Raw genomic sequence first — 242,398 nt, 5'->3', positions numbered from 1 at the left:
ATTTTTTGTATGTGATTTTGTTAAATATATTTTGAAGTTGTTAATTTATTGTGATTTATAGCACTTCTTATATCATTTTCAAATAATATATATTACTCTTTCTGTTCCATTTTATGTGACGTAGGTACTTTTATGAAACTCAACTAAATTTCTTATATGATTCTTAAATATTTTTAGTTGTTATTTTACTTTAATTTACGGTACTTTTTATGTTATTTTCAAACAAACTTCATTTGTTTCAATATGGAATTAAAGAGTCAATAAAATTTCTTTTATGGTTTTTAATTATGTTTTTTTAATATCTTATATTATTACATTGTGATTTTAAGTACTTTTTATGTAATTTTTAAATCTAGAACAAATTAAAAGAAAAATATGGAAAAATTTAAATGAAGAAAGTACTAAAATTTTCAAATAATCATATTTCTATATTAAAATGTTAAAAACTTTAAAACTCCACATATATGCAGAAAATCATATACGGAAGACAAAATAATTTTTAAAATATATATTAAAGCTCTTTCTAATAATATCACATATTTATTCTATTTTTCGAATAATATATATTTCTCACTCAATCTCAATTACGCAGTACATATGAAATTTCGAGAGTTAATCAAATTTTTAGTACTATTTTAATCTATATTTTAGTACTATTTATATAATTTTCAAATAATATATGTTACTCACTCTATTATATTATGCAATACATGTGAAATTTCAAGAATTAACCACATTTTTAATATTTTAAATTGATTTTTAGTACTATTTTTGTAGTAAATAGAGGAAGTTGAAGAAGAAGGGCAAATCGGTCAATTGACTGACTGACCCTAAGCTCCTAAACATTCTCACTTCTAAATGCAAGCACGGGCACAATATCCGTTAAATTGTTAATTATTATGATTTATAATATTTTTTACATTATTTTCAAATAATATATGTTATCTATTTTTAAATACTTTAAGTTGTGATTAATAATATTCTTAACGTAATTTCAAATAATAAATGTTACTCCATTTGTCCAAATTTATGTGACACATGTGAAATTTTGAGAGTTAATATGTTTTTCAAATATTCTAAGTTGTTAACTATTGTGGTTTATGGTATTCTTAATGTAATTTTTCAAATAATATATGCTATTCCCTTCGTCTTAATTAACAATTCGCGTAAAATTTCGAGAGTTAATCGAATTTGTAATATTTTAAATTTATTTTTTAGTACTATTTAAAAAGGAAAAAATTAAAATATAATGAAAGAGGAGTGTATAAAAGTAGTGTGCTTATTCACTCTTCTTATATAGTAATATATATTATTCCCTTCGTCTTAATTAACAATTCGCGTAAAATTTCGAGAGTTAATCGAATTTGTAATATTTTAAATTTATTTTTTAGTACTATTTAAAAAGGAAAAATTAAAATATAATGAAAGAGGAGTATATAAAAGTAGGTGGGCCATCTTTGTGATAGGCCAATGAAGAGTGTGCTTATTCACTCTTCTTATATAGTAATATACAAAACAAAAAAATGAATTGTAAATTGATCATCAGAGTGAAAGAGCAAAATATAACATAATAATTTAAATGTAATTTGACACTCATAATTGTATAATAACTACAATAATTATTGAAGAAATGAAGTGATGAGATTTTATTGGAATTTCAAATAAAATTTTTAAAAACGGTTAAATTATTACCTAATTAATATTAATAGTCTCCATTATTACGTGATTTTCTTTCTTATTTAAGAGTCATAATTATATAAGAAAATTTATAGTTGAGTATATTAATATGACTTTATTTAGAGAAGAAAATAGCAAAGAGAGAATTTAAGAAAATGAAATAAATGATAATAATGACAAAATTATATGTATATTTTTAACTTGGAAGAAGACGGAAGAAAGAGAAGAATTAGAGGGAGGATTTGAAGAAATAAAATTAATATTAATAATTAATTTTTTTCGAGTTTTTTGATTAAAAAAATCAATAAAAACAGTTTTAAGAAGATGTCATCTCACCTTTTTATTATTTAATTTTAGTTTTGTATATTTTAGTAGAAAAAATAATTTAAAAATTCAAAATAAAAAAAGAACAAATCAAATTTTGTAAAAACAAATAATACAATGCTTATAAAGTTATAATAATTGATTCTTGGGATTAAATAAATAAATAAAAGAAAGTAAGAAGAACAAAGAAAGGAAAATGACTGATTTAAGAAAATGATATAAAATAACATTAATATGTAATTAAGAGAATGTAAGAAAAGATGAAATGAATTAAAATATGACTATTTTAAATATAAAATTGTAAGGTAAAACTTTTAGATTTTAAAAATTAACAAAAAGGCCAAGAACAAAACTATTTAAAAAATAACAAATATCTTATTCATAGTTTAACAATGTTGCATCGGTAAATAGCCTCATTTTTTTTTTTCCTTATAGCTAATTAGCAATACCTTATAATAATAAATTGACATGAATTTTAATAAATAGTTGTTTTCTTTCTCTATATAATTCTTCCTTGATCTCCTTCTAATTTAATATAAATTCCATAAATAAATTAATTCTTTATCAAAATGTTTTTTTTTGCCATACCAGTTTATCTATATCCAACTTTATATAAATTGTTCACAATTGTAATATTATGTTTAGTAATTTATTAATAATCGAAGGCTCAAAAGTGTTATTAGTTCTATTGGCCAAGGATATTTGTGTCAACATAAGTTGAAATTAAGATATTTTGTTCTGATCTTACATCTTGAGATGACAAATAGAACATAACATGATAATTGCAAGATAAGCTTAAATATATTTGTTAATATCTTAATTAGCTTCGTCTAACAAAAATAAATACTTTTAATCCGCCTCGCCGCTCCCCGCATAATTTGGACGAAAGCTCAGGCAATTGTGTTGAAGTTTCCTAATGTGTTGTTTTATTTCTGATGTTTTTTGTTTTTGTTTTGAGCTTTGTAGGCTTCTTTATTTTGTCCACAAATGTACTTATTTTTTGGATATCAATAAAATGGACGATTAAGAAAAGAAAAGGAAACTAAGACATTTTAGGAAGGAATACTATAGGAATTATGTTGAAGTTTCATAATGTATTCTTTTGCTTATGATGTTTTTTTAAAAGTTCGAGCAATATAGATTATAATAAAGTTTAAACTAGTCAAGAAATAAATAAATTGACGAATAGTTATAACAACAATGAAATCAGCAATATAGTAAGTATTTGGCCATGTGATATCATATCATCATATGAAATTATGACATGAAATCAGTGTTTGGATATGCGATTTCACGCTTATTTCATATCGTGACATGAAATTCCAAATTCACCGAAAATCATTGTGGCATTGATTGAAAATATAATTTTCTTAGCTACTAAAAACTTGAACACTACAACTAACGCTCGATTTTATTTTTTTATTGAATTAGGATTCAATCAATAAATGTTGTATTTTTTTACAATCACTTTGTGATAATGTATTATGCGATTTTATATTTTTCTTGTTTATTTAGTAAGATTGCTTAAAGGATTGGAACAATGTTGATAGTTTTACAACTTATGACATTTTAATGTTTATAAGAAAACATACAATATAAAAAGTTCAAATTGCATGTCCAAACAAACTTCAACTTCATCTCATGATTTTATATCACATGACCAAACGGGAGAATAAAATTACCATATGCTTCAATTTTTTTCAAAACAACTTTTTTTTGCACAAAAATAGAAGCACGATTTATATCTATTTTATCCTCTTCAAATCTTACTTCTAGTTCCAACTTCCAAATAAATTCTTTAAGCTTTAAGGTACGTTTGGTATGGAGCAAAATATTTATATTTATTTATTTATGTTTGCATTTTAATTGGTCAAAAGTGTTTTGCTTACTGTTTGGTAAGTAAAAAGTATTTATATATAATGAGATAAACGGTTACCATCAAGATTTATAATGGGATGGATAGAGTCCCTCTATTCCTAACTACAAACTTTTCAGATCCAAATTTAAAATGAAAAAACTCCTGATATAGTGTGTTTTTCCTTTTAATTAGTCGTATACAACACAAATTAAAATTAATCGAATCAATTCATTCTTAATATCCTGAATGTTATATAAAAAATTTAAATTTCTTCATTCTAGAATGTACTCTAATATAAGAGGATGAAATATAGTCCTAAAGATACAACTAGGATTATTATCTTCTCAAATGAGAAAAAATTACATGTTATATTCTTGTAAATTTATTCCTCAAATTGTTGATGTGTGACATGTAATAACAAAAAAAATATAATACCATACAATACAATAAATTATATTATGAAACAATATGTAACAACCATTGAAACAAAGTGTTACTCTCTCATTGTTGTGTACACTAAAAATGTCTTACTCAAAATAATTACCCTCCGTCCCTTTTTAGTTGTCCACTTTAGAAATGGCACACAGATTAAGGCAACAATGATTAGCACAGTGAAGTTACAATTTTACCCTTATGACAACTTTTCACTTCAAAATTACAACCACTTATTTGAATTCAAGTGAAATAAATTGGAGGGAAACAACATACACTTTTACAATTTTCAAGAAGTGTAAATAAGGGTATAATAGGAAAAAAATTGTTATCCTTTCTTGATTTGTCAAAATGGACAACTAAATAGGGACAACTAAAAAAGGAAATATGGACAAGTAAATAGGGACGGAGGGAATATCATTTTTGGAATGTTCCTATTTTCTGTAACAAAACTAAGCATCTTGATACTTTAAAATTTTCGTATGTTTACTTCTTTATATTTAATTTTCTCCTTTACCTGAAGCTTTCTCCTCTCACACTTGTTGTAAAATTTTCTCCTACACACGCATTTACTAATTATTATTGGAGCTAATAGCATTTGTGGTCCTTTAATTATTAATAAATTGTAATTTTAGTATACTTGTGATATCTGATTAATTAAAACACACATATATATATATTCTATTTATAGTCAACAAAGGGCAGTATGAATTCGTGTTTTTTGTGTCTTATCTGAAAAGTCATGAAATTTTCAAGAAGTCACAACCCTTTGGAAAAGTCACAACTTATCGAAAAAGTTACAACTTTTTGAAAAAGTCACAACTCAGCAAAATCACAACCTGTTGAAAAATGTCACAACTTATCAGAAAAGTCACAACTCATTGAAAAAGTCACAACTTAAGTTAGAGATATTATAGTAATTTAACATTCAAGTTAGGAGTTCATGCTTTTAAGGTAATATAGATATAGATGTAGATATAGATATATGACTTTTAATTAATTGAAACAAGCCATTTTTAATTTAATTGGCTTGTGAATATTTACAAATATATTATGATAATCAATCATTTCAACACTTATTAATACTAAATTAACCAACTTTTAGCTATTATTAAGAAGTCTTATGATTAATCAAATAACTTGATTTTTAACATCTTCCGTTCTTTTAATAAATTTGGCAATCGACCTATTAAGAATTTCATATTTCAATCGTTGTAATTTGCTCAATGTATACAATTGTCAAATAATTGGCTTATGTTTCAAAGGTACTTGTTATATTTAGATCAATAAAAGACGATCGGAGTAAACTGAATCAGAATATATAGATAGGATGTTTGCTAACTAAGATGGTTGCAACTTTACCATAAACCAACCATACAACATTTTTCATGTACACACTCAGACCATTGCCATATTACTTATATTTGAACCCATTTTATAGCCCATGCAATCGTATAACATTTAACAAAACTTATTTACTTTGTTTTAGCTAAAATCTCGCCGAACTAATCTCTATCAATCATGAATATTCTCTTACTACAAATATCTCTTGACCAAATGTAGTAATTTCCTAGAGTTATTCTCTCGAATGAATCACAATTAATTTAACCTTTTAGTCTATTCACTTAGATTGCATCAAATTTTAGTCATCTCTAACCTTCACTTTTAAATCTCAGTCATTAATCTATTAACACCTCGAAGTGACGTTGATCAATTAATACCTAATCTCAAAATCTCTCTCGAGAATAATAAGATCTAACGGCACCATTAATGGTTGGTCAATTAATACCTAAGTCTTTTTAGCACAGCGATTATCAGATGTGATCTTGATCATTTCATTAAGCATCTAATCAAATTTTGAAGCTCTATAACAAGTTTATTTTCGATCCAAACATGCTTAATAGCTTTGATAAATCTGCTATATTCAAAGAAACACACATAATAAGCACATAACTATTCGAATAATGATCAAGTAACAACAAAAGAACATATATAAAGTCTTTATAACAGTTAAGTATATGCATTTTTGGTGTCATTATAACAATTACCATTATACTTGTAAAATGAAAATAATAATAGGTTGTGGTTTACTCCCTATCCTTTTAATTTGTGTACTCGTTATATCCCAAAGAAAATAACATTAGAATATATTGTTTATTATTTAGATGTCAAATAACTTTTTTAACTCAAATTTTCAATTACATGAAGAAACTTTTTTAACTATAAAAGTTTTAATTATTATTACTCTAGTTTCTCCTCACACAACTCCATTTTTAAAAGAATTTAAAAGTTGATATCTTAATTTTCATCACTTTTATTTTCTTCTTTAAAATCTATTTAGATATGTGTCATTTGAGTCGATTGTTTTTAAGAAATAATTTTTCTACCTCCACGAGATAGAGATAAAATCTGCATATATCATATGTCATCAATCTCTACTTGTAAAATTATATGGTATGTTATTGTTAATTCTCATAATCTATAAAGGTGTTATTTTTGGAATTGAATTAATTGAAAATTAAAAAAATGGTTGACTACCAGTCAAACTCTATTCCACATGGTTGTCTCTCATTGGCTGGTCAAACTTGAAAATTCACATAATTTGAGAATTGGGCCTTACCACTAAAGCAAGCCCAGCCCACTTAAAATCCTTAAAATGGAAAATAGGAAAAAAACAAGGAACAATAGCACTTTGGTCCTTCAATTATTAATAATTTTTATTTTAATTCAAATAATATTTGATAAAGCAAATTTAATTCTTAATTAATTGAAAATGTGTGTTTTTGAATCCTGAAATATAATATAACATATGGGTAATTCAGTGATGAACAATTGATAATCATAATATATTTGTAAATATTCACAAGTGAATGGATCAAAAGTGTATATTCTAATTTAATTGAAAGTCAATATATTTAGTCAAATATACCAATAACTAAAATCACAATTTATTAATAAATGAAGGTTCTCAAGTTTTATCATCATTTATATAGTGTGTCTATGAAAGTCTCCTAAATTCTTTCTTCAGTCATTATAAGATTTCTAAAATTGTCTAGGTCCAATAATTATAAATATACCTAAAAAAATAACTTATATATATATATTTACTTGTGCTAATCTGAAATAACATTTCTATCTCTAAATCAAAGTAAAGTCCGCGTACGTCTTACGCTCTACTCTCTTCACTCTCTACTTTATTAAATTACGCTAGGTACGTTATTATTTATTTTTGCTTGTGCTAAGCGTTGTTTTCTCCGCATTCCACTTTATTGAATTATGCTGGATACGTTGTTATTTTTTATTTGTGCTAAGCTATTTCAAGATTAACAAATTAATTTCTTCTCTCTGCATTCCACTTTATTGAATTATGCTCGGTAAGTTGTTGTTTATTTTTACTTGTGCTAAGCTATTTCAAGATTAAAAATTAGTTTTTTGTTGGGTGTGTTGGGAGAAAATTGACAACAAGTGTTAAGGTGACAACAAGTGTGATGGTGGGGTTGCTTTATCCTTCCTTTTCCCCTTTTTCCCTTTTTTGCTGCATTTTTTTTTTGGAAAAAATATTTTCATGAAATGAAAAGAGAAAATCCATTTAGGCATAAACTAATTTGAGATGGTCAAAGAAAAAGATTTTTCTAATTCCTTTTCTTTTTTAATTTTTTTTTTTTTACCTTTTGCATAATCTTGATCCTGCTTCAATACCGATTTGCATTTCTGAATTTGTTTTATCAAATCTTTGTTAATGTTTAAGTCTTTATTTGCTTACTTTAATCGGTGTTTGGTACTTACTAAGAAAACAAGAAGTAGCGGCAAAGTTAGAATTTTACTAAAAATATTGCAGTGGCGGCTTAAGTTAATTAGTGGTCTAAAGCCAAAAATAAATTCGACACCTAATTTTTAATTATTTTTTTATTTTTTATTTCTGGGATTCAAAGTTATTTCTTTCTTTTTAATAAAAAAAACTTTATTTTTTTCAACGGTCTTAAACTTTATATATATATATATATATATATATATATATATACTTATAATAATTTTATTATTACTAAAAAATTGAGCTCTCCGAGTTTGGGGGCCTAAGAAGTATGCCTCATTTTTAAAAGTATTGAGCCGCCCTTGAAATATTGTAATATATAGAAGGAAACATAAGAAAGAAGCAAGAGGATTAAGTCAATATCTAATATATATATACATAAAGAGGTAGTAATTTAATCTTTACGCGTAAGGTGTAATTTTTGAGGGGAGTTAGGATTTTACTAAAAATATTGAAGTATATAGAAGGAAATATAAGAAAGAAGCAAGAGGATTAAGGCTTACATCTAATATATATATACATAAAAAAGTAGTAATTTAATCTTTACGTATATGGTGTAATTTTTCAATAGAGTCGGGATTTTACTAAAAATATTGAAATATATAAAAGGAAACACAAGAAAGAAGCCAAGAGTATTAAGTGGGCATCTATTATATATACATGAAAAAATAGTAAATTTAACCTTTACGTATACGGTGTAATTTTTTCAACGTAGTCAGAATTTTACTAAAGATATTGAAATATATAGAAGAAACATAAGAAAGAAGCCAGGAGGATTAAGTCGACATCTAATATATATACATAAAAAAGTAGTGAAATTTAAGTTGTGCATATATGATGTAATTTTTCAACGAAGGGGATTCTGATGAACTCTTTGTGCCCCTAACTCTGCCCTTGGCTGGAAATGCATGTTCATTTCAATTGTCTTAAATTAAAATCTCAAATATGCATTAGATTATTATTGGCTCACCTTGTTTGCCCTTTTTGTTAATGTTTTTGAAACAAAATTATAAGATGAAGGAGGGATGTCTTATATATATATATATAACGTCAAATATATAGTAAATGATGGATCACCTTTGATTTCTAGGTGTGTTTACTTCTTAATATTCAGAATATCTTTCGTGAAAATTGTGGAAGTAGCTTTTAGGCCTAGAATATCATGTTGTTTCTCTTCTTTTCCAAGTAGATATTGTAATTATGTTATGACAAACAAACAGGTCATCGTAATTATTATACTATGTAATTTTCTTACTATTATTTAGAAGTATTAAGGAAATGGTTGTTTGCTGTTTATATCTTTGAGGATTAAGTTCATTTATATGGTTCTTTGATATTGCAGTTTAAATCTCCTTTGTGTTGCTTGTACTAAAGTGTTGACGATTAATGGCCGGGTTCAATGATCATGTTGCTAGTGGAGATTGGATACCACCTAGCCCTATCCCGAGCCCGAGCTCAAGAGCACTCATCTCTTCACTGCTAGCTGATGATTTTGGATGGTCATCTCATCTGGAGGAAACTAATGAAAGTAGAAACCTCGTTGTCGAGCCTCAAGAGCATGTCACCTGGTGCAACTCTGATGGGGCACAAACTAGTGCAATGACTGATCAAACAGTGAATGTGAGTGCACCATCAGAGCAGAACACGAGTTCTCGTGGAGGGCTCATGGAAAGAATGGTAGCTAGAACTGGATTTAACGTCCCGAGGCTGAATACAGATGGCCTTAGACCTCCTTTTGTGTCACAGAATCAAGAAGTTAAGTCTCCTTATTTGAGTATTGCTGCTGGTCTCAGTCCATCAATCCTCTTATATTCACCTGTTTTGCTCTATAATTCACTGGTATGCACCTCACACTTCCTGTTTAATTAAGATTGAATGTCTCTCTCTTCTATTTGTTTTTAATAACCGAGAAATAGCATAGTGTTTTTATTCTTCGATTTTGATTATCACCTGTACTTTTTGTACTTTGATTATCCCATTATTTTGTTGGCATTACTGTTCTTTCCTCTGTATGTCGTGTGTTACTCCCATTTCATGTTATTAGTTGTCGTTATTACTCTCATTTCTGTATTCTCTTTTTTAAACTGCTTGGAAATGCTTTATAATATGCCGAGGTCTATCAGAAATAGTCTCTCTATCTTGACAAGGTAGGGGTAAGTTATGTGTACACTCTAACCTCACTATAGAAAAAGAAACATTAGTGGCAATAGATCTTCCTTTTAGCGGCAATATTTATTGCCGCAAAAACATTTAGCGGCAATTGAGTTAATGTTATTGCATCCTGAGTCACTAAAACCTTTAGTCACATCTGTAGAGAGTGCTGGTTATAAATACCTATGTTTATTATTGCTACTAAATATAATATAGCGGCAATTATATTTTTGCCATTAAATCCTTTATTTGTTGTAGTGCCTCCCCATAGGGATTATACCAGGGGTATGTTGTTGTTAATAACTGAGAAATCTCTGAAGTCCAGTGGTGCATGGTCTGAAACTTGGTTAATAATGAACTCGTCCCTCTATTCTTCTCCACTTAAGTATCCGGCTTTTTGTCTGCAGCACGGTTTGAATTCATGACGTGCGTCTAATCCACACATTATGTGTTGCACTCTTACCACTAGACCAAAATCCTGGGGACCATTTAGATTGATTGTCTAGTATTGTGTAAGCAGCACATAGATGATGTGCTGGATTTGTCTTGCTCATTATAGGCTAGTCTCTAGATTATGTTGTGAAACTGGAATTTGTCTAAACTGTCAAAGAGGTTTGCTAACACAATAGACCCTGGTCCATTTAGTGCACCATATTTTTCAGTTGAAGTTTTCGAAAATGTGTTGAAGCTGCATAGTTAACGTGAATCAGCAGCCTGTGATTCCCGAACTGAAATATGGTAGAGTTTTGTTCTATTTTTCCTTTAATGCTGTTGGTGTTCCAAAAGTTCCTTCCGAAGTATCCTCAACCCGAGCAGAAGTGCAATGTGTCTGGAAACTTGCTGCCAACCGGCAATCAGCCGCCAAAGTTCTTGCTTTTGATGTAGATATGATTCAAATACACATTTTTGCCACAGGTTTATCCATCTCCTACAACTGGACTATTACCATGTGCCTCAGGCAACGAGAGTAGAAGTGTTATGTTGACGACTGAAGCTGCAGATAAGAGGAATGAGACTGCTTTAGGGACTAATAGTTCATCTTCCTTGTCTTTCAATCCAATTATGGAGACTGGCGGAGTAACCACAATATCTCTCTCTCATGCACACGCGTACACACATATTGCATAGTTTCCTGTCTATTTCCAGTCTCTGAATGTGTTATTACTCTCGGTTGCAGGTAAACGAGTTTAGTCAAATTGAGGGTTCAGTTCATCCAAATAACTCTCTTCAACTTCATAGTATGGCAGCAACTCAAAATGAACAGATATGTCATGAAACAACTGATTTCCCTATGTTTACTGAAGAGGATGTCCGGGGTAGTGATAAAAATCCAGAGATAAGGACCTTTAATGCAGTTGGTGGTAGTACGGAGCATTCTCCGTCTCTTGAAGAGCAACAAGATGAGGACACTGATGGTGATTCTTCAGTTGAAGATGGTTATAATTGGATAAAATATGGGGAAAATCAAGCTAAAGGAAGTGAGTATCCTCGGAGTTTTTATAAGTGCACACATCCAAATTGTCTTGTCAAGAAGGAAATAGCGCGATATCATAAAGGTCATGTCACGGAAATTATATACAATGGGGCTCACAATCACCCAAAACCACTGCCAAATCAGATATCAGCCCTCGGATCTTCAAGTTCATTTGGTGACATGCAACTAGACAATGTGGATCCAACTGGAACAGGTGCTAACAGTGAGCTGGCTTTGGAAACCATCCAACAAGGACCTACTGCTGGAGGCCTCGAGTGGAAGAACGACAATCTTGAAGCAACGTCATTAGCAGATTTGCACTCTGAATACTGCAGGGGAGCTGCCACTTTACATTCAAATGATGCTCAGGTGGGATCAGCGGATGCAACTGACATATCATCTACTTTTACAACTGACGGAGATGATCATGGTACTCGTGGCAGTGCATCTCTAGATTGTGATGATGGAGGAGATGAGTCCGAGTCTAAAATAAGGTTTTTACATCTTCTGCACTAAAATGTAGGATTTCCGATATATTACATCATATGGACCTGATTATCATTTTTCTTTTCTCTTTGATCTTTGATAATCTAGGAAGATAGAACCGGATGCAACAGATACGAGAAGCGTCAGCAGATCAATCAGGCAGCCAAGAATTGTGGTACAAACTATCAGTGAGGTAGATGTCCTTGATGATGGATATCGCTGGCGCAAGTATGGGCAAAAGGTGGTTAAAGGCAATCCAAATCCTAGGTTTGTCATGTTCATTTACCTATTTCATCCTTAAAAGTTCCTAAATTATCTGTTGTAAGTTTGAACCTGTGGCGTGCGCCTGAGACACACATCACTCACTGAATTGTTTGCTTGAACTGATAGATTACTTCCCTTTGGCAGGAGTTACTACAAGTGCACAAACCCCGGCTGCAATGTCAGGAAACATGTCGAGAGGGCCCCATTAGATCAGAGGTCTGTTATCACCACTTATGATGGGAAGCACAACCATGACGTTCCAGCAGAACGCAGCAGTAGCCAAGTTAGCTCAGGTGCTTCAAACTCTCGCTCCAACCCGATAACTACTAATGCTCAAGACCAGGTAGGTAGGCCTGAGCCTAAACAACTTCAGAAGACCAGCAAGCGTTATGGAAAGGCTCCCTCATTTGGTCCTACCTCAGGATCTAACAGTTTCGAAACTAACCAGCAGCAAGGTCTAACCGATCTTTCTATGACTGGATTCAACTCTGATCAGCACCAGTTTTCAGTCCCTTCCCATCCATATACAGGATGGCTACAACCTGTTAACGATGCTGGTTTCGTGCTTCCAGAAGGAGAACCAATGCCAGATCCTAATATGAACTACTCCAATGCCTCATCAACTTATCAGCAAACTATGAATGGATTGCCTCCTGGACCTCAGATGTGAAACTTTGCCTTATTCTAGAATAAGAAAGAAAATGCTAACTTTACATCTATTTGATGTAAATTTCGATACAAACTAGCAACAATAGCTGAATTTGTAGGTGAGAAAGTCTCGTCGTAGTCAAGACTTATATCTCTCAACTGTGTCACAAGCCTTGTGCTTGACTCTGAGAACCTATTTGGTTCTAATACTTTTGTGTTCTTTCGAGTTTCGAAAGATCAACTAGTTCCTAAACTGTGTTCTTTCGAGTTTCGAAAGATCAACTAGTTCCTAAACTTGGTTGATTCTATAATATTATGGACATTTCCCCCTTATAGTATCCTTACAAGTTCATTTTTGAAGCTTTTTTATAACCAAAAATACTACATCAATATCTTTTGGAAGTTTTTGCTTCAACTTCTTGTTGTTTAAGTGGAAATGATTACCAAAAGGGCTCTAGAAATGCAAACATTGATATACTATATGATTTCTCTTTCTAATTAAAACTTCAAGGAAATTCTTTTTGAAAGTTTTTGAGTACACAAAATGTAAATCCTTCTGCATGAAAGAAAATCAATTTGATTTGGTTGTAGTGGTCGTACCTCACTGAGCTATCAATCGCGAAGCTATCACCCAATTCAACCAACCATCTGTTGTTGGTGCCTTTACTACTGATTTGACCGCTTCTCATTATCAATCCAAATTCACCTTGGCCCTTGCCGCTCCCCATAAGGTCAGTGATGTTGTCATGATAAGTGTGGGAAGTTGGTAGTGTACTCGATGATTGAAGGATCTATCGACTTGCATTAGGGGGAACTTTAATGTAATTACAAACTTCTTGCATATTCTACCATAGGGCTCTCTTATCTCTTCCTTACCTACACCATTTCTACTAATGACCTCTTATCAATACATTGTTGTCTATTATTTAAGTCTTTATTTATATTGGCAAAGCTAAATCTGTTTCAATTAAACCCCAAGCATTCCGTCGATTACTACACCCTTCCTCGTCTCTGGATGCCTAGGTATCCACCCGTAAGCCTTTCTGAGGGGGGACCATCACGGTTCCTCTCTTCTTGAGAATTCATACATCCCTTATTAGTATATGGACTATTATCTCTCGAGCACATGCTTAATTCGGAATATGAAGATCAAATTAATTAATGTTTGACATGAATTCAGACATAGAATTTTCAAAAATTATTGAAATAAAATTTACATAAAAAGTATCTATATAAGCCACATAATAGTTAATAACTCAAACTATGTAACTATATGAAAAATTGTTGGAAATCTTACCAGAAATACTTCATCACGAACACTTATAGGAAATTCTCATAGCTCGAGGCATGTCAAGAGATAATGTCTTTAACGATCTTTCACCTGATATAGGTGTATCTCCAGATTCAACAAGGTCTTCTAATATAAAATTAAAAGCATAAAAACTAGTGATAAAGATTCAGGAAAAATTGAAAATCGAACACAAGAAAAGTAAAATAACATCTCTTTTTTCACTCTTTCTCCCCAGAGTCAATTTGTAACAAAACAATAATGACTATATTTAAGTAGAATCAATTGTAATTTCAATTGATAATTATAGCAGATGTTAAGAATGATAGCATTGAGTAGAAATGCTAATCAAATTAAGCAAAACCATTAAAGGCTCCCTTATTTATTTGTCAAATATTTTGTTATTTGATTTCTATATTTAGTTGTCATTTTCTAACGAATCAAGAAAAAACAATTTTATTTTTTCTATTATACTCTCAATTTATTAATATTAGTGCATTTGAAAAATGCAATAAGTAAATATGTTTAGGATCCTATCAATTAATAGGGGATAAAATGATAAACTCTGTATATCAATTATTATTTTTTAATAGGTGTGTCAAGTCAAAAATTGACAAGTAAGTTCGAAGAGAGGGAGTATTAAGGTTTAAAAGAGTATGTTATATGTTACATATAGTCAATAAAAAATGAATGAATTTTTGACCGAAATCATCCATTATTTAGATCAATTCACCAAAATAATACATTTAAAATTTTCTTACAAAACTAAAAATAAATGTGTTTCTCAGTAACGTTTTGACTATATTTATATTTTATTCAAAAAAAATTCAATGGCAAAAAGACAAACTTCTAACGGAGTAAACAAACATGAAACGTTACTGTCAATAACATTTTGTGAGTAACGTTTTATAGGTAAATCTGCAAGATTCTAATTTTGCAGGATTCGATTCCAATTTTGCAAGATATAATTGTCCATAATTAGATTTTAAAGAATTGTTACGGAGTAACAAATTAATAAGACGTTACACTAATGTTTTGTGTCTGTTTTTGAGTAAAATATAACTTGAAACTTTATTGAGAAACACAATTATTCTAGTTTTGTAAAATTTCAACTAGTTTTTTTTGCACTTGAACTAAAGGTCTTTCAAAAAAACGGAAAAGGGTCAAAATTGCCCCTGAACTATGCGAAATAGACCACTTATACCCTCCGTTACATTTTGAGATCAAAAATACCCCCGCTGTTATCCCTAGAGACCACAAATACCCCTCAAAAGTTAACAATCCAAATTGTTAATGACATGGCAAGCCATGTGGACTGATCTCGCCACCTAAGCTGCCAACTAGGATTTCCAACAATTAGAAATCCTTCTAAAATTAGAAATAAATCTTTTATTTTTAATTACATAAAAATTATTTATATTTTTAATTAAAAACCTTTTATTTTTAATTACGTAAATATTTACCACTCTTTATTAATATTTATATTTATTGTTGTTAAAAGTTATTTTTTCATCGTAGTTTAACTAATAACCAAGTATATTTCCACTTGATAAATAACTACTCCCTCTGTCCCATTTTATGTGGCACTATTTCCTTTTTGGTCAGTCCCAAAAAGAATGTCACATTTCCTTATATGGTAAGTTTATAAAGGTACAATTCCTCTTTTATCCTTGTTGGTCCCACTTAATCTTAAAATAATACTCCAATACATTTATGAGGAGAGAGAAAAAAAAGTCTACTTTTTAAAGGGCAATTTGGTAAACATTTCAAAGTCTTCATTTATTTCTTAAACTCCGTGCCCGGTCAAATGTTGCCACATAAAATGGGACGGAGGGAGTAATATATAATATATCTAACTTGATAGGATGATTTTTTGTATGACATACCTGTATCTTCTGTATGTATGAGGGAAAATTTACGGCTCGATAATATTAACTTTGTTCTTGTTTTTTTTGTTGGATTAATACAATTTTAGGAGATTTAGATTTTTAAAAAAAGTTAGTGGTAATCCTAGTTGGCAGCTTAGGTGGAAGGATCAGTCACACATGGCTTGCCATGTCATTAAAAATTTGGGTTGTTAACTTTTGAGGGGTATTTGTGGTCTCTAGAGATAAGAGTGAGGGTATTTTTGAGCTCAAAATGTAACAGAGGGTATAAGTGGTCTATTTCACATAGTTCAGAGGCATTTTTGACCCTTTTCCGTCAAAAAAACAACATTTCTACTTCCACAAGATAAGGATAGGATCATGTGCACACTCTACTCTCCCCAAAACACACATTAAAAATTACATTGGATACATAATTGCTGTAAACTAACATACATAATATTGATAAAGGAGTCCTGAGATGAGGATGATATAGGGTGCACATAATGGCATAGTCAATGAGAAAAGGAAAATATAGCCAAAACATTAGAACTCTTGGCAATTAAATTGTCTCATAAACACAAATGATTGGAAGTTTTTTCATTAATAATGAATAAATTTTTCCTTCAAAACTCTATCTATATCTACTATCATTCGCCTTATATTGGCATCTAAAACTATAGAGTAAAATTCATGTACAAATACGAGGTATTGGACTACACAGGTAAACTTATTGACAACTATATCTAATACAAATCAAACCCAAAAAAAATAACAATAAGATTTAAATAGGGTATGCTATGGAGTCTATAAAGTATTGAAGGGAACTCAAACCAAAATTATGAGCAGAAACAACTGTGCAGTCATATTGCATAACCAGCTGATGCTCAAACTCATCAACAAACAAGAATCAATTATTGAAGCTTGCTTGTCATACTCGGTCCCTCTCGATAATTAATGACCATTTGTCACCATCTGCTTGTCATTGTCTTCTTCTCTCTGCTGGTATACTGACTTTCGGCGACTGATTTCATTCCTGTGGGAATTATAATGATCAGAAAATGCCTAAGGATACAAATTAATAGCTTCTAATCAAATGGAGATTTACATTTGTAATCGCTAGATTGATACCTCGTATCTTGTGTTCTCTTAGTCATTTATTGCAAGATACACAAATACGAGGAAAGATAGATGTATCACCATTGGAACTAGAGCATAAATCATAAAAAGTTCATCCACAATCTCAATAATACTACAATGTTTGCGGCCAACTTCTCTTCTTCCAAGAAAAACAAGTTCATCCAAAATAAAAGCAGGCAAGACAGCGCAGTAGTTGTTTTTCCCCAGAGCCTAGCCTCATAACGTTTCAAAGGTGTTCTACACACTATTCATACTATAGTTTTAAGCCATATTTCATCAAATACTGGAGGAACTCTATCAGTTAGTTCACATCTTCAATGCCACTTTTCTATTTATTGCAAGTTGGTAGTTTATCTCTCACGTAACACAAAAATGTCAGTTGGACTTCCAGAACACAAAGTCATTGTAGTAGGCATGTTACCATTCTTTACATTCCCTAGGGAAAAACTGCTAAAGAATATTTTAAATTAAGGAAAGAAAAAGTCCAGAAATCGATTATCTTTTTTTCATTTTCTTAATATACATCAAATAACAACTTTACCTTAATCAAATATTGCATAGAACCAAACATATAATATGATTTAGTTTCGGATAACCCCTTGTTTTTTAAAACCAACTGTAAGCGTATGATTTTCATAGTATAGGGGGTGTAGGTGTTTGATTTTAAAATACAAGGGATGTATCTGAAACTGAGTCATATTACAGGGTGTTTAGTGTAATTTATCCTATTTTAAAATGCTGGATTACATGAGGGAACACACAATAAGACACATCAGGTAAATTACAGATAGAAGAAGCAACACCTGATAGACTCTTTGATTGACTCATAATGCAGAATAGCTATAATTTTGTGCTTTCTTTCTCCTTTCAAGTCTCCACCACGCTTGATCACAGGCAATTGTTTGATTCCTTTGGCCACCATTATCTGCTTAGCAATTGCTAGGTCGGTATCAGGATAACAAGTTAGAAGTCCACATTCTTGCCCACGATAGTTTATCCCTCTTGTGCAAATCGAGGAAACAGGACAAGTATCTGCCTGTAGACAGGTTAAAGAAATCAATAAAGCTATTAAAGAGAGAAACCAAGAAACAAAGATTACATAATGAAAGAGGAGAAAACAGAGTTAATTGAAAAGGAACTTGCATACTGAGAACCAAAAGAAACTTATTTATGGTGGCACTCAACAGATGCGTACATTTTTAAGTGCCAAATCCCTGTTGGAAGAATCCCCTGAGTTGTTAAACAAACTGCGTTTAATGTCACCATATGTTAAAATTCCTTCCACATAATCTTCAGCATTAACCACAATAACAAAACTCTGACGACCATCATGCATGCATTCTAATGCTTCTTTCACAGTTTGGTTTGGAGAGACCTTCAAATAATCATTTAACATAGCCTGAGAAACCTGGTCATTGACAGAAACAGTTTAGAATAACAGAAGGACCAAGATGAAATGATAGTTCAACAGAAGAAAAAAAAGAGTAAAAACCTATAAGAGGAGAACTTTGTCACATACCAGAGGCAGAAAGTTAAAGATCATACCTTTAGATCTTCCAGAATTAAGCCTTCATCAAGAGATTCATGACTGCTACGATATCCAATCACACTTAGTTCCAAGTCATTGCTATCACCCATGTGCCTCCAGTCACTCCCCTCATTCTTCTCATCATCTGGCGAAAGGACAGAGTATCCTTTTGACACATACTTGGTGTCTGATGCCTCCACTTCCTTTGCCTGAATGGTTACAGAGGGCACCCAAATTGCCAGTCCAACAGCACCCTGTTCACATCATTAAAAATGTGTGTTTATTCCAATCATCATGTCAACAGCACTGTAATTTCACTCAAAAATAACATAGGAATAACCAAATACAGACAGATCAAACAAAGAAAAACAAAAGTTCACTCGACCAGACAATCAGATGGTCTGGTAGAATACTGCAATTTAAAGACAACGGGTCCAGTTACTGTTAGAGAACCTCAGCAACTTAGGTGCAATAAGTGATACCCCCACCCCACCTTACCCACCCAAAAAAAAGAAGAAGATGACAGGAGTGAAGAAGAATTCTATCTTTTAATCATCTTTCTCGACCTGTTACATGGACTAAGGTACAAAGCATCCAACACACATATGGATCTAGGAGACGGATTCAGGGTCACCTAAAATTTAGAATCTAGGGGCACGAATAATGATATTGCTATGGGTGTTGGGATACAACTTACTATTATGTCTAATGACTAAAAAGAGCTCTTAAAATGTAACTACAAATATCATTTGAGAAATCTTTTAGACAATTGATTATCCTTTAACAATGTTTTTTGATAAATTCCAAAAACTTCCTTTGTTGGATAAGTTACTCCCAACGAATTTTACATAAGTGTTATTAATTAAAATAATAATCACCTAAGAGAATGCTTCAATTAAGCACAAGGTACACAATTACCATATACAAAAGGTTTTTTACATAATTGACTGAACAACATCAAATTTACATGCGCATTGACACCCACTAGAGCTTGTAAATCGTTGGACAGTAGGACTAACCATGAGGGGAAGCAATATTCTATAATCTTTTGTCAACTCAAACAAAAGAAGAACTGAAGTCAAAGGCACTGAACAAACTGATGCCAATGTAGCAGCCATTCCCACCTGCATTGTTCACATAATTATAAAGAGTTACTTTCTGAAGTTTAATCATGTCTAGAAATTATTTACTTGCAAGATGTAAAAGTAGACAATCTGACCAGAGCGTATGCCTGCGGCTGAGCAATAGCAGTAGTTCCTGGAATAGCTGAATTGATCAGTTCCCCAGCTGAACCTCCAAATACAGCACCCACAGCAGCACCTATCATTAAACTTGGTGCATACAGACCACCAACAAGACCAGAACCTTTGCATAGAGCAGTGGCCACAACTTTTGCAGCTGCTAGTTGAGCTAGCAACCAGATTCCAGGTGCAGATGCAGTCTTACCAGTATGTAGAATTTCATCAACATTAGTGAAACCCCAATAAAGAATTCCAGGATATCTAAGAGCTATTACTCCCGCTCCTAAACCACCCAAAGCAGGGCAGACAACATCAGAAAGTCCAAACTTTTCCTTTAGGAACTGAAATGCTTTAGAGAACCAGGCAACTAGTCGAGTAAACACCACACTTACTGCTCCACACAGCATCCCCAGTATTAGATATAAAGGTAGCTCTGTTAAGGGGACGCAGTTTAGTATTCAGGAAGAAATCTTGGGTGAATAAAGTGACAATCAAAACTAAGTTTAATCTATGAAAGCATCAAGGCACATTCCATCTAGATAATTAAAGCCTTCTCCCCCCTTTGTACATCCCAAAACAATGTAAAATTATCTAAACAATTATCCCTTTATCCAAGTTCATCTCACAGAAAGAATCGGCAGACAACTTTACCATAATAGAACATCTGAGAAACCCAGTTCAGGAAAGAAAAAGAGTTAATTCCTGAGCAGAATCTTGATGACCAATGTGGAGAATACATATATGTTAAATCAAAATAATCCTGAATCACATAGAGGCGTTATTAAGAGCTATGTGATCCATGCTTGACAGCAACAATACAGGAATATACCTATTTTAATTGTTAAACAAATGAGAAATCAGAGAACGGCAGCAAAAAATGTTTGTCCCTGCCATTGTTAGTAAAAACTAGCATGTGAAAGACAACCAGTAAGTATGAACAATCAAAAACAGAGAGAAACTATCATAAGAGAAACAGCAAAGAAAGAGCAGAAAGCGGAAAAACAACCAGGGACCACGTATTGCATGTCAAAATCACTAATTACAAATACTTCCATCCAAAGGAGTAAACACAAACAGAAACACTAGGGAAGAGAAGTACGTCAATTGATAAAAGAATGTATATTCACATAAATATTGGTAATTGACAAGAAAGTGAACAGTGGTGCCCCATGAGCTAATGTTTTGCCCACAATAAATTAAACTAGAATCAGATCAAATACCAGCAGCAGATCTCATATCATACGTGGGCACAGTGAAAGCCTGTTTCTCTCCAAGGACAGCATTTGAAACAGTAGATGATATGACAGAAGCCAATATGATCATTGCAGTTGTAAATGGAGGTGAGTTTTCTGCACGAAGTGGCCTTAAAACTGTTTCAATTGCAAAAAAACAGCCAGCGACTGCTGCATTGAAACCTGCAACACAAAAGAACTTAAATCTTGAATATTCATACACCAGTTGAGGAGAACTCCTGCAAAAGATGCAGAGAGACAAATCTTTCATTCAATCTGGACAAAAATTCAAAATCAAAGACGACAAGGCTGCCCTTAAACCTTGTAATCTAAAATCCCCTCCATGATAAAGCACATACACACAGTGTATCTTTTACAGATAAATACTCACATGTAAGCATGTGATTGAGATATACACAAACATAATAGGCAAGTCTAGTCTCCCAATGATTATAATCAGCCAATAGAACCTGCATATTTAGCAGCAGAGAAAGTTTAAACGACACCACTAAGAGCCCCACGAGAACAGGTTCAGAAAGTGCAGTAACATAGATATATTCTGCAAAAGAAATACTATCCCTTTTTTTATCAGATCATGTGAAGCTTATTAGTGCTTGTTCAAGAGTGTGAAAAGTGTGAGAGCATAGGGCCTAAAAACAGTAGTGATAACAAGACAAATCTGCATCTGTACATATCTGCATAGTTCTAAAGCACATGTGTCCATTTGCAATCAGCATAAGAGGGTGTGTCATTGCTTGAATACTATGAATGCATGAAACAAGTCAAATGAGTTTATATCACAGCTTAAAGAAGAGGATCTGAATTCCCCAATACACATGACAAACTTTTGCAGTTTGGCACATTCATTTGCTACAATTTTTTGCAGTTTGGCACTCATTTGCTACAATTTTTTGCAGTTTGGCACAGTCATTTCCTACACCTTGTATACCAACAAAACTCCTGTAATACGATTGTTCGCTTAAGATGAATAATGGGACAAGAGAAGAAAGCTCAGTTTTCTATCTTTTTCACCATTCGGATCACAAAATTCCTGTTTAAACTGCTTCCTTTTTTTTACAAGGAAACCAAGTAAGATTTGTGTTTCTGATCCTCATATTGTCACTTGAACAAGTGAGAGGACTACACAACCTTCCAAACATGATAATTTTGCAATTAAAAGAAATAATCATCCATAAAAAGCTTTCAAACATGGAAACTATGCAACAAAATCCGACATTTACAGATAATTCTCAATGAGCAGCAAGATACCTGAAGCAATTCCAGCTGCTGCACCAGCTGCGACAAGAGCTATTCGCCTTTCTCGGTTGTTTTCCATCATCATTGAACATCCATAGGCACAAGATTTACCTATATCTACACTGGGGCCTTCAGGACCTAAAGAACAACCAGTTCCCAAAGTCACAGCAGCCTGAATAGCCTTTACAGTAGGGAAGACTCCAGCTAACAAATCAAACCCTTGTCCCTGAGAAGAACTGGATTGTGTTATTTGGTCCAATATCTCAAGCAGACCATGCAGCATGCCCACAATAACTCCACCGAGGACTGGTATTAGAAGTATCCGATGCCATGTGTCAGCTAGCCTTTGCAAACGGAGCCAAGCAGCTCCCTCATTGGGAGTACCAGCCCAAGCCCACTCATGTACTACATGCACCTAACAAATATCCTCATTGTCATTCAATGTCTGAGAAGCACTACAGTTCAAACTACTGGTCTATCATCAAAACAGCATCAGAAATACAGTTTAACTAAAACAGCCAAGATTCTTCACCTTTATTTGGCATGAACGTGGACAGACATTACAAGACACAATATTATTAAATTTGTCTTCTGTATCCCTGTTCCCCCAAATAGAAAGCAGCTTAAGTCACTAAAAAATGTGTCAGCACATTAAAATCATCTACAACTGATAACCTTCAACCCCAACAAAAAATAGATAAACAAGAGGTGTCCTTTGACATTCAATGTGCAGCTTTTCATCACAGAGCAGTTCACCGTCTGCCCTTCCCCTTCAGTAGCAACTATCTAATGACAGTTTTACAAAATCTCCCTCACTTGCTCAGACATAACTAAATCAATGACATTAGATAATTCCTGAAAGAAGTTCAGAAAGCTATAGAACATAAAAAGCTCTCGCCTTTTTCACTGTTGCTCGAACTTAATCTATCAATCAACAAAGCCTCAACCAAAAACTAGTCTGGATCAGCTGACTGAATCCTTTATATCCAATTTCACTTCCAACACATTTTGTTTCGGTACCAGTAAATTATTTGTCTTTTAAGCTAAATTAAAGGTTCTCTGAGCATGGAATTCGAAACTAAACTAATAATAATCACAACACAATGAAAACTAAAAGAATCCTGACTAACCCCACGATTAAAACCCGCAACACAAAGGCCAGTAGCGAGGCCAAGTAGACATCCAACAAGCAGCAATGCCCACTCCGGCGGGGCACTATTGCCGAGAATCTCATCATCTCTACAGTCACCAGTAACGCTAGAAGAAACACCGTGATCAGAAGATGACGGTTGATCCCTATCAGACCGCTTTACACTCGATAGTCTTCTATTCGAAAATCCTCGATCCAATCGCTTCAACAGATCAGTAATGCCTTTATTACCAGTCCTATGCGGAAACTGACCTTCTAAATCTCCATCCGACGCCGATGAATTCGAACGCAACAGCACATTGCGATCACTATACTCTCCTCCTGACATCTCCACAAGCCTTTCTCACAATGTCATCCTCCTTATATAGATCGATGAATACTCTTCGAAGAGTATTTTCTGAGCAATATCTTCGTTTCGGCAACACGCATTCAGGAAGTTTTACAGGAAACGAGACTAATGAGGTGCCGGAGATCGGTATCGGAAATCCGATGGTCAAACTCCGGTGGAATCGCTAACTTGCCGGTGTCGGTGATGGTGAAGGCTGAGCTTATTGGCTAACGAACGCCAAATCTTTTTTGCCGCTATTAATTTTGTTCTTTTTTGGGAAAAAATATTCAAATTTCCCCCAAATGTTTACAAATGTTTAATTTTGCCCTTTATAACAATTTTAAGGCCATTCATACCTTCTTTTTTGGTCTGAGTCTCTGCTTCATTTATTTACACTTCTAAAAAAAAAAAAATATTATGATCATAATTATTAAATGTGATATTTTATTTATTACCTCAATAAGTTTAGGTAAATCTGAAATTTAAATTTATAAGGAGGTTTAAATGTCATTACGATATCTATTCAAAAACTTATATAAAAATGAAAGTTTATAATTACTCTATTTATTTTTTGCCTATGCGCGCCATTATCACCCACTATTCTGAAATGAAATTATCAATCCCACCAATCATCATTATTGACTAACAATCTTACCATCATTATTATTAACAACTATCAATTATTACTGACAAGTGTTGTAAACAATCATCATTACTCCATTTACTATCACAATTATCATTCGACATCGTTAATTATCACCATTAACAACTACAATTAATTATTAATGTTGGTTATTATTACCATTAACTACTATTCATAACCATCACAATTAACTAATCGATAATTGTCAATACTAGCTTCTACCAACACCGATCTCAAATACTTTTTATTAGTAATATGAGATTTTATTAATTTAGTAATTAGTAAGTGTTGATATAAAATAAGTAGTCTTAGTTATTCAATAGGTAGATCTTAAAACAATGTCTCAATATTCACACGTATATTTATATTCAAATATCTAAATTTTAATGCAATTTTGACACTAAGATTTGCATTTATAATCAAATGTATTAATCTTAATAAAAGCAAATAAGACGAGATGTTGAGCTCTAAAGGATGATAATATTCATATAAAATTATGTTATAAATAAATTACTAAATAGTGTTTCTATCTTGTTTAATACTAATAGAATAACAAAAACTATAACGAAAAATATGAAAAAAATAGCGTATACACATATTCTATCTCTACTTTGAAGGTAAAGAGATATTTTATCATGAAGGAGCGAAAGATATGAAATTAAATATCTCACAGTAAGTCATATTTCAAAAAATCCCCTCAAATGTTTTTGTTTATTTTAAACTATTTAAAAAAAATAATAGAATAGTGATTGTGTTAGTCCAGTAACTACACAGTTTTTAAAATTAACTTTCATTTTAAAACTATTCAACTATGTAAATATACAGACACAATCAAGCATGATTATGAGGACTACTCTAATCATGTTTTAACAAATATTTTATTTGTTCCATATTAGTTGTTCATATTATTAAAATAGTCTTTTCAAATTATTTATTAATTTACATATCAAGATAAGATTACTAATTTTTTCATTCTATCCTTATTATTAATTATTTGAACATGTAAATAAGTTTGTAAAGTTAAAATAAAAAACTGAAAGATAAATTAATAAAACTAACATTCTTATTTATGACTTCTTAAGAGACGTGTAAAGAAAAAATATGAAGAATTAATATTATGACAGAGTAAGCATGTATTTTACTTTTAAAATGTGTTTTTATAAAAGTAAAATGTCATGTTTAAAATACATAATTCAAAAGTTTGTTTTTAGAATATTATATGCACATATATTTTTAGATCATAAAATCCAAAATCTTATCTTTTAGAATTTTATACTTAGTTAAATTAAAACACACAAAATAAAAGATAGCAACTCATAAAAATCTCTCTAGTTTAATGAGCCAATTATTTAGATATACACTAATTTGTAATATTATGAATTCTATTAAAATTTGGAGTGTCTAGATAAATATATCTTGAGATACATGAAGTTAATATTATGTGTAATTTGTTATAGATATATTGTATCAAAATGGATTCACATGTATCTGAGATACATAGACAAATTTCGCTTACCATTCTCATATCTCGCTCGCAGATTTGGTATCCAGATACATGCGAATCACATCACATATATGTCCGATGTGATTCACGTGTATTTGCGATACCAAATACATGAGCGAGATATTAGAGTAGTGACTAGCGAGCGAGATGGGATAAAAGACAAATCCCGCTAGCTTTCCTTTTGTTCTCGCTTACCTCTCTCCCTGTTTCACTATATGTGGTTGCAAAAAAAATGTATATAATAGATATATATGACTTGAAATCTGGTATAAAATTATTTATTAATGAGATAAAATATAATTATTTTAAACTATGGAGAAGATCAATAAATATGATAGAAATATCTGTATAATTAGATAGTTTCTCCTGGAATAAAAACAAAAAAATTAGCTTAAATGGAGCTAAAAAAATCCTATTAATTTTCTTCTTTGTTTTCTAAAAAATCCTATTACATTTCTTCTTTGTTTTCCAAAAAATCCTATTACATTTCTTCTTTGTGTTCCAAAAAATCTTATGGTCTATATTTTCTTGACACTATAAGTCCATAACAAATTAACAATATCTCTTATGGTCCCATATCTTTAACACTATAACAATATCAACCATCACATTTCTCTCGTAAAAAAAAATCATCGCAAAATGCATAAATTGGACTCCCTTTAGCTCCATTTGCCCTTCTATTGCTTTCGATAGTCCAATCTACAAGACTTGTGAATGACTCAAATCCCAGTACAGCTCGAATTTCATTGAGCAGATCAGAATTTTCAAATTGAAAAAGCATAATCTGTGTTAAATTTGATGGATTTCTAAGTAAATTTATGTGTAGAGTAGTTTCATTGATGGAAATGTGGAGGAGGAGTGGTGCGATTGATGATGATTTGAAATGGATCTGAAACCCTAAAACTCGAGAATTACCAGTTGATTCGTTTTCTAAAAAGAGGTAAAAAATTGATTCGATTTATCAGATCTGTTGAGATGAAATGAATTTTGGACTACTGTGTGTTTGATTTTAGGGTTTATTAATGAACCATGAATTTAGAAGAAATATTACCATTGTGAAAAAGGGTTTTTTATAGATACTGCAATTGGTGTTTAGCTTGAAATTTCATGTGGGAGTTATTCGGATTATTGTTATTGTTTGTCAATAGGGGAGGTGTTTTTTTTTCTGGAGAAATTAGTATTTCAGGAGCCAAACTGTGTTCAGTATTGATTGTATTGGTGAAGAATTGAACTATTTTGAACTTTTTTCTGGATTTGGGAAAGTCAGAAACCTCTTTTTGTAGAAGTTAAGAGTGTCTATTCTTTTTAAAATGCATGCTAGGCATCGGAGTCCGGTAGGTGGGTATAAGACTAGTTCAATGGGAATGGGTGGTGTGGCTACTGCCTCGCGGGTTTCACCCGATGGATCAGGGAGAGGTCGTGGATTGCATAATTCGGAGTACAGAAACTATAACCGAGGTGGATATGGCCGGGGACAGTCGAGGCAGTTTGGATTTCAGCAGCCTTCGCATGGGAACGACATTTTCATGGAAGCTGGACGGTTAGCAGCTGAGTATCTTGTTTCCAAGGGGTTGCTACCACCGAATGCTCTTTCAGGGAAATTGCCAAATGGTAGCCTAAAGAGCCCAGTTGGAAATTTTCAGGGATTTAAGCAACAAGATATTGATGAAGGTCAGACATCAACTCTTTCACGTATGGAGAGTGATGTGGGTCCTGGTAGGAGAAGGTTTTCTGATGAATATGAACCCGTGGGTTCAAGAAATTATATGAGAGGAAGGAGAAGAAACGAGTCCTTTCGAAGTTACAGCTCTGAGTTCAATCGAGAATTGCAAAGGACTGGGTCGTTAGATAGAGCCAGGGCCTACCCCGATGTGAATAGTCAAGATGAAGCTTTCCCACGTGATAGAGATGAACAGCAAGTGGCTAAAGATAGTAATGTGATGCTACCTAGTTCCCTTCCTGGTAAACAAAATCCAGATATAGAGAGTGCGGAGGAGTCGATGTGCTGTGATCCAAAATCTGCCCTGGGAGATTCAGGTAAAGAGACAGGTCCCATAAACACTGGAAATGATCTCCCATCAGATGGTGAACCTGAACCAAAGAAGTCTGCAGACATTGGAATGTTGGAAGAAAAAGCTGATCCTGTTAATCTTGCCAACAGTACTGATGGGTTGGAGAAAATAGGTGTTAACGAGGATATAGAAGTCAAGTTGTTCAGCCAAGAACATAACCAGACCAGCATGACTGATAATGATTTACTTAGCTTATGCAGGTTTGAGAAGGTTCCGACGAGAACACGTTCTTCATTGGCAAACAGAGGTTTGAAGGTTTGTCATGATTCTGAAGATGAGGATGCTCATGAGAGTGATATCCCTAAAGAAACTGAAGTGCATTCCCAAGACATCCCTGTGGATGCTTCCCCTGGTGTCATTTTATCAGATCAAAACCGTGATGTGAAAAGCCTTGATTCTGACAAACTGAAACCGCAGTCCACCGAGGAAGAACCATGTCTTACTTATGCCAATAAGCAGTTAAATGAGACAAACTCTTCATCCTTTCCTGGAAGTAAGTTAACGAGGGAGGAAGAGAAAATAGAGGGACTAACTGAAATTGAAACTTGCAGTTCTATAGACATGGGAAGAGGTCAGAAACGAGAACTGGATGACAATGATGATTGTAAGGGAGGAGGAACTAAGAGACCTAGAGAATTGGCTTCATTAACAAGTACTTTCTCAGATGTCTTTCTGTACCATTCTAATTCAATGGAAAAGCAGCAGATTTCACAGGAACCGAGGAGATCACATAGCGAGCCGTTAATATTTCCATCTGAGGAGAAGAGATTGGTAGACATTTCTATGATACCTGAGGGCGATGCGAGGCTGGGTAGTGACTTCACGGAAAAACCACTTTTGCCCAGTTCCTTTAAGGCTTTTGATCTCAATCTTATGGAAGCTTCTGATGTGAATGAGAACCATGATGCTGATCCTGTTCATATCTTCCCGTTGATTACTGAAGGTGTAAAACAAGAAGCACCAGTTGATATTCATCTCACCATGAGTAGTAACTCTGATATAACAAGTAACTATGCTAAATCTAGCTTTGATGGGAGAGATGTTGAGGTGATTGATTTGGAAAATGATTCTGAACAAGAAGAGAAAGCTTTCAATAACCCTGAGAGAAAGTAAGTTACACCTCTAATTTACTTGTCCTTTTACATCACTTTTTCTTTTGCGTAAGTTTCATTTTGTTGAATCGATTACTGATTTCATCTTCGTGTTGATTTAGCTGATTTATAGAGTTTGTATTATTAGGATTATTATTAACTTTTTTTAACAAAAGTTTTCCATAAAATGGTTGTACCTGATCTGCTTTGCTTTGCTTGCATCGGTTCTTTTCTAATTGTTGAATGTCTTACACAGGTCTGAAGTAGTATTCACTGGAACAGATGGCTTTTCTGATAATGCACATAGTACCAACAATATACCCCACGCTCAGGATGGTTATGGACTTATGATTTCAGAATTACTTGGGAATGATATAGCAAACTGTCCTCCTTTACCAGCAGATATGGATTCTTTGCACAATGATATGGGCCTCCACAATGGACTACATAATGGAGAGGTACTCTAGTGCCACAGTTCTCATAGGGAATCTTTGCAGTGATATTTGTAATGCATTTAATAAGTCCATTTACTATTGTTCTTCTCTGTTTCACTTACAATTTAATATGTTAACCTCCTGTTGAATGTTTTGAGAACACCTATTTGTATATTTTCTTAATTATTTTTCTTTTTCCTTCAGGGCATGCTTGGTGACGATGATTCAATATATATGTCCTTGGGAGAAATTCCGATAAGTATGTTAAAGATCTTCTTAGCAACACTTTTTGATCTGAACTTAGTTATTGAGTTGTCTCTGAATGCAATGCCCTCTGTGTGTGTGCGCATCTGTCCATGCATTAATGCAGTCATCATTCATTTGATTCTGAGTATGTATATTATGAAATCATGTTCCTTTGATCTATTTTAAAAAAATGAAACCATGTTCCTTTGATAAAGATAGCCCATTACGTTAATTTCATTATGTTGATCAAGTGGCTTGCCGTACTTATCAGGGCTTCATTCTTTGAGATACTATTGTACTTTTTCTTACCACCAGATTCACGTTCTGCTACTTGGCTATAAGCACATACAAAAATGTCTGCACTTTTCTGCCCATCCCTTTTGATGGGTGAGAATTAAGATACTAGGTATCTGAGGTCTTCTTTCTTCTCTGATCATTCTGAATGTATTTGCTGTAGGTTTTCTGTCACCCTGGGAGCAGCCGGCACAAGAATTTGGAAAGCCATTTTGAGGTGCTACGATCCAGGTTTTCTTGAGATGTATTTATTTTGATAACCAAGAAATCCCAAGGTTCAGTGGCGCATGGTTCGAAACTCAGGTGGATAATGGGTTGCTCTCTACTCTTCTCCACTTAAATTCTAGGCTTTTGTCTGTGGCAAGTTTTGAACCCGTGATGTGTGCCTAACCCACACATCACGCACTGCGCTGTTACCACTATATCAAACTCCTGGGGCTGATGTATTATCACAATGTTTTCTTTATGCCTAATGTCAGTTCTCAAAACTAGCTCTTTAGTAGTGCAACTTTGTAACTTTGTATGCCTTACGCAAAATCTTGCTTGTTTCTAGCTGATGATGTATTCCTTTCCCCCTCCCTCTCCCTCTTGTTTGAAGTTAGGCAGCAGTGTTTTTTTTTTGTAACTCATTTCTGTTTCACCTCTTGTTTGAATTGGAAAAAGGATTACCACCTCCTTGCGGGATTGAAAAGCTAAACTGGAAGATTTATAGCAGTGCTTTCGCATACAATAACTTGGTTCAGTTGATGGAAACTTTTGAGAAACCAAATTGAAGCCTATCTCTGTCAGACGAAAATTGTAACCATGAAACAACTGTGTGGTTTAGTTGTTTTTAATTTAAACCAAAACTACAACAATGATTCTGCTCCTTGAAACCTGTTGGCTGTTGAAGTATACATAGAGTTAACAAAAAGGGTCTGTACTCTGTACTTTGTATTGTAACCTGTGGTTGTACCACACCTTTGTTTTCTTCTTTTTAACCTCTTATGTCCTTTATGCTTCTTGACAAATAAAACCTCCACTCATTGAAATTTGATCAAGCTAGAATCTTTAAATCTTGAACTCGTGTATGTACATTTAAACATCATCACATGTTCCTCAGAACATTTTATCCTGTTGATTATGCATACTTGCTTGTTTGTTGAGTCAAATTTGTATGAGCAAATCTTTGGGATTTGATTGGTCATTGAATCACATATATCTTTGAAAAGCCCCCTCTTCTTTTTTGTTTCTGTTCTCTTTTGCTGCTGCAGCCTCTCATTGTATTACCTTCCTATAAAGTTGAACTTCTCTTTGATTGTGGATGTCTTCCACAAGTAGTTCATACAATCTTCTCAAGAATAATGACTTGTGTTTGTATTTTATGTAAAACAGCTCATCTCTTGCACCTTTTTTTTATTTTTGATGATGAGGTTTTCTATGCTATGGGAAGAATTAGTAGAGTGTTAGGAGCCATGGAGGCAAAGTTGAATGCTAAATAACAGGTTTTGTTCGTGGAACTCACAGTGCCAGTTCCATTGTGAAGCCAATTGTAAAATTTTCAAAATCCTATCTAGAAATGGGCCTAAAGTCTGAGATGTGAGAAACATTGTTGGATAATCAAATCAGTGTGTAAGTTTCATTTGTTTAATAATGGTTGAGGTAAAATAGTGGATTCACGCCCCCAATGCCTAGCTCGAGTGGCAAAAGATGGAGGATTTGTGGCTTAGGTCGCAAGTTCAAGTCCCACACCATGCAAATCGAAGCCTGGTATTTAAGTGGAGAAACAATCTTATAATGGTTTGGGGGTGGGGGTGGGGGTGGATTTTCACTGGAAGTGGAGCTTCAAGGAAGATGTGGTATATGGACAAGAAGAAATGTTCGTTTTTTTAGTATGAAATGAAAATGTGGCAAATGCAACACTTCCGCCAAGTAGTAGAAAAATATGTTTCAGGAACTTTTTTTTTTGGATAGGTAATGTGAGTGCACTATTGATGAGAAGCAGCAAAAGGAAATGCTGGTGAATAGTACACTAAAGATAACTTTATAGTGTGTATAGAAAGTCACTCTCCGAGGGACTATCGGGAACAACCTTCTTACCCCACGAAGGTAGGGTAAGGTCTGCATACATCTTACCCTCCCCAGACCCCATGTGTGGGACAATACTAGGTATGTTGTTGTATAGAAGTCAATTATGGTCTCCATGTCTAATATATTTGCCGAGGCAAAGTTGCACCAAAAACTAGCTAAAATATACACTTGGTGTTTAAGATTAACTACACATTATCCTTCATGTCTTCTAAATCACTAGCATTTCTTTCCTTCAAATTTCAATGTAATTATGTAACCCATCATGGGGTACAAATTTGGTGAAACAGGCCTTGTCAAGTTGATTTAGGAGAGACTTCTCACTAGGGCTGCGTATCGGTCGGTTCGGTTTTGATGTTTATCGATTTGGCTTATTGGTTATCGGTTTGTAGAGATGCTAAACCGTTATAGAACCATTGAGATATTGGCTTATCGGTCATTGGTTTATCGGTTTTTGATCGTTATCGGTTTGGTTATCGGTTCAACCGTTAAGATTTGACACAAAAAAAACATTGAAAATCACTTAGAAACAAGATGACAAACCAAATGAACCATGCACATGAGTTCACAAGTTATATCTTGCTCAAAAACAAATACTTTTACACTGTAGAATAATCAAGTGTTTGAGACGATAAAAAATAAAAGTAGAAAATCAAACTCTAAGTCAAGGATTTTATATACAAAATTGTATAAATATAATTATTTAAATTTACTATCGGGTTATGTGTGAGGTTCAAAGAAGATTATGTGTAGATCTTACTCTTATTATGCGGAGATAGAGAGACTGTTTTCGAAAAAATTAGCAGCAGTATTTGACTACAACAATTTAATGCAACATGTTTCTCTGTCAAGTACTCTGGCAAAGTGCCTAATTATTTGCTCACACAAAGAAGATTCCATCAATAATTGACCTTCACTTAGTTATTTCTGCAGTGTCATTTTCCATTTTTTCCCCCTCAAAACACTGCGTCATGTGGGTTTCCACATCATCAGCACACTACTTTACCCCACTTTGGTCTCTTATCTTCTTGGCTCTCCCACGTTCTATCCATATCCTTTTATTATAATCGTCATGTCTCTGATAGCTTGCACGTATTTCGTTTAATTTTAGTAGTATACCTACTACATTTTTACCTCCCATCAATATATATACGTGATGCTTTTGACTTAAGTTTTGAACAAATGAAAAGAAATTATAGAATTTATATTTGAGACTTGCGTGATTCTCAACTCAGTTCATTGATCATTATACTACAAGAAATAGTTCATGTGGACTAACAACTTTAGCTCGATTTTTTTATTTGTGTCAAAGAATTTATTATTAAAAATAAGTACAAAGAATAGATTTTTAACCAATTAAATTAAATTGGTTTTGTTAAATTTTTACAAAACTGATAAGAGTTTCAGGAATTCAAATTTTGAACTTTTGATGTGATATCTTTTTATTTTATTTTTGTATCATTGATTGATATAATAAGTTAAACTAACGTTTTAGATTTTGGCTACCGTTATGTAATAGCAAATGAAAACAATAATTGAAAATGAGCATGTTATAGAAATTGTCACATTTGTACCAAACAATGTTGTTTATGAAACGGTCACATTGGTGCTTTGCACTTTGGTTTAGCGGTAAAAGCGTTACTTGTGACGTGTGGGTCTGATTTACGCTATGAGTTGTCGAACATTGTAACAAATAAAACGTTTGATATTCAAGTGAAAAAGGATAAATTTATCATTTATTGAGATTTCAAATCGTGCACTATTTATATCGACCTTTCCTAGTGGTAAAAGTGTAACTTGTGATGTTGTACTTAATTAGAGCATGTATTGTGACTATTAGTTTTACACATTATGAATTTTAAACACCAAGTTATAAATTTAAGTGGAAAATGATAAATAAGTGAGTTTATTATTCATTGAAATTTCAAATATTGCATCATTAATAGCTAGTGATAAAAGTGTAACTTGTGATGTGGTGAATTAGACGTACGTCATAAATTATCAAATCCCGTCACAAACATAAACTATCCCCCAAATTTTTAATCTTATGTCATGTAAGTAGTAAATTAAATTTTTTTTTATTAATGTTGTCAACTTCTTCCTATAGTTCATATAATAATTAATAATTAAATCATTGGAAAAAAAATTAATTACGTATTATTAACAACTCCCAACCCGACCCGATCTACCCCACTCTTCTTCAAGTCGTCTTCCCCAAATTACCAGTTGTAGCAATTTTGTGGCTATAAATTTCTGAATCCACACCAAATCTAAGGTTTCCATATTCTTCAATTCCATCTCATTTCTCTGCAAATCCATCGATCATGGAGGAAAAGGTATGAACGATTTCGTATTCTTTTTATATAGCTTCACAAATTTACGAATTCATTTTTGGTTCCAAATTGAGCATAATCGATTCATTTAGCTGAATCCAATTAGTTTATTGCTGTTGTTACTGTAAGAAATTTAATTTTCGTAAATATGGGTGTTTTTAGCTGGAATTTTTACTCAAGCTGTGTAATTCAGTTTATAGTGAGTTTTGATAGATTTTCAGTTTTCATGAACTGGAATGATGGTTGTTTGTTTATTTTCGATCTTGATCTGAGTTCTTCTTCCTTTCAGTTTTTTTCATTTAACTATGAGTGCAGTTAAATCTGCTTATATTGGACTGTCTGTTTATGTTGTGTTCTGTCGCTTTCCCAACTTTTATTTGTCTATTGAGTTCATTATCAATTTAGTGGATTCATTTTTGGTTCCAAATTGAATATAATTGATATTGATGATTCGTTTAGCTGAATCCAATTAGTTTGTTGCTGTTAGTGTAATGATCGGGTAATATGTGATTTTTAACTGGAATTTATCCAAGTTATGTAAGTGAATTCTTGATCTTGATCTGAGTTATTCTTCTTCTTTATGTTGTCTAAAAGGCTAAAGCGCTGGACTTTATGCTGTAATTGAACTTGATTGGTCAAAGTTTGGAGCTTTAGTTTGTGGAAGACGATGAAGCGATGACCACCACACTTCAAGATTTGGATGATCCTGATCGGAACAAGGTTGAAAGCAATGGGTCCAGTGTTATTAATAACAATGCCCCTATTTTAGATGAGTCTAAAGGTAAAGGTATTGAAACTGCAGACCCAGTGGGTTCACCTCCCTCAGTGAAATCCTCACCAACAGCTAAAGGATTTGGCTTGAAGAAATGGAGGAGGATCAGGCGGGAAGCACACAAGGATGAGGACAGTAACACAGACAGTGCTAAGTTGTTGAAGCGTGGTTTGTCAAGCTCTGCTGCAAACTCAGCAAAACCTGTACATTTGTCTGCTGGAACAATCCGAAATAGTGATGGATCTGTTTCTTCAGTAAATGCACTATTGAGTAGCCCTGATGTTCTTGTTGATGGCTTTGGTCTTATTGGTAATTCTGGGTTGGCGATTCAGCCTATATTTTTTGGTGGAACAGACTCGGACAATAGTGAGGATCGGAGTAGTAGGTCTTCGTCTGCAGCCAGTGTTCCAAAGTCAAGGTACGAAGCACCTATCTTCCATGGTTATGTGCCTGTTAAGAATGGGCAGAGGACTCTGAGTGGGAAGATGGGTACTTCAGCTCAGCAATCTCATCGGGGAAAGGGTCAGGCTGAAACTAGTAAAAAGCCTAGAGGAGAAAGGGTCAAAATCGAGAAGGAAAACTCTCATTCAAGCATGGAATCTGACTCACAAAGCTCCAATTTTCTACCCACGCAGAGTAATAATCATGCAACAAGTAATGGTACGAAAGGTGGAAGCTCAGTGAATAATGATGGACAATTCAGTGATGAAGTTCTCACCAGAGAAAGACCATTCTGCGAGGAACTTCAGACTGCTCTAGACCGAAGAAATGGTAAGGAGTGTGAAACTCAAGAAGATCTAGGCGCTGAATCCACCTGGGAGGTTAAAGAAGAGAGGAGTGAGTATCAGGGGTTGTCCACAGATCATGATCCGCTGCTGGAGTCTATCTTCACCCTTCAAGCTGCTCAGGAAAATCTTGAAAGAGGTAGATCTTCAGTTTTCATTGAAGTATACAATTTTGAACTTATTCTAGTATGTATTTTTTTTGGGTTTTAATTATGCCTTTTATTTTCTGCTTGACGTCTTCAGCATATTGTATGAAACGGATTTCTTTTTTGGTTTGAAGTTTATTCCGAATTCAAAGAAGGATAAGAACGGTTGCTGTCATTGCATAGTTATGTGTGACGTCCCCACACCCCCCGACCTGGATGCGTCCCTCCTTCCCCCAAAATTTGAACTTCATTTGGTTGTCATGCCCAAGAATTTAGGACTGGCATTGCTGCAGGAAGAGGTGACAGCAAGTCATGAAATCCGATCTGATGTAGTATTGGTAATCTTAATGGCTATGTACATAATAGAAGGATTTGAGTGTGTTCTATTGGTATTCGCCATGATGCATTTATTGCTTCAAGAATCAAGATTATGTCAAAAAGAGAAAAGGTTATTGAAACAATACCATTAAGTTCTTCAGTTTGCCTAAAATAATCCTTTAACTTTGTTCGTAGCTAGTACAACAAATGTTGGTTATGCTTCTTTTTTTTTTATCATGAAATGTTGGTTATACTCTTTGAAAAGTTGATATCTATTTGTTATGGTAAATTCTGATACTGCAACATTGAAGGTGGATAAATGTGTTACTATTTATTATTTTGTTATTGTTGGCTTGCTCAAGATATGTAGTTTAAGCACCAGGATGTGCATTTGCACTGGCAGTAATTAACATGTTTTGTTCTTCTTTTGACGATAAAAAAGGTTGTGGAGGAGAGATAATTCTGGCCAATTTAAGGCATGAATAGCCAACAATGTTTCTTTGGAATATAGGGAGTTAGAAGGTGTAGTGGTTGACTTAGGACTTAAAACTACAGGTTTTATTCAGCCGAAGTTGAGGAGTAATTTGGGTAAGAAAAGGTCCTGATAAAAAATACAAGGATTTTTAAATGCCTCGGAATATTTTCTTGTTACAGTTTTCTGTTTCTACAAATATTCCTGTGATGATTGGTAATAAAAGTAGGAACTCCAGAATAGAAAGAGTATCTGGAGGGTTAGGCTGTTTTTGGGTTTGTATCAATTGCAACGCAGCAGAACAGTCAAGAAGATGGAGAAGTAAAATCATGAGGGAAAATGAAAAAATTGTCTCAGAAGTCTCATAATACTATATCAAATACTGTAATGAGGAAGGGTTAAGTAAATTGCAAGAATGGCTACACCTGATCTCTTTCTGCAATATGATAAGAGTATCCTATACTCCTTGGAGCAAACAGATTAAACTTAAATCCGACCTAAACTCTCGATATAGCAAATGGTTAGCTGATTCTAGTAAATATTGTTCTGACTTTCTAATGAACCCAAGGGATTTTATATTGGTGAAAGACTTATTGGCCTCTTTTTCTATGAATGGCTGCAGTGTAAAGCAGAAGGACCAATGTTTTGCTTTTGTTTTTGTCGTTAACCTTGCCCTGCCTTTGTTTTTTTTTTTGAACTTGGTAAGGTTGTATTATATCACAAAACAGTACATGGGTTGTACTGAAACCTTATATACAAAAGCCCCAAATTCTTACTGCTCTATGGCTAAATTGAGTCTAAAACATCAATTATAGAGACAGTATCATTTGAGTATAACTGATTACACCAAAAACATAATAGTAAAATGCAGTAAGGCATGCAGATTGGGATGATTATCTCGTGCCGTTCTTGAGCTCTTTAGACCTCTTTTAGTTTTTGTTTCTTTAGCTCTTCAGTCACTTTGTTTACATGTATCTTCTGGACCTTCTCCGTGCCTTTGACTTCATCAATCTATATCTACCCTTTAACCCATAATATAACGAAGAAATCAGTTACTCCATTTAATACCTATTATCTGATATTAATTAGCTTACATGCTTTTCTCTGCAGAAATTCAGAAATGGAAAGAAATTAGAATAGAAGATGATGTCATTGACCACTCTGTTCAGGATGTTGGTATTATTTCAGATTTCAGTTCAGGTGACACAGATTTTCCTGGACCAAACACATCTGAACAGTCACAACCCAGTAATGGTGTGCAACATTCATTTAACTCGTTGGAGTCTGAAGTGGTCAGCTTAAAGCAGAATGTTATACTATTGCAAAACAAGCTTAATGATGAAGCAGACTTGATTAAGTTAAAGGAAGCCAGAGTTGCTGAACTGGAAGCCATCTTAAGTAGTAACGCAGAGAAGGAAGAAAAGAAAACAGGAAATGACTTGCACCAGAGTAGTGGGGACATTGAAAAAGAGCTTGAGGGCCTCTTTAGGCAGAAGATTGAAGCTGAACTTGAGTATTTAGTAATATCAAGAACCATCCAAAAGTGGAAAGCTGCAGCAGTTGATCAAGTTACTCTCATGGAAGAACAAAAAATATTAGCTACCGAACAAGCACAGATGGTAAAGAAGCTCGGAGATTCAGAAACAAAGGTTGCAATGCACAAGTCGCAGGTTGAAACCTTGGACAATTACTGTGATAATGTAGCCAGCACTAATAAAACACTGGAGCTGCGGAAGGGAGTCCGCAAGTATTGTTCCTATTTTTTGATACAATTGGTATTGCTGGTTATCGTCTTTGGACTGTATATGTTGCAGATGTCATCTGATGCTGTTGAAGTTGTGCCAACATAATTTTGAGATGTGAGCCTTTTTTCTCTTTCTCTTGTATTTTCAACATAGAGCAATGACCAATGTTAATTAGGTCGTTTTATATGTTCATAGATAGATGGAACATCTACTTTCTTTTTTGTCAACTCAATATTAAATTCAGTGATAAATATAAAAAATGATTTGGTGGCTCATAAGTTTTGAGATTTGCAGATATTGACCATCAAATAGTTGTAGTCTGATATGATATGGGCTGTATTGTGGGTTCATCAAGTTCCCAGTTAACTATTAGACCCCCTATTTTATTTTATTGTCTATACATAATAGTCCCTATATTAGTTCTCTTTCACGATTAGTCCCTCAGTCTGTCAGTAACCAGAAGCAGTGAAGAAGGCGGCATTGAATAATTATTCTGTTTTTGCTTCTTCGTAATACTCTTTATCTTCTTCAAATGTTTTTCTCTAGTATTAGCGTAATTTGTATCAGTGGTATCAGAGCACTTTCCAGCACTGTGGGAATTCATCTATGTCAATTGAAATTAGGGAAGTTCTCATACGATTGGCCATTGACATGGCTAATGTTGCTGCTCTACAAAAAAGGGCCATTGACATGGCTAATGTTGCTGCTCTACAAAATCAGACGGAGTTGGTGAATGAGAAGTCTTTTTCAGAGCTGAATAGGGCGATTGAGAATGGCAAGGACCCCGATCAAGGGAAGAGATCAGTACCACCGATGAGATTCTCATAAGAAATTTATTGACCCACCGTCAGACCACTAGCTATACCAGGTATTATGATCTCAGCTCCTCCTCTACCTTCGTTTCTACCTCCTCCACTATTTAACATACCCACGGTGAGTACTCCGACATCGAGAGGTCCATCTCATCAGCTGAACCCATTCAGTTCCTACCTAATTCTGGCAAATCCAACTCAATTTAGCCTTTGCCTCAACCATGCAAGCACAGTTCACTACGAGATCTCTTCCTCGTCAAATTCCCCAATTACAGACTCTCTTCAATCCCAATTGTGTCACAAACCTTCCACAAATGACCCACATCCCACCTAATGTGAACCACTTCTATCTACCCCAGTACCAAAAGACCATCACCTAACCAACTCCACGATTCACGTCTATGGTGGATCAATTCTTCTCCTTTGATGAGGTTCAGTCTCAGTAGAAGGTGACCATTGCAGCTCTGCATTTCGATGACCTTGCACTGCAATGCATCAAGCTTACTTGCAGAGTAAAAGTCATCTGCCCTCTCCTACCTGGGAGGAGCACATCTATACCCTGTCTGACAGATTTGGTACTAAATTTGATGACACCATGAGTGAGTTGGTGCGTTTAAGGCAAACTGATAGTGTTATTGGGTATCAGGATTCAGGAGGCATTTGATAGAGCCACGACTAGGTTAACATTAGACCTCAATCAAGCCATTAGTGCATTTTTGAATAGGCTGAAATCTGAATTAGGGGATGCTATACGAATTCATAGACCATATTCATTTCCTCATGCATATCACTTGACTTGTTTATAGAAGTTCATGTTCTTGAAACCTAAGTTGCTCAGACTCTCCAAAAATGTTGCCGCACCCGTGTCGGATCCTTCAAAAATACACTATTTTTGGAGGATCCGACACGCACCCGTCAACATTTTTGAAGAGTCCGAACAACATAGCTTGAAACAATGGAATGCAACCATGGAAATTCCCACTGGCCAGCCATACTCCTATGCTAAACCCCAGACTACACCCAATTTACACATGCTCAAACTGTAGTAGGGGACAACTTCATCAAAAAAAACTCTAGTAGGGGACAGGCCTAAGAGGAGGGGGCTAACACCTGCAGAGTTAAGTGACAAGAAAGCCAAGGGGCTCTGTTATATTTTTGATGAGAAGTATGAACCAGAATCCATTCGTAACGATCTAGTAAACGATACTTCTCAATGACCGAATTTTTTCTTTCTGGGTCATGAAACAAAAATTCAAGATTACCTCAGCTTTTCATATGTATTAGGTCATGCATGTTTCGGAATATAACTGACCGACTCCATTTTACTCCAAATTTTGTAGGTTCATTTGTGATGGTCTAGTAAACGATACTATTGCCTTTGTAGGACTGACATCACTTCTTTTTTTTTGGAGTTTTTGGGTCAGAAATAGGAGTTCAGATTATCTCATTTTTCATGTGTAGTAGTAGTCTATGAATTTTTTTTAATGTACCTCATTGATTTTGTTTGACTCTAAATTCGTGGGTTAATTCGAAACGACCTAGTGAATAATACTAATTGTCTCTCAATGATCGATGTCGCTTTTTTTAAAATAAAATAAAATTCATAGGTCACAAAATAGGAAGTCAAAAAGTTTTGCAAAATTTTTTACCAGAAGCCATTTCAACAAATATATAGGCACTCACACACAAAAAACTGAGAAAATTGTCAAATTTCAGTTATGGAACCCTCGTAGAGAGTTGGGTGGGCAGAATGTACAATATCACTATTTTTAGAGTTATTTCTTGGCATTTATGTGCCAAGTTACATGATTTTAGGTGATTTTCTCAGTTTTTCGTGTGTTAACTCATGAATATTTTGGTGATAAGGCTTGGGGATAATTTTTTTGTGAAACCATTACGGAACCCTCAGTAGAGAGTTAGGGTAACAGTACATACAATCTCACCATTTTTAGAGTGAATTTTGGGCATTTAGGGGTCAATTTATTGAAATTAGGCGATTTTTTCATTTTTTTCGTATATGTTTGCCCATAAATATTTTGGTGATAAGACTTTAAGACAATTTTTTTGCGAAACCATTAAGAAACCCTCTGTAGGTAGCTGAAGAGCAGTACGTCGAGTCTCATCATTTTTAGAGTGATTTTTGGGAATTTAGGAGCTAATTTACAGGAATTAGGCGATTTCTCAGTTTTTCGTGTGTGTTAACCCATGAATATTTTGGTTAGATGGCTTCCGAACAATTTTTTTGCGAAATCATTACGTAACCCTCCGTAAGGAATCTGAGTAGTAGTATGAAAGTCTAACCATTTTTGGAACTATTTTTGGGCATTTAGGGACCAATTTATGGAAATTAGACGATTTTCTCAGTTATTTGTGTGTTAGTCCATAAATATTTTGGAGATATGGCTTCCAGATGAAATTTTGTGATTACGAAACACCTCAGTAGGGAGTTGGGGGAGCAGTATGTACAATCTCACTATTTTTTGAGTGATTTTTGAGCTTTTAGAGGCTAATTTACAAGAATTGGCGATTTTCTTAGTTTTTCATGTGTGCTATATTTGGGTGATATGGCTCCAGACGATATTTTTTTAAACCATTATGGAGCCCTCGATAGGTAGTTCGTGACATGAGCGTGAAAGGGGTTCAAGAATCAGTTTTCTTTTTATAAGGGGTAAAATCACTTATTTTGGCTTTTTTACCCCATATTGTAGGGTGGTCTATGATCTGAGCTGAGGTCTTTCACTAAGATTTCGAATAGAGGGAGAAGTATATACAGTCTCACCATTTTAAGAGTGACTTTTGGACATTTTTTGGCCAATTTATATGAATTAGACAATTTTTTCAGTTTTACGTGTGTGTTATCCCATGAATATTTTGATGAAATGGAATCTAGACGATTCTTTGCAAAACCATTACAGAATCCTCATTAAGGAGTCTAGGGAGCAGTACATACAGGGTGTGTTTGGTATGAAGGAAAACATTTTCCGGAAAATGTTTTCCAATTTTCTCATGTTTGGTTGGGTTAAATGTTTTGGAAAATGTTTTCCAAATCAACTCATTTTCCTCAAATTTAAGGAAAATGACTTCCCTTCAAAACTTAAGGAAAACATTTTCCAAAACTCTCTTCCAACTTCCAATTAAAAAAAAAATATTGAAAAAATCAATTTATTTGGTCCCTACCGTCAAACCACCCCCCCCCCCCCCCAAAAAAAAATAAAAAAATAAAATTAAAGTTTGTTTTTAAATTCAATATTTTTACCCCACCCCCTACCACCACCCCTCCCAAAAAAATATTAGAAGTTGTTTTTAAAAGATATTTCTAATTTCAATTTTTTATGTTTTTACACCCCCACCTCCTACCCTCCCCCCAGCCCCCTATCCCACCCCCTTCAAAAAGAAAAAAATTTAATTTTGTTTTTAAAAAATATTATTTCATTTTTTCACCCTTACCCTCGACCCCCCTACCCAGCCCCACCCACCCCCTACCAGCCCCCCCCACTCCCCAAAAAAAAGTTTAAGTTTGTTTTTTAAAAATATTTTCGACTTCAAAATTTCATTTTTTTCACACCTACCCTCGACCCCCCCCCCCCCTTCACCCACCCCCATCCCCCACCCCCAAAAAAATTTAAGTTTGTTTTTAAAAACTATTTTCAATTTCAAAAATTATTTTCTACTCTAGTAAAAATAAAAGATATTTCTCAAAAATATTTTTCATCCATAAATCAAACACTAAAAATCTTTTCCGAAAAATATTTTCTACTCACCAACCAAACATGAGAAAATAAGTCAAAAATCAACTTGTTTTCCAGGAAAACATTTTCCATGGAAAACATTTTCCTTCATACCAAACACACCCACAGTCTCATAACTTTAAGAGTGATTGTTTTGCCTTTAGGTACAAATTTAAAGAAATTAGGAAATTTTCTTAGTTTTTCGTGTGTGGTTAGTCCATGAATATTTTGGTGATATTGCTTTCAGATGATTTTTTTGGGAAACCATTAGTGAACCCTCCGTAGGGAGTTAAGGGAGCAATACGTACAGTCTCACCATTTTTAAAGTGATTTTTGGGCATTTAGGGGCCAATTTACATGCATTAGACGATTTTATCAATTTTTCGTGTGTTAGCTTATGAATATTTGGTGATATGGAACCCTTCAGGGTGGCCCAGTGGTTTGGACTTGGGACTTCCATGTTGGAGGTCCCATGTTAGAAACTCCTTGCCAGCGAAAGCAAGGGGTTTGCCTTTTTGGGTCGAGCTCGTCGCATCGGGTTTGCCTAGTGCGGATTACCTCTCCTATGTGGTTTGCGAGTTATTGCATAGGATGGAGGTTTTTACCCTATGATCACCCAAAGGGTAGCGACTACGGGTTTCCCTTGTCATAAAAAAAATAAAATAATTGGTGATATGGATTCTGGACAATTTTTTTGTGAAACCATTACTGAACCCTCTGTAGGGAGTTGGAGGAGCAGTATGTAAAGTCTCACCATTTTTAGAGTGATCTTTAGACATTAAGGGGACAATAGGATTTGGGCTATTTTCTCAATTTTTTGTGTGTTAGCCCATGAATATATTGGTGATATGGCTTCCAGACACATTTTTTGAGAAACTATTACGGAAGTATCCGTAAGGAGTACTGGGAGAAGTACGTACAATCTCATCATTTTTAGAGTGATTTTTGGGCATTTAGGGATCAATTTTCAGGAACTAGACGATTTTCTCAGTTTTTCGTGTGTGTTAGCCCACAAATATTTTGGTGATATGGCTTTCGGATGAACTTTTTGCAAAACCATTACGGAACCCTCTGTAGGGAGTTGGGGAAATAGTACGTACAATCTCACAGTTTTTAGAGTAATTTTTGGACATTTAAGGGCCAATTTAAAGAATTCAGTGATTCTTTCAGTCTTTCGTGTGTTAGTCCATGAATATTTTGATGATATGACTTCTGGACGATATTTTTGTGAAACCTTAACAGAATCCTTTGTAGGGAGTTGGGTGAAAAGTATGTACGATTGCACCATTTTTATGGCATTTCTGGGCATTTAGATGTTAATTTACGAGAATTAGGTGATTTTCTCAGTTTTTCATGTGTGTTAGCCCATAAGTGTTGTGGTGATATGATTTCTATATAATTTTTTGCGGAACCTTTGTGGAACCCTCTATACGACATTAGGGGAGCGGTACGTACAGTCTCACCAATTTTTATGGCATTTATATGTCAATTTACAAGAATTAGGCGATTTTTTTTTTTCATTTTTACGGCATTTTACCAACTCTAATTTGCCCTAAATTATTTGGGTTCATTCGAAAAGACTTAGTGAACGATACTCGTTGTTTCTCAATGACTGATGTTGCTTCTTTGGAATTTCTAGGTCACAAATAATAACTCAAGATTATCTCATTTTTTTGCGTGTAGTCCATAAATTTTACGAAATATATTTGACCGATTTCATTTGACCACAAATATTGTGGATTCTTTCGAAAAGACCTAGTGAATCACAGTTATTGTTTTTCTCAATGACCGATGTTTTTTCTCTGCTATGAAACAGGAAGTCAATATTATCTCACTTTTTTGTGTATATTAGTCCATTAATTTTTTAAAATTTTAACTAACCAACCTTTCAAAATGATCTAGTTTAACTTTGAATGAGCTTCCTTTGTGAAAGAAATAGCAAGAGATATTGTATAGGTTATAACTTATAAGTGATAGCTTGGATTGCCTCTCATAGATTCCTGAGAGTTAAAACTTATTTTGGCTGAAAAAGTGAAAATAGTTAAATCATTTTCAGACAATAAAAAAGGGGATAAGGATCTGAAAAATATCCCAACTTTGATCGAATTTGTTGTTGCGATACTAACTTTCATAAGGACCTATTACCTCCCTAGACTATTTAATACCGTATTTTTTACCCCCTGAACTATTTAATAGTGTATTTTAAAGGTATATATGAGCTCACATAGACACATTACTATTTATAATTTTGTATTATTTTTTATGTCCACGTGGGCAAATATATATATTTAAAATACCGTATTAAATAGTCTAAGGAGGTAATAGGTCCTCATGAAAGTTTAGTATCGCAACAGCAAATCCGACTAAAATTGGAATATTTTTCAGACCCTTATCCCAAAAAAAAAGGTTACTTTCTATGATTATCCTTTTATTATTCCCAAATTATTCTCTTCTAAAAATATAAAGTAGTTAAAAGAACCATGAAAAAGCCTTCCAGTAATTCTTTTAAAATTAAAAAAAAAATCAGTTATTTTAAACTAGGTAAAAAGTCTCAATAATCTACTTGTTCAGGAATAGAGGGAGTATATAATAATACAAACTACCCGATGCATCAACTTTGTGTTTGATTACCTGAAAGTAGTACGCACACAAACTTACCACAACTGCGCATGTCTCAGTCCCAAACAAGTTAGAATCGACTACATAAATCCTCATAATTCCATCCATTTAAGCGCACAAACTTGACGAGGTGACTATAAATCAATTACTTCGTCGACAAATGCAAATCAATGAGTCAACTTTCAGGATAATTTTAAGATCTCAATACATGATGTGATGATGAACAGAAATCCTACCCACCCCACCACACAACAAGATCAAGTTTCTGGCCTATGCCTTATGGAAACGAATACTATTTTTTCTTGTTCACATCACTGGAGTTTCTCCCTCTTTTATACATTCCTCCATCCTACATCCTCTGATACTTAGAAATGGTGCACAACAATTTATGTGACAAACTTAAATTGCACAACATGACAAATTTACAGCCAAATCCACTACTAACTCCTGACTATGCTACTGGTTTTACAAAGTTAAGCCAGCGCCACTTCAAGCCAAGTAAACATACCCAAAGCAGCATGCAAGAGAGTGCTTAGATAATTGTATCAAGGTATGAGTAGTTGTGCCGCCGTCCAAACTCAAGAAGGCTACCATATGTGCGATCCCAGACTCCGACAAAAAGGGACTCTGTATCAGGACTAAAAGACAGACCTGATATCTCACCAAAGAAATCGATTTCTTGCTCCTGCTCGTAGCCGTTTTTTACATCGAAAACGTGAACGAAATCTGCAGGTTCTGCCATTGCCATGAATCTTCCATCAGATGTGTAGCGGATTGACCGAATAGCTCCAAGGTTACCCTTCAGAGCAACAACTGATTTCGACAGGTTCCGTATATCCCATACTCTGCAGGTTTTATCCTGGTTGCCAGTTGCAAAAGTTAGGCCATCAGGATGCCATGCTGACGCAAATGAGTAGTCAATATGTCCGCTCAATGGTGAAACAACCTGTAAGCATTAAATTTGGTTAGTCAATGGTGCATCAAACATAGACCAGTTCTGATGATCTAAATCAGAGGAGGAGATAAATGCACAAGTACCTTTGCGTTCCTGGAATCAACCAATAAACCTTCAGGATTATCCCCAACTATTGCAATAAGCTTGCCATCAGGGCTCAGTGATGCATGCTGCGTGTATAAAATGGGAAAACAAGTCAAGTTATACCGTACTATGCAAAAGTACTTGCTACCACCAACAGATGTTAGGATAAGACTGTTAATCAAAAGGTGGGAGATTAGAGTAATATCTATATACAAGGCCCTAGATTGAATTATTCAAGTATGAGAAAGAGAAAGGTATTCTTTTTGACAACCTTTACTAATCATAAATTCTAATTCTTATTTGAAAATCAGTAAAAGCTAGCAAATTTTTCAGCACTGGTGCTACATCACTAATGGCATGCACTAGTGGCACCATAATCAGAAAAAACCTTCTTCGTATATACCTACACCTACACATTCTGGGGTAGATGTGCACCCATAAACACATGCAGGAGGGCGCAGAGACTTACATTCACTGGCCATGGAAAGCGGAAATGCTTGGACAGTTGAAATTTCTCCATATCAAAATCTCTAACTCCAGAATCATTATTCGAAGCTATAAAATGAAGTGCACCACTGAGGAACAAAAGATTAGTCAGTTAGCTTCATTCTCACTAAGAAATAGCATGTCTCCGGAGTATGCAAATATGCATAATACCTGGATGTGTTATAAATCTCAACAGCATTAGTAATAGCATTATCGTCATATGTTGTCCGGGAACAGAAGCAAACTCCAGGCCTGTCTACGTACTGCATATGTTTCAAGAATGATTAGAGACTTGGGAATTAATTTCACTTCCTAAAGGTGAAGAGGAAACTGCAAAGTCAGCCCCATGACCCAAACACAACCAGCGGAAAATTCAAAATTGCACATGCTCCATTTGTGGATGCAAACAAATAAACAAATAAAATAGGGAAGTCCTAACCAATCATTGAGAGTTTCACATACCTTGCAAATTAGTTCTCCTTGAAATCCCCCAGCAACTAGCAAGTTGTCTTTCACTGTAAGAGTGCTGACTTGAGTTTGTGTAAATCCTTCCAAAAGGCTCCCAGGATGCTTCTACAATCACAAATTAAAAAGAAAAAGGTCATAACCAAATAAGCTTTAAAACAACCAGTGGATTCCATGTTCACAACACCTACCTCGCACGGTGCTACATGCCCTGATACATTCAGAACTTCACTTTTGCTGCAGGTCAAGGATGACCAATGAATGACGGAAAAATGTGACATAAGGTACACGTCATGCTTGGAGGTTGCCCAGACCAAATTCCTCAGCTATACCATGAAACAGACAAAAAGCATCGAGATTATTGTGACAAACTTTTAAGTTAGCTTGCCTAAAAGAATTAGAGAAAATTAAACTAATATGCACGATTCTATCAACAAATAACAGATCATATGGTTTATCCAAGTAACCTGGTTTGATATTTCAGCCTAATAAATTCACTCCAAAATAATGTCAGCTTTAAATAAGCCTCAAACACATTCTTAGCCTAGTGTCTTCCGTAGTTCCATACAATGTAAATAACCAAATAGTAAAGCAAAAAAGTATAGAGGGCTAATAGAATTACCTGGAAGTGTAAAATTGTTGATTTAACAGATCTTGAATTACGTCTGAAGTCATAGTATGAAACTTCTTTCTTTGTGGCTAGGCAGACCTGTTGAATAGCAAATGGATAGAGCCACCCATGTTCCCATTAGACACAAAGGTCATCACTCAGACCAATTAAATAAGTAAATACACATTTAATTTACCTTCTCTGACGCCTCCCCAGATTGTGGAATATTTTCATAGTTCTTATACTGCTCTAATCTCGTTTGCCTGTATTTCTCCCTGGTTATGCTAAGCCTTTCCCATGGAATCCCTTGAATGTCTCTACCTCTCCTTGCCTCAGCAGCAGAGGTATCTTGCATTTTGTTATTCTACTCGAGAAGAAACAATTCAATAGAATGAGATACGAATCATTAAAATTAAATCAATACATCAAACACGCCCCTGTAAATGCCGCAATTAAGCTTTTATGGATGAATTCACAAACCGTGTAGTCATAGTCATCTGCATCTGAATCAGAGCCACCAACATCTCGGCCATGGAACTCGTCATCCATATCATCATCTATAGCTTCCATGTCATACTCGTTTGCCATGTAATCAGCATCATCCTCTTGTTGATGAGACATGTTTTACCCCAACCAAATGACCTACAAACTACAAAGGCAAACTACATTCAAGAATTGAGAAAATGTATATTAATACAAACTTCTAAGTCAACTATGGGACAAGATACTCAATTACTCATACAGCACCTCACTACTAGAGCGTCAAAGCATCCATAAAGAGAAAGACTAAGTTAACGCTGTTCTTTGAATAGTATCAAAAGGATTAGATATAATTTTATTTTATTTAAGAAGTGAGGCACACATCATACATCTTGCTCTCTATCCAGGCCTCTGCAAAGACCAGCTCGTGATAAAATCAAAAATTCCATTGGTTAGGATTGGATTGCATAAGAAGAAAGCAATGGAAACACGAATTCTTGCATGGATATGCATAGAGATCATGCCAAATGAGCACACTAATAATCCCTGAAGTAAAAATTTCAACTTCGTTGTTAACACCAGACAGAGAAGAGAAGAACAGTTATAGCCTATATCTACAGTCAGTAACTTAATTACAACACATGGAGAAAGTCATGCTTTCAACCTCCTCGATTAACAATAGTTAGGTATCACAATATAACAAGCATGTAACAAGCCTACGACGTGACTTTAGGAAAATATATTCCCACAGGCAGATCCGGGATTTAAACTTGATGAGTTTGACCTCTAAGGTTCATAGTACGTAACTCGTTGTACTTCATCTGCCCCTAGCTATTCCCGTTATATATTTAACAACCACAAAAGACCGAAACTTGACAACTATGGTGTATACAACACCATATCCAATATACATGTGCAATAAAAAAGGTAAGAAAAAACACCTTTTTCTATATACAACCAAAGGGTCAAGTTACCTTTCTCAGAAAAAAAAATATGTGACCAAAGAGAGACTTTTCTAACTGAAAAATTGAATCCTTGCCAATAACTTTGCCTAGTCACAAACAAGTTAGGGCCAGCAATATGAATCTCACTCCATTTAAGCTCATTTCATATCACCATCTAACTAAAAAAATAATGCTGGCCAAAATAAACAAATATCTAGATTGAATCTGCATAACACAACTTCACAAATTCTGCAAATTAATAGCAAATAAACTCAACATGAACTAGAAAAGTCTGGCATTAAAGATCATGTCGCAACAAACATAACTTCATAACTTCCACAATTGAAAAGCACAAAAGTCAAACTCTAAGACATGGAACATGATAGCCTTCAGAGGTAAATCTAGGTTTTCTATTACATGGATGACCACTAAAAAAGAAGAAAAAGCATATTAAGTGAGAATTGATCCCTAATCCTCTAGGTAAATAAAAACAAACATTCAACCAAATGCACCATTCAGCCTTCTGGTAGCATGGATGCCAATAGATAATATGATACCACTATTAAAGAATATAAACATAAAACACCTAACTTCACAAAGAGACCACGAAATCCCCAAATTTTACCAAAAAAATTCGACCCTGATAGCAAGGGTTCGGATGAACCTAGTGCTTATGCTCTGCATCCGCCCATAGCAATACGATTACATATTTAATAAACACAAAATTCAATCTAGATATACAACCAAAGGCGAGGAACTTTTCTTAACTTAAAAATTTAATGCTCCCTAAAGTAGAAGAAAATCAAGGTTCAATTCAACCTGCCTTACATATCAAAACATACAAATTAACAACAACTAAACTCAACAATAAACTATCAAAATCTAGCATCGAAGATCATGTCATAATAACCATAACACCATAAATTCCACAATTAATAAACACAAAATTCAATCTAGGATATACAACCAAATGAAAAAACTTTTCTAACAAAAAAATTTAATGCTGCCCAAATTAGAAGAAATTTAAGTTTTCAACCTATCTACATATCAAAACTTAATAAATTCTACAAATTTACAGCAAATAAACTAGCAAAATTCAGTATCATAGATCGTGCCATAAATTCCACAATTATATAAAAACACAAAAATCAAACTCCAAAACACCGAACACGATACCGAAACATTAATCATCCATAATCAACACACTAAAATAGGTCACCGAAAAGGAAAAAAAAAAAACCCTAATTTCCACAAATATATCAATTATTCAAAATAACAAAAATACAACCGCATAAACACAAACAACCGGAAAATATAATAATTAGAAATTAATTCTAAAAAATTCTAACCTTGAACACAAAAGGGAACAGATTGATCAAGGTTCGTTCGATCTCGATCCAGAAATTTAACAATCAGACATCAATTAACACATCGAAAATTAATTTGATTGATTAAACACAAAGAAAAATGAAAACTAATTGTAGATCGAGATTTGGGTTGAAGAGAAAAAGGGGGAAAAGTTTCTATGTTTATCCACTCGGTTCTTCTGCAAAGGACATTTTTCTACTCCAAATAGGGAATGAAAGAGATAATCTTTGGCATTAGGGGTATATTTTATGGAAATAAAATAAAATAATATTAAATAGAATTGAAAATTGACAAAATTGATGTAAGCTTCAATTTGATTTTTTTAGGGATTTGATAAATTTTATAAAAATAATTAATTATAAAATAATCTAGTTCATGAAATATTTCGCGTTCATGTGAGGTCACGACGGAGGTTGCACCCCCATGAATTCGACTAAAGCAGTTCATTTTGGCGTTAAATCAATGGTTCAGTCTACTCTGATACAAGGATAGATTAGATACGAATACATGAAGAATATGCTTTTTGGTAAAATCTTGCTTTAATTTGACCTAATTGGCAAGTGATCCCGGTACACAAGTGAGTGTAGTTTTATTTGGTTCATCTCCGTCAAATATCTTCATTTTCGCGATCATGTAATGAAGACAGTACTCGAAGAATTTCTTCGGAGAATGCTACTTTAACTATAACATCAGGGAGAAGTAGCTACGGTTATGGTTATTAATTAATGATAAAACAATTTGGTACATGAAAAACTTCGCATTCAGGTGAGTTTACGGTGAGGGTTGCACCTCAAAGAATTTCACTAAATAGTTCATTTTGACGTCAAATCAGTGGCTGAGTCTGCTTGATACAAGGATAGATTGGATACGAACACATGAGGAATATGTTTTTTTTTTTTGTAAAATCCCGCTTAAGTTTGATTTAATTGACGAGTGATCCAGTATAACAAGCAAGTGTAATTTTATTTGCTTCTTTTCGACCAAATATCGCCATTCTGTAATGACGACAATAGTCGAAGAATTTCTTCGGAGAATGCTACTTCAACTACAACAACAGGGGAGAAACAATTGTGATTTTGATTATTAATTAATTATAAAACAATTTGGTGCATGAAATATTTCGCGTTCAGGTGAGGTCATGGTGAGGGTTGCACCTCAATGAATTTAACTAAGTAGTTTTTTCTGACGTCAAATTAGTGGCTCGATCTGCTCTGATACAAGGATGGATTGGATACGGACATATAAAGAATATGTTTCTTTTTATAAAATCTTACTTCAGTTTAACCTAATCATCCCGATATGACAAATGAGTGTAGTTTTATTTGCTTCTTGTCCATCAAATATCTGCATCCCCCGATTGTATAATGAAAACAGTAGTCAAATAATTTTCTTCGGAGAATGCTACTTCAACAACACAAGGGGAAAGTAGTCATGCTTATCAGTATTTTATCCATTATTTTTTAAATGGGAGATACTAGTTTAGGAGTATACCTTCTATCCAATTGAATTTGTTGCTTCTGAATTCGTCTAAAAAGTACTTTGTAGGTTCAAAAACTTGGCAAAAGATTTAATCTAACAGAATTCCCTTCAAGTACAATTATAGAATCGGGAAAGAAATAGCATTGTATATCATGATTTTGTCTGTTATTTTTTAAATGGGAAAATTAGGTGAGGGATGAACGTCCTATTCGATTCAATATGTTTTTTTTGAATCCGCTTTAAAAAATAAATACTTTGTAGGTTTAAAAACTTCACAAAAAATGTGATACTATATAAAGATTCGTATTGGGTTTAGCTAATATGCGGCTACAAACAATTAATATGATTAACTCATTCGATGGATTATCAATTTGTGGCTTTTCTTAGTAGTGGAATGCCCCCTAACAATATATTTTTATATTCCATGACTTTTTGACAAATTACTTATAGGCCTGTTGATCTAAATAAAGAAATTAATCGAGTTTTTATCATATAAAATGCGTTAAATGAATATTTTTTTTTAATAAATGGGTCTCTTATTGTTGAATTGTCATTAATGAAGATAATATTATCAAGTCAACGCCCAAAGTGAATAAATTATAAAAAAATACTATATTTTAGACAAAGACATTGCTAATTACCGACAAGTGTTTGATCTGAAAAAATTGCGATCAAATTTAAACATGATTTATGAGTTTACTATATCAATCAAGACAGCTATGTATATATATAGTTATTATCATACAAATAATTGTGACCAATTCAATGTCAAGTTTTCCTTCCAAATACCAAATTATACTACCTCATAAAACTCATTTTAATTGCAACATTGGGTAAATAATGTTATATTTTACACCTAACAATTAATCATATGATTAACTAATTCAGATTTATATGTAAACATATGTCATGTGTTTATTGATTTTGATATAAATATTGAGTGCAAGTGATTCTTATCCAATCGCTTTTGTTTGAATATTAAGTTTTTTTTTAATTTTTTTATGTCAAAGGGAAAAAGATACGAGTAGTAATTTTTTTTTTTTTAAAAAAAGATAAAAACTCCTGCCCTCTTTAATGGGACAATTCTTATTTTATCTTTAACCCACATGGAGTCATTTAATGTAATGTCGGTGGCATTCCTTAGTCCTTACATGTTGCAAATAATTGATATAATTGTCCTCAAGAAATAAAGTAACAACAAAAATTGTCTCCGTATGATTTATAGATCATGAGTTTAAATAGAGAAAGCAATAACTGATATTTGTATTAGAATAGATTGTCTATGTCACTACTCACATCCTTTGGGCTACGACCCTTCCTCAAATCCTGCGTGAACACGAAATACTTTGTGCCTTGGACATTGTACTCTTGAAGATTATAACTTTTTTTTTATGACAAAGGAAACCGACAATCACTACCCTTTGGGTGTGCACAGGGTAAAACCCCGCTCCTATGCAATAGCTCGCAAATAACATATGAGAAGTAACTCGCACTAGGCAAGCTCGGTATGACGAGCTCAAACTCTCAAAGATTACAACTAAGACAAAATAAATGAATGTTGAGTGATAATTCAGGTATGAAAAGGAAATATCTAATTATTGGGTGTGAAACTCGCGAAAAACTCATAGTTTAAATGTGTTTTTGACTATTAACTCGAAAGAACTACTCAACACATGCCAAGACGTTCTTCCTGGAAAACATCAGCACGTAGCCGATTCTTCACACTGGCAATTTGTAAAGGCACATTTATTGCATGAAATTTGAAGCTGTTTCCTTTAGGCTTTTCCTTTTTGACACATTATTAGTATAATGAACATCTTGAAAGAAGCATTTCTGTGAGTTCTGAATAAAAGGATTAGAAGTACCAAAAGTGCAGAAACTCTAACATCTACTGCCCTCGCAGAACGGTTAGCAGTCAAAACTCACGTTGCATCAACCCTCTCGTATATTCAACATAATAACCTCCCCCGCTGCAACAAAAAGATCTGAGTTTCAGAAACATAGAAGAAAAGGCATTAACCTTTTAACTTTCAATAGTGGCGAGAAAGGTAATAGTTTATACTTGACATAGTGTCCCCAACACCCAGTTTAAGACCCCACCCCCCACCCCCCAAAGAAAAACATAACAACAACAACAGAGGTGGATTCAGAAATTTATGCTCCACGTCAAAAGAATTGGGAGGAAAGCAAAAGCAAGAAGCCAACGGACAATATGACTTGACAGTTGATTTTCCTGATTTCATCTTTCAACAATGCTTAACCCTATCATGTACCCCTCTCCCCTAAGCATGACAATGAAAAAGACAGGAAAACGAGAAACCTACCAGATGCCATAACTAACCCGCCTTAGAATAATGAGGTGGTTGATAGGCTATCTGACAAATGATGAGCAACAGAGTTCATATTTGTAATGTAAAAAATCTTACATGATTACTTGTTTGTTTTAGGTTCTCCAACAATTCTGCAATTTCGAGTTGTTTCACCACTGCAGTATGCAACACCTGTTGAAAAATATAAAACACGACAATTGAATAATCCAAGTTCAAAGTTATATAACTGTCAATAATAAGGCATACCCTTTTTGTCTTGTCGAGGTCCACCTCCACTGATTTGATCCTTTCCATTGATTGCTGGATCATTTGGTCCTTCTCTGCTGGGATCTCAGCAGGTTTTCTCTTTATTTCTTCAAACAACATTTCCAGTTTATGAAGACGCTCCATGCACGGGAGGGCCTCATCTGATTTATGAACAACTTCACCATAAGCAGAAGAACTGCTTTCTTGTCTTTCTTCTAATGCACTAGTACGGGAAGCATTTGCCTGTTTCCTCCAATACTCAAAGAACACACCACGAATCAGTCCAGAGAGTTTGAGTATGAAAGGAACCAGTTTCCTTTCCAAGCACTGCATACATCTGCTCAAAACCTTTTTCTGGATCGTTTCAAACCAATGAATCACCAATGTACCTAAAGAGCGCATAAAAAATGGGACATGAATCCCCATCAGGCTGATGTTCCAGTAGCACAATCTTTTAATTGGAAGTTAATAACCTCATAAATCAACTGATGTACTTGCTTGGATGTCTACGGATTTGGCAATGCACATCAGTCTAGTGGACACACAGAAATGAATGAATAGAAGAAAGAGATGGATAGAGAATTGGCTTATGAAAATGAATATTTTAGCAACTTTTCATGGAAATCTGGCTAAAATCAGTATCTAGTCAAAATATTACTTTTGATAACCAATTTAGTCAAAATATAATCAACTTGTTAGGTGACAGATTCGATAAAGTTTCTCAGTTCAAAAAGGTTAGGTGATAAATTTAATGAAATTTAAGGTCCTCTAGTGTTTTAACTCCGAAACTTTTAAAAGTTGTGCCCTTCAATGGAGAAAAAGAAAAGTAAGATGAATTTTGCATGATGAGGAGATATCATCTAAAGAAAAGTATGTCACTAGTATGACACCAAAAAGGAAGAAAAAGAGATGAAATTCTGATTTTTTTAATTTCCGAATGCTGAAAATAATTTATTTTGACAAGTCTTAATGATGAAAATGATTACCCCTAGTTAACACTGTTACATAGAAGGGAATCATGTGACATTTATTTTGGACATGATTTTATTAAGACTCCATTTCACTTCAAACATTTGAAATCAATAAATTTGCACATTTAATTTGCAAGCATAAAATTAGTACTAATGTAACCGTCATTGTTAACATCTAAGCATTGTATTACTATTTTAAATGAATTCAACTCTCCCAATTTTGATGTCACTTCAAATTCTTTTAGTTATAATTGTATGGCTAAAAATAAGCGATTTTGAGATCTCTCTCCGCGATCAAGTTTACATTAGATATAATTGTCAAGTAACGAGTTTCAAATACATGAGAAATTTCGGACAATCCAAATGGAGCTCAAATCATAATTGAAGTTACAGTTGAGCAAGTCTTCATCATAAATAATATCACATAATTAGAAACAAGTTGTCAGGTCCAGCTGGCAACCATATCAGAATATATTCTACTGGTAGTATAGATAAACAATGAAGACAAATACCTTCAGAAGTTGGTCGTGCATTGGTGGACAAATTTGTCAGATTGCATTCTGGAGGCTCTGGGCAACATAGGGAGACATGCTTATTAACATCAACTAGTTCACCTGTGCTGAATTGCTCATCACAACTACAGTAGGGGGTAGAATTCGATTCCCTTGCCTGCACGAGCAAGATTTAAGGTAAAATAATTGTATCGCATATATAAAGGAACGCATTTGCACACACTATAAATACATGATAACTATTTTCCCTTCCATTATTGAGGCCCTTTTTTTTTTCTCGCTCTCCCTTTGGTTTTGGAGCAATGGATAAATTACTAATCTGATGATTATATTTGAAGGTATACACATCATGGTGATTATTGCACATTACAAACACCTGATATATTTGATAAGAAATGACATTTTAAACTAAACTATGGTTATATAATACTGTAACACTCACTTCCTCATCAAGTAGGGACAGCTGTGGAATTGAACTGCTACTTCGTCTAATTGGAGAACATGGGTCATGAACATCTGATACTGATTCAGCTGTTGATGTCTCATTAATTCTTCCCTGACCGCAAAATATGTCAAATAGGGGGAGCCGGGAGGTATAATAAACGCAAGGAAACAACACTAAGAATGTCAAAGTAAAAATTCACCTTTAGTGGGCGTATCTGTTTAGAGGAATCAATTCTCCTTAGATCTCTGGATATTCCAGATATTGGCTTCACAGTTTTTGCCTCTAAATCATGTACAAGCTAAAAGTGGAGTAGAAAACTATTGGTCACCTCACATGAAGAAATAATTCCTTAAACTTAAACGAGAAGAGCCATAAAAAGAAGAAAATAGTGAAAACACCAACAAACCCACCTTCATTATTTCAGGATCACTCCATGGACCCTTGTTGGACCTGAGGCAGCGACACTCAACAGAACAGGTACAAGAGCCACCCAGAAAGTCAGGTAACTGACTGGACAGAAAATATCAAATACAGAAATTAACATTTTTTTTCAAACAGGTAGGTTTATATGAACAATAGAGAGAGAAAAACCTAGGGTCAATCGCTTCAAGCAGTTTACCCAAAGATTTAGGTTCCAGAACCTGCAAAGTGCAGATGAGAACGCAGATATTCAGTCAGTTGAAGTTGGACCAAATGAGTAGAAGAAAAGAAGCCCCTGCTTTCCTCCACCTGTATTTTGCCAATAGTCTTTGCATCCAGAAATTTCTGTGCTGCAGGCCAAAGTATCTTTTGGAAGCCAGGGCCAGCATTGACAATGAACATCTGTTGTAATGTCTATATAGAGATGCCAGAAATCATTAACAACAGAATCTGAATAACCACTTGAAATCTAACTTAACTATTCATTCATGATGACAGCTAATACCTCAGGAAAATAGTTGTTATCAACTTTTGCCATGGCTGCCAAAAGAGTAGCAGCTGTCCTGGTGAAGTTTTTAACTCCCTGCAATCAATGGCATACTTCTTAATAGGTGAAATTGAACAATAAGCAGTAAGCTGACAGCAACACTTCTATAAGACTTATTTAAAAATAAGGAGCAACACTATTAAAAGACCTTATAGAGGGGTAAACATACTTTGTATGGCAAAGTTTAATGGGAATACATGTTATCCACATATCATAATCCATAAATCACTTTGGTAAAGGCAAATCCAAACTATGTAGAGACAGAAATTGAAGGACCCAACAGCTCCACCTAATTCTTAGAAATACCGTGGGAATGCTAAACTATTTGCGGTCCCACTTAAGTGTTTAATGCATGTAGATATGACATTAAAGCAAAAGTACTTAATTGTCGCAATAAAAGCTGTATAGCTACATAAAGTTTTAGATTGTGTAAAAAATGCAACAGAGATTTCAAGACAGTCATCAATTTTGGTAAATTATCCATTCAGTGAAGCAACATACAAGGCCTTGCACATCCAAAATTGTGGTTGTTGAGTAGATCCTTTTCTTTGCTGCAATAGAACATGCAGGGAATTTCTCATGTAGGGCCCTTTCAAACTCTTGGACATGATATTTCATGTAGCGATCAATTGTGGTGATTCGCATTAATTTGTTCGGGTGAGCTTGTCCAAGCCTTTCAATATACACAGGCCTTCCGTCCCTGTCAACTCCATGATATCCTTGGGGGTAATACTGCAGGACTTCTTCCAGCTCTTCAAAGTGAAAATCCTGAGCAGTCACAAGGTCCAATAAGCAAATAAAGTTGAAGCAAAAATGCTAAAATTAGAGTTATGGTAATCACAAGACAAATTTACGCCTGTAGTATGCAACTACCTCCAATATTGTGTCTGTTCCATACTCCTTCCTCCAGTTAAGCATTTCTTGCCACATCTGAATAGTTTTCTCAATGTTGAAATCTCTTGCCTTTAAGAATCTATAAATAATAGAATACTAACATAAGATTGTAATACTTGCTATCGGTGCACAAGAATCACTAAATCCAATACAAGGACACAACTTGCAAGGTGCAGACACAGACAGCTCACTAGACAGTGAGTAAGGTCCAAAACAAAATAGCCATGACAAATGGAGGACTTGAAGAGACATTTTCTGTCAAATTCTATTGCTTTTAGTGCAAGTTATCACTGAAAATTGCCAAAACTCGCGCAACCGAGAATACTGTCAACCAAAGAATTATACAACTCAAAAGGCAACTCACCTCAACAAGGTATGGTAGTCATCATGTATGGGTGGCAACAAATTCCTGTCAAGAAGTTGTTGATGCAATTCATAGACAACATTTTCTTCCTTTTCATCATGGACATCCTCTATCAAAACCGAAGGAAACCTGTAATCAACTTTCTTTTTTCCTCTTTTTTTGAGGGAGCGAGTGAACTTGTTGGAAGCATTGATTGCCTTTTTCCTGAAAGCACCAATTCTGAATCTCCGTGTTTCATCCTCAGAATTCTCAAAGTCTGATTTTCTTTCTCTACGGTCATCATAATAAGCATCTGATCCCCCTTCTAGAACACAGGATACTATTCAGAGCATTCGTATTTGAGCATCATAGAGCAAACACTAATTAAATTATCCCAACAAAATCTTCAGTTCAACGACCAAATGAGGTAACAAACCTGACATCTACGTGACAAGGAGGAAAGAATGACGAAGTAAGTTGTGCCGCTAGAGTTCAATGCAATTATGGCTTTTCCGTCTCAAAACCATCCAAGCACAGGTTGCACTTACATAACTAAAAGAAGACAAGTAAGCCACCATAATCTCAGACTTTCTATAAAAAGAAGACAAATAGTTTTTGCGCAAAAGAAAAGACAAGCATTGTTTCTTGAATATCGCAATCATATTCCAAATGAATTTGAAAATTATTTAACTCTGCAAAGAGTACTCTAGCTCACCAGGAAAAAAAACATCAAGCTCCATTAATACTATTCATGTGTGCAGTCCAGTCAAACCATACATCAAACTACCACGGAATGGAAATAAAGATCATTCCCTGCTGATAAACACAAAAGAACAAGTCCTATACTCTAGTTATTGTATTGAACTCCACCGAAACACCTCAAACTGATAAATAGTTCCAGTAAAATGTTAAAGAAATAGCAGGACAGACAGGCAGAGCTCGACATGTATACTTAAACAACAACAACTACGCCACAATCCTGAACTAGTTTGGATCAACTATATCCACTTGGTTCCAATTCAAGCCAACTATAAATTTAATATCAACATCATTTTTTTTCCAACAAAAGAATATATATGCATTAGGTTTTTGAGAATCCTCTACCTTGATCACACCCAAAATCAACCAAGTATTCAATTACCGTAAACTGAAGCTCATATCTCACATTACACCAAACAGCAACGACCATGGGCGGAGCTTGGTAGGGGCGAGGGGGTTGGGCAAAAAATTACATGGTATATACAAAGTTAAAATTATTTTTTATGTATAGCTACATAGTAGATGTTGAATCCCCTCGGCTTCTTCACATGTTTTCTTCTTCTATATTGAAACTCCTTTGTGAAAATCCTAGCTCCACCACTAGCAGCAGCAACAACAACAAACCCAGTGTAATCTCACATGTGAGGTTTGCACCTTACCTGAGGCTGTTTCCAATATACCTTCGGCTCAAACAACGATAAAAAAGAGGTAAAATGCTATGACAGGCAAAACACAACATATATAATCAAAACAACAACTACTCAGCCGCAATACTGAACTAGTTTGGATCAACAATATTCACATTGCTACATTATCAACATTTTTCAAAAAATAAATAATGAATTATAAGAATCCACAAACTTGATCACACGTAAAATCAAACAATTATTCAATTTCAATTTCAATTCTCCGTAAACTGAAACTCAGATCTCACATTCACCAAATAACAAATACTACAAATGAAAAAAAAAACGTTACGATAACATTCACCGGAATGAAATGCCAATGGAATCTCTCCGGAAACCTACCAACGACACGGCGATCAAAATCGGCAATTGACAGAGCTATGAGCTATAATTTCACTGAACTTCTGATTTCAATAATCAATTTCGAGAAAAAATCTCAGATCATCGTAGCGATTTATGAACATTTACAAGCTTTTTCTCTCTCTTTCAGCAGATTTTTTGAAGATTGCAGCGCCAACTCTTTCACTTTCTGAGTTTTGCTTGTTTTGTCTGCTGTTTTTTTATTACTCGCAGACAAATATTATTAGATATCCTCAAATATTTGTCTACTGTAAATTATTTGAGGATATCTAATAATATTTGTCTAACTTTATAAAATTAATGATTAATTTCATATTTAGTAGGCATTTGGTCATGCGATATTATGAGATGGAATCAGCGTTTGAACGTGTAATTTTACGATGATTTCATTTCATGATTCCATATCATGAGATATGATTCCATATTCTCCAAAAATCATGATATGAAATTATTTGGTAATTTCATATCATGATTTGAGATATTTTAATACAAAAATTGATTCACGAGTTTATATTTTGTTAAAACAACTCCACATTTATATTTACTAACCATTTATTTCATATGTAAATAAAATTTATAATCACATCATTACTTTTTAAAATTTATTATTCTCACCGACATAAAATTTATTATTCTCACCAACATATAGTCACTTTAACTCACACCAACCGATTATTGAGTAATAAATTTGTTCTATTCATTTAGTCCAACACTTAATTTATTGTTTTATGGCCTTAATAAGTGCACATTCATACTTTATGTGTAAGTTATTAGTATTTAGCTACATATTTCATATCAACTTTGTTTAAAGAGATAATATTTATTTTATGACTTTACATTGTCTTGGAAGCACTATTTGTATTACTCTTACAAACATTATTTTTATGAAGTGCATTCTATAATGCTTCCAATTTATTTTATGTTCACTAAACTAATATTGATGTATTTTTTTATTTGGTATGATTGTGTTGGTGTGATTGATGGAACATATATAGAAGGGGGGTTCCTAAAGCGGTGCAACAAGCATATCGTAATCGCAAAGGAAAAACATCACAAAATGTCTTATGTACTTGTGATTTTGATATGCGATTTACCTTTGTTGATGCTGGTTGGGAAGATACTGCACATGATAGTAAAGTACTTGAGAATGCACTTGTTGAACCAACGTCACAATTTCCATTTCCGCCACATGGTAACTTTAAATTACTTCCTTAGAATAAACATTATTTATTTACACAAAGGTGTCTCATTTACGTCACATATGCTTTATTCTTTATAAAATGTTTGTTGGTAGATAAATATTATGTTGTTGATGCTGGTTTCCGAAACATAAAATAATTTTTAGCTTCATACAAAGGACTACACTATCATTTGCAAGATTACCGAGGAAGTGAAAGAGAGCCTCAAAATGCCAAATAACTGTTTAATTATAGGCATTCATCTCTGCGCAATGTGATTGAACGGACTTTTAGAGCTTGGAAAAATAGATTTAAAATACTGAAACAAGGCATGAATCATTATGATATTGATACACAAGTGAAAAGTGTCATAACTTGTGCAGTTACATAATTATTTGCGAGAATACCAAAGTACTGATGAAATATCTATGGTCTATGAGCATGAAAATATAGTTGCGGATGATATTAACCAACAAATGGCTCAAAGTAACAATGTTGATTCGTCTTCTCGGTCACATGATCGAGAAATGCAAGTTCAATTTGAGGAAATTGTTCGTACTATGTGGGAGGATTATATTAAAGATTAGTATACTATAATTTATGTCCATTTTTTTTAATTAAATTAAAGTTAGATGAAACAATTACTTAAGTGGTTTACAATTAGTTTTGTAATAATTTATTATGCGATTTTATAATTTTTTGTTTATTTGATAAGATTGAATAAACAATTGGGGCTATTTTAATAGTTTTACAACTTATGAATTTTTATGTTTATGAGAAAATATACAACACAAAAATTTCATATCGCATGTCCAAACAAAACTTCAATTTCATCTCATGATGCCATATCATGATTTCATATCGCATGGCCAAACGGGCCCTTAGTCCCTAACTTATCTTTATCATTAATAATAATTTTCCTATTGTATTTTTCAAGATATTATATTTGTTATATTCAAATGATGATTTAAATTGGGACTCTTGAAATTTTCAGTCAAACTTAAATTGTTTGACTTTCAAAATCGAAAATACTACATAAATTGGGACAGTGGAAATAATATGTTGACTTTCAGTCAAAATTTTTAAAGATTGAGGAAGGTCATTTGATAGCTGGATAAGATTTAAGTTATTTATGTATTATTTTTTGTATAACTTATACAATGTTTGGTTGGTAGATAGGAAATAAGTTATATATGTATACAATGTTTGATTAACATTTTAGAAATCTGCATTATAATACATGATTAAATGAAATTTACATAACGAATACAATGTGCAATAATACATAAATTCATTCATAACTAATTCGTATATCATTAATGCTTGAATAACTCTAACTACCAAACGATCCCTCAATGGGTAAAACCTTGATCATGGAAAATGAGGGAATAACTTTTGTAGCGAATAAGATGATGAAATCGAAATTGAGATGATTTGACTATGTGAAGATGAAGTAAACGGATGTGTTGGCAAGAAGATGTAAGAAGTTGGTTGTAGCAAAAATTGAAAGAGGTAGATGTAGGCTGGAAAAGAAAATTAAGAAAGATCATTAGATAGAATATGATGTAGCTTTAGTTAAAGTATAGCAAACGAATATTAGAGTAGATGATTAGTAGATAGCCCTTTAGATGAGAGAGGTTGGGTTTAGCCTAGCCTCATCCCTTACAATCTTATAAGCAGTACTCCCTCTATTTCAATTTGTTTGACTTAAAAATTCTTTTATCTATGATTCTTCTTTTTTAAGTAATTTTTTTAATTTCAAAATTTTCCAAACATTATATGTTTAAAGTCATCAGATCAAATGATTTTTCTGATATATCTGACATAATTTTAATTTAGGATCACATGATTCAAAAATTTTACAATATTATTTTCTTAAACTTCATATCAAGTCTAAATGGGCTAAAAAATTAAAACTATTTTGTAGTAATAGTTTACTTTTCTTCAAGGTAATATAGTATGTGTTACTTCATTTGTTTCATGTTTGATATTTTATTATCATAATTTATTTGAAACCTTGTTTTAAGTATTTTCTCTTTTGAACTCGGATTTATTAAATACAATCTCTCTGTTCCGCAAATTACCTAGTAGTAAAAAATAAGTTCCTCCGTAGGGAGCAGTACGTGTCGAACTGCAGCTTTGCATTTAATTAAAAAAATTGGACTGAAAATAAATAAATAAATGTTTGAGAGAATCAATTAATTTACAGTTACCCAAATACCGCAAGTTTTTTTTTTCTTCAAAATAATAAACTGAATATCATTTATAATAAATTTTCTATTCTGACCAGGTGCAGAGGTACCCAAATTAATATTGTCGTTGTACATTTATTCTGTTTTTCCCCTAGTAAGGAGTGCCCTTACTTATAATAATATTTAATTATTATTATATTGATAATTATTATTATATGTATTTGACTAAAAGGACATATCAAAATCAATAGTGTCGTTTTGTGAGGGTGGGAAATGGGAATCACGAGAGATCAATGCTTTATGTATGATGTGTCTAATTTTAGTGAATAAATTGTTTTATATTTATTATAAAATAACGTAGAGTTGCTCTAAGAATATCAGATTATGTTAAAAGTATTTTTGAATCGATTGAACTTAGTATTAGATTCAATAGTTTGACAAGACGAGTTTGAGGATGTTGTGATAATGTGAAGCTCAGTTAATGTATTTGCTCGTCTATGTATTAGGTTGCTATCTTTATCCATAACTTTGAAAATACATATTCAAACATCAGAAGGCATTGAACTTTGATGCCTATAAATACTTAGTTGACGTGAGTGACATATAATTAATCTTTCATACAAGTCCATAAAATGATGAGTCTAAGTAAAAATTCACACAAACATTAAAAAATATAAAAATATTTGTTGAGATCTTGAAATTCACACATATTTCTACTTTGGATCTCTATGGCTAAGGTTTCAATTTTTTGACAAATGAAAATGAGTTGTCAAAAGGTAGGAAGTGAGTGATAGGGACAATTGAAAGGACCAAATGAATGTGGTGAGCCTTAAATTTAGATTCACCCCCACACTATCATAGTAACATTTTGCTTGTAATAGTGACATTTCAACAAGTTCTTTGTGTCTCCCCCTTCCCCTATTGTGAAGAAAATAGTGTCCCATTACTTGAAAAATGACTTGACACTGCCAAGATATAGGAGCCCCCCCCCCCCCCCCCCCGCCCCCCACCTACCCACCTCATTCTCATAATTCAATACACCTAATTTTGTCTTTACTATTGTGCATCTTTTTGCTTGAGGGGGTGGTTTACAAGAATGGTCTTGAAGTGGATGTTGACTAATCTTGAATCGATCTGGCAAACTCAATCAGCTTGACTTTTGATCTTGAAGATTTGCTTATCAGAAAAGTAGGGGTAAAAAAATTTCAAAACCATTCATTTTCAAATTTTCACTACAATGGAAAAATACTCATCAACAAGTAAAAAAATTATGTGGTACCTCATTTAGATACTATTATTAAACTCAACAACAATAACATATCAGTATAATTCCTCAAGTGGAGTCTATAGAGGATATTATGTACAAAAAAAAACAAGAAATCATAGCAAAATGGAAGAATTTAAGATGATAAAATTAAATAGCAAGATACAAAGCAAGTGAAACAACATATAGGGTGGAAAATATTTTCCTTCATACAAAACACACCCATAGTGGGCTTAATTCTATAACTTCATCATTTTGGCCCATCCCACTTTAGAAGCAAAAAAGGCCCATAACTTCGATTGGGCCACAGGACTCAAAATGGCTGTGATTTGAGGCTCTCTTAAAGGTAAAACGGAAAAGGGTCAAAATTGCCCCCGAACTATATGAAATAGACCATTTATACCCTTCGTTACATTTTGGGATAAAAAATGCCCCTGCTGTTATCCTAAGAGACCACAAATACCCTCAAGAGTTAACACCCCAAATTTTTGTTGACGTGGCAAGCCACGTGGGACTAATCCTTCCACCTAAGCGTTGCCAACTAGGATTCACTACAAAAGAACTAGACCTTTAGCGGCAACAACAGTCGCCACAAAAGCCCAAAAAATCGTCACTAAAAGTTTTTAACATTAAATTCTAATTTTGTGTTTTTTTCTTCATTGTTTTTTAAAAACCAAATATGATATCGATTAAGTAGGAGTTTGAAGACACTATATGTTTTATTTTTATGTCATATGTAAATGTATAAAATGTACAATGATGCATTATATATATATATAGTAGGAGATTTGAATCGAGAAGTAATTTTGATTATTTTTCGTAATAATATTGGATGTTTTTAATATGGATATTGCAAGTTATTTATTTTAGAAAATTAGGTCGCAATCGAAAATTAATTATCATATTTTTTTGTTGAAAAAATAGGTTTTACTAGCGAATGGTTGTTGGAGCCTTAGTCGCCACTAAAAATCACTCATAACCTTTAGTGGCAATATTTTGGGATTTTGTGGCGACTTTGTTGCCACTAAAAGTCAAGTTCTTTTGTAGTGAATCTTAGTTGGCAATGCTTAGGTGGAGGGATTAGTCCCATGTGGCTTGCCACGTCACTAAAAAATTGGGGTCTTAACTCTTGAGGGTATTTGTGGTCTCTTGGGATAACTGCGGGGGTATTTTTTATCCCAAAATGTAATGGAGGGTATAAGTGGTCTATTTCGCATAGTTCATGGGCAATTTTGACCCTTTTCCGAAGGTAAAATAACGCTCATTAATCACTTTTCAAAATATATATATATAGGTATTCAATGATAAGATTCTTTGAGTCCCATTTGTAAAATTTGAAACTTCGTAATAATAGTTATATTTCAAATGCATGAGCTAAAAAGTGATTTGTTGTAAATTTTACCCTTACATAGGTGATATGGTAGTAATACGAAAAAAACAAGTCAATATTTATATCAAATCATCATAGTTAAGTAATTTAGTAGGGTGAAAGTATACATATAATTAACAATGATTAAGTGATAGAAGCTTATGTGCAAACTGCAAACACATGTCATTTAATTTTTATTTGGTTTAAACACCTGATACAAATAGATATTTATCTATTTGTATATTTAAAATGAAATTCTAGTTATATAAACTTGCTCATAATTTATAGGGAAAAGGCATAAATTTCTCCCTGAACTTGTATCGAAAAGTCAGTTACACGTTCGAATTATTGTAGCGACCTACTACACACCTAATCTTGTTCAAAGTGATATTAATACCTCCTTCCAAAGACAATCTCAGTTTTGTGTTTAAAAAAATATAGTACACGCGTTTTCACACATAAATAATATTATTTAAAAAATTTAAAACCTTTTTCCTTGATATTTTTTTTAACTTTTACAAAAAATTAATAACTTGGGCATCTTCCTTCTCTCACCATACATATCTCTTTTTAAAATAAATTTCTTCTTTCTTCTCCATTGTTCATAAATTAAAGGAAAAGATAAAAACTTGAAGAGAAAATAGGAGTCAATAAGTTGATTATGAAGTATAGAGATGTTGGCAGCGGTGATAGACGATGGGCAACACCATTATGACCGATGGAACAAATAAAAAATTTAAGATCTGTAAAATTCTTTTAAAATCTTGATAAGTATGTATGTAATTCATTAGTATTTTTTGTGTGTAATTGATTAATCAAATATGCTATTGATGATATGAGACAAAAAAAAAACATTGTGGTGGTTGTTGGTAGTTCTCCGGGGAGAATAGAGAAGACAAAGATTGAGAAATCATTTTATTCGGTGAACTTTTGAAAAATTTAGACAATATAATCATGAATTTTATGCATAAATGTCAATGAATTTTCAATAGAAATCACTATCTTTCTCATGAATCTTTTTCGGTGATCTTCTCCGGTGAATCTTTCGGCAAGTTCAAACGGAAAAATCATGAACTTTAAGTTGAAAATTATTGACTTTTCGATGAAAGTCATCATCTTCTCCACCCTTTCTATTTTTAAGAGTTCATTTTTATGGGTAGAGTGTTGGATGTGCTTTCTTCAAACAATCAATGTCGACAAATGCAGTGATTCCTTAAGAAGAAGAAGAACAACTCAAAATAAAGAAAAATGAAAAAGCTTTAAAGTAATTGGGGCCACCAATAAAAAGATTAAAAATAATAATAATAATAATTAATATATTAAAAATTATAATACATAATTATATGTCAAATAAAATAGTGTCATGTGTTGAAATTCGTCATTTTAACATATAATTTTTTCTTCTCACGCACCTTAAGAAAGGTGAAGACACTCTCTTTGTCATGTCACATTCTAAGGGGGTATTAATATCACTTTAAACAAGATTATGTGTGTAATAGATCGTCACAATAGTTTGAGCATGTAACTAACTTTTCGACACAACTTTAGAGGGAAATTTATGCGTTTTCCCTAATTTATATATTAAACTCATATAAAAGAGTAGGACCACAATAAAATGACGATAAATGTAATATTGACCAATTCATGGTAAATTTCCATTCTACATATATCATGAATTTATTTGAAGAAACATGATCATTGACAATTGATATATTGACTCCAATTTTACAAACAATGGCTACTCCAGAAGTTTACATGCTATCATCATTATACATATTGAAGAGATACCAAAATGCACGTTTTTTCATGTACCATTTTTCATTTAGTATTTATTTGTACATTCACAAAAAGTTGTCCACCTAACTATATTAGTGGAAGTCCATATCAATATAGCACAAAGAATATACCTACTCAATATTGTCTATTGAATCTGACACGAATTATTGGTTTTGTTTTTGAATTATTGATAGTTTTAAAAATATTTTTTTATTTGATTAGCCGAACTTAAATACGTTTTCATTCTTGATTTGTCACATGACATAGCAAGTAATTTCAAACTTTTGTAGGAGCATGTGACTCTTAATAAAAAAAGTCGAGAGGAGTGTTAGAAACACCCCTAAACATGACGAAAATTTAGGGGTGTATTTCATTCAAGTTGCATGATCCGAGGTGTACTTAAGTTAAGTTAGTCAAGTAGAAGAATATTTTTAAGACTATCAATAATTCAGGAATAAAACTAATAATCCACACCATATTTAAAATAGTGTTTTCATACTTCTCTTTTATTTTCAATCCATCTCTATATGACTTTTGACATAATATTTTTGTTGGAGCAATAAACTTTAGTAGGCATTTGAACATTATCGGTTCACCAAATACAAAATAAATTGATCTACAACAACAATAATAACAAAATTAGTGTGATCTCAAAAATAAAAAATAAAAAGAGTAGAATTTATACTTATATATCTTTTATTACGGATAAATAAGTTATTTATGATAAATGCTCAGCTAAAAAAGACATAATCTATTTTGATGAATATAAGTTCAATGCGAAACATTTAATTATCTAGAACATGAATGATAATAACATGAAAATTCATTATTGAATAATAATCAAATGTTTCTAAAGTCAAAAATATCAAGATTACATAAGAAAAAACAATTATATTTATAACAAGAATGAATATAATTCCTTCACCCTAATCAAACATTTCGAGTCCAAATAATACATATGAAAATTATATTAGGTCACAATTCAATTTACTAACGACAATGATAAAAAATATATTTTTCTAAAAAAACTTTTAAAAATTGAAACTCGAGATATTTAATTAAAAATCGTATAACACAAAAGAAGCAGGTGGATACGTGGTGGGTGATGCGCAAATGTTGGAAATATGGATCTTCCACTCAAACCCCACCCACACAACTCCTACAAATTTTTAATTAAAAAACAGCTGAAAAAATTCTAGCTCTGTCCCCCGCCCCCCCACGCCACTCCACTTCCATTTAATTTTCATATTTTTACTCAAATATCAGTTTATTTTTTTTGGTCATATGGGTTCAGTTTATTAAAGCATAAAAAGCTTTTATTTTATTTTTTGTAATATAATCAGCACAATATTTTGTGCTTTTTCACTTTTGATTTTGTTGTCTTGTTTCAGCTTAGAAGAAGACAGAGGAGAGCTTTTGTCTTTTTGATTAGCAAAATCCAAGGTTAGTTTTTTTTTGGTATATATATTTATATTTATATCATGTGTTATTTGTAAAGATTGAATCTTTAGGTGATTTTGAATATTTTTAGTTTTAATGTTTCATTCACTATTTCTTGAGTTGATGTTCATTTTTAGCTTTTTCTCATTGTGATTGCTGATGGAAAAGGGAAAAAAAGAAGAGAGAATTTGGAATTTGCCAACTTTTTCCCTCAAAAGGAATTAAAAAAAGTAATAAAATAAAATAAATAGAAATAGGATTTTTTTTTTCTTTTGATTCTTCAATTTTAACTAGTCATTAATGATTTAATCAATAAAAGAGCAATCTTTTTCACTGAGGATTTTCTCATATTATGATACGAGGTTTTTTCAAGATTCAATTTTTATTCAGCCTACTTTTTCCTGTCATTAACCATTAATTTTTTCCCTTTTGCATATGTCATGATGCTGATGGACAACTTATCTCTAATTGGATTTTAAAAAAAAAGATATTTTATTCCAAAGATGTAAACTTTGAGCTCGCTTACACTAAGTATACCATTAGTGGGAATCAGTGGAATAACCAGATACAATGAGTGGTCAGTTGAACACCCTTTGTCGATAAGTTATACTGTATATGTGTCAAAATTACTTTACTCAGTAGATTTCAATTTGCTTGTGTTACTTTCCCTTTTAGTTTGTTTAAAAAAGAATGTTTCTTTCCCTTTTTGACAACTCTTTAATACTAACTTTTGATATGGCTTGTTTAAGATCACAAGATTAAAGGATATTTTTCGTACATTTTACATATCTTTAGTTTAAGACGATTCAAAAGTCCTCTTTAGGTTCTCAAACTCCGTGACTAGTCAAAATCAACCAAATATATTGAAATAGAGGAAGTATATATTAAATCTTGAAGACCTTTAACGAAATTCCTGGAGGGAATTTGATTGTTTTACTGTCATTTGTATGAGCTGAAAGTAATATACAATCTCCTGGTTTAACTTATCAAGATTTCTGCGTAAATTGTTTTCGGTTATTTGTTGCTACCACATTTGTGGGATTATATACTAGGTAAGGTATGCGTACATCCTACCGGCCTCCCTAGATCCCGCTTGTGAGATTATATTGGGTATGTTGTTGTTGGTTATTTGTGTCATAGGTCACAGTTACAGTTGGCATAGCAAATGTTTGCTGACATGTATATATATATAATATCAATTAATGAATCTATTATATCTCAATTCAAAGTAGTTTGGATCAGCTATGTGAATAAAGTGGTTATATGATTTTATGCTTGTAGCCATAATGCTACTTGAATCTGTGTGCTATATTTGTTTGATTCTAACTACTAATATGATATCGGTATTTCGATACAATTTTTATTCAGTCTCATCAAATGAAAAGGGCCATATAATATGAATTGAACCTTGGAACTTATATTTTCCAACATAGTTTTGTTGTCTCTTCTGCTGTAATAAACCATCAATATTTATGATTGATGTATGTGGCTTTTTCATTAGAGTTGAAAATAATATGCAGTTCCCTGGTTTAACTTATCAAGATTTCTGTATAAATCGATATTCATTGCCATGAGTTCGAATCTGGCCGTTGAAAACAGCCTAGTATAACACGATACGCATCATCATGACAGATGGGCTCAACAGTATAAGTGGTTTTTGGTTATTTGTGTCACTTTGCTTGCTCAACTTTAACAGTTGGCATGCCAAATGTTTGCTGAAATCTAGATATCAACTATATGAAGTGTTTACATGATATGCTAGTAGGAGAAATGCTACTTGCATCTGCCTGCCGTATTTGTTTAATTCTAACAACTACAAGGCCTCAAATAACCTTACTTTACAGATTGCAGCAAATTGGAGCAGAAGTTCAGCTCTCCCACTTTCGACTTATAATGGGAGGTGTATTGGGTAAGAATGAATCTCCCTCTAGTCCAAAGGCTTCTGTCCCAGAGACTAAGCTCGAGGCCAAAATAACTGAAGCGATGTTGCGGAGAGAAACTGAAGGAAGTTCCATAAGATCATTTGATAGCTTAGTCCTAAAATTTCCCAAAATCGATGAGAACCTGCGAAAATGCAAAGTTATATTCCAGGAATTTGGTATGTTGGCGGCACATCCTTTGTCCAGTTTTTATTTGTATCATTTTGGTAACGTTTACTTGCATATAAGCACATTCTAGGCTGAACTCTGATTTCTTCACAAACTGCTTTTTATATTTACAATTCCCTTTCTTGTTTAAAGGAAAAAGAATGAGAAGAATTCTGTTTTGTTTGTAGATGAAGACAGCAACGGAGCAATAGACCCGCAGGAGTTGAAACACGCTTTCAATAAGCTTGAGATTAATTTTACTGATGAAGAAATCAGCGATCTATTTGAAGCCTGTGATATTAACGAAGATATGGGAATAGAGTTCAGCGAATTCATCGTTCTTCTTTGTCTTGTCTATCTTCTGAAGGATGATCCTTCTGCTCTGCATGCTGTATCCAGCTCACAGTTTTTCTTTTTAACTAATGGTTTTTCAGAAATATTAAGAAAAAAACATTTTTTTTTTCAGAAAGCGTCATTAGTTGATTACTTTCAAGTGAGATGGTGCTTTTCAAAGATTCGTTCTTTGTTATGTTGCTCGGACTCTCCAAAAATGTCGTTGAGTATGTGTTAGATCCTCCAAAAGTAGTTCATTTTTGAAGGATCCAACCTCAATACGGCCACACTTTTGGAGAGTACGTGCAATTATCTGCTTACTTGTTCTCCTGGAGATGCATTCCATCTTCTTAGCATTCTGTAGCCCTTCATGAAGAACTACATTAACGTATCGGTTAGATCCCCACCCCCAGCCCTGCACAAGCAAAGTTTTTTATTTCTTGACCAGATACAGAAATCGCGAATGGGACTACCAAATCTGGAGGTAACATTTGAAACACTTGTTGATGCTTTTGTGTTTTTGGACAAGAACAAGGATGGCTATGTAAGCAGGAATGAGATGGTTCAAGCAATTAATGAAACTATATCTGGAGAAAGGTCTTCTGGTCGAATAGCAATGAGAAGATTTGGTAAGTTCTCTCTCTCTTTCTCTTTGTGTGTGTGTGTGTCGAAGAGCAATGAGAAAAATATCTGTTTTTCTGCTGAAGACTAAGTTTTCAAAGAGTTCTAGCCGCTATGCATTGCTTGTTTAATTTCATACTAGAAAATGCAGAGTCTGCTTTATCTTATGTACAATATGTCATAATTTAGGAAGATGTACCGAGTGCTCCAGAATTATAAGTGAAGCAATCTTTATGGTAGAAAGACAAGTATGATGCGATTGACATATTTCTTTTCAGCGGACTAATTACTAAACTTGTTATCAAAGAGAACTTGTTCAAGTCTTTGTCACAAAGAGATGCTCGAAATGCAGAACCAATCCCATCTGTTCTTGTGCATTGCTCGCCAATCTGATTTGGACGATATTTGTGCTCGAAGGACATGATGAGGACACTATTAATCTATAGTCTATTGACTTAATAACTAATTTGTTTTAGCTACTATTTTATCTATTTGTCCATCAAGTTCAAGAAGATTTTAATGTATAATGAAGAAATAATAGTAGTTCTATGTTTTATAGGCTTTATCATATTTAGTCGGAAGAGTTTAGGTAATACTCCATGCATTTCCTCACTCATATATTGCAGTCTGTAAAGCCCCCCATCTTTCTGTTTTGCAGAAGAAATGGACTGGGACAAAAATGGAATGGTGAACTTCAAAGAGTTCCTTTTTGCCTTTACTCATTGGGTGGGAATCGAGGACAACGAGGATGAAGAGGGAGAAGAGTAAGATTTCTCACAAAACTTTAACTATATGAAGAGCAAGAACGAAAACTTCACAATGACCACGAACATAAGTTCCCTTGCCTTCAGTAATAAACAAGTTGTAACACCGGGGTGTGTTGATACATCTTATGATGATCACTCGTGTAAATGAAGTTTCTCTACTTCCTTCTAGTATGCGAATAGTGCTAGATATATGTGTTGCAGTGAAGCAACATTAACTTCCATTTAACCATTTTGTACCATTAAAGTTATAAGTTTATGGATTTTGAGTTGTGATTTCATAGATTTGTGTAATCCTCGCGCCTCGTTTGATCAGTGAGATCCTTTCAGGATCTAGGAAAGAAAACTGTTGTCTTCACAGGAAGGAAATATTTGTGATTAACGTTCCAATTTTGATGTCTATATATCTGTTGAAGTACATCTAACCTTCGATTGATGAAATACTGTACACTTTGGTTTCTCCAATTAACAAGTTTTCACAAACTTGTTAATAGAGAAACCAAAGATGCACATTTATGTGAATTGAAGTGTTAAATATATAGTCAATACGAAAAGATGACTTTCTTTTCTGAACGTCTTCAAAAGGAAAGAATGTCATATAAAATGAAACAGATACGATTCTCTCTTTATTACTTCATTTCTTTTAATGATTTATAACATCCTTGCCTTTCTAGCTAGCCTACTAATTCAAGTACACTATTACAATATATATATATTTTTAATAACCGTGATGTCCAGGTCAGCTTGCGCGCTCCTTGACTAATTCCACGGAATATCTGCTATCTCCCACTGACACAAGTACCGAGCAACTCTATCCACCCACCTTATTACAACAAAACTCTTCAAACCATTGGATTCATTAGATCATCAGATGATATGTCCCACAGAACACAGTCAGAATTGAACATAGTTGTTGATCCATTTCTTGTTGTTACTACTATTTCTTTACCACTATCCTCACAATTATCATTGCTAATTTTCTTGTTTTGTTGTTGTTGTTGTAATTCTCCTCCTCCTGCTGTGCATGTACTTCCACTACACAAACTTTGGTTCCATGGTGAACCATCTTCATCATTAAGCAAATTAGCAAAATTATACTTACTAAATCCTGTATTATCATGAAAATTACTAGATGTTGCTCCTCCTACACTTGTTTCCCAATTCTTATCACTTTCTTTAATAGCTCTTGATAATCCATACTTGATTTTCTCAATTGTGTTATCTTTATAATTATTATTCTCCTCATGCTTAACATGACTTGTACTTGGTGCATTATTATGAGTACTTGTCATATTTGTAAATTGTTGATGAAACTGAAAACCAATTCTTTTTTTGGTCAAAAGATGAAGCATTTCATCTTTGAAACAACCAAGTGCTGCTTCAGCCAAATGAGGGACTTGTGGTGGACATAATGTTGTTGCAATTTCACTTATTAAGTGAGAAATTGGCTTGTGTGTTATTGGATCAATTCCCATACCAGATAGTTTCTTTTTGAGTTTTGTGTTCCAATGGTTCTTCACATCATTGTCTGTTCTACCAGGAAGTTGAGCAGCTATCACAGACCATCTGTTCGATTACGCGTAAATCATACTTAGTGATCAATTAATATAAGTTTCTACAACTTCTTTTGTTCTATGTTGCTTGAATTCTTCAAAAAATATTGATGAGGGTGTGTCTAATCATCCAAAAATAGTACTTAGGAATATTTGGCATGCTACAATATTCTCAGAGAGTCTGAGCAACATAGTAATGCTACTAATAATGGAAGGCACAAAGGTAAATTAGATTTTTTTTTTGAAAAATGGGTAATTGGAAAGGTCAATAGCTCTTTGATATCTAACCAATCAATTACAATCAGTGGTGGAGACAAAATATCTAACAAACAATTGAAATTCCATGATCAATGGCGTAATATGAAAATAACTTCTCGTAGAAATGCAAGGTAAAACCATAAGCTAAAATTTTAAATTTTTACCTATTGCCAAGAACAGAGTGAAGTGTGACAATGGTCTGCTCTTCTCCCTCTGAAAATTGGCCATGTTTGAGATCAGGCCTAAGGTAATTTGTCCATCTCAATCTACAACTTTTTCCACATCTCTGTAAACCTGTTTAAAATAAGAGACAATTTTTTAGCCATATATTAATAAGACAATATGATAGAGCGCGGAATAGTAAATACTTCTTCATTAAAAATTATTATATTGTGTGTATGCATATAAGTCAAAATTACTTTTTTTTGTATGTATATTTTATATCTTGAATATCTTTAACGAAATTCCTGATTTCTCTATTTATATCGATTTTGGTAGCAGCCTCAAAATTGAGACTTTCTGATGCAAATCCAGATCAGACTAGATATTGGACACCGAAGAAAAAAAGGACTAATGAGAGACAATAAAAGGACATTTGTGATAGAGCGTGTATGTCCTTTATAAGAAGTTTTGTGAATAGAATCACCTTTGGTAAATAATATTTTTACATTTTAGCGCGAAACTATATTAGTGGAGAAACAAAACAGATATCGAACATCAGATAATGAAACAAACCAGCATGTTTAGGAATGAGACGCCAATTACGAGTTCCATGTTGAGCAATGTAAGATGAAAGTTTGTGATCTTCCTCAGGAGTCCATTGCCCTTTCTTAACATTGTCCTTTTCACAACATGGAATTCTTCCCATATCTCAAAAATTGTAAATAATTTTTTTTTCTAATGATAAGTGATGAAAAGATGAATAAGTTGAACTTTTGTTTGTTTTTTAACTTAATGTTTTTTTTTATAAAATAAATATAGTAGAAATGTATATATAGTGTGTTAATGTTATGTGAAGGGGGGGTTATCAAATAAAGCATCAAAGGTGCATGACATGATTAAATAATTCAACTATGTTGAGCGTGTGAGACATTGGCAGGTAGCTCACCCACAAGACACCTGGTCAACTCTCTTTCTTACTATGTGTTTGTGTGTGCACATGCATGGGGTTGACTACTCGTAGCGTCAGAAATAGATTCAGAATTTAAAATTCATGGTTTTAGATTTTAGCATTTTTTTTTAGTTATTGAGGTTTAAATTAATAATTTAGAAAAAAGTCGTTAGGTTCGACCAAAGGTGGCTTTCAGCTCCTTTTTCTCGGGGGACATCATCGAAAAATAATGTCGGGGATAGCCTTTTGCTTGAGAGTAGGACTTGTCTTGTCTTTGACTTTAACCTATTGTGCTTCACTACTCGACTTGGCTATTGAAGAAGCTCTTTGCGTTTAACCTTCATACATCCCGAATCAATTACAACGAAATAAAGAAATTCTAATAAATATTTTTGGAACAAGGCGAAGCTAGGGGGAAGGAAATGAGTTTACTCTTTCAATCAATTTAACTATGAATATTCATGAAGAAATGAGTATTGAGTTCTTTCTTTCACTGCTAACATCAAAAAAAATTATTTTAACATGCTGAAACATTCATGAAAAACTATATATATTGTCAAATAGAGTAAAAATGAATCTTTTTTTATTTTTTATCATATATATAAGTTATTGAATTTCCTTGACATAATTATAATGAGGTTAAAACAATTACTTGAATCATGGGTTTAGATACCTAAAGTATAATATTTTAATAATTATTTTTAACCCCTTTATACAAATTAGTAGTATGTTATAATTAACAATTTGGGTTTATTATATTTTGGGCTATATACTATATAGTAAATTTATAAGGTTTTTGCACGATTGGTACAATATGGTTCCTATCTCATGATATATATATTACATACATGCATTAATTCTTTACTAAGAGGTACATTTTTCATTTGCATTAGAATATATTTATTTCACAAGAATGTCTGGTTGATATTTTCTTTATCATAAAGGGTCACTCTCTTTTGCATGAATCATAAACTTCATACAATTAAAATTGAAAAAATAAAAATATTTATTATTAGATCGAAAATTATTAAATTAAATTCTAAGGTTGATCATATTTTATTATTTATTTTTACATTTGCTAACATCCTGACCTTGGTATAGTAAACAGTACCTAGTGTAACTTTCTGTCCAGGAGAGATTTGGATGAACTCTTCGGCTCTACCTAGTTCTGCGCCGTATATATATTCAACACCAAAGTATAATATTAAAATATATAAATTCTTCCATACTTAATACAGTTAATTTAATATTACCAATCAAATTTAGTGATTAGTTTTTCTTACTGCCAAACAAACACTTAATTATGTTATTAGAAACATGTATAAAATTAAATATATGATATTGAAAACATAGCGGGGATAGCTCAGTTGGGAGAGCGTCAGACTGAAGATCTGAAGGTCACGTGTTCGATCCACGTTCACCGCATAACTTTTTTCTATTTTTTTTTTTTGTGTATAATATGAAAATTTATTTTTGTATAAAATAAAACTTACAATTTTTATTTTTGTATGATATAAAACTTAGAATATAAGTGAAGACGAGTAGATGGAACAAGCCTATTAATTTTCGTATAATATAAAACTTAGAATTAAGTGAAGACGAGTATATGGAACAAGCCCATTATTCATTGAGCTTCGACTGGTGAGCTTCTAGCCTCGGTAAGTTAGTTACATACGATTATCTTGACATCTAACTTCATATGACTTGTTCTAGTTAACACTATATGTTTGTCCCAAAGAAGGAGATACAAAATATGAACTTGGATGCATGTCACTTGTTCAAATAAAAGTATAATATTTAAGTCGAGAAGGATAAGTTATTTACTTACGATTATCTTGACATCTTACTTAATAACTTGTTCTAGTTAATACAATATGTTCGTCTCGGAGAAGGAGACATAAAATATGAACTTGGATACACATCACAAGTTCAAATAGAAGTACAATATTTAAGTAGAGAAGAATAGAAGGACGTGTCATCAGGGACTTCTCAGTTATCAAAAGGGTTAAAAAGAATGTAAACAAGAACTGCTAAATTCACATTATCAATTGGTAGCATCAACACTTACAACATTTGCCATACAGCAAACTGTGCAACTGTTTAATAACTTACAACAACAAACAAATATATGATCATCTTGATTTCACATCTTCAAAATGTTGTACAACTTCGTATGTTTTACTAACGAAAAATAAGATAATCGACTTTTACAAGAAAGAAGAAACGAAGAAAAAAACAAGTTCAAAAGAAATCAAATTCGAGATAGTTATCAGACTTTTGCTGGTATTGAACAGTTACAGCAACGGGTTTTTCACTAGTTGATGATGGCTGCTGTGCTGAGATTCTCTCGAATTCAACAGGTCTTGGGATCTCCGGAGGGCTTGCACAACGAATCAAAGCCCAGTTAACACCTTCGAAGAAGGGATGCTGCTTGATTTCTGTAGCTCCTCTTTTGTATGCCAATCGATTTTGTGGCTCTTTCACGAGCAAGCCTCGTATAAGATCTCTAGCTGAAAAACTTACCACCGGAGATTCTGGAAAACGGAGGGGCTGACCTACAACATTGAAAAGTGTAGCACGGTTTCCTGATCCCTTGAAGGGTGTCTTACCAAACAATAACTCGTAAAGAAAGATACCAAAGGTCCACCAGTCCACTGCACTCCCATGCCCTTCACCTTTGATTATTTCAGGTGCTAAATACTCATGTGTCCCAACGAAAGACATCGAACGTGCTCCAGTAGGCTCAGCCATAAGTTCTGGTAATGGGCTAACTTGGTTCCCTGTATCATTTTTAGATTTCTTTTCTTTCTTCGACTTACTAGAAAAGAAGCGAGGCCCAAAACATGTTGTAGTAACAGCACACGATGGCTGGATACAGGAGGGTTCAATGCATGCTGGCTGCACACAGTAACCGGAATTCTTTCGGAGTGGCTCCACATCAAGAGACGACAGCTTGACAAGTGTTGGACTCACAGTACAGCGAAGAGAGAGATCAAAATCAGATAGCATTATGTGTCCATCTTCTCTAACAAGCACATTTTCTGGCTTGAGGTCGCGATAAACAATGCCAAGCATGTGGAGGTATTCCATAGCAAGGAGGATCTCTGCTACATAGAACCTGAAATTTTGAGATAAAATCAACCCTTCATGGAATAATTAACCAACAGAATTTAAAACAAACTCTTCTCTTCCATTAAATTGTAAATCAAGCTAGGCAAAATTAGAGACAGGCAAACAAGTTTAAAGCGCCTCAATAGAGGAATTAAGTACGCGCTTTCTACCTGGTAAAACATGAAGTTTATCAAATATATTGGTTTAATCTACTATGCATAAACTTAATCCAAATCCTTAAAGAACGTAAATAATACTCCCTCCGTTTCAATTACTTTCCTTTTTAGTCCATTTCAAAAAGTATGTCTCTTTCATAAAGGAAGAGCATACTGCATGTGACATTACAATGCAAACAGTCCAAAAAACAAAAGATGAACCAGTTACGTAACATAATCCAAGGATATTTACTTCTTACTTTATCAGAAATATTCCAAAAGTAGTTTAAAAAATATATATTCTAAAAGTAGTTTTAAGAAAAAAACACATTCCAAAAGTTTTCCTTGCGGTATTTGGAAGAAGTCCATTTTCTGTCAATTTCTTGAGCAACAGAGTTCAGAAAATAACAAAGAAAATCTATAGAATTCAAGATTTTACATCCTATAATAGCTATATCCTGCCGAGATAGCTATTTATTTCAAGTTTGTAGAGATTAACACTACAATAATTGAAACAAGAAAAAGTTGCCCATACGACTTACACATGTGGCGAATCTTTGTCAACACTAAAGCAATTAATAGTACAAACCACGGACACCAAAACCAGGCAAAAATACTTCCAGATAAAGAGAGCATACCATGTTAAGACTATGAGGTTTGAGATAAACAACTAATCAAGAAAGTAAATAAATCAACAAAGAGATTTCGGATCAAGTAATCATACTTCACAGCTTGTTCAGAAAAATGCTTCCCTGGTTGCCTCTGACGAAGTGTGTGCAAGTCACCTCCTGGGCAAAACTCCATTACAAGACATGAAAACTTTTCTGTCTCAAAATGGGTATATAAAGTTGGTAGAAATGGATGGTCCAAGGACTGCAATATCTCTCTCTCCGTTTGAGCACGTAGCAATTTTTTACGGCCAGCTAATGATGCTTTATCCATAACTTTCATTGCAAAATAACATTTTGTTCCACACAACTCCGACAGATAGACACTTCCAATATCACCACTTCCTAACTTCTTTAGCAACCGGAAATGTCTCAAATCTAATGTTCCATCTTTAGCTCGAATAGCTTGAATGGCTTCCCATCTTGAGTCATTAGCTTTGTGGGGTTTATTAATACTGGTGCTAAAGCTGCTGCAAGTACTTTCATCACTTACATCGGTGCTTGTGCTTCCCCTACAGATGCTGCTCTTTCCGCTCTCAATAAAATCAGCTCGATCGCTAACTTTGGCACTTCCACTTGTTTTTGCAAGGCTACCGTCCCCATCACTGACTTTGGCTGACGCTGAGTTATCCTTGACGGCTCCATTTACTGATGCCTTCTTTTCCTGATCAATAGCGCATTGCGAGCCCTTTGCTTCACAGGGTGCGGAAGCTGCACTGCTTGGAGCATGCTTCAGATTTCCCAAATATAAGCTCGAATCAAACTTATCAACCAATAAGTCGGCAGATCCTACTTGCTGATAGCTATTCGACTTCTTTTTGGTTGTTGCTTCTGCCATAAGTTGCTTAGATGCAACTTCTCGATCATTGTGTTGTAGCTCCTTGGAAGTCGTGCTCCCAGAATTGCTACTCTTAGAAACTTGGGAAGGTGCTGATCTCCGAGGATTACGTTCCACTGCTTGAATTCCAGCTGACTTATTCAGCTTTTCCAGTGAACTCTTGACAGAAGGTGTTGACGCCATTAAATTGAACAACGAATCCTCAATGCAATCTGGCCGACCAAACCCATAACACAGCGTCCAAGTTCACCTCATGTACACCCTAGTCATCAGCAAGAGAGATCATGATCAAAAGCTCCATAAACAGCATAAAAGTTCCCAAGATTGGAAGTATGAAACTGTATTAAACACAAGAGACATAGAGTGAACTTGGAGGCCAGGTTATCCATAGGATCAAATGACAAAAAAGCAAGATAACTTCAAAACTGTTATAGAGTGGAAAACATATAAAAGAAACTGCTAGGCGATTTGAGAACCACGAGGTCTCATGTTCAAATTTCAACAGAGACCAAAAAACACTAAGGTGATTTCTTCTCATATGTCCTAGCTCCTACCGTTGGTGGACAGAGTTACCTGGTAGTTATTGCTGGTGGTAGGTGGCAAGAATAACATGAAATTAGTCAAGGTGCACGCAAAATAAGAAGCTACAGCAATAAACAACAAAAGACATTTCTGAGCTAAAAAAAATAGATCTTTAAGCAACAGGATGACTTCAAAATCCACAATCAATAAGCAATTAACTACACAGACCCAAATTACAAGTTGTGCAAACAAATGTCCAAGAGCTAAAATCTCAGTAATTTACCTCAAAAGTCCAAATCTTTTCTTAGAACCATGAAGTGAACCAGAACACCAAATCAAAAAATGCATACATTCAACAGCACCCAAAAGCCATTTTAACACCACAGAGCATAAAACTAGCACAACCCCACATAGATAAACAAGTAAAGCAATACAGAAGGGTCAATGAAAAAGTACACAGATCTTGTGCCAAGACATAAGCTTTTTCCAAGAAAACCCTACCAAAAGGATCAAATAACTTCCCCAGAAAGACCCATATGCTAAAAACAAAGTAATGAAAGAAACTCATCCAGAAAGACACAGGGACCATTTCAAAATTAAAAACAGTAGTCTAAAGAATAGTACCTGAAGTGTCACAAAGATCAAAACTTTTTAGGGTCTCTCTCTGCTTTAGCAATGAGGAATTAGTAGCACTACTGTTGACAGAGATAAAGAGAGAGAGGGACCTCCAAAGAAAACTGTATGGAGAGAGAGAAGAAAGAAAAGAAGTGCTTTTTTTGAAAGTGTAGAAAGAAGCTTTGGGGACTTTACCAAACAAAAAATGCACTTAACAATTGTATGGGGAAGAGAGGAGTGGGGTGGGGTGTTGTGGGGTTTGAACTTTTTCTTGTTTATCTATAGTATAATTTTTTTTTATGACAAGGGAAATTCGCAATCACGCATGTGGTAAAATCTTAGTTCCTATGCAATGGCTCGTAAATCACATAGAAGAGGTAACTCGCATTAGGTAAGTCCGTGCGACGACGAGATCGACCTAGAAGGTAAATTCCTTACTTTCGCTGACAACGAGTTTCGAACTTGACAACGGGTTTCAAACTTACCTCTAACATGAAAGTCTCAAGCCCAAACCACTGGGCCACCCCGAAGGGTTTGTCTATCTATATATATACACACACCTATAACTTACAAAACACAAATCTCATATATTTGTGACTAATTACATCATAACCCAAAAGTTCTCTTAATTACAAAACTCTCAAAATTTTCATGTCGACATGTCATATATATTCATTGGTTGTTCGATACATTGCAAATGATATATTACTTAGGAGAGATGTATACAAGAGGGGATAAAGATATATACGAAGAGGATAGAAATGTATCCGAGAGGAGATACATATGTATCTGAGAAGAGATTTTTGTAATTTCTTAAACGATAGGGAATTTTAGAGATTATGATATTTTAAGTTGTATATTTATGTAATTTCTCCTTATTCTATACCCAAGCCCAGTCCTATTAAATCTGAATTTGCTTCAATTTTTTTGAGATAATGGTCATAAACTTTTATAAAATTTATGAGTTTTTAATCTGAAATATCATGTGTACATCTTTGTTTCCTGAATTATTATCAACTATTCATTACAATACACCTTAACTATCCATTGTTCCATTTTCCTACGTGAGTGATGGTGAAATTTCATATAAGAAAGCGGAACAACGGATAGTTGAGGTGTGTTGTGATAAATAGTTAGTTCAGATAGGAAAGTAAACACTTGACAATTCAGTAGAAAACTCACAAAACGTGATACTTCAAATGTGTCTTTAACCATTAATTCAATTTTTTTAATATTAGAATATGAAATACTCTCTAACAAAGACGAATTTAGAAAAAGGGGTTAAACTTGAAACCTCTAAATAACAATAAATTTTTTTTTATCACTGTACCGCAATTTTTATCAGTGTGTCTAAGCTTTTTATGTTCAATTATTTTCAATGTATTTTGTCCCAAAGACAAGAGTCTGAATCAACATATGGGCCACCACAGTCTCCAACCTGTCTCTCATGCTTTCAGTTTCAAAGTATATATTAAATTATATTTAATTTAATTTAATAAATACATAAATAAGAAAAAAAAATTCCTCTAATAATAATCTGTCAAACATTAAGAAAACCTGTTGATTGTTGGATTAAAGGGAAGTAAAAGAGAGTCAAAGAAATTGAGCAACTTTGACTACTATTTTTTTATTATTATTATACTTTGACTGATATTATCCATTTCATTAGAAAAAAGTCTCATTTTCATACGTATCTTTTAATGGAATTTTAACTTAAGGTTAGTTTCAAATTTTACTTAGCTAAGAAGTAAATTTTGAGCTTTTCTTAAAAGGAGTTTGAATATGTAAAATCCATCAAATTCGAAGTCTATTAATGACAAGAACGAATACGAGACGATTTTTTAATGACATAAGTAAGAATAATGTAATTGAGGACAAAATTAAATATTTTTTCCAAAGAAACAAGGAGATAGATTTTGATAATATATATATCATTTATTTTATTTTTTTTATTTTTTATTTTTTTTAAATGGTGACTATGGTCCAAATTAGGTGCAATATTTTTTAAAGTTGTATGTCTATCTTGGTAAGATAATAGTAATTGATTTGCAGTGTGGAAGGTTTAAGTTAAACATAAAGGTTTATTTGCTAACAAGAATTTGGACAAACAGAAAGAGTAAAAAAAATAAAAAAAATCATTCACATATATATGAATAGTAAAATAAAAATAAAATTAGAAAAGGCTAGTTGAGTTTTATAAGACACAAATTTAAATAAGTTGAATCAGTGAATCTTAAATATCATACAGTAGAAATTAAAGATGTTAGCCTTGAAGTTTTTATTCTCGTTCTCTTTTTTAGCTAAAACTTCATTGACATTGTTCCGTTTTTTAGTAAGATGTTTGGATATGGACTATACTCCACAAGGAGCCAAATGAGGGTATGGTCTTGATTTTGCCATTTGACATCTTTTCTTCGGATAATTAAGGGTGTTTAGTGATAACTTCTCAATTGTCACCATCTCACTTTTTCTGCTATCATGGTACCACGTAGAATGGTCTGCGTCAATTTTGTTAGAGTAACACAAAGCTTACACTTATTCATAGTTTAAATGTAAAAAAAAAAAGAAAAAGAAATATGCTATGATATCGTTTGACCTCTTGCCTCTCCAATTTAATTAATGAATTACTATTATCACCAATAAGAATAATTGAATCATAACTATGATGATGGTAATAATAGCAATAATTATAGTTGTAGAGACGTAATTATTTTCTTTTTTCCCTTTTTCTCCATAATTTCTAAATAAAAAAACACTTAAATCTAGTTAAGTCCAATTGCATTTGACAATGGATAAGTTTCCACATTCATTTAACCAAAATCAAGGCTATTTTGTCATTGCATAATTATTGAATAAAGCTTTTTTTTGGGAGGGTCATGTTGAAAAAGAACCATCTTTTTCTTTATATACACAATTTGATGTATGACGTTTGGAAAAAGAATTGTTGCTTTCAAGCGTGATCATGTTTAAAGATATAAATTATAAATGTTTATTCTATTTCATTATGATCGTATTTATTAGTATATATATATTAAAAAGAGAAAGCTTTATAAAGTAAGGTATTATATTTCTGAATCACTACATGAAACGAGATATTCAATATTTATATAAAGTGTCCTAAGTTCAAGCCGGATACATTATATCTCACTAGCTTAGATAGAGCATTGCAACAATTTCTCTCCTTCCCTTCTCGATGACCTCTCTACTCTCTAGCTTTACTCTCTCCCTCTTTGTATTTATATTTTACAATGTATTTGTGTTTTACAATTTCATTTTTTAAGTACCATATATGAATCTGATACATAGATACATTTCTAGATACATGTATCCAGTATCAAATATACATAGATACATACTTAGGAAGAAGAAAAAGAAGATGTGACTATCTAGATACATGTATCTTGTATCAAATATGCACTAGTACATTCATCAAATAAGCGTATAGATACAGTCTAAATACATGTATCGAGTATCAAATATGCAATGACACATTCATTGCCTCCCAATCCCACCACAATTTTGATCGATTAGTTCTAAGAAACGTCAAACCTGAGAGAATCAAGACCTAAAAACTTGTCCAACAATTTACCTAAAAACTAGTTTGCTCTACTTTTTTGGAATTTTTCTGGAGAAAAAAGATTACAAGGTGAGATAGAGAAGGAGAGATTTTACTAAATGACCTCAAGAGGGAGGAAAGAGGCCAACGAGAGAGGAAGGTTGAAAGTGTCGATGGATTTCATAATTTCTCAAGAATATCACTAAATTATGTATATATATATGTGTGTGTGTGTTTGCTTATAGTTGAATTTATTTTTTTCCATCAAAAGTTATGGCAAATATTCTTCAATCCTTAATCAAAAATCTCGGGTACGAACTTTAAAAACAAACACTTCATCTTGAGGGTTGTGGGCAACTAAATGGAATTAGAGAAACACAAACATTAGTCAGTGTTAGAACGTGAATTTCATCCCATAATCATGTTTTCATTAGTTCCACAATCACACTAAAGTAAAATTTCAGCATCTCTTTTTTTTCCACTTGGACTTGCTAAAACTTTGAGAATTTACTATTTTCCTCCCTCATTACACCAAGACAGTAAAACGACGATGCCTCAGTACCAACAAGTTGGGGTTGGGAAGTAACGCGATAACTAAATGATGTGCATGAAACTACATAAGGGGGGGACCAAAATAAACGTGGAGCAAAATCTAGATCACTCTGCTTGCTTGTATTTCATGGAAAATCAGAGAAGTGGTAAAAACAGAAAATATCGAGATGGCCTAGGCACAGGGCAATATCAATAAGCTGGAGAACATGTTATATCGAGTCTTCCTAAAAGATTGGAAGCACTTTTGACAAATGTATCGCCTTTTCTTGAGAATATAACCTGCAGGCGGCCTTCTATTGGATCACAATGTTATAACCAAAGTGATGGATCCTTTCCCTTCAGAGACGGAAACAACATGAGATACACATAGCAACTTCAATTGAAGAGCTCTGTGTTCACCCAGTCCCTAACAATTTGATGAGCAAAAGCAAAAACACATGTGAATCTCTTAGAAAGAATGCAGATATTGCGAGTTCAATCAATCTACAGGGTAAAGCTCTTACTTGCTAATATCATCAAGGTGGTCATTGAAATCTATAATATCCTTCCATTTCCCCGATGAAATGTAATCTAGGAGGATGACATTTGCTGATGGCTGTTTAATTTTCAAACGGCTGCTTCCATCTGATCCCACTAGTTTCCAGCTCCTAGATGCATCCTTGGTGTAAAGCTGAACATGAAGCAAAAGGCTACATTAATGGAACTGCTTTTAGAGGCACCGACAACAATAGTGAAGAGAACTATAGTATACTAGCTAGACGAGTAAACTATCAGAGAACTACCAAGAACAACGTGAAAGTTATGAAAAATCGGATCCTTACCAATATGTAAGGGGGACCAAAATAAACGTGGAGCAAAATCTAGACCACTCTGCTTGCTTGTATTTCATGGAAAATTGGAAAACTGGTAATAACAGATAATATCGGGATGGCCTAGGCACAGGGCAATATCAATAAGCTGGAGAACATGTTATATCGAGTCTTCCTGAAAGATGTTTAATAGTGCAATGCTTACTTGAACTAGAACTAGCATGGGTGCATTCCATTGGTGTACCATTAATCATATAAAACAAACAATTGACAAACTGTTCAAAAACAAGTGGGTTAACATCCAATTATTGTTAAGCATGTTAAGGCCCTTTTCCTGAAATATGTCAAATAGTTCCTGTCCCATTCACACAAATGAGCCAAGCACAGTTAAATGTTCCTTCATATTAAGTATTTACAGCTCACTGTTTAATATTATCAAATTCAACCAGGTGACAACAAATATCTGGATGGTAATAGCTTTTACAAACTATCAACTAGACATAGTAGAACAGGCTTTAGTTTTCAATTAAAGTTGATATAGAGACACATATTTTCTCAATCTAACTCTTAGCCTATGCAAAATGCAAGCAAAAAACCTCAAAGAATTAGGTCATGTAACGAAAAGCCTACTAGAGCACACTGAGTCTTCTGAAAGGCCAGAACAAAATGCATGAATGGTCAAATCTGGGCAAGCAACTCTAGACATCCCAAGGAAACCATGGTTCTACTTCAGAGGATATAGAAAACCAGCAAATCTCAAAATCCAGCATGTTAGCCATTTATTCAGTGACAACCATTACCAAAAATAGCCCTCACCGAAAGGTCATGCAAGTCGAACTGAAGTAAAACTGAAATAGATACACCACCATCTGTAGAATAATACAGATAAAGCAATGCAACTTTCATGGTATTTAAAAAGCTCAGGCAACTCTGGCAAAATGTTCTCTAAATCGCTAATTACAACTTCAACATTGAAAGGTTATCCACTTCACTTCTGTTATACATGCCAAGTATGAGACAGAGCACCATCTCTGGTTTTCCATTTCTACTTAAAATGAAGTGCTTAGAAGAAGTTGGAAGAGATAATCAGTAACATACCAATGTTCCAAGAACCTATGTATCGAAACCAAAATACTGATCCCTGAATGCTCAAATAAAGGGTAAACCTTTTGTGCAAGAAGATAGAATAAACCAAGACATACATCCTAAGGAGACCTGACACTTCTATACAAATTACTCCCTTTGTCCCGATTTATGTGGCCCACTTTCTTTTTGTGTCCGTCCCACTAGAACTCATCACCAGAAACCACATGATAGATGGATGAATTGTTACTTGTCCATCATCCATAAAAGAACAATATAAGGGGAACGATTACGAAATGATCAAAAGTAATACTAGCACAAGGAAATGAGTAATTACCATCAGCAATCAACTAGTAACAAAAAGAATAAATCAATGAGACTACAGTGCAGCAGCTAATTCTATCATGAGGCTACACTTAGTTGCGCGGACTCTTCACTTTTGATGCCGCACCAGTCTCGGATTCTTTAAAAATACACTACTTTTGGCGAATCCGACACGCACCCGTTGGCATTTTTGAAGAGTCCGAGCAACATAGAGGCTACATATTAGTCTGAGTTGTTAGATATAAATGGGGAAAAAACAGCTAGATTTTTTATCATATGAACAGAAGACTGGCTATGATTTTCCTGTAGCCAATCCCATAAAACTCCCAGTTTGAGTTGAATTCTGACAAGTGAGGTTACTCCATAGCAAGAACCTTCCACTTCCAATCAAGAAATTGGGAAAGTCACCAAAGATTGGTTGAGGACTCTGAACTTTGTCATCGATTATCAGATGAACAAGGAAAAATGTTAAAATTTGTATGTACTGACCTGCATTACAGGACTCCTATCTTTCCCCTCTTTTGATAAAGTTTCAAACTTCTTGTTATCCAGCTGAAACGGTAAAACTCTCAGCTTAAGAATTTTCCTAACAACATTTCAAAGATCCAAACTTTTCAATAAACATACGAAAGACAAAAAAATGTTCAAACAACAAAAAGGTACCAGGAGCACAGCAGCTTGAGGGAAATATTTGTAGATATGGTCTGCAATATTCTTAGCAACACTTCCTAGCTCGGAATCATCGAATCTCTCATTGGCATGAAAGTAACCAACAATACTTAAACCTTTATCACAATAATACTCCTCTATCTGTCCAAATAAAACAGGATTAGCATCCTAACTAAAATGCAGAAACTTAGAAGCAGATCAATGATTTTCAGTCAGCAAGTTCAAAGTATCACCATATCCCTTACTCCTCTGTAACAATTTTAGTTCTAGTTTCATTTACACATTTATACAAACCTATATTTAAACAAAAAATACACAACACTCTCAGAGGCAGATCCGAGATTTTAAGTCAGCTCAGAGTATGTCCTATATACATGTGCCATCTAGTAGCTTTTGCACAGACCCTATATATTCATTAACAAATCATCTATAAAATTTTGATTGTATATAAACTTGAAGTCGTTATAGGAACTCATAAACTTCAAATCCTCGATCCGTCTCTGTGTATATATATAAAAATTTGATTGTATATTAACTTGAAGTCATTATAGGAACTCATAAACTTCAAATCCTGATTCCTACTTAGAGGCAGATCCGAGATTTTAAATCAGCTCATAGCATGTATGTATACATGTGCAATCCAGTAGCTTTTGCACAGAACCTATACATGCATTAACAAATCCACTAAATATCAATACATATTTGACTATGAACGCAGTTATTATTGTATATTAACTTGAGGTCGTTGAAGTACCGCATAAGCTTCAAATCCTATATCCGCCACTATGTATATACATAATATATTCAAACAAAACAATTGTATAAAATTTCAGTTTAGCGCAGTTAATATGCAGTATGGAGTTTAGTGACGGACCATAATTAGGGCAATTTCGAGAGGAGGAAGGACGCCAATTTGAGAGTGGAATAACGGAACGGACTCCACAATTTCGACGACGGCGGAGTCACCGGAGATACGGCCGAGGAGGACGCCGTTGACGGCGGAAGTTTTGTGCTTTGATGCATGGAGGATTAGCTTGATGTAAGCGTTTTGGTGAATTTCGTACGTTGATTCGATCCCCATTACGCAGAGAAAAATTTGTGTAAATTGTCAAAAATGATTTTAAAATAAGCGCACAATGATATTTAATACTCCCTCCGTTTCACAAAGAATGATCTGATTTGACTTGACACGAAATTTAAGAAAATAAAGAAGATTTTTGAATCTTGTGATCCTAAATTAAAGTTATTCAAATGTACAAAATTGTCTTTTAATCTTGTGGTCTTAAACATGTCACATGAAAAGCTGAAAGTAAAATGTTATCAAAAAAAAGAAAGAGGTTATTCTTTTTTAAACAGACTAAAAAGGAAATGAGATCATTCTTTTTTTAAACGAATGGAGTAGTTAATTCCTTTTAAATTATGCTTATAAAACAATGTTTGTCATAGTGTGTATTGGTCATTAGTCATTTTTTATGGACAGTTGGTCAATTAAATTAACGAGAATCAGGATGTACACAATAATTTATGAATTTGTGTTTCATGATCACAAAACACTAAAAAAAAATCAATGTTTATCATGGTAAGAATTGATTGCAAGATCGTTTTAATGGGCTAACCAAATTTCAAGTCAATTAGAATACATCAACCTCATTCAAAAAATTCAACATGTACTAATACACATAAAAGATGCTCGTAATCAAGAATTTATATTTCATTCTTCTAAAAATATTTAAAAAAAACGATGTTTATCCCTATGAGTATTAGTCACTAGGTTATTTTCGATGAGCAATTACATTTCTGGTCAAATGAAGTCAGTCAACCAAATGAAGAAAAATTAACATGTACATTTACACACAAATGTCCATAATCATGAATTTATGCTTAATAACCTCGAAACGCTAAAAGAAAAGATGTTTGTCATGTTAAGTATTTATCACAAAATTATTTTTAATGAACTGATCAAATTTCAAGTCAATCAATATCCATCCAATCCGATTTAAAAAAATTAGCATGTAGTAATATTCACAAAGTACTTTCTTTGTTTTCAATGAACCAATATAATCATAAATCAATCGAAGTCCATCAACCAAATTCAAAGAAATAAGCATGCACTAATAAAAACAAATATTAGTATATAAGAAGAGGGAATAACCAAGCACCACAAGTCAACATGTGTTCCAATAAAAAGAGGGAATAACCAATATATTTATAAAAAGAAATGACATATAAAATAAAATGGAGAGAGTATTAGTTTTTAAAAATGAAAAAGGACAAAACACATATAAAATTAAAAGACATATAAAAAAAAGTTGGTTTAACTCTCAAACATAAAAAGTAACATATGTTATTAAAAACTTTAATAAAAAGTACTATAATTTACAATAAATAATAACTTAAAATATCTACAAGACAACAAAAAAAAGACTAATTTTTGTACTGTTTGTGTCACATAAATTAGGATTGGGATGATTTTAAAATTTTAATTTTGGTTATACATTATAAAATAGCCGAAAAATTTAATGATATAATTTTTTTTAAAATAACCAAATGAATTGTCCTATCGATAACCCTAATGTTACTTCTACTCTGTTTATTTTTACTTAAATTTAGAAAGATATGCTTCATTTCTACCCTCAATCTTATCGCTACATTTATTTGCTATTTAAAATTGAAATTAAAAAGACAAATGACAAATAAGTTTCTATATTAGCTCACTTATGAGCAAAATATATTATAACAATCTTTACTAATTTTATAACAATACATAAACTATACTCCCTCCGTCCCATATTAGATGGGCACTTCCAACTTTACACGGTGATTAAGAAATCATTAATACATTGAAAGACTTCACCATTTTGCCTTTTGTTTATATCAATGCACATTAAAATGAGTTACAAAAAATACACATACAATATAGGAATGGTCATATTAATTGTAGGGGTAAAATGGAAAAGAATTAATTAATTCTATCCTAATTTAATAAGTGCTTAAATAATATGAAAAAAATATTTTTAGTAAGATTCTCATCTAATATGAGACGGAGAGAGTAACAATATAACTTTATTAATGTTGGTGCCCGGGCCTTCTTTACTAGTAAAAATAAAAACATTAATAGTCAAGCTTAACTTTAAATACTTCCATTATAGCACACACCCACAAGAAACATGTGCTTGATATAATGAATTATGGACAAAAAAAAGTTAAGGAGACAAGTGATAGCAAAAGTAAGTAAGGCAGGCCCCATCACTAGAACCAACCAAATATTACTTTGCTTCATTTTAATTTATGTGAGATATTTGATTCCAAAAAAATCAAGAGAACCAACCAAATATTACTTTGCTTCATTTTAATTTAAGTGAGCTATTTGATTCCAAAAAAATTATGGTAAGGCTGAGTATAATAAGATTCTTGTGGTCAGGCTCTTTTCCAAATAGAATAATTTAATTATAAATTTTTTATTTTATTTTCAATGACATGATTGATTTTCTTGAATATTTTTAGAATCAAATAAATGATGGTTGGTAGGAAGTCTTCTCTTAAATGGTGCAAATTTAAATTATTTTAAGTTTTAATATGATATCGAACGCGGAATGTGAAATCAAATTTTAAAAAGAGAGAGAGAGAATGACAATCATTTGTGGTCAGTGGACTCCAATTCTTGGAATCAAAATTCTTCTTCATTCATTTACTCTGCAACTTGTGTTGTCAGCATATTGTTGATTCTCCTGAAAAATTCCAACATTCTTTCTTTGTTAGATTCCAAATTTTCTTGGAATTCAGTACCTTAATGTCTGAGGGAAGTGTCAAAGATTTGATTTTTATTTGACTATAAAGAGTGAAAACCAGTGTTAAAGATTGTGTCTTGTTAATGGAACTGGTAGCTTACTCTGACCCCATGACTGAATCAAGTAACTCTAGTCCACCATGGCAAGAAATGTTTAGATCTGCTGCAATGAAGAAAACAAAGAACCATGGCTCCCCACAGACTCCTCCCAAAACCCCAGAAGCCAAAGAGAAAAAAGATCACAACTTTTTATCAGATGAAGCTCAGGTATATTGTTGAAGTGTGTGATCACTCATCTAAAAAGGTTATAGTTATGGATAGACTGAAGGGTGGTAGAAATAATATTGTGTATATAGGTTGAAAATTACTTTTGATAAGTATGTGATCATCTCATCCTAAAGCTTACTGTTATGAGACTTGAGCTCCACATCTGCTAAATGGGGAGTTGGGAGTGGAGCTTATATAGCCTTGAGCTCTCCCACCTCAATAGCTAGAGCTTTCGGGTGTGGTTCTCCTAAGGTTGTATCAACTTACACTATGAGGAGACTGATGTTTGCTAGCTTTTGGAGTTGAGTCACGTTCAAAGTTCATTTCTTTATGAATGTTGAAATGTCCAAATGGAAGAGTCAATATTTTCACCGAAGCAATTCAAAATATAAAAAGTTAAATATAGGTCAAGTGAATTCAACATCTATAAAAATATACATAAAAAATAATTCTTATCTAGTATAATTCTCTGGCGAAAGAGGTTTGGATGAACTTCCTTGTTCCCCCTAGCTCTACTAGTGTGGTCATCTTGTATAAAAGCTTAATATGTTAGAGAGAGCGCATTTTTAAAAACTTAATTATACTGTGTTTCAACAGGTACGTTTCGCCCTCTATATAGCGATGGCTCATGCTGGTCTTGCTTTCACAATTTTCATTCTTTATGCTGTTGGCAAATTGCTTGAAGAATACTTAAGGCCTATTTTGTGGGCTGTGCTATGTTCAATACCTTTAAGAGGAATTCAGCAAGCCCTTGTTGCATTTTGGTCTGAACCTTTAAAGCTAGGCCTTACAGAGACCATTTTGGCGATCCCCGTTTCTGTATTCAGGATTTTTGTTGGAACCCTTGTTGATATTAGGGAAATGATTTTCAGAGTTGTTCTACGGAGACCGAAAGATAGTACTTTGAAGCGTAATCGAAGTGGATTTTTTATGTTGTTGAGGTGGCTAGTTTCATTTTGGGTTTTTGTGATGGCATATGAGCAAATTGGTCTCTTTGGATCAGTTGCTCTTCTTGCATTGGGATTTATGTTTCCTGTTAACAGTGTGGAGTCTACAATGGATGCAGTAACATCTTTCAGGAGTCATAGTTTTCGTAGACTATCGATATCTGCTTTCTTCACTAGAGGGATATTGAAAAGATTGAAAACCATTGTGGCAGTAGGACTTATTATTGGGCTGAGTGTAGGTTCTTTGGCAGGTACCATTTTCTTCTCTTATGAGATTGGAGTTGAAGGAAAAGACGCTGTTATTGCGTTGAAATCACGTGTAGAGGAGAGTAATTATGCTGAGAAAATTGGTGTCAAACAATGGATGGATGAAAATGATGTCCCCGCTATGGTCGATAAGTACAGTAGTCAATTGTATGAGACTGTATTCTACCAGCTAGATAGCTATGCTAAGCAGTATAATATGACTGAGTTTGTTTCCGGGATCAAACATTTTATCACAACTCCGGTGAATAGCTCTTTTGAGCGGTCTACAGCTTTGTCATCCCGCTCTAGATACACTAAGAAGATCATGAGCATAAAAAGGAGGATTAAGGATCGCGAATGGAGACAAATGTATACAGAAATGGATGCGTTTTTCAAGGAATTGTTGATCACTAGAAAGGACTTGGTTGAAAAGGCAAAAGGATTTGCCCTTCAAGGAGCAAATGTAATGCAAGGAGTAATTATTACTAGCACTTCTCTTTTAGGTAGCAGTATGCAGGTCATGTTTTCGATTGGAAATTCTATACTTTCAGGAGCTGCAGGTCTTTTCAATTTCGTGTCTCAGTCGATGGTGTTCTTTTGGGTACTTTATTATCTTATCACATCGGAGTCTGGAGGAGCAACGGAACAAGTAATATGTATGCTTCCAATACCGCATTCTGCAAGGACTCGATGTGTTGAAGTTCTTGATAAAGCAATTTCTGGTGTCATTTTAGCAACTGCTGAGATTGCATTCTTTCAGGGATGCCTGACTTGGCTCTTGTTCAGATTATACTCGATACATTTTCTGTACATGTCGACTGTTCTTGCATTTATAAGTCCTTTGTTTCCGATTTTCCCTGCGTGGCTTTCAACTATCCCAACAGCATTACAGTTGGTGTTTGAAGGTCGATATGTATTGGCGATTAGCTTATCCTTTATCCATCTTGTGCTTATGGATTATGGTACTTCTGAAATTCAAGATGATATCCCTGGCTATAGTGCATATCTCACTGGTCTCAGCATCATTGGCGGAATGACACTCTGTTCTTCAGCAATTGAGGTAAATAACAAGCATTTTCATCTCTTGAATTTCTCATAAATTTTTGCATCTCTTTTGTTAGCATATGTTGGAAGTATTTTCTTCACTTCTTCCTCCTCTTGACCACGAGAAAAAGTACGTAAACTAAGGGGTGTAGCCTAGTGGTCATGAGTGAAAACCTTGGAGACCAGGGCTCAAATCCCACATCTGTCTGAGCCTTGGTGGAGATATACCTGTGCGGGTGAGAAGTAGCAGGTACACAATGGAATCGTTGAGGTATGTGTAAGCTCGGCTTGACACCACCATCAACAACAATAACATACAGAGTGTAGTACCACAAAGTGGGATCTAGGGAGGGTAGAGTGTAAGTAGACCTTACCCTTACCTTGTGAAGGTAGAGAGACTATTTCCGATAGACACTCGACTCATGTAAGTATGTCATTAATATAGTAAAGAATGAGTCATGCTGAAAACAATTAGGAAGAGAGCAAGTAGCAGCACATATATGATAACTGAACTAGACAACACTCGACTATCTATTGACCTTCTACCCTAATCCTCGACCTCCATATCTTCCTATGTAGCGGCACTCAGCTGCACACCTCTGTTATTTCGCCAAGCAAGTAAAGATAAGTGGATGATCAGTTAGCTGAAGAAATGCATGTGATTTTCCCAAAAGCATTAGAAAGAAAATGAGTTACTTATTTCGTTTTAAGGTGGCGTTGCTTGATATTAGTTGTTCATGGTCTTGTTATGCAGGGAGCGATCATGGGGCCGCTAATAACTACTGTTGTGATTGGAATCAAAGATTTGTATGTTGAGTTTGTACTGGAAGCACAGAAGGAATAAACAGAAATAACTCAAGTCTCCTATGCTGCAACTTAGCTTGATTCGCGAAGTGTTACAATAGAACACTGAATCTTTTTTTCACGGATCAATGGTTGGATTTGGTTCTCCCTGTGATGGCCTGTCTGTGTTTTCTGCAAATTGGCTCGAGGTCTTATGTATGTCCCCAAAATCTGTCAATATGTGTGTAATTTGCAAGCTCTTCAGTTACTGTATATTTATGTGTAGCATCATTTTTATGAATATTTGTTTGATTGTATGTAGAGTGAGTTATTTACCATCATTTCTACCACTTCTCATGTCTTTGATAGGACACTTCCTAATATGTGCTAGAGATCATTAGCTTCTTGATATGGCTGACAGATCTAAGATTTTAAGTTTATAGGTTCTGAATTCAGAATATAAGTACTTATTAAGTAGATCACTTGAATACAAATATAAAATTTAGGCCAAGCTACTGAGTTCTACCGAACTCATTAACCTGTGGTGTCAATCCCCCTCCTGAATTTGAAATGCATGTACTCATCTTCTTGGTTCTTGCTGAAAAAAGAAACCCTAATACATAATTGCAAAACTCAGGGAAATTTAGGACTTTTGGTGCTAATGAAAAAGAGTCATTTGGTTTAATCACAGCTAGTGGTGGCAAATGGGCGGGTTAGGTCAAATTTGGGCGGGTTGAAAATAGGTCAACATAAAATGGGTAATAATTCAACCCGCTCATATTTGATATGGGTAAAAATGGATTGGGTAAGAAATGGGTTGGGTAAAATACTAGTTTACCCATATTTTCATGAGTAAATAGTACTCTACTTAAGAATTCAACATGGAGAAATGTTGTAGTCTTTTTTTTAGATGAAAAATGTTGAAAATGCTTCATTTAGTTTTATTGTATCATAAAAGTAAAAAAAAAATCCTCTAACTTTCCAATATAAAATACAATTATGTAATAACAAGGAGAAAATATTTTTAATTTCAAAGTAAATGAATATTTGCATTTTAGGACTAAAACATGCTTAATGCACTTTAAGCAATGCCAAAACTGAGTACATGATTTGTTTATTTTACACTATTATGTATTATCCAATATAAAATAAACAAATAAAAAAATATAATTATAAGTAACAAAAGAAATGTACATTTAAAATATATATTTTTGAAGGGCCAAAGACTTCACCTTTTCAATTATAGTGAAAAATAATTAATTCTATAGAAGAACATAAAAAGCAAGAGAAATTACAATATTTTTACTGATATCAAATAAAAGTTAGAAGCTTAACCCATTTGACTAATCCATATTTTTATGGGTTGAATATGGGTATCAACCCATATTTTACCCACATAAAAAATCACTCACCCAACCCACTAAATATGAGCGGGTTACCAAAATATGGGCTCATTTTGCCGACACTAATCACAGCAAATGCATATTCAACATCATAAAACGTATAGTAACATAAAACTTGAGAAGTCATTTAGTGTTTGTTTACATACACACTACAATAGCAAAACAAAACAGTTCAATTTGCTTCGATTAGGTTGAAGGTACACTGCATGGTAAAAGCATGAATGGACATATAATATTTGCCAACTCTTGGAGCATTTTTCAAAGACATGTTTCACTTCATGTATTTATGAAGAAACTTCCTGTGAAAGTCATTCCGGATAGTGTCATTGATGAAGCGCTTAGCTGCCTTCATTTCACCGCGAGCTTGGTTCTTGAAAACCACATCATCATCCCACCTGACGACAGAGAAGCACATCTGATGGGACCAAAAAAAAATCATAGCTATAGCATCTTATGAAAGCGAGATTTAAAGACGACAAACCTTCGCTTCACACTGAAAGTTGTTGGCTGGTTGTTGTTTAACAGAGGGTTTCCTCTCAATAATTCTGCCTCTTTTACTTTAAGCTCTTCTTCTTGCTCTAGCCTTTCCTGCCAAAATAACACAATTACAAGGGGATAAACAAGTTAAACAAGATCATATGACTGGTTGGCTTTTTACATGAATGTGAAACTGGTATTAACTCTTTTAGATGAGATAAAATCCCATCACATAACGTCATGACGAAATTGATTAGCAAAAATTACAAGTAAATGAGCATCATCTAGTTATGCTTACTTTCCGAAGTTTTTCCTCTGCTTTTTCTTTCTTTATCTGTTCAAGCTCTGCCAAGAGAGCTTCTGTATCATCTTCGTCATCGTCGTCGTCGTCGTCATCGTCATCACTAATCTCAGAGAACATAGAAACAACTTATAAGTTCCTGACTCACAATTACTATTAAAGTTTAACAGCACATTCGAGACAAGAGAAGAAACCACATCAAGAAAGCAATAGTAATATTAGTTTAGTACATGACGTAAGAAAACAGTTTAGTTTTAGTATAAGAAAGATGTTTATTCAAACGATGTGCCTTCTGTGAGAACATTAATCCGTAAGTTATAAATCAAAAATAATATATCTGCACAAGTGCAGGAAAGGTTACAAACCTCTCATCACCACTCTTAACATCCACATCGGCATCATCAGCATCAGCACTCCGTGGAACAATACGATCTTCAATCTCTCGTTTAGCCCCTGCAACAACAATGTTGTCAATTGATAAAGAAAGTTAATGAAAAAATTGTCAGGAATCCAAGATTAATCCAACCAAAAAACAGCCACTCACCTTCCACAAAGAGTTGACTACCTTTCCGACGATCTCTGTCATCTACAATCAAATAACAATACAAAGTCAGCAATAATTAACAAGTCTGTGGGCAGGTCTCTCTCTCTCTCTCTCTCTCACACACACACACACTCACTTTGGGGTTGGGGGGGATGTGCAGACTTTAATTACCATTATAACCCTTATCTTTAGAGAAATGCCTCCGTTCACGGTCCTCCAACTCATCCCGGAGGTTCCTCTTCTGCAACTCATCCTGGGTGTCTTGTCCTTCCTTTCTGTGACATACATGAAAACAGGAAAAGAGATTAACAATTCGAAATCAGGCAATAGAATAGAAACAACTAATTAAAAGTTACTCAAGTGATAAACATCTCAATTTCACATTCCAGGAAATTCATCAATCAATGTAGGAGTAATCCGAGTATTGGCTGGTTCTGACAGACACATCATGTTATCTTTTAGCTTTTAAATCTTTATCAAAAAATCTTTTAGCTTGTAAATCTTTATCAAAAAATCTTTTAGCTTGTAAATCTTTATCAAAAATCTTTTAGCTTTTAAATAAAATTAGAATAATTATAAATTGCTGATGCTTTTCTTTGGGAAAACCATGATGCACATGGGTCGTTATCATACTTTTTGGCTCATAATGTTCCAACAGACTCAAATGAAAAATAGTCTTACCATTTTCTGATACAGGAAGCACATTTAAGAATGTTTTTTATAGTTTTAACATGTATACACCAATCTTTCTTACTCTCAGAGATTGGTTGAGCAATTCTTTTCTTATGATCAAGAAAACAGTAGGACCAACCAAAATCTTCGAAACTCGGGGATAACGGGCTCGCCCCTCTACTTAATACCAGGCTCAGTTTGCATGACGCAGGTCTCAACCTTTGCCACGTGAACTAAGCCCTTGGAGAAAAGTTGGTAGAGCAATCTTACGAGTCTTCAAATAAGTAACTACCCCAGCTTCAAAATGACCAGTGTTGTTAAAGGCGCGCTTAAGCCTTGAAGCTTGTTGAAGACCATGTAATGCACTTCTTTTATTTCTTAGTTGGTGCTTTAATGCACTTTGGGCTCAAATCTCCAACAAACTTGGCGCTATTTATGCTTTTGGCTTTTGACTACAACCTTCCTATAGCGATTCGTGCATTTTACTACTCCCTCCGTCCCAATTTATGTGAGGTACTTTGACTCGGCACGAAGTTTAAGAAAGAAAGGAAGACTTTTAAAACTTGTGGTCCAGAATGAATGATAGAAATTTGTGTGGTTGTAAATCATTTTATTAAGGGTAAAATAGACATTTTATAGTTAAATTGTTACTTAATATAGAAATGTGTCATTCTTTTTGGGACTGACCAAAAAGGAAAGTAAGTCATATAAATTGGGACAGAGGGAGTATTTAACAATTTCAGAATATAAAATGCAATTGCATACACATGCACACTTAATAGCTCAGCAATGCAACTTAGATATCTTACTGAAATAGGTTGTCTGAGCCATGAAAAATCCATAGACTGCACGTTAATTATGGATACATCCATGACCAGTAAGGGAGCAAAGACTCCAACCCACTTCAGTCAGATGGTCAGAACTAATTTATTTTGTTAGGGCTTGGATAAAATATATGTAACACAGAATTAGAGATCAAAGTTATATCCCTTTGCCTCTCAATAACACTCTGACAAAGTTAAATCTTATCCCCAAATTTCTGACAAAAATTCCCAAATATAATATTTATTGATAATAATTTTAGAATCCTACTGGCTATGGACCATGTTAAACAAAATCAGCTTGACAGACAACTCTGTTAAAGTAAAATCATAGATTTATCCCTGTATCTCAGTTATAGATACATCACCATAGGGACATCAAGATATTAACAATTTTACTATCACAATTCTATAATTCTATCATCCAACAGCTCCAAATCATACTCAATGACATGACTTCCGAAAACTAACTAATTCAAAGAATTGCACTGTTGCACAAGCCCGTATCTCCTGTACTTGGTAACACAACACCTAGTATAAAATTTCTCCATGCACATTGTAAATATAAGCAAAAAAGCTCCTTAAAAGTCAAACAAACATGAAAATGAAAGGGCAAGAGAAGATAGGATTACTAACCTGGGCTTTAATGTTGTGTGAGCTGCAATGTCTCTTGAAGAGTATTTTTGAGATGGACCAAATATCCGGGTTCCACCTTGTTCATTGCCACCTTTAGCAGGTGCCCACGTAGGTCTAGCTGCCGTCGTCATATCTTCTGGGTCTCAAGACAATATCTATCCAATACAATATAAATTTTACTCAGAAACTGAAATTGGAATGAAATGGGCACAAATAATTCCAAACAAATAGGGACGATTCATAGTGCTGATCCAACTAGAGTTGGACTATCACATTGTTGATAATAATAGTAATAAGTACTACATTCTATGAACAACAATAATAACTAAAACAAAATACTCATCAACTGAAATAGGAACAAAATGGGGTCGAGTAGCGTATTCATAGATAGATCCAACTCATTTAGGATTGAGGTGATGAAGCAGATGATGAGGATGACACTCAAAACCCAAGCTGGAACAAAAAATGGGTAAAAGTGGAATGGCAGGATTCTCATCATTGATACGAAACAGTTTTCGATTGAGGTAGAATTGATGATGATAATCACAATAATAACAAAGACAACAAGAATATTAATAAATTCAAAAGCCTGAATCAAAATCTTCTTTCGTGAGTGTGGGCAGCTCAATATCGATGGTAGAGCAAAAATAAACATGAAACGAAGGAAACTACCATAGGAATCTATATATTAAGCTAGTGTAAAAGAAGAAGAAAAAATACCATATAAACACACAAACATGTACTGAAATAGGAACGAAATGGGATGGAATAGCCCAGATTTGCTACAGTATTCATATAGACAACCCTAACTAATGATGATGAAGACAACAACAACAACATACCTAGTAAAATCCCACTTGACCTTACCCCTACCTCATCTCGTGGAGGTAGAGAGGTTGTTTCCGAAGGACCCTAAAATCCAAACTGGAATGACCCTTACCTAATGGAGGTAGAGAGGCTGTTTACAAAGGACCCTAAAACCCAAACTGGAATGACAAGTAAATCAGTAGGATTCGTATCGTTGATCCTAAACAGTTTTTAATTGAGGTAGAACTGATGATCATCATTACCACCACCACCACAACAAACAACATACCCAGCAAAATCCCACTTGACCTTACCCCTACCTCATCTCGTGGAGGTAGAGAGGTTGTTTCCGAATGACCCTAAAATCCAAACTGGAATGACCCTACCTCATGGAGGTAGAGAGGCTGTTTACAAAGGACTCTAAAACCCAAACTGGAATGACAAGTAAATCAGTAGGATTCATATCGTTGATCCTAAACAGTTTTTAATTGAGCTAGAATAGATGATCATCATTACCACCACCACCACCACCACAACAACAACATACCCAGCAAAATCCCACTTGACCTTACCCCTACCTCATTTCGTGGAGGTAGAGAGGTTGTTTCCGAAGGACCCTAAAATCCAAACTGGAATGACGAGGCTGTTTACAAAGGACCCTAAAACCCAAACTGGAATGACGAGTAACTCAGTAGGATTCGTATCGTTGATCCTAAACAGTTTTTAATTGAGGTAGAATTGATGATCATCATTACTACCACCACCACCACAACAACAACAACATACCCAGCAAAATCCCACTTGACCTTACCCCTACCTCATCTCGTGGAGGTAGAGAGGTTGCTTCCGAAGGAAACTAAAATCCAAACTGGAATGACGAGGCTGTTTACAAAGGACCCTAAAACCTAAACTGGAATGACAAGTAAATCAGTAAGATTTGTATCATCGATCCTAAACAGTTTTCAATTGAGGTAGAGTTGATGATCATCATTACCACCAGCATAACAACAATACTAATCTCCTAACAGCAAGCAGCTCAATATCAATGGTAAAAGCAAAAATAAACATGAAACGAAGGAATCAACCATAAGATTAAGCTAATACAAAACGAGAAACACACAAACACATCAACTGAAACCCTAGAAAAACTACATCATTGCAGCAATTGAAAACATTGATGAACCCTATAATACTACAAAAAGGGAAATCGAACTAAAATACGAAAAAATTAAAATACCTAACGTCAGACGAATAGCGATGGGGAATCAGAGAGAGGATCGGAGAAATTGGAACTTCGACCCGAAAAAGTGAGAGAGAAAATCTATGGAGTCCGCTATCAAAGGGTTAAGTAGTTTTCGATCCTTAATTTACATATTTGCCATCATCTTATTGGGCTGTAAATATGGGTTGGGCTGCTTGCAAGTCCAATATTTTGATTGGGCTTTCATGGAAAAATGGGGAACGAAATGGCACAGCATGTAATCTCTTTTTATTTATTGGCAATATTTAGCCCTTTTTATTTTTATAACAAAAAAAGCTTTTTTAAAATTGAAATTGGCATATTTTAGCCCACGTTATTCTATGAGAAGTTATTTGAGTTTATTGGGTAGTGGGTGAGTTTTTCCTTTTTTTTTCTCCTCTTTTCCACGTTAATTTTAGTTAGCTTTTATTGATATTGTAAATATTTAACCATTATTCTTCCATTCACTTATACAATAGTTGATGTTACTTTTTAGAATTACTTCCGTAAAAATATACTATGTGTCTATTTTTTCTTCATCTTTGTATTTTGTTCTCAACCCTTTTCATTGTTTTTAAGATTTAAAGATTTGGGTTTATATATTTTGGTGAAAATTTAGGAGATAGTAATTGTTTGTGGGTAGCAATTTTTATGGTTGGAGCAGTATGTATAACCTTTAATCATATAGACTTTTTATGTTTTGCTATGGAATATTATTTTTAATCTTTTGAATGTGAAGTGTGTAGTTTAAATTAGAGTGTACTTACTTGTTGTTTATATTGGGCTACATAGCAACATCATTACGTGAATCGGTGTGTTTTGTCCTAACCAAAACCCACTTCTCATTGTTTGAATAATTTGTAAAGTTTTTCTTAGAGGAGGGGAAGATGATTATCTATTTGTGCACTTTTGAATCTTAGTTTGCGTTTACAATATAGTGTTTATATTTGTTTCTTATTTGATTCAATTATTGTTTATATTTTGCAGCATATTGATGTCATATTTTACTATTTGAGGAAGCTTTACAAATATGACAAGAATATTGAGGTCAAATTCACAACTACTAATTTTCTGTTTGGTGGTAAGATCCAACAGTTGTACAAGCAAGTTATTGAGTGTAACATGAATTTTGGCATTGTTACTGGAGAACATGAAGTTGCTAATTATGTTCTTGGATCGTATATGGCTTGTGCTTGCCCTTGGTATTTAGTTGATCATGTGTTAATGCCAATCTTTGTGGAGGAATTAGCTCATTGGGTTTTAGGAATTTTCACAATCAATGATAGGGTAATTCATGTTTATGATTCTATGTGAGGTGCTGCTCATGATCATAAAGTTCTGGAGGCATGCAAAGCATATGCGGTTTTGATTCCACACTTATTGTATGTTACTGAATTTTATATGAAAAAGCAAGGTGTAGCCTTTGATCAGCTGCCGTATTCAAGCACAAGTATGTTAAATCCTTTGGATGTAACATTTGTTGATAATTTGCCAACGCAAAAGAATCTGTAAGTTGTGTTAAGTTAGTTTTTTTTTACAAATTATTTATATTTCTTTTTTATCTATGCAGGGATTGTGGTGTTTTTGTATCTGCTTTTGCAGAGTATTTCATTAGAAACCGTCAGTTTCCTATCAAGTTTGATGTAGATCAATATCGAAGTCGACTGGCATGTCTTTTATGGAATTATGGACTGAACAAGCAGAAAGAAGATGCTGAGAGTGAATCTGAGTTCCCAAAGAGAAAAATCAAAATTAAGGATAAAGTTATTAGGCAACAAGTGTAGTTGTTGTTTTGAAAGATACCATATTGTTTTAAGTGATGATTGTTAATGTGTTTGTTAAACCGTAAGTTTTATGTTTTGGTTATATATTTGTAGACATTTTGTTTTCTTGGCAACATGAATGCAGCATCTTGTTGTTTGTAATTTTCGTCGCTCACATTCTTTATATATTCATGTTTTTGTTGGATTTTATTTTCTAATTATCAAATCTATCCATTATCAAAATAAAAATCTAGTATTTAGAGATTAGTCTCCATGCTAGCTCGATCAGTTACATAAATTGACTTATTTATTAGATTTTTGTTATCTGACTATTGAATGGTATGAAAAAGCAGAAAATACAAATATACAGTAATGCCCTCAAATTGAAAAGTACAGTCAGTGCCTGCTCAACGGCTTCATGGATCTCCTCTCAGACACAAATCACTACCACCACGGACCAATGTTGCAACATATAAAGTGGATCAATTACTCAATTATTGATTACAATTTCTTGAATAGTTATTTTCATGAGAATAATGCAAGAAATGGAGAAGAGAAAAAACAATTTTAAATTCATTCTCATCCAACTCTTTTTAATAAAGTAATGCATATATGTAGTGGCATGAAATTTATATTACTGTGTGATGTGCTAAGTATCAGTTAACATGTCTTCAAGTCTGCTTTACATGGCAGATGCACCATTTTGGCATTCCTCTCTGTTGCAAGCACATTTTGCAGGTATAAAAACATAAAAGATATGCAACAAAAACTCATAAGAATGTCAAATCCACATATGTGAATAGTTGAAATGAGAAATCCTAATCTAATAAAAAACAATTACTAGGATTAACAACTATTGAAATGCATTTCTGAGTACATATAAAAGAATGGTATACATAGACTTTGTTGATCAGACAAAATTACAATTCTGATTTTTATTATAAGAAAAACCCAATTATATTCACAAGGAAAGAGAAATACACAATTTTCAAAATCTACTATTCTGAAATGGATTAGGATTTTAAGGGGGGAAAAGTTGCAAGTAACTGTAGAGTAGCAGAAAAAATTAGCGAGAAATTTTAATGATGAACAAAACGGAATGGAATTGGAGTTGTCGAATTTAGTAATTTAACTTCAAATTTCAATTAGATTAATTTAATTCTTGAACTATTCCATATATGTAGCAATGACCATGAAACTAAAGTGACGAAGCATCACAAATCGCAAAGAAATCGAAATTCATACAAATAACAAAAAAAAGAGTACATTACTGAATCTGTGAGCTTCAAAGGAGAAGAAAAAGAAAATCGTGAATCAGTGAATGTCTATCAACAACAAACATCTCATCAATCAACAACAAACATCTTATCAGTGACTATAATAATGTACATGACATCTATGAATTCATAAAATATTCTAAAAAAATAAATACACATTATATATAATTACTATATGTAACTTCTATTTTTCTTTAGGCATGTTCTGATGTTATGCCCTTCTTGTCCACATTTTCCACATGAAGTTATATATGATTTTTTTGTTGATTTCCAAGCTTTTTCTTATTTTATTTTTTGGGGGTCTTCCTGGCACTTTGTTACCTATTGGATGCAATAAAATTTCTTCAGCCACTTCTTGGGATAAGTCCCATGTACTTTCATCGGGCATTGGATGTACGGGGATATCATGTCTTTATCATGTTCTCCTTGGTATAGTATAATGAGCTGTAATCATCTCCATCCAAGCCTTTTTTATGTAATACTGCTAAAGCATGTGGACATGGAAGTTCATCGAGTTGAAATTGTTGACATGTACATGTTTTTGCTTTTATACAAATGATGAAAGTTTTCCCCATATGTGTGACGGTATGTAGGTAATCACTTGAAGGTCGCACCTATTGAGGATAATTAATATGATTAGTATAAATATTTATGGTGTGCAATTTATATTTAGAATAATTAATATGATTAGTATAAGTAATAGAACTTACCATCTTATGTAGTGCAATTTCCAGGTTATCAGCAAGAATTGATTCATATTTTGCTGTAAGTTTGGTATTTGTATACAGAGCTTCTTTTGACTTGTCATAGTTCCATTCCTCAATTAATTTACACATCTCTTCAAGTAGCCTTGTTACTGGGAGATCTCGTGCGTCTTTTGTTGCTAAGTTAAGCGACTCTGCTATGTTGGATGTCATGGTCATAGTTCTATTACTAGTGGAATGTGCCCTTGACCATTTACTACAACCAATTTCATACAGGTAAGTCTTCACTCGATGATCAATTCGATTAACTTCAGCCATATAGTAATCAAAATCTTGCATAATGTATGCGCGAGCCATTGCATAATATATTTCCCTTAATTGTAATTGGTTTCTCCTGAAATTTTCTTTGATGTTTTTCCACAGATGCCACATACATGCGTAATGTGGTAAATCTGGAAATATAACCAATATAGCTCTAATTATGCTTTGATGCCTATCTGATACAAAACATATTTTATCCCTCACTCCATACGCTTTCTTGAACTTTTCATAAAACCATTGCCATGATGCATTATTCTCGGAATCAACAATTGTGTATGCCAATGATAATATATGTCCTAAACAAATTATAATGAACTGTAAGTGTGGTATAATGTTTTGAGAAAAAAATTAATTGTGGAGGCAATTAATGCGATCTATATATGTGGAAAAATATATTGAAATAAATAAGAGTTGTATACATACCTCCAGCATCTTGACAACTAGCAGTTAGAAATGTTCCATGATAAGCTGCTTTGAGAAAGCTTCCATCAACAATTACAACTGGCCTGCAATTTACCCAACCTTGTATTGAAGAATTTAAAGCCACAAAAGCATATTGAAAATGTCCATCGACTGTTTTTTTGTAAACTGACAATAGATCCTGAATTTGATTGTGTCAACCTGTGCAAATATCTTGGTATCTCAGCATAGGATTCTGTGGGATCACCCCTAACCATTTTCAGTGCTTTTAACCTTGCTCGATGTGCTTTCCAGTATGTCAAATCAAGTCCAAATTATTTATTCATATCAGTAATTATGTCTCTTGCATTGTATACAACTTTTGGATCATGATATTTGTACTGTATTGCTCTTCCAAGTATAGTTGAGGTAGCAACTCGTTGCGACATTAGTCTATCCTTTGTAGGACAAGTGTGTTTAGCAATGAATCGTCTCACTTTGAATATTTTTGACTTGTGCAATGCTGAGCATTTTAATTTCCAAGTGCAATCCTCATTTACACATTGAAGGAAAAATCTGAAATGTATACAAATTTTATTGAATGAATACACAGATATGTATACATGAATGCAGTGTATACATGAATGTGCATTCACGTGATAAAAACCCAGTCATGATAAAAGATAATTCGATACTCAGTTTAATTTTTTGAGTGAATGAATACATGAATATGTATACAATAATGCATTGTATACATGACTATTCAATCACGTGATAAAAACCAATCTTTTGATAATATTAATTTCAGTCAACTTGTAAAATTTATAAGTAATTGGATTCATAAAGTATACCATTTTTGAAAAGGTATACATTGTAGTAGATATCATAGATTCATATTCTACTTATACTAATTGAATAATACCTTGATGAACTTGATCTGCTCACTTTAAATTGAAACTTCATTTGAATTGTATAATTTGCAATGACAGACTTCAAAATCTTCTTATCCTTATATAGTTGACCTTATGAGGGTACGTTAGCAGCATCACTTTCAATAATATTGCATTATTGAAAATATGTAATCTGCCGAGTAGCCATGTCATTGTATTCAGTTACACTCAAATTGTCTGCGTTGGTGTTACTATGTGGTATGATTTGGGTATCGACCTCCTCATATTCTTCTCCAATAATTGAAAGTGTATGATGAATATCTATAGCTTTCCAAGTTATGCACATTGGATAGTCTTTGAAGTTTCCTGAACCTTTTTTCAATTCGATGTATACTTGTAATCCCATAGTGTTTCGTATCCACATAGGCATAGAATTTTCTTCAATTTTATAATGAAATTCAAACGAATTCAAGGAAGTATCGACATTTAGATGGCTTGAAATCAAGTGAGTGAATCCGTTGAAATCAATGTTTGTTGTAATAACCACCCCATCCATGGAATAATTTACAAAATTATTTGTGCTATCGCATTCTCCGCTATGATGAATCAACACTATCAAAGACGTCATTTATTTGTTGATATTTGTAGTAGAACCTCGTTAATTTTTTATTTTTTTTATATTGGACATGAAGTTTATGGAGTTATGGACGCTGAATCGCTTATTATCTCTGGGAGTTATGTGGTTTCCCACGTTCCGTCTTGAATGCTAGTTGAGAGTGGCGGTTAGTTTCTCCAAAAAAAAAAAAACCCTATTAGTTGCAGTATGTTAATAATGGGCTATTTTGTGCTCCTTATCTTTTGGTCTATTAAATGCATTTTAATTATGGGCTATATATTGCTAATTTTTAATAATAGTCTCGGGAAAAGAACGGTTGTACCGCAATAGAGAAATTATTTACAAGCGTCAAGCGGCTATACTCTTACTTTCATACCCCCTATTTTAACTATTAATATGTATTTACTAATTGACACCATCAATATATATATATGGTATCAAAGAGAAAGAAGCAGTGATTTAGTGAAAACACTACTTAATTATTCCTTGATATCATTAGAGTATATGTACTCTGATGGCATCAAGGAGGAACATGCAGTGTTTCAATTTTAAAAATGTTCAATTATTGTTTGATACCATCAGAATATATATATATATATACACTCACACACTGATGATATCAAAAATAAAGAAGTTGTAGTTCAATGAATAAAACAAGTGGACAGTGAGGTAAATAGTTAAGACGTGGGTCCAATTAGGATAAATATATTAGATTGAGTCTAATTTGAATAAATACTTTACCTAATGAATCCAATTTGTATACCTTTCCCAATAGTCTTCTACATCCACTAATATTTAAAGATTAGCTACAATTTCAAAATTAATACTAAACAAATAATTATACAACAAAAAAACACCCAACCATGTTAATTTAATTACTATTAGTAATATTTGGTTTACTTCTTCACTAGGCTAAATCCTACTCTAATAACAACAACATATCTATTGTAATTTTACTACGTAATGTCTGAAAGTGTAGGTATACATAGACAGTATCATTACATAGTGATTTATGAGTTATGGAGGTAGAGAGGTTGTTTATGAAAGATGGCTCAAGTAATTGATAATAAAGTTGCGTTAAGAATAATACGCTAAGCTGACATAACAAATAATAGCTCATTATGTATCATTCAAAAAAAAGTCATCGAACAACATCAAAATAATGTGATAGCTGAAATATATAGCATGTATTAACAAAAATCGAAGAACAAGAAATTATAAGATTAATGTTAATGCTACTAGAATGTATGAACCTAATTATTATTTGAGTTTCTTATTCTTATTATTTTTTTCTTTTATTTTAAATGTAAAAATATGAGAAATAAAAAGAAAAAAGAGTGAATGAGAAAAAGAGAGAAAAACTAAATTATTTGCTGCTAAATTGAAATTTATTTTTTTATATTTGTAAAAGAAAAAAGTTGGGCATCTATGATAAAATTTACAAGAAAATAAGTGAAAAAATAAATCTGACTATCAAAATAATAAATTCAAAGAATATTTTTTTAAAAAAAATAAAAAAGTAAAATTATTTTATTCATTGCCCTTACACCAAAAGAGTATATTTGGGTCATTTGTGTAACAGTAGGAGTATATGTGAGTCACTTTTGTAACAAGAAGTATACAACTCTAGATCACAAAATTGAGGGGTAAAAATAACTGAATTTGGGATTGTTCGATCAAATAACGAAAACTGAATGAAATTCATAACTATCTTAATCTTTTTTCTCGTCTTTCTTTTATTGTCTGAATATTCATGAGCTAAGACCATTCCAATGCCTCCTTTCGTCATGCATAAACTAAATCAATAATTCAGATAATCACGAAAACAAAAGCTTCTACAAATACAAATGTATCAAATACGTCAAAATTCATTACCACTAGATAAGGAAAAACCGTTTCAACGTCAAAATTCATTACCACTAGATAAGGAAAAACCGTTTCAACACTAGAACAAACATATTCAAACCTTTTTCCCTCTTCTTTTTTTTTCCTGTATAAAATTCCTTCAATTAACTTTCTATTTAGCATGAGTTACACGTGTTCAAGAACTAGTAACTATTATAAACACAAAAATAAAAGTTTCTATAAATACAAATACATCCGATACAACAAATTTCACCGCTTCTAAATAAAGAAAAAAATTGTTTCAATATTAAAAACAACAAAAACTAGAGCAAACATATTCCAATTCTTTTCTCTTTATTATATTTCCACAATAAAAAATTCATAACCAACTTTATAATAATCTTTTTTTTTTTCCACAATGAAGTGATACATAATTGACTTATTGATTTGATTTAACAACAATACTCTAATATTATGTATTTCCAACAAAAAGGGAGGTTGCTACTCACAAATTACAAATGCTCTTTGTCACTTCTCAACCAAATACATAGCTATTTGTTTCCTATATATGAGAAAGAAGAAAAGCATTGTATTCCAAAATCCCAAAAATTCTCATCTTTTTCTGAAATTAACGAAAACAACAGTTTTTTCTGTGGGAAAATGAGTGATCTGAAGTCGAAGTTTTTGGGTGTTTACAAAGTACTGAAATCTGAGCTTCTTAATGATCCAGATTTCGAGTTTACTGATGATGATCGTCAATGGGTCGAACGGGTAATTTCGAATTTCTTCTTGTTTTCCTCATTTTATTGTTTAGTTGGTGTTTGCATGTGCGATTAGAGATCATGATTTCAAATACCCATAATTTTAAAATTTACAAAATAGACTCATATTATGTTAAATAATTGCTATGTACCTTAGCATATTTGGATAGGTTGTTTATGAACTATGGATTGCTCATTTGGTAAGAATTTGTAGAAGATTTGGAATTGATAGTTTTTACAACTTGTGTGGTTTTCTTGTTTATGAGAAAAGAACATATAAGTTGAAAATCCAAATTATAAAACTTCAACTTCAAATCAATCTGATTTCAAATCATGCTCAAACGGTTCAAACGGGGCCTTAGTTTATAAAATGACCGGATAGGGAAAAAAGGGTCATGAAAGATTCAGATAGTGGATAAGGAGTTGATGTAAAAGATTGATACAGTTTTGGGATTCAAAACTTGATTGATTGAGCTGTTTAAGTGCATTTTGATGTGGTTTCTTTATGTTGAAATCATGCTTTTGATATTGTTTTTAGCCTGTTTCTTTGTGCTAGTTATTTTTAATCCTTCACTCTTATGGGAAAATCTTTTTTATTTTTGTTGGAATTTCTTTCTTTACAATAAAGTTTTGATTTTTATCATTTAATTAATGTTGTTGAGACTCACAGGTGTGGTGGGATGAGGACTAGGACCTTACATTATTTGATAGTGCTTGAACCCATTTTTTCCACTAAAAAGAATTGGCCTTTCTATGCTAGCTTGGGGTTGCAAAAAATAAACCTTATTTGTGATCAACTGCACAAGAAAATGAGTACATAAGGATGCGTCTGTAGCATCGGAAGGAAAGTAATCTCAACTATCTTAATGAGAGGCATTCAACATTGTATTGATAATGGAATGTAAGTTAAAAAGGAATTAGTTTCCCCTCTACCTTGTGCTCCAAAAATATGATGAAGAAGTAGAAATTTTGATGTTTTAAAAGGATATATAGTTTATTTCAAATACACCAATTGGAACCCACCATCTCATTAATTGAGACTGAATACAGTTTTGCTGGTTGTTTTATGTTTTTCCAAGGGTGGAAGTGGAGAACGCTTGCAGATTTGTTGTTTGGTTTTACAAAGAGAAAATAGAGAATTATTAGTTAATATCTTTACTAGAATTAACTTAGAGTAAGTGAATTAGTTAAGTGAGTTAGGAGTGGTGTGACAGATGCTGCACCCGCTCCTAACCTTCTGGTTCAACCAATGCTGTGTGATTACAGAAGAAAGAGTTGTGGGGGACGTATTATCACTTTTCTAAAAGTTATAGCTGAAAATGTCAAAATGGTCTATTTGAGTTATTTCCTGATAATTCATACAGCATAAACTAGCTGTTTTTTGAATGTCAGTTCATTACTTTTGATATGACAAATTTCTAACATCATTATGTTTAGTAATTTTGATATGACAAGTTTCTAACTTTATTACAGTCTTAGGCCAGCTTCTGTTCATTTTTACTGCTTCCTGAGTTAGTGAATTTTCCTGACTGCCAGTGTCTCACTTTGTCCTCGTCTTTTGCATCTAATATATACTTCCCGTGATTTTTTCAGATGTTGGACTACAATGTACCTGGAGGTTGGAATGATGTTCCAGTTCTACCTATTCTAAAAGTTTCTACTGCTTTAATAATTTTTCATAGCTAGAAGGTTTTATTCCAAGTACTTTATACACTCTCTGTACAGGAAAGCTGAACCGTGGGCTCTCTGTTATTGATAGCTACAGTTTGTTGAAAGAAGGGAAAGAACTAACCAGTGAGGATATCTTTCAAACATCTTCCCTTGGCTGGTGCATTGAATGGGTATGCAACATAAGCACTCTTCAAGCTACACCTGAGTCTTTTTTCTAACCCCCAAGAAGCATTGTTGGTTTTTAAATTCTTCTGTGTGTATGGTTTGTGGGTATGTATGCTGCAGCTTCAAGCATATTTCCTTGTTCTTGATGATATAATGGATGGCTCTCATACACGCCGAGGTCAAAAATGCTGGTTCAGACTACCCAAGGTGTGTGTGTGTGTGTGTGCTAAGAGACTACTGTTTTTCTCTTTGAACTCTGTTGAGAGTGACTATTGTTTTATTATTTTTTGCAGGTTGGCATGATTGCTGCTAATGATGGCATACTTCTTCGCAACCACATACCAAGAATTCTTAAGAAGCACTTTAGAGGAAAGCCTTATTATGTTGATCTTCTTGAATTGTTTAATGAGGTGAGACTTTTTATGGGCAAGGAGGCCTCTGAATTAAACTTTTTATCAGGCTGAACATTTTTCCTTTTGTCTCTTTGGATTTGTTTTTGCAGGTGGAATTCCAGACTGCCTCTGGACAAATGATAGATTTGATTACCACACATTTTGGAGAGAAAGATTTATCAAAATACTCATTGCCTATGTAAGGAGACTTCATCAAGAGTCGTGTAAAAAATTTCTGCTTTCAGTTTTACTTGAATTATTTAACTAATTCATGATGTGATTTCATGCAGTCATAGGCGGATTGTCCAGTATAAAACTGCTTATTATTCATTTTATCTCCCAGTGAGTATGATGTTCCTTCCTAATTGAGTTAACAGCTTGTTAGTCACTATTCTATTATGAGAAGATCTTCACGTCTATCTCTTTTTCTGAACATTTGTGTTGTGTGGAAGACATCTGATGTCCTAAAACAATCTCAAATTTCTGAATCAACTTGAAGTAAATTAGCTATTTGCAACTTTCAGAAAACATATTACCAAACTTCTTATTTTTAGATTTCCGCCTGAGCCAACCGTGCCCTTTTCCCATTTATTTACTTTTAATGTGTGTGTTGTTTTATTCTCTAGATTCTTAATTGTAAGCACAACTTCAAAAGTCTTGTGCTTGTTTAGTTTGGGTTGATTTTTCTGTTCCTCTTAATGAACTCTCTGTAGAGATTAATGTGAATTACCTCAAGATTGATGTGCATTTTATTAAGGTATATACAAATTACTTCTTCAATATTTTTAGGTGGCATGTGCACTTCTTATGGCAGGAGAGAATCTTGACAATCATGTTAATGTCAAGAACATACTCCTCGAAATGGGAATATATTTCCAAGTTCAGGTAAGAATTATGATTAACCCTGATGCATCCATTCATGTTCTATCTTCTATACCATGAGATCTATGTGACAACATTTCCACATCTCACAAACCAATTCTTTGCATAACATATAATCTTTTTAAGAGGGGATTGGTTTTGGTTTTGATGTAGTTATTTGATGAAATTAGTTTCATAAATATGCTTGGAATACACTTTTGAGAAACACTTGTTGTTTGGATTAGGTTTTGGATGTTAGATTAGATCGAATGAGTGCTTGATTTCATGCTTCTTAACAATGGAATGGAGGTCAACTGTTGTGTCGCCATAATTTGCCTTAGAATGGGTTGCCAAAAAGGGAACACCGGCAGATAGTAATAGTTGAAAATGTGTGAGTTATTAAAAAGAAAGAAGCTTCTTTTGTGAACCGAGTAACTGGTTTTGAAGACTGGATCTGAGTTTGGTTCTGTAATTGAAAATTTAGAAAATGCTGTTTTGGGACACCTTAGTTTAGTTTTCTGAAAAGAACAAAACATCTGAAACCAAACTGATCATTTATCTGTACATGACATACTCATTTGCTTATCAAAAGAAATATAGTATAATATTCATTCTTATCATTAACATTTGTTTTTTATTGTTAAAAGTTGCTATTTTCAAGTGTTGCACATGACATTTCCTGTACTTGTGCAATATGCTAAGAACCTTCCTGTACTTGCAAAAGAGCTGCATATCACCCCCTAACAAGTCTGAATGTTCTGAGACACCTTGTTGACACACTAAAAACTCGTGTGCAATTTGGTCAAACAATGAAAAAATATTTGTTTTTTTTGGATGTGGCTAACAACCATGTGTCTTACGATTACGTGATAGCCTATCTGAAATGTCCAACTAATTTAGTTCGTTTATCGAAATACCTAAGATCCCATCTGCTCATGTTACAACTTCTGACTGAAAGCTTGCGGTACTATGTAGGATGATTACTTGGACTGCTTTGCTGATCCAGATGTATTGGGTAAGGTAGGTTTTATAAGAAAGCTACCACTAATCTAAATCCTGAAGATTAATCACATAGCTCTTTTAACTTGAAAATGTATAGATCTTATAGTGATCTGTCTTACTATCAGATTGGCACGGATATTCAAGATTTCAAGTGCTCTTGGTTGGTAGTGAAAGCCCTAGAACACTGCAATGATGAGCAAAAAAAGTTATTACATGTGAGCCTAAAAAACTTGTCATCCTCTGGTTATGTTCTCTGCAACTTTCTTGCTCGAACTCTTCAAAAATATTGCCGTGTGTGTGTCGAAACCTCTAAAGCTATACATTTTGAAGTATCCGACACAAGTATGGCTAAACTTTTGGAGGGTCCGAGTAACATAGCTCAACAAACAAACTAGTATGAGGAAATGCTAAATGTAAGAACTTCAATTGCAGGAGAACTATGGAAAAGATGACCCTGCTTGTGTTGCTAAAGTAAAGGCGCTCTACAATGATCTCAAACTTGAGGTTTCATTTTACCCCTTTATTTGCTGTTGCTGCTTTCTATGTTCTCTTTGTTAAGTAATCATGAAGTTCTGTTCATTTCTTAGTAAAAAGTCATCTCAGACAAGAGGTGGATTCAAGATTTGAACTCGATAGGGTCAACCTTTAAAGTAACCTTATCGTACTTTTCAAATCATGGGTTTAGGATATACTACTCCTTCCATATCAATTTGTTTGTCTAGTTATGACTCGAAACGGAGTTTAAGAAAGTAAAGAATTTTTTTGAATCTTGCGGTGTTAAACTAAAGATATGTAGAATGTACCAAAATGTTCTTTAATCTCTTGTTGTCTTAAACATGTCACGTAGAAAGTTGAAATTAAAGAGCTGCCAAAAAAGGAAAGAGACATTCTTTGTGAAACATACTAAAAACAAAAGTAAGACAAACAAATTGAAATGGAAGGGGTTTGTCACACACACACACACATATATATATATATATATATATCCATGCTCTGAAAATATTGCGTTCGGTTGAACCCGTACCTAATAAGCTAGATACACCACTGACTTTGGCTTATTCCTTTTGGTTATTTTGTAGGATGTGTACCTGGAATATGAGAAGAGTACATATGAAAAGCTGATCAACTCTATTGAAGCTCAACCAAGCAAAGCAGTGCAAGCAGTTCTGAAGTCATTCTTGGCAAAGATATACAAGAGGCAGAAGTAGGAGATAGAATTATTTAACTTCAATATTTAATGTTTAGAACTATCTGTGCTTTTTTTCCCTACCGTATGTTCGGTACCTGCTTGGAGCCCGACTAATCCAAATTTGTTCTAAGAGGCGGACTCATGATTTGAAAGTGTTGGAGACATGTCTATCTTTAATATAGACATGTTATTTGTCCCTTCAAATAACAGACATGTTAATTACTTACTACCTAGTGTGGTGTTGAACTCTCTGAAAACTACAGAAAGAAGCAATAAAAGAAAATTGGGCTGTAACTATTGAAATATTAAAATTTGGGGAAAATGCTAAAGTGGTAATCAAACTCAGGTAAGCCCATTATTAAGTGCAATCAAATCAACTAGTGGAATCCTTTTATCTTTTTTTATCTGTTTGATATCTGCAATTGAATCTGAGTAAATTTGAATTCACACCGAAAAGTTTCATATTAAGTGGTAAAATATTCCCTAACAAAGGTAATTTCGTATTAGGGGATTCAAACTCGAGATTTCTAGTTAAAAATGAACGAGTAATTATTGTTCCACGATAATTTTTATTGGTAGATCACTTTTATCTTTGTTGTTAGGAAATGTGGATTAGAAATATATACATTATTTAAGATATCTACCTATATATATATACACAACCAAATTCATATTTACACAAAATGAAACTTTTCATTTTTGTGTTATTAAGAATGAAAGATTATTTACGACTTTGGTACAATTTTACAAAATGAAACATTTCGTGTTTGTGCTATTAAGAATGAAAGAATATTTACTATATAATTTGCGAGTTATTGCTTAGGAGTGAGGATTTTATCACGTGCACACCCAAAAGATAGCGAATACGAGTTTTCCTTGTATAAAAAAAAAAAAAAAGTATTTACGACTTTCTAGAAAAAGAAAAGACCAATTGAACTTTTTGTTGCAAAGTTATCCAATTTGTAGAGTGGAGGAGTGATGCTCAAAGATGCTAAAATTGAAGCAATTCATATATTCGCCATCAGTCAGGCCACATCGCCGACTCGCCGGATCCCCGGTCGCTGATAAAAGTTCCAGTTCCGTTCCGGTGAAATCACTCAAACAATCTCCTCATCAATCCATTCACTACTTTCCCCTTCCCATATTGCCTACTCGCCGTCGCTTAATCCACCGTTCCTTTTCTGTATCAATGGAATCTTCCGGCGTTAGCATGACGGCGCCGTCAGTCGTGAAGCTGAAACCTATTGAAGCAACTGCAGAAACTTTTAAAGAGTTTGGTCAGGTCATTGCTTTTGATTTCTATCATCATATATTGTTTATCGTGTTCAGGTTATTGCACTATTTTGTTGTTACTGATTCCTTGTTACTTGCTGTGTTTTTCTCCTCTGTCATTTTTTGTTTTTCATAACTACGATTAGCTGTATTCGAGCTGAGAATCCTCCAGAAACAGTTTCTCTACCTACACGAGATTCTATCATCATCTATTGTTTATTCTGTTTCGGTTATTGCATTATTTTGTTGTTAGTGTTTCCTTATACATGCTATGTTTTCTTCAATATTGTTTCTCATTTTTATACCTACTTTAATTTGTTGTACTCGAGCCAAGGGTCCTCCTGAAACAACCTCTCTACCTCTATGAGGTGTAGGGTTAAAGTTTGTGTACACTCTACCCTTACAGACCACGCTTGTAGAAAATCACTGAGTATGTTGTTGTTAGTGGTGGTCAGGTAATTGAGGCGTCTCCAGATGGGGAAGAATTCGGTCCTCGTGATGCTCAGCTTGATTTGAGCAATGGGATTCCTAGGTTTTACATTATGCAGCTTAAAGATCAATCCCTCAAATTTTCTAAGATAACACATCATGCCAATGTCACTCAATGTCTTGGATCTATTGGAGGCAATGTTTGGTATCTTGGAGTTGCTAAGCCATCTATTGTAGATCCAACTGATATCAAGGGTGCTGTTGATATTGTTGTGCAGTCACATTGTGGGCATTTTTATGTGCCTCCTGCTGTTGATGAAGTGCAGGCTTTCAGAATTTCAGGTCCAAAGTTTATAAAACTGAGTCATGGTACATGGCATGCTGGACCACTATTTGCAGATGATAAGATGGATTTCTACAATCTGGAGCTGAACAATACGAATGTGGTTGATCACACAACTCATAACTTCATCAAGAAGAATGGTGTGGTTTTTGTACTTGATGATTAGAAAAACATCATACCAAAAAATTTGATTGATTGAGCTGTTTAAGTGCATTTTGATGTGGTTTCTTTATACTGAAATCATGCTTTTGATATGGTTATTAGCTATTACCCTGTATTTGCTAAAAGTTAGAGACTTGCTATATATATATATATATATATATATCCATGTTCTGTGTTGAAAATATTGTATTCAGTTGAACTCGAATGTGATAAGCTAGATACGCCACTGTTTTTTGCCTGTTCTTTATGGGAATATGTAGGATGTGTACCTGGAATATGAGAAGAAGACATATGCAAAGCTGATCAACTCTATTGAAGCTCAGCCATGCAAAGCATTGCAAGCAATTCTAAAGTCAACCTTGGCAAAGATTTATAAGAGGCAGAAGTAAGAGATAGAATTATTGAATTTCTGTATTTAATGTTTAGAATTATTTGTTCTTCTTTCATTTCACAGTGTGTTTGGTACCTGCTTGAAGCCCTACTATCTGAATTAGCACCAGAAAGTTCCACTTTGGTGATAACCCGCTCCCTACCATAGGTAACTCCATAGTATGCACAACTTTAGTGATAGTTATTTGTGCTTCTTCGAATGAATAAAACATGTCTGTATTTCATGGATTTTCTACTTTGTTCTATTGGCCTATTTCACGTGTGTTTATTTTTCAAAATTGGAAGCTACATAATGTGTCTCTTGTTATTTACTGCTCCCTTCTTTCCAATTTGTATGACATTCTTTCCTTTTTAGTTAGTTCCAAAAAAAATATACCTTTCTATACTTACTAAAGTTTTAATATTAAGCTTTTTCTATCTTATTCTTAATGAGATAATTTATATACCCATTTATTTATGGTTTACTTTAGACCACAAGTTTAAAAAATAAACGATTGTTGATTAGTGTATCCAACTTTAAAACACCTACAATTGTCTTGGCGAAGGTATTAATCTAATCAGAAACTTATTCTAGAAGAAAGTAAATCCTCAGATTTTATGCTATGCCAAACGGCTTAATGCTCTGCACATGTATGTTCAATATTTATGCTCATTTTAAAAAACATGCCAAGGGTTACCAATTTGGATATATATTCAAATTGATTTGTTAAGAGAACAACCCAAGCCTGAACATTCCCTTGTATTTGTCAACAACCAAGCTCAACTTAGTAAGGAATTCAGTACACTCTAGTCCATCCAATCAATAATTGTTGATAGATGGCTCGCTATTCACTCTGTTTTTGGGTCATAATCATCAAATAGGAAAGATGTAGCATTGGGAATTGCTATGTAGATGCACATACAAAATTATTAGTTTGGATAGAAATTGTCATTTATACTCAACTTCCCGGGACGAACTAAAGCTACTTCAATAATGATAAACCCCAGAGGGGCAGACACATGGTTTCAAAACTCGGGGAATGATAAAGCTCGCCCCTTACCCCTTCTCCACCTGAATATCATACTAACAAAACTTTAGACCTCATTAAGAAATCAAATCGAGTTCAAAAACTGCTACCACTGCATCACATCACTATACCCCTACATATATACAACAAGATAGTAATTGCCAATAATATTGGAACCACTAGTGTTACAATGAATATTGTAAAGTAGGAACTCCTATTGATCTTTGTCAGTCAGTTAGCCTGTTCCAGGACATTTCTGATGTCACAGCATTTCCATAATAGACCTGCTGCGTGGAGTCATCCCAATAAGCCTGGAAAAGAGAGCATCATTAAGCAACTCAGGTATGGCAGAAAATGTGCCAAGTCTTTGAGATGCAGCATATTCCCTGATTTCTCCACTTACCAGGCTGATGGCTAATTGGAATTTAAGCAACAAACAGACAAACAACGAAGATCAGTTGACTGACAGCCAAACAAATAACATACACCATAGCATCTCTCCTTGAAAATAATGTGTCAATACATCCAATCACCAATGCAAATAGGTACGGACTAAGAGTTGATCCCTAGTGCAACCCCATCATAATCAAATTAGTAACGATATTCACTACTTATGCTGATGGAACATGACGTGTATCTAGTAAAATAGTCATAATGCACGTAATCCGATCCAAACACCACCGACATTTAAAAAAATAATGAAAAGTAGGTAAGCCCTACAAGAATTCACTGTATTATTTATTATATTTCCTGAAAATTAGTGGATTGGTGGCTAACTTTGAAATAATCTATTTTTTCCATAATGAACTACTATGGCAAGTGATACATAATTGACCTATTTGTTTGATTTTATTCAACAACAATACTAAGAGCCCGTTTGGATTGGCTTAAAAAATGTAGCTTTTATGTCAAAAATAAAAAGTCAAGCTTAAATGACTTTTAAGTCCAAAAAATAAAAAGTAGGGGAGGCCTACTTTTGGTTTTAACTTATTTTAAGTCATTTTAAAAACCTTGCCAAACACTTCCTAACTTATTTTAAGTTATTTTTATATTTGACAAATACTTTCAGAAGTCAAAAACTGACTTAAAAGTAGGTTTGACGAACTTTTAAGTTAATCCAAACACCCTCTAATTCATCAGCTGTTGCTGATGAATTAAAAGTGCCCTTTGCCACTTTTCAACCAAATACACCACTATTTGTTTCCTATATAAGGAAAAAAAGCATTGTATGCCAAAAACCTAAAATTCTCCTCTTTCCCTAAAACAAACGAAAACAACGTTGAAAAATGAGTGATCTCAGGTCAAAGTTCATGGGGGTTTATGAACAACTTAAAGGCGATATCTTAAAGGATTTGGATATCAATTTAACTAATGGCGCTTGTGATTGGGTAGCAAAGGTAATTTTTAATTTCTTCTGCTTTTCCCCATTTTGATTATTTAGCAGGTGTTTGAATGTCCGATTTGGGATATGATTTCAATACCTATAATTTTAAATTTTACAAAATAGGCTGATGCTTGCTGTGAAAAGATTGTTAGTGCCATGTGAAAAGATTGTGTTAAATAATTGCTTTGTATTTGAAAGTTTGACATGGAGTTATGCAATTTATCAATGCGGCATTGTAGAATATTTCGATATGCTGTTTATGAACTATGGTTTGCTCATTTGGCAAGACTTTGTATAATAATTGAATTTTTCTTTATAGTTTTCTCAACTTGTGTGGTTTTCTTGTTAATGAGAAAATCATACAACTTGAAAATCCAAATTACATGTCCAAATAGAACTTCAACTTCAAACTAATTTATACTTCCCGTGATTTTTTCAGATGTTGGACCACAATCTACTTGGAGGTTGGAATGAAGTTCTAGTTCTACTTATTCTAAAAGTTTCTTCTGCTTTCATAATTTTTCATAGCTAAAAGTTTTTTTTCCAAGTACTTTATACACTCTCTGTACAGGAAAGCTGAACCGCGGGCTCTCTGCTATTGATAGCTACAGTTTGTTGAAAGAAGGTAAACAACTAACCAGTGAGGAGATCATTCAAATATCCTCCCTTGGCTGGTGCATTGAATGGGTATGCAACATAAGCACTCTTCAAGCTACACCTGAGCCTTATTATAACCCCCAAGAATCATTGTTAGTTTTTAAATTCTTCTGAGTGTATGGTTTGTGGGAATGTATGCTACAGCTTCAAGGATACTTCCTTGTTCATGATGATATAATGGATGGCTCTTCTAAACGCCGAGGTCAACCATGCTGGTTCAGATTATCCGAGGTGTGTGCATGCTAAGAGACTACTGTTTTTCTCTTTGAACTGTTGGGAGTAACTATTGTTTTAATATTTCTTGCAGGTTGGCATGATTGCTGTTAATGATGGCATACTTCTTCGCAACCATATTGCTGTTATTCTTAAACAGCACTTTAGAGGAAAGCCTTATTATGTTGATCTTCTTGAATTGTTTAATGAGGTGAGTCTTTTTATGCGCAAGGAGGCCTCTGAATTAAACTTTTTATAATGCTGAACATTTTTACCTTTGGCTTTGCCAACATGTTTTTACAGGTGGAATACCAGACTGCCTCTGGACAAATGATAGATTTGATTACCACACAAGAGAAAGATTTATCGAAGTACTCATTGCCTATGTAAGGAGACTTCATCGATAATCTTGTAAAAAAATTCTGCTTTCAGTTTTACTTGAATTTTTTAACTAATTCATGATGTGATTTAATGCAGTCATAGGCGGATTGTCCAGTATAAAACTGCTTATTATTCATTTTATCTCCCAGTGAGTATGATATTCCTTCCTAATTGAGTTAACAGCTTGTTAGTCACTATTCATTATGAGATCTTCAAGTCTATTTCTTTTTCTGAAATTTGTGTTGTGTGGAAGAAATCTGTTGTTCTAAAACAATCTCAAATTTCTGAATCAACTTGAAGCAAATTAGCTATTTGCAACTTTTAGTTTACCAAGCTTCTTATTTTTAGATTTCCGCCTGAGCTAACCGTGCCCTTTTCCCATTTATTATTTTAATGTTTTTGTTGTTTTATTCTCTAGATTCTTAATTGTAACCATAACTTCAAAAAAATTGTGCGTGCTTAGTTTGGGTAGATCTTTGTGTTCCTCTTTATGAACTCTCTGTAGAGATTAATGGGGATTACCTCAAGATTGATGTGCATTTTATTAAGGTATATACAAATTACTTCTTCAATATTTTCAGGTGGCATGTGCACTTCTTATGGCCGGAGAGAATCTTGACAATCATGCTAATGCCAAGGACATACTCGTCAAAATGGGAATATATTTCCAAGTTCAGGTAAGAATTATGATTAACTCTGATGCATCTATTCATGTATTATCTTCTATACCATGAGATCTATCTGACAACATTTCCACATCTCACAAATCAATTCTTTGCATAACATATAATTTTTTAAGAGAAGCTTGGTTTTGATGAAATTAGTTTCATAAATATGGTTGGAATACATTTTTGAAACACACTTGCTTGTTTGGATTAGGTTTTGTATGTATATGAATCATGTTGATTTCCAGAAAGAAATGTTAGATTAGATCTGAACAGTGGTTAATTTCATGCTTCTTAACATTGGAACTGAGATCAGCTGTCGATTCGCGTAATCCGCTTTAGAGTGGGTTTCCAAAAAGGAAACACCGGCATATATTAATAGTTGAAAATGTGGGAGTTATTATAAACAAATATGAAGTACTAAAATGTCTATAGATCGAAGCATTTGCTTCTTTTGTGAACCAAGTAGCTGGTTTGGAAGACTAGTTCTGATTTTGGTTCTCTTATTGAAAATCTAGAAAACTTTGTTTTGGGACATACCTTAGTTAAGTTTTCTGAAAAAAGTTGGTTTTTGTTTCCGAAATACACAACGTTTGAAACCAAACTGGTCATTTATCTGTACATGACATACTCATTAACTTATGAAAGAAATATAGTAGAATATTCATTCTTATCGTTAACATTTGTTTTTAGAGTTAAAAGTTGTTTTTTTCAACACATGACATTTCCTGTACTTACAAAAGAGCTGCATATCACCCCCTAACATGTCTGAATGTTCTGAGACACCTTGTCGACACACTAAAGATTCATGTGCCATGAAAAAGTATTTGTTTTTTATGGATGTGGCTAACAATTATGTGTCTTACGCGTTACGTGATAGCCTATCTGATATGTCCAACTCATTTAGTTTGTTTCCCGAAATACCTAAGATCCCATCTGCAGACTGCAGATAATATACTTTACAAATTCTGACTGAAAGCTTTCGGTCCTTTGTAGGATGATTACCTGGACTGCTTTGCTGATCCACAGGTGTTGGGTAAGGTAGGTTTTATAAGAAAGCTGGTACTAAACAAAATCCTGAAAATTGATCATGTAGCTCTTTTAATTTGAAAATGTAGAGATTTTATAATGATCTGTCTTACTATCAGAATGGCACGGATATTAAAGATTTCAAGTGCTCTTGGTTGGTTGTGAAAGCCCTAGAACACTGCAACGAGGAGCAAAGGAAGTTATTGGATGTGAGCCTAAAAAACTTGTCATCCCTTGGTTACATTATCTGCAACTATATAGCTTGAACTTTTCAAAAGTATTGTTGGGTGTGTTTTGAATCCTACTAAAGCTATGAGCGCGACAATATTTTTGGAGGGCCTGAGCAACATAGCTATGCAAACAACTAGCATGAGCAAAATGCTAAATGTAAGAACTTTGTTTGCAGGAGAACTATGGAAAAGATGATGAAGCTTGTGTTGCTAAAATTAAGGCGCTCTATAAGGATCTCAAACTTGAGGTTTTCTTTTTTACCTTTCTTTACTAAGGCTACTTTCTCTCATTTCTCTTTGATAAGTAGTCATGAAGTTGTATTCTTTTCATTGTAAAATGTCATCTCAAATATGGTATTTGACAAGAGGTGGACTCAAGATTTAAACTTGATACCGTCAACCTTTTAAGTAACCCTATCCTACTTTTCAAATTATGAGTTTAGAATATAGTGTTTATTAAAAGTTAGGGGTTTCTCACATGTATATCCATGCTCCGTATGTAAAATACTGCATTCGGTTGAACCCCTGTACCTAATAAGCTATATACACCACTGACTTTGGCGTATTCCTTTTGTAAATTTTGTAGGATGTGTACCAGGAATATGAGAATAATACATATGAAGAGCTGAAAAACTCCATTGAAGATCAAGAAACCAAATTAAGCAAAGCAATGCAAGCAGTTCTCAAGTCATTCTTGGCAAAGATATATAAGAGGAAGAAGTAGGAGACAAAATTATTGAACTACAACATTTAATGTTTTAGAATTATTTGTGCTTCTGGTTTGTTTTTTTCACCGGTGTTCGGTATCTGCTTGGGGCCCGACTATTCCATATTTGTGTCCAGAGGCGGACTCAGGAATTGAAAGTGTCGGAGACACCTCTATCTTTAATAGATACATTCCATTTCTTTTCTTTATAGTACCTAGACATTTTCTTGGAGGCATGGCTTCATCAAGAAGAATGGTGTGGTTTTTCCTACTGGATTATTAGGAAAATATCATACAGTTTGAGGATTCAAAACTTGATTGATTGAGCTGTTTCAAGTGCATTTTAATGTAGTTTCTTTATACTGAAATCATGCTTTTGATATGGTTATAAATTATTATTATCCTGTATTTGGAGAAAGTTAGGGTCTTGTTATGTTTGTGTGTTCTGTGTTGAAAATATTGCATTCAGTTGAACTCGGATTTAACAAGCTAGACACGCCACGGTTTTTGGCTTATGCCTGACTATCTGAATTAGCACCAGAAAGTTCCACTTGGGTGATGACCCGCTCCCTACCATAGGTAACTCCATAGCGACACAACTTTAGTGATAATTATTTGTGCTTCTTCCAATAAATAAAACATGTCTGTATTTCATGGATTTTCTACTTTGTTCTATTGGCCTATTTCACATGTGTTTATTTTTCAAAATTGGCCTACACAATGTGTCTCTTGTTATTTAATGATCCCTCAGTTTCAATTTGTGAAACATCCATCCTTTTTTGTCAGTAAAATTTAGATATCCAGCTTTATATCTTAGTCTTAATGAGATACTTTATAATCACATAGGTATATTTATAATTTGTTTTAGACCACAAGTTTTTCAAAAATAAACACTTACTACCAATTAGCGTTAACCAACATGAAGACACCCTCAATTGTCTTGGTGAAGGCATTAATCTGATCACAAACTTACTGTAAAAGCAAGTAGAACCTCATATTTAATTGTATAGGAAATGGCTTAATGCCCTGCACTTCTACTTCAATAGTTACCATATATATATAGTGCGTGTGTGTGTGTTTGTGTAAATTGATTTGTTAAGAGAACAACCCAAGCTTGAATTTTCCTTTTGCATTGGTAAACTACCAAACTCAACTTAATAAGGAATTTGGTACTCTGAACACAGTAACTCACGCTTGACTCAAGATTAGCCCAGTAAAATTGACTTCAATAAACCGATAATCACCAAGGGGCAGACACACGATTTCAAAAATTGGGGAACGATAAAGCTCGTCCCTAACAAAACTTTAGAACTCATTAAGAAATCAAATCGAGTTCAAAAACAGCTACTACTGGATCACATCACTACAACCTTACATATATACAAGATAGTAACTGCTAATAATATTAGAACCAATGGTGCTACAATAAGTATGTAAAGTAGGAACTCCTATTGATCTTCGTCAGTTAGTTGGTCTATTCCAGGACGTTTCTGATGTCACAGCATTTCCATAATAGACCTGCTTCGTGGAATCATCCCAATAAGCCTGGAAAAAAGAGCACCATTAAGTAACACAGCAATGGCAGAAAATGTGCCAAGTCTATAGCATGCAGCATCATCCAAATTACAGAAACTTGTGGTCCCTACTCCTGTCAACTGATATCGTTAGTTTATAGCCTGTAGGACTGGATATTAAAAAGGAGAGTGGAAGTCACAGGGGCACACAATCATCAGCATACAAAGCTTAATGGACAGATTAGTAAAGCACAAGTAGAATATCGAGACCAATAACCTCTAATCTGGATTGTGTTCAGATGGTGTAACTAAGATACTAACAAGCAAAAGCAAAATCAAAATGTTAGTGTTCCACCAAACTGTGGCATATCCAGGGAATGGAGAATTGTTGAATGCTTCAGCAATCTACTCTGATTTCTGCACTTACCAAGCTGATGGCTAATTGGAATTTAAGCAACAAACAGAAAAACAAGGAAAATTGATAGACAGACATCCAAACAAAATTTAAGCTGCAAGCACAAGTTAAATTTTCTATTAGTTTTGAGTTTCCAACTTAAAAGGTTGTTTTTGATATCATAAGGAGGTGATTCACAAGTAAAAACCCTCAACAAAGTCCACTGACGTTTTCTTTCATAATTCAATTTTGCTTTCTGACAAACTCATAATCTGAAATTAGGATGATATTCATTTTAATAGCTCACAATCAGTCTCACCTTCTCAGGAGAGCAAGATAATTTGGCTTTTGGATCGTGTATCATACACAAACAAAATTTCATTTTCCATGCAAGGAATAGAAAACACCTGTGCCAGAAGGATACCTGCCATCCAGATGGAAGACCTCTTGAAATGACATCCAGATCAGGTTGCTCATTTTCTTCAGATGGTTGCTTTTCAGCCTCCCTCATCTTTTCTACTCTTTTTCGTTTCACACGCTCTCGCCTGCATATCATAAATATAGTCAAGACAAATGTGAGGAACTATAATTTACTATGTGAAATGAATACGACACTGCTTGCACAATTGCATGAGTTAGCCTCGGTTCTTTAAGCGTGCATCCATATGATTCAAGCAATATATACATGCTGAAATAATTCAACAGCAAGGGAAAGAGTTTTTTGTTTCAAAAAAAAAAAAAGAATATCCCAACTTCCCTAAGATCAGTAACACAAGGGAGAGGAGGAGGATCTAAGACAAGTCCACTATTTCAAGGACAATTCCTAATAGATATAACATATAGATATTTTATCAGTGAAACAAAATGATCAGAAGTGGTACCAATCGCCGCCAAGTGGCTGGAAATTAGCATTATCTTTGGCCTCCCCACTTGCAATTTGCTGAGCACGCCATTCCTACAATCAAAACAAAGTTCAGCATCCAATTAAAAAAAAGGCTAGTTATACCAGAGGCTGTCTAATCAAACTGCATATAGCATTAGCAGACCTCTATTTCTCGTTGTCGTTTCTTCTCCAGCTTCTCAAGAGCACTTTCACGTTCTTCTTCCTCCTCCGCATGCAGCTCCTCTTTGGCAGCTTTCCACTAATGAAATGAATAAGCATTATGAGAATCATTTAAGAGAAACTATCGCAAAATGTTGTAACCACTCTTCAAGGACCTGGGAAGGGAAGCACCAAGTGAAGGCAGTTACCTTGTCAACCAAGCTCGACACTTTCTTATTAGACCTTAATGTGGACACCACACCCACAGTCCGCTTTTTACGCAAAACTGAAGAGAAAAAGAATGCAAAATCAGAATGGACAGCTTCATATCCATTGGAAAAGCTCCTTTAGTAAGCATGACGAAGAGTTTCACATGTTGATGCAGCAGAAAATCCCTCTTTTTTTTTATGACAAGGGAAACCCACAGCCGCTACCCTTTGGGTGCGCACAAGGTAAAACCCCCGCTCCTATGCAATAGCTCGCAAACCACATAGGAGAGGTAACCCGCACTAGGCAAGCCTTGTGTGACGAGCTCAACCCAGAAGGCAAACCCCTTGCTTTCGCTGGCAAGGGGTTTTGATATTAATGACATACTAAAAATGCAAGAATTGCAACTCACAAACAAGTACAAGCAAATTTAGATTGCCCAACTTACCTTTTGATGGAACTTTTGAGGGAGCAGTTGAAGCAGTAGCAACAGTGCCAGTGGCAACAGATGTTGAAGACACACCAACACCCTCCATTGTTGATGCGGTTTCTGTAGCTAAAGAGGATTGTGTGGCAGGAACATCAAAAGATGTCGTTTCATTCACCAAATTAGCAGCTACATCAGCCTCAGATTTTGCTGATAAATCAGATTGTGACCCCTTGTTGACATCTAAGGATGGAATTGCATCAGGGGCAACATTTTCATGAACTGGTATAGCTGGAAGACCAGAAGACTCTGTACCACTGACAACAGAGACAGGCTGCAGTGCTCCATCCTGATGGCCATAGTATGCACTGGGGTCGACATGGTTGATCGCCACAGGAGCCACACTATATGTAGTTGGGATTTGATAATATAAAGGGTGATGAGTAACAGCTATCTGACCATCAGAAGTTGCATATAAACTACTAGCAACTTCAGGATTAGTTTGCCCATAGTAATCAAATGTTGAACCCGGATAAGCTAAGTTGTAAGGAAAAGATTGAACTGATTCCATATTAGAAGGAACAGCATGTGTGTGATCTAGAGGTTCATCAGGTGGTGGTGGCGGAAAAGGTTCATTATCAGGAGGTGGAGGAGGAATCCAGTCTTCATCAGGTGGAGGAGGAACGGTAAGTGTTTGTTCCAGGATTGAGGACTCCAATTTTGTCTGTTGCACTGACAGACTTGGTCCATCCAGTGGGGCATGATTTGGGGCATGCAGTGCATCACACACAGTTAAGCTTCTTGAAGGTTCTGTATCTTCAACTTCCATATCCACATCCATGTCTACTTCCTCAGCCGGATGAAGCACTGTTTGAGGAGTTAAATCTTCATGTACAGGGACCCCAGTGGCTCCACTTTCCTCACTTGCATCACTGAAAGAATGAGCAAGTTGGTCAGACAAGAAGAAGCAACATTATAAGAAGAGAAAACTTATCATGCTCTTTACTATTAATATAACCAAGTTAAATACAGCATACCCAGTGGCAGGACAGCTTGACCTCTCTCCATTATCACTGCCTCTGTGGGATTCATGACCAGCCTCAACATCATTCTGTTGTACTGATAAGAATAGCCCACAAAGTTGATTTATTTCTGAATCTAACAGTTTTATCTTCCTCTCGGAGTGCACCCAGAAGGGAAGTAATGAAAGCCCATTACAGGCTAAGGACCTTATATCAGCTAGCCTAATCTCAAGTTCCAATGCATATTTTGAAATTCGATCATACTGTACGTAAAATTCAGACCTGTTGAACAGGAAATAAATCAGTAAAATCAAACAAAGGAAAAGGAGAGAGGTGAAAAGATCCTCCTGGAAACTTTTCAGACGTGCAACAAGAAAAACAAAAAGAGTGTTGGGAATAAAGATCCCTGGAGAAGTACAAAAAAACCTCAGTAGCATACCCTTTCATGGTCTCCAGTTGCTCTAGCAAACGTTCACAATGTTTTACCAGGTCAGAGGAAAAGTCTGCCTCAGTTTCATCTTCTGGAACATAATCTGCATCCCTGCATTTTGTAAAATCTTCACCTGACCCGTTCAAATGACCTTCAGGAGCATGATCTGATTGCCCTGAAGAAAGAGATCCACCAGGAGAAGATATTTCATTGCACTGTGAATCAATTTGTTCAGAGCCATTTATTGTGCCACTCTGGTCCTCATCATTGCCTCCTTTTTTATCATGTAAGTCGTCATCCATTGCCTTCCTGTATTCATTGATGTCGCTATAGCTGACGCCAGTCTGTCTAGTGTCCATATCATTTTTTGCAGAGGATTCTAAGTTCTCCAAGGTGGTGCTGCCCATGCATTCAGTTTCAGCAGTAACTTTCTCTTCTAACCTCGGTTCAGCTGCATGACCCAATATCTGAGGCACTTCCCATGAAGTCTCGCCTGTTACTGTGTTCCAATAATAGTACTGGTTACTCTCTTCGTGCAACACCATCTTCCACCCTGCACTTGCATCCCCTAGAGCCTGTGCATCCGAAGTTGTAGGAGCAGCAATCTGATCCAACACACTCAACTGTGCATGTAAATCAACTGAGACAGAAGCATTGTTTTCTTTAGAACTACCTTCTGCAGGTCTATCTGAGAGACTTGGTAGATCAGAGCCATTGTCAATAGCTTTCTCTTCAACTTCCATAACAGTAGAACCAATTTCCCCATTAACATCAGTTTCCTCGTCGCCAGAGTGCTTTCCCTAAGCAAAACGGACACAAAAACAAAACTATTAGATCAACTGCATGAAAGTAACTTCCCCATCCATCTAGGATAGAGAAGCTGAGTAGAAAATGTACAAGTGGAGGCAATGTCAGGCTAACAAAGAATAGTAACCTAGTCCGTAATCCAAAAGAATATAATCATTAGCATAACAAAACAACAAACTTTCAAAGAAAACATCTCAAAAAAAAGCATAATTTATGTTCCAATAGTATCAGTAGTTGGAACTTTGGAAGGGAAGGCAATCACAAATGTATTAGAAGTGGTAGTTGCAGAACCAGTTGAAGCATAGGGTAAATAAGTGGGAGTCAAACTGAGAAAGTTCGTAAACAAATACAACACAGAACATTTCTTCTAATTTAAGGTTATAATTCACCTTCATATCACTGTCGAATCAGAATGCAAGCAAAAGAATCCACTTTGCCAAAACAATTGGCTCATCAACCTACAAATTATGTGGCCCATGGCAAGTGAAAAAATTACCTACAGCTCACCTTGTCTTCATGATCAAGAGAAGAATCCTCTGAAGCAGCACGTTTAAGTCCTTCAACCGACTCCTCATCCACTTCATCGTCACTATATTGCCCAAGCAGCATAAGAGGATTCTCCGGTTCTTGACCTGAGGGCCCAATAGGAAATGTCAGAGAAGTTCGAGCCAAGTGATAAGAACACCCAATAAATATTATAATAAAGCCAGTATACAATTTAGGGCAACAAATATAACAACATTAGATAAAGAAGACTGCTGAATTTAGGATAATTGTAGTTCATGGCCACCTGTAGCACATCATCAACTGTCAGAAAGTCATAAAGCAAATAAAGACAGAAACATACGAACCGAGGAGAGGAAATACTCTTCTTGTAATCGGTACGCCTTTGATGCCGCCAAAAAAGGCATGATAGGTAAGACGTTATTCAATAATTGACTGTGGCTGTGGCAGGGGCTGACGGTAACTGATGACCAATTGAAAGTTCCCATTACCACAGCAGGCTACATTCTGAAAACATAAACTTTTGTGGTACAAACAAGATGTCTTGTACAAAGTAAATCAATAATTTCCACCGACATTATCGGTCACATCATGTCTTCTCTACAAGTCCTTTGGAAGAAAACTGACGGAACCCACCTGAAGACGATGGTGAATTAGGTAGCTCGGCATGAATCTTGGAGTCTTCTTCCCCTCCAACCTCATCTTGGACAGAGGAGCCACCTAAATCTCCTACAAAGTAAACCAAAAAAAAAAAAAAATGTCAACATACATAGATAGAAAAAAAATCTTATAAAGAAGCACAAAGTGATTCAGTAGTACAGTAGATGCACATAATTTTCCTTCAAAAGGTTATCCATATCATGTAAGAAGCACAACGAGCAAAAAAAGGAAGTACATCCTCATGAAAGCCCTGCAGACATGCAACTTAACACATGAGACAATTATCATATGGGATAAGCTCAAGTGGATACAAGTATACACACAGGATTACTTTTTCCTTTTTTTATTTTATTTTGTGAATTTATGGGATTTAACCTCGGTACTCTCTTAGTGTTGGATTTATTAAATATCTTAATACCTTACCATTTTAAAAAAATTCCCATAATGATCTTCGACATGTAATCAAGTCTATACCAGCTAGGTTCAAATACAAGTAACTAACTAACAGAGAGACAACTGCAATAGCGACTAGAAAAGGCAGAGACTCTCAAGTCTCAATCACAGTCAAAGAAGGCTTAAAAAGTTGCTGGTCAAGCTCATGCAATGCCAACGTCAATGAAAAACTTATACCAGTTTTTAAAAAGGGCTCAGAAGGTGAAAATAAGGAGAAAAAAATATTTCATGATTGTGTTTTATTCAACATTCACAAAATTCATCCATCAACATCTCTGGAAAGGAAAAATGACAGAAAAAGTTTTGCCAGATCAGGAAAACAAAACAAGCAGTACAATCAGAAAAAGCTAAAAACTTAAAGCTCATTAGCTAACATCATTCTCTTTATTAGAGAAAATAAAATCAATCAACTATGCATCTCTCTAAATGCATGAGGTAAATTGTATGAATTATACAAAACTCATGTTCCCTTCAAAATCCTTATTAGTTAATAATCGATTGGATATACTTACTCTGATGGTAAATTAGATATTCAAATAAATAATATTAAAGCAAATGACTATGCATTCATCGAAATTACTCTAAATTTTTTTGCTGGATATTAATCCACGTAACTATTCTTCATTTGGATTCAAAACCGACTAAGCCCACCAAGTTTATCATCATCGTCATACTCTAAATGGGAAGCTCCTAAATCCAAAGTTGAAAAACAAAAATGTCCATCAAAAATTGATGAACCATTAATTCTACAATAATTTTGTACAAAAATGTAAATATACATTATAATGAATTTATTAAGTTACTGAACATCTTTTTATGTATACAGTGGATATGAACATCGAAATTAAAGTCGGAGCATTGCTTCTTGCCATCTTGAAAGATGTATTAATTACTTTATCAAGTTACTGAACATCTTTTCATATAAACAATGTATATGAACATGAAAAGTCCAAAAAAATATAGAATTATGCGACGACATTAATTCTTGTAATCTTAAAGGATACATAAATTATTTATTTATTGTTATTATTGAGGATAAGTCATAAAAAGTTGTTTTAAGCTATATACAATGAAAAAACAAAGGGCTGACAACAACTTAGAATCTCTTTTTTTTGTCCATTCTTAAAATTGCCTTCAATAACGTCTCCTCTCATTAGGGGTGCTTATGGGTCAGGTCGGTCAAATGTCATATATTATCACTTTGTAAACATTCTAAATCGATCAATAATGAATTGTCATCATCGAAGTGTGAGGCAATGAGAATTCAAAAGGCCCTATTCATATATTATTATATGTGCTTAGTACTTTCTACAAAGTTTAGAGTTCTAACATTATCATCAAGGCTAAGGCCACATGCATCTACTTTGTTGTCAATCCATCTGGATTATAAAATTTAGAGGTATTAACGTAATTTTAGTTAATGGATATACATCCTTTTTTGTTACCGTGATCAAACTTTAATCTCATTTAATATTTAATGTATTAATTACTTTTATTATTAGCTTATTTGCATTTTGGATATTATGGGATTAAAAACTTGAAGTTTCAGCTATAGTAAATACCTGTAAATTGTGAGGGTTTGACTGAGTAAAGAGGAATATTTAATTATAGAGTACAGGCGGGATTTTATGGTAATCTTATTACTATTTATTCTAATTTGAATATGTTCCAAAATTCGAACAACCTATCCTACTTTTGGATGCTTGGGGATAAGATAAATATACATTTATTGTGCTTTGTTTGTACGTTCTGCGAAAATGTATATATTTCTTCTACGTGTCTTGCTAATTTCTTTTAAGGCATTTACATGCATTTATTAATTTTAAAGCATGAAAACATTGAAATATTACCCTTCGGGGTGGCTAGTGGTTTGGGCTTGGGACTTCCATATTGGAGGTCTCAAGTTCAAAACCCCTTGCCAGCAAAAGCAAGGGGTTTGCCTTCTGGGTCGAGCTCGTCGCACTGGGCTTGCCTAGTGCGGGTTACCTCTTCTATGTGGTTTGCGAGCTATTGCATAGGAGCGGAGGTTTTACCCTGTGCGCACCTAAAGGGTAGCGGCTGCGGGTATCCCTTGTCATAAAAAAAAAAAAAAAGACATTGACATATTCATACCATTAGAGGCTATATTATCTTAATTAGCATCAAATATTTCTTGCTTGATGGAAAATGCACCATCCCGCTATTATGAATTTAATCTAATGATTGTAAATGGTAAAATTAGTATTGCTAATTTCACCCCTTCAGAACACTCGGATTTACCGAAAACAACCTCTTTACCTCCCAAGAGGGAGCAAGGTATTAATTCCAACTTTTAAATATATAGAAGTTATATATAATGACAAGGGACAAAAGTGCAAGCCATGTTCCCAAAGACTAGTTTTTTCAGTAAGTGCATAGCTCAAAAAGTTGATTACCAAAATAAACTTGGTGAGCCACCGCTACATCAATCACACATCAGTCTAAATGGATAAGCTAAACTATATGAACTACACAAAACCTTCTCTATTATACATCCATCAAAACCACTCTTATTTTACTCTAGTATCAATCTACATAACATTCTTCACCCGGATTCGAAACCTACTATACTTCGCATAGCTCACCATGTTTATTAGCTAAAAAATAACCAATTCAGAACGAATATTCAGTAATTTGCATCTGAAACAATATGTACATGAAAAGAGAGAGAAAAGTGAATTACCAGAGGGTTCCGCGAAGAGATCGAGCTTAACTCTCCGACCGGCGGCACCTTTTGCTGCAAGTTTACGCTCTTTTCTCCTCCCCATTGATTGATATTCACAATTTTAAGATTCGATTATTCAGAATTTTCACTTTTCAAATCCGAAAAAAAACCCTATATGCGCTCAATATATATTCTCAATAGACGAAGAAGAGAATGTATATGGGTATTTTTAACTGGATTTGAATAGGCCCATTAGTGATTATGGGCCAAAAGCCCAAATTTCCTAGTGGGCTGGACTGTGGACCTAGTGGATTAGAGCAACAAAAATATAAGCCCATAAAGTTTGGGGGGTTAGGGGTTTTGGGGGGGGGGGGGGGGGGGGGGGTTAAGTGCACCAATAGTCGATCTTTTATACTTCTATTTAAACTATAGTCGAAATTCATAGTTATTTTGTAATTGTGATTTGATAATATGTCAACTTGAATACGATTAGTAGATAAAACGATTTCTTCCTTCTTTTGAATTCCAAATAATTCGATTAGAGGTTAGTACATTGAGATTTAAGATAATTCTTTATTTTGCTCTTCATTACTAATTTTATAGCTTTCGTGGTAGTTTCAACAAGCAGTTCAAGTCTGGACAACGATATCATATCATCATCAGAGATGAGTGGGTGGTTGAGTGTTATCATAAGCTGATTTCGGCTTTGTTGTTAGAGAAATCTGTAGTATTTGTCTGTTCGTGTTTTCGGAGTTTGCTAAGCTAATCAATTTTAAATTAACTTAAACTTACAAATTTAAATTTTCAAAGAACTTTCAACGTGTGAGTTTGAAGTATTGTTGGTTAAAGTTAATCTTAGACAAATATAAAGTTATATTACTAATGTTAAGCGTGTATCCTTTGGTCATTATAAGGAGATCTCAAAGAAAAATTAAAAAAATGAAATTCTCTTTTTATGAAGCCTTTATGATGCCTCGTAGAATTTCAAAAAAGTAATGAAAATAGTATAGTTGGTAAATAAATTTTCAAAATCACATCGTAATACACTTTGTAATTGTGTGCACGTTGGAGTGTCAATTTGTATGTGTATAATTTTTGTTTATTCATAGTAATAAGCTTATTTAATTTCAATCTCAAAATTATTTATTGCTTATACTATACACCAGGATGAGTGAAGGAAACGAAGGCATTATTATAAGAATAAAAGTTTTAAAAAATAAACTCATATGATAAATTACAATTTATAGATAAATTTCAGCTAACGTCACTATATAATTAAAGCAATAGTATTGAAAGTATACGATAGCTTAAGTGATTCATATGTGCCACAAAAAACAAGAATTATCAAAATGAAAGCAAACAAATTAAGGAAAAGGCCAAAGGGTGAGGAACTACAGCATATGTGATTGATTTAAATTGTGGCGGAATAATTGCAATCCTTTCACTCAAAATCAAAAGTCTCAATTTTAATATACTAAATATCAAATAATCATATTGAGAGAGTTATTCCTAGAATGGATCCTGTGATATATAAGTTAAATTTAATCGGACTTCAAACCGAATACGAGACACTGATTTAGGAAAATACATAAATAAATAAATAGAACATGTCAATCTGATAAGTACTAGTTAGACAACTGGCAAACATGAGTCTTTATCATCTTTTGGCCACCAAAAAAGATCATTTATGCAAATTATTACTTCTCACTCTGATATTGACAAAAAATCAACAAAGCAACCATAAAGTTTACAGTAGAAAGATAAAGAGGAACCCCCTTTGCCTTGCATCTCAGTTTTCATCAATTTTTTCTGTCTAAATTCAAAAGGTTAATTTTTTCTTCTTATTATTTTACTTTACCTGTTAAGAAATTCCATGTTTATATTTTGATTCCTTTTGTTATCTGCAATTACTAAATTCATTTGTAATAATTAGTGATTTTGATCATCTGTTGAATTCTTGATTTAATCTGTCTAATGATATACAAGTATAAAGATTGTGTTTTTTGAATGTCCCCTTTTTCTGATTTTGCCAGTTTTGCTAAGTTTTCCAAGATATATTATTGTGTCAGTTTACTGAGAACCAATTGACTTGAAGATTGGCTGATAAAAAAGAAGTATAAAGATTGTGTCTTTGAATGTGCCCTTCTCTTGATTTTTCACCGTTTAAATAAGCTCTCGAAAATATTTTCCAGTATCAGTTTACTCGGAGTTCTTTGATATGCGTTACTTGAGCCGGAGGTTTTTCTGGAATAGAATCTGTATCTTTGTGAGGTAAGGGTGAGGTCAATGCACACTCTACCTTCCCCAGATCCCACATGTGGGATTACACTGGGTATGTTGTTGTTTACTGGGAACCAAATCGACCTGAAATACGAGTATTAAGATTGTCTGATAATTGAAGAAATAAGTATAAAGATTGTGTCTTTAAATGTGCCCTTTTTCTGATTTTCCCATTTTAGCTAAGCTCTCCAAGTTATATTCTTTTATCAGTTTACTGGGAACCAAATTGACCTGAAATACAAGTATAAAGATTGTCTTTAATGTGCCCTTTTCTGTTTTTCTCCTTTTGCTAAGCTCTCCAAAACATTTTCCAGTATTGGTTTACTCGGAAACAAATTGACTTGAAATACAAGTATAAAGATAGTGTCTTTAAATATGCCTTTTTCTGATTTTTATCGTTTATCTAAGGACTAAGATCTCCAAGATATTTTCCAGTATCAGTTTACTCAGAACCAAATTGACCTGAAATATAAGGATAAAGATTGTCTGATAGAAAAAGAGAATAAAGATTGTGTTTTTAAATGTGCCTTTTTTTCTGATTTTCACCGTTTAGCTGAGCTCTGCAAGATATTCTCCAGTATCGGTTTACTCGGAACCAAATTGACGTGAATAGAGTGGAATGCATACAGACGATTCAAATAGCTGATTCCAAATAATTTGGGAATGAAACATAATCAACTGATCAATGTATTGCTTGGATTTTGCTTGTCACCGTTTGCCAATTTTGTTGTAAATTAATTCTACCAATAATGGTTTTCTAGTAGGTGTTTTCTGTTGATTGGGCATTGTTCGACTTAAAACTCACTTAAGCTACATAGATCTTGATCATCATTTTTTTTTTCATTGCCAGTGAAACCTGCAGTGAGTGAAGAGAAATTTTGGAATCACATCAATCAAGTTTAACTTTGTTAACTATCACCAACTATTTAATGAATAATGTGTAAGATATAATATGTTCGCCCCTTATTTATTTTGTAACTAATCAACAAGTAGGCATAAGCTATGGGGCACTCAAAACATTTTATATTCTTTCTATTTGGGGCTGGGTATTTACTTGGAGGTGTTAGCTTGCTATAATCTTTAAGCAATAGATACTTAAAGAAGGAAACGTACACCAATTTAACATCCTTTTAGTTATCATTTTGAGGACTTCGAAGAGAAGCGATCATTGTGCTATTTTTTAGGCGACAAGAGCAAATGTGTCTATTGCAAATGAAACTCCAATTTTTTTTGTGATGATGTAGCAGAATTTCAAATTGCACAAGAAGGGGATAGAATCATAGAGATATTTTATATGACTTTTTGTTGAAATGTTTTGCGTTGACAGACAGAATTAGAGGGTATTTTCTCTTGATTTGTTTATTATTGAGGGGAGGGATGATTTTTAAGTGTGTATTGACGTTGGTTCCTCCTTTTTAGGTGTATAGCTCCAAAGTTGGTAACTATCAAAAAACATTGGCGTTTTACATTCACATTGGCAAAATAGCAAAGAATGGTCGCGAGGTTTGTTCAATTTTTATGTTTGGCTGCTTTGAATAACTTCTTTTTTCTTCCTTATGCATAAAAGACCAAGTAAATTGGCCTCTTCACTCCCTCATACGAACCTGTTTTTTCGGTTGAACAGCTATGGAGAGCTTTGAAGTAGGGGAGACACCATGTCGTATTGCTTTGAGGGGATCAAGCATTTAGGTGCTTCCCTGTCGAAGTGTTGTGAAAGGCAATCAACGGGACTTGAGGATCCTGAGATTCTTGCACGAGAAACAGTTTGTATGCTATCTATCTGGCCACATCTATCCATATATTTATTCGCTATTTGTACAACATTGAATGAAATCATGGAGGATGAAACAAAAGAGATTTCATTTACCTCTAGGTTTGTCTTATATAAAGATTGCCTCATCAGGAAAATATGATTTTCATTTTGAAGATCGTTACAATTTTAACCTTCTCTATTTCACAATTCGTTATGTTTTGTTCTCTTTCAATGTTTGGCAATTCCAATGTTGTCGAAGGTGAGAAAAGGAACATAGAAAAGTAGCTAGTGCAAATTGTAAATAAAGTGTGCGCTTCAATGAAGAAAGGATTGAAAGAATGTCAATTAAATGAAATATATAAAACCCATGTGAATCAAATATTTGAAAAGTTATAGTTTTCAGTTTAGAATTCAGATGAGTGACCAATCTTTCGTATTACAGTTCTAAAATATTTCTTGTTTGAACCTGCTTCTTCAAAACTGTATTTAGGTGTTGAAGCACTCACCTTAACGCCTTGGTGCGTCAGTGAGATTGAGTGTGCCTCAATAGGCCTGCAATGACACTGATCATTGGTCAATCGTTAAAGATTTGGAACATAGATTCTTTGAAATGTGTGTTCTAATCATATGTTTACGAGTTTTATGACTTCCCTGCTTGCATAAATGTTGTGATTGGAGTTTGGACATGTATAATTTTTCTTCTTGTTGCAGTTAGCGTAAGTGAGATCGAAGCTCTTTATGAGCTTTTTGAGAAGATTAGCAGCGCAGTGATTGATGATGGGCTGATCAACAAGGTTTGGTCTCACATTTTCATAAGATTACAACCTTTGGAAGTTGGTGTAGCTACGTTTGGATATGGGGTGTTAATTGTAGAACTCTTTAGTTACTTTTCTAGCATAGATATTTAATATATCTTATACTGAGCGTTGCTTTTGAATTTGAACTTTTGATTATATTATAGGAAGAGTTTCAATTGGCATTGTTCAAGACGAGCAAAAAAGAGAGCTTGTTTGCTGACAGAGTGAGTTCTCCATAGATACAATAGCCTTTTCATATTATCTACGTTTAGTAGAATTGGATACAGTAAATATGATGTTTCCTATAGATGAAATCAGTTATCGTACTGTTGTTATTGCTACTCAGTTGAAGCCGCAGTAGTAAATTTTTGATACACGTTTATAGGGTTGAGTGTGGACCACATGATACAACAAATTTTTATTGTCTTCGTTTCTTCCTACTCTTAACACATTTTACTGTAGGTGTTTGACTTGTTTGACACAAAGCACAATGGACTCTTGGGATTTGAGGAGTTTGCCCGTGCACTCTCTGTTTTCCATCCAAATGCCCCTATCGATGATAAGATTGAGTGTATGTTACTTGCGTACATGAATAATGATGATTACCTTCAATTTGTGTGTATCAACTTCTAATGATATATTCCTATTATAGTTTCTTTTCAGCTATATGATCTCAAGCACCAAGGCTTCATCGAGAGGCAAGAGGTAAACCTTTCATATAATGAAGTGGTTAATTATACATGTAAACGCAAGTCTATTTTAATGTATTTGGCTTACTCTTTCTATGTTCTATTTTTAGGCAAAAAAGTTATTGGGTAGCAGTGTGTTGTATTCTTGTCCGTTCATATTAGTAGTCGTATTAATGCCCTTGTAGTTTTGTGTCCTTCGATTTTTGTTACTACATGTTGCGTATTGTTTTGTTGTAGTTTCTCTTCTGTTACTATCTGTTTTTTTGTTATAAGTTATTGTTTTTTGTACTTCTGTTACTTCTTTGCTGGGCTGCCTTGGACTGTTTTTATTTGAGTTGAGGGTCTATCGGAAAAAAACATCTCTTCCTCTGAGGTAGGGTAAGGTCTACATACACTCTACCCTTCTCAAACCCCACTTTGTGGAATTACACTAGGTTTGTTATTGTTGTTGTTGTATTTGTGGGAAATGCTTACATTTCTTTGCAATTTTTGTTGCCCACTTTACGCTTTTCCTGAAGTGTGTAGCATAAAAAAAGATATGGCATCTATAATACAGGTGAAGCAAATGGTGGTTGCTACACTTGCCGAGACTGGTATGAACCTTTCAGATGAAATTATTGAGAGTATAATCGACAAGGTATTGACCACTAAATACTATTCTTGCTCTATTTTTCATTTGAAGGAGTGGTTTTCCTATTCGTATCTACTTAATAAGAGACATTTGCGCTACTACTTTCCCCTTATTATTTAGCTTGTTGTTCATCTCATTGAGGTTTAGGCCCTTTCGGATTCTATCTTCCTCAAGGGTGGTGTCTCAGTTGCTTAGAACTATAGGAAAAAGTAGCAACTTCAATCCCTAGTGGTCATCGTAACATGATATCATATCGATCTGGTGGTGATACTTAAATTTGTCACTCTTAGAATCACAACAATTCTTAGAGACAATTTTGTGATTTGAAGTGTGAACATATCTGGGAATTAAGGATGGAACCATCTGTGCTTTGTTGCTTCCATAAACTAAATACCAACTGTGTTTGGTGTCTTCGGGAGGGTCTGTAAGAAAGCAATTGAGAATCTGTTTCAACTTCTAAGTTTGGATTCTCTTCTTCAAGTCTCCCCTGCATTGTGCCACAAAATGGTGTAGCATCTACTATCTAACGAATTAGCTATATTGGGAATTCGCTAATTTATTGGCCACTGTTGAGTCTGTTTTTCCCGGTGGGGTTGGATGGTAGCATTGCAGGATTTAGCTTTTTACTGCTTAACCGATATCTGCCTTTTTGGGCAGACTTTTGAAGAAGCTGATACCAAACATGATGGAAAGATTGATAAGGAAGAGTGGAGAAATTTGGTCATGCGACATCCTTCACTTCTGAAGAATATGACCCTTCAGTATCTCAAGTAAGTGGCACGCTGTATAGTGACATCACTTCGTTTAAGATCATGTTATGTAGATTGTGATTCTGTCGGCAACATATTCATGGCATAGATTGACCAAAATGGTGTCTCTTCACTTAAACAGGGACATTACAACTACATTCCCAAGTTTTGTCTTTCACTCAAGAGTTCCGGATACTTGATATGGAATTGCTAAGCAGAACTGCCCACAGAAGTAGTCTTTCAAGAGTTTCCGGATACCTAATATGGAATTGCTAAGCAGAATTGCCTTGCCCAGAGAAGTAGTCTTTCATGAGAGTTGCAAGTTCAACGAAGAATTTGTAGTAGTAGTATTTTGCTCATCTATTTAATGTTTCGACGTTTTCATGATTTGTTATTCTTTATTAGAGCAGTGTGGCTGTGTATTCTTGTTACCTCTGAAAAAATGCTAAGTTTCCTTGTTGATGCTGCTCATTATTTGGTGTCCTTCTGACTAATTTTTTGATATGGGATTTCTATCTGTTGGATTATGTTAGTTTATTCCTTTAATTTCCTTTCTGGTAATGAAAATGTTTCATAAACACTCTGAAAATGAATGTAACATACTATGAAGTATATTACATCATGGTCTTCTCCCCTAAAAAATTTCCCCTTTGCTTAGATAATCAAACCATCAATAATAGTAACGTATATATGAAACAGTAAGCAAAGTGAATTTTATTGTATAGTCTTTGGCAAAATTGTTATCGGGAAAGAAAGAACTTGAGTGCGTGTGTACAGTTGTGAGTGTAGTATAATATCTACTAGTAAGGCGAAAGAGATGAATTTATATTCTAATCCTAAGTAACATCTTCCGTGTTGCACTCCCCTCATAATGACTAGTAGACTTTGGTTCGTAGAGTAGAGGCCTCCTGAAGACTACTTAAATGTCGTTTCCTAAATTAACTTGGAAGGGTAGAGAATACACATACATTTTCCCTACCTCGAGGAGGTAGGAGGTTTACGTACTGAAGGGGATATATCTTTTGCTAGCACACATCATTTACATCCGCCCCCGAAGGAAGTGCAGCTCCAATTTCTAGGATATGAAACAAAAATGGTTAGTTATACTAATATGCACGGGCATCCGCCATCTAGTAGTATTTATATTGACTGAATTGCCTTCAAGCGACCTTCTCACAGTCTAAAAAACAAGCAGCAATGAAGAAATTTTAATAAAAGCAACATGAAGTACTCGTTTTCTTCAGTTCATAACCAAACTCTCTCATACTGATGATAGGCAAAAGAAGTTCATTCTCAAAGAAAAAAAAGAAAAAAAAAAAGAGGAAAGACGGAACTTCAATAGCCACCAAACCAAGAAAATCTATAGAAAAATATTAAATGGACTGATAGACTAAAAACTTAATCGACTTCTTCCATTTTGCTGCCCTCGGCATCTGCTTCAGGATCCTCAAGTGCGGGCATATCGACATCAACATCACCGGCATCCTCGTCAATGCTGAGCCCAAGTTTCAGCATTCTGTGAATTCTATTGCCAAAGGTGTTGGGCTCATCGAGGCTGAAACCTGAGGTGAGAAGAGCAGTCTCAAACAGCAACATTACTAAATCCTTGACGGACTTGTCATTCTTGTCTGCATCAGCCCTCTTCCTGAGCTCATCCATGATGGCATTTTCTGGGTTTATCTCCATGGTCTTCTTGCTAGACATGTATCCAGCCATGCTAGAATCCCTGAGTGCTTGCGCTTTCATGATTCTCTCCATGTTGGCAGTCCAGCCATACTCACCAGTAACCAAACAGCAGGGAGAGTCCACAACACGGTCTGAAACGACGACCTTTTCAACCTTGTCACCAAGCACATCCTTGATCACCTTGCAAAGGCCCTCAAACTTCTCCTTCAATTCTTCTTTCTTTTTCATCTCATCCTCACTTTCATCGAGTTTGAGACCTTCCTTGGTAGCAGAAACAAGCTTTTTACCCTCAAATTCCTTCAGCTGACCGATACAGTACTCATCAATAGCATCAACCATGTAAAGAACCTCATAGCCCTTCTTCTTCAACTTCTCAAGGAAGGGTGAGTTCTCAACAGCCTTCTTGCTCTCACCAGTAATGTAGAATATATCATTCTGGCCTTCCTTCATCCTAGTCACATAGTCCTTCAAGCTGGTCATTTCATCACCACTCTTCGTGGAATGGTACCTCAGCAACTCAGCAATCTTGGTCCTGTTCTGTGAATCTTCATGGATACCAAGCTTGAGATTCTTTGAGAAAGCCTCGTAAAACTTGTCATAGTCTTCCTTGTTCTCGGCAATTTCAAAGAATAGCTCAATGCACTTCTTAACCAAGTTCTTGCGAATAACCTTCAAGATCTTGTTCTGCTGTAACGTCTCTCTAGAGATGTTAAGAGGAAGGTCCTCAGAATCCACAATACCCTTCACAAAACTCAGAAATTCAGGAATTAACTCTTCACAGTTATCCATGATGAACACACGACGAACATACAACTTGATGTTGTTTTGTTTCTTTTTTGTGTCAAAAAGGTCAAAAGGAGCCCTTTTTGGAACAAAAAGAACAGCTTTAAACTCCAACTGGCCCTCAACAGAGAAGTGCTTCACAGCCAAATGTTCCTCCCAGTCATTGGTCAGACTCTTGTAGAATGCAGCATATTCTTCCTTTGAGATCTCCTCTGGCTTCCTCATCCAAATAGGTTTCTGTTTGTTCACCAATGACCACTCATTAGTTACTTCCTTAATTTTCTTCTTTTTCTTCTCATCCTTCTCTTTTTCCTCATCAACCTCCTCTACCTTTCCTTCCTCATCTTTCTTCTCCTCTTCATCCTCATCATCAGAGATCTCCTTTTCAATGGTCTTCTCAACCCAAAGAGAGATTGGGTAACTGATGAACTCTGAGTGCTTCTTAATCAGATCCTTGAGCCTGCGCTCTTCGAGATATTCAAGCTGATCCTCCTTGAGATACAGGATCATTTTTGTACCCCTACCAAGGCTCTCACCAGAAGTGTCCCTGGTGACAGTGAATGAACCACCAGCTTGAGACTCCCACACATACTGTTCATCATCATTGTGCTTTGTAGTCACAATAACCTTCTCAGCCACCAAGTAAGCTGAATAGAAACCAACACCAAATTGCCCAATCATGCTAACATCTGCACCGGCTGCTATAGCTTCCATGAATTCCTTGGTCCCTGACCTTGCAATTGTACCAAGGTTGTTCACAAGATCTGCAATAATACAAATGATATGAGTATTATTGCAATGCAATGCAAATTCAGCACCAAATAATTCTACAAATGATTCAACTTACCAGCCTTTGTCATCCCAATACCACTGTCAATGATGGTCAAGGTATTGTTGGTCTTGTCAGGAATAATGTGGATAAAAAGTTCAGGTTGAGCATCTAGCTTGCTCTTGTCTGTCAAGCTCTCAAAGCGAATCTTGTCCAAAGCCTTCAATATATAACCAAAGCATAATCAGGCATCTCGCATATTTGAAACACTACGCGTGCGTGATTAGCCCATATCATACAATAACATATTACAGACAAAGTCTTCAACAAATATAATACTGATTTGTAAGACACTCCAACACACCCACAATATTGGTTCACATAGGGAACACACAGAAAGTTAAAGCTATACTAATGTATATCAATGAACAGAATCCTCTTCAGCTCGGTCAATCAGGTACAAGCAAATGACAGCTACTAGGATTTAAAACATTCCATGGAAACGGAAACATCTAGTAGGCATTTGGACATGAATTGGTTGATACTTGAAAAAAAAATTGAATTCAAGTTTAAAAAAGATATTTGGAAGTTTAGTTGTGTTGGAACATGAAAACACAGTTGGAATTTTTGAGTAAAACTTGGAAGGGTTAAAATAATGGGCCAATTGAAAAAACAAACACCTTCCGAAATAACAGGTCAAGCAAAATTATAAACAGAGAGGGATATCATGATAATATCTCTGCCTATGAAAAATGCCATCTTCAGAAACAACAGAAAACACAATTGTATGGATTTGCAACCAATTCATGCTATGAACGAGACTGGCTTTGTGATATTATCTCAAACAAAACAAAAATAACTTAATTCGTCGAAAACAACCTTAAGCAGCAGACAATATAGTTTACTGAGTAGAACAATGACTCAACAATCCAAGTAATAGCTAATGACTCAACAACCCAAGTAATAGCTAATAGCCCCTAACTAACATCAATTGAGCCCGATGCTATTGTTTCTTCAAACAACTAACAGTAATCCCCGGTCAAATAACATTAAAATCTAAACCAATCATGCATCTAACATAAATAAAATCAACTATAAAGAGCATCCACGATCAAACATCATCACATCACAAATAATCAACATATGAGCAAAACCAACTATAGACTATGTCCTCAGTCAAACTACTAACGTTAATTCACAAACTATCACAATCTATTATATGAGCAAAATCAATTATAGAAAGCTTCTGCGACCAAACAAACAACATCAAATCACAGACAATCATGCATCTGTTGTAAACCAACTACCACTAAAACATCTTCCGCGCACAATTCTCCAGGCAATGAAAAACATCACACCCGCGAATGCAAAATTTCAAATAAAAAAGAGAGATAGAGGGAGAAATCAACTCACATCGGAAGAATTGCTAATGAGTTCCCGAAGAAAGATCTCCTTGTTACTGTAGAACGTATTGATGATTAAACTCAAAAGCTGGTTAATCTCAGCCTGAAAAGCAAACGTCTCCGTATCCGCCATTACAGATCTGCGATGCTGCTGCTAAACTTCAACGACGATAGAAGAAATCGAGCAAATCTGAGAGAGCAAAAAGTGAAGAATATGCAGATCTTGCTGAAGGAGTTAAGGTGTTTATATTGGGTTTGTTTGGGGTTTCTGGAATGTTCTTATTTTGATTAGTTTCAAATAGTTTAGGAGTTTTAAAAATTAAAATTCAAGTGGGCGGGCTGTTTTTGCGTCACCATGCTGACGCTGCTCTTTCGTTTTATTTGTGGTTTTGGACGGTGCAATTTTAATCAAATTTATTAAATTATGGGTCGGAACAGAGAAAATGTACGAATGTATAATTGTGACTAGGTATAAACTATTTAAGTAAAGGTACAAGTAGTAGAACAAAGAAGTATTTGGTGGGATGATTAAATAGGGCATGTCGTAATTTTAATTTATCGAGGACATGATCATAGATAGGAGGTTGTGGATTAAACAAATTTACGAAGAGTGTGAATAAGTAGCAGTATGTTCTCTTGTGTCTATACTAGTAGTCATAGTATTGTTTTTATAGTTTTTTATCCTCTAATTTTATCTTATCGTTGGTTGTTTATGGTATTATTTTATTGTAAGGATCGTCCTGTTTGTTACTAATTGTCGTTTCTTGTACTTTTGTTTTTTTTTTATGAATTGTTTTTCTTCGAGCTAATGGTCTATAAGAAGCCATCTCTCTATCTTTGAGGTTGATGTAAGATGTGTATGCGCCGACCTTAGTTGTGGGATCGTAAAGTTACATCATTGGTCTTAAGAGCACATGTGACACTTGACAATTTATACGATATACGATCTTGCACAACTTACGCACGATATTGCTTGAATAAGTTGTATTTCACAAATAAATTGTCCGTCTACCTAAGGACTAGTATGCAAATAATTGTTGTTTTTCAAATTCTTGAAAATTATAGAAGTTGAAATCCAGATTTTTATGGCAAACTGTGATTTTTTTTATGATCAAACGTCTCCTTGATCTCATTCATATGCAAGCCTTCTGAATGGATAACTTTGTGCTAAGTAACGTCTAAGTGTCATGATGACCCGACGGATCATCTCACTATATTGGTCACTGGATATGTTGTTGTTGCATATTTAATTGAAAGAGGAGTTTTTAAAATATATATAAGTTTTTCATTTTAATTAGTTTGTCTTACTAGATTAATGAACATATTGATGCACTTTTTAAAAAAAATCTCTCTCGGTATTTGATACCTGCATTAGAGCCAAACTAAATTCGAGTTTGCATCGAAATATCCCACAAGGATCAAATGCTCCTTAACATACGTGACTTTGTGCCCAAGAATATTCAAACTCAAGACCTCTAATTAAGGATAAAATATCATTTACCTTAGTTGGTCATTCTATATATCTTTAATTTAAATTTATCAAAAAGTAACTTTTTATCTTCATCGAATATTGAATAAACTATGATGGTTAGATTTATGAAAATTGAGAAAAAAATTTAAACGAGAATTCACATTTGAAGATGCAATATATATAATTTTTTTTGTTATTCTTAATAATTTTATGGTGCTTTGTATAGCTTTTGAGGTGCAATTTCTAATATAATTTTTTTTGTCTACTTTTATGTGTTGCACTTTTTGATACTGTCAATTTTAAAATTTGACGAGACTTTCATGATATTTTTTGTTAGCATTAACAAATAGAATTTGTTTGATGACCAAAAATACACATCTTAACAAAGTTAAGGAACCAAAACTACTCGAAAGTATGTTTAGGGACTAATTTTACACCAAACCAAACTTAAGTTACCATTTTTGTCATTATCTCTTCTTCTTCACGCATTTCCCACCATTTCTTTCATTTCCCTCTTATTTTTCAGCAAAAAATTCCCCACCACTTTTAGCTGATTGGCGGTAACCTTCATCGGCAACAATGGCAGCTTCTCAATTTCAAACCAGTTTCCGATCCCGATGTTTCTTCGCTTCTCAACGCCAATGGTAACAAGTATTTTCATTTCTATCTGATTTCGATTACCTTAATAAGTGTTTTTTTTTTCAGTTTATTTTAGTTGATTTAGTTGCTCATTACCAGAAATGGTTAGTTTCAAGTGTTAGATTTATGTTTATGTCAAAATTGCATCTGTTATTAGATAGGAGTAGTGGTTAAAAGCATGATTTGAAGTTTATCGTGTCACTCGAGCGAGCATATTTGATGAACTTCTTAATTAATCTAAGCAAAAGCTATTGGGCTAGTTTTAACTGGTACTGAATGATGTAGCTACACCCCTATTTTTCACTTTGTTTGTAATTTATCGAGTTGCAAGTTGTGTTTGGTTATATTTTTTGCAAAGAATATTTGAAAAAATGTTCATGTTTGAATGTATTGAATTTGAAATACAGATTTGAGTTGGATTTTGAATTTTCGTGTCTAAACACTAATTTTCAAATAAAGAGAAAAAACATTTTGGAAAAGAGTGAACAATTTTTATGGCCAAAACGGGTCCAATCCTAAATCCTTCTCTGGTTTGTGGTGGTCCTATGTTCATAGAAAGGTGTTACTTATTGCTTGAACAGCTTGTTGGTTGTGCTCTGTGTCATATTTAATTTTCTCTGATTGAATGATTTGCATATACAAAATTATGTTATTTATCAATGATTAGAGCCTACATTTTATAAACTTGATGCAAAATGGTCTGGTTTATGGGATGTAACCGCAACACTTTCTTAGTGTTGGTTGTCTTAACATCAATAATACATTCCATGTCTTGCTAGATCACATACATGTCTTTCGATAAGGACATAGAAGAAGCATCTAACTACTTCTTGTAATCTCCACTTGGCTCTGGGATATAGCTCAGCTGGTAGAGCTCTGCTCAATTCTAATAATATCTAGCCTTGTTCCTATTTTAGTAATTTTCTTTTGGGAGTGTTAGCCCAGAATAGCAAAGGGTGAACTTGCAAATTCACTCAGTCACATTGAATAAGCATACAATTGAATTGGTCATTTGCATGCTGCGAACGAAATTGAGTGTGATAGTGTGAGACAACCTACTTTGACTCATTTTTATAGTTTGCACACTTTTGTATTGCGCTTCATACTGTCTATTACCATTAAGAGAAGATGGTCTGGTTTATGCCTTTATGGATGAGTGAAAATTTTGATGATAGAGAAAATGCAGAATATGACAAAGAAAGAAGAAGATTAGAGGTGTCATCTGCATCATCATACTTGTAATTTGTAACTTGTTTATGCAAACAGTTTCAGAAACACCGAGCAATGATAGAAATCAAAATTACATCTACTACCGGAAAGGAGGAGTGGTTATAGATACTATGTGCACTGACTTGAATTCCGCCTCTGTTTTTGTGGCGGTCTTATGTTCATAAAGGCTATTGTTTTAGTTATTGCTTGAACAGCTTGCTAGTTATGCTCGTCGTCGTCAAGATTTTTTTATTTTATTTTTCTGATGGAATGATTTGAATAGACAAATAGCCTTGATTTTATAAACTTGATGCAAGATTGTCCAGCTTATGGATGAATGGAATTTTTTATGTTAGAGAGAAAAAACAGAAGATGACAAAGAAAAAAGAAGAAGATTAGAAGTGTAATCTGCTTAATCAACAACAACAACTACACCTCAGCCCCAAATTGTCATCTGCTTAATCCTACTTGTAATTTGTATCTTTTTTATGCAAACAGCTTTAAAGACTCTGAACATTATAAGATTGCTGTGCCTAAAAGCTCAGATGAAAGGATGCCATCCCTAAATGTCAAAAAGTTGCTGAGGAGATCAGTTCTGCAATTTGTTGGATTGAGTCCCATCTACATAAGTATTCGTCCTGTCTTATCTGCACCAATGCAGGAGATGAGAGAACCTGATGTTATCCGGTAAATGTTGTTTCCATTTATTTTCTTCTTTTCATTTGGTCGCTTACCTCCACAATTCAATTGTTTATCTGGCCTAGATAAGCACTGTCATTATTTTGATTCTCTTGTTAATTTGGATTTGAAGCATTCAGGACCCTAAAGCTTGATAGTGGACTGAGGCTACAAGGTATAACCCCTTTTAAGGTTACACAATAAATATATTCAACCTGTTCTCCGAATCGAGATTTTTAATACTTTTTACTTAGAGCTATAACAACCCTTGCCATAGCCGTTTGTTATTTGACTAATTAATGGATAGTATAGCTCGAGCTTAGTTGGCTTGTTTGAGACAACTTCAACAACTTCTCAAATTCTAATTTGGAGGGAACATTCAAACTAAATTCTACAAGCAAATCAAATCTGTCAAAGTTCCAAGCTGATTCTAGGAAAGATGAGTTCACATAGATAGAGAGAGTTATGCCAAGACATGCCCACACACAGAATATCTAACCAGCTGGACTCAATCTCAACAATTTTGATATATATAGGCTTATGTTTGGTGAATAAATATACATAGAGGATTGCTATGTTCAAGATATTCATGAACATTATATGAGTCAAGACAAGTTTTTACGAGCTTGATTTGGTTAATATCAAAGTAAATTGTCTGGTCTGTGTTTCTTTGTTGGAAAAACAAGTCAAGGTTGATTTCACATGAGTCCAGTTGAGCTTTCTTCACGACTCTTTCAAACATTTTATAGCTTGAGCTCAAGTTGTTATAATTGAATGGAACGTGATCACCCGCTTCCATGTTTGGCATGCAGCGGTTTCATGTGTTCAATGTTTGATGCATGCATACAACATACAGGATACAAAATTGTTGATTTTAATCCAACGAAAAAAGTTCACAGGAAAAACAGCTTATGTTTAAAATAACTGTTTAATGATCTTCTTTACAGTTTTATGTTCCATTTTGTCATTGATGTCATAACAAGCATAATAACATTATGCTTGGAAGGGGGCATATCAAGCCCTCCATATCATTCTTGTTTCATTTCCAAGTATTAACCATTTGTTGGGTCTTCTAAAGATGTCGTTGAAGGGGAAGGACCAGAGGCTCGTGAAGGGGATATCGTTGAAATTAATTATGTATGCCGACGATCAAATGGATATTTTGTCCACAGGTACTGTTTTAAATAAAGATCAACTTAAGAAAGTAAGAAAATTATATGACTGCTGGTTGAGAAATATAGAATAGAGAAAGAGCATCACCTTATGTTCTGCTCCTCCAGATACTTCTTCATCAGTAAATCCACGTCATACTTTCTTCTGTTCTGTGGAATATACATTGAATTTTTTCATTTTGCTTCAATGTAGTACCGTGGACCAGTTCAGCGGAGAGAGTGCCCCTGTCATACTTCCTCTGGATGATAAACAGGTCATGGTATTTGCTAGCTTTGGGCTTAAAATAGAAATTTTAAAGGTCAGACAGCAACCTGCTGACTTCCATCTAGAAGGTCTTTTGTATATCGATGCCATTTGTGCCTATAAAATGGGAGATATATAGTGCTTGTGGTCCAATAGTGCCACCGGCCACGTAGTTCATCAACAAGGTTAATAGTATTGTAGATAAGTTTTGTTAATGAGATAAAATATGTATTGTAGTTCCTACCTTTCTTCTTACATTTTCTCCTCTCTAAAGAAGCAACATGCTAGAGAAGTCTTGGTACATACTTGGTCCCCCCCCCCCCCCCCCCACACACACACACACACACACACACAAAAGAGAAACTTAGTAATAAGAAGAATAACTGCCAGGAGAAGCTGTTGATAATTAACTGATTTTGTTTGTCTTAAAAGTCTCCATGAATATCTGCAGATAATAGAAGGTCTGAAGGAAGTCCTTATTGGAATGAAGCCCGGAGGTTGTTCCTACTCCCTTAAGAAAATATTTTCCGTTCTTCAAAGTATACAGTTCTAGGTATTTGAACTGTAAGGTCTGTACTGCAGGAAAACGAAGAGCACTGATACCACCTTCCGTTGGATACATCAGTGAAAACCTAAAACCAGTACCTGAAGAGGTATGTGTTTCACGGATATTATCATTTAACCTACTAGTAGTCATAGCATTAATATTGTAGTTTCTTGTTCTTCGATTTCTGTTACTATTTATTGTTTCTTGTTCTTCGATTATAGTATTATTGTGTTGTAGATACTGTATCTTCTTTTCAGAATGTTTGTCATGCTATCTTTAGTATTTTGTCGTAACTTCTTCACTTCTGTTATTTCTTATCTGAATTGCTTTTTTATGCTTTTCCTTGAGCTGAGGATCTATCAGAAACAACCTCTCTACCTCCCAAGGTAGTGGTAAAGTCTGCGTACACACTACCCTCCCTAGATCACATTGTGTGATTACACTGGGTATGTTGTTGCTACTTTTGATAGCTGTTACCCTACACTTGTCTCCCAACTAACTGATTCTATGAGTAATTCTTTGGATATAGTTTTGGCTGGTTAATTGTTAAGTCGATTATGCAAGGAATTCATGTTCCTCACATGTTTTTATAGTCAATGTTATTGGTTTATCAGCAGATAATGTTTTATTGCAGTTTGGACCAAGGCGTAGCCTTATGTCTCACATGAAGGAGCCTCTAATTTTTGAAGTGCAGCTATTGAAAGTTTTATCATGAGTACCATATAGTATTAGTGATAAACTATCCTATGTAAGTAATTTAACCAATTAACTTCCACTATTATGAAAGAAAATCTTTCCTTGGTGTACCTGTTTTGAGGATTTAGCTTCCAGAAATTTGGCCAAGCAGGACTGTTCCATAACTGGTTTATCCTGGTTTTGTTTCCATTTTAGAGGTAGTTCTACTTAAGACAATGTAATCGCTAAAAGATATTGATAGTCGTGAAAGGCCTACAATCTCTTGGAATTCATGCAGACCTAGTAAAATTTGGTACAGCAGAAGAAAATGATCTATGTAGGCGATATTGAGAAAATGTTATAGTCATGTTAGTACGTTTACTTTACGTCCTATATTTAGAGCCTTTTAGTCATGTAAAAGATTCATGTATTTTCTAGTGCCTTTTTTTTTTTTGTATAATATTAGCTGAGATGAGCTTATATGGAGTGGCATTGCAATGAGGATTTCTATGTTCCAACTTAATTGTGGTTTAGACATTATTCATTAGAATGTAAGGATTTTGCTTCAAGAATGGTTCAGTGGTTGGAATTTGGAAATGGAAGTATACTAACAATCCAGAGATCTCAGGTTCGAATCCAATTTTAACACTCAAGCGTGCAAGTCCATTTCCTCGTGAGCATATTTACTTGATGTTTGTATTTCTACCATAGGTCGTCCAATGAGTTAGTGAAAGTGTGTGCAAACTGATCACAATATTACCCATAAAAAAAGAAGAAGAAGAAGGTCACCATGCTCAATTACAAATTTGTCATTTTCCCCAACAAGAAAGTGTAGAACTTGACACTTCTGCTTTATTTATTTTTTTCATTACCAGTCCACTATTTGATAATTTTATTGAGGTCTGATTAAATTTGAATTCACGCAATGTAAGATTTATTTTTGAGGACGATACCTCAAACATGATTTTACCCACTTTCAAGGGTTTGAACTCAAAACTTCTATTCAGGCGGAAGAATTCCAACCAAAGAAAGTCTAGTACAAGCCTCCATTTCTTAATTTTATTTTTGGGTACATTTAGAAAAACTAGATTTAAGAAAAAAGAATATATATGACTCAAATCTGTCAGCATCTCCCTGGATTAGCAAGTAGTACCTATCTACCCATTAATTTACTATAGTTTACACTTTACAAAAATAGTAAGTTGATCCCACTTGTCTGACAAATTGTAACTAAAAGTGTGCTGGATTCTGAGCCATTTCTATACTCCCTCCGTCCCATTTTAGTGACAACATTTGATCGGACACAAAATTTAAGAAATAAATAAAAACTTTGAAATGTTTATCAAATTGTCCCTTCAAAAAATAGTCATATTAAAAAGTAGACTTCCTTTTCTCTCTCCTCATAAATGTATTGGAGTACTATCTAAAGTGGAACCAACAAGGGTAAAAGAGAAATTATACCTTTAAATACTTACCATATAAGAAAATGTGACATTTTTTTTGAAACTGACCAAAAAGGAAATCGTGCCACATAAAATGGGATGGAGAGAGTATTTATAAAGAAATATAGAAATTTGGATTAAACGAATAAGTAAAATATAAATATTTAATGGTTGATCAAAAGGAGTGTCTTTACTATTTTAGCGAGTCTATGAGAAATACAAATTTTGAGCAAATTTGTCCTTGTAATATGCAGTAAATTTTCCCTCAAAGTATGCACATAAGACCAAATATGTCTTTCATACAAGGTCGTGATATCTTAAAAGTATGACACTGATTTTATAGATTAATTAATTTTATAATTAGATTAAATTGTGAAATTATTTTTGAAAAAGACATTTGAACCAAACATCTAATGATAAGAACATAAATAAATTAAAATATTAGCATACGATAAATTTATTCAATTTCACATAGTACAAAAATATATCGGACTTTAGTTAAATAAAAGGAAAAAAGGGGGTAGACTAGTAGATTTACCCAACTTTGTTGTCCATATCAATAAGACAATGGACCCTACATCTATTCGACGCTGACGTGTAAATTGTAACGGTTTCACCTTTTATCATTGTTCCAGTTTCCGTACTATAATTTTATTATATAAATTGTAAAATAAAATAAGTGCAAATTACAAAGTCTTACAGTTCTTATCCTAAAAGTAAATTTCATATCCGATTGAAATTTCTTCGTTCTTAATTAGTGATTTTAAATTGAGCTATGAAATCGAAGTTAAATAAATCGGTTATAATTAAGCAAATAATATAATACAATGAATAATAACCATCCAAAAAAGAGTGTTAGTATTACTTCTTTTAACGAACTATATATATATATATGACGAATCTAAGTTAATCGAGTCCATGACAACATAACGGATGAACCCAAACCAAAACAAAATTTTTTTTTCACCTTATCTAGAAAATCTAGTGTAAAACCTTGGCGTCACTGTAAAATTCACAAAAAAATATCAAGACAATAATACATAAAAACGCTCCTTCTACGAACTTTCCCCACTATAAATTCACTTGGTACGCACCAAAATTGTTTAAAGATTCATATATACTGCATAAAGATACTATCTTTTTGCTTTTATCTCTCTTTTTTTAAGCCCAATCTACTTGAATCCAGCTATAAAAGGTATATTCAAGAATCTAATTTTGCATTCACATTAACAGGTTGCTTTATTTATGCTGGTCAATTTTTATCTGATTTCCTGTTGCAGATATGGATCCCCTTTTAGTTAAAAAAGCTTATATCTTTTATTTGTTGGACTATATGTTAAAGATTTTGATTTGGGTTGATTTCTTTTTTTTGTGATAAAGTGATGATTTTTTGTTATGTTGAGTGTTATAGTAGTCCAGTGTTGGTTACATTTCTTTTTAAGGTAGAGGTAATGTTTGCGTACGTCCTACCCTTTATAGACCCCACTTGCGAGATTACACTTATGTTGTCGTAAGTGCTGTAGTAGTTAAGCAGGTAGAATCTTTATTGCTATTTGTTAATTCTTCTGGTCCCCTCCCTCTCATACTCTTAAGGGCTTCACAAGGGGTTGATTTGGTTGTAGAAAAGGAGCAATCTTTTTCGTACTTTTTAGCTGTTGAGATGAACATAATTAAATTTTCAGCGTTCTGGGTGATCAATTTGAGGACGTTTGTGTTGAAGAGTCTCACATTGGATGAAAAAGGAATGGATGGTCGCTTTATATGGCCTTGGACAATCCTCCCCCCTCGTGAGCTAGTCCAAAATACATTGTTTTACAGTTTGAACTAGGATAAAGCAGAGTTGTGAATATGCAGTAGTGAGGATATAGAGAGCTTCTTTTATCAAATTACGAGGACATGTACGGATTTGTGAAACCTTGATTTGGTTGCAGCAAAGGAGCAATCCTTTTTCATACCTTTTAGCTGCCGAAATGCTCTGAATTATATTTTCAAGATTCTGGGTGATCATTTGGGACTAAGGTGCAATTGTTGTTGTTCTAGGTGATCATTTGTACTCAATTGAGGATGTGTGAACTGGGATACAGCAGAGTCATGAACACACAGTAGTTAGGATATGGGGAGATTTATCTATCAATAACTAGGACATATAGGAATTAAGGTGCTACTAAATTGTTTTATTGGACAGTGGAGATCTAAGTTGATGATTCTGATCACTTAAATGGGGTATTTCTTTAATGTAGTAAGGCACATCGAGAGGCTGTTGAGACCTGAAGCTGTTGCTTTCAAGATTCAGACTGGTTACTTGTCAGTTTACTGGAAGTTTTGTGTTTGAGTTGCAATCCTGTTTGGATCAGATTGTGTTGTGATTAATGAATCAAATAATCAAACGTGATGATTAGCATTCTAAGAGATCGAAACTTTGTGTTTGGGAAATTTGTGAAAAATAAAAGGGAGTGGTGCCTCGTTTATTAGTTGATACTTCATTGGGACTTGAAGAACCAAACTAGAGTCATGAAGCATCAATTGCAAAATTGCTTCCCAATGGTCCGTTTTGAGTTAATTTAGACCCAATTCTAATTATACTTGAGGAAATATCCAACGTAGTTTTATACATATACTTGACATTGCCTGGAGTCAAAATTGAAGCAAGTCTATAGGCGAAAAATAATAAATAGAAAAAAGGAGGGTGCAAAAGAGATTATTTTTTTTTGAATATAGTTGCCATGTTCAAGATGATATTAACAGATGAGTTAAGATACTTTTGGCTATGGCTAGATTGTGTTTTGCTTTATCTGGACATAATACTTTTGACTTATCACTTTTCTCCTGTGGTTGACTACTAATTTTGGTCAATTTTCACAAACCAAATGTTCTTGGATCTCTGTGAACATTAATGCTTGTGCATGCTCATTATATCAAGAAATAATGATCTGTTTTTTAAGACTAGCAAGTATGTATTTTATTCATCCAAAGTGCATGAATATGTACAAGCAAAAGCTCAGTAGCCCTTTGTAAATTTGGGAACCGAGGAATACAAGAAATGTGACGTTATCGTAGACATCTAGCATCTTAAAGAAAAGTGCCACAAAGTATAAACATCTGTATCTGAGTCGAAGGAATCATGAATTATGGACCTTACTGTTTTGACCTTTAAAAAAAAAAAGGAGTTATGTGTGGACAAGATCTCACTTGAAAGGAAAGGTTTTTTAAAAGTATGTCAGTTACCATCTGGATGACTATTTTATGTTGGTGGTACAATCTTCTGTATGCTTTTGTTCCATTAGCTGATTGTTACGTAAATGCAGAGCCTACAATTAATAAATGGGTTCAAAAGCAGTTGAAGATTTGATACAGGCGTCATCGGGAGTACATTATTCTGGATTCCATTTAGAAGAGCCACATACTTCAGAGATTGAGCAACCAACAACTTCTATAGATGAACGTGTTAAGCAACCCTTTGTCATAGGTATGTCGAGGCAGTGATATATCTCTTGCTGTTGCTTGAGCTTTTTCTCAACTAACTGTACCTTAGAGGCTATCATGCTTTGTTTAATCATAGAAGGAGATAAATCACCGAATTGTTCTTCGCGTGCTTATGTTTGATGAATTTCAGTGTACACGATACTTTTTGCTTCCGAAACTAAGGACAACTACTCAGTCTTTTTATCACAAATATATGCAGAACAATTCATTTCAGTCATCATTCAAATCATTTTGGATGGATGCTAATGGCACTTTTCATATTTAAAACTTAGTAAAGCTATGCATGCATATGCCTGATCACATTAGATGAGAAAATTATGAAGTTGAATTTGGCGATGGATAGGAAAGCTTGCATTAAAATTATTCATTTAGTTGTTTGATGTAGAAGTCCAGACCAAGTTTTATCTGACTAAGGCCTGGGTTTGTTTTTGTGCTTGATCCTTATCTTGCCTGCTGCATTGAATTTGTATCTCGTCTTAGTGGAGTTAGTTGAGCATTTGTTGGAAGCATATGCCACGAGCTTCTCTTCTCTGAGTTTGTTGTCTGATGTTTGGTGAAAAGAGCAGTTTGTTGCTTCGGTATGAGGAGATCTCTTGGGATTATGGTCGAAGATGGGAACAGTTTATGTAACTTGGCTACAGTTATGAAACTTAATCTTTTAACTGATTGAATTTTCGTTCTGTTCAAGGCTATAATGCAAATTGTGTTTGCATATATCATGATTGTTATCTGTTTGAATCATTCTAGCTCTCTTAGGGTTCTCTTAATCCATGCTCATATTACATATAAACTGTTTTCCCTGCAGGAGTTGCTGGAGGTGCTGCGTCAGGCAAGGCTACAGTTTGTGATTTGATTATTGATCAGCTTCATGATCGGCGTGTTGTCTTAGTTAACCAGGTGGGTTTTCATCAGAGTAAAAAAAGGAACACCTTTCATCACTCTCAATTTTACTGACAGCATAATCTTTTCCTATGCGTTCTTTTTTCTAAAAATATTGTACCCTTAGGACCAACCACAACCTTCGAAACTTGGGGATGATGGACACAACCCTCTGCCCTTCTCTGATTAAATACTAGGCTTGGTTCGTTTGACGTAGGGCTCGAACCCTTGACCTTAGCCACAAAGTCCCTCAACCTTGCCAAGTGAGCTAAGCCATGGGGCAGATATAATTGATAAACATTCACTCTTCGCTTATTACAGCCATGTTACCTTTCTTCTTGATGAGGTATAGGCTAGCTGGGGTCCTATTCCATATTATCCTTTGGGAGGTGGGGGGGGGGGTAGGTCTCCAACTTTCTAGTTTTATAAGAAAATGTAATTGATCAAGCTATTACTATATAATCTAATTATTCATAAGCACGCTATCCAATTCTTTTTGCTGAGAATTTGGTGTTTTATGGCTATTCCATGTACTAGTTCTATCACGCCCCCGACTTTTATGACAATAAAAGTACATTTTGAGAGGAGCTTAACTTGCATTTTAATACATTCAATCTGAAAGTTCATAGTTGTCTTCTGCATTTTGCGGCAAAATGAGTTTCAAGATATTGATATTTATCTTGGCTTTTACGTGTGAAAATCAATAAAAAAGACTATAGGGCACGGCTAAGGCTTCATCTGAGATGTTTCATTGCTGAAGTTGTGGTCAGAAAAAACATAGGGTTTAGATATTTGTCTGTCTTGCACTACTTTTCAGTGTCCTCTTGCATCATATATGTATTAGCCTACCAAAACTTGAACACTGATTTATCTGACTTGTGTTTCAATTGGCAGGATTCTTTTTATCACAATTTGACTCCAGAAGAACTCACAAAAGTTCACGAGTATAACTTTGACCATCCTGGTTAGTCTAGTTCTTTATACTCAATTATCCATTTTATCATTCTCACAGTCGCCTATAGACCACTAGTAATAGTATGCCATAAACTACAAGTTTTGTGACTTGGAACACATGTGCTATTGTGGTTAAGCTATCAAGGCCTTAAACGCCTTAATCTTATCAGAAGTTCCTATAAACAATTTCAAAAATAAAATAAAATAATATAGTAGTAGCTACCTCAGTGTCAACTCCATGAAATCAGCTAATAAGGATTTGAACAATTAGTATTGTTTTATATGTGCTCAGTTTCATAAATATTAAAAAGTCACTTTTATGTTCTAGAATAATGTCTGCTCTAAGTTGTGTGTTTTACTCAGATGCATTTGACACCGAGCAATTGCTGTGTGTGATGGAGAAATTGAAACATGGGCAAGCTGTAGATATTCCAAAGTATGATTTTAAGAGTAACAAAAATGACGTATTCCCTCTTCGAAGGGTAATGTCTTATAGCATAGCGTTTTCCTCTTTTTTTTTTTGTTTCACTTCAGCTTATACTGTTGCATGGACATCAATCTAATTTCTTTTAAGAGTGTCAATTTATGTCATCCATCTGTTTGAACATTTTTTGTCTATGATCCAAACATGCCTCAAAGAGAAAACAAGGAAGAAAAAGGAGAAAGATTAACATTCAAATGATTTGAAACATAGATACTCTTCCTGAAAGAGGGTTAGGGTAGACGTGTGGAAAAGCTACTGCCTGCGGCCAATTTTATTTTTTGGATGCTGAATTATCTAATGTCACTAAACACTTTTGACTTAAAATACTTGGTAGGTCAATCCTTCAGATGTTATAATTTTGGAAGGCATACTCATTTTTCATGATCCTCGTGTCCGAGATCTGATGAGTATGAAGATATTTGTAGATACAGGTTCTTTCCTCTCCTTTCTTTGATATATCTTTATGTTTCTTGTATTAGATTACTGCTTCTCATTATCTCATCCGGATTTTTTTATTACATGCATCTTCTTCTTTGCAATTGTTTCACCTAAAAATGATAAAACCAAATTTCAAACACCAATTGAACTTTTTGTTGCAGACCTTTATTTGTCTTGACCACATTAGATTTCTCGAGAAGAAAAAAAGAATCTAGTAGGAATAGTAGTATGCTACATGATGTATGTGTAGAAGCACCAAATCTATATTGAATCGGATTATTCGAGTTATTTTACTTATTTTTTTCACAGGGTTTCTTTTTCCAATTGTTGTCAGCTCTTCCTATTGTTCGATTTGCGGATTAGTCTAATCACGAGGATATAGCTTCTGCTTGTTGTTCCATTCCATTTCTACAGACATCTATGGTGAATCTTCTACTTTTGTGGCTTCATAATTTGAAATTCAGTGCAGATGCTGATGTACGCCTTGCAAGGAGAATAAGACGCGACACTGTTGAAAATAATAGAGATATTGCTACAATATTAGATCAGGTTAGCTGAGCTTTATATGATTATTGAAAGAATTTGTGAGCTTACTTTGCCGTTTCATATGTTCCTATCTCTTTTACTTTTTGCTGTTATGGTAGATCTTTTGTAAAGGTATCAATTTTTTTTTTGTATTCCCAACGTCCAACAAAATGCCATTTGTTATTAGAAAGATCAACAGATTGATGAATAATTTTATTTGTCCTGTTTCTTTTCTCACTTCATGTCTGTGCATGCACCTTGATGCTGTTCTCGATGGAAGGTTCTAACATGACCTTTTCAAAACTGACAAGTTGCCCAAAATTTAGCATAATTCTTTTTGTAACTTTTTTTCTTTTCAAGAATAACGTAATGTAATATTTGTGCAGTACTCCAAGTTTGTCAAACCGGCTTTTGATGACTTCATTCTTCCAACAAAGAAGTATGCTGACATTATCATTCCCCGGGGTGGAGACAACCATGTTGCAATCGATTTGATTGTGCAACATATTAGAACGAAACTTGGTCAACATGATCTTTGTAAAATATACCCTAACTTATATGTTATTCAATCCACTTTTCAGGTGCTATTTCCATCTTGTTCCTAGATATGTTCTAGTCCCATCTGTTTAAGCTTCATCGTGAAGTCATTTTCGTGTTCTTCAAGATCAAACTTTTATTTTCTTCTAAAAATTGTTATTTGTTTCATTTAGATACGTGGCATGCATACACTTATCCGTGATGCGCAGACGACTAAGCATGATTTCATATTTTATGCTGATAGATTGATTCGTTTGGTAAGTTTTTCTTTCTTACACAGTAATCAAGTTAAGTTTTTGACACGAGAAAGCCAAATCTTTGTTTCCCCTTATGTATGCCTCACTATGCCAGGTTGTTGAACATGGACTAGGACATCTGCCATTTACAGAAAAACAGGTGATCACTCCAACTGGTAAGTGCTATCCCCATGATGCAATACTCATGCCTTGTACTCAGAAGTATTTTGATTTCTTCTTTTATTGTAGCCTATTTGGTAAGGTCTGCTTATATAAGGCGTACGGGCCAGGCTAAGTGCTATTGCTGTCTCATTACAGTTACACGTGGAATTTTTTTCCAACTCTTCATATAGCATGTTGTGCTATCACTCATTACAAGACTGATATGCCATGATTGATGTGGAACAAGGCCCTCACGGACTAAAGCCAATATCATCATTTGATTCAGTTTTTTTTTTTTTAAATCATGTTTATTCATAGACTTAACTATTCTTCATATCCAAGTTAGCCGTTTTCGAGCATGAAAAATATACTTAAATAAACTCACGTCTGTTGACCTCAGGATCTGTATACAGTGGTGTAGATTTCTGCAAGAGGTTATGTGGTGTCTCTGTAATTAGAAGGTAATTATTGTTTGTCTCGCTTGATATTTCTTCAATACAAGATTTCTATTCTTGTGTCTGCATATATCCTTATGTTGATGCATCATTTATGCGCTATTACTGAGAATAATTAAGCATAAGAAACGAGAGACTCTTAGTTTCTGAGAAACTTGTTTATTTGACATTGGATGTGCAAAGCTTCATTCTCGAATTCTCGAGATGAATACATGTTAACCACTGAGAAGATCAAGATTTATAATGCTTAGAGTAAATGTCAGCTAAAAAGGTTTATATCAATGGGGATTCCTTTTTCTTTCTAGTGTGGGAAATCGCTATGCAAAATATTTACATGTTTTGCAACTAGACAATATTTAAATTTGACGTGTTAATCTTTTAAAATTAAATAAAAATATGTATTGTCAGGTCAGTCGAATTACATTTCAAGTAATTGGTGACAGTCGTAATTCATTCCGAATCAGCTGGTTTGATGTTGTTGAATGTATATGTTGTTTACCTAATCATCTTCCTTTGGTGTGTTGAAGCGTTTTACTTTAATACCTTAGAAGTGACCATGGTTGCTTCTTTTCTGCCTCCAAAAGTAGATTTCGTGATTTCTATGTTCTCTAAGAATTTCTAATTATGCACAGTGGAGAGAGCATGGAGAATGCCTTGCGTGCATGTTGTAAAGGTATCAAGATAGGCAAGATTCTTATCCACAGAGAGGGCGACAATGGTCAGCAGGTTAGCGATCCCTTTGTCCTTCCGAATCATTACATTGACATTTGTGTTCTTTCATTTTTTAATTTCTAATGCATTTTCTCATTAATGGCATGAACAATGTACAGCTGATATATGAAAAACTGCCAGAAGATATTGCACAAAGGCATGTCCTTTTGTTGGATCCTATCCTTGGCACAGGTTAGTCTATGAGGTTTGAATTAGCTCCTCCTGATCGTATTTCTCCAGAGATGAAAGAGAAGTTTGGCGATTTGTCTTTTCAGAGCTATCATCCCAATTAAAAAAACTCTTCTTGTGGTAGACATGTCCCTGATAAAAAAATATAGTGAAATAACCTTCCCTATACTTTCCTCAGACCCTGCTACTATGAAGGATGTTCACTTCTTAAATATCCTATAACGCCCTCGACATCACCATAACTTACGTGCACAAAAAAATTATATGCACTACATCATCTAGATTGTTAATTTTTTTCTTGACGAACGATTGCATAACTAAGCCTATTATGTAACAATCTGCAGGGAATTCAGCAGTTCAAGCTATTTCTTTACTGCTAAAAAAGGGAGTCCCAGAATCCAACATTTTATTCCTTAATCTTATCTCAGTAAGTTTACTGGTTCATCCAATTTTTGGGTTTGATTCTCTTTAAATCCACCTTTCTACAAATATTCGATTGTTATAGTGCGTAAACAAGTAACAGCTTCTATTGCAATATAATTCTGAAATCATAACTAGTGTTGTTCTTAAACTAGGCACCCCAAGGAGTACATGTGGTCTGTAAGCGTTTTCCAAGAATAAAGATTGTGACATCTGAGATAGAAATTGGTTTGAACGATGAATATCGTGTTATCCCTGGAATGGGGGAGTTTGGTGACAGGTATTTCGGCACAGATGATGACTGAACATTAATTGGTGGTCGCGTTCCATCTCTCAATCGCGAGAGAGGGATCATGATGTAGAGAAGGGAGTCAGTTGAGCATGATTGATCAATATGTGTTCAAGCTTTTGTACATTTTAAACTTGTATTCGACTACAGTTGCCCTGGAAACGCAATCTTCAAACTTATTGTATATTTGAGCAGCACTCAATTCAGTTCCATTATCCGGGAATGAGGTTACAACCCTGAAAGATACAATCTCTTTTGGTCAACCATCAATAACGTATTCAGTGTAATTTCACAAGTGGAATCTAAGGATGGTAGGATATACGCAGAAAAAGCATAATCAAAGCAGGATAGAAATTGGTTTGGATTACTACTTCCACTGTCATTCATAATTCAGATGCATAAATTGAGAACTAGCCAACTCCTTCACAGTAGAAAGCTGCTACGAAAATTCAATTCATCAAAATTGGAAAGGAGAAAGAAAAAAAGGAACTATGAAAATAATTGGAAAAAGAAGTGTATCTAATGGAAATATGTGTGAGATTAAAAAAAATTACATACTTGGAAGTAATATAATGAAAAATTGAAATGCAGTTAAACTAAAATAAAACAAATTTCCTTTCATGCATCAAGTCTAAATTAACATTCAACCAACCATAGAACCAAATAATTCACCTTGAATTCCACTCCCTGAGCAAATCCATCAGCAGGAAAGCAAGGTTAATTTTGTGTCCAACAATATAATTAATTTCAAAGACAAATTTGAATGCCCAAAAAAATGTTTTGAGTATACAAATTAAGCCACAGATCTTAATTCTATGACAAAAAAGGGATAATAATCAACCCCCAAATAGATATCCGGCAGCTTGTTCTTCGTTACCATCGAAAAACTTGAGAGCTTGTACTACTGCTTCCCTTCCAAAGCCTAACTCAACAAGCTTTGCAACTTTGGCTTCAAATTCAGGTCCCTGTAGATAAAATATCGACTCCAGATTTGAAATAGCACAGAATTTATGCAGACTGCCAAGGAACAAATTAATCTATAATTTTACCTGTGTCAAGTTCCCACCGGCACTTCCTGTGGATTAAGACAAGGTTGAACCATATGAAAATGCAATTCAGAAGAGAAAATAAAAATAGCTGAAGAAACAACCAAAAGTAGGAAGAAAGAGAACTGAATGTCATGTTAACATGACTCTTCCTAGATCATATGAAGCAAATTATCTTAAAGAATCTTTGAATCCTTGGGTGCAGAGAAACAGTTCATATCACAGACAAAGTTGAAATGATCTAGGAGGAATATCAGAAATATATTTGGATATTGAAGCTAACCAGAAGGACTTCCTTTTGTAGGATCAGTCTTCTCTGTTGCTCCAGATGTTGCCTGATACAGCAAGGAAAAAAACCAAGTTTAGCACTGCTGCCTCGTTAAAAAAAAAAAAACAAGGAAACAGCATTGCTCACAGAAGGTCAAAAATTCTGATTTAAATATTTAGAGGAAAATGATGCTATAACATATTATGAAAGGGCTGCACAACCTTAAAGATATAGAAAGTGCATTGCACCATCTTAGAGCAAACTGGCTCAAACAACCCCAGGAGAAAAAAGAAAATCTCCTCCAGAATGTCATAATCATAAAAGGAAAGAGGCCACCCAAATCATTTTATCAACGATTTTCCATTAGTTTCATAATCAACTTTATCTTTTATGGCATAGAGTGCATATCACCACAAGTGCACTCAATTTGTACAACAATAGCTCTTGAAATAGGTTACATTTTTTGATTATTTACTACTCACATTAAACTACATGCAGCAACATGTAGAGCCCTACTCTCAATAAAGACACTTATTGTTGAGCCCTACTTCAACTTTTTTGATTATCTACTACTAACATTAAAGACACTAATGTTGAGTCCGGGAAAAAACATTGTATTAGAAACAAAACAAAAATGCCTTTACCTGAGCTCCTGAGCTCGAAGCCTCCTTGGCGTCCCTCTCATCGAGAAAATGACTGGGAATATCCTTCTCTGAAATTTGAAGTACACAAAACTTAGTAAAAGCTCAAAGGTAGTAGTATCCAGTACCAAAGTAACCAGACGCATCACCAACCATGTAGAAATGGTACAGCAACCTCTCCTCCGCCAACTCTCAGAACATTGTCCTTGAGATCAATCATGCACTGCAAAAGCTCATTACCATTAGCTTATAAGATGTATTGAAAAGAATGAAAAATGGAAAAGAGAAAGATGTTGCAAGCACTGCAAGAAGGTAAACCTGGTGCTTGCGAAGCATATCAAGTCCAAAGAGAAATTCCATATTGGGAGAATCCAGCACCACAAAAGAACAAGGGTAGAATATTTTTCCAATCTGCCATAGTTAACAGTAGCAAATTAAAGTGAAACATGTTAGCAGGGCATCTCCTAGGAATTTATTATTAATTTGAAGGCAGCATATCCAGGCAGCTTCTCATTTGTTTGAAAGCTTTCATTTACTAAAATAAACGCCATGTGTCTGGTTGGTACAACTTAATCCTTATGTTTTATGAGTAGAACAAGTAATCATCACCAGCTGATTACTGGGACAAGTCATCAGAGAAACTGATTTAAAGCAAAAAAGCAATAAGCTCAAACTACTTACAAGTTGCAACTGACGGATTATTAAATATTTGACTATTATGTATAGCTATATGTTACGCATAAAGGTTAGTGTGTACTGTGTAGCTTATTTAAAATTTAGACTGCTAGCCATCAAAAGGATAGTTAGCATAAGGCATCCAGATCATAAAATTAAACACTACTAAGACATAATGCACTACAGTAATAGAGAAACTGGAAGAATAGAACATGGAAAGCATTTGACAGCAGCCAAACGTAGTCATCCAGCAATCTATTTAATTTCTAGGCAGCGCAAGAGAAAATAGAAAGGACTCATTGGTAGAACAGCTACATCAATTATCTATGGTAAGGAATAGCTGCATCTGTTGTATACTATCAATGCACTTGAAGTACAGACACAAAACTGAAGTAGCACATAAGCTCCAAGGACGTAACAAACCTTGATTGGAGCAACATGAATACGACCTAGTATCTCTGTTTGACCAACTCCACGAGCAATGCCCTTGTAGCGTGTATCTAATAACCTCAACAATCTGCAAGGGAAGGGGTCAGCAGTTAGTTCACTAACCAGGCCTAGCTTATCCCTGGAATTTGGAAAAGAATAAGCAAGCAACAAACACTTGTTACATTTATTGCACATTATTCTACAGTAAATAAAACCAAAACCCTCAATGTCAAAGTGAGTCATGTATTAGCCTATAAAGCCTATAAACTTCTACTGTTTGATAACCAAGAAATCCCCTAGGGTCAGGCACACGGCTTAAAACTCGGTGGATGATGGGTCCACCCATCTACCCTAGACTTTTACTTATTAGTTATTCACTCAACCCCACCATCAAGCTAATGAATACCTACTGGCTTATTAAGAAATTTTGAAGAGAGTTCTGAAATCTTATAAATTAGAAAATGGATATGAAAAAGTAACACTATAGTATAGGTGTGTAGTGTGTTCCATACTATAAGAGAGCTAATATGATTTTCAGAACTAAAAAAATCCAGAATAGCCTTAAGGCACCATAGCATGTCGATGAAAAGTATGCAGTCTTAGTGCCAGACAGTCTACAGCAGGAGTTGAAGATTTTGCATGCTGTGCTTCTATAATGCATGTTGAATTTTTAATTTGTCTATTATTATTCTTCTGTCATTCTAGAATATGAATTTTTGAACAACATGACTCAATTAAATATTCAAAAAAAAGTAAAAACAAGAGGAACTCTTCTCTTCTCATCTCCCTGACTTTTTCTGTAAGGTAAAAATTTATCTCTGACTAAAACTACTCATCAATTTATGAGCTCGTAATTTTTTTTTATTTTTTATAAAGAAAGGTATTATGCTTGTGTTATAATAATCATTTGGGCTAACAAAATATTACAAGGATCAAACAAGTTACTATCAACAACAGAGCACAGCCTAATAAGTCATACCCACAACGTTCTGCACAGGTTTTAGATATAATTGTTGACTGAGCTCCACTATCCACGAAAGCCTAAACCAAAAAGAAACAAAAAATCCCACTGAACCAAATGTAACAAGATGTATCAAAAAGATGGAACACATTCAAATCATAATCGCTACCTTTAGAGGATGACCATTTACTTCCATGTCAACATATAACATAACCTGAATAAGACAAAAAGTCAACACAACTGCCATTAAAACTACAGAGAGAATTAATATGTGAAAGGCATAAGGTAGTTTTCCATACCACAGTTCCAAAAGCTTCAGGATTGTGTTCTAATGCAGCTTCCCAGTTTTCTTCAATTCCTTTCTGGAAAATAAGCAAAACATGGAAAATCTCTATCATAAATAGACCCAACTTCCATTACATATTGAAAATTTTTGCACTAATTGTAAAGACCTCACGGAATAAAGAGAAAACTACTTATAAGGCAGACGGAAAAATATTTGGCAAGACTTATGATTATGCCATTTCACTGCAATAGACTAGGCGCAGAGAGTAATGTGATCCAGGAGGACTCCACAGACTCCAGCAATCAATCAATCAACTAGGTCCAGTCACAAATTAGTTGGGATCAAACGATCGGCTGCGCAAATCTTGACTATGTGATACATATGTTTTTTTTTAGATGGGTGAATATTCTATATGTATAAATCAATCAAATCAACTACAAGTTCCACAGACAACAACAAGAAGTTCCTCAGACTGTCAAAAATTCAAAAAAAAGGCTACTGATGATTTGGTTGGTCGAATGATGATCCAACCAATATATCAATATTCAGCATACCAGAGCTGTTGGAAGAGATGCTCATAAGAAGGGGTTCAGTACTTGTTTAACGGCATTAGTTCATAATTAGAGTGACTCAGTATAAAAGCTACTTAACATAGTCAAATCAATATTTGATCGAATAACAAATGTCCCAGTGAAGAAGTTAACCGCTTTACAGATATTTGTCTTTACATTTATCTATTACAGTGGTAGATCATGCTTAAATAGGAGCTAATTGTTTTCCCAGAAAAAACAGGGACAGAGAAAAAGCACGGTTGTTTATGGTCCATTCAAGTTAAAATAACCATACTAAAATTAAAGATTGTAAATAAAGGAACTACGGATGCTAATAACTTGAAACAGCCTCATAAATATTGGCCGGTACACTTCAGTTTCAAAAAATTGTAACAATAAGGACGACATCAGATTGATGTGCCAACTAACCTGGCGAATTTGCTCTTCAATTTTCCTTTGTGCCTCGACATCGAATGGATCAGCATACAGCAGTGCCTATGATTCAACATGACATATATTAATCAATGAATATCAATCAACACTATGCCTCGTTCCCAAATTAGTTGGGTCGGCTATATGAAACTTCTTTATCTAGCCCGCTTAAAATGCGTACCTGGGTGGGCATGACCCACCCAAGGAAACAGAAATTTTACCAATCAAATATGGATAGAAAGTTAAACTTAGAAAAATAAGATCAAATGGTTGAAAAATATTGAGCAACCCTGCCTATGTAATATAAGCCAGGGGCAAAGCTTCAGCTGGCAAAAACATAGGTGTAAAAACTGACCATATAGCTTTGGATAACACCTTCAAAGACTCTCCTAATGTTACATTCTTAGTAAATATTGCATGATAACCATGAATAGAATAAATGCTTACAGTTTGCGGCATAAAGGAATTTCAAAATTATACTCTTCTTTACAACCAATCACTAGCATTTAGTTCCTAGGCATCTTTTAGCAAGAAGTTATAAAGCAATCAACAATGGGACTTTAAAAAATGTGGATGACAAGTACATTAAAGTAAACAGAACAAAAGATGGCAAAATTAGCAATAGAAGCTCCTGACCATCTCCTCTTCTTGACGACGCCGTAGCACTGATTTATGCTGATGACGCAAACGTAGAAGCTCTTGCAGTTTATTTAGGTCATTCCCAAGGACAGCTTGTGCTAACTCAGGATCATTCTGCAAGTTCAAACATCACAAACTCACGGGACCTATGCGTTATGAATTGATCTCAAACCAACCACAAGGTATATCGGAGGAGAACAAAGTTGATAGCATTCATGTTCACACCAGATTGATCCAAAAAAGAAACACAGTATGAGAGGAATCCATCAGAAAGCATATGATTCCTCTCAGAATCTGACTATCCTTCACTTCGCATGTAAGATCACAATGAAGTCATAATTAGCAATCATTTTTTTTCGATAAGGAAAAATAAATAATTACAATCATGTTAAAATCAGACTGATCCAACAAAATTACAAAGTACAATAGAAATCTACCAAATAAATATGAAACTTCCTTTCAAGTAAAACTAATCCTTCATTGGACCTATAAGATCGGGATGAAGTCATATAAAAGGGTAGTTTTTCTATTAATAATGCATCACATTGGAAATGTACAGATGTGAACAAGTTCAAAATCTCTGAGCAGGTACATGTGTTGGAAATAGCAATCTTGCACAAATGTAATATGCTTTTGGAACTGTATCTCTTTCTTAAACTGTTTTAGCAAAAGAAAATTGAAAGGAAATGGCGAACTTGCTCCACCTGAAAAAGTTGGGCCATCAAATTTGAATCATTTCGCAAGTGTTGTTGGAAAGCTGAAGGATTTACTGCAGATCCATCTTGTTTGAAGCTCAAGTCATTTGCAGGTGTACTGTTTGCATTTAATTAATTGTTAGCAGAAGATGAAGGAGAAGATGTATTTGCAGGATGAGGTAGAGTAAAGGGGAAAGCGTAACAACATGGGACACTAAACAGCCAATAGAATAACGAAACATAACTTAAGTGACATGAGCAGAAAACACACCTAGACTGGGATGCTGCACTAGACACCATCATCACCAAATCACCATCACCAACGCCTACAGCGCTCAGTTTGTCAGAATTCCTCATTTCCTTCCCATTGTACAGAAGCTGCTGCTGTTGCAGAGGCACTTGTGTCTGATCGTTCAACACACAAACACAAACCAATTATAAAAACAAGTGCTAACTGTGCCTCCATCACAATATATATCACAACTAAAACTTCATATATTTGAAGCGAAGCCTTGGCGCAACACTTAAAGTTGCCGACTGTGTCACCAAGGTCACAGTCACAGGCAGAAGAAACAACCTTTACAAAAATGCAAGGTAAAGGCTGCATAGCTAAGACCCAATATGGTCCTGCCCTTCTCCGGACCCTACACATAGCAAGGGCTTAGTGCACCGAGCTGTCCAAAGTTTAAACTTTACATAATCCAATATTCCAAATTGTTTGACACCATTCCATTAACTATATTATACTATACAACTTTCACAACTTTGGAGAGTTCAAACTGATTATATACTCATATTTTGAACTTTGACATAATGTTCAACTAACTTCAACTATTCAACCAAAAATTGAACTTTCAAGCACAAACATAATCACCATCTAATGTGAAGTGAGACAACGAAGAATTCCAACTAACCTCAACTTCCAGCAAAGCTTTCAGGTTCTCTACCTGTCGTGCACATTGTCACAAACATCAGCAAGAAAAAATTTGAGATCCAAAATCACATATAGGGTTTTAAGTCGGCCCCATAAACAAATAGTTAAAAGGAATAAAAAGAAAGAGCTCAATGAGTGAATTACAGATTCGTCACGATCCACATCGAGAGTGACGATTTGTTCGTCAGTCGTCATTACAGTGATCTTCATCTTCCACAATTTCAACTAAAACCTGATTCGTTTATCGCGATGCTGATGAACAGATAGTTGAACGGAATTCGATGTCAATATCTCCGGCGAAATTCCTCCCTGCCGTTTCGTTTCTTATTGCCGAATTGAATTGCTGACTCCGATGAAGTCACCGGAGGAAGGACTTCCGAATCTTCCGATGTCCGACGACTTTGGTTTACCGACGGCGACGAGAGACGATGTGAGAAGTGTTTGAATTTGGATGGTAATAATATTATCCGATTAACTTTTGGACTTCTTTACCAAGAAGCTTATAAGCTGATGTTATGTGTTGTTTAGTCTAAATACAACTCTCAATATAATTAGGATTTGAATATTAAATAATTAATGTAATTTATTTTTTAATAACATCGAGTTTATAAAAAAATTATTATTAATTATTAAAAAATATATGTATGAAAATTAAGAATGATATTAACTAATGGTGGATGGGTGGTATTATAAGTAGTAGCTTATGATGATAAAAGTTGTTTGTATTCGGTACTAATTGATGATGGTAGCTGAACGAAGATTGCTAGTTATGGTGAATGATGGTAATACGTCATCGTGATGGTGAATAATGAAGGTGGTTGACGATATATAGTGATGACTGATGATGGTAATTGTTTGTACTTATTGGTGATTGTGGTAGTTGATGATAATGGTTGTAAGACAGAGGACAATGAATGAGAGTTATGATGAATGTGGGTGAGAACGATGGTTGTGAGATGCCCGCACATTTACTTGAGCAATTGCATGATTTGCATCTATGTTACATCTGTCTTATGAACGTGGGCATTCTCAACTTAGTTAGCACTTTGTTTTGTAGAATAATGTTGAACTAATTATTACTCCGTATAATTATATTTCAAGGTTTGGCTACACGTTTTTACAACATAATACCCTAGACGCAAACCTTAATTCCTCCCCTCCAAATATGATATGCAACATTCTCGTAAAGTTTCTCCTATTTTTGGATTATGAACACAAGATACTTGTAGCTTCATCTTTTGGGTATTTCTACTGTCTCGTTTTTTATTTAAGCCTTCGCATCATGTTATTATACTTACCTTCCATTCGAGATACTCTTTTTAGTCTTACTTAACCTGTAACCTTCATATTTTTTAGGCTCATTATTCAAACTTGTAGACTGTCGTTAACTCCACCATGTGTCTCATCCATCAATACTATGTTTGTTAATGTGATTTACAAATCATAATGTTTTTATGAGAAAAATTCAATCAATATACAATCAAGCTAACTTACCCTCACAAAAATATAGTTAGAAAAGTTACATTACAAATCTTTTACCCAAAATACAGTCCAATATACAATATTATACATCCAATATACAAAATATTACAAAACTTTCATATGTATTTTTTTACAAAAATATTAAGCAACTAGATATACAATACATTACACCCATATAAAACTAGGCTAGTTTCAAATATATACAATAAAGAAATTAGTTTACAATAAATATAATCATGTTTTATTTACATAAAAACAACCAAAAGTCAAATGAAGTATACACCAAAAGTAATAGAAAGTATACACTGACTATACAATATTGCAATGCCTCCAAATGGCTTAACTATATGTGAAGTACATTGACTATTCAATCTCGAAATTACCTTTAATCATTCCTAAATGTTAGATATGAAATTCTCTCGATATTTCAAAATATTTTAATATATAATTCGCTCGAAACAATTTATGTTTGTATTACCTTAATTTACGTAAACAACTCATTTAGTATAATCATGTACTAATCTTATTTATTTATTTTTCATTTTATCTTTTATATATTATTTACTTTTTTTTATAATTTAACTTTTGAGCAATTTTATTGAGGAATCACTCTCCTCTATATAGACAAGCAAAATGCATACACAGATACTGATTGATCTCTTCTAAACCCCATCCATCGGAACCCTAGATCTTCCCCGTCCATAAATCACTGTATCCCAATCCCATTTTCCAGCTCTATATTTGCTCTAGCTTTGGGGAAAAATTGGTGTCATTGCTGAATTCGAAGTATTGGAGTAGATAGATCCTCAATAGAAGAATTCGTAATACCCAATTTTTAAAATTTTTTTGTTGATGTATTAGTGAAAATATTTGATTTTTTGAACACCCATTATGGCCGATGGTAAGTTGGTTAAGCGTGCCAAGTACAAAACTTCAGTCAAGGTTCCTGGCGTCCCTGGCGTTTTGAAATTGGTATTTTCCTTTCCACCTCATTTGATTATTGGCATGCTACGTTATGATTGAGATGTATGATTGTTTCATATGCCCAAATTTAAAGAAAAAAATAGCAATAACAATGTAACAAACCTAGTGTAGTCTAGGTTTGGGGAGGGTAGAGTGTAGCTTGAGCCTGTTTGAAAAAAAAAAACAATAACAATAACATTGATTATTAGTTTAGGCGAGCACAAGCTGGCCTGGACATTATGTTTATTAATAAAATAGACCCGAATTGATATAGAGGATTCATATGACTGACATAAACTGTTCTGGGATTGAGACATAGTTGATTGATTGAACAAATAACAAAACATTAATGCAACTGATATGCCGAGCTGGTAGGAAGAGGTGGAAAAAGAGAACATCAACTGGTCTGTTAATTGATTGTAAACAAGTTTAGGTAATGAGTACTTAGTGCTGGTGGGAGGTAGCAGGTACCCATTTAATTAGCTGAGGTGAACGAACTGGTTTGCCACAATGATTCTAAAGGAAAATAGAGCCAAACTGATATAGAGGATTCATATGACTGACATCAGCTGGTTTGGGCATGAGACATAGTTGATTAATTGAACAAATAACAATAACGGTGTTGCAAGTGATATGCTGAGCTCGTAGGAAGAGGTGGAAAAAGAGAGAACATCAAATGGTCTGTTTATTGACTGGTAAACAAGTTTAAAGAAGTATGTGAGATAAGTGAGTCTTTTAGCAAAAGAGTATCTATTTATTCTACCCAGCAGAAGACTACTGCTTAAAACAGATGGTGTCTCTCATTTTATGTATTAACATAATCTCCTTTACTAGTTCACAAATGGAGTAGAATGGATATTAAACATTCATATAGTTGACCTCCATCACTACCAGTGTGCACTGAGGCATTATTGTTATTTTTGTTTGCATTAACGAAATGCAGTTTCGACAATAACGACTGTCCACATCCAATCTTAAGGATGAGGGTATGCATCACCAATGGATCAAAAGTGGGAAAGGGAACTGTTGGGCAACTGGTTAGGGGTTTTTTTTTGGGGGGGGGGGGGTGGGGGAGGATTAATCTGAAAAAAGAAGCAACACAATTTCTGATCGGGTTATGGATTCAACAATAAAGATTCCTCTTTAAGATGGTATGAACTATGAATTTCAGATTCTGTATGATCTGTATGGTAGATTCTACTACAGTTGTTGTGCAACCAACTGTTGATTTTCTAATTTGTCTTTTTAATTGTGTGTAGACCAAGGAACGGTTTTATTTTATGCCGAATGACCCAACATTAACGACAAAGCTTAATGTGGAGTTCAAGTTGATTAAAGGTGCTTTTGTCTGTCCTTTTTCCCTTCATGATTCTTCGCTTCTCTCTCCCGCCGTTCTCACTCTGACTCTCTCTCCTCTCTTTTTTTCAGGCCACAAGTCTTCCAAGGAGTGTTCAAGTAAGCAGGCTCTACTTAATCTTACACAAGCTCAGGTTCGGGTTTATGTTTGGAAAAGCATTCTACTTGTGAGCCCTTTATTATGAGAGTGACCGTTTTCTTTCTATGTCTGGTCAAGTCTAGAAACAGTAGACTGATTCCAGTGCTGGTGAAGTCTACAAACTGCTAACTTATCTGAGTACTGCAACTAAATCCATTTTCTACTATTTTCAGGGTGGAAATTATCTTTTTGAATTTGATAGCTTCCCTGACCGTGACCAGTGTCGGGATTTTGTTGGTTAGTCTTTATGACATTCATTGACTCATCCATCAGTTTCATCACCCAGCTACAAGTGGACCATTCTGCTTCAAATATGTGAAAACTTGAAATATACTGGACTTCATTACATTTACGTGTCTCATTGTTGATTCCTTCTTGTGGTGTGTGATCAAATCCGTTTGCCCTTTGTTTTCATGTATTAGCTGTATGGGGTTGTACTTGAATATTCTGAATTGTTAGTCAATAATAACAAACGATCAAACATGTTGACATTTGTGTAAGTAAGACTTTGAGTTTGTTTTTACCTATTTTACCGATGGCCTTCGCTTTTGGACCCAGAAATATCGAATTGGAGCTCAATGAAGTCATTGGTCATTTAGTAGATTTTTGTTTAAAGGAGGAGGCAAGACAATATATAAATGGTAGGGAAGGGCTGAGACCAGCCTTCTCGTGGTATTGAGTAACATTTTCCTCCATGCTTCTCTTGCTCCTGTGTGCAAGTGTGGAATTGGCTTGTTGCTGAACTTGAGCATTTTGAGCAGGGCAGAACATAAGATATTGCTGCCTAAATGCTCCATTCCATGTGTGTATTATTGACATTAATTATTTTCAAGTACAGTTTGATTTTTCGGAAATTTTAACGAGTTAAGACTTTGTTTTCTGTCTAATGATTCTTTTTTGCCCAACTGGCATTGCTGTCTATAGGTTAAGATAACAAAATCAGAGAATAGCCTCTTAAAAGGTTTAATGTTTTTTTTTCACTGTTTTATATTACTAGTTCAACACCAGCTAGCTCGTTAAAGTGTATGCAGTTACTATATGATTACCCTGCACTGGACATTCCAAGTTGATAGTTTAAAATTGTGGTTTTGCTTACAAATCTGTTTTCCCTTGAACAGCCTCAGCAATTGCAGCTTGTGGGGAAATAGGGAAAGCTACTTCCGAAAAACCTGCTGTTCCACATGATGAGCAACTTAATGCAACAGAAATGGGGCGTCGGATTAAGTTACTGCAGGAGAACAGGTGAATGGAACTTTTTTCTGGTTCAATTTTGCAGGCAGGGGGCCTTTTCTAAATCTCTTTTTGTTATGCTAACTAGTGTTGTAAATGTGTCTTGTAAATGTTACGGCTTTACTTGAAATCTGCAGTTATTGTTGCAAATTTTCTTTCCAAAATTGGCATTTCATCTTCTCCTTTTTATTTCTCGTCTTGTTTATATCACTAAAAAGTGTAAGTGGTTGCAGTGAGTTGCAGAAACTCCACAGGCAATTGGTCATTGGAGGTATTCTATCAGAGGCTGAATTTTGGGCTGCTAGGAAGGTTAGTAGGTAGAAAAACCTTTAAATAGATTATTTTTCATAAACATAGTAAATCACTGTGTTCGCTAAAAGTTTTGAGCTATACCTGGAATCCTTCCTAAGCAGTTGGTGGCTGCTTTCTGTAGACATAACAGTATTTTATCTTGTCAATGTATTACAGAAGCTGCTGGAACAGAGTGAAAATAAGAAGCCAAAACAGCGGGTAGCTTTAAAAAATGACATGTGGAGTGTAAAACCATTATCTGATGGCCAGGTAAGAGGGAGATCTTCTCTCTGTGGTCTGTTTGTCACCATACTTGCATGTATACATGACTTACATTTTTTCTGATAGGGGGTGCTGTGTTTACTTCTCCAAGATATATCTAAGCAATAGTGATTTTCTCAAATTCTAATTAGATTCTATTTCTCTTAATTCTGAAGGTGCTTAGTATTGTGATAAACTTGTCTCCTCTTTGTATTGAGTAATGGAATTACCACTTTAGATGTACGGATAAACTTGTGGCTCCTTTTACAAATAAATTACTAGAAGCAGATGAAAATGCAAATATTTTGGCTTTAAACCACCTTGTATTGGAAACAATGTGGTCTGCAGTCTCGTCTATCCCTCTCCCCTTCCAATTGTTGACCTGGGCTTGACTATCTGTTGTTTTCATTGTTGTTTCAGACGAACAGAGTTACATTTAACTTGACTCCAGAGGTTATTCACCAGGTAACATTTTTTGTTTTATGAAGTGGTTAAATTGAGTCTAATGAAACAGTATGAAGTATAAATTTAGCTCAAACAAGGTCACTATAAGTTGTTCTTGTTAACAGTAGAGATGATGTAGGTCAAGGATGGATGCTTCCTTGTTTTAGTCATTATGAAAAATGGCTAGTAGGTTTGATTAAAGGAGATTTAATGGTGAAAAAATAAGGGAACTATCGAGCTAGAAGCCTCAGTCAGGAGCATCAATATAGCAAGAAAAAATTTGTTGTATACTGAGCTGGGTGCTGCAAACTGTATTTAACTACTGTGAGTGGAGGTAGGATTGGGATTATGGAAAGTGAGATAGCAAGAAAAAAGTTGTTGTATACTGAGCTGGGTGCTGCAAACTGTATGTTACTACTGAAAGTTGAAGTAGGATTGGGATTATGGAAAGTGAGATTTGGTTTTGGTTTAATTTTTGAAGAAATGATTCTAGGAATGTGTTTGAGCAAGGAAGGCAACAATTGTGTGGTAGGATTTGCTTGGATTATGCTGTTTCGAAACAGAAATGGTTAAATTAGATTACTTTTTGGAAACAAAATTAGATCATGATGTGTGACCTAGTGGTCAATGAAGTGGTTGTGAACCATGAGGTCTCAGGTTCAGTTCTCAGCAGAGACCAAAACACTAGGTGATTCTTCCATCTGTCCTAACCTTGGTGAACAGAGTTACCTGGTGGGAGATGGTAGGTATCCCGTGGAATTAGTCGAGGTGTGAGAAAGTTGGCCCGGACACCACAGTCATAAAAAAAAATAGAATTAGATCATCTCACACTTTCTAGAAACAAAAATATTTATGAGGGAGATAGGTGTTTTGATTCTTTTTGGTAAACCCTCGATACTTTTGATGTAATTACTACAGGAGTTCACCAATGGTGTACTTCTATGTTTATAATACCAGTTAACTTTCTCAAAAAAAAAGAAACAAAAATATTTAGCTTCAGAAATAATCAAGAAATGCTTCGAAGCTCATTTCGAAACCAATCCTTCAAAAAACTAAACCAAAGCCAAATCCAACATGTTAAGTTGCTTTTTCGTTCTTAGACCAAAATAAATGTTTCACAAAAGAACTGGTACAGTTTTTTAACCAACTAAGTTTGGTTTCTGCATTTATAAATGTTTTCCAAAAACATTTGGGAACCGAGTATCATTTCAGATGCAATTGAATTGTTGATTTGAAGTGGTAAACTTGCATAGAATAAAAATGAATAGGTAAAAGAGAACTTCTGGGCATCAGCTGTTGGGGTTAGAATTGTATTGGACGATTCAGGTGTAATCACAATTGCTAAAGTTGTGTACTGATGGGATTTTCAAAGCATTACTGTAGATAGAGTTTCTCCAACTTGTTTTGCAGTCCGAACAGGATTGCAAAACCATTGAGGAGCTAGCTTTCTAGGCTGTCCCTTGATTCTTATTATTGAAATCCATAACTTGACCACAAGAAGAAGGGAAAGAATCTGAGGTTCCAAAATTTTATGTAAAGCACAGAAATCTGGAAAACTATGAAGACAACACATCAACTTAAAACTTTGAGTAAGTGCTTTGACCCAGATAATTAGAGAAAGAAACTTAAATAATACACTAAGTTAGTTTCCAGGGTTTGCACGTAGAAGTTGAGGAAGCTCTAAGATTTTTTTTTAATTTTTTTTTTATGACATGGGAAACCTGCAGCCGCTACTTTTGGGTTCGCACAGGGTAAAACTCCCGCTCCTATGCACTAGCTCGCAAACCACATAGGAGAGTTAACCCACACTAGGCAAGCCCAGTGCAACGAGCTCGACTCAGAAGGCAAACCCCTTGCTTTCACTGACAAGGGGTTTCGTACTTGAGACCTCCAACATGGAAGTCCCAAGCCCAAACCACTGGGCCACCCCGAAGGGTAAAGCTCTAAGAATTTGGCGTTTGGTCTAATGGTAAGATCACACACATGATGTGTTTATCGTGAGGTACACGTCATTAGTTTGAACATTGGTATTAAGTGGAGAAGGTAGAGGGTCAGACCCATTACCCGCTGGGTTTCAAACCGTGCTACTGGTCCTTGCAGATTTCTCTGTTATCGAAAAAATATTTTCTGAAATTTACATCAGAAATGTACTATGCTTTTACCTACAAAACTTAATTAATAATCTTCTTTTATTTAGCGCTAAAATTATTTGAATCATTTTTACCGCTAGTGCGATATTTGCAGCTCTTTCTGATCTACAGAGCCCACTACCCCCACAACTTATTGGATCTAGGATGTAGTTGGACTCTTTGCTCTTTTTTTAATAGTCGGACTCTCGTTCAGTAATCAAAATCTAACACACAGGAGAGTTGGATGAAAAAAAAACTTCATATTTGGGTCTTTTTATGCCTCACTCTCGTCTGTAAGTTGTTGGATTTCTAATTCTTCTAGTTCTGATGTTCTTCCCTCAGTTCTTTAAAGTATTATTCTAGGCTAGTGTATGAAATTAAACGACAAAAGTGACAATTGAGCTTTTTCAAGGTTCTGTATATTGTAATGAAGAAGTATTGGTAGCTGTATATGTAACATTGCTTTGTTTGTAAATCTCGTCTAATATGGTGAATCCTGTTTCAGATATTTGCAGAGAAACCAGCTGTCCGCCAAGCATATTTGAAGTTTGTTCCTGACAAGGTAAAAATATAGTCAGCAAGCAGTATATACATTTTCTTGGATTTCAATCCGTTTATCTTGTGAGCTTTTTATGCACAAAAGCATGCTGAGATAGATATGCATGCTTAACTTGTCACCAAAATCGGACTAATTTAAGAACATTGAAGCATCTTTCATTGAAGCTTTAGGTAAACCCTTTCCAATTACAATTGAATATAGGAGTGGTACAGGCCTTTGCTCCCTTAGTGTAATTCATCTTCAGGTTTCCATCTTAATTGCTTTACTAAGTGGTAACAATCTCCCAAAGCCACCTATTACAGCAATGATGTTATGTGAGAATTAATTATGCTACAGTTTTATCTTCAAATCAAACTTTTGAATTCTGGATCTTTATAGTTGCATGTTACATCTCTTGCTTCTGTTCTCTATCTCAGATGTCAGAAAAAGAATTCTGGACTAAATATTCAAGAGCTGAATACCTCCACAGTACAAAAAACATTGTTGCAGCTGCTGCGGAGGCTGCTGAAGATGAGGAGCTTGCAGTTTTCTTGAAGCAAGATGATATGTTAGTATCTGAAGCTCGGAGGAAGGTATTCCACCAGATATTTACTATTTCATTGTTTTCTAACAAATTCCATCCTAAAAGAACTTCCACTGAGTATTCTTGTTTCCCTCTTCTCTCTCTCTCTCTGTCTTCCCTTGAGAGGGGTTGAATGGAGAAGAACTTCCAGAAGTCTTTACATTTTATATTCTTTTCAGATCAGAAGAGTGGATCCAACTCTGGACATGGAAGCAGATGAAGGTGATGATTATATGCATCTCCCGGTACATCAGCGAAGCTTTATTCTGCAATGCAATTTAATCATTTATTTTCGATAGGACCTGCTGTTCTTGTATATTCTTTGATCTAACCCCTTAAAAGAGAATTGGAGCTAACCTATTTTTCATATGTCATGGTAAAAATAGGATCATGGGCTACCTCAGGGTGAAACTAAGGAGATTCTAGAACCACAGTATGAACCATTCAAAAGGTCTTTCTCGCAATACCTCAATCAGCATGCAGCAGTGGTTCTTCGAGGAAGACTTATAGGTAAGCTTCTCTTAACAAGCTCTATCAATAGCACCATTCCACTGTAACTGAGCAAGTTCCTTTAAATTTCTTTCTCATCTGAGACAAATTGTGAAGCAGACTGAAGTTGTCTGTATGACGGCACTTTTGTGCAAAATGATAATGATTTTGTATGTACACTACTGATTCTTTGTTATGCATTATTAATGTGTCTTCTATGTGGATGTCCTTGATGTCTATTGCTTAGGGTTGGGAGAGGGAGACGGGTTAGGAGAACCTTTCATGATGTATTAGTGGTTCTGGCTGCCTTTGTTTGAGTTGGTTTTGTTTCATATTTGACTTGATATTTTTCCTTCTTATTGTCTCATCAATCTGGGAAGATGTTGAGCTGGGTGATACAAGATCTGTTGCTGAAGCATTCACCAGGACATATCAGGGTAAAATGCATTTACTACTCATACAGTTGTCCATTTATCTCATTCTGGTTCCAAGCCCGGAAAAAGCTTATACAACTCATTGCATTTGGTGGAGCAGCTGAACAAGCTACTGAAGTGTCTGATGAGAATGCATATAGAGAACGTGTAAAAAAAGTTTCTCGAGTAGCTGAGATTGAGGATCTTCAGGGACCTCGAGACCCACCAGTTGCATTGCTAAGTATCAAGGTGTGGCGTTCATCAATTCTGTTGTTGTTCTGCTCACATCAACCATGATTTTCATTAGATTATCTAATATATAATTGTTTCCTAAATCAGGATCCCCGAGACTACTTTGATTCTCAACAAGCAAATGCAGTAAAGGCTTTGGGAGATGCTGAAACAGGGATAAGACAGTTGAAATTTAGTGTGAGCAAAGAAGAAGCCTTTTGCTCCTTGAAGGACTCCATCTCTGAGATAAATTCTCAAGGATTGATTGAACCAATAATTAGTCCCGAAGTAGCTCTCAAGGTATTTTTCCTTTTTTTTGAAGTTAGGATATTGTCATCCAATGATATCATATTGTAATGGAGAAGTTGAACTATATATCATTGATTACAGGTTTTCAACGGGCTAAGTCAGAATATCTCAAGTACAAAATATCATCTGGGAAAGAATCCCCATGAGAGTGTGTTAGATCAGTTGCCTAGTGCAACGAAAAATGAGCTATTACTTGTGAGTTGTTTTACAGGGTGATTTTGTTTATTCTGAATCTAAAATCTTTGTCCAGACTTTATTACAGCTCTTAAATTCTGTTAACCATGACAAATGATAATTTTCATTGTACTTCTAGCATTGGACATCAATTCAGGAATTATTGAAGCACTTCTGGTCATCTTATCCAATAACGACAAAATATTTTTACGCCAAGGTAATATTTTGAATATCAATGCTGTATTAGGCCTTATAAAAGGGTAAAAATTGTATTAGGCTACTTCTTTTGTCACCAGCAAAATTCTGTTGTATTAGGCCTTGTAAAAGGGTAAAAATTGTATTAGGCTACTTCTTTTGTCACCAGCAAAATTCTGTTGTATGGTCCGAAAGAAAGATTTAGTGTTTAGGCAGTTTTACTTATTTTAATTGTCTGGTATTTTCAAAATTTGGGTGCATCTTATGTATTAACTATGCATACTATCTGAATTTAATTTGATCTTGTGATAACATGACATTTTTGTAAATTTTTCATTGTTTTTTCCTTCTTATATTGAATCAATAATCCCTAAAGTGTTTCTAATCCTCATCATTTGATAGGTGACTAGGTTAAAGGATGCAATGTCTCAGATATATCCCAAGTTGCAGGTATTGATCTTTTGGAAATGGATAAATATGCACTTGTGGACCTTTTTTCCCCTTTTACAGTTTCATTGCAGATTCTTTATGTTTTTCCTTTTTTTCCTTTTTGTATTTTTGAAATCTATAATGCACCAAACAAAGCATGGCCTGTGTTGGAAATTTGTTATGCGGCTTTTTTCGATTCCATCTTTGGGTACAAATTTCTGAATAATGTGGAGCAGAAGATAAACCAACAGTGGTATTTAGACTAGCTTGGTTTGGTATAGATACAATGTTTAGGTGATTTGGGAAACAAAATAGTTCATGATAGAACAATGTCATTTGTAACAATAAGAAAACATCAACAGTTTGGAGATTTTAGTTAAACACTCCATAAATCTTTGAATATGACTTTTTTTTCTTTTGAAGTTCTCAGGAAACCATTTCATCAAGATACTAATGATCTCTCGTTACTTTTTTATTTTGAGAGAAGATTGATGTAGTAATAATAGGAAAATTTTGAATTACGAAGAACAAACCAAGTAGGGGTCTAAGGGTGAACAATGAAGTAAAATAATAAAAGACATCGGAAACCAAACCAGGTGCTTGCTGGTCGGCAATTTTTGGTGGTAGGGCTGATGCAGTGGAAATCAAATTGCTTCCCTGCCCAGCCACCCTTTGTGTGCAGTTTGATAATGTTTATTTCTTGCTATCTTTAGTCATATTAGACTTGAAGATAGACTTGAGGAGTTTTTTCTTGTGTGATGTTAAGTTCTGATATTTTCATTTGATGTTCCAGGAGATCAAGGAATCTGTGCAATCAGATGTCAGACACCAAGTTTCCCTTCTTGTACAGCCAATGCTTCAGGTTAACTTCTGACTTCACGACACTAATAGTAGAGTTCGAGAATGCTCTAGCAGCAGGAAAGTTACATGAATATTCGTGGTCCTGCTTAATTCTCAAACCATGTTACACAGACATTTTATGTTCTCTAAAGTTCCTACTGTTGGAGTTGTTCTGTTAATTTTGAATCTCATGGAAACATACGTTTTTTCCGCAGGCTTTGGATGCTGCCTTTGCCCATTACGACGCAGATATACAGAAGAGATCTGCCAAAAGTGGTGAGAGACCAAATGGATTTGTTTAGGCAATCTTAAAGCCCTTTATTTTTCTGGGGGTTACCATACACATATGTACATCTAACAAAATTTTGTTTGATTGTGTTATTACCATATTTTATATCTTGACAGTTTCTATTGTGTAACTGCCTGAGGAAATTGTACATCTAATGGAACTTTATTGAGTTATTCTAAAAAATGTTTCTTTCTTCCTTCTTTGTTGGCTGATCTATTGAAACTTTGTTAAGAATGACATTAGAATTTATTTATTTTTCTAAAATTCATGGGAAGAGGAAGACGTAGATAGAAGAATTCTTTTTCATCTTCTCTTCCTGAAGTGAGCGAATTATATATACGGATCCATAGGGATTAGAGTTTAACTGGTTGAAACGTACTGTTCATAACGGTGTATTGTAGGTTTGAACCCTACTATGCCTACCGCTCCCTTCTTCTCACCTGATACGAGGCATTCGAAGTACCCCCTACTCTGCAGATCTGTCAATGTAGAACCACATTGTTGTTGCCTTTTGACCGCACCTCCTATGCTTATCACTCACCTACGCTTTGACAACTTGTCCCCTTCAGTCAATTAACTTAGCCCTTGTGATTTCGCCATCTATAACATAGCCGGTTTAGTCAGTATTGACGAATTTTAGATAGGTTATTGTTAATCGCAAACACTTGCGTGTTTTTTGTAGATATACATATATATTCTTTGATGAATTTTTGGGTTATTTATATACCAACTACAATAGATAAAACAATTACAAAGCACTCCAAGAAATCAAACTTGAAAACCTATAACTCACCTACCTAGCAAGTCCAAATTAATCAACCAAACATTAGAATTGTTAATCACATAACTTTCCAAAAGTATATAACACCTTACATTATCAAATTAACAACATAATTCTTACACATTGATGAAAACAATGTTGTGTCAATTAATCTTTGTTCAAAAAACAAAGAAAGAAAGAAAAATGTTGCTAATAATATGGTGGAGTAGAATGGTAACCCATGAAGGGCCTTCCTTCATCAACATGAACTGTGTGTTTCAATTTGTGATATCCATCTTTGAAAACTCCAAATCCAAACAACAAACCAATTGTAACCACCACTACAAATAAGCATATGCATAACATGCAAATCCTACCAGATAACAATAGACACATCAGGACCCTCTCTTTTTTTTTTGAAAAAAAATTAATTGTTTTTTTTTCGTTTTGTTTGTTCGATGGATCAAGATATGTTGTCTGGCTGTCATGCCAAAGGTGTTATCAGCTTGAATGGTGGAAAGAAGGTGTGAATATATATAGTTGAGAAATGGGAGAAGTAGTTATAAGTCTATGGAAGGGAGAAAAAGAGTCTATGGTTGAAAAAGAGTAGCAGAATGAACCTATTATTTAAGAAAATATTATAAAAACTGTTGTCATTTATTAGATAATTACAAGTAAATTTCTTGATGAACATTAATTGACAATCTAATAAAAACGATAATTGGCCTATTATCACATGTTAAAACTCACTAACTATATAGTAGTACTATTTTTACCATATTTATAAACTGTATATAACTTACCATCAAAAATAAAAAAGCTTATTAATGTAATCCATTGGATAATGATAAGTAATATGAATGATCACAAATGTTTACTTAACATTTCCTAAGAGTGGATGTATTGCCTTTTCGATGGCCAAAATGCCTGTTATCAGCATTTTTCTATAGCAGATACAAAATATCCAGACAAACGACATTGAGTCAATGATTGTTGTTGAACACATATATTTGGATTACCTAACGAGGTTTGACAGTAGCACAAAACAGAATCCGAACACTGTTTCTTCTAAACAAAATCATGCACAATTTTACAACTCCAAACATGAAGCACTCTGATAATTGGAATGTCATGTTTCATTTCAGATGACAATAAAAGAACAGATCAAAAATCTGTATGCCGATTCAACTTTTTCTAGATGAGAACGTATAATGTAACATAAGATGAAAGATACTGATATACCTAACAAAACAAGAGAGTGAGACGGCAAGTAAAAACTCATAGTACTATCTCATTACTGATTGATTATACATAGGAAGGAAGGATAAAGTCCGCTGGTACTTCTGGATTCAAAGGGTACGGGAAGAAGAAAACTGTTTGCTGCTCAAACTGCAGCAGCAAACACTATCCGTACAGCAGTGGATCAAGGTATGCAACGAGCAGAAGTGCTTTGGACTTGAAGATGCATCCTTTTTGGAACTCCAATTGTGAATAATGTGGTTCTAAAAGCGGCTACTCCAGCAACTAGAGATCCGGTGGTTTTTGCAAATCACTGGTAACAAGAAATGAGAAGCACAGGCAAATGAATATAGCATTCCTATGCGAAAACTAGTTGGGTAATACGAAAACCATATGCATTGACTATACATGTAATGTAACACACACCAAAGCAATTCAGTTTGACAAAAATGACTTGTGACTAAAAAGCAAACAAAAAGGAACTGATGTTGCTCCATAAAGCAATTTGTATCTGAACATAGAATCTGATTTAGACTAAAACTACCATATATAGAAAAAAGACCAGTAGTTCTTCATGCACAAGCACAGGTTAGCACCCAACAGCTTAATAGCAGCAAAATCCGTATGGGTTTATAAAAGAAAACAACCTACTAGCAGTAGAGTATACTAGAGCAAAAAAGACTAGCAACAGCCAACATCATCACAAACTCATCAAAAAGGACCAACAATTCAAGAGCCGCATCAGAAAGCACCAGCAGAATATTAACAAAACCAGCATTAGAAGAAAAAAATAAACTTCCACAGAATCACAACAAAATAATGGAGTACTCAAGCTTCAGCTAGAAATACAATTTTCAAAAACTCAATGTAAGAAAAACCGATAAACTTACTAATGAAGTTTGCCAGCGTTTGTACTAGATGTTTTCTTCCCACTACTATGCCCAATTTGATGGCATATTTTGCAAGTGCAATGAATTGCTCTCTTTTTGGCTGGTTGTTCATCTAATTCTCTTCTCCATTTAATTGGTTATCTACATCTCCTCTTCTCCATTTCCTTATTAGGATGCACAACAGTGTGATCTACAACTGGCCATTGCTCTCTTCCAGTACTGGATTGATCTTTCTAGAATAAGTCTTCACATAGCATTCTTCATTGAGTAGGGGATGAACAAATTTGGTAGGATCTTCTCTAATATTAGTCATGCAGCATTAGAGCATGATGGCATGGCACTCTACATTGACATGACATTTGCTTCAAATCCACCACATAATTTTTCAAGCCATGCACTTGACACAGGTGTTGAGTAACTCTTTCTTCCCTCCTCCTGATTTTGAGTAACTCTTTCTCTTACTTTTGGTGGAATCAGAGTATCCAAAGCAGAAGCTATTTCATACCTCTGTTAAAATCTAGTCATAGTTTTTCTTCTAATCTATTCCAATAATTTAGAACTATTTCTCTCTAACTTTTACCACAAAAGCATTGAAAGACTCAGTCATGTAGAAAAAACAAAATGATTTTCACCCTATATTAATTAAAACAAAAAAGAAAACTTAACTTCCTTGACATATTCACATAAAGCATAAAATATAGAGGGCTATCGTCTATGATAGGATACAATGGAGAAAAGACTTGAGACAATGGTGGAGGGAGTTTACAAGGTACGTCAAAAGCCCTATGCCGGGCACCCAATCCAAAGTGGATATACGCCTTCCCAAAGACCAAAAATACTCTTTCTGTCTTTTTTTCTGAATTAAAGATATGACCACATACAATACGCTAAAGTTTGGATAATTCAAGTGGTGCTGCTGTTTTCTACAGCAAGGATTGTTCTTTTGTCTGATACAACCCTTTCCATCATTCTATTAGCTGATTGCTTGTTCTTGCTGCTGGTACTAGTTCTACTATTTCCTTCAACAGTTCGTTGCAATATACGGACTGGTATTCCACCCAAGTCAAAGTCTTCCTTCAAAGATCTAGTTAGGAACCTCAAATCTGTATCTGAGAGCTGGGTTTTTCCACTCATAAATGCAATAAAAGTTGGAGGTCTAGCTTTCACCTGAGTGAAATACTTGATCTTGGGTTGAGCTGCCTGATCTTTCCAAGAATGTCTGCTCATTACCTTACATAGCCAACGGTTAAGACGAGCTGTTGGCAATCTCAAACACCACTTTTCATATGTTTCGATGACCTGATTCATTACAGCTATCTGGCTCTTTCCTTCTAGAGCTGAAACAAATACAACAGGTATCCCTGTGACCTGGGGAATAACTGTCTGAATTTCTTGGGGCACAGCTTCAGTTACGCTCTTGTACAATTTGTAATTTTCTTTCCCTCTTAGAAGATCCATCTTATTTACAATCACAACAAGACCACGTCCTTCCTCAACCGCTCGCCTTGCTATAACTACTTCAACATGCTTCATGCTTCGCCTAGTGTTTGCAATCTCTTCTGCATCAAGGACCAAAACAATTACATGTGCTCTCATAAGGTGTTTCCTTGATTGCATAATACTTAAAGATGCAGGGCCCTTCTCCTGTTGTTTTGTCCTCTCCAACCAGCCTGCTGTGTCAACCAAATAAATGGTTCTTCCTTCGTACTGAAATTCAGCGCGGATGGAATCTCTAGTCAAACCAGCCTCAGGGCCAACTAAAACACGATCTTCTTGCAAGATTGTGTTCAACAAGGTTGACTTTCCAACATTGGGCCGTCCAACAATTGCCAACTGCAATGGCAATTTACACTCCATATCTTCAGAGGAGGAGTCATTATCCTGTACCTCCTCATCAGCACATAAGTTGTTTTGGAGCACATATTCTTCAAGTAATGGTCTAAGAGTCTCATGAAGTTCAGCCATTCCAAGTCCAGTCTCAGCAGATAAGGCAATGGGATCGCCAAATCCTAATCTATAAGCCTCACCAGCAGCAGATGCAAGTGTACCATCACAATCATCCAGCGATTCAGCTTTATTCATCACCACAATAGTTTTCATTCCAGGTGCATTCTTCCTCAACCACTTTCCAACATCCAAATCCATAGGCAACACTCCATCTCTTGCATCAACTAACAAGAGTGCCAATTGAGTTTTCGACAACACATTTCCAGTCATTTCTGCAGTTCTACTAAGAACAGAACCAGAAGAAGCCTCTGCTTCTATACCAGCAGAATCCAACACCTTAAACCTCAAATTCCCCAATTTTGCAACACCTTCTCGTATATCCCGAGTAACATGATCAGTAGGAGTGTTGTACACAAGCGCCTCCCTCCTTCGTATCAATCGGTTAAACAATGCTGATTTCCCTACATTAGGGCGTCCCATGATTAAAACCCTTGGCAGCTTGTTAATATGAATCTGTGTAAAATCAACCATCTCTCTAGTAGTATATTTCGCTTCCTTTCCTCTATCACTACCACTAGTAGCAGCAGCATTATCTAACAATTCATCTGCCTTCTCTTGACCTAACAAAGTACAGAATTCCGCAACATTATGAAAGAAAAAAGGATTTCGAGAATTACTTGATGACAATCCAATCATCTCATTGCAGCTTGAAGTAGAGCTCCAAAAAGTTCTGCGGCAGCATATTTCGTGGAATTCTGAAGTGATTTCGCCCGGTAAGGTAGTTGCTCTAGAGAGGATACCGAAGCTATAGTGGCTTTTCCGCCTGAAAAAAGGCTTCAAATTTCTTAGCAACAACATGATTAGAAACAGGACCACCCAACCCGTAGAGCCTCGCGACTCAATAGAACTCCATTATCGCGTCGTCCGAATGGGGAAACTGGACAACGAGCTGCGGTGATGGAAAGATGAATCTGAACGGCGACAAATGACAATGGTGGTGCTATACGGTGGTTAACGGCGGAAGAGTTTAAAGGCGGCGGAAGATAGTGTGTTTGTGACCTAGTATAGTACTACTATTCATTTAACAAAAAATTGGCTAAAATTGGTCCATATGACCCGCTCAATCTTTTTAAATTTGGCGGTTATATATTAGTTTAGCTCATTTTGGTTCAATTTATTTTAGGAAAAATAAGCAAATACCTCATAAAATCAAAATAATTACAAACATATACCCTTTTATATTTATACTCCACTAAATAATTACAATATATACTCTCAACTAATTTCGTTTAACTAATACTAAATAAGTATCATATACTATATTGGTGTTATAAGGCTGATAATTTCGCTTAATTGATTATAAATCAATATATTTGGTAATCATTAAGTTTTCTTGTTCAGAAGTTACTCATTAGTCAATGATACTACATGACTATACATAATCTCTTATAGTATCATTGACTAATGAGTAATTTCTGAATAAGAAAACTTAATGATACACTCTTATAGTATCATTGATAATGAGTATTCTCTGAACAAGAAACCTTAATGATACCACAACAATATACATATACTCCTATAGTATCATTGACTAATGAGTAATTTCTGAACAAGAAACCTTAATGATATCATAACAATATACATATACTCTTACAGTATCATTGACTAATGAGTAATTTCTAAACAAAACACATTAATGATACCATAACAATATACATATACCCTTATAGTATCGTTGACTAATGAGTAATTTATGAACAAGAAACCTCAATGATATCAATATTGTATATATGTATTGATTTAGTATTAGTTAAACGAAAATTATCTATCTTAATGATACAAATACAATATATGATACTGATTTAATATCAGTTAAGCGAATATAATCAGTCTTAATGAAAGAAGGAATGACCTGTAATTTTTTTATGAGAGAATGGGTATTTCTTGAATCACTTTGAGTTGGATATGGACATGTAATTATTTTAGGTCTAATGGTCGATTTATGTAGTTTTTTTCTTTATTTTAGAGAATCGATAGTTAGTCTAGTGAAATTGTATGTGTCGATGCAATTAGTTTAAACGAAAAAATATTTTGTATCAAACGAATAAATATAATGAATTTGAGCAACAAATACAACGACAAAATAATAATTATGAATCATAATTAGGTAACCTATAGTTACTAATAATAATTTTACTTCAAACTATAGTAATTCATAAAAAATTCTCTATTAAAAAGAAATAAATACATGAAGTGATTGGTGAAAAAAATACAAACTTCCTTTATATTGTTTGATTTATTATTCAAATATAAAATACTATTAAAAAGTAGTCTAAGGGTCAAACTCAAAATATCTCAGGTTTTTCATCGTCTCTTCTCAATTTTTCTTTATCCCACACTTATAATACCTCGTACCTTCAGACTATGAGTTAAATCGTTGATCGCTCAAATATCACTTTGAAAAGGAATCATGTGGTAAAATGCAAGGAGATATCTCGCATATCACATAACAATGATTTTTGTCAGACGTTATGTTACGAGTTTGTGCATGTTCATGCGGTTACATCAAAGGTGATTCAGACAGTATACTTCCAATGCATGCTAGAGTTATTGACAATGACCCATCATGGAGTTGCGATGGGCTCATGTGATTCACATCTCGTGAGATGCGAACCGTAACAACCATCACAAATTACTATGTTTTCATCAAAACTAAAACGTATGAATCTAAATGCACATTAGAATATTATGATGAACATTAAGATTTAGAGGTTTGAATCTGAATATACTAAACATTAAGACGTTGCATTAAGATCTAGATCTTAAAATTAAGACTATTGTCTTAACATTTGAATGTATTAAAAAAATGTGAAATTCAAATAAAATACTAAACTGATACTCCCTCCATGTTATATTTGTAGATGTAATTTGACTTTGTATGGAGTTTAAAAAAAAGACTTTTGAAACTTTTAGTCTAAAATAAGTAATAGATGTTTGTATGGCTATAGATCCTTTTATAATGGGTAAAATAAACATTTTAAAATTATATTGTTACTAAATACAAAATTGTATTTTTTTTAACTGACAAAAAAAGTGAGTCTTATAATTTGGGACAAAGAAAGTATAATATTATATTAATAAGGTATTTAAAGAAAATTATATGGCAATTGATGATGGTGGCTAACTTGTGAATCGATTTGAGATGATGTTGACGGTTGATGACGATTGTGGGCAGTAGCTTATGATATATCAATTGATAGTATTGATTAACCATGGTGGTTAGTGATTGAGAATGTTAATTAAGTGGAATAATATTGACTAACGGCGATAATTATTAGTGGATATAATAGTGATTGGTGGTGCAATTGTAAATGATTGCTAATGGTGATAACGATTAATTTTGGTGACTGACAAAAGTGGTGGTGGTGGTTGGATTGAGAATGATTGTTATGAATTGTACGTGGTGGTTATTAATGGTGATGGTAATTGTGGTTGAAATGGTGGGTATGGGTGACGAGTGAAAGTAGATGGAGCACCGATACATTGTCATCTTTGTAAAAAAAAAAACTTAAATAAACATCTCAATGATATGAAGACTTCGTTATAGATCGCAATCATTCAGATCCATTAAGTGGTTATTACATAAGGAAAATAAACACATTTACTGATTAAGATCTGAACAATTAAGATTACTTAATGACTGAAAATTGAATAGTTAAAATTAAGATATTTATTAAGTGCAAACAGATGAAACCTTATAATATTTTAGTATGTTTAGAGTAATGTATGCTAGAGGCCTTGTTCCGACATTCAATTTTAATTAAGTTATGTTTGAGACTTCATCAACAATTAGTAGCATGTTATCGTGGCATGTATATTTATATTGACATTCATGTCATTTTATATATTTTAACACTATGATATATGAAAAATTTATTTTACGAAACTTATTTTCCTCCAATGCTCTTAAATCACGTTTTCCACTCATCTTAAAATTATGTTCAATGTTTCATGCCATATTATGAATATATCTGGATCAAGAATTATATCAGATATTGATCCAGCCTAAAGTGTAGGTTCGAAATATAACATATCCTATCCCGCATTAATTTTTTTATGCAAACCGCCAACGATCGTCATCACACGCCACTTCTCATAATCTTCTATTTTCTATTGTTCTCATTTGTTGTTCCTAGTCATCTTTCTCCTTTTTATTCGCCATTTTTTTATCCTCTGACACTCAAAGTTTAGATGTAAAGTTTTTTTTTCTTTTGATTAACATTTTTCAATATGTATTCGACAATGGTAGTTATAATTTCTTCACATTTAAATTCTCAATTACATGACATTTTATATTTTAAGAAAAGAATAAAAGCGAGAAAGAAGACAGTCTCAGGGTGCTTGATAGCTAATTTGAGTTTGAGAGAATTATACAAATATTAAATTCTGCATAAGAGATAAGTTAATATTTGATTTTATTGTTAAAATCACATAACTAATAATATATGTATACGTTATGAGAGAATTCATATATCATTTTATTCAAAATAAAAGATGAAATAATAATACATGCTTACTTTGTTTAACTACCAAACCATTCACTGTGTCATGAGATAAAAATAATAATTTCTCATTAGATCCCCAATTTAATAAAATAATATTTTTCTCATCCATCTTCTTCCCATAATAGCATTACTCCCCCCCAAAGGTCCCAATCTATTCATCACTCACTCTCAACAGAGTCACACTACTCAATCTTGCACTTAATCCGATCTCTGTCTCCAAATCCTTCATTCAATCATCCATATTCATCTTCTTCATCAAATCTCTCTTCATATAGTCGTTAATTGATTCCCCAAGTACTGTATTTTTGTAGTATTATTTAAGGTATTTATGGCTTCCGCCGGAAATCCAAACCAGTCCGGTGGAACACCGTTTGATATGCATACTTTCTTCAAGCCTTCAACTCCAGTTTCAACAAACCCGAATACCCAGAACCCCATTAACCCGAATTTGATTTCTTCATTTACGGTTCCTTCAGCTTCTTATCCTCCGCCTACTGCCGGCGGCGCCGGTGGTGGTACAGGAGGAGGTGCCGGAGGACTTTACTACCCACCCCAGACAACCCCTTTTCACCATATTTCTCAATTCAATCAGAATACTCCTCCACAGTATAACAACCATCAACCTCAACATGATGGACATATGCATCCGCAAAGATCTATGTCTTTCCCTGCTCCACCACTTCAACCACCACCCACCCCTACTAGTCCTCACCAGTTCTTGAATCCTGGAAATAACCCGAATCCTAACCCTGGGGCTCGACTTATGGCTTTGTTAAGTGCGCCACCTTCAACTCCTGAAGTTCTTCAGCAACCCACTGTGCAACTTCCTCCTTTACAGCCTACAACTTCTGGGTCTGAGCTTTCTGATTTTTCTGCTTCACCAAATGTTGGTATTGCTCATTCAGGGAGTAGCCCGTTGCGAATGCCGAGTAGGAAGTTACCTAAAGGGAGACATTTGAATGGGGATCATGTTGTTTATGATATAGATGATAGGTTGCCTGGTGAAGTGCAGCCTCAGCTGGAGGTTACTCCCATTACCAAGTATGGTTCGGATCCGGGACTTGTTTTAGGCAGGCAAATTGCAGTTAACAAAAGTTATATATGTTATGGACTCAAATTGGGAGCTATTCGCGTGCTTAACATTAATACCGCGTTGAGGTCATTGCTTAAAGGTCTTGCACAGGTTGGCCTTTTCCGCAAGCTTACATTTTTTTGTTGTAATGGTTCTGTTAATCTATTGGATCTTTTCATTGATGTACCTAGATACATTTGATGTGAATTTCGTACTCTTTTGTTATGTGAACGATTTATGAACATTATAAATACTTGTGCTAGCTGGTATGCATAAAATACTAGTGATGGTAAAATTGTAGAGATTGTACTGCACTCCTATTCGATTCGGAAATAACTTGCCATGCACCACACCATGTTACCATGATTAAGCCATAAATTGAGGTAAGGCAATATATTAGTTAACTTATTTTTTGTTATTTTAGTCATATTAATTATCCGTTGTTCAAGTGTTGAATTTTGTACAAAAGACACATTTTATGCACTTATGCATATATCAGGTTCTAGTAAGTATTTCTCAATTGTGATGTGCTTGTAACAATTGTCTTGTCAAGTTGAATATTTTGTGGATAGGGCCGGATGATGAAAAGTCATCATATTTTGTGGGATTTTCCAAAGTAGAGGGGTTTTATGGAGAAGCTCTAATTTTTGGTACTGTTCATTGAAGTCATGATATTCACTTTTCCACTTATATTCTAGGTGCATGTGAAATTGAAACGTGCATGATTTTTTCATGGGATATTGGAATGTGTCTCTTATTTTTGAAATGTGTGGCATTTGATTTCACACTTTGTTGTCATACTCTGCTGTCACATGTCATGCAGAAGACATATGTTTGGTTCTCTAGACATGGCTCTGAAATAAACTTCATACTGGGTGTGTTGTTGTACTTTCAAGTAAAGGCCATCTTCCTCTCGTTGTTTTTAGAAAAGGGACCATATCTACATGTTTAGAGCTGCTATTACTCTTTGGCCTTTGACTTCTTGGCATGTGCTTATTTTGGATTGTTGAACCGACTACCGAGTACAATTATACTGGTTGTGGTAATGTATAAAACCATTACAGACTAGGCTTATTCTGTAAATAGAGATCAGTAAAATTGTCTTGTTTGGTTTAGTAAGGCAAAAGAAGATCTGTATTTTGTAAAACTTAGTAATTGGAACTTTATCATATGTTTTAACCATTCTTTTGGAGTATGGCATTATTGTATTAATCTAAGTCATGAATTTTCTTTCAGAGGGTCACAGACATGGCTTTCTTTGCTGAGGATGTTCACCTTTTGGCTAGGTAGTGCTCTTCTCTTTTATTCATATCAGGTATTATGTAAGTGATCTATCTAACTTTTCCGTTTTTTCAGTGCAAGTGTCGATGGGCGTGTTTATATATGGAAAATTACTGAAGGACCAGATGAGGAAGATAAGCCCCAAATTACAGGGAGGATTGTCACTGCTATTCAAATAGTTGGTGAGGGGGAATCTCTTCATCCCCGAGTTTGTTGGCATTGTCACAAACAAGTACCATAAATCCTTCTCTCCTTTTTTTGTGGAACTCTTTTCTAGCATAGTTATTCTACTGGATTTCTTCTTAACTAATATTACGCTCTCTTCAACAGGAAATTCTTGTGGTCGGGATCGGAAGACATGTTTTAAAAATTGATACCACAAAATTTGGAAAAGCTGAAGTTTTTTCAGCAGATGAACCCCTCAGGTGTCCTGTTGACAGGTTGGTTGATGGGGTACAACTTGTTGGTACTCATGATGGAGAAGTGACTGATTTGTCAATGTGCCAGTGGATGACCACTCGATTGGTATCTGCATCAGTGGATGGCACGGTTCGTGAAAGTTTTGCTTATTGTCTGTTAAACGGTTTGCATTTATATTTGCTGTCTTTGCTCTATATAGCAGCCATATCATTCAATGCATTTTCATTTGTAAAATGATGATTCAGCAACAAGTCCCTCAAGGCATTGTTTTGTTTTTCATGAGATGGCATCCCATGCATTTTGGAATAACCAACTAACAATTGACATGGGAATGTTTGGTAAGAATATCATGTAAAATATAGTGCTAAAAATAAATATGTTATTATATAAAAACAATATCTAGTTTGTATAGATTCCAGTGTTCTCTTGAACCGACAGCAAATAATGTCCCAAAATGTGTGCAGTCCTTTGTTACTTATGAGGAAATGGGCAATGTCATACTGTAACTGATGGTTTCTTCTTTAGTACTTGCACAGTTTTAGGTTTATGCATCCGTCACCCTTGTATTTTGTTAATGTGTTAAGTTCTGAAGTCAAAACAAAACAAAAAGAAAAAAAGGATGTGGTTGTGTCCTGTGAAAGGGAAAAAATGATCTGATGATGAACTATGGATTATCTTCTGGTTTGATTACTAAGGTTGGTTGCTTCATGACTCATGCATGTGGTTTGTATCTTGTTTTACAGATAAAGATTTGGGAAGACCGGAAGCCTCAACCAATTGCAATTCTCAGGCCTCATGATGGTAATCCTGTTCATTCAGCCACCTTCCTGTCTGCTCCAGACCGCCCAGATCACATCATACTCATCACTGGGGTACGTGCTAATGTAGTTTATAGCAAGCATCTTTTGACAGAAACAAACGTCTTCTTTGACGAATAAGCTGTGTTTTCCTAAAGCGATCATGTTTTAGGAGACTAATTGCTACACATTCAGAAGTTGATCTTGATTTTATTTTATTTTTCTCTATAAGTTTGTGTCTTGGTTGTTTCTAGCGTTTTGTTCTTCACATATAACCGGTCAAAAGCATACAGGGTTTACTTAATCGGGAAATGAAGATATTGGTATCAGCAAGTGAGGAAGGCTGGTTACTTCCTAGTGATGCTGAATCATGGCACTGTATACAAACATTGGAATTGAAGAGTTCTGCTGAAGCTCGTGCTGAAGAGACATTTTTTAACCAAGTTGTAGCATTGTCTCAAGCAGGTCTGCTCTTATTAGCGAATGCAAAAAAGAATGCCATATATGTTGTTCATCTAGAGTATGGCCTGAACCCAATGGCAACCCATATGGATTACATAGCTGAATTTACAGTTACAATGCCAATTTTGAGTTTCACTGGAACAAGTGATTTACTGCCTCATGGTGAACAGATTGTTCAGGTGTACTGTGTACAGACGCAGGCTATTCAGCAGTATGCTTTGGACTTATCCCAATGCTTGCCACCTCCGATGGAGAATGGTGTGGGCTTCGAAAGGACGGAATCTAATGTTTCACGTGATGCTGCTAGTATTGAAGGATATGTTCCTGTTGATCTTCCTGGTAGTAAACAAATGGAGTTCCCTTTAACTAGTGCTGCACCCAAAACTTTAGTGAATGAGAGTGCCACAGAGATTGTAGCTACAGCTAGACCTCTTATGACTGATGCACGCACTGCATTGGCCACCTCTGTGGAATTTGCTTCTTCTATTGCAGAATCTAAATCATCTAGTTTACCCAGTATAACTACTGATACTGATATTGCTCCCTTTACATCACCACCACCTTTGAGTCCTGAGTTGGCTAGAAAACTTTCTGGTTTCAGAAGCATATCAAACAGCTCTGAGCCTGATCTCTCTGTCAATGACCATTTTGGGGATCCTAAAGCTGTTGAATATTCAGTTGACAGGCAAATGGATGCCATTCATCCAAACTTGACTGGCCTTACTTCGTCAGATGGTGACCCAATGAAAAATGAAGATGATGTGTCCCGTGATGATGGTTCTTCGTGTATTAGTAATACAGTTAAATTCAAGCACCCTACTCATCTAGTGACTCCTTCAGAGATATTGATGGCCAAATCATCTTCTGAGGTAAACCATGTTAATGAACATAAAAGCGAGGGACAATCAAGTATCCAGGATGTTGTAATCAACAAGGAAGCCCGCAATGTGGAGGTGGAGGTTAAGAATGTTGGTGAAACAAGATTCAGTCAAAAAACTGATATTGGCTCTCAAGAAGAACTTCATACTTTTGTGTCAGATAACAAGGAGAAACCCTTTTGCTCTCAGGCATCTGATCTTGGAATAGAAATGGCTCGAGAATGTTGTGCCTTATCGCCTGAAACTTGTATTGTCGAGGAATCTAGGCAGTTTGATTGGGTTTCTGGAACTGAGCAGCTGATCCAAGCATCAACAGCCCCTGAAGAAGATCGTGACTCTGCAAAGGAGATCTCTGGAAATAATTTAGACTCAAATGTGCAAGTTTCTGCTCATCAACCTCCAGCTTCTAGTGCCAGAGGGAAAAAGCAAAAGGCAAAGAACACTCAAGGATTTGAACCAGCTTCGCCCTCACCTGGTTCTTTCAAGTCATCTGATTCCAATGAGGGTGGTGTCAGCTCAAGTAACACCTCTATGGAAGCTGCAGTCTCACAAATTTTGTCTATGCGTGAGAAGCTAAATCAGGTGCCTGCTTTGACTACAGGACTGTGCATAAATATGCTAAACTTTCCTTTCTCAAAAAAAAAATGTTAAACTTTAATGGTCTTAATATTCTTGTTATTATTTTGATTTATCATGCTTTTAGTCAGTTAGTATTTCAAATTACAGGTTTTCGTCACTACTTTAATCATATATTTAGATGGTTGCCATTACTTTGAAGTTTCACTACTACTTTTCTTATACAGATGGTGATCCATTTTCCCTTGATATGCCACTTGCGGCTGCTTTTTTTCTGCACCCCATTGCGATTTTTTCTATCTGTTAATTGGTCCTTGTCCTGATCGATTTCCCTCCTAGAATTTGCCCCTAGTTTAGTGGTAAGAGCGCAGCACATGATGTGTCGGTTAGGCATATGTCACAAGCTCAAATGCTGGTTTTAGTGGAGAAGGGTAGAGGGGTGCGGGTCCATTATCCACTTGAGTTTCAAACTATGCGCCATTGGCCCTCAGGGATTTCTCTCCCGAAATTTATTGCACTATTTTCAGTCAAGTTCCGTCATCTAGGTCTCTTTCACGTCTAATTGTTCGTAAAACTACTTTCAGAGAATTCTCTTCTTGGAACATTCAAACTTCTCAAAGTGACGGAAGCTGATTCTTATACATATATTTATTATGTGAGAGGACTCTTTGTCCAACCGTTTTTTGTATTGCATTGATGAAACATTAAAGCATGCCGGAAATTGCGCTTCCTGCAGTTTTATCATCCTAGTTACATTATCGTTTTGTTTTGCTTCTATGCTATTCTTACTTGTTTCCATTTTCTCTCAATGCTGTGCCTTCATAGGTTCTTAATATGCAAAAAGAAACGCAAAAGCAGATGGGTATGATGGTTGCTGTTCCAGTTACCAAAGAAGGAAGAAGACTTGAGGCTGCCTTGGGACAGAGCATGGAGAAGGCTGTCAAGGCCAATTCCGATGCTTTATGGGCCCGTTACCAAGAAGATAGTGCTAAACAAGAGAAATTACTTCGTGATCGTACTCAACAAATAACCAATTTGATATCTAACTGCTTTAACAAGGACATGCCAGGGCTAATTGAAAAAATAATGAAGAAAGAACTGACAGCTGTTGGACAAGCCGTCACACGCAGTATTGTCCCTATCATTGAGAAAACTGTATCAACTGCTATTTCAGAAGCCTTCCAGGTTAATATTATGAAACTCTGGATTTTAAAAAAAAAAATGAATTTGTTCGTCAATGACGGAATGTGAATGGTGCAGAAAGGAGTTAGTGACAAGGCAGTAAACCAACTGGAGAAAACAGTTAGCTCTAAACTTGAAGCCTCCGTTGCTAGGCAAATTCAAGCACAATTCCAGACCTCTGGCAAGCAAGCTCTTCAGGTGAGGAGCATGAGCAGACAATTCTTTATTTAGTTAATGCCACTCAATGTGGGTACAAAGACATTTTCTCAACCTTGTCTATTCACTTATGTTTTGTGGCTCCACTGCAACGCTTGATTGCTAGATTTCCTTCTAACAAGCATAGTAGCTCCTTGAATTTGCTTCCTGAACATCTCAACCTGCTATTTTTCTTTTCTGCTGTCTTCATAGTGCTCCTTCTCCTGGATGCTTTGGTTTTCAAAATTAATGTTGGATGCTACGTACCCAATAACATTCTAACTGTCCTGCAGGAAACTTTGAAATCTACAATGGAAGGTTCGGTGATCCCTGCCTTTGAGATGTCATGCAAGGCAATGTTTGAGCAAGTAGATTTAACGTTTCAGAAAGGATTTGCTGAACACACTGGTTTCGCTCTACAGCAATTTGAGTCCATGCATTCACCGTTAGTACATGCTTTAAGGGTATGGCTTCTGAGCAGTGGTTTTATTATTACCCTTCTGTTTTCTTGCTAATTTCGGGTAGGACAATTCCTTCCTTTTTCAATATATCTAACTTACATTATATTATGCTCTGGAATGGAGAATTATTGGTGGCCAATGATGTACTCCTTCCACGACCTATGTGGATTTTTTTTTTATGCTGATTATCAATTATTTTGTTGCACCATCAACCTAGCTACTTTCTTATTCCTTCTTATTAGACCATCCTTTCTACTCCTTTCGTTCCATTTTGTTTGACACTTTTTCCTTATTAGTCCATTCCAAAAGGAATGACACATTTCTATAATTCCTTAATTAATACTAACAACTTCTATAGGTATAACTACACAAATGTTATGGCATGTTTGAGACCACAAGTTTCTAAGGTGTTATAGGCTTATAGCTACACAAATGTTACGACATGTTTAAGACAACAAGTTTTTTAAATTTTTCTTTCTTTGTTAAACTTTGTGGCGAGTCAAACAAAGTTTAATAGAGGGAGTATTAGTTTTCTAATTAAAGAAGACAAAATGGAATAATGGAATCTACCTGAAGCTCGGGGTAGTAGCTGTTTAATTCATGCTGTGTTCTATAGGCATGTTAACAAAATCCAGGTTCTTCATGTTAACTATTTTCTCTAGGAAAAATGATATATATATATATATATGTCTGTGTGTGTTGATATATCATGTTTTTTTAAAATAAGAAAGTTGATATTCATTCTTTTTTTCACAAGTTGATATTCATGCTTCCACATCACTAAAATAGAGAGCAAACGACAACATTTATCCTTGTAATAGCTGTTTAATTGGAAAGCAGAGGTGAATATTTGTATTCTCTATATAAGGGTCTGGAAGCAGGTTTGCATATGCTGTTATTGAATACATGAACGTAGCATCACAATGAACATTCCCCACTGTCTCCACTCTCCTAGGGGATACTTGGGTTTGGGGTGGGGGCTAATCTCTTGACTATATATAAGGGGGACTTAGGCATGTGTTGGGTCGGAAATTGTGTTATTGCTTTCAAGGTTACTGAGTGATACATGTTCATCTCATTTGTCTAGAGATTTAGTGACTAACTCTTTTAGTGTAGATGTCATGAGATTGTGTGTGGTAATCTTCTTTTGGTTGTTACTTCCATTTTAGATTTGAAAGCTGTAGTTACTTGGAAAAGGAGATTTTACCTTTGGTATATGTTTATGGAGGTTTCGCTGGGTGAATGTAACTCTCAACATTTCTCTGGTGATATAGTTGAATGGATAATTCATTGTACAACAGCAATCCCACACGTGGGGTCTGGGGAGGGTGGTGTGTACGCAGCCTTACCCCTACTTTGATTTGTTGTTCGCTAATAGAAAAAGAAATATGGATTTTACCTTTGGTATATGTTTATGGAGGTTTCACTGGGTGAATGTAACTCTTGACATTTCTCTGGTGATAGAATTGAATGGATAATTCGTTGTACAACAATAACATACCCAGTGTAATCCCACACGTGGGGTCTGGGGAGGGTGGTGTGTACGTAACCTTACCCTTACCTTGTGAAAGTAGAGAGGTTGTTTCCATTGTATGTATGAAAAGTTGTTGCAATGAGTGTCAGTTAACTTTTCTTGGATATACTTGTTATCATTGATAATGGCCAAGTTTATACTCTCTTTGGAATAGCATATGCATTTGACTTTTCTTATCTTTAAATAAGAACTCACACTTGAGTTTATTTTCAGGATGCCATTAATTCCGCATCATCTATGACTCAAACATTGAGCGGAGAGCTAGCTGATGGTCAAAAGAAGTTGCTTACGCTTGCAGTTTCTGGAGCAAATTCCAAGTCATCGAATCCACTGGTTAGCCACATGAGTAATGGACCATTACTGCATGAGAAGGTTCTTTCTATTCCCTTAAATTACTTTTTACTAGATAGAATAATTGATAGCTACTTGTATTCTGCTTTCAGACTTAAATCCTTATTGTTCTATTTCAAACTTTTATCTTCTTTAATAGCTTGAGGCTCCTGTTGATCCAATGAAAGAGTTATCTAGATTGTTGGCGGAGCGCAAGTACGAGGAGGCATTCACTACAGCCTTGCACAGAACTGATGTGTCTATTGTATCGCGGTTATGTTTGCAGGTATACTGTTTACTCTTTATCACTTGTTTATGGACGGTTAAAATATCGGGTAGTTTAGTACTGCTGTTGAATGCTATTCCTTGTACTAGGCAAATGTTTCACCTCCTATCTTTTGAGCTGATAGAAGGATGGACTCCAAACCATCCAAATGATGAAGTTGGAAAATGCTAATTGACTAGTAACTAACCTTATTCAATTAAAAAGTTCTTGTATCTAAATGGATCATTTCAAATTTTGGTGTCTTGATTTCGTAGTTTATTACTTCCTCTGGTTCAATTTGTTTGTATGGTTTTGAATTGACACGGAGTTTAAGGAAGTAGAAAAGATTTTTGAATCTTGTGGTTTTAAACTAAAGAGATGTAGAATGTACCAAAATGACTTTACACGTAGTTTAAGAAAGTAAAGAGGATTTTGTAATCATTTTCAAAGAGTCTGAGCAACATAACTTTTGTCACTGCCAGGATTTGAACCTTGGCCTTTCTTGCTTCATTGGCGACAAGGCCACACTTTTGGTGCATCCTTGAAGTAATTTTCTTTTCCCGATCCATCTTAATGGTTTCCCTGTGCCTTTTACCAGGTTGATCTGTCGGGTATCTTATCAATGAATCCTCTCCCGTTGAGTCAAGGAGTACTTCTTTCACTTCTTCAGCAGGTGGCGTGTGATTTTACCAATGAGACATCTCGAAAATTATCCTGGATGAGGGATGTGGTATCAGCCATAAATCCAACTGACCCGGTGATTGTACTGCACGTGCGGCCTATTTTTGAGCAAGTATATCAGATACTAAACCATCATCGGACTCTCCCTACCACAACCCCCGCGGAACTTTCAAGCATTCGTCTGATAATGCATGTTATCAACTCCATGCTCCATGCTCCATGCTAATGACCTGTAAATGATTTTTCAAGAACAACACACGATTACGCCTGGTGGGATATTAAAGTTTGTACAAATTATTCTGGATTAGACAAAAAGTACTATAGAGTTGAAGCCTTCACCTACCTTTTATGTTGATTTCTACTGTTATTTTTTTTTTCTAAGGTAAAATCTTATAGTTGGGTTGGTTGGATTTTCGGGTTTGTTGAGTATTAGTCTTTTTTTGGGTGGAAGTATTGTGTATAAAATTTTTTGTACTTTGTACATTGTTATCTTTACTGCAATTTCAAGTGGAAGGTTAAATGGTTTCTCTCATAGCCTTATCATGCGTAAGACCATCTCCAATCCAACACCAAATTTTACGTCAAATTCTTATTTGGTGTAAAATTTGGTGTTTTGGAGCTCCAACCCAACACCAAATTTTATACCATTTTGGTGTGTGAATAGTGTTACACCAAACACTATTCATCACACCAATTCACTTTATTGAATATTTTAATATTATTTCATTATACAAAACTTTTAATTAAATATTATATAAATTGTGTGTTTTAATTAAATCTCTTGTATATTTAATTATTTTTTATGTAATATTTTTATAATATTAATTTTAGATATAAAAGTTAGCTTTTTTTTATACATTAATTTTTTCTATATATGACTTTTTAAAAAAATTAAATTTATGTTAATTCTACTATAAATTATAATTGGATATAACTACAACTAACTTTCACAAAAATTAAAAAGAAATGCTACATGATATATTAACTTCATGTATAATGCACAACATGATAATTGAGGATGAGCGTGATCTTAATGCACCAATTCAAGATGTGTCGGGTCCAACTACGACGGCAGAAATGGCAATAGATGAAAATTATCGATTCCAACAATTTCTAGCTCGACATAAAAAAATAAAGGACAAAGAAGCTCATTTTGAACTTCGTAATGCATTAATAGAGCATTTATGGGAGCACTGTAGTGATCTTGAAAGTTGAATATTTATGTAGAATTTAAAATAATTTTTTCAATTATGATTTAATTGTATTTCATTAATGATTTCACTTTTATTTGTATTATCCATTATTATGTATAATATTTGCTAGTAATTTATATTATTTAAAAAATTATAGTATAAAATAATTTTATATTAAACGACTATAAAAGAAAATAATATGAATTATATATGGTGAATGTTTTAGAAAGAATTTGTTTTATGAAGTAAGAAAATATAAATGAAATAAGAAATAATAATATAATAATGAAGAGAGAGAAAAATATTTCTTTTTGATGTAAAATTTGGTGCAGTGGGTTGGAGTTGATTTCTACTAAAATAGTGTTGACACCAAATTTGATGTAAACTTTGGTGTGTGGGTTGGAGATGCCCTAAGGAGTGTTTGATTGACGGTATTAATATGCCCAGATTGAGTTATGCATTTATACAATGTTTGGTTGACGGTATTAAGATGCCCGAATCGAATTATGCATTTATACGATATTTGGTTGACGATATTAATACGCCCGGATCGAGTTATGTAGGAACATATTATGTTAATATAGGATAGCGTGTGTAGAAAAGATATTCATGTATTTGCAATGTAGATGTAAAAGTAGCTAAAGACAATGCTCTTGGAGTGTTGACTCATTTGGTAATATACTAATATTGTATAAGTTTAAGAGGGAATTTTGATAATTTTTTCAACTTGTGAAATTTTCATGTTTAGTGAAAAAATGCAATTTGAGAAATTTAAATTGCATGTTCAAACGAAACTTTGATGTTGAATTAATCTGATTTTAAATCACGGTTTCATATCATATGTGACTTTGAATCAATCATGATTTCATATCATATGTCAAATAAATTTTTAAATTGGGGTGAAGAAAATACTATGTCAAAACGAGCCTTTAAATTAGGGCAAAAAAAATACTATTTACAGAGTTTTTTTTTTGATGAAATTAAAAGAAGTTCTTAACACAAATTATAGCCAATATATCTTATTAATGGAAATAACTGTGGGTTTGAATGAAACTAATTCCAAACTAAAATACTAATAGAATAGTACTAATTCCACATGATTTGTTATATAGAATTCAAATTATAAATACATTATCTTCCCTCTAGTTGGTTATTAGTTTCGTTTCCAATTTCATTAATTTTCATAGCAAAAAATAGTGACAATTTATGTCTCATTTATTAATCAACAATGTAATTATCATTTTTTCCGTTATCAAGAACAATGCTGAAGTTTGTCGTGTTTGATCAAAACCTTGATAGAGCAATGCATGTTGTGTGTGAAAGCAAATGTGGTTCAATAAAAGTAGTTGTCTAAATTCGATATTTAATAATAATAAGAACTAATGCTAGTAGTTAATTCAAGTTAATAAAATCTTAGCCATGTGTTTGCAGTACCTTACATTAGATTTTATTGTAAGAAATTTTATTTATTAATATGAAGATTAATGAATAGTTTGATTCTAATTTGATGTTGTATAATTTAAAAAAATTGTTTTATTTTAAGTATTAATAAATCATAAAAGAAGAAGTAAAAACTAAAAGCTAAAATTTAGCAAGAGTTGGATGAGTTAGGTTATGAATGCATTTTTGAGTTCAAGTAACTTTTGTGTGGGTTGATAACCATTTCAATTATTAACTAAATCAATTTCGATACATTCAAATTCAAACCGACCTTCCATTTGACATCCATGGTTTAAATAAGGCACGTGAAAGAACAAAGTGCCTCAAATGGAAAACTTGACCATCTTTAAGATATAAGTTAGTTTTATTATAATTTATAATTGTATTTATATTATATTACAATTATTACAAAACCGTTACATTTTTAGAGAGAAAAAGTGCTACAAAATATAATGACTATATGTATTTTACTACACAACATGATGATAAAAAATGAGCATGATCTTAATACACCAATTAAAGATAGAGGTGGATCTTTGAGGACATGCACAATTAATATAAATATTTCTTTTCACTATTAAATCATCCAACTTTGAATTCTTAAATTACATTTCAACATATAATGATAACCTAATTGTATACCTTTTTTATGTTGACGTTATATGTAACTTGTACTCTTTCGAAATTTACCTAAATTTGATGGTAAAACAAAATTGTATACCTACAATGCACCTAATTTAAACTCACAACATAGTATATCACAAATTCAAACTAATACAATGCCAATCAAATTTCAAAATTACAACTAAAACAAACTATAAAATAAAAATATATCTAAAATATGAAGAATATATAAATTCTTCTACATGAGCAAATAGAGAAAGACCATAACACCCCCAAGAGCAGTAACAAAACATGAAAAAACAGAAAGTACTGTGGTGGAATTAATCGCCGGTGGGCCCAAGAAATCCGAACCCCACCCATCTCCACCGTCACCCCCACCACCACCAACAGCCGGAGACGGTGAAATCTCCGGTGCAGACGCCGGCGAAGAAATTTCAGAAGGGTGCATTACACGAATAATGATTCTTTGGCCAAAATTACAATTATTTTTCTGGCCACTTATGAAATAGAAGAAGCCAGGATGGCTAATTTTGTAAATTGTCTCTCCATTTTCAAATTTGGAAATTGGGCTTGTTGTGTTGCAGTTGAGATAATTAGCCGGAGTTACTTCAAGTACTGAGTCGCCTTTGTACTTGAAATCTGAAAAAAAAAAAAAAACGATAAATTAACTTAAATAGCCATTCACTCAATAAAAAAAACGAAAGATATATAATATATACTACATTTATTGATTAGTAACTGTAAATATTTTTGTCTAAACATGCAAATATGTAACTTCCCCTTAAAAATGTGTAATTTTCAACATTATTTGATATTCTAACAGGAACGTTACATGTGATATGTGTGAAATTTTTAATATTAGTTGAAAAAAGAGATAACTAAAGCTTACAAAGAGTATCTCCGATATGAAATCGATTTCTAGCAGCCCATTCATTATACGTTTCAGATTCATTACCAATCGGTTTAATCCAACCAATTTCACCACCAACTCGAAACTGAAAAGATGACACGAAGATATTCGAAACAAACATGAACGTAACAACAAGAGAGAGAACGAACACATTAAATCGAAGCGAAACTTCAAAATTAGTAGCCATAACTAGGAAAATAATATGAGCTTAATTGGGTATTTAAAAAGCAAAAGGATGAAATTAATTAGTAAGTGCTAAATAGTTCTCTGTTCGAGTGTAATTTTTTTTGTGTGTATATATAGTGGGATTAATTAGTTATATAATGACAGTTAATTAATTAGTGGATGGGAGAAGTGGTAATTAGTGGGTTTAGTCAGTTTTTTAAAAGGCTTAACAGTTAACATTACGTGACTTATTGGATGATTAATTAATTTTCATTACATGTGAATTATTAGTAATTGAGTAGATTCGACAATTATTAAGTTAAAATTCTGAATCTGCTCCTAGTAAAGTACTATACGTAATAGGAATTGCGAATGATAAGTATTTTATCGTTTTTAGTTGTAAGTTATGGCGTGAGTTCTTAAACTAAAGTTGTTTTTCTTTTTTAAAAAATGATTTTTTTAATACAAATTTGAATTCATTAAATTCAAAAACAGATGTTCTAGAAAAATAAATTTAGACAAAACATCATTACATTAGGATTTTCTGTTACATTGAATTCAAACAAAATCTGTATTTGACTTTGAATTCAAACAATTAAACGTTGACAGATTTGTTTGCCTAATGTTACAACTTTGACTAGGAAACTCATGAAATTAAGTGTTAATTAAAAATGTACGGGCAAATACATATCATATATTTATTGATTTAATATAAATATTAATATAAATTTTTAATATCACTTTTTTCGCTCTTACTTAAAAAGCTTTTGTATTTTTGACAAAGATTCAACTAGCTAAATTTTAAAACATTCGGTCGATCATAATTTATAAATTCAGTGGTCATAGGAAGAATAGACTAGACATCACACAATTTTAGCTTATCGATAATATGATTTTAGATAGGAGGGTATGAAAATCACATATCAAGATAGAAGATTAGTAGGTACGTAGTTGAGCCTTGCCTCGCTTTTCGATAAATTAGACATAGTGGGAGTTCGGTAGCACTGTGTCTGTGGTAGTATTAGTTGTATACATGTAATCTCTTGCTTTTGATATATGTTATTATTTGTTGTCTATCGTGTCTCAGTTACCGTATTATGATATAATTTACATGTTTTCTTCACTATCGTAATTTCTCTTTTTCATAACTACTTTGATTTGCTTCACTTTAGTGAATTGGTAGTGTTTTGGCAATAATCTCTCTACCTCCACGAGGTAAAGATAAGATATTGCGTTACACTCTTTCCATACACTATTTCTGAATTACACTAGATATGTTATTATTGTTGTTATCTATCATACGAAACATTATTTAAATTATATTATTTTTTAAGTTATAATCAAATCTATATTTAAACGTTTATTATATTAATCAGGTCAATAAAATTCGAATATATATAATTAATTTTAAAATTGAACTAGAAAACCAAAGTCTTCACAACATCCACTTTCTTAAAACCGTACAAACGAATGATTTGAGTGTGAACCGTGTGACTTGCTTGGAGCTTAGTGCACACTTTAGTGCTAAGGTGTCAATGTCAATGAGTGATGGCTTCAAGTCATTTGGTGGTAAATAATTCAGTGCAATCGTATAAGTAGAGTTTGCCAAAAATAAAATTTATGTAGACATTATTTTCATTTTGAAAAATAGTCATTATTTTCGATATAATCACTAAGTTAAAAGTAATTACACATAATATATATGTCTTTTAATAATTGAAAACAATTTTAACTTAACTTGACACGAAGCTTAATAAAATGAAGAAGATGTTGTGGTTTAATTAAAGATATATCAAATGTACCAAAATGACATCTAATCTTGTGGTCTTAAAATGTCACATGGAAATTGAAATTAAAGAATTGTTAAAAAAAAGATATTTTTCCTTAAACAGAATAAAAAGAAAAGTAGAATTAAAACGAAAGAACTAATATTTCATATCCTAAATTTCAAAGATATCCATTTCTTTTTCAAATTTTATAACAAAGTAAACGGTATCACATGAATCACATAAATTGAGACAAATAATATTAACATTAGTCACGTAAATTGAAACAAATAATATCAATATTAATCACATAAATTGAAACGAACGGACACGTCTCATACTTTCATCGTGGCGGCTTTCGTAATGGAATGGTAACCAAATGATGCAACCAACTAATTAATTGGCTTATTTGTTGGGAACATGTTAGTGGAATGCTCATCATTCATTTACGCATACGGCGCACACTACTTTCTTCGTTGCTACAGTACGCTCCACCCCCGCCAATTTATATTCAGTATTCAATTCATTCCAATTTCACTTGCAGAGTTCTCGTTCTCAGCTGAAAATTCCATTTTCAAAGTAATATTTTATCAGTGAGTGTGAACATTATCGCTATGAATTTACAATTCTCCAGTTTTTTTTGTTCAATTATGTACCAATTTTACTCTGTTTACTATAAATTTGTTTATATATTTTTCCTTTTTCTAGATTTTACCTTGAAAAATCGAGTTCGTTTTCTCTGCATTAGTGATTTGGAGCAATTTTTTATCAAACAGATTGAGTTGAAACTCTGCTTTTCGTAATCGTATGAATCATTTGTATCCATTATAATTTGTTTTTACATTTTTCGTTCTTCTAGATTTTACCTCGAATAATCGAGTTCAGTTTGTCTGGATAAGTGATTTGGAGCAATTTTTATCAAACAGTTTGAGTCCTTGGCGTGAAATTCTGTTTTTCGTAGTCATATGGATTATATGTATCCATTTTACTCTATGATTTGTTTTTATATTTTTCATTCTTCGAGCTTCTACATCAGAAAACTAGTTTAGTTTGTTAAGAAAATTTATTTCTGTGATTTGGAGCAATTTTTATCAAACTCCTTCGCTTGAAATTCTGCTTCAAGTATTATCTCAATTTGTAATCGTATGAATCATATGTATCCATTTTACTCTGTTCATTATAATTTGTTTATACATTTTTCGTTCTTCTAGATTTTACCTCAGAAAACTAGTTTAGTTTGTTGAGAAAATGTATTTCTGTGATGTGGAGCAATTTTTATCGAATAGTTGGATCCTTTGCGTGAAATTTTTGCTTTGAGAATTATCTCAATACGTAATTGTATGAATCATATCTATCCATTTCACTCTATTCATTATGATTTGTTTATCTTTTTCTTACTTGGACTGACTGTGAAAAAGCTTTTCATATAAGCGGAATTCGTTTTTATTACTTAACTCGGAAAACTAATTTAGTTTGTTACGGATGTATTTCTGTGATGGATGAAGTCATTTTCCTGCATCTGTGATAGTGAACAATTTTATTGAGCTTTTTGTGTGTTTAGCCATAGTTTTAGCTAATGCTGTACTAATTTGGAGTTGAGACATAGTTGATGATATGATCTCCATTTTTGTTAAACTAGAGGTGTATGTGTGGTTAGGACGCATCCGATGTTAAGTAGGAATAAAATGAGCTATGGGTTCGTTGACAAGTTCCGAACCTATAAACTTCAAATCCTGGTTTTACCTCTGCTTTATATTAATCCAGTGATTGTGTTTTTCAGGCGTCCAAGTAGAAAATTCTACTGCACAAATTTGGACTAAGTTGAGATCCTATATATGGAGAAACTAGTATTTCAAAATGGTGTCAAGAAGGATCAGTTGCTTTCTGCAGTAAATGATTATCATGGTGGAGTTATAGTGGAATTGAAGGAGCCTATGGACCCCAATGTCTTTCAAAACATGCTTAAAGCTTCATTATCCAAGTGGAGGTTGCAGGTATGCTGCCTTTTTTCTTAGTTATGAGTAAAGATGAGCATTATCTTGATGTTGACTGTCCACCTGTTTGTAGCTTCCCACTGAATTATGGTTGAAAAGTAGAACCACCGGACACCACAATCGTATTTAAATGTGTTGAGAATTTAATTAAATAATAAAAGTGCGCTCTTTTTAATAGCTTAATCTTTTAGATGAGATGATCACACACTTTAATATGGTATCAGAGCAACAGGTAGAGGTCCTGTGATCGAATCTCACCGCCACCCATATCAAAAAGAGTTTCCACGTGCGCCCTTTCTAACAGCTTAAGCGTTTAGATGAGATGGCGTGTGTTACACCACATGTTTCCCCTTCCTTTAAACCAGGAAGAAAAGCACAGTATGAAGAATTAAGTGAATCTTCTTTTAAACCAGGAAGTTATGTTACCATTGTGTTTGTGGTTGATGTTGTATAGATGAGAAGCTTCCATTGACAGCAGTGGTGGTGAAAATTAGCTTTGGAATTTGACTCATCAGTTTTCCAGTTTGGCTGACAAGACTCTTGCAGTTTTCATAAGAACTAGGTTCCTGGTTTCTTTTATGGCTGTTGGACAGTCTTCAACTTGCATGATGTTGTGACCTCTTACTATCAAAATGAGTTGTGTGGCCAGAATAACTTTCTAGTTTAGAGTTTATGATATTATATATTTTGCAGGGGAAGAAGGGTGTCTGGATTAAACTACCAATTGAACTCGTAAATTTGGTTGAAACTGCAGTTAAGGTAATTTCACTTTACTTTTCCGAACTCGAATATGATAGCGTTCATGTTGACATAAGGAGGCTCACGGGATTCCATTTGTACACTTAAATGTGTCCTAGACTTGCTATTCTTACTAGAGACTTAAAATCTGTACCAAATGCAATATTTGAGTCAGCAATAAAAACTTCGCAATAGAAAAAGCCATTGTATGATGACATTGCAATATATCATGCTGTTGTTTAAGATGTTGGAGGTTGAAATTGGATATCACCCTTGATACTGAATGTACGCCATTGAAATCTACTTTAAGAAACTATATAATAATATCGTTTCACGAACTCAAGTTCTTATATCATACTTTAGGTTGAGGAAAATATATCACTAGCTTTGCTATGAAATTGACCCAAATGTTTGACATTGACTTCAGGAAGGGTTTTGGTACCACCACGCGGAACCACATTACCTAATGCTAGTGTATTGGATTCCTGAAACTGAGAATACCATCCCAGCAAATGCCTCACACCGAGTGGGTATTGGCGCTATAGTCTTGAATGACAAAAGAGAGGTAACTCAGATCTATTTTCATTGTATATAAATCTTTGCTCCTAATAATGTGTTCATCTGTGATTGTTCTGTTTTTCTCAGTATCTTACTCCCTGATTGAACGGTTACACTTCTATTACTTTAATGTGATATAAAAAGCATGCACTTATTTCTTGAAATGGCTTTTCCAGATGATTACATGTTGCAACTAATCAATTAGTGTCTATCAATCATGCCCAAGCTTATTTTCATTTCATGCCTGTGAAAAAAGCTTCCCTACACTTCAAATCATTCTACTCAAGTCTGGATTCTGCGTCACTTGTCAATTGTCATTTGTTATGTACTGGTAGATTAACTGACCTATCAGAGATCTCTGTGCCTCAATTGTTTGATTGTACATTAATTTTGTGATGGAGGAAGCACATTTTGATCACTAGAAATATTTCGTGTCTCGGACCACTATGCTTGAGCATCTTGGTGCTGATTTCCAGTCTAAGTTTTGGAAATCTTTTGCTTTTAGTTGCTTGTTGTCCAAGAAAATAGCGGCAGATTAAAGGGAACTGCTGTATGGAAGATCCCTACTGGCATTGTCGAAGAGGTATGCACATTAGTTGGAGCTAAAGTCAGCTGCACAACTAGTCACATGCCCTCTAAACTGTATTTTGAGCTCTTATTCTGCAGGGCGAGGATATATTTGAAGGTGCAATAAGGGAAGTAAAAGAAGAAACAGGAGTAAGTTTATTTAATACCGAAAGCCACATAATCAAAATAAACCAACATATGCCATTTTCCTGCTGTACATGTGACTGTTATTGCTTCTCTAAGATTTGTCGGATTCCATTTATTGCAGATTGACACTGAATTTATGGAAGTACTTGCATTCAGGTAGGGAAACTGTTGTCATGTTGTTTATGTGAGGAATAACTATATAATAAGCTACGATCACAAAGGATTATAGATTAGAGAAAATTGTATCTTATGCTTTATAGTGATCCCATAGACTCCTTTTGCCACCACATTCCCTTGTTTGAATCAATGTAGACTTAGCTAAAGGACACAATGGAAGAAAAATATTTATATAAGTGATATCTACTAGTTGGGAATAGGTTTTATACTTGTTAGAGAAATTCTAATGTTATCATTATTATTACTATAAAACTTATTTTTTTCCACTTCTATTTTATTTGGTACAATTGGAGTTGAGCTTACATGAAGAAGTGAGGATTCACATAACCGGTCCTAACTTGTTTTGGACGGAGGCACAGTTGTTATTAGTGAGGTCACTAATGCCATAGAGCTTGAAAAAGAAAGGTTCTAGTTTAAATTAAGGCACTTTCTCTATGCCCAACTATATATCATGACTGTTTTCTCCACCATGTTATTGCTTTAATTACTGTGATACATTATGGCTAAAGAAAAGGAGAACCAGTAAATATGCAAAAAATATCTGAAAAGATGATACTTCCTTTATTCCAAATTGAGTATTTTCTGAGAATAAGTGCAACTCAACTTATTCATGAGGGAAATCAGAAGTTGATTAGAGTGTGTGTTTGGAGAATATATTTGTATATTCCGAAATGAAGTATACATTTTGCATATGTTATGGAAACGATTAGTTTCAAGCGCTACGTCTTTTAAAACTTTTTTGCTGATTAAATGGAACTATTGACAAGGAGGAAATGTTATTTGGAAAAGGAAGTAACATCTTGAATGACCAGAGGATTTTAGTGTAGAAGTTTCTTATCATATTCTAGACCTATAAAATGCTCCCCATTGTCTGGATTTCTGCAGTAATCACATTTCTATTTTTACAGGCAAACACACAAGGCGTTGTTTGGCAAGTCAAACTTATTCTTCATTTGCATGATGCGCCCTTTATCATTTGACATTCAAAAGCAAGATTTAGAAATTGAGGCAGCCCAGGTATGTCTTAGTTCAATTCTATAGATTTGTAACAGTATTCTCGAGTCAAGTGGCTGAGCTAAGCGTTCTAACAAGAGGATTTTTAAAAGTGTAAAAATGACACTTGAGATCTTCCCCAGGGTTTAGCTCTCAATTGGCAAAGGTTGAGGGACTTGTGTGCTAGTCACAAGTTCGAGATCTGGGCAAAGTGAACTAAGTCCAGTATTTTCGTAGAGAAAGGTAGAGGGTGGGCCCATCATCCCCGACTTCCAAAGTTTGTGATTGGCCATAGAGTTGGCTCTAGATGATTTCTTCGGTCATAAAGAGAATGACACTTGAACTTCTTCCTCATATCAAGGGAATTCAACAACTTATGTGTATACAAAAATATTACTTTTATCCTATTTGTGTAGTGTAACTATCTGATAAAGGAATTCAATTAACCCTCTTCAATACACTTGGCTATGCCACTACTCGAGTCGTAACAAATCTTAACATAGTGTTACTTCCTTTCAGTGGATGCCAATTGAAGAGTATGCAGCTCTACCTTTTGTTCAGAAACATGGCCTTTTCAAGTACATCAAAGATTTATGCTTGGTTAAGGCCGAAAGGAATTACCCGGGGTTTACTCCTGTGCCTATAACATCATTTTTCGATGCTAGCACGAGTTTCCTGTATTGCAACAAGGATGGTCTGGACCAAGAAAGCTCTGCAAGTTCATCTCTCAAGGAAGATTTGGAGATCGAAACTTGTAAGACTATTTTGATCTAATTTATAAGTTAGTATTTTCTCTAGTAATTGTTTCTATCCTCTACGATGAAATTATGTGTATTTTCAATTTTTGTTTAGTCATGGTCTCACGTGATTTTCTTTTCTTTTTGCCATTAACCATCCCATGTTCAGAATCAATTGGTCCTATTAATCGGGATCCCCTAGGACTGTAACTCAATACGTCTAATTAAGGGTAGAGGAACCTTTAGCATTTCACCCATGCTTTCCTCCTTAGACCATGCATAATAATGTAATATCTCTTCATAAGTATTTGAATATATATCAAAGCTTAAAGATCATATGATGCAATTGTTATTGGATGCACCTCTATAAGTGATGTTCAAATCTCATACATATATTGTTGTTTATTCCTTTCTTTTGTTAGAATTAGACCCACCAATGGGAGTTGGGTATGTCTAGTATCCTAACATTTGAGTCTGGAGTCTAAAGGGCAAAAAAAATTGACAAAAATTCAAGAAGGGCACATCAAAAAATTTTCTAACCAAAAGAGTAAAATCGCGATTTTGATTTGACGCTGTTTACAGATCAAAATCGCTGCCTTATTAGCGATTTTGTCCAACTTTTTTTTTTTTTTCCAGAAAATCTTGTCCGTGCAGCATTTTTGCGATTTTTAAAAAAAAAAATTGAAATCGCTGCTATGGCAACGTTTTTATAAAAACGAATTGTTTTTTTTTTTTTTGGAAATCGCTGCCTTGTTAATGTTTTTTTTAAAAAAAAATTTGCTGCCGTTGCAGCGTTATTATAAATTTTGTGGAATTTTTTTTTCTTTTAGAAGTCGCTACCTTGGCGAAATTTTAGTGGAACTTTTTTTAAAAATAAAATAAAATCGCTGCTAACGCTGCCTTGGCAGCGATTTTGGTGGAATTTTTTCTTTTTTTAAAAAAATTTCTGTCAACTACTCAACATCTAATTGTAAATTTTTTTTTTTTTTTTTTAAGTTGCTGCCTTGCAAATTATACTTGAAGTTTGAAGGGAGACTTCAACCAATTTATAAGAATTTTTTAAATGAAACGTGTGAACTTTTTCTATTTTTTAGGCATGCATGTGAGTTGAATTTTTTTTTTTTAATATGACATGTGAATGTTTGAACAATTAAAAAAAAAAGAAATTTGGAAGGAAATTTTGCTGCTTGTCAGTGAAAAAAATAAAAATTTAATACAATTTAAAAAAAATATAATTGGCCGTGATATTTATAAATAAAAAATAAAAAAAAAAAAATTCCACAAAAATCTTTTTTTTTTAATAAAGTTTCCACCAAAATCGCTGCAAAGGAAGCGATTTCTAAAAAAAAAATATTAATGAAAATCGCTGCCAAGGCAGTGATTTCCAAAAAAAAAATAATCATTTTTATAAAAACTCTGCCATAGCAGCGATTTTAATTTTTTTTTAAAAAAAATCGCAAAAACGCTGCACGAGTAGCAATTTTCTGGAAAAAAAAATGGAAAAAATCGCTGATAGGGCAGCGATTTTAATCTGTTAACTGAGTCAAACAAAATCGCTACGTCCTTTTGGTTAGAAAAAATTTTGATGTGCCCTTTTGGAATTTTTGTCAAAAAAATTTTCCCTTTAGGCTTCGGACTCCCTAACATTTCATGTGTTTTAATTGATCCCATATCATAATGCCTAGTAGAGGCATTAGATGCACGATCATAATGTTGGTAGAGGTGAATTCAAAATTTAAACTTAATGGGTTCAATCTTTGAAATAGTTAATACTAAGCTTATTGAATCATTAAAATTATGGGTTCTCATATAATATTTATTGATATTTTAGTACTTATATACTCTATTAATTATGAGTTGATGAACATTACCTTGTACTTATGTTGGTGGAAGATAGTAGATATCTGGTGGAATAGTAAAAGTGTGTGCAAGTTGATCCTGATAACACAGTCATTGGAAAAAAAGATGTCTTACTACAAAATCAATAGTTTTGGGACTTGTACAATATAGAATAAGGCATAGCTTGGTGGAAGGGAAAAGCTGATGACATCCTTTGCCTATTTGCGAAGGCAAAGAATTGTGTTCTCGTGTTTTGGCTCATGTAGCAGGGAGCTACATAGAGGATTAGAATCAAAGAATGAGATAAAGAACAAAAGTAACTTAGTATATTATTATTTTTATGATCGAGAAATTCGTTTGGAAATAATCCCTTGATTAACTATAGCATTCAAAACTCGAGAATGATGGGCTCTCTCTTCTCTATCCTTTCCAATTAAAGTACGAGAGTTGGGTCATTTGGCGCAATGACTCGAATATGAAACAACTTAGTTCTTCTTTTGTCTCAATTTATGTAATGTAATTTTAGTGGATACAAAGTTTAAGAAATATGGAAAGACTATAAAAAATACACCTTTGTGGACTTTTTTGCCAAATAAATTAAACCTAACTTGAATAAAATAATGTCCTTAAATGTTTGCCAAATAAAAGATGCATCACTCTTTGGAACATAGGGATGAATATTTTTCTCCACTGTTATGGTCTTTGGGGACTGAAAAAGTAACTTATTGAGAACCAAATGATTAATTTAAGCCTATACTACAATTATTGAATCTAGGCTGATGAATATATAACCAAAAACTAATAAAGCCAGCAGTCTTTCTGTTGCTTCATAAATACAAACTACATCTACCGTCTTAAATTTCAATTAATTATAGTTGGTATACATAGATGGCTAAATTTTTTAAAGGAAAAAACATATAAATGATTAAATTCGTTCTAAATCTCTTGATTATTATACAAATAATATTGTGTAAAATTGCATTATTTTTTTAAAAGTGAAAAACATATAAAATGATTAAATTCGTCCAATCTGGATTACTATACAATAGTAGCATGTGTAAAAGTAAAATGCATCCATTAACTTCAACTTTAGGTTGGATTTTGACCAACCATACTTGTATTGAATTATTAGCTGTAAAGAGGATGGAAGTGACGATTAATAAGTTGTGATAGTGTGGTCTAATAGTCGATAAGTTTTCAATTTATAATTCAATAAAGACAAATGATATTAGGTAACTTCTTTTAACGGTTAAGTTGAAAAATTGCTATTAAAATGGGGCAACTACATAATAACACGCAATAATACTGTAGAATAGAGAAAAAAAAAATTCAAGAAGTGTTAAAACAATGAATCGTACCAGGGAAGAAACATGCATTTGCTCTACTAGAAAGCATATGAAGATTTCATTATGGGTAAAATACGAATATCTATATTGGATTAAAAATAGAAAATATTTGATAAAATTAATCGAACTACAAAATAAGTCCCCATCTAATGCTGTAGACAACTATTTTCAGGACCACTAAAACATTGGCAGCTGTCAAAAACTCACAAGCAACGGTGCTTAAGCCATCTACCACTAACCACTCATGTGGTCCACTACAAAACCTAGAATGGAACACAAAGTTTTTAACTTTTTTTGGATTTAATGGAACAAAGTGGACTAATAAGGCCAAAATAAATAGGAGATCGTTTGGTTGGTGCAATAAAATAATATATCATGCAGGGTAAAATAATTTTATGCAATACTATTCTAATTTTATTATTCTTGTCTCACCGTTTTTCACTTATGATATCTCGCATCATTATTTAGGTGTTGTATTTCAATTTTTGCACTATTTGTTGGTTCATTATGTCGGTTGTTATACTTTCTACATTATTTTATTATTTTTTATACTTGGATTCGCTATACTCAAGTTGAGAATCTTTCAGATTCAGTCTATCTACCTTTACGAGATCACAACCCAACTTATAAAATTTCATTAAATATATTGTTGTTGTTATCCCACCAATCTAACAACTTCTCATAATACTTACCATACTAGATGGGACAGCTTTGAATCTCTTAACAAGAAATTTTGAACTTTTTTTTGGCTCTACTCCATAGTGCTTTGAGGCTACATTAATTCAAATTTACAAAAAAAAAAAAAAAAGTCTCATTTTAACCATAAAAGGTCTCCATTAGTTCAAATTTGCAACAAGAAAAGTCTCATTTTAAACAGAAAAAGGTATAGAACAAAATCTAACGAAATACACATAAACTATGAATAACACATAAACCCTAATTTCCAAACTCTAACTTGACGTTTGATTAAAAATGGAAGGATATTATATTATCCAACATATTTTTCGATTACAGGCAAATCTAAATTAATTGAATTATTAAAATTTAACTACCATTTTTTTAGGAATAAAATAAATAAGTGGATATAGATGACAGGGTGACTATTAAAAGTTTGAAACATGTAACAAGTCACAGCACAATATCCAAAAATATCACTCATAAATTAATAAACAAAATACACTAGTCCAAGAAACAACAAAGAACAAAATAATAAAAAAAGGAGATTAAAAAAACTCACAAAAACTCCTAGCTGTTCTATTACAAAAAGTACAAATAACAATTTGATAACATAAATAAACAATAATTATTTCACAATAAAAGCCCTATTAAATTTTAATCATATAAGAAAAAAAAAACTCAAAGCAATAAAAAGAAAAACCACATACTCAAAACTCCGGCAACCACTGGTCCAGATCTGCAACTAAACGCACTGTTATCATCCGCCGTCGAATCTGCAAAATCGTCACTGGGACCATCCGCCGGTGAGTCCGCCGGAGTATCAGCTGCCGCCGGCGCCTTGTGTTTCTTCTTCTTCTTAGATGGTTCAGGTGAATCGGCATCTGGTGCCGGTGCCGGCGCCGGAGTATCTGCAGCAGCTGAAGCCTTGAATAGTTCCTTAGGCATTAGAACTTTATTAATCGTGAAAATAGCAATAGGTTGTTCATCAATAAGAGTTCCGGTGATCTTCGCCGTCACAATCTTCGTCTTCAAAGTCACTACATCGCCGTCATTTTGAACAACGAAGTCATACTTCTTAGCTCCATCAGTAGCTAAAGTATTCATCACGCCATTGTTCGATTTCAAGCTCGCCATAGATTGATACACCGGAACCCCATGATACTCAAGTAACGATTGCTTCCCGTCGGCAGTCAGATTCTTAAACTTAGGCATAAAATTCTTCATCGCATCATCTCCGGGACAAAACACCGTTAACCCACCATCAGCATTCTCATCAAAAGTCTTCTCAGCAGGAGATTTCAACAAAGTTTCAGCAAAAACCCTACACCCATGAGCCGACATTAGCGAAGTCAGATTCATCTGACTCGGTTCCGGCGTCGGAGCTTCAGCTGAAGCAGACGGCAGCATCGTACTAATCTGAATAACAGATATATTATACGGTATCTCCTCAACAGATTTAACAAAAGTAGCCGGAAGTGTACCGTGATTCTCCGCCGGCCCAAATCCAACTTTCCCACCTTTCAGATCTGTAATGTTAACAAACCCAGTCGAACCGGGAGCTGAACCAGTTGCCTGAAACATAGTAGCAGCTAACGCAGTGCCATTAGTGATTTGATGAAGTTTCTTCGCACCGAAGTAATCTAAAAGTACGTGAAGAGAAATGACGTTTTTGATAGTGTAAATGGAGAGATGCTTAGAGAGAAGCTCCGCCATGCCGGCGTTGTCGACGGCGCAGACAGTGATGGTTTCCCGGCTGTTAATCTCGGCGGCGAGATGGGTTTCAGTTAAGTAATGGTTGAAAGTGGAAAATTGTGGGTATTTTGCTAAAATATGTGTAATATTGTGAGCTGAGGTTGTATGGGGTAAAAGCAAAAGAGCTAATGAAAGGACCACCGTGGCCACGGCGGCCATTGACCGGAGCTGCATTATTGCTAAAGAGAGAGAGAGAGAGAGTAAACACTGTGTGTGTGTGTGTGTGTGTGTGTGTGTGTGTGAAGAAGAGGGACAGTGTGCAGTATAAAAATAAAGAAGGATGGGTTTGGGGATAAAGTAGATCTCAAGTGTGTTGTGAGGTGGGAACAAAGTTTGAAAATAGTGGCACCCTTGAGATTACTCCATGCTTAATTAAGGTCTCGAGTTCAAATTTTAAAATGAAATAAATTACAATGTTGAGAGTGTTGTATTCAGAAATGAACCATTTAACGTGCAAAGTCAAATTTAATCAGTATCCAATTAGGATATTAATCACTGAAAGGTAATATATATTTACTATATATATTTAATATTTATTGAAACTTCAATGATAAGTTTATATATATATATATATTAAACTTCACGATAATCTGTTGCCGCTATAATCTTTACCACATCTTCTGTCTAGTTGATTCAAAAGGCGCTGGGGGATCAATCCTTAAGATTATTTGTGTGAATTATCACCCTCAAATTAACCTAGCTATTTTGAATAATATTTTATATATTTTAAAAATATTTATCAAATTTCACTTTTAAAACTCAATTTAATTTAGCATGGATGAACTTAATCTCTAAGATTTTAAATTTTAATATTTAAAAATTATATAACAAATATTATTAATTGTAACTCTATTCATACGAGTATGGTGGTATTATTCCCTTCGTCACATTTTAATGGTTGTTTAAACTATTTTCATATTTAGCAATAAAAATAATGATACAAAGTATAATTTATTATATTTTAGCTTTAATGACAATTAAAATGAGACATAAGTACAAAGTATACTCCAATAAATTTTAGCTTAAATGGCAATTAAAATGAGACATGATGAAGTGTATATTTAAAGCTTAACTTTTGGAGAACAAAATATGAATTAATATGGATCGTAGTGTGGTTGGGATTTTTTTTTACAAGCTTAATGAAAGGTCTTAGTTTCAAACTTAATATGAAAACAATCTTTTTTTCGAGCCCTAAAATGTGTGAATTTAAATTATTCAATAAGTATATCGAACATCAATTATATAAAAAATAACAACATATATATAGTATAATTCTATAAAATGGTGTATAAAGATGATAAAATATACTCAAATCTTACTCCAATAAATTAATAGAACATAATATGATATAAGTATGATATGAAGGCTTGTTTGGTTGGAAAATAAGTTATTTCAGAATTAGTTATTCTAAAATTGTATATAAATAAAAATAATGCTACAATCCTAAAATAAATTATCTCACAATTTTATCTCAATTAAATATAAAATAAATTTATTTTAAAATTAAGTCCATAATTAATTATCCTCTATCTATAGTAACAAATAAGCTCTATGGAGTATTGATGTGAGTATAAGGTATAATAATTTTGAGATAAAACATAGAATTATTATTTTATCATATATTTGATTTGAGGTATTAAGTAATTCTTGAATTATTTTTTCCATAATTTATAATTTAATAATAAAATAAGTTATCTCATATATATGATGGAATAACTTAACTTATTCCGAAATAGTTTGTTCCCAGCCAAACAGCCCCTACGTAAATTAGGTTTTAACTTACAGAGTGGCCGTTAAAGTGGGGGTATTGCTGTCTGATTCTTGTTTTCTTTTTTTGGTTATATTTTGATCCATTTCTGAAATTCGTGTTTCTTTTTTTAAAATTAATTAACTGCAAACGAACTTTTGCAAATAGCCACGGTAATAAATTTAGTTATGCTCCATAACTATAGTTTATATATTTATAGGTTGTAGCTACATGTTAAGTTGCCTCGTTTGTATAATTCGCGGGTACATTGTATAATTCAGTTATTTTTGTATAAACTCGAAATAACGAATTTATACAATTAGAAACATCAAAAGTGTAAACAGTTATACAAATTTTGAATTATACAAAAGTTATATAAATTATGTTATACAAATATCGAATTATACAAACGTGTGAGTTATACAAAATTAAAAAGTAGAGCCATATAATTATAGCTAAAATTAGATCCCAAATTGTAATTAAAGCAAATTATAGCTATGTTAAGTAATTAACTAATATACATATTTGCTTATACGTGTAATTTTCCCTTAAAAGATAAGTAAGTAGGGTGAAATTATAATATAAGAAAAATACGAGGGCCATTAAATGAATTCATGAATATTAAAAACATATTATTGAATGACTAATGTGGCCCCACCAAATCCAGCTGACATCTGGTGGCAATATAAAATCCACGTGTACATGACAGCACAACCACTGACGTGTCCACCGACAGACTCCATAAGCTTCTACAATTTTTTTTTACTTTTTAATAAAATTATTCAATACAAATTTAAATTTAATTAATTACTTCAATCTAACATATCTCTAATATTAAACAATAGCTAACGATAAATACATTCATTATTTCTCGCTTTCTATTCACAAAAATCTCTTCAATTATGAGTGTAACTTTATTTTTTTTATCATTCTTTTTTTTTCGATTCTCCGATGAAAATCGAAATATTATTATGTTGAAAGAAAAATAATATGTGAAGTTTTCAAATTGGAAATTGTTTGTGCTATGTCATGACATAAAATGACTACCTAATTTAAAAGAATAATCGACTATGATTGAAGACTTTTTGGTATATATTTGCCATTGAACAACTCATAATTAGTTGTGTGTTTAATGTCACACTATGAAATACCTACGAAATATGTGTCATAATGAATTCCTTGTACGATTCATATTAATGAGCTAATACAAACATGTTTCAAACATGTATAACTTCTCTATCTTCACGAAGTAGAGCTAGAGATTGCATATATCTATCATCTCCGACCTCACTTACGTAATTATTGGGTATTTGTTGTTGTTGTTCTTTGAGGTTTTCGATTGATTTAGATTTGAGTTATGTAAGATATAAATTTAAAGGTGAAATGCTTTCGGGGAGCATTTTTTTATATCCAAGACTTGAATCCGAACCATTAACTTAAGAATGAAGAAATTATATCCATCTAACCACATTTTCTCATGAGAGAGCTAAACTTATATTTACAAAATCGTCTAAATAAGGATTATCAATTTTATTCTTTTAACTTTAAAATGCTCTTTTTTAGACTTCAATTACAATTTTGTTTTTAAAACTTCCCAAACCAAGTGTGTCATAATATGAAAATTCCTTGTACGACTCATATAGTAATGAGCTAATTCAAACACATATACGTATGATACATGATTGATTTAGCTCATTACTATGAGTCGAACAAGGAAGTTTCATGCATGCATCATTTCTTTTGTTTTATACAAATTCAGTATTGGATATTCATCCTGTTATTTTAATTAACTCAGATTTATATCGTATAAGGTTAATTTAAGGGTAAAACACTCTTAGCTAGGATTTCTAGATACTCAAGAGTCTAAACGTGTGATTAAGGATGGAGAAATTCTATTCATCTCACCACAATTCTTAATGATTTTAACCAGCGAGTTCAATCTATAAATACACCATGGTCTAAATAAATTTTAGATTATCAATTTTATCTTTTAACTTTCAAATACATTTTTTTTTACTTTGATTACAAATTTGTTTTTAAAACTTGGTCAACTTCAATTAGTAAGAAATTCAAAAAGAAAGTTTTATAGACTTTGATCATTACGATGTAAAAGAGTTTTTGAGGCCCAAATTCAGTCTTATCATAAATAGTTTTTTATACTTTTAAACTACTACTATTTCTTTCTTTCTCATATCTCCTATCTTATCCATTGAACGGTAAATATCGAGACATGTTTAAAATACAGTTATCGTTATAATATTATTTGATTTTTAGCATCAATGCACCAGCCAATGGTATTACATATTTGTGTACTAACTAAAGAAATTAAAGAATTATTTTAGATCACAAATTCAAATCCAAGGTACTAAAGTTTGTGTTAGCTTGTCAGAATGAATTCCACCTTTGACACATCTTAGTTCTAGCTTTTGTGTACATTAAGGTAAAGAACGTGCTAGTTAGGTCGAATCTCATATCTCATCTATTGAACGGTAAGTATCAAGACATGTTCAATATAGTAACGTAATAATATTATTTGAATCTTCTTACGTGAAATTCCTATCTCCGCTACACACGTATTAAAGGGAGATTTGTACATTTTTCACTTATATACCAAAAATAAAAATATATTATAAAGAAGAATATTACAAAGGGGAAAAAATTCTACATATACATAAAAATTGGGCCTTTACTGAATTTCAAATTAACAAAACAGCCCAAATAGAAAGCCCACTTAGAAAAATTGGCACCTCAAATTTTGAAGTTCCCGCGAAAGTATCAGTCACAACGCTTCGTGAACTCTCCGGCGAAAAATTGACCGGTGCCGGAATCGGAGAGCTACTGCTTTTAGGCAACATCTCCGGTGCCTCTGACGGAGTTATTGAAGTTGAAGGAATGCTTGAGGATATTGATGGAGTCACAGCCCTTGTCGGAATATTTGTTGGTGAAGCTACTGGAGGGGAGAATACAGGCGCACCTACTGGATTTTCAACCACAGTGGACGATGGAGAGAGTTCCGGGGAAGAGGTTGTCGCCGGAGAGTACGCCGGTGAGACGGACGGTCTCAGTTTAGGAGACTTCGGCACTGGTGATGATAAAGGAGTGATCACCGGAGTTTTAAATTTTGGACGAGGAGTAATTGCAGATGGAACCGGAGCAGCCACAGTGGATGACGGCGTTGTCGCAGGAGAATTTATCGGCGTAAACGCCGGTACGATTGACGATGCTTTGGGAGATATTGCAGGAGTGATCACCGGAGTTTTAAATCCCGGCAGAGGAGTCATTGCCGATGGTTCCGGAGCAGCCACATTGGATGACGGCATTGGCGCAGGAGAATTTATCGGCGAGATAGACGGTGTAGACGCCGGCACCTTTGATGATGCTTTAGGGGATATTGTAGGAGTGTTCACCGGCGTTTCAGGAGTAGCCTTAGATGGTACCGGAGCACTGTCATTGGACGATGGAGTCCTAGCCGGCGAAATTGAAGTCGTCGGCGGAGTTCTCGACGGAGATTGAACCGGCGAAGCAAACGGACTACTTTCAGGAGACATTGCAATTGCCGGAGAAGTTTCCGGAGTGGCCGGAGACTTGTCAGGCGATGTATAAGGACTCGCCGGAGCAAAGACCGGAGAAAAAACAGGGGGATCCAATTTCGCCGGCGGTGCTGCTCCATCGGAGTTTATCACATGAAGCAACAATAAAACAATGGTAAATACTCTGTACATTTTTGTAGTTTAACAAAGCGATATCACGGAGAATATCCCGGTGGCCGGAAAAATAAACAGAAGGGATAATTGATATCACAGGGAATATTCCGGTCACCGGGAAATTAAACAGAATGGATAATCGCTAGTGTTAATTAAAATTTGATTTCTGATAATTAATATAGTAATGTGAAAACTTAACGTTGCAATTTTGTGGGGGAAAAAAAATCAAATGCTAAACGTTGCAACGTTTAGCTTTAGAAAAACATTTAAACAAAATAAAATTATATATTTGAACCCCAAAAAAAAAAAACAGTTTTAGAGCTGCATTTGGGATTAAACTCCAAATGCAAAAATTTACTTGTTGAATTTTTCAATTTGTTGATGAAGATTGAATTTGATTTCTCCATTTGTATTTTGTTTTCTCTACACCTATTGTTAGTAGATTTTTAACTTTAAAATAAAGAATGTTTTGCTATAAAATATTTAACTTATATAATGATTTAACTTTTTCGATATGAATCTGAGTTTATAATTTAAGGTAAATATTTTATCTAGTATTTGTAAGAGAAAAGTAGATGTGCAATTTGAAATGTATTTTTCCACGGCAAAGAAGAGTTTTCTTCGTGTTTATTAGTCTGATCGATTATGTGGGTTCATATAACTTAGTGAATGATATTCATTTTCTTTATAGGATTGATAATTTTTAACTCGCGAAATATAATTTACAACTATCTTAGATTTTTGTGTGTATTACTTCATGATTTTTCTGAAATATGATAGATAGACTTCGTTTGATCTCAATTTTTTTTTAGTCTATTCGAAACGATACAATGAACAATACTCATTGTTCTCAAGGACCATATCATTTTTTTTGGCAATTTCAGGTCACGAAACATAAAGTTAGAATTATTTCACTTTTTCGTATGTGTTAATTCATGATTATTTTTTTGAAATATGACTATGATACTCTAATTCTCTATAGGATCGAGTCACTTGTTTAGGAGTTAAGGGATCATGAAACATGAATCTCCGATTATCTAAGTTTTCACGTGTATTATTTCATAAAATTTTCAGAATATATCAGATTGACTCAGTTTGACCCTAAATTCTATGGATCCATTAGACATGATCTAGAGAGCGCTATTCATTGCCTCTGTAGGACTGACGTCAACCTTTCTTTAGAGTTTTAAGGTCGCAAAATTGTAATTCATGATTATCTACGTTTTGGGAGTGTATTAGTACATGAATTTTCGTGTGTATTAGTCCAATTTTTCTTATTCTTTAATATATAACTTTTTAACATGGTAAACATAATTTTTTCACGTCTAGTCTTTTCTTTGCAAAATATCTCTCTATATATATATACCCACCATGTTCAAATACTACGCCAATAAATGTAACCTCTCTATCTCTACCATAAACCATTCCTAAACCAGAAGTATAACAGAATATGCAGAATCTTGAAGAGTAATACATACAGTTGGAACCGAAATTCGTTTTCACAGTTTATGTCTGTGTGTACTGTTAGTGTTCATCAATGGAAGATCAATTAGTTCTCTCAATTTCTGAAGTTTTCTTTTAATTAGAGTGTGTTTTGGTGTTCTTTTTTTGAAGCACTTCATATTGCTATCGTCAAAATCAAGTTTCTGGGGTTGTAACAAATAGTCAAGAACTTAACCCCAACTTCTTTCTTGAAGAAGCCATGGAAGAAAATGAAGGTGGGGGGTTGGGGGATGGCCATAGGAATGAAGCTATTCCAGCTGTTGCGGATGATGGGTTTCTTGTTGAAATAGAAGAAGAAGAAGAAGATGATGATGATTGTGGGGATCTTTATAACAATATCAATGTTGGAGAGAATTTTCTTCAGTCAGTTCGGAAGAATGAGGAGGAAGAGAAGGCGGTTGAGCTGCGTCAGGAGACTGGCAATGCTGCTGTGACGGCTGCAATTGTAGCGTCTAGGATTTCAAGTGGAGTTGATGGGTCTAGGGATATGGCAGTTAGGGGGAATGAAATGAGAGATAGAGATTTGGCACCGGCAGCAAGATTAGAGACTTCTGTTGCTGGTGGGATAAAGATTGAGTGTAGTGATCCGTCGGGTAAGATGGATGATTTAGCGAAGAATGCTAGCAGTAATATTGTGAATCGAGAGATAATTCAAAGGCCTACTGCTGCTAGTGCTAATGTTTTAGGAAATGCTAGGAATGTTGGGAATTCAGGGAACGGTAATATGGTTAGACGAGGAATGGTTAGTGGGAATGCAATGGGTAGTATGGGCAGTTCCAGTGCCTTAGGTGGAGGAGACGGTAGTGGAGGGACGATTTTATTTGTTGGTAATCTGCATTGGTGGACAACAGATGCTCAAGTGGAGTTAGAGTTAAGCAGATATGGAACTGTGGAGGATGTTAAGTTTTTTGATGAAATAGCTTCTGGGAAGTCGAATGGATATTGTTGGGCTGAGTTTTCTAAACCTGCAGCTGCCATGGCATGTAGGGAAGGGATGGATGGACATTATTTCAATGGGCGGGCCTGTGTGGTCAGATTTGCTTCACCATCTTCGCTAAAGAGCTTGGAAGAGGGACGGACGAATCGAATTAATCTGTACTATAGTCTAAGTCAGACCGCTTCAGTGAATCGAATTAATCGGTACAATGCTACTGTTGGTAATTTTCAAGATGGTGGGAATTTAGGCAGAGCAGGTCCTCAGATGATGGGGGTTAGGGGCCCACTTGGTCCTAAGAGAAATAGGGTTGATGGCGTTGTAGGAAGAGAGCTTATGGGGAATGCTGGAGGTGGACTCGAACAAGGTATAGGTGCTGCATCTACATCGAATCATCCTCAAACAATGATGGGCCAAGGATTTCATCCTGGTTTTGGAGGGCCTATGGGGAATGCTGGAGGTGGACTCAGACAAGGTATAGGTGCTGCATCTTCATCGAATCATCCTCAAACAATGATGGGCCAAGGATTTCATCCTGGTTTTGGAGGGCCTATGGGGAATGCTGGAGGTGGACTCAGACAAGGTATAGGTGCTGCATCTTCATCGAATCATCCTCAAACAATGATGGGTCAAGGATTTCATCCTGGTTTCGGAGGGCCTATGGGGAATGCTGGAGGTGGACTCAGACAAGGTATAGGTGCTGCATCTTCATCGAATCATCCTCAAACAATGATGGGTCAAGGATTTCATCCTGGTTTCGGAGGGCCTATGGGGAATGCTGGAGGTGGACTCAGACAAGGTATAGGTGCTGCGTCTTCATTGATTCATCCTCAAACAATGATGGGTCAAGGCTTTTATTCTGCTTTCAGAGGGCCTATGGGGAGAATAGGTGGTTATGGAGGATTCTCTGGTGGTCTAACTCTACCTTTTTCAGGTAGGTTGACTCCATTTCCACCTGCACATTTTAGGAGAGGAATGCCCATGAATAGTATAGGAATGATGCCTCGTGCTGGTATGGAGGGACCTAATATGGGCAGATGGACTGGAGATGAGCATGGCTACAGGGCAGGAGAGTCAAGTAATGTGGCAGAATCTGATTATCAGTATGGAGAAGAAAGCCGTGATAGGGGCACTTGGCCTAGTAACAGAGAAAATGATAGGCCTGATTCTTCAGACAGAAGATATATAGACAACAGAGAACCTTCAGGGCGTGATGATGATTGGCAAGAAAGGAGACGCCAAGATGATAGAGATGTTGAAAGCTCTAGAGGCCGTGACCATGACCCTGCGAGGCATCAAGATAGGGAACACAAGCGTGGTCATCATAGGGATGATAATGCTGATCGTCATAGGCACAGGGACCGAGAGAAAGAACATGATGATGAACAGGACAGAGGAAGATCATCAAGTACACAGGCCAAATCACAGTCAAAATCAAAGGGGAAGGCCCCCATGATCTGACTACAGATTGATCTGCTGACCTATTACATACATTCTTGGATAGTATAGAATTACATAGACTAGGAAAGCTATATCAACTGAGGAATTGCCATGTCCATTGAATATTTTCTCGCGTAATTGCTGTTTTTCTTTCAGTGTTCCCGTTGAAAGGAGCATTTCCACTAATCACTAATATGATGTAAGTTCATGATTCCACTCTTCATTAATGCTTTTGGTAGAACAGTTCTATCAATCCTGTCTTATGTTAGAATAGAAATAAGTATTTCCTACTTATAATAGAAATAAGAATAGGAATAGGAATAGGAATAAGAATAGGAATCCTAGTTGGAAAAGGATTCCAATGTAGTGTCTATAAATAGGGTCTCAATGTAACTATTTAGATACACAATTCAATAATATTTTTCGTATATATTTCTCACATGGTATCAGAGCATTGGTGAGAACAAACAAGTCACCGTATGTCTATGTCAATTTCCGGTGACTGTTGGGTCTGATTTTGTTATACTTTTTTCTTTCTGTGGGTGTTGTGCGAAAACCAACACCACCACGAGGCTCGGAAAGCCCCCGCGACCAAACCCCAGCCAAAACCACCGGAAAACACCACCCCACGCGCTCTCACGCGCCTATCGGAGGTGGCAGTTTCCGGCGAGATCTGTCTCACGCGCCGGCCCCTGAGGGCTTTTCTGATCATATTTTTTTGAGATTTTTTTGACAGTTGGGGTTGTCCAGCCAATCCGACCAGGCCCATACTGTTTTTGACCAGATCCGATCGCCGGAATTAGAGTTCCAGCTATTTCCAGGCAGTTTCCGGCGACTTTTCTTCGAGATTTGAATTTTCCGAGACAAATTTAGCATAATGTCTTTTGGGTGTGATGTTTTTGGTTCCAAAAATATGGGGATTGGAAGTTCTAGCCCTATAATCACTTCAGAACTTTTATTGGGAAGTTCAAACTATTTATCTTGGGCTTCCTCGGTTGAGTTGTGGTGCAAGGGTCAAGGTGTCCAAGATCACTTAACGAACAAGGCTTATGAGGTAGATGTAAAGGCAAAAACTAGTGAGGAAGATGCAAAAGCCAAAGCACAATGGGAGAAAGTAGATGCTCAATTATGTAGTCTCCTATGGCGTTCTATTGATTTCAAGTTGATGCCCTTGTTTCGCCCATTCCAGACGTGTTATACAGTTTGGAAAAAGGCTCGTGCTTTATACACTAATGACATATCTCGATTCTATGATGTGATATCTCGATTGACCAACTTAAAGAAACAAGAATCCGATATGTCTACTTACTTAGGACAGGTACAGGCAGTCATGGAGGAATTTGACACATTAATGCCAGTTACTACGAATGTGGAAAAACAACAAGAACACAGACAAACATTGTTTCTAGTTCTTACTCTTGCTGGACTTCCTCCTGATCATGATTCTGTACGTGATCAGATTTTAGCTAGCCCTACAGTTCCTACAATCGATGAATTATTCTCTCGTCTCCTTCGTCTTGCGGCACCTCCCAGTCACAAGGTAGTTTCATCACCCACTGTTGACTCATCTATTCTTGCATCTCAAACCTTTGAAAAGCGTACATATCAATCTATGGAGAATCGGCGAGGAGGAGGGCGTTTTGGGAAACCTCGATCCAAGTGTAGTCATTGTCATAAGCCTGGACACACTCGTGATATATGTTATATTTTGCATGGTCCACCACCCAGTTATGATCCTATTGTTCTAAAGGAATATAATGAGTTCCTTCGAAATCGAGGAAATAAGCAAACGTCTCCACAAGTAGTTTCGGTTGCACAACCTGATGTCTCTGTTGCGGGTAATTCTTTTGCTTGTGTGTCGCAATCTAGTACTCTTGGAACATGGGTCATGGACTCTGGGGCTTCTGATCATATCTCTGGTAATAAATCACTTTTATCCGATATTGTTTATTCACAATCTCTTCCAGCTATTACTTTAGCCAATGGGATCCAAACCAAACCAAAAGGGGTTGGAAAAGCCAAACCCCTATCTTCTGTCACCCTAGACTCTGTTCTTTATGTCCCTGGTTCTCCTTTTAATCTAGCATCTGTTAGTCGTTTGACGAAAGCCCTACATTGTAGCATAACTTTTTTCGATGATTTTTTTCTCATGCAGGACCGCAGTACGGGACAGATGATTGGAACAGGACATGAATCACAAGGCCTTTACTATCTTACCTCTTCAAATTCCTTAGCAGCATGCTCCATTACAGATTCCCCAGATTTAATTCACAAACGTTTGGGACATCCGAGTCTATCCAAACTGCAAAAGATGGTGCCTAGTTTGTCTAGTTTATCCACATTAGATTGTGAGTCGTGTCAACTTGGGAAACACACTCGTGCTACGTTTTCTCGTAGTACTGAGGGTCGTTCAGAGTCTATTTTTTCATTAGTTCATTCTGATATTTGGGGTCCTAGTAGAGTCAGTTCCACCTTAGAATTTCGTTATTTTGTTAGTTTCATTGATGATTATTCAAAATGTACTTGGGTTTTCTTAATGAAAGATCGTTCTGAGTTATTTTCTATTTTCAAAAGTTTCTTTGCTGAAATACAAAATCAGTTTGGTGTTTCTATTCGTACTTTTCGTAGTGATAATGCCTTAGAATACTTATCCTCCCAATTTCGGGAGTTTATGACTCACCAAGGCATTATTCACCAGACTACTTGTCCATACACCCCTCAACAAAATGGTGTAGCTGAAAGAAAAAATCGGCATCTTATTGAGACCGCTCGTACTCTTCTCCTTGAATCCAATGTTCCATTGCGTTTTTGGGGAGATGCAGTTCTTACGTCTTGTTATTTGATAAATAGAATGCCCTCTTCTTCTATTCAGAATCAGGTTCCCCATTCCATACTGTTTCCTCAGTCACATCTCTATCCTATCCCTCCTCGTGTCTTTGGGAGCACATGCTTCGTTCATAACTTAGCCCCAGGAAAAGATAAATTAGCTCCTCGTGCCCTCAAATGTGTCTTTCTTGGTTACTCTCGAGTCCAAAAAGGGTATCGTTGTTATTCACATGATCTTCTTCGATACCTTATGTCTGCTGATGTTACATTTTTTGAGTCTCAGCCTTACTATACATCTTCTGATCATCCTGATGTCTCTATGGTCTTACCCATACCTCAGGTTTTACCTGTGCCAACCTTTGTGGAATCTACGGTTACTTCTACATCTCCAGTTGTAGTGCCACCACTACTAACTTATCATCGCCGTCCACGTCCAACCCTAGTCCCAGATGATTCATGTCATGCGCCAGACCCTGCTCCTACTGCGGACTTGCCTCCTCCTAGCCAACCGCTTGCACTTCAAAAAGGTATACGATCCACTCGAAATACTAACCCACATTATACCTTCTTAAGTTATCATCGTCTATCATCACCCCATTATGCATTTGTGTCGTCTTTGTCCTCTATTTCCATTCCTAAGACTACAGGTGAAGCACTTTCTCATTCTGGATGGAGGCAGGCTATGGTTGATGAGATGTCTACTTTACATAAGAGTGGTACTTGGGAGCTTGTCTCCCTTCCTGCAGGTAAATCTACTGTTGGTTGTCGTTGGGTTTATGCAGTCAAAATTGGTCCAGACGGTCAGGTTGATCGACTTAAGGCTCGCCTTGTTGCCAAAGGGTATACTCAGATATTTGGGCTAGATTATAGTGACACTTTCGCTCCTGTGGCTAAAATTGCATCTGTTCGTCTTTTTCTATCTATGGCTGCCGTTCGTCATTGGCCTCTTCATCAGTTGGACATTAAGAATGCTTTTCTGCATGGTGATCTTGAGGAAGAAGTCTATATGGAGCAACCACCTGGTTTTGTTGCTCAGGGGGAGTCTAGTAGCCTTGTATGTCGATTGCGCAGGTCACTCTATGGTCTAAAACAGTCTCCTCGAGCTTGGTTCGGGAAGTTCAGCACAGTAATTCAGGAGTTTGGCATGACTCGTAGTGGAGCTGATCACTCTGTGTTTTATCGGCATTCTGCACCAAGTCGATGTATCTATTTGGTTGTTTACGTTGATGATATTGTTATCACCGGTAATGATCAAGATGGTATCACCGATTTGAAGCAACATCTCTTTAAGCACTTCCAAACTAAAGACCTTGGCAGATTGAAGTATTTTCTAGGTATTGAGGTTGCTCAGTCTAGATCAGGTATTGTTATTTCTCAGCGCAAGTATGCCTTAGACATTCTTGAGGAGACAGGGATGATGGGATGTAGACCTGTTGACACTCCTATGGATCCGAATGTTAAACTTCTTCCAGGACAGGGGGAGCCACTTAGTAATCCTGAAAGGTATAGACGACTTGTTGGAAAGTTGAATTATCTCACAGTGACTAGACCTGACATCTCTTTTCCTGTGAGTGTTGTAAGTCAGTTTATGACTTCCCCTTGTGATAGTCATTGGGAAGCAGTTGTTCGTATTCTGCGATATATAAAGTCAGCTCCCGGTAAAGGACTACTCTTTGAGGATCAAGGCCATGAGCATATCATTGGATATACAGACGCTGATTGGGCAGGATCACCCTCTGACAGACGTTCGACATCCGGATATTGTGTTTTAGTAGGAGGTAATTTGGTGTCGTGGAAGAGCAAGAAACAGAATGTGGTTGCTCGATCTAGTGCAGAATCAGAATATCGAGCAATGGCGACAGCAACTTGTGAGCTAGTTTGGATCAAACAGTTGCTGGGAGAACTAAAATTTGGCAAAGTTGATAAGATGGAACTTGTGTGTGATAATCAAGCGGCTCTTCATATCGCATCAAATCCAGTGTTTCATGAAAGGACTAAGCACATTGAGATTGACTGTCACTTTGTCAGAGAAAAGATACTCTCGGGAGATATTGTTACGAAATTTGTGAAGTCAAATGATCAGCTTGCAGATATCTTCACCAAGTCCCTCACATGTCCTCGTATTAATTACATCTGTAACAAGCTAGGTACATATGATTTGTATGCACCAGCTTGAGGGGGAGTGTTAGAATAGAAATAAGTATTTCCTACTTATAATAGAAATAAGAATAGGAATAGGAATAGGAATAAGAATAGGAATCCTAGTTGGAAAAGGATTCCAATGTAGTGTCTATAAATAGGGTCTCAATGTAACTATTTAGATACACAATTCAATAATATTTTTCGTATATATTTCTCACAGAACCATTACCATCTTGTTATCTTTTCTGAATAGTTTTCGGTGTGTCTCTACTGCTACAGTAGATGTCATCTTCTTTCAAAGTTTTACGTCCATCTATACTGGTTACTAGTAAAGAGCTAAAGCATAAAACAATACTTGTAGAACTTACACATGTCTTTTATATTATCATATATTGCATATTATTGCCTATAGTCTACTTTCTTAGGAGACTAAGTAATTTGGAGTTCTGAGAACAAGGCAATTCCTTTGCATTCATCCACAAAATATAACAGATTAGAGTCCTAATCTAGAAGGTCAATCATAACAAATCTATGAAACAGTTGCAAAGTTTATGGAACATTTAATACTCTAATAAAGAAAATCACAAACAATTACAATACAACATCTACGCAAAACTTTTGAAGGACTGCTATCTGAGCTAGAAAGATTGGCACTCACATCTCACTCATTTCTAGTGATTTTGCCTGGATGCCGAAGTAGGATGATGAGAACTTACAAGTTTAATAAGGTCATTAAAGAGCAGATAAAATGCCACTAGTGAAAAAACGTGTTTGATCTTCTCATGACTTACTATGGCATACTAAGAGATCCACTGCAGAAATATCCATGAAGACATCTATCAGAGGCTGGAGTTGCTTCCATACACAACATTTAAGAACTTAAGACATCTATCGACGCTTTAACCCAGATCGATTATGCAGGTCCAACAGCTGCTCAAGTGACACAAAAGACCACCTGTCCTCAACTTGCGCAAATACCTTCTGATTGAGAGAATCTATAATAATACTGATGTTACCAAAACCATATATCTGATGACCATCTTGCATCCTGCCAGGCTTAGGCTTGAACAGCAAGCCATTCTCTTGAGCATGAACTTCAATAACTTCTTTCATGCTCATGTCAACCGCACCATCCATTTGGATACCACTGTTCGAGCCCACAGAAGGGCGGGATTGAGCTTGTACTGCTGCTTTTTTCTGAGTCTCAAATTGCCTTTGTTCAAGAACCCTAAGATAACTAATGTTCTCCCTCAAACCAGGCTGAACGACCTCCAAGCCTTCAACAGCCTGGTTCATCATGTCTAGAGCAAGATTTAGTCGATAGCGAATGTGTTCATTTGCCTGAAGTTCAGGTGGAATAAGTTCCTTCCAACCCAAATACCATTTTGTGACTTCTTCAAAGTTCGGGTTTGAGCATAACCAGTGGTACAAAACTTCTTGCCACTTGTTGAAGAATATATCCAGTATTGGAAGCATGTGATGGATGGGAATAGCAGTAGCCCAAGTACGGACCCAATAGAACTGATCAAGGTTCTGATTTGCTGGATTTATTTGGAATTCATGCATCACTGCTAACAACTTTGGAACAATAAATCGGACCATTAGTTTTTCCCAGTTAATTGCATCAAAAACAGTCTTCCAAGGAGACAGTATGTAGTATGCAGACATATCACTTGGGTGCCAAGCATGCAGTACGCTTTCCAATCTGCTACGTATAGTGTGGTAGCAACTTTCCAATCTTTGACCCAATAAGGGCAACCATGGATGAACCCAGGAATGTATTGGAACTGTTTCTCGACGTGGATCCCAGGAGTTCACAGCAGCTGATAACTTGGGCAAAATAATGTTTTCCAATATTGACTGAAGAACTGAAGAAGGCAATAGCTTCTCCCAAGAATCCAAAAAACGAAGCATTGGTTCAGGGTCCCTAGCCTGCCAGGTATTGGTGCCAGATATTCTAACAGCAGGGAACACAACTTCCATAAATAGTTGAGTATAAGGAGATGCAGCATCAGAGATAGCAAAAATGTCATTACCTTGCAAAAGATCCTTCCACAGTGAAACCACCTCCAATCCATGTGTTGGAGTTTGAAGTGGATCCCATCCCTGAAAAATTCGAATGAACAATGGCAGAGCGTATGAGCACGCTATGCTTGACAAGTTGCAGAGTGTGTATTCCTCAACATACTGCTGCTGTAAGTCTGCAAATGCTTTTGCAAGGGAGTCTAGGGTCAGGGTACCAGATGTGCTCTCTTCCCCTATCCGGTCCAATACACCTACAATCTCTTCCATATTATCAAACTGCCTTTTTTGACGAGCTGCCTCAGCTTGAAGCTTCTCCTTCTCCTTTTGCAAAGCAACAACTGTCTCCATCTCATTTCTCAAATCACTATCAATCTTTTGTATGTCAAGTTCTGCCAAGTCCACAATCAACCTGATATTATGCTGAAGTTCGGGCATTGGAACATCATTCTCCCTTGCTTTTTCTTCGGCGTTCAAGTTCTCCAGATTCGTCAAGACTCGAACTTGTGGACCTCTCATATCAAACACCTTCTGAACAGTTTCCAGGCCCTGCTCCTGCTTTTTAGCTAACAACTCTTCAGCTGTAACATAAACCTTCTTCACTTTTTTAGCTTGCTTTGACCAAAGCTTCTCTTTTGATCGACCTTCCACAGGTAGTATCGCAGGACGAGCAACAGTCTGCTTTCCATCTGATTCTTGAAGAGCTGGTGCACTACTAGTCTCCTTGTAGTCATTAAATCCCATTCCCATATTCTTAGGCCTCAGCTTCGCCTCAATCGGAGCCACAATTCCTTGCTCATTTTTACCCAACCCACCTCCCTTATAACCCATCTTCTCAAGCAACTTCAACCCTATCCCTTTGGTAAACTTCTCAAAGCCACCAACATCACCACTAGGTTCCCTTCTCCCTGATTCAGACGGCGAAGATTTCTTCGCCAACATAGATTTCTCCTTTTCCCTTTCCTTCTCACGTCTTAGTGCACCTTCTTTGATCTTCCTACCAAAAGCAGTGGGCAGAAAGTTTCCCCCATCAGCTTCAACCTCATCAGCATTATTATTATTATTCGAACTACTACTAGTACCAAATCCAAGGCCGCCAACAGATGCTGCCCCAAATCCCAATCCTAAACCTTTATTCTCTTCTTCTGGCATTAGCTGCTCCTCATTCTCCTCTTTGGAATTCTGATCAATTTCTTTGTTAGGCATAACAATTCCAGTTGATACAAAATTAACAGGTTTGGTTAGGTCAGGTTTCGATGAAAAACCTTTTTTTCGCTTCTTAGAGGATGATCCTTCGTAGTCAGAATCACTATCGCCAGAAGCAAAAATACCATAGAGCGTATCATCTTTGGTTTGAACTTGCTTTTTCTCTTTCCGTTTCCGATAGTAGAATTCACCACCGATCCACTGTCCATCTTCAAAATCGTTCTCCATACCAAACCTCTCCATCTCCTGATAATCATCCATGCTGAACAACTTGATATAGAAAAAACGATAAGAAAATCTCCGATCACCGGTCACCGGATAATAAAGGAGAGTAAAAACGAGAGGATGAAATTAGGGTTATGATTACGGACTTCACTTTCCGTATTTTAAAATAGGGCCGAGTCCGACGGGTCGGGTTTTTATCGATATGCTGCCCAAGTTTTAACCAAATTTGGTATAAATTAACTTTTCTTATAAAATCAGAGGTCTCGGGTTCGAGCCCTGGATATGGAAAAAATCTTGTTGAAAGCGCCACCTTCGAATGGGCCCTGCAGAGCGCGATCCGAATTTAATCAGAGCTCCAATGTGGGCTCCAGACACCGGGTGTGAAATCAAAAAAAAAAAAAAAAGATAATAAATTGAAATTAAGAAGAGTAGAAATAGAAAGACACAAAGTAATAGTAGT

At 34.4% G+C, this 242,398-nt stretch overlaps 31 protein-coding genes, 1 long non-coding RNA gene and 1 other non-coding gene across 39 annotated transcripts; 17 read left to right on the top strand and 16 right to left on the bottom strand.

The window, feature by feature from the left end:
• The first annotated feature begins 9,488 nt into the window (after positions 1–9,488).
• LOC125821216 (probable WRKY transcription factor 34) lies at positions 9,489–13,147 on the top strand. The gene is made up of 5 exons (XM_049500635.1): positions 9,489–9,941; positions 11,169–11,354; positions 11,431–12,221; positions 12,322–12,480; positions 12,622–13,147. Exons 1-5 carry the CDS (start codon positions 9,489–9,491, stop codon positions 13,145–13,147), a joined length of 2,115 nt encoding a protein of 704 aa, XP_049356592.1.
• Positions 13,148–16,915: 3,768 nt separating this feature from the next.
• LOC125821212 (chloride channel protein CLC-f-like) lies at positions 16,916–24,286 on the bottom strand. The gene is made up of 9 exons (XM_049500632.1): positions 23,807–24,286; positions 22,689–23,091; positions 21,408–21,602; positions 20,166–20,620; positions 19,966–20,070; positions 18,964–19,200; positions 18,614–18,826; positions 18,222–18,454; positions 16,916–17,314 (listed from the first exon to the last, which is right to left on the bottom strand). Exons 1-9 carry the CDS (start codon positions 24,152–24,154, stop codon positions 17,233–17,235), a joined length of 2,271 nt encoding a protein of 756 aa, XP_049356589.1. The 5' UTR covers positions 24,155–24,286; the 3' UTR covers positions 16,916–17,232.
• Positions 24,287–27,575: 3,289 nt separating this feature from the next.
• On the top strand, positions 27,576–31,058 carry LOC125821214 (uncharacterized protein At4g26450). Its single transcript, XM_049500633.1, has 4 exons — positions 27,576–29,482; positions 29,721–29,922; positions 30,103–30,157; positions 30,602–31,058. The coding sequence occupies exons 1-4, from the start codon at positions 27,612–27,614 to the stop codon at positions 30,652–30,654; spliced, it is 2,181 nt and encodes a 726-aa protein (XP_049356590.1). The 5' UTR covers positions 27,576–27,611; the 3' UTR covers positions 30,655–31,058.
• A 3,639-nt stretch (positions 31,059–34,697) lies between these two features.
• Positions 34,698–39,346, top strand: LOC125821223 (WPP domain-interacting protein 1-like). The gene is made up of 3 exons (XM_049500642.1): positions 34,698–34,841; positions 35,433–36,534; positions 38,442–39,346. The coding sequence occupies exons 2-3, from the start codon at positions 35,514–35,516 to the stop codon at positions 39,179–39,181; spliced, it is 1,761 nt and encodes a 586-aa protein (XP_049356599.1). The 5' UTR covers positions 34,698–34,841; positions 35,433–35,513; the 3' UTR covers positions 39,182–39,346.
• A 7,022-nt stretch (positions 39,347–46,368) lies between these two features.
• On the bottom strand, positions 46,369–51,881 carry LOC125821228 (uncharacterized WD repeat-containing protein C2A9.03-like). Its single transcript, XM_049500647.1, has 10 exons — positions 51,609–51,881; positions 49,316–49,477; positions 49,032–49,199; positions 48,848–48,934; positions 48,417–48,551; positions 48,223–48,333; positions 47,932–48,023; positions 47,744–47,849; positions 47,274–47,360; positions 46,369–47,181 (listed from the first exon to the last, which is right to left on the bottom strand). The coding sequence occupies exons 2-10, from the start codon at positions 49,454–49,456 to the stop codon at positions 46,768–46,770; spliced, it is 1,341 nt and encodes a 446-aa protein (XP_049356604.1). The 5' UTR covers positions 49,457–49,477; positions 51,609–51,881; the 3' UTR covers positions 46,369–46,767.
• A 2,794-nt stretch (positions 51,882–54,675) lies between these two features.
• On the bottom strand, positions 54,676–60,350 carry LOC125821219 (phosphatidylinositol/phosphatidylcholine transfer protein SFH13-like). The gene is made up of 14 exons (XM_049500638.1): positions 60,251–60,350; positions 59,836–60,139; positions 59,451–59,550; positions 59,079–59,345; positions 58,536–58,613; positions 58,340–58,444; positions 58,202–58,251; positions 58,021–58,120; positions 57,810–57,908; positions 57,608–57,721; positions 57,166–57,322; positions 55,683–56,071; positions 55,533–55,607; positions 54,676–55,076 (listed from the first exon to the last, which is right to left on the bottom strand). The coding sequence occupies exons 1-14, from the start codon at positions 60,255–60,257 to the stop codon at positions 55,056–55,058; spliced, it is 1,866 nt and encodes a 621-aa protein (XP_049356595.1). The 5' UTR covers positions 60,258–60,350; the 3' UTR covers positions 54,676–55,055.
• A 10,350-nt stretch (positions 60,351–70,700) lies between these two features.
• LOC125821241 (probable calcium-binding protein CML21) lies at positions 70,701–74,924 on the top strand. Its single transcript, XM_049500659.1, has 5 exons — positions 70,701–70,841; positions 72,683–72,936; positions 73,114–73,316; positions 73,713–73,887; positions 74,538–74,924. The coding sequence occupies exons 2-5, from the start codon at positions 72,732–72,734 to the stop codon at positions 74,645–74,647; spliced, it is 693 nt and encodes a 230-aa protein (XP_049356616.1). The 5' UTR covers positions 70,701–70,841; positions 72,683–72,731; the 3' UTR covers positions 74,648–74,924.
• A 76-nt stretch (positions 74,925–75,000) lies between these two features.
• On the bottom strand, positions 75,001–77,323 carry LOC125821236 (transcription factor MYB80). The gene is made up of 3 exons (XM_049500654.1): positions 77,190–77,323; positions 76,619–76,748; positions 75,001–76,209 (listed from the first exon to the last, which is right to left on the bottom strand). Exons 1-3 carry the CDS (start codon positions 77,320–77,322, stop codon positions 75,486–75,488), a joined length of 987 nt encoding a protein of 328 aa, XP_049356611.1. The 5' UTR covers position 77,323; the 3' UTR covers positions 75,001–75,485.
• Positions 77,324–78,917: 1,594 nt separating this feature from the next.
• TRNAF-GAA (transfer RNA phenylalanine (anticodon GAA)) lies at positions 78,918–78,990 on the top strand. The gene has a single exon. It is a non-coding gene; the product is annotated as a tRNA-Phe (tRNA).
• A 698-nt stretch (positions 78,991–79,688) lies between these two features.
• On the bottom strand, positions 79,689–83,707 carry LOC125821221 (serine/threonine-protein kinase D6PK-like). Of its 2 annotated transcripts, none has more exons than XM_049500639.1 (3): positions 83,484–83,707; positions 81,556–82,599; positions 79,689–80,683 (listed from the first exon to the last, which is right to left on the bottom strand). In XM_049500639.1, the coding sequence occupies exons 2-3, from the start codon at positions 82,518–82,520 to the stop codon at positions 79,807–79,809; spliced, it is 1,842 nt and encodes a 613-aa protein (XP_049356596.1). In that variant the 5' UTR covers positions 82,521–82,599; positions 83,484–83,707; the 3' UTR covers positions 79,689–79,806. The 2 variants fall into 2 exon arrangements, with proteins under 2 accessions (XP_049356596.1, XP_049356597.1); XM_049500640.1 differs by lacking the exon at positions 83,484–83,707 and adding an exon at positions 83,143–83,373.
• Positions 83,708–87,760: 4,053 nt separating this feature from the next.
• Positions 87,761–91,572, bottom strand: LOC125821246 (ER membrane protein complex subunit 8/9 homolog). Of its 2 annotated transcripts, none has more exons than XM_049500666.1 (5): positions 91,342–91,572; positions 90,462–90,608; positions 90,288–90,350; positions 88,086–88,252; positions 87,761–87,988 (listed from the first exon to the last, which is right to left on the bottom strand). In XM_049500666.1, exons 1-5 carry the CDS (start codon positions 91,546–91,548, stop codon positions 87,958–87,960), a joined length of 615 nt encoding a protein of 204 aa, XP_049356623.1. In that variant the 5' UTR covers positions 91,549–91,572; the 3' UTR covers positions 87,761–87,957. The 2 variants fall into 2 exon arrangements, with proteins under 2 accessions (XP_049356623.1, XP_049356622.1); XM_049500665.1 differs by having other exon boundaries at positions 87,761–87,918.
• Positions 91,573–94,123: 2,551 nt separating this feature from the next.
• Positions 94,124–97,744, top strand: LOC125821217 (uncharacterized). Its single transcript, XM_049500636.1, has 3 exons — positions 94,124–94,521; positions 95,119–96,774; positions 97,513–97,744. The coding sequence occupies exons 1-3, from the start codon at positions 94,339–94,341 to the stop codon at positions 97,600–97,602; spliced, it is 1,929 nt and encodes a 642-aa protein (XP_049356593.1). The 5' UTR covers positions 94,124–94,338; the 3' UTR covers positions 97,603–97,744.
• Positions 97,745–99,033: 1,289 nt separating this feature from the next.
• Positions 99,034–102,575, bottom strand: LOC125821240 (uncharacterized). Its single transcript, XM_049500658.1, has 7 exons — positions 102,396–102,575; positions 100,438–100,541; positions 100,267–100,308; positions 100,088–100,175; positions 99,720–99,825; positions 99,426–99,532; positions 99,034–99,339 (listed from the first exon to the last, which is right to left on the bottom strand). The coding sequence occupies exons 1-7, from the start codon at positions 102,524–102,526 to the stop codon at positions 99,216–99,218; spliced, it is 702 nt and encodes a 233-aa protein (XP_049356615.1). The 5' UTR covers positions 102,527–102,575; the 3' UTR covers positions 99,034–99,215.
• Positions 102,576–103,222: 647 nt separating this feature from the next.
• Positions 103,223–104,387, top strand: LOC125821251 (uncharacterized). Its single transcript, XR_007442566.1, has 3 exons — positions 103,223–103,290; positions 103,803–103,934; positions 104,174–104,387. It is a non-coding gene; the product is annotated as an uncharacterized LOC125821251 (long non-coding RNA).
• A 2,500-nt stretch (positions 104,388–106,887) lies between these two features.
• Positions 106,888–109,184, bottom strand: LOC125821118 (uncharacterized). The gene is made up of 5 exons (XM_049500527.1): positions 109,129–109,184; positions 108,931–109,013; positions 108,193–108,803; positions 107,472–107,530; positions 106,888–106,921 (listed from the first exon to the last, which is right to left on the bottom strand). The coding sequence occupies exons 1-5, from the start codon at positions 109,182–109,184 to the stop codon at positions 106,888–106,890; spliced, it is 843 nt and encodes a 280-aa protein (XP_049356484.1).
• Positions 109,185–112,729: 3,545 nt separating this feature from the next.
• On the top strand, positions 112,730–118,444 carry LOC125821231 (farnesyl pyrophosphate synthase-like). The gene is made up of 12 exons (XM_049500650.1): positions 112,730–113,028; positions 114,612–114,636; positions 114,744–114,859; positions 114,975–115,061; positions 115,148–115,264; positions 115,357–115,445; positions 115,537–115,588; positions 116,036–116,131; positions 117,083–117,127; positions 117,235–117,324; positions 117,542–117,613; positions 118,189–118,444. The coding sequence occupies exons 1-12, from the start codon at positions 112,732–112,734 to the stop codon at positions 118,315–118,317; spliced, it is 1,215 nt and encodes a 404-aa protein (XP_049356607.1). The 5' UTR covers positions 112,730–112,731; the 3' UTR covers positions 118,318–118,444.
• Positions 118,445–119,260: 816 nt separating this feature from the next.
• On the top strand, positions 119,261–120,630 carry LOC125821239 (uncharacterized). Its single transcript, XM_049500657.1, has 2 exons — positions 119,261–119,580; positions 120,026–120,630. Exons 1-2 carry the CDS (start codon positions 119,287–119,289, stop codon positions 120,506–120,508), a joined length of 777 nt encoding a protein of 258 aa, XP_049356614.1. The 5' UTR covers positions 119,261–119,286; the 3' UTR covers positions 120,509–120,630.
• Positions 120,631–123,172: 2,542 nt separating this feature from the next.
• On the top strand, positions 123,173–127,534 carry LOC125821237 (farnesyl pyrophosphate synthase-like). Its single transcript, XM_049500655.1, has 12 exons — positions 123,173–123,298; positions 123,725–123,749; positions 123,857–123,972; positions 124,087–124,173; positions 124,250–124,366; positions 124,459–124,541; positions 124,633–124,684; positions 125,118–125,213; positions 126,198–126,242; positions 126,350–126,439; positions 126,637–126,708; positions 127,047–127,534. The coding sequence occupies exons 1-12, from the start codon at positions 123,188–123,190 to the stop codon at positions 127,182–127,184; spliced, it is 1,032 nt and encodes a 343-aa protein (XP_049356612.1). The 5' UTR covers positions 123,173–123,187; the 3' UTR covers positions 127,185–127,534.
• A 928-nt stretch (positions 127,535–128,462) lies between these two features.
• LOC125821210 (uncharacterized) lies at positions 128,463–137,484 on the bottom strand. Of its 2 annotated transcripts, none has more exons than XM_049500629.1 (11): positions 137,328–137,484; positions 134,150–134,242; positions 133,517–133,641; positions 132,212–133,002; positions 131,788–132,054; positions 130,772–131,682; positions 130,326–130,402; positions 130,121–130,216; positions 129,956–130,029; positions 129,499–129,619; positions 128,463–128,711 (listed from the first exon to the last, which is right to left on the bottom strand). In XM_049500629.1, the coding sequence occupies exons 1-11, from the start codon at positions 137,410–137,412 to the stop codon at positions 128,628–128,630; spliced, it is 2,724 nt and encodes a 907-aa protein (XP_049356586.1). In that variant the 5' UTR covers positions 137,413–137,484; the 3' UTR covers positions 128,463–128,627. The 2 variants fall into 2 exon arrangements, with proteins under 2 accessions (XP_049356586.1, XP_049356587.1); XM_049500630.1 differs by having other exon boundaries at positions 133,861–134,242; positions 137,328–137,474.
• Positions 137,485–139,017: 1,533 nt separating this feature from the next.
• LOC125821244 (calcineurin B-like protein 3) lies at positions 139,018–144,679 on the top strand. Of its 2 annotated transcripts, XM_049500663.1 has the most exons (11): positions 139,018–139,136; positions 141,009–141,092; positions 141,214–141,356; positions 142,054–142,136; positions 142,304–142,363; positions 142,602–142,710; positions 142,792–142,844; positions 143,385–143,465; positions 144,117–144,229; positions 144,351–144,393; positions 144,456–144,495. In XM_049500663.1, exons 3-11 carry the CDS (start codon positions 141,245–141,247, stop codon positions 144,468–144,470), a joined length of 669 nt encoding a protein of 222 aa, XP_049356620.1. In that variant the 5' UTR covers positions 139,018–139,136; positions 141,009–141,092; positions 141,214–141,244; the 3' UTR covers positions 144,471–144,495. The 2 variants fall into 2 exon arrangements, with proteins under 2 accessions (XP_049356620.1, XP_049356619.1); XM_049500662.1 differs by having other exon boundaries at positions 144,351–144,679.
• Positions 144,680–145,568: 889 nt separating this feature from the next.
• LOC125821215 (heat shock cognate protein 80-like) lies at positions 145,569–149,039 on the bottom strand. Its single transcript, XM_049500634.1, has 3 exons — positions 148,860–149,039; positions 147,525–147,666; positions 145,569–147,441 (listed from the first exon to the last, which is right to left on the bottom strand). Exons 1-3 carry the CDS (start codon positions 148,980–148,982, stop codon positions 145,607–145,609), a joined length of 2,100 nt encoding a protein of 699 aa, XP_049356591.1. The 5' UTR covers positions 148,983–149,039; the 3' UTR covers positions 145,569–145,606.
• Positions 149,040–150,858: 1,819 nt separating this feature from the next.
• Positions 150,859–155,599, top strand: LOC125821243 (peptidyl-prolyl cis-trans isomerase FKBP16-1, chloroplastic). Of its 2 annotated transcripts, none has more exons than XM_049500660.1 (8): positions 150,859–150,964; positions 152,667–152,855; positions 152,987–153,021; positions 153,925–154,018; positions 154,212–154,317; positions 154,714–154,759; positions 154,845–154,915; positions 155,444–155,599. In XM_049500660.1, exons 1-8 carry the CDS (start codon positions 150,900–150,902, stop codon positions 155,522–155,524), a joined length of 687 nt encoding a protein of 228 aa, XP_049356617.1. In that variant the 5' UTR covers positions 150,859–150,899; the 3' UTR covers positions 155,525–155,599. The 2 variants fall into 2 exon arrangements, with proteins under 2 accessions (XP_049356617.1, XP_049356618.1); XM_049500661.1 differs by having other exon boundaries at positions 150,880–150,964; positions 154,212–154,272.
• A 2,395-nt stretch (positions 155,600–157,994) lies between these two features.
• Positions 157,995–166,872, top strand: LOC125821226 (uridine kinase-like protein 3). Its single transcript, XM_049500646.1, has 15 exons — positions 157,995–158,121; positions 160,232–160,392; positions 161,215–161,306; positions 162,183–162,252; positions 162,606–162,724; positions 163,061–163,157; positions 163,634–163,713; positions 164,076–164,270; positions 164,400–164,483; positions 164,578–164,638; positions 165,025–165,085; positions 165,712–165,805; positions 165,910–165,982; positions 166,324–166,406; positions 166,555–166,872. The coding sequence occupies exons 2-15, from the start codon at positions 160,248–160,250 to the stop codon at positions 166,702–166,704; spliced, it is 1,404 nt and encodes a 467-aa protein (XP_049356603.1). The 5' UTR covers positions 157,995–158,121; positions 160,232–160,247; the 3' UTR covers positions 166,705–166,872.
• Positions 166,873–167,286: 414 nt separating this feature from the next.
• Positions 167,287–174,792, bottom strand: LOC125821230 (protein DNA-DAMAGE INDUCIBLE 1). The gene is made up of 16 exons (XM_049500649.1): positions 174,390–174,792; positions 174,226–174,258; positions 173,583–173,716; positions 173,321–173,429; positions 172,614–172,730; positions 171,975–172,040; positions 171,008–171,070; positions 170,878–170,922; positions 170,727–170,788; positions 169,742–169,835; positions 168,962–169,054; positions 168,797–168,866; positions 168,647–168,714; positions 168,018–168,069; positions 167,738–167,763; positions 167,287–167,653 (listed from the first exon to the last, which is right to left on the bottom strand). The coding sequence occupies exons 1-16, from the start codon at positions 174,453–174,455 to the stop codon at positions 167,525–167,527; spliced, it is 1,227 nt and encodes a 408-aa protein (XP_049356606.1). The 5' UTR covers positions 174,456–174,792; the 3' UTR covers positions 167,287–167,524.
• Positions 174,793–176,327: 1,535 nt separating this feature from the next.
• On the top strand, positions 176,328–187,156 carry LOC125821222 (general transcription and DNA repair factor IIH subunit TFB1-1). The gene is made up of 20 exons (XM_049500641.1): positions 176,328–176,699; positions 177,950–178,028; positions 178,119–178,180; positions 178,359–178,422; positions 179,304–179,427; positions 179,649–179,724; positions 179,884–179,976; positions 180,388–180,432; positions 183,046–183,102; positions 183,516–183,671; positions 183,841–183,906; positions 184,048–184,171; positions 184,531–184,587; positions 184,685–184,812; positions 184,903–185,094; positions 185,185–185,298; positions 185,417–185,494; positions 185,875–185,922; positions 186,695–186,763; positions 186,957–187,156. Exons 1-20 carry the CDS (start codon positions 176,619–176,621, stop codon positions 187,041–187,043), a joined length of 1,800 nt encoding a protein of 599 aa, XP_049356598.1. The 5' UTR covers positions 176,328–176,618; the 3' UTR covers positions 187,044–187,156.
• A 3,653-nt stretch (positions 187,157–190,809) lies between these two features.
• Positions 190,810–192,730, bottom strand: LOC125821218 (uncharacterized). Its single transcript, XM_049500637.1, has one exon. The coding sequence runs from the start codon at positions 192,722–192,724 to the stop codon at positions 190,823–190,825; it is 1,902 nt and encodes a 633-aa protein (XP_049356594.1). The 5' UTR covers positions 192,725–192,730; the 3' UTR covers positions 190,810–190,822.
• A 3,882-nt stretch (positions 192,731–196,612) lies between these two features.
• LOC125821208 (enhancer of mRNA-decapping protein 4-like) lies at positions 196,613–207,078 on the top strand. 2 transcript variants are annotated; one of them, XM_049500626.1, is made up of 13 exons: positions 196,613–197,614; positions 198,740–198,789; positions 198,860–199,016; positions 199,115–199,333; positions 199,948–200,076; positions 200,295–200,339; positions 200,370–201,923; positions 202,743–203,102; positions 203,178–203,297; positions 203,588–203,758; positions 205,503–205,661; positions 205,780–205,905; positions 206,483–207,078. In XM_049500626.1, the coding sequence occupies exons 1-13, from the start codon at positions 196,760–196,762 to the stop codon at positions 206,789–206,791; spliced, it is 4,254 nt and encodes a 1,417-aa protein (XP_049356583.1). In that variant the 5' UTR covers positions 196,613–196,759; the 3' UTR covers positions 206,792–207,078. The 2 variants fall into 2 exon arrangements, with proteins under 2 accessions (XP_049356583.1, XP_049356581.1); XM_049500624.1 differs by having other exon boundaries at positions 200,295–201,923.
• Positions 207,079–210,060: 2,982 nt separating this feature from the next.
• On the bottom strand, positions 210,061–210,919 carry LOC125821247 (early nodulin-like protein 3). Its single transcript, XM_049500667.1, has 2 exons — positions 210,712–210,919; positions 210,061–210,461 (listed from the first exon to the last, which is right to left on the bottom strand). The coding sequence occupies exons 1-2, from the start codon at positions 210,917–210,919 to the stop codon at positions 210,061–210,063; spliced, it is 609 nt and encodes a 202-aa protein (XP_049356624.1).
• A 2,111-nt stretch (positions 210,920–213,030) lies between these two features.
• Positions 213,031–218,687, top strand: LOC125821238 (nudix hydrolase 2-like). The gene is made up of 9 exons (XM_049500656.1): positions 213,031–213,242; positions 214,444–214,657; positions 215,351–215,416; positions 215,823–215,960; positions 216,459–216,536; positions 216,620–216,670; positions 216,789–216,823; positions 217,753–217,861; positions 218,357–218,687. The coding sequence occupies exons 2-9, from the start codon at positions 214,499–214,501 to the stop codon at positions 218,609–218,611; spliced, it is 891 nt and encodes a 296-aa protein (XP_049356613.1). The 5' UTR covers positions 213,031–213,242; positions 214,444–214,498; the 3' UTR covers positions 218,612–218,687.
• Positions 218,688–223,103: 4,416 nt separating this feature from the next.
• LOC125821229 (fasciclin-like arabinogalactan protein 1) lies at positions 223,104–224,398 on the bottom strand. Its single transcript, XM_049500648.1, has one exon. The coding sequence runs from the start codon at positions 224,361–224,363 to the stop codon at positions 223,116–223,118; it is 1,248 nt and encodes a 415-aa protein (XP_049356605.1). The 5' UTR covers positions 224,364–224,398; the 3' UTR covers positions 223,104–223,115.
• Positions 224,399–228,632: 4,234 nt separating this feature from the next.
• LOC125821117 (extensin-like) lies at positions 228,633–229,658 on the bottom strand. The gene has a single exon (XM_049500526.1). It carries the CDS (start codon positions 229,656–229,658, stop codon positions 228,633–228,635), a length of 1,026 nt encoding a protein of 341 aa, XP_049356483.1.
• Positions 229,659–231,342: 1,684 nt separating this feature from the next.
• On the top strand, positions 231,343–233,538 carry LOC125821115 (uncharacterized). The gene is made up of 2 exons (XM_049500522.1): positions 231,343–232,429; positions 232,862–233,538. Exons 1-2 carry the CDS (start codon positions 231,343–231,345, stop codon positions 233,536–233,538), a joined length of 1,764 nt encoding a protein of 587 aa, XP_049356479.1.
• A 5,652-nt stretch (positions 233,539–239,190) lies between these two features.
• LOC125821211 (septin and tuftelin-interacting protein 1 homolog 1) lies at positions 239,191–242,013 on the bottom strand. Its single transcript, XM_049500631.1, has one exon. The coding sequence runs from the start codon at positions 241,972–241,974 to the stop codon at positions 239,374–239,376; it is 2,601 nt and encodes an 866-aa protein (XP_049356588.1). The 5' UTR covers positions 241,975–242,013; the 3' UTR covers positions 239,191–239,373.
• Between the last annotated feature and the right edge of the window lie 385 nt (positions 242,014–242,398).

This window comes from Solanum verrucosum, unplaced genomic scaffold (assembly GCF_900185275.1).
Source record: "Solanum verrucosum unplaced genomic scaffold, falcon-dt-bn FXZP01000222.1, whole genome shotgun sequence".
In the NCBI taxonomy this organism is placed as follows: domain Eukaryota; kingdom Viridiplantae; phylum Streptophyta; class Magnoliopsida; order Solanales; family Solanaceae; genus Solanum; species Solanum verrucosum.
The sequence above is the reverse complement of the archived record's forward strand: the minus strand, read 5'-3'. Positions and strand labels throughout refer to the sequence as shown.

Coding starts and splice junctions, on each gene's coding strand:
- LOC125821216 (XM_049500635.1), top strand. CDS start 9,489: ATGGCCGGGTTCAATGATCATGTTGCTAGTGGAGATTGGATACCACCT. Junction 11,355..11,430: donor CCACAATATCTCTCTCTCAT/GCACACGCGTAC, acceptor TCTCGGTTGCAG/GTAAACGAGTTTAGTCAAAT. Junction 12,481..12,621: donor AAAGGCAATCCAAATCCTAG/GTTTGTCATGTT, acceptor TCCCTTTGGCAG/GAGTTACTACAAGTGCACAA.
- LOC125821212 (XM_049500632.1), bottom strand. CDS start 24,154: ATGTCAGGAGGAGAGTATAGTGATCGCAATGTGCTGTTGCGTTCGAAT. Junction 18,455..18,613: donor GGGATTTGGCACTTAAAAAT/GTACGCATCTGT, acceptor ACCTGTCTACAG/GCAGATACTTGTCCTGTTTC. Junction 17,315..18,221: donor TCAATCAAAGAGTCTATCAG/GTGTTGCTTCTT, acceptor TAATTCCCACAG/GAATGAAATCAGTCGCCGAA.
- LOC125821214 (XM_049500633.1), top strand. CDS start 27,612: ATGCATGCTAGGCATCGGAGTCCGGTAGGTGGGTATAAGACTAGTTCA. Junction 29,923..30,102: donor ATGGACTACATAATGGAGAG/GTACTCTAGTGC, acceptor TTTTTCCTTCAG/GGCATGCTTGGTGACGATGA. Junction 30,158..30,601: donor CTTGGGAGAAATTCCGATAA/GTATGTTAAAGA, acceptor TATTTGCTGTAG/GTTTTCTGTCACCCTGGGAG.
- LOC125821223 (XM_049500642.1), top strand. CDS start 35,514: ATGACCACCACACTTCAAGATTTGGATGATCCTGATCGGAACAAGGTT. Junction 36,535..38,441: donor TCAGGAAAATCTTGAAAGAG/GTAGATCTTCAG, acceptor TTTTCTCTGCAG/AAATTCAGAAATGGAAAGAA.
- LOC125821228 (XM_049500647.1), bottom strand. CDS start 49,456: ATGTCTCATCAACAAGAGGATGATGCTGATTACATGGCAAACGAGTAT. Junction 48,552..48,847: donor CAACAATTTTACACTTCCAG/GTAATTCTATTA, acceptor TTCATGGTATAG/CTGAGGAATTTGGTCTGGGC. Junction 47,361..47,743: donor GCTTTCCATGGCCAGTGAAT/GTAAGTCTCTGC, acceptor TTATACACGCAG/CATGCATCACTGAGCCCTGA.
- LOC125821219 (XM_049500638.1), bottom strand. Junction 58,445..58,535: donor ATAACAACTATTTTCCTGAG/GTATTAGCTGTC, acceptor ATCTCTATATAG/ACATTACAACAGATGTTCAT. Junction 56,072..57,165: donor TGCACGACCAACTTCTGAAG/GTATTTGTCTTC, acceptor TGCGCTCTTTAG/GTACATTGGTGATTCATTGG.
- LOC125821241 (XM_049500659.1), top strand. CDS start 72,732: ATGGGAGGTGTATTGGGTAAGAATGAATCTCCCTCTAGTCCAAAGGCT. Junction 72,937..73,113: donor AGTTATATTCCAGGAATTTG/GTATGTTGGCGG, acceptor TTTTGTTTGTAG/ATGAAGACAGCAACGGAGCA. Junction 73,888..74,537: donor AATAGCAATGAGAAGATTTG/GTAAGTTCTCTC, acceptor TCTGTTTTGCAG/AAGAAATGGACTGGGACAAA.
- LOC125821236 (XM_049500654.1), bottom strand. CDS start 77,322: ATGGGAAGAATTCCATGTTGTGAAAAGGACAATGTTAAGAAAGGGCAA. Junction 76,749..77,189: donor TCTCATTCCTAAACATGCTG/GTTTGTTTCATT, acceptor TATTTTAAACAG/GTTTACAGAGATGTGGAAAA. Junction 76,210..76,618: donor CACTCTGTTCTTGGCAATAG/GTAAAAATTTAA, acceptor GTAATCGAACAG/ATGGTCTGTGATAGCTGCTC.
- LOC125821221 (XM_049500639.1), bottom strand. CDS start 82,520: ATGGCGTCAACACCTTCTGTCAAGAGTTCACTGGAAAAGCTGAATAAG. Junction 80,684..81,555: donor TTTTCTGAACAAGCTGTGAA/GTATGATTACTT, acceptor TCAAAATTTCAG/GTTCTATGTAGCAGAGATCC.
- LOC125821246 (XM_049500665.1), bottom strand. CDS start 91,548: ATGGGGATCGAATCAACGTACGAAATTCACCAAAACGCTTACATCAAG. Junction 90,609..91,341: donor TCGAAATTGCCCTAATTATG/GTCCGTCACTAA, acceptor TTATTTGGACAG/ATAGAGGAGTATTATTGTGA. Junction 88,253..90,287: donor ATAGGAGTCCTGTAATGCAG/GTCAGTACATAC, acceptor CTTCATGTTCAG/CTTTACACCAAGGATGCATC.
- LOC125821217 (XM_049500636.1), top strand. CDS start 94,339: ATGGAACTGGTAGCTTACTCTGACCCCATGACTGAATCAAGTAACTCT. Junction 94,522..95,118: donor TTTTATCAGATGAAGCTCAG/GTATATTGTTGA, acceptor GTGTTTCAACAG/GTACGTTTCGCCCTCTATAT. Junction 96,775..97,512: donor TCTGTTCTTCAGCAATTGAG/GTAAATAACAAG, acceptor CTTGTTATGCAG/GGAGCGATCATGGGGCCGCT.
- LOC125821240 (XM_049500658.1), bottom strand. CDS start 102,526: ATGACGACGGCAGCTAGACCTACGTGGGCACCTGCTAAAGGTGGCAAT. Junction 99,826..100,087: donor GTTAAGAGTGGTGATGAGAG/GTTTGTAACCTT, acceptor CTCTGAGATTAG/TGATGACGATGACGACGACG. Junction 99,533..99,719: donor CAGAGGAAAAACTTCGGAAA/GTAAGCATAACT, acceptor TTATTTTGGCAG/GAAAGGCTAGAGCAAGAAGA.
- LOC125821118 (XM_049500527.1), bottom strand. CDS start 109,184: ATGGTTAGGGGTGATCCCACAGAATCCTATGCTGAGATACCAAGATAT. Junction 109,014..109,128: donor ATACCAAGATATTTGCACAG/GTTGACACAATC, acceptor GGTAAATTGCAG/GCCAGTTGTAATTGTTGATG. Junction 107,531..108,192: donor AAATTGCACTACATAAGATG/GTAAGTTCTATT, acceptor TGTTGTTGATAG/ACATTCACTGATTCACGATT.
- LOC125821231 (XM_049500650.1), top strand. CDS start 112,732: ATGTATTTCCAACAAAAAGGGAGGTTGCTACTCACAAATTACAAATGC. Junction 114,637..114,743: donor GGACTACAATGTACCTGGAG/GTTGGAATGATG, acceptor CTCTCTGTACAG/GAAAGCTGAACCGTGGGCTC. Junction 117,128..117,234: donor ATCCAGATGTATTGGGTAAG/GTAGGTTTTATA, acceptor TCTTACTATCAG/ATTGGCACGGATATTCAAGA.
- LOC125821239 (XM_049500657.1), top strand. CDS start 119,287: ATGCTAAAATTGAAGCAATTCATATATTCGCCATCAGTCAGGCCACAT. Junction 119,581..120,025: donor CTTTTAAAGAGTTTGGTCAG/GTCATTGCTTTT, acceptor AGTGGTGGTCAG/GTAATTGAGGCGTCTCCAGA.
- LOC125821237 (XM_049500655.1), top strand. CDS start 123,188: ATGAGTGATCTCAGGTCAAAGTTCATGGGGGTTTATGAACAACTTAAA. Junction 124,367..124,458: donor TTCTTGAATTGTTTAATGAG/GTGAGTCTTTTT, acceptor ATGTTTTTACAG/GTGGAATACCAGACTGCCTC. Junction 124,542..124,632: donor TCGAAGTACTCATTGCCTAT/GTAAGGAGACTT, acceptor GATTTAATGCAG/TCATAGGCGGATTGTCCAGT.
- LOC125821210 (XM_049500629.1), bottom strand. CDS start 137,412: ATGGGGAGGAGAAAAGAGCGTAAACTTGCAGCAAAAGGTGCCGCCGGT. Junction 130,217..130,325: donor TGTCGAGCTTGGTTGACAAG/GTAACTGCCTTC, acceptor TCATTTCATTAG/TGGAAAGCTGCCAAAGAGGA. Junction 129,620..129,955: donor CAGCCACTTGGCGGCGATTG/GTACCACTTCTG, acceptor TATGATATGCAG/GCGAGAGCGTGTGAAACGAA.
- LOC125821244 (XM_049500662.1), top strand. CDS start 141,245: ATGTCGTATTGCTTTGAGGGGATCAAGCATTTAGGTGCTTCCCTGTCG. Junction 142,137..142,303: donor ATGATGGGCTGATCAACAAG/GTTTGGTCTCAC, acceptor ATTATATTATAG/GAAGAGTTTCAATTGGCATT. Junction 142,364..142,601: donor AGAGCTTGTTTGCTGACAGA/GTGAGTTCTCCA, acceptor ATTTTACTGTAG/GTGTTTGACTTGTTTGACAC.
- LOC125821215 (XM_049500634.1), bottom strand. CDS start 148,982: ATGGCGGATACGGAGACGTTTGCTTTTCAGGCTGAGATTAACCAGCTT. Junction 147,667..148,859: donor TCATTAGCAATTCTTCCGAT/GTGAGTTGATTT, acceptor TATATATTGAAG/GCTTTGGACAAGATTCGCTT. Junction 147,442..147,524: donor TATTGGGATGACAAAGGCTG/GTAAGTTGAATC, acceptor GTATTATTGCAG/ATCTTGTGAACAACCTTGGT.
- LOC125821243 (XM_049500660.1), top strand. CDS start 150,900: ATGGCAGCTTCTCAATTTCAAACCAGTTTCCGATCCCGATGTTTCTTC. Junction 153,022..153,924: donor TAGTGGACTGAGGCTACAAG/GTATAACCCCTT, acceptor GGTCTTCTAAAG/ATGTCGTTGAAGGGGAAGGA. Junction 154,019..154,211: donor AATGGATATTTTGTCCACAG/GTACTGTTTTAA, acceptor GCTTCAATGTAG/TACCGTGGACCAGTTCAGCG.
- LOC125821226 (XM_049500646.1), top strand. CDS start 160,248: ATGGGTTCAAAAGCAGTTGAAGATTTGATACAGGCGTCATCGGGAGTA. Junction 162,253..162,605: donor GTATAACTTTGACCATCCTG/GTTAGTCTAGTT, acceptor TGTTTTACTCAG/ATGCATTTGACACCGAGCAA. Junction 165,983..166,323: donor GGATCCTATCCTTGGCACAG/GTTAGTCTATGA, acceptor AACAATCTGCAG/GGAATTCAGCAGTTCAAGCT.
- LOC125821230 (XM_049500649.1), bottom strand. CDS start 174,455: ATGAAGATCACTGTAATGACGACTGACGAACAAATCGTCACTCTCGAT. Junction 173,430..173,582: donor AGTGCAGCATCCCAGTCTAG/GTGTGTTTTCTG, acceptor AAATGCAAACAG/TACACCTGCAAATGACTTGA. Junction 170,923..171,007: donor CTGAAGCTTTTGGAACTGTG/GTATGGAAAACT, acceptor TGTCTTATTCAG/GTTATGTTATATGTTGACAT.
- LOC125821222 (XM_049500641.1), top strand. CDS start 176,619: ATGGCCGATGGTAAGTTGGTTAAGCGTGCCAAGTACAAAACTTCAGTC. Junction 185,095..185,184: donor GTCCCGAAGTAGCTCTCAAG/GTATTTTTCCTT, acceptor CATTGATTACAG/GTTTTCAACGGGCTAAGTCA. Junction 185,495..185,874: donor CAAAATATTTTTACGCCAAG/GTAATATTTTGA, acceptor ATCATTTGATAG/GTGACTAGGTTAAAGGATGC.
- LOC125821218 (XM_049500637.1), bottom strand. CDS start 192,724: ATGTTGTTGCTAAGAAATTTGAAGCCTTTTTTCAGGCGGAAAAGCCAC.
- LOC125821208 (XM_049500624.1), top strand. CDS start 196,760: ATGGCTTCCGCCGGAAATCCAAACCAGTCCGGTGGAACACCGTTTGAT. Junction 198,790..198,859: donor GATGTTCACCTTTTGGCTAG/GTAGTGCTCTTC, acceptor CCGTTTTTTCAG/TGCAAGTGTCGATGGGCGTG. Junction 203,103..203,177: donor CTATTTCAGAAGCCTTCCAG/GTTAATATTATG, acceptor TGAATGGTGCAG/AAAGGAGTTAGTGACAAGGC.
- LOC125821247 (XM_049500667.1), bottom strand. CDS start 210,919: ATGGCTACTAATTTTGAAGTTTCGCTTCGATTTAATGTGTTCGTTCTC. Junction 210,462..210,711: donor TCATATCGGAGATACTCTTT/GTAAGCTTTAGT, acceptor TTTTTTTTTCAG/ATTTCAAGTACAAAGGCGAC.
- LOC125821238 (XM_049500656.1), top strand. CDS start 214,499: ATGGAGAAACTAGTATTTCAAAATGGTGTCAAGAAGGATCAGTTGCTT. Junction 215,961..216,458: donor TCTTGAATGACAAAAGAGAG/GTAACTCAGATC, acceptor TTTTGCTTTTAG/TTGCTTGTTGTCCAAGAAAA. Junction 216,824..217,752: donor ATGGAAGTACTTGCATTCAG/GTAGGGAAACTG, acceptor CTATTTTTACAG/GCAAACACACAAGGCGTTGT.
- LOC125821229 (XM_049500648.1), bottom strand. CDS start 224,363: ATGCAGCTCCGGTCAATGGCCGCCGTGGCCACGGTGGTCCTTTCATTA.
- LOC125821117 (XM_049500526.1), bottom strand. CDS start 229,658: ATGTACAGAGTATTTACCATTGTTTTATTGTTGCTTCATGTGATAAAC.
- LOC125821115 (XM_049500522.1), top strand. CDS start 231,343: ATGGAAGAAAATGAAGGTGGGGGGTTGGGGGATGGCCATAGGAATGAA. Junction 232,430..232,861: donor GCTTATGGGGAATGCTGGAG/GTGGACTCGAAC, acceptor GGAATGCTGGAG/GTGGACTCAGACAAGGTATA.
- LOC125821211 (XM_049500631.1), bottom strand. CDS start 241,974: ATGGATGATTATCAGGAGATGGAGAGGTTTGGTATGGAGAACGATTTT.